General features: G+C 39.0%; 3 protein-coding genes across 6 annotated transcripts; 1 reads left to right on the top strand and 2 right to left on the bottom strand.

Moving 5' to 3' along the window:
* Positions 1-18,133: 18,133 nt before the first annotated feature.
* On the bottom strand, positions 18,134-30,398 carry mims2 (mitochondrial inner membrane scaffold 2). The gene is made up of 3 exons (XM_084737431.1): positions 29,729-30,398; positions 22,595-22,794; positions 18,134-19,186 (listed from the first exon to the last, which is right to left on the bottom strand). Exons 1-3 carry the CDS (start codon positions 30,233-30,235, stop codon positions 18,970-18,972), a joined length of 924 nt encoding a protein of 307 aa, XP_084593557.1. The 5' UTR covers positions 30,236-30,398; the 3' UTR covers positions 18,134-18,969.
* Positions 30,399-44,391: 13,993 nt separating this feature from the next.
* ppp1r16b (protein phosphatase 1, regulatory subunit 16B) lies at positions 44,392-173,837 on the bottom strand. Of its 2 annotated transcripts, none has more exons than XM_084737442.1 (11): positions 173,691-173,837; positions 131,738-132,156; positions 91,730-91,800; positions 70,352-70,497; positions 67,336-67,439; positions 58,096-58,220; positions 47,574-47,699; positions 47,395-47,470; positions 46,854-46,983; positions 46,413-46,560; positions 44,392-45,218 (listed from the first exon to the last, which is right to left on the bottom strand). In XM_084737442.1, the coding sequence occupies exons 2-11, from the start codon at positions 132,000-132,002 to the stop codon at positions 44,748-44,750; spliced, it is 1,662 nt and encodes a 553-aa protein (XP_084593568.1). In that variant the 5' UTR covers positions 132,003-132,156; positions 173,691-173,837; the 3' UTR covers positions 44,392-44,747. The 2 variants fall into 2 exon arrangements, with proteins under 2 accessions (XP_084593568.1, XP_084593577.1); XM_084737451.1 differs by lacking the exon at positions 173,691-173,837 and adding an exon at positions 135,003-135,145.
* A 35,147-nt stretch (positions 173,838-208,984) lies between these two features.
* On the top strand, positions 208,985-236,561 carry arhgap40 (Rho GTPase activating protein 40). 3 transcript variants are annotated; one of them, XM_084737478.1, is made up of 15 exons: positions 208,985-209,164; positions 221,332-221,561; positions 222,951-223,171; positions 223,752-223,830; positions 225,304-225,452; positions 227,450-227,615; positions 228,681-228,772; positions 229,198-229,275; positions 230,686-230,845; positions 231,649-231,731; positions 233,246-233,452; positions 233,710-233,853; positions 234,333-234,484; positions 234,813-234,868; positions 235,881-236,561. In XM_084737478.1, exons 1-15 carry the CDS (start codon positions 209,091-209,093, stop codon positions 235,985-235,987), a joined length of 1,998 nt encoding a protein of 665 aa, XP_084593604.1. In that variant the 5' UTR covers positions 208,985-209,090; the 3' UTR covers positions 235,988-236,561. The 3 variants fall into 3 exon arrangements, with proteins under 3 accessions (XP_084593604.1, XP_084593596.1, XP_084593588.1); XM_084737470.1 differs by lacking the exon at positions 208,985-209,164 and adding an exon at positions 216,141-216,723; XM_084737462.1 differs by lacking the exon at positions 208,985-209,164 and adding an exon at positions 220,961-221,253.
* The last annotated feature ends 10,191 nt before the right edge of the window (positions 236,562-246,752 follow it).

Below are 246,752 nucleotides of genomic sequence, written 5' to 3' on the forward strand. Positions count from 1 at the left end.
CATTGTTCCCCCTAACAGATCGCAAGCCGAGTGTTTAAAAGAAGAGGCAGAGTGCAATATCCAAATCTGTTTCCCACTGGTGATGTAGCTAAAAGGAAGAGTGGCTTTAATGAGATTTTCTCCATAAGAATGGATACAGTAGGCTGCGTCTGCTTCGAGCCCTGACCTGCCCCCAGTCAAACCTCCGCCACATTCATACATCTGCATCCTGCATAGAAACTTTTGGAAAACAAACATGTGACTGCATGTCTTTCTGTCTGTGTTGTACAGACTTAAAGAAGCTACAATATTCACTCAGCAATCTCATACATCGTTTTTCGGGCAGCCAACCCTGCCACCCTGTCTTGTGATACTACTTTGTTGTTCAAGAGCTGTAGTTTCAACTCAGAGATTTGTGCGAGTGGCAAGTTTGCCATGTTTTACAAACTCTCTTAGCTTACTCTAAAAAAATAAACATAATAAACTCACAAATTGTCAACAAATTGTCAAGAAAGATTATTTATACACATTTATTCCTCATTAAATAGAAAAATACAATTGCAAGTTTCTCTCTTACCAACCTAAGACAAGCTTAAATTATGATTTTAACTGTTCACAACACATTTAGTTCAAACTTGAAACAAAATTGAACTCACGAAAATTGTCTTAGTTAGTCTTCCAACTGTTCAACAATCCTCAATTCTGCTTTGGTTGAGAAAAAATCCTTAATCGATCGAGTTAGATGTGAAAATATTCTGGCTCTTCAGGCTGCTAATGATTGACCTCTCTTTCACTCCTCTCTTGCTTCATGTCTCTCCTGTCCCTGCCTGCTGTGTCTCTGTTGCTCCTGGAGCCAGAGTCCTGGTTGGAGCTGCTGTAAATCACTTTGGTGCTATATTCCCTGTTGTCAAACTGACCTCCGTCACCCTAGGAGGCTCTGTTTGGTTCTGGTCCGGTCATGTTCACTGGGAGGTCTGCAAGTCTGCGGTAATATTTGGAGTGACCTTCTACAGATGGCCATATTTTACACATTGCACCTTTAAAGGAGAGTGAATATTGGACTTGCATTCATCAGATTACCAGAAACACAATTTCATCACTGCTCAGTGTCTGCTCAATGTGTAAACAAGCAACTGTTCGCTAACTAGTTTGCTTTATCAGCCTTTAAAAAGTGTTAATACGTCAACATTGTGTTGCAGTTTGTTTCTGTTTATTTTTATCTCTTTTTTTCCCCTCATTTTCCGTCTGCATCTTAGTTTGTCCATCACATAGACATTCACACACAAATATATATGCTTGGATAAATACACACCTCACTATAGTAAGGTCATACAACCTGCTGTAACCCAGAAATCCACCACATAACCTGACACACACACTCAGAACTCCTATAAATTTTGAACAAGTTTTTCTTTCATTCTTTAGAGCGGTGAGTAGTCTTGATTCCCCTCAGTGACACGACTTTGAAACATCCAGGGAATACAGCAGCGTTATCCAAACTCAGTCTGTCTCCCTGTACAAACAAGTGGAGACCCCAACATGTGACCCCACTATGATAGCTTCTGAATAACAGATAGCTGTGTTACTGATTTCTCTGTTTGTGCTTGTGGCTCATGACCGTACAGAGATTGACTGTGACTGTGTTTATTTTTAACCTCCATTTTCTGCTTCAGACATTGGACACAGAACCAGGGGTGCCATTATTAAATTCTAGAGTCAATAACAAGGTGAGACGCCCCCCCTACTCTGATGCATGTAATTTATACCAAATACACAAATAGAACAGCAGCTTCCTGATTTTAAACTGTGATTATTATATTTTTTTTTTTATCTCAAAGCTTTATTTAAAACTCGTTTTAAATTATTGTGAATGGAAAAAAACATTTTTTAAAATCAATAGCAATGTTTTTTAACCTGCATTAACCTCATGAAAAAAGCACATGTTCCTAATATTCTGAATGCAATGTCACCTTCCTCCATGAACCCCAGAGGGGTGTTTCTCGCCTTGTTCTCCCACTACAGAAACAGGATCTGAAATGGTGTAACATAAGGTGTTTTTTATTCTGCTGATAACATCAGGTGCTACATGTTCCAAACTAATGCTACAATTAAAAAAACAACAACCAAGTTTTATTGTGAAGATCTTGCTCTTGTTACTGTCCTGTATATCTAGACAAAATAATGAAGAAAATACATAAATAGAGGTCTTTAGGGTTCAGGTTGGAATGGATATGTTGCTCCATTCTTTAAGAAAAGCCCTGTTACCTGAATGGTCTATAGCTGTCAGTCTGGTGTTTACACTAGTCCCAGTTGTCAACAAAAATGAAACTTGAACATATTTCCCAAATGCGAAACATGCCCTTTGGAATGAAAATTGTCTGATCCTGCTTTTCATTGTTTCATTGTTAAGTATGAAGTCAGTAACCTTCCACAGAGCTACATATCAATCTTAACATCTGTGGGTATTGTATGCAGATTAATTTGAAAGAACAGTCTGAAAAATAACAGGTAAAGAGTATTGCACATCCTTCAGTGGACTTATCTTTGGCACAAAGATGGCAGGGTTTATACTGTATGAACAGAACAGTCTTGTGAACAGCTGAAGTCAGTGTGCAGAGTTCGGGCCTTTAAATAGACCAGCAGACCACTGCAGTGGGATGTGATGGGACTGATGGGCTGAGGAGCTTGACATGACATTGTGTCCTGCCAGAAGTAAGTTCATTATAATTAGAGCCCAACCAATACATCCGCTGATTTTAGCTTGTCACACAAACATTGGTATTAACTTGTATAATAAAAACTTGCAGTGCAGAAATGAAATGCAGAAAGATCACCTCTCTTGAAGGAGTATGAAAAAGTATGATATATGAAAGTATGATAACAGAATATGAAAGTAGTGCAAATATATGATTTCCCTTTTCATCCCTGGTCTTTTTACTTCTTGTATTTTTTTTTCTTGGAATTTGTATTTTCTTGTGTTTTAGATTAAAAAATAATATACTGTTAATTTATACCGCTGTCTTTAATTTAAATGTCAGGGGAATTTTTTCATGCCCCTGTGCATTTTTTGTTATTGTACATTTCTTCTCATTTGTTTTATTTTATTATGCACAAATGAAGAACTAAAGATACAGAAATATACTGTATGTTTGAGGCAGTACAGTAATACTATGACAGTTTTTATTTGTCACGTTTTTTCAACTGTAACGCGTCATGCTGACTACAGTTGGGTCACAGATCATTAATCATAATTTGGACACCTAACAATTGTTAGGTGCATTGTAATTGATGTGATATACAGTCTGTGATAACACATAAACATACTTTCATTTGTGGTTTGTAATAATGTGTGACTGTATAATTAGTGCAGGAAACAGCTGGCAGAACTTATTGTGAATCAGAGTGAGCCAATGAAGTGATGCGAGTTCATAAACAATATCTATTATGTTGAATGGAAAAAAGCTTCACTTTGGACGATGGTTGAGTCTGAGACAACTGAAAGTCCAACTTGGGACAGTTGTGGGACACTGAGGAAAAAAGTTAATTTTGAGCCCTGCTAATAGACACTAGACTGCCCCCAAATAAAGACTTTCCTACCCGACCAGGGCTCGTCAGCTCGTGCCATTAGTCAACAAGTTGTCACATGTTTACGATATTAATTTAATTATTTAAATATAAGTTTTTGGGGCACAAAGCAGGCTGCCTGTTAAATGCTAACAGCAAAAGTTTTGATGACTCTGAATGTATTGGAACAACCAGCAAGAGGCTGAACATTTGAGATAGCCGAGATAGCCTAATATTACTGTTTGACATAACTTCAGACTACACCAGATACATAAAAAAAATATATCAGTCCAAATGCATTTATTAATTCTGACTCCTCTGAAAATGGTAAAATTCCCAGGTCTTTGACCGAATTACTCTATCTAATCGATCTATCTATCTCCTTTAATGTAATGAAATTTCCACTCCATTCACTGAGCCTCCCCTGAAACTGTTTGGAACCTCCCTGGGGGAGCTGCCTACAGCGTTAAAAACCTCTGGATTAAATTACTGGGTTGATTTGGAAATTAATTTCAAGATTAATTAATGAAAAAATTGTTAGCTGCAGCCCTGATGCAGTCAGTATTGCTGATATTTTACTGTGGGATCAAATATCAGTATTGGTTTCTATCCTAAAAATCCAGTATTTAGCAGCTTTTATAGTGATGACCTTCTTCTCAGAAACCATCATATGTGCAGGCCTACTTACCAGAATCAGAGCAGAGGCAATAATAGTAGCTGTAGTAGTAACAGCCTGAGCTTTGCAGCTTTAACCACACAGAGAGTTGAACTTATTTTTCCTTTTTAGAGATGTCTTGGCCAAGAATTACAAAGCAGAAGATGAGTGGAGAGTATGACATCTGTGGGGAATTATCCATCTGTGAGTGATCTCATTTCAATTCCTAACCGTCAGTGCACATCTAAGAAAGTCATAGTTAGACTGTGGCCATCGTTATTTGCGATTTCTCCAAGCAGAAGGTGGAAGAGAGAGTTGTTCGTAAAGCAGAAGGCATTTCAGCTAATAGCCATGTGTGAATGTAAGCATGAAAAACAACACAATCTGTTTTCAAGTTTTTCAAGAGGAATGAAAAATACCAGTCACCGCCGCCACCGACAAATTGTTTCTGTACACAGTAGCACGGCAAGCACGCACACATATACACACATTTTACATCTAAACAGGCACATTCACAGAAATTACAGGAATCTGTGTTACCATGGTCTGGCAGGGCGCTTGTTTTTATTATTAAGTGGCACAGTAACGCATTTCAAACCCTCCAGTATAAGCAGCAGCAGCAGCTCCCTTCCATCCTCACCACTGAGGTTTGGATGATGGTCACGACTTTGTGTGCCCAAACCCAGTCCCACGAGTTCTGCAATTGCTTTGATGCATTTTTCAAAAGGGCTGTGACATGAATGCCAAAAACACATAGCTTCCAATTCCTCCAGACAGCACACAGTATCCTCACCATTTCTCCTTTGTCACATTTTCTTTGCCGTAGTGGAATTTTTGTAACAATAATATAAGTTCTGTAGAGAGCCCTATACTGTACCTCCACAGTGCCAGCTGACAGAATCGTGGCAGTGCTGAAGTTCTGTTTTGGTACACTTTGTAATGAAACCCTCTTTCTCCCCCTCTCCTCTTCCTCTCTCTTTGTCTCTTTCCATATAATGTTTCGTAGGTTCGTCCTGATTTTCTGTAGGTTTGTGTTTATCCAGAATGAGGCAAAAATATAACTGGAATGCCTGGATGCTGTCTCATCACAATATCCAACTTGCATTAACATGAATGTGTTTTTGTTTTGTGATTTACTGTATTTTTAAATTAATCTCCCACCTCTGTTTGGTATCTGGGTGGATTCATTTAAAGCTGCGCTAATTAATATATTAATATTAACAATGGGTAAAATGAGAAAGGTGTAGCCTGTAGTGACAAACCCACAGAGAAATGTCGCTCAACAACAGAACTTTTTTTTATTTTTTAGCAGATTATTTTGGTTTTCTATCCTACAAACTCTGCTCTCACAGCTATTTTTAACAAAAAAAAACAATAAACTCACCTGCACATAACATAACGGGCTTAGTTCCAGACTGCGTATTACCCACATCTTCATTATGTTTCTTTCAGCACTTCAGATTTCAGGTTTTGTGTGTGTACTCTCATTAGCGGTGTTTCTATCCAAATTTATTACAAATGTTAACCAAATTTCGAGTAAGTCAGCTAAAGAAAATGTGAATGAATGCTTGTTTAAATCCACTACTTGTACGTGATTATTAAGTATTATTGAAATAAGTGGTAGGCGGAACTAGGGGTGCAAGTTGCAGTTGGTCCATGGAAGAGCGACTGATTTAAGAGCAGTCGCTTTCACCTACATCGAGTGAAATCCTGACCATAATTTTAGGCATTTTCAGTGGCTATACTGAGAAACTGGAAATGCTTGTCACAGAAATAGATTGTGATGTAGAATTGTGATGTTAATTCTAACTTTGGTGACGTCTGCTGCTGCTTTCCCTCTGACTCACAGTTGTCACTCACAGGAGCAGCCATCTGTGACACAGCTTTAAGTGTTGATTCGTTTTTACTCATGATGTGTAAACAATCAGATAGTGTAGAGTTATTGCACTTTATAGTTTATATCTAATATGTGTATTATTGTAAACAAAAATACAGTATAGTATTAATAGTATAATTTATTGTTGTTATTATCACAGTATTTATGATTACTATGGTGGTAGCCGCAGACAGAGAGAAGTAGCTACATCAGAGCATTTTTTAAACTTTTTTTTTTTCATAGCCAGTTGCAACTTGTAGGATGAAGTTTTCCTGTCACTAATTAAGAAGACTTAGGGAGATTGTTAAAGTCTGTGTAAAGCAAAATAAGGAGTTTTTCTTCCAAACACATCATACATGTTAGAACATTGTTGCTGATAATGTGAAAACACTGAGAACCGTGTAGTACTGAATTGTAAAATTAGACTGTTGAACTGTCGTTCATGATTTCTGTGTTCAGGATTTTTTGAGCAGACCTAAAACATGCCTCAGTGCGTGCCAGAACCATGGTGCCCCAACATTACATTTTCCCTACATCAGAACTTATATAGAAAAAAGTGTTTCCATTTCCCATCCTGTTTTGAAAAAGGCAAGAGCCACTTAAAGTGAGCACAAAAACATACATGGCAATTTACAGCTGTTTTCCATTTAAAAAACAAAACAGTTTCTTAATTTAGAGAATGCAGAAACGGATTTGCAGACCAGTGTGAACTTGAGTGAAAGTCCATCAGAATAAAAAACTTGTCATTCATCCTTCTTGTATGTGTGAAGGAAAGTGAATTCACACTTTCTTAGGGAACGGTTTTACAGCGTTAGTGTCGCAGGTGCTGCATTTGTTTATCACCTGCTTTAGGCGTATCAAAGCGAAAGCAAGTGTGTTAAAGGTGGAGAAGAGACTAAATGAACTGATCAGATATTTTCCTTGCTCCCTATCCAGCGTTTTAATTTGAAAACCTTCACTTACTGACTAATATCAGGTACCAACAGAAATACTGCAGATTCTTTAGCATGTATGATTTCAAACACCACAAATTATTATCCCTCCATGAGTGCAGCATGAAGCACGTTTAAAATGTCTGGCATTGTCAGTGGGGAAACTCTCCACAAGCGTTATGGATTGACTTGAGTGTCATAAATTCTGCCAAATAGCCTAATATCATAATATTAGAGGCAACGTCATATCTGAATACGAGAGGAATAATAGCTTTTCCTCCTTCTGTCTGCGGGTCTTGATGAAAACCTCATTTTATTGCCACAATCATAATGGAATTATCTCCAGGTGTGATGAGGGCATTTAATGAAATCATTACAAAGGATTACTTGCTCTTTTTCATGGGCTTATTAAAAGGGCCTTTGTGATAGGAGGCTGAGTAAGAGCTGATTTTTTTTTTCTCCCCTCTCCACTCTGAGTGATTGCGTGTTTGTCAGTCTGGCAGTCGCACCATTTGTGGCTGGCATAAAAGCCTGCAGGGAGCCACAAGATCTGATTGGGAATCTTAGGGAAAAGACGAAGAAGAAGAAAAAAAGAAAAAAAAAATACATTGGCTGCTGCAGTGTTGTATTGATGTGTTTGAACATAGGGCTCTCATTTTCATGCCCTCAAAGCACACATAAAAATGGTTTTTCAATAAACGCTACACTTTGATGCATAGTTTATCTGTTCAGGCTGTAATAATGGCTTTTTCCTTTCTTTCTCCCCCACTCTCAGTCTCCCTATATGTGTGCATCCTTTCCTACTTTTTCTCTCTGTTCCACTTCCTCTTCCTCTTCGTTTTCCTCTCCTTCCTCTTCCTTTTTCCCCTGACTACCCCTTCCAGCTCGCCCACCTTTTTCCGCCATCATGTGTCTTCACCCCTCTGAAGTATTGAACTGTATTTAACCTGCTCCTGTAAATCTTGTGCCTACATCGCCGGGGGGGAGACATACACTATGGATGTTAAGCTTAATGAGCAGCACAGGCAAATCACAGTCGTATTGCCATCCATAATTCTCTTTGATTGAGTTCTGAATTGTAAAATCAATGTCTCCTTGCCCCCTGTTCACTTGTAGTTAATATTTCTTTCTATGACAAAGCAACTTTGTTTCTTCCCTCATCAACCAGAGTTGGCCTGAGGATCTCCCATTCATCAGCATTTGATGGCAAATATACTTCAAATTATTCATCTTTATTGTTGTTATTGGCATTGCTGTTATGTCCATTTTTTTCAAAAGGAAAAGTGGCATCCACCGGTATTTTTTTATGGTTATCTTATCTCCCTTTAACTGAAATTGCTTATAAAGGTGGATAGGAGTGAGTACAAGTACATACTCGGTAGGGCTGCATGATATTGGAAAAAACTGACATTGCGTTTTTTTTTTAATCCTGCGATATATATTGCGATATGAAAAAATACAGGAATTTTCACCAGATGACTTGAATAGCACTTTATGTTACTGCTGCCATCTTGTGGACAATTAACCTGCACTGATCTTGCGACTCACTGCATATGCAGGGGCGTGGTCTGCTTTGGCAAATTTGATTAAGAACGTTTGTGATTGGTGGATCGCTGCGCGCAGTGTGTGTCAGGTACCCTTGAAATTAGATGATTTCGTTTGCCTCCTACATTGCAGGACCTGCGATGTGACTATTGCGCACACGTACATTGCGATGACGATGCTCAAACGATATATTGTGTAGCTCTAATACTCGGGGTACTTCTACTTTACTTGAGTCACAACACTTTATACTTTAACTTCACTACGTTTCAAAATGTTGAGAATAAAGTTGAAACAACTTCATTCTCAACATGGTATGTCAACTTCATTCTCAGCATTTCAAATTTATTATTATAATGTAACACATTCGTCCTCTCATTTATTGTTTCTTATGCCTGGCATTAATACTGACTGACTGACATCATTCTCGACATTAATGTACATTAAACACAATAGAAGTAGCATTGTAAATGGTAAAATGCTACTAATATATGAACGCATCTGTAGTAAAAGTATATATTGTATATAAATTACATGTATGATATTATGACACATAATATAACAGTATACAAAGGGATAATGCATGCTAGTATAGTTAACTATAGGAGAAATTAATATTGCTGACAATTAGAGTACATTATTAAACATTGTCCATATGTTCTGTTTTAAACGAGGGGTTCTCAACATTTTATGATTTAAGGCCCCCATGTTATCATTTAAAAATTAGCTTAAAAAATAAACTGAGATGTGACAGGTTTTCACCACAATCGACACACTGTGCTTTTGGCTCAACATCTCTGCTGCCATTATGAATCCAAATGTATTCAGGGTCATACTTCCTCACTGAAATTTTCTGGCGCAGAGTCGTCTTTCATATAACTTATTACTTTCAAAAACGGATCCATTGTCTGTCACTGCACCCGAGAGAATGTTATCTAGCTAACAGTGGCAAAACAAAACAAAAAAATGCAATCAAGTCATTTGGCAGTTCCACTGCCTCTGTGGCCCACCAGATAATCCACTGGTGGGCCTCAGAGTGACCATCTATCAAATGTTTGTCTTCTGGTTATAAATGAAAAATATGGGGAGTTAAAATAAAGTGTACATTTTTTACTAATACTTCTGTACTTGGATTTAAAGCAACTACACTACACTAGTTTCATGTTTTGTTGATTTTATGCAAAAGCTTTGGGCAAAAGTGGTTTCTACCACCATAACTACAAAATATAACATCAAAAATAAAATTATCAAAGGAAAAATCTCTGCTGCTTTTTAGCTGGCTAATGTGTACTACTCACTGTAACTTTGCCAGATAAAATATGAACACAGGCTCTTCCAGTCTGCAACCCATAAAACATTTCATCTGATTTTGAGGAGAATCCGACCGGGTGCAGGCTCTTAGAATAACTATACTAATCACCAGTCTTCTTGCAGATGGTCTTGTATGCTTATGTAGGTCATATAGATGCATCAGTATTAATTTTTCACCATTTCATAACCAGCTAAAAACTCCTTGTAGTAGTTTTCAGAAAAATTCTGGAATTGAATTCAGGGAAAATGTCTTGCGCTTGTATTTTCACAGTGTGGTATTGCTAATTCAATAAAGGGTGGGAATATTTCTTCCACCGCCGGTAAAGTCAACAGCCCTTTGGCAGTGACACAGAAAAATAGCAGTCTTAAAGTTGTTGAACTACTGAGCGGCCCATTTTGAACAGCCCCAACAAAAAATTCTGTTTTAATTATATCTCTAAATTCCCATAAAAACATGCTGCATATATGAAAAAAGAAAAAACTTGAGGTAATTCAGAAGGCAGCTGAGTGGCTGAGCCTTACTCTGCGGGCCATCACTTCAGCTGACACCGAGGGTGAACAATGGTTACGTTCACAGCTGTTGTCAAGCTGTGATGAATAGCTCCGCCTAACTACTAAGGAATAATGCTTAAAACAGAAAATGAATCCAAGTCGTGAATAAATGTATTAAACATTTGTGTTGTGCCTGGTCAGCACTGATTCCAGTTAGCTCAAGGAAAGTGGGAAGGCCGGGGGAAGAAAAAAAAAGAAGAAGAAGGAGCTGGGCGAGTGGTATAGTGGCACAAAATCAAGCACTCAGCAGCTCCACAGTACCCCATTAGTCTTCATTTTCAGCAGGACATGCAACAGGGCCCTTACGTCTTGAGGAACAAACTAAAATTTATTGGGTCGGCCAGTTCGGGCTAATTGAAAGAAATTGTCTGTCTGTTTGCTTTCCATTAGCTTTGTAGAGGTTGGTGGGTTTGGGCGGGGTGATGATCTGGGGCCCGAGCTTGTTGCCCTCCGCCCGTCACCCCGGCCTGGTTTCCTGTTAATGGTTTGATCCATGAGCGCCCTCCACTGAGCAGACAGTCTGAGCTGTGGGAATCATTTAAGGAGGAATCGTTTAGGGAGGATTTATGAGATGCATTCATTATGAAGTGTGTACAGGCAAACAGACTTCGATCGGTAATGGCGTCTCAGTAGTGGTTTACGGCGCTGTTTCTGCACTTGCTGTAGTTTTGGTTCACTCCTTTCCCAGAGTGCAAACATACTGATGAGGACTGATCATCTCGGCCCTGTGATTCTGAAATATTGTTCCACATCTCCCATAAATGTTGATTTGAGATTATAGCTGGTTTTACTGCAAGTCATTATGTTATTGGTACAACGTATATTGTTCATCATTATTATAGTGTCCAAGCAATTGGAGGCAATTGTGAACTTTTTCTCTTGAAATCTAAAGGTCACTTGTTCAGTTTCCATTTTCCAGGATGTTTATAAATCTTCCTGATGCAGCAGCCAGTTCGAATGACCTTTGTCTTCATCTCTACTGTCCCTATTATAAAAGAATAATTAAAGATTGAAGATAATAATATTTTTCAACAACTTGGGTCTTAATATTTTCATACTTTGGCCATCAATTCTTCCTTTTAAGATAGCATTTTATTCCAACTTCATTGCTGAGATATACAGACAGTTTGGGGTGGGGAGAAAAATCGACACTGCATACTATCACATTATACTGATACACAGATGCCAAGCTTTTATTATATAAATTATTAATATTACAAATTCAAATTTAACTTTTTGGTATTAGAATAATAAAATAATTGTATTATTCAGTCTATTTGGTGCTGAGGTTTTATTTTTTTTATTTTTGTTCAGTGAGGTCAGCAGAGGTCACTGTCAGTGGGACTGGTAGGTTTTTATGACAGCGTTGGTCAGTCTGTCTGCTTGACAGTACCATTTTGCTGCGAAAAAAATGATCGACATGAGATGAACAGACTGAAATTTATTAGATAAAACAAATAGGGACTTTGGGGACATGATTTGCAGTTGAAGAAAGGTAATCAATCGCAATATATCGTAGTCGCTATACTCAGCATATCACAAAATGTTTAAAATGTTGTATCTTGACTTAAGTATTGTGGAGCCTCGGGTGATTCCCACTCCTAGACATAATGTGTTTATTGGAGGGGGATGCATTTCCATTAGATCTTGCAGAGCTACTTTCTAATTCAGATTTGATCTAACATTATTGCAGTAGTTTTGTGCAGCCACAGTTTTATGTTGCAGCGCACATGTACTGTATAAAAGAATCAAAAATGGACACTTTGGTTTTGACATCAAAAATTGGGCTGTATAATTAAATGAATTTGATAATTGAAAATGTCTGATTGTGATGTCTACCCCTTTATAAATATAGAGAATGTTCCTTTACAGTAAGTAATTATTCTGTATATTGCGATATATTGCAGTGCTGAAAGGTTTAAGCAATGCAAAATGAACCACTGTCACAAATCTTTGCGTGTATCACGATATCATCATACGGTGTTTTTGAGAATCGATACAGTATCACAAAACTTAATATCTCAATACTCAATCAATATTTTCTTCCACATCTAATGGCAACTTACCACTTAAACATCCCAAACCGTACTGCAAAGTAATACTATTATCAACAAAGAAATATCTGAATTCTCCTAAATATGAGTCCCTGTTTTTTAGTGTGTTTATTGCAGTCATACTCTCAGGAGATTATTTAAGAGGGAATGAGATGATAAAGCTCAACACTTTCATGCTTGTGCTAATCAAATGCATCCTCATTGTTAACAAGATATCTCAGTGTAACAGATTGGGGGAAATGATCCTCTGGCTCTGCATCCACATTACTAAATACCAATGTCATGCAGTGCACTATGTTCAGTATACTGTATGTAGGTAAGAGACGGAATAAGATACAGAAGTACAGAATATCTATGGAAACCCTACCTGGATGAGAATAATTTAGAGATAAACAAATTAAATGATAACTAGCACCTGGACCACCAATTATATGGGATGTTAAAACATCACAATTGTACTGCCAATTTTGGATAGAAACGTAACCATATGCAATAACCAGACATAGCAGAGCTGGTTGTGTTTCATTCTGGCATTTAATGCTGAATATGTTTTATGTTTATTGTGAGGAAATCTTCACTAGGAAATGTTTTGTGGAAACAAATCCCATTAATCCTTCAGCCGAATCAATATTTTCATGCCCAGTGTGTCTATGTGCTTTTTAAAAATGTTATTGTGAATCCACTGAAGACTGTCTCAGTATCACTGTGTCGCAGTATTCTGAAGTATTGCATTAACAAAGCACAAACTGAATGACCCAGCAGCCTGCTCGACAGGTGACAGGCATTCAGCTAAGTTACAGTAACAGACAGTCAAAAACATAATCCACAACTGCCAAAAACACTTTGACAACTTATGGCTGCTGCTGCCTCCTCTCCTCTCTTCTTCTTCTTCTTCTCTTGTCACTGGCTGGATAAACTCTCTGCCTCTCCGTCTACAACCTTGCCTCCCTCTCTGCTCGATTATAATTGCTCACATTTAACAGCTGAGCTTCTGAATCCTGAGGAGCAATGAGAGAATGAGGAGGAGGCAACACACAAGAAAAAAAATAAATAAATGCACGCATCTCTGGTGGAAATTGACTGGCACCGGTGTTTAAAATAATAAGATGCAGCTGTTGATAGTAGCGACTGTCTCCAGGTTTACTTCCCCGTGGCCCCTGTGGCAGCAGAGGAGCCGTGATGAAGGCAGACAGCTGACAGGTGCTCCAGGATGATGCTGCCATCAGGTGCATCTGCTAAACTTAACTCAGAGACAGGAGAGGAGAGATAGGGGAGGAAAAGGGAAAGATGCTCAGGCAGGAGAGAGAGTGCGAGTGGGGGAGAAGGAGAGGAGTGGCCAAAAAATATGAGGAAAAGAGGGTTAAAGCAAAAAGAAAAGAAGAGGGGAAGGTGGAGGCAAAAAAGAGAGAGGCAGAATAAGTGTGTGTTTTCGTACGCAGTGTGTACGATTGCTTAAAACTTCATGCCAGCCCTTCCTGTAAAGAAATTCACAGGATGTCTTTGAACTTGCGAGGCTGACGGAATAGGTGCCTCTCCGTCTAGACACTGACTCTCTGAAGGGCTAACAAGTTTACGGAGCAGGTCAGAAGGAGATGGGGAGACAGTGGGGGAAAGGTAAAAAGGTGGAAATAATGAGCAGGCGCAAAAAATGATGGAAACGAAATAGCAAGAAAAAATAATAATGAAGTAATTAAATAAAAGGAGGTAGGGGGCAGCTCAGGGAGTGGGTTTAAGTTGAAGTATAAGGTGTGTGTGTGTGTGTGTGTGTGTGTGTGTGTGTGTGTGTGTGTGTGTGTGTGTGTGTGTGTGTGTGTACGCGCTAGAAAGGGTATGTGCTGTTGTCATATGTTTATATATCATTGCATGCATCAGCACTTTGCAACTATGCACAAACCCTCCAACTCTTGTGTCAGAAATGCAGCGTTTGTCTGAAAATACAGCCATAATGGATTCACTGTGTGTGCTGCTGTGACAGTGGTGATGCTGATGGTGTATCTGACTTTAAAGAGAGAGTTTGGATTATTTTAAGTGGAGCTGCATGAGGATAGTCGGATTTTGAATAAATATCTAATCGTGATCATTTTGACTATCGCAATTGTGATATTATTTGCTATATTAAACGAGAATGGTACTTTTTGCATCATTATTTCCATTTTCATTGAAAAACATTAAAATGATTTTGGTGTGATTTTTATGGGGCTCTGTACCAAACAAAGATGTTTTCTTAATTCAGTAGAATATGATGTGTAGGCCAGGACATGTCTGCAGCATGCCAGTATTTAAATTAAAATGGTATTTTGACACACTTTTTGCCTGTAACAAATATTGCACCTCCTGCGATTTGAAAATTGCTGTAGACAACATTGTGATTTTTTGATCAATTGTTCAGCCCGAGTCGGCATGCCACTAGTTTGGAGCAGCAGCAGGGGTAGCAAGGTCCTGCTGTGGACTGTGTCAGCAGCAAAACATATTTTAGCCATTTCAAAAAAAGGTCCACCTCAAAAAATCAATATCTGTTTAAGTGTACACTATATTTTGGATATTTCTGCCACTTTACTTTGAGGTCAGACAGCATTTTCTGACAGGAGACTGCTGTTATATAAGTCAGCTATCGCTCTCTCCAAAGCAGACTCCACAGACAAAATCAGTAATTTTATGTTTGCAGAACATGTGAGTCACTGGTCTACCACTGCCTCAACCTGTTAGTTTGTGTTGTTTTAAATGATAGTTTGAATTCACTTAAGCCACACAATAACACAAACAAACTAACAGAGGTAAACCAGCAACACCTATCTTCTGTTGGGTAAAATTACTGGTTTTGGAATCTGTTTTTTTTTTTTTAAAGAGAGAATGATATTTGGATAAATTAAGTCTGGCAAATTGAGCAATTCAAAAGTCTTTTAGAAACTTGTTTTAAAGGCATGCATACATTTTGTTAAAATGTCATTTTTGTTTGACTGGTTTGATGTAATTCAAATTAACATTTGCAGTGTTTTTGTTTTTTGTTTTGTTTTGTTTTTGTTTTTTTCCAAAAGGCAAGACTGAACACAGCTGAAAAAGTAACAATAATAGTTTTTCATTATTGAGAGGGGGACATATGCTGAAAACATATGCCTTGTTTGGTCATTTTGTTTGTATTAGTGTGTGACTTCTGTGTTTTAACATGATAGTTCAGATTCACTGAAGCCACACCATAACACAAACAAACAAACAGATTGAGGAAGCAGTAGACCAGCACCTCCTGTGTTCTGTGAGGTAAAATAATTGACTTTGTCAATGGAGTTTGGCTGGTTTGGTTAGAGTGATATTTGACCTTTATAACTGTGATTTTCTGTCAGGAAAGGCTGTCTGATAGCACAGTCAAGCATCGAAAGTATTTGAAATATAGCTTACACTTAAACTGATTTTGATGTTTTTGGTGCGCTAAAATACCTTTTGTTGTAGCAGTACATTGCTTGGCTTTCATGCTGGGGCTCCTTCTCATTGTCAACCTCCATCTACTGTAGCTAATACACTGGATATACATAAGTACTTCAATCTGAACTATCACTTTAATAAAAAGATGCAGCGGGGAGCTGAGGCAGGGATTTGAACCTCCTTGAACCTCCTCATGCTGTGGGAGGAGCCCCGCTTCAAACTCGAGGCCAACCGGATGAAGTGTTACACTCATATCACGACTCGGTTCTGGGCCAAGCAAAAAGGTGACAAGGAGCTGATCTGCCCTCTCTTCTTTTCCCGTGTGTGTGCTAGGTTTCACTCTCCACACACACACACACACACACACACACAAACACACAGATACACGTATGCACAGCAGTGTGGAAGGAGAGGAGCCTGACAGAGCCCAGTGTATTGCAGGTAGCCCGACAGAGTGGCTGGGAGCGCTGTCACCAATTTGTTCCTAGCCATGGGGGACATGCAGGGGATGGAGAGGCGATGGCAGCTCCCTGTCCTCATCATGGCTAATGAGGCCCAGGCTTCTCCTTCCTCCTCTGTGTGTGTGTGTGTGTGTGTGTCATCGGTTTGTATCAGTTCGTGTCACAGTGCTGCCAAAGCTCCTATTCCTGAAAAAAAAAAAAAAAAAAAAATCGGGGTTGATATCTGGCACAGACCACCATGCACTCTTAGTTCTCCTTATACAACTCTCCTGACTGAATTATTTACCGGGCCAAGAGGCACACACTCACACACACTCTCACACACACAGAGCAAGAGGAGATAAGGTCTTGTTCAAGGCAGCTACGATTCAATACACTGCAGATCTTCAGGGACAACACACCAGCTGAGGTTTGCTTGCTGTGCTGGCTGACCCATCAAACCTTCAAGGAAAGAGAGACCCACTGTGATAATATATAGCCAGAAATAATGAATTCTTATGAGGACTAAAACCGGTCTGTGTGATGACCAACCCCTCAGGAAACATATGGTGCACCATCCTGACAGTGCTTTATTCAAACCTTAATCATGTAGTTTTTTTTCAGGCATGTGTCTCAAGTATTTTCCAGTTATCAAGCGTCTGACAAAATTTGTATGTTTTTTTTATGTTTTGAGTAATTCACACAGTCTGTTCACTGACTTTATCAATGTTTTGTAGACACCACCAGTCTGCCACATTGAACAACTCTTAAGAAGTTTGGTAAGCATGAGGATTGATGCCCCTTCTTGTGATACAATGCTTGTATCTATCTTCAAGACATTAAGAGTACAAAGACATTTAATCTTATGAGAGATGAGAACTGTTTGATGCAGTTGTATCTGAGAGCTGGAGAAAGAACACAGATGTATTTGTAGTTCAGGAGCTCCCCAGTGTGGTGAAAAACAAGAAGTGCAGCCAAATGAGGTCTTTCCAACTGCCTTTTCCTCCCCTTGCAACCATCTCTTAATATGTTAGGTTGAAAAGTAGTGTAGTTGGCACTTCAAACGTCAGAAAACTTAATTATCTTTCATTTTTTCTATACCTGCTGGGAATTCCGATAATAATGGGTAAAACTGAAATCTGCAAAGTATAAAATAATGTATAAAATGTGTGTGTGTACTGCAGTACCCACCTAGCGCTGCCTCCTTTGACTATGGTCAGAAGTAAATTAAAGTAAAACTTAGATCCTGTTGTGCTTAACACACAATGCTATTCACTTTGTTCATAAGCTTAGTTTTTGTTGTTGTTTGATGTCAAGCTTTCTTTTATTTAACTTTTAATACAAATTTCCCTCAGTACTAAGTCAGTTTTTCCTTGTGGTATCAAAAATGGTTCATTTTAAGATATTTTTTCGAAGTTAGAAATTTCAGTATTGTGACACTGCTAATTTGGAAGTATGCTTCTGGCCTGTCTTTCCTCTCCTTTTAGCTCTGCTTTGGTCTCCACCACTACCAGACTGAAATATTCTGCTCTTCCTCTGTTAAATGGCACTAAAGTGTTCACTAATTCTGCCTACCTGCCATTAAGTGCAGGGCAGGTAAACAATTCGTTTTAAGAGCTATTTAAATCAGCTGCCTGCTGCAGCTGAAAACCCTCTTGAGTGCAGTGACAGTCAGTCAAAATCATTAAGTTGCTGGCAGCAATTAATTATGGCATCTTTAAACTGAAAAAGGACCAAATACAGTAATTAAAAAAGAAATTAATTGATATAGAGTGTGATGATGGTATTTCAAAACAAAAACAGGCCAAATATAAAAGAGAACTTCCCATTTTTAATAGTTAAATACGGTCCATTCAATCAGAAAAAAACCTGACAAACCAACATTCCTCATCCAAAGCTTACAATGAACTACAATCAGCTTCACTCTGAGATTAATATACTCCAAATTACTGCTTGGGCAGTGGCATTTGCAAAGAACAAGAAGGACAGAAGAGAGAAGAAAAAGAGAAGAGAGGAACAGCAAAGGAGTGTAAAGGGAGGGCAGTGGATGCTGAGAAGAAAAATAGGAGGGACGCAAACTAGCAGAAAATAAATGGTATGTAGGAGAGAAAGAGTCTGAGCTAAGTAAGGAGAGGAAGAGAGGAGAGGGGAAGGAGAGACAGAGAATCAAAATTATTCTGCTGATTCACAGAACACCAGAACATGGCCTAGTCAGCTAACAGCGAACAGTGGAGGAGAGATCAGCTTTTTTCCACTCGCCCCCCACAGGGAACCTTCACAGCATTAAGAGACAAACCTGCCTACTGAAAGAGCTTCAGACTCAAAAACTTAAAATCCCTGATGATACTTCTGATTGTAAATAAATATTTGAGCTTTTTCAGCCTTTGTTTCTGTTTTTTGGAATGCACATATATTAAGGCATGACTTCAACTACACTTACAATTCAGACTTTTTAATCCTACAGCAAAACAAGTAATACAACTAATGTAGGAAATGTTTCACCTGAATCCACAACAACTGAGAAAAGATGAGGCATTTCTAGATGAAGGCAAAATGAGTAAGAATATATACAGGCGTTTTAATTATGGCCATTAACAGTCAGGATGTTTGTTGCTTAATGAGGCAGCGGAGGAGTAGAGGAGGGTCATTAGGGTGCAGGTGTGGGCGGTTTAAAGAGACCAGTCTTTCTGAAGTAGCGCACGATGAGAGGCACCGACACCAGAGTGATGCTGATGCGAACCGGAGCGAAAAGCTTGTGGATGGCGTAGGCCAAGACGAACGTGCTCGTCCCTGCTGCCATCTTAGATTGAACAACCGCCTCGTTGAAGCCCAGTTTGCACAGCATGGCCGCCATATCAATCCCACTGAGGAGACAGATAACACAGAAAGACTGGTTAGAAATACATAGGATTCATATGTTAGGAGATCACTCACAAAATATCTTATTTCATTTTTCTTATTGTTATAAAAAAAACGACAGTCCACTACACACACGCACACAGATGTTTCAGCATTTTTTTCACCATAACACCCAACATGAGGCAGGGGAAATAATTAAACAAAACCAAGGAAGACGGAGAGGGAGAAAGTGTTTTTTTAAAAGATTTGTTTTAAAACAGATACTGTAACTATTTAATCTATTTATCCAATATACTGAGAATATGAACACCATAATAATTAATTATAATATTAATCGACTACATTTTGACATTCAGCGACTTCATAAAAATACTCATAAACTGTGTGATACAGTCTGCTTTTGGCAGACTTCACCACTTTTTGGCACAAAACTTGTCAGGATTAAAAATTAACTTTGGACTAATATTACGTAAAAATGTCTGAAAGCACTTTCTCGCTTTTCAATTGAAAGCAGAATGACCATATTGGACTTGGATAATATTGAGGATAATTTTGCACAAAGCAGACAGAGGAAAATATGCATTGCATTAAAACTTTTATGATTGTATTATGTAGCTCTGGAGAGGCTCAGGATAAAGAAAAATGGATGAGGAACAAACAGTAGAAGAGGAGCAAGTGTGTGCACATCCAGGCTAAAATATATACAGATAGAGGGTAAAAAATGGCTCATGACAGAAAAAAATGAAAATGCGTCTGCACACTGTTAAATTCCCCAATAGACAACTTTTATATTGTGTTACAGGGCAACATTTTGACCTACAAGATCTTCCTCCTCCGAAGTAACAAACGGTCCCTTTCTAGAAAACATCTCCAAGAAAAATTAAGAGGTCAAACTTTCAGGTGCTTCAGAGCCCAAAAATTAAATCTCAAAAGTCTCTTTACGACTTAGCTTTTGCTCCTGCCTGATTTCAAGAGATTAAATATAAAGTAAATGAGTAGATGCTGTTTCTATCTTGGTTTTAAGTTGTTAGAAGTGCAATTCATGGTTAACTCCACCAGAGGGAGCTGTGTTCAGACAATAAAGATTGTATAATAGTTTATTTTACAGCCTTTTGACCCATTTAAACTGATAAGCATTAGAAGCACGGAGAAATCAAAGAGGGTTTAACAAGCTGCATGTATCTCTACCTTTTTTTGAGTTGTGGCATTTTCATCTGAGCTATTCAGGGAAATAAATATGTAAAGAATGTGCTAACACGAGGCCGAGAGCTGCTTCAATCAATACAGCATCTCTGTCTCACATTAACAGCTCTGTTGCACTCAGCAAACTTTAGTCAGCTAAATATAAAGATCCATCTGCACCCTGACAACTGTTTACCCAGCACACAGCACTGTATTAGCGGGCCACATGCCTGGGCTCTGTAGCTGCACAGTGATAATGCTCAATGGTTGCTAGCTACAGAGTCAGCTTTCACTTCAAGGCCATTATCAGCTATACAAGGAAATCTCTAAGCTGTCAGATAATCTCTGCCAAGTCTCTCTGGTATTCGTGCCTCTGGCATGTGGCCAGACAGACAGACAAGAGCCTGAAAATTGTCTGGACTGGTACTCTTGCCAAAACTTGTTGTGCTGCTTTAGCTTTTCTCTGTCTGTCACAATCAATAGAGGGTTACAAAACACACAAGACAGTTGAATGTGGTGTCAGAGGTTTTAAATTCTGCATGTGTTGTTGTAAAGTCTAAAAAAACACTTGCAAGATGAGAAAGTGAACTCATGTTTTATTCAAGCGCTCAACATGATTTTAGTGTCTGTCTGATTCAGCCCATTCGTAGTTTTTCAACAACAGCAGGGCCGGTATAATGCGGCTGACTGAGTGGACATTTTCAAGAGCCAGTACTTTGCTTTCTCTCATCTAACGGGTCCCATTCTGTGCCAATTTGCAGCAGACATTTTGCATTCCTCAGTGTATAAGCAGCCCGCGGGTCAGTAATTTCCTGTGCACGTCCTCTTTAGGTGTAAAGGAAATGATGTTGCACTTGGATGCTCTTACACTGCTGGATGAAATCAGTCAGTGGTGTTTGATGCATGCCAGAGTTATTTTTCTTCAGCTGGCTTCATCTGCTTTCATTCCAGTCAGTGATTTCCTACATTTCCCTAAATATGATCAATGTGGACTACTATGGTCAATAGAGGAATCTCTCTCTCATGTTCAAAGTATTTCTCATCCTGCTGAGAATCTGTATATCTAGAAAGACATTTTCATTCTTTGATCCTGAAAATGTGTTTGGTCACATTGTAGCCACACTTGACATTCATCAGATTGGGGTTGGGTGATTGTATGACTATCTAGGCAATCTGAGATTTTTGCCAATTTATTTTGCTAATTTAACTGCTTCCCAAGAACAAATGAGAGCTGTTGTTCAACAACAGACTAATTAAGAGGTCAACAACGGCAAAGACAGTTTGGCGGATGGCCTTGTACATCAGCTATCGATGACTGGCTGAGTTCATCGTCTGCTGTTTTTGGTTGTTTTTTTTCTGTTTAATAAGGAAAATAGATGTGAGACTCTTTCCTTTCTTGACATTTTGTGATTTTTATTGTCTGTTGGCTGTAGCAAACATACATAGTGTATGTATTGTAGTGGAATGACCGTATACATTAATCTTCCAGCTGTGGGGGAGGGGCAGGAGTTTCATTTTTTCTTTTGAGTTTAAGTATAGTATATTTTACACTGGCTTCACAGGGCTAATCTAAGTTCAGTGAAAGAAAGAAGCTTGAATTCAGAAGATGATCAGCAGGCTTGAGAGGTATAAAGGTATAACAGTATATCAGAGTGTTAAGAAATCCTGATGGTAGGATATTCAATATGATACGTCCTAAATACAGACGCTCCTATTTCTATTAAACTTGTAGGGAAATGTTGTATTGTAGTGTGTGTAGTGTCAGTCTGTTTTTTAGTCTCATTATACAAGTTTGACACACATTACTATTGTTAAATAATATCAACATAATAGAGCTGCTACAATTAGAATAAAGTTGATGATTCTAGCTCCTTAACTATGAATATTTTCTTGTTTTGTTTTGTTACTCTTCTGTGACAGTAATCTGAATATCTTTGGTTTGTGGACAATATGAGCTTTGGCAAACACTGAGTCACACTGTCCATGCTTTCCTGACATTTTTTGACCAAACAACTAAATTAATTAATTGAAAAACTAATAGACAGATGGATAGTTGATACTGAAAATCATTGTTAGTTGCAGCCCTAGTTCCAAAACAAGAATCTGTGGCCAAATAAGATTAAGGTACATATTTAACAGAGGTTAAAAGTTTTAGGGTGGAAAAAATGGTAGCAATATGTGGCCACTTTTCTCCAAGCCATAGAAAAAGCACTATTCTGATGTTATGTTACCTGGATATAAGGAGGTAGAACATTCCCAGGGACATGAGGGAGATACAGATATGAAAGGAAACTCCCACTGCTCCATATTCCTTGAAAACTTTCTTTAGCTGCTGGGTTTTGGTGGGTTTTCCTCCCTCTGGCTCTAACTCTCCTGAGGCCTTTGCAGCAGATGAAGAAGTAGTAGAGGCCTCCTTTAAATTCTGCTCATCCTGGGCAAAAAAAAAAGAGAGAGAAAAATAGGAGGAAGTGAGCAGGACAATATGAAATTGAAGAGGATGAAGTGAAAATCAATCCCTGGAGAATGTGTCTCGTAAGAAGACAGACTACAAAACGGAGAGAAGATATGAATGGCAAAGAGGAAGTGGATGAAAATTGTGGCGATAGTTTCCACTCTGCATACAAAATCGTGACATTTATCACATTCATATTCCACAGACCCGTGGCTGACGAGCCCCAAGACGGACACATCATAGTTTTTCACCATTCTTTGCATTTAAATACACAGCACAGAGGAGTTCAAACAACCAACCAATTTTTACTTTTAATATCCACCTGACTTGAGTTGACGTGCATTAGGTGTTGGTATACTGAATGAGTGGTGATGCTGAAGCATTAACACCAGTTTGTTACTCCTGTCTGAACAGAACACATGTTGATAGATATCTAAAGGTAATTTAAAAGCATTTACAGGTGCAATAAGTATGTAGAAATTCTAATCATGACCTTTTAACATTAAAATCTTACTGCTATTTGCCTTTGCAAGGAATGCAAGAACAATGTCTGATCGCACAATTTATCAAAACAAATATCAAAATCACAGTAATGTTTTCCTTTAATCAAGTTCAGAATTTCCTTTTCCTGATGCTCTGCAGAATCAGCAAACAAATGTTAAGTTCAAAGAGTTCAAACCAAGCTACAACAACCTTTTTTTTTTTTTTTCGGCTTTAGAAATGCATGCATCATCATAATATAGAAAAACAAACACTGTGTGCTGCGATCATGTGTCATCTAGTTCATAGTTGAGGTCAAACAAAGCTGGACTTTTATGAGTTTCCTCTATTCATCGTGCAGACGAGTCAGCTGATTAAACATAGACCGCTGCTGTATGCTTTAGGTAATTCACTTTATCACTCACCCTTTCACACACAAACGAAGTCCGCCACTCTCCCTTACAAACACGCGCACAAAGAGCCTCTCATGAGTGCACAAACACCCACATTACTCTGTGTGTGTGACCTCCAGACACAAACACACACCACTCTCTAAGATGAACAAGCAGGGGACTCAATTCAGCTGTCTGACATGTAGCAGGGAGCAGGCAGGTCACTCCAGATTAGTTAACTACAACATGGACAACAACAATAAGAGCACCACAGCAGACAACAGACCACCACAGAGCATTGATAGAGTAGACGTGACTCACAGAGCGAAACAAGCAGGATTTTTTTTTTAAAAAGAGAGAAAGCCTGCAGAATGTTAACAGTACAGCGTGTAAATAAACATAATCCTCCCACTGACTGAAGCCTCAAGGGCTGCATTTTACAACTGTAGCCATGTTTAATGCAGCAGAACCTGTACAACAAGTATGATAGTGCACAAAGTGAAAGATCACAATTCAAGGTGACAGGGCAGCATGGTCGTTTTTTATAGAAAACTAGAATTGCACCTCACAGTAATATGCCTCCACCAACCAGTCCACTTGTTGTTTACATCCATGTCTGTTAATAGAATGTATGTATTGATGACTTGAAAGGAATTCAACATGGAATTTACCATTATATTGACCTGTAACTTTTTAATTTAATAAAAAGTTAGTGGGGGTTTTTGCAAAGTCAAAGTTATCACTATACTGACATGAACAACGCCAGAGAATAATATCCAGTGAGAAACATGCTGTCTTCACTTTTACAGAGAAGTACAGAGGACTGGTATTGGAAATAAAATGTCATCACCTCATCATTTTATGCTATTAGATATTTGTGAGAAATTTACAATTAGCATGTGAGTTCTGGAGTTATGGCTAAGACCATGCTTTGTGGTCACAGTGACCAAATTCTAGTCAGTTCATCCTTGAGTGAGGTGGACGTTTTTGCCAAGTCACAGAAACACTGACCTTTGACCACTAAAATCTAAAAAGTTCATATATGAGTCCAAGTGGACTGTGCCAAGTTTTAAAGAACCCCTCAAGGAATTCTTAAGGTATCGCATTCATGTGGATGGGAAGGACAAACAACCTGAAAACATAATGCCTGCTGCTCACCGGCACAGAGACATGAAAATAATCCTAACGTGGTCTAAACTCTTGCAGAGTGTGACATGCAAGACTTTAAAAATTGATGTAAGAGAAACTTAAATTTGAGTACTGATTACAGTCAGTACTGAACAGACTGAACAAAACTTTGTGGTGTTACAGTCATTTGGCATAAAATTGCTGTCATATGTGAAACCTTTCATCACATTCTTCTCTCAAAACCAAATGCAATTACAACAAAATATCTTTTATGGAGCCTTTTCATTATAATTACAAAATACTGGGGGGATTATTTCAGTTTTATTGCCCATATTCAATTATTTTCTTTCCTTTTGATTATTAAGGCTGTTAAACTGAAACTTGAACAGTAAAAATGCCAGCTAACAGGAAGGCATGGCGTGCAGTGGTTCAATCTGAAGTCACTATTCAAATATTTTCTGCAAGAGGCACTCCTTAGGTTCTTCTATGAAAAAACAGGAAGTAGGTGAGGCCTGCGTGGAATGAATTTATTTTTAGACGAAATATTGACCTTGCACCTACAAAGCTGAGATGACTAAGTACAAAGAATACTCCCTACAGTGACCTATTTAATGGGCAATTTATTATTATGGTAGACTATCAAATCAAGGTCACCAGTGGTGAGGACAAAATGTGGGCTGATGGAAAATGTGTGTGAGCCAGAAAGTACAGCAGAAAATAGTAGGGATGGGAATCAAGAACCGCTTCCAGTTGAGAACCGGTTCCAATTCAACAATTCCATCTATCAATGCTGCCAAGCTTTTCTGACAGTTGTGGTCAAACTCATGCATCTACGCTACTGGAAATGTGGAAAAAGGAGGAGTCATGGCCATTTTTCTACTTTACACTGCATCATGAGTTAATGAAACAGTTGCTGTGTGTAGGCCTACTTTCCTCCACACACAGAAAATTGATCAGGAATCGCTAAAGAATTTGACTGATAAGTAGAAACAATACCAGATCGTAGAAAAGAAAAGATGAAAGAAGACAGAAAAGATAACTATAGTTATATTATACATTAAAAAAGTAACTTTGTGTCTTACAAAAGTGGAAAAACATGAGTTTTGTATTATGTAATATTCCTCTAGATTTAGGACTAAATGGGTAAAGCACTGTACTGACTGAAATGTGCTAAATTTCATTGCTTAAAATAAATAACAGCACATTTATTGTTACAATTGTTCTCTATTCAGAAGTTGTTTCATTGATTTTATGTTTGGTAGTTTTGTTTGCAACTTCTACATGTTTAACAAAAAGCTCAAAATTGCAGAGTGCTGCAGGACCCTGAAACTCCATGGTCCTTATAGATCAGGTTTAACACGTTAATGCATTCTTTGCTCTAATGAATTATTTGCATATGTGACATATTCAGTTAAAAAGATCAGAACTTGGGCCGCTTCTGAAACTTGGGAGCATCGGTGAGCATGATGTAGCCTGCAACGTTCGGCCTAACATGTAGTAATTTTCATTCTTTCCTTTGTTGCTGCACTGACATTCTGCTTTCTTCAGCCTGTCTTCCTTTGTAGACCCAAGTCAGACAATTAATCAAGGGGGAAGAACAATGAGGAAGAAGGGAACAGGAGAAAAACAAGCTGATCTTTTCTCTTCCCTGCAATTTGTCTTGCTGAATTTTGGCCCTAGCCCCCTGGATGAAGCCATAGTCTTGGTGACGTATTCCCAGGCCTGCCAACAATGGACAATAGAAAGGCCAGAGTGGGTGAGGGAGCAGGCCGCAGCTTTTCAGAGGCGAAGTCAGGCCAAGCTAAAAGTAAAGGCGGGCAGCAGCGTGGGAGGGTCATGTGAACAAGCAGCCAAAGGGAGTTGTGCCAGGGAGGGTGTATGGGAGGGGAACAGTGGTACTGCTGTGTCTGATAACAGCTTTTCAGAGGCATGAAAACACATGCAGATATGTAGAGTCACAGTGGCATGCAAACAGACAAAGACACACTCACATGCACAAGCTTACACAGGAAGAATGAGAGGGAAATGTCAGAGGCTTAAGCAGAAAAGTGTCAGGTCTAATGAGAAAGTGAACAAAACAGTGATCTACTGCATCAGGTCTCATCCTGCTACATATCTGTCTATGACTACGACTGTTCATGTGAGAAAGTTGTGTAAGGTCTCCTGTGGCTCTAGTGGGAGCACAAAATCTGCTATACCGCCTCAAGTGATGTCCCTTGAGGCGGTGTCAGTTGGGTTTGACGGCTACAAGTTTGAAAATGAAAGAAATCAGGGGATTTTTGTTGAGTTACACAGAACTGAGCTCACCAGACCTCTGTAGCACGCTCTTCATCTCGGCTAGAGGCTAGCAGCTCGAAGCTACATTAGCCGCTACTGTTATACTAATGTATAACACTGTGATTGTTGACAGTGGAGTTGGATTGTGGATGATGTGGTTGCCAAGTTTTGACAAGGAAGAAAAGTATGTGGAATAATAGAAGACTATCTCTGGTTCTGTTGCATCAATCTATTTGTATCCTCTTTTATAAACTATCTATCATGAGTCCATCAATGTTTTAGGAGTGTACTGCTGAAACAGTGGAATAATCCTTTGAAGGACACAGACTGTTTTCATGAGAGGCAATCTAACTGAATCCAGTTTGCCCACTCATATACAATAGTAAGGCACTTCAGCTGTATTAGCTGCTTGCTTGCAAAGAGTGAGGATTTTATCAGTATTTGTGTGAGAGGTGCATACTGAGGAGATGAATAATGGCTTTAATCTACCATTTGAATACAGTCAGATTTATAATCTAGGCTTGGGTGTTATCTATGTTTTCATACCTTCCTGAAATTTTACCAAGGTATACTGTATTATGGCAGTATTTATCTTTAACAGCTCAACTCGGCTGTCCTCCACTGTACCGTAGTACTTAAGGTAGGCAGCGCTGATCGTAATAGCTGCGCTGCTCCCACAGCATGGAAACAACACACACACACACACAGGAGCTCTGCTAGTCTTAAGAACCTTCAGTCTTTATTCACTGAAAACTCAAATGTAAACTGTACATTTGCAGTGCTGTCAGCTACCAAACCAACAACAAAGGTCTATTTTAGCACTGCTATGAAATTTGTAGAGATGCACAGCTACATTTTTTCAGTTCTGATCTGATACCTCAATTTGGATATCTGCCGATACTCTAACTCAGCCAAACCCAAACTTGAATGCCACTGACCAGTTTAAAGTCTGAAAATCTTCCGCGGCCCACCCAAACCTTTAATCACCATTTTGATCAACACATGAGAATAATCGTACTAGTGATATAAGAGATGTTCTGGTGTTACAAGTCACCAAATACACCTGTTAAACTAGGTCAGATAAATGAAGAATAACATATGATCTAAATCCCATGGCCATTTTTTCTGATTACTTTTTTTTAATGATTCAGAAATATTTTACGGTATTTTCAAATTCAAATGTTTTATTAATTTATCATGGCTGTGCAAAGCCCAAAGACAAGGGCTTCACAGCCCACCAGAGGATCAATTACAAGTTGCTGTCTTACTTCTCTATTTTTTTTTTTTTACTGTTTGGAGACTGAAACATCCTCAAACTGAGGACATATTCAATTATCCAGTGGTCACTAACTCTCTTAGTTACAGACTTTCTTGTGAGGTTTTGTTGGGTTCATGGTCCATCGCAAACTCTGTGATGTAAATCAAACTCATAGAAATCTGGGTGACCAAAAAAAAAAAAGAAATATGGGACAACTGGACATCTTTATAGAACTGATTAAGTGCTTATTAATCTATTTGTGCTACAACATTTTATGGGTTTAAAACATGACATATTTATTACATATGTATGACATATTTATGATTCATAGAAACATCAGGCTTTGGAGCGAGACTGGCATGTGGAACAGTGACATCAGTCACTGGATCAATCTGATGCCAATATTTGATCAGACTGGTCCCAACTCTAGAAATCTGGTTCATATATTTGACAGAAATCCTAATGACTCAAGTAATATCCCTGACTTTTCCTCTCCTACCACAGTCTGGTCAGAATTAAAAATTTAAGGACATCCTTTGGTTTGCATCACATTTTCCAATCTAATGACATTCCCATCAGCCTTAGCTAAACTTTGTGCTAATTAGCAAATGTTAGCTTGCTAATACATTAAACAAAGGATGTGAGCATGGTAAATATTAGCATGTTAGCAGTTAGCTCAAAGCGCCACTGTGTACAGCCTCACAGAGTGACTCTTCGTCTTATGTAAGTACCTAAAATAATCATATGGCTCAGTCATTCAGAGTGAGCCTCATACCACTGAAGATACCGGAAAACATCATTGTAAAAGTGGTTTTGTGCCTTCTAAGAACTGCAGGCATACATTTTTTTTAATCTACTTTCACATCAGCGGTGTTGAGTCACCACTAACTGAGCACATGCCAAACATGCTCAGTGAATTTACGTCTTATTCAAATTCGCCGGCTCGGACAAAATGACTCATTCTCGTGAAACGGAGCCAGCGTTTAGTTTGCTGTGCAGCCTGTTGAACAGTGAGTCAGCAGGACATGTGCTCTGCTCTCTCGGCTCTGTAAGTGACACTTGTGCTGGTTGTGAACGCAGGTGCATGAACTAGTGTGAGTTTCCTGCACATGTTTACGGCCCACACAGCTGTGAACGTCACGCACTGTTGTATAACAAAACTGCCAGCTTACATGGCTGCTGCTGCCCGGGCGGCCAGGCAGGCAGGCAGCTTTCTGCATATTTCATGGCTTTGAGTTGAGTCCTGGGACACACACACCATACACACAGGGAGTCCCCCACCAGTTGAACAGCGTGTGGACACAGACTGGGACCTGTGTGCTCTTATTATCGGGTCAATGGGGTTACACAAACACTCGACTTGAACAGTTTAATATACCTCTTTGTTGTTGTCAGTCGTCTGCTCCTCAGCGGCGTCGCTCTTCTTCGTGGCTCTTGTGTGCATGGTCCTGGTGGAGCAGCGTGGACTGGAAACCCCCCAGTTACCTGTAAACAAACCATTACCAACCATTTCTCCCCTGGTGCTGTGGGGTCTGCTCGCATGTATGAGCGGCTGTAATGTGATAATATCTTTATTTTCGGCTTCCCTCTGCACGCCTTCAGAGAGATTCACAGCTACAGCAGCCACACGGTCCAAGTGTGCCCACTCTGAGATTACAAAACCAGTAGAGGAGTCCCAGTTCTGCACGGGTTTGAGGTCTGATTGTCGTTTCCTCAGGTCGGACACACAGAAACACCGGTGTCCCCGAAACGTGCGGTCCTTGCGTAATGTCAGAGAGACGTCCCTCAATCTGTTTGTTTTAACTTGCAGCAGAAACGAGCCCGTTGACTTGAAAGACAGATCCAGAGCCGCTGCAGACAGCCTGCCCGTCCGACACAAAAACATTGTCCGCTCCGAAACGACCTTAGTGTCTCCGTAAAGAAATAACGAGAGTAAATGGTTTAGGAGCAATAAATAGGACAGTAAGTAGCTGTAAACATGCTGCCCTGAGCCCTCTGGTCCTCTTGTTGACCGATCATCACAGACAGCCAATGAGAGCTGACGCGCAATCGCAATAGTAGAGGAGGGAGGGGGGTATTTAAAGGTGTAACCGTGTTAACTCTCACAATTGAGTTATATCATGAACCGTCTCTGGAGTATAATGTAACTGAGCCCAGTACACGTGTTTTTTTGAAAGCCAGGCAGCTCCTCTTTCAGTTTTTCCGATCTGTTTTTTTTTTTTTTTTTTTTTGAGATCTTGAGATTTTTTGAAAGAAAGATCTGATGCAGGTCCAGACTGTAGAGTCATTAGTTAATGCTGGGGGAGGCAGTGAGGTAACCAAATGAGAATAGGTGAAATTTGGAGCTGGGGATGGGTGTCTCACATCAGAATAATTACTGTAACTCAGATCATTTATTAATGTTGTGGAAAAAGTGACATATTCTGAGGATATGAAGGACAGCTTCCTGGCTCAGGTGACAGGTGTGTTAAAGTCATTTTAAACATCTTTACAGCAGATGAGATTGTCATTAAACTGTAGGAACTTACAAACACATTTTTAGATATTTTAATCACAAAGTCATCCTGCAGTGGGGGCTGCATTCTGTCCTCTAGTTTAAAACAGGTCAAATCAGTTATTCATCAATCAGTTATTTATGATAGCCCAATCAGTGCAATACGTGGGTGTAAAACACATCACTACTCTGATATATTTTACAAAAACCAACAAGACATTTTTAATATTTAAAAGCAGGAACATATTTTTATGGATTCATAAGTTGTTCATATCATCTATTTCTATGTGGTTAACTTTCAGGGGAAATGAACATACGGGACAAAGGCTTGTACTCTGATGTCTGGTCACCCTAGCAGGCAGTTTATTATTGGCATCATATTTATTGGCTATCTTTCAATTTTTTTAAAGTTTGTCAGAAGTATGAATACTTTTTTCAAAAAAGACAATAGAATACTAGTGTGGTATAGTTACTTTCTCTATACCAGCACTGTGCACAGGAGATTTTTATATCTTTTTAAGAAAAAAATATGCTATTTTGTGTGCCTGGGACTTTTTCTCTGTTTGCCTTGTTATCAACAGAGTTATTGGCTTTTAATGTAAAGAGAGGTATGTTTTTTTTAATACTAGTATTGTATTAAAGTTTAAAATTCTGGTATTGTAACAACTCCACTCATTCATAGGATGTCAAATACTGCCATTTTGGTAACTAACTTTCTCCAGGCTTTCTGGACCTTAAAATCCAAAGTTCACCACAAATTTTGTCTGTTTGTTGTTTTCCCACATGCCCTCTCTGTAAAAAAAAAGAGTAGGACATGTGCTGATCCAAGCTCCACAATCCAAACACATTACTTTGTTCATTCATTGATTTTTTTCATTCATTCATTCATTAGTTGAGAAGCATAAAACTGTAAAAAATTAAACAAAAGGAAATGATTATGAGTTACCGAATCAAGACAAAAACAGTCCATAAAAAAGGAAAATGTACATGTATGAGCATACTGATGATACAGCAGGTTAGTAAAAAACACACAATTCTGAGGTTAAACAATATAGAATCTTAGTTTTTACTGTTGACCCTTATCTTGTGTGTTTTTGGATGTTACTGTATGCTATGGGGAGATAAGGCTGTTCAACCAGGAGAAAGAAAAGATATCTAGAGGAACTTTCAACTGCCAGCCTGAGGTTTTACAGCCATCCACATCTCACACAAAAATATAAGATGAAATGTATAGAAACATGGAATGAAAGAATGGAGACCTTTTTAGATATACAGAAGTAGAACTACCACATGATTAAAAACTCCACAAGTAAATGTCCTATTTTCATAATTTTACTTAGGTAGAAGTAAAAAAAAAAAGGATCAAACTGTACTTGAAAAATTAGTTAAAGATGATTAAATGGAAGGATGGCCTCTGTCATTGTGTCATACAGTATTATATTATTCTGTCAGTGATGCATTGCTTGCAGCTTTCTAATGTTTAAGCTAGTTGAGATAGAATTTATTTTATAGTAGTTTAATCTATAAAATGCATAATATTTTTGTATGATGATCAGTTGTTCTGTATGTAAAATCTTGATCTTCAAAAACTTGTAACTACATTTGTCAAATACATGTAGCAGAATAGAAACTACAATATTTCCCCATGAAATGTAGAGGAGTAGACAAATAAAGAAGCATAAAGTGGAAAGTACATTGTCTACTGTGTTTACAGTGCAAAAGTGCCTTTATGTCTCGCATGTACATTTGCATGCCTATGTAAAACGAGACAGAAGTGTTGAGAAAATCCCAACCTAAAAAGGAAGTGGTGGTGGGAAAGCACAAGATCAGAAATTTCTCTGATGTGAAATTGTGCAGCACAATTCCTTAAATATTTCATTCTTATACATCAGAGAACACTGAATCATGTGGTGTCATGAACACCATCTGGTTTCAGATGTAAAAAAGTAATTCTCTCCTTTGACATTTGCAGGATTGTTTTTGTCAAGCAAGCATAACAACCAAGAATGCATCAGCACATTCGAGGTAAAAGGCAGAGAGAAAGGAGTGAGAGTGAGTAGGAGGTGAAATAAAGAAGAGGGTGGGATGTTTGGCAGGAAGCCATGAAAAACGTCCCACAGTCAGAGCACCAACAGAGCCCCTGAACTTTCCCCAGCAGAGACACAAGATCAACATGTGGGCTGATTTAAAATAGCTGTTCATGAAAAAAAAACCCTATTTATATTTGTGGTTGGGTGAAATACACTATCTTTATGTAGTTAAGAGTTAAATATTAATCTGCCAGTAGGGGAAAGCACTGAAAATTTCAACCTCAATAGATACAATAACACATAGAGAAGATGTTTTTTGATTCATCCATTAGTGTATATTATACTTAAACACAAAAACAATGTAAAAGGCGTAACAAAATGAAAACAACAAAAAAGATGTCACAAGACGTAACAACATGATGATTCATAATGATACTTCACAAGATGAAAATGACATAACAATAAATAACAAGATGAAAATGACATAACAATAAATAACAAGATGAAAATGACATAAAAACAAACAGCTTACAAACAGCCAGTAGAAATGTCCTTCAGAGGGCTACTTTTTACTTTTTTTTTTTTTTTTACTTCAAGTACATTTCAGAGCCTGTACTTTTTCACTTTATCTTTAGTGAAGAACTTGAACCAGTCCTTTTTTACACAAGTATCCGTAACTCTACTTTAGTAAAGAACGTGTATGTACTTTTGCCACCTTGGTTGATTATACATTTACAGTAAAAAATTAAAGTCTTGATGTCAAAATGTAGAATGACACAGACTCTAACACTAAACTTTGCTGAAATGCCTTTAAGCACGTTTAATTTAAATAGAATTTTTCAGCATCTTAAAACAAAAAATACAGGGAGCTGCCAGCAGCATTTCTTAAAGTTTAATAAAATAAATAAACCAAAAAAGGTTCCTGATATTTTATAAAGAGGGAGAGGCAGCTGCATCAGAGCCAAAGTAACACATTTTTAATTTATCTTATCAACATATGATTTAAAAAAAAAACACTGATTCAGGTAATCATAAAAATGCTAAATACTGGATCTGATAATTGGCTAAGCTGTCAATCAGGTGAATATTTTATGGCTGAATTAATATCCTTTTAACTCTAATGTAGATGCAAAGGTTCAGACAGAGATTATAGACAGTTAATATTTATTTGGAGTGCCTCTTGGGTGGCTTTACATCAGAGTGACCTTTTCTGCTCATTAAGCATTGATTTAGTGATTTGCAGGTCAGACGACATGTAGGTTAAAACTGGGCTTAATTAGGCTGAAAAGTGAAAGTGTTTTTGAGATGTCAGGCTCATATAGTATGTTCTTTGTTTCAACAACAATTCAGTGACTATATTTTGATGTTTACTCTAAGTTACAAACATAGAAATATAGTCACTGAAATGCCGTTGAAATACACTACTGCAGGGGCTCCCAAGATTAATTTGATTAGTCAGGTGATTATTAAAGAAATGAGAAAGAAAAAACATGTTTCTGTTGCAGAAAGTTATTTAATTTTCTATAGAGATAATACAATACTATTTTTCCCTCCAGACACCTGGTACCTAACCTTTATATACTTTACCAAAACAGAGTACAGCTGTACACTACTAACCCTGTATGGATGTGATATGATTGCTACCATTGTTGTGTGGCTTTAAGAGTACAGGACGCTGCTGGGAAATAGTGAAGATCAGTTTCAGGGCCAATAAATTACTGTACGTGATACCAGATCAGTGTTAGGGCTTCTGCACTCGCCAATATCCAGTGCAGCATTTTAGGCTGTGTCTGAGGCATTTCCAATACTGGTGAAAAACTAGATGCTTTTACTTCTTCAGGCCTCAAAAACCTTTAAGTGAAACAGCCTAAGAAGGACAAATTATTCTGTGGTTGAACTGCTCATAACTCATGTCTGCATTTGGGCCATAGCCTGTGATTTGAGGTTACAAATAGACATTGTTTTATTGTCAGAGGTCAGATGCCAAAAAGTTTGGGAACCACTGTACTACTCTCATTATTCAGCTAAATTTAGCTGCTTGAAAGTCGGGTGGTCTCTTGCTTGGTGGAAGGAACTGTTCATTCAGCTTTTAAGATGACTTGTCTGTTTTAAAGTCTTGTAGGAACACATGTGACATATAGTATAAATAATTTCTAACATAAAATAGGTTTGAGCTCTAAAGTGCACTTGCTCAGACAGTATCAGACTTTCAACCCAGCACTGTAGTTACTGAAAACAGTTCAACTGACAGATTAAAAAAAAAATTAAAATTAAAAAATTTTCTAATTGTGACTGTGTCAACAAGGTAATTGCTATGGTCACTTTGAGGCTGCAATATGCTATTGAATTGTATTAGATTACACACATTTTCCAGTTATTTTTGTCCACTCGCCCATGTTTTGACCTTTTTCAACAATAAATCAGTTCTTGCTTCATAAAGTGACAAATCAGCCCTGTGCTCCAGTTTAACTGTAACTTCCAGTTAATCGCTCTGTGAATTGTGTGATGGCGTTAGTGTGTTCTCAGTCTCCTTTCTGTATGATTTCATAATCACTTAGTCACCGACAGATCAGCCTGTTTCCTACAATAGTGCCAAGTGAAGTGAAGACAAACACACAATGTTACTGTTCATCACTCACATGCTTTTCCTCAAATTCAGAATTATTTTGATTTTTTTGTTTCATCGTCTTTCTAATCAGTGATTTTCATCAGTGTTTTAACTGCAGGTCGCTGAGTGTTGCTTATGATAGTGTGCTGTGAATATCTGGGACACCCTGACCTGCGTCATGCTTTGTAGCCTGATGGTAGTGATGCATAGGGAGGAGGACATACGGAGAACTGCACACCCACAGTTATTTATTGACACCCACAGTTGGTGATTTATTTAGGACACTTTATAGGTGGATGTTTTCCGTGGATGGAAGAATGTGTGTGCTCAGAAAACCAGTTAATCCGGTTTATTGAAACCAGCGTAACGGTCAGTGAAGTGTAATATTTCCTCCTGTTGTTCAAATTTAAGTCATGTATTGGCTTACACTGTAGAGCCGTTTGTGTGTGTCATGACCCCAACAGTCAGTGATGTCTCCCACTCCTAAAGGGTGTAGTGCCGTCCTGGGGGAGATGATTTCAATGGGTCTCACATTAAAAAATAAAACAGTTGAAATCATTCTCTGGAATATTTGAGAGATAATGTTTGATGATAAGACTTGCAGTTAAATTGTGTGGTGATGATCAAAACATTGTGTTACTGTTTTAGAAAATCTGTTGTGTAAAGTAATGATTCCCAGCTAATTGTACTTTAAAAGTAACTAAATTAGTCATTTAAGTTATTGTTTTACATGAGTGAACAGGTTTACCTGATATAACAGTTGATCAGAGTTCATTGCATCAAACGTTAATTTGGTTATTTTATGCAAAGTATTTAATAATATCAATACCAGCAGTAGACTAAGGCTGGAGAGCTTTTAACTACACATTCAAATACGCACCCCTAGACATCATGGCGTAGGGGTGCGTATATAAAAATGTTGCTTGGTGACCCAAGGTGACGTCCTCAAATGTTTTGCCCACAACCCAAAAATATTCAGCTTACTGTCATAGAGGAGTAACCAGAAAAAATTCACATTTATGAAACTGTAATCAGAGATTTTTTACTTTTTTTCTTAACAAAATTATTAAATCCGATTAACTGATCATCAAACTCGTTGTTGATTAATTTGATAATTGATTCATAGATGAATTGGTGCAGCTCTTATTCACTCCTTCCCTGAATGATGGACTCAATGTTGTCAATTCTTTTCATTTAAGCAGCTAGTTTTTCCCTGACTGTTTTCATTTTTAAAAAATGCTGAAAATAAGAATTCTTCTGGTGCCTTTGTTTAAGACAAAGTTACTTGTTTGTATAATGCTTTTTGAAGAAACTGTGTGTTATTCTGTAAGTGGCTAGATTTCTAAGCTAGTTTTAAGAATTCTAGCCAAACAACTTAATCCAGTGGCAGATTGATTTGCTTAAAATGAGACAATTTGATTACATATCTTTTTTTCATAGGGCTGTTGTTGCTAATATAAATCATCATCAGATGGCAGCTGATGGGTTCTGAGATGGTTGCAATTTATCCAGAGGAAGACTGTCTGTACAGAATTTCATCCTAATCCATCTAATAGTTGTTGAGATATTCAGTTGTGTTGCAGAGACACAGCGTTCCCTTGAGCCACGCAGTTAATGTAGCTTAAAATAATTAATGTTGTTATTTCAACGGTATCTCTCAGCATTAGCTGTTGCACTGACATGGTGTCTCATATCTGAGAGTGGGTAACTGACTTCGATCTGAGTGTAAATCCCTCAGTCGACAGGCTCTTATCACCAGTCGAACAGACAGACATGGACTCACTCTTCTTCGACATCTTGAATTCAGGTCAAACAGGACACTGAAGCCCCGTTAAGTCCAGCAGATCCTGGGAACCGGGCAGACGTTCTGACTCACTGAGCCATCCCTCCATCCATCCGCTCCTTTTGTGCAGCTCTTCTATCCGTCTTCTAACAAACTGGCACGATGGTCAATAGTTGTTGTGGCGTCCTCTGAGCACAGGCCCACTCTCAGTCCTGCCATCCACCCTTCATTTGCATGCCTTCTTTATTTCATCAGTGCAAACAACGCCCCTTCTTTCCATCCATCGCTCCATCATGCCTAAGCAGCTCTTGGCATGGACTCATTTTCCTACTTTAGCCTCCACACTCGTGACCGCTCCTCAGTGCCTTCCATCATCATCCCTCCATTTATTTGTCCAGCAGGGTGGTCAGTATGTGTCTGTATGCTCTCTCTGGCACCAGTCCACTTTGCCCTTCACTGAAGAGGACTGAAGGACTGGGACTGGAGCCAGCTGGCCTGGACTCACTGTAGCTCAGGCACAATAGCAAAGCCGGGCCACGCAGAGGAGGTTAATGCAGTCCGGATCATGTGTTTTCTGCACCATTGTCCTCTTCTCTGTCTATATGCCTTCGACATACTGACTGTGCCCACAGGGAGCTTCACATGAAAGGCTGATTTCTGCTAACATTTGCTCAAGACACTGTGCAGACTATAACATGATGTACATGTTTGACAAATTAGTTAATGTTTGCTTGTCAAATCCCTGAGCTAACACATTAACCAGTACGTGCTGTTTTATATGACAGCCTAATGTACTGTAAATATTGATAAGCTTCGTTATAAATACAGAAAATGATATCCGTGCCAAGAAGTCACTCCCCTAAAATCAGCAGTATTGAAACTGAAAACTATAAAAGATAAGGTTTCTGGGGATCTTTTAAAAATGAAGTCAGTGATAGCTAAAAAGTTGCATTAACTTCAGTCTCTCTTTTAAATGTGTTTTTTGGGGGATTACAACTTCATAACTAAATCTACATGGACTTAATAACAACTGCAACTATTACTTCTACATACACAGTTCAGTGTAGTCATGTTGAGTTGAATGTTGTATTTTTGAGAGAAATCTGTGATATATTTACTGCAATAAATCATAAAATGACCACGATATGTCATCAGAGATTACTTGCTCCTATGACAACAATGCTACAGCCGCGGTGTCTTCCTTTGACATTTCTGTTACGGTCTGTATTCGTGTAACTGTATACCTGTTTCATGTTAATTATTGCTAAAATTAATGCCAAATCTTTGTCAAATGATTGTCTGTTTATGAGTGGTAAGAAATCATTAATAATTTCTTAGAAGGCGTAGATGCTAAAGTGAGCTATATGTTAATGGAGTCTGGCAGACAGTAAGGTGAACTTAATAGCAGCAGGCTTTTGTTTTTAGGATAATGGGCTTAGCTTTACATCAACACACCACTGACAGTTATGAAAAGCTGATCAACTTACAGTGTAGGACTCATCCTCGCTTGTTATTGCCAAAGTATAATGTTGCACTTGTCTGGTACTCCTCCAGTGTTCCTGCAGCCTGCCAGAGCTTCCTCGATTCTGGGGATGAGGGGAAGGGGGACGCAACCTGCATCAACCATAGACTGTACGTTAAATAGGACTTCAACTTACTAAATAGGATTTCAACCTATTTAATATACCGTCTGTCGTTCCAGCTCTCAATTTGGACTGCAGTACAGTAATTGTTACATATTGCTCCTTTAAAGTACCTTCACAATGTCTTAAAAGGTCTTAAATTTAACTTGTTGAAACCTGCAGAAACCCTGTAAAGAAACCTAAGCGATGGCTGCAGGGTGTCACATGAATTGTCACTGTGGAAAATCTTAAAGTGGGAAAAGAACACTATGTTAAATGGCAAAAGAGACCAGTAATGTTCAGAAATCCCACAAGTGTGGCTCACAATAACCTTTGAGAAACAAAATATTACTTTTTCCACACTGTCCTCCTTCCTTGTCCCTCAAACCCAACTGTTATGTGACTGAGCAATGACTGCTGGGTGCAGCCTGCAGAAATGTTGACCCTGCTGACCCCACAGCCAGTGAATGAGAGGAAGTTCAGAGAGAGAATAGAGGAGGGGAAAAAAAACACAGAAAATCATTGAAGGAAGCAGTTGATGCTGGGCCAAGACCCTGACAGCTGTGTGGTGAAGGACGGTCCAGCCTCTGCCTGTTTCAGAACAAAAAGGAGCTGTAGAAGTAGGGCAGAGAAAGCAAGCAGACATCTCAGGGTGAAAGAAATTGTTAGTAACCTTCATATGCCATGCAGACGTGAACTGAATGCATTTTATTCATCAGCAGTTAGGTGTCTGGAAACGTGGAGAAAATAATGGCGCTTTTAACAGTAAGACATGCGAGTGATGCATCCATTTGTGATGTGTTGTCATCTACTTATAATTTTCTTGATTGATAGTTTGTTCTATGAAATCAAGCGGATGTCTTCAAATATCTTGTTTTAAAATGTAACTTTGGTATTTTTCAATCTGGGCATTATTTTTCCCATGTTTTTTGTGTCTAAGTGAATAATGGCGGCAACAGGTTTTGAAACTGGTCCAGTAGCCATCAGCCATGAAATTAGCTGCAATGAAATCCTTGTGGGCAATTGCAAACCATCAAAGTACGTCCATTAGGAGTGCACTTTTTTTTTTTTTTTTTTGCAACCAATCGGCTCAGATTGTTATTCTGTCTGTCTGGCAACATTCTGGAAAGGATCACTACAGAGATGGACGTTTGTCCTGAAGAGAAAAATAATTTTTCTTTAACTAGACATTAAAACCACCAGACTCAATTTAGAGAAAAATACACTTTACTCAAATTTGACAGAAATGAAAGAAAAACTCACTAAAAATGTCTTGGCTCATCTTTCCACAATTTCAACAGTTGGCAACTCTTCAAACAAACCAGAGTTGGTGGTGTGTTGCCATGCCAACATACTTTGCTTTTTGCCACCTCAGTCTAGTGAGAGTGTGAGGGGTGATTATGTTACTTTAGTCCATCATAAAGTGTGTAGATAAGCTGTGTTTGAAGTCCTTGTAATGTTACTATGGTGTCTTCAGGGACTCTTCACAGCAGAGTTGGTCCAGACTGTGAAAAGCTAACATTATCTAGTTAGCAGCTGTGAGCCACGCTAAAGACAATTCAAATATCCAAAAATCAGAGTCTCCCAGATGCAGTTCAGAGCTGCAGAGATGGAAGCCCCTGGTGGAGTGATCACATGTTTGATTGTGTTTTCTTTTGACCACAGACTACTGTGAAGTTAGCTCCTAGCTGTGGGTGGATTCGAAGGTCTGGACCCAGGCAACACTTAAACACACAAACATGGGAAAATAGTCCAGCTTGAAAAATTCCAAAGTTCCCCTTCAACTAACAAACCGTTCAGATTCCAAAGATATTCAGTCCACAGTGACCAAACAGAGAAAATCATTAAACCCTCTCATCTGATAAGCTGGGACATGAGATGTTTGGCGTTTTTGCTTTTATCCAGGGCTGCGGGGCACATTCCAATTCAAATTCTAAGATATCTACTGTACCTGAAAACACAAAAGAGCTTCACTAATTCAGAAGAGACCATGTAAAATTCTCAAAATATACAATTTATTCAAAATATGTTAATGCAACCATCAATATATTCCAGTAATTACAAAATCAGTAGTTTTTCTTCTTTATAATCTTATCCTGTATAGACAATGAGGCTTGCAGACAAACACAAGCTTTGATCTATATATATTTACCATGAGAACACAGGGTACTTTTTTATCAGGTGTAACTGTCCCTTTCTGGCTAATGCTGACCAGGTCATAGTTCAGTGTGATTGAATGTCATCATTAAGGAGGCAGAACTGAAATTTAAGTGGAACTGACTGCAGCAGCTCAAACGTACATGACCTGGAGTAACTCCAGTGAATTTCACCTAACTCATAACACCATGATGTCACTGCCTCAGACACTTCTTAAAAACAGAGAAGGAACCAAAAATAGGGAATATAACAATCTTTTTGACTGTGGCTTAATTTGTACTTCCTCAAATTGAGTTGAAAAATAAACTGCTTCCTATGAACATTAAAAACTGACCTTTACAGAAAATTGCAAAAAAAACAAAAAAAACAAAACAAAAAAAAAACAAAAAGAAGAAGAAGTCAACCAACACTGGTCACCGTGACAGCAGGGAGAAAATATTAATATGTTGATGACACCTGGGTGCACTCGACTTTTAAGATGAATAGGGGGTCTAGACTCACAGTTTCCCCCTCAACAGCCAAATGACTGCTAACACTGTTCATCAAAGTGGCTAATTGTATTTTCCTATACGTTCAACAGTAACAACACAGACATGTAAATGCAGTTCATGGGAACAGATAAGGGGGATACTGATACAAACATATTTACAAATGCACCTGTACAAATATTTGACACTGTACAGTTGATGTCGTGGGGTTAAAGTGGTAGTGGCATTGTGGGTAATCACGTTTAAAAGGGTTGGCCATCAGAAACAAACAAATCTCTTTAACGGCAAAGAAGGCCTTCACCCAAAGTTTTCAAATGTCCTTATAAATCATTTTTTAAATCACGGAAGACTCTTTGGCACTCACAAGGAGATGAGAGAAGCTGTTATTAGACAAAACGAGTAGTTCAGCATGATATCACTCTCATATTTGTCTGTTAAATATGAAGCTAGAGCCAGCAGCTGGTTAGCTTAGCACAAAAAAAATCAAAACAGAGGGAACTTCTAGTCATCTTGGTTAAAGGACCAGTGAGTAAGATTTAGTGGCAGTGAGGTTGCAGACTCCCTTTCCGAGTGTGTAGGAGAACCTATGGTGGCCATGAAACATGGAACCTAGAGCCAGTGTTTGGTTTGTGTGTTGTGGGCTACTGTAGAAACATGGCAGTTCAGCATGGAGGTGTCTGTGGAAAAGGACCCATGCCCTCTGTAGATATAAATGGCTTACGAAAAACACAACAGTTATTTTCAGGTGATTATACACTACTGACAACATACTTATTAATGTTGTCTTCAAAGCCACTGCTGATGTTTTTTTAGTTCCACCTGTGCTTTCCCTGCTATGATAAGTCATAAATGTCTGCCCCATAACTTGCTTGTTAAATCTATACAAAAACTGAACTACTTTTATAGTGGGGCCAGACTAGTTATCAGGCAACCAGTGACCCCATGAATTTACAACATGAAGTACCCAGCCAAATAATAGTCTGCTGGTAGGAAGATTTTGTTAGCTTTGGCCAGTGCCCGGCTAGTTGTTTCCTCCATTGTGCAGTCTTTACACTAAGCTGAGCTAACCAGCTGGCTAATGGTTTTCCCATGAGCCCCTAAATTTGGTGGTACACTTGTTGGTGGCCAAACTGTAAACCCCTGTAAAAACAATACAGAAAAGGCAATTTAATGCAACTTAAGACAGCATTCCTTACGTTGTCCTCTTTTCCCATGAACTGTGACGTGCTGTTTCCAATGAAAAATTACTTAAGCTTCTCAGCTTGTTGAAAAAGGCAGCACAGACCACAAAACATTACGTCCTTAAATGTGTCATTCTGGCCACTTACTCACTTACTATTCACTCAATTTTTGCTGCAGTTTCATTTTTTCAGAAGCCAGGGTGCTTGTGAAACTGTATCTTTGTGTTGCTACAGGCTCACAATATGGGGATAAAACTTGGTGGCCACAGGGGCCCATCTATGTGAAATATTTGGTGGCCATGGGCTGTCGGGTCTTGGTTAATGTCAAATCCGAGACATGAGAGTGCCATTGATCATCCCATGTAACTCTCTGCAAGAAAGTGAGCGAGCATATTTCCTGAACTATCAAACTATTCTTTTGATTAAGCAGAGAAACTACTTCTAGTTGTTGATTTTGGGCTGACAGGTTAATAGTTTGCGTTGAACCCATTACATTACAGGACACCTGACATGATGGTGTGAGCTCACTAGATACCAAGTCCATGTGTGGATTAATGTTTAAAAAACACTGACGCAAGCATTGAGTCCATATGTATCTTCGGAAAACTCATACTATACTTACAGTAATTCATTACATAACATTTACAATTGTTAACAAATACAGTGACTGGGAGAAGATAAAGCCACACAATGGCCACCAGAAAAAAAAACAACAAAACATGAACAAATAACACTGTTATTTGTAGTGACACAAATATGAACTCCATCCCAGCAGGATGGCTTGCTTGTTTGATTTTAATAACATGTACACATAGCAGACAGTAACCCTTAGCTTCACCCTTACATCAGTTGAACGTTTGATTTTCCATGTCAGAAGGTGCTTTGCTGGAAGACTCCCCAGCTCATCTTATATTGCATTCACACTCTCCACACACCACCATCCAAATAATAAATACACTCAGCTTCAGGAACCATAATATGTCTTTTTTCTTTTTACACATTACATTAATTTCATAAATAAAGAAATGTACAGTAATTTTCAACCATGTTTGCTTAAATTATCTAAATGAGAGAGCACAAAGTGGATTTGTGCATAAAACAGAGCGCGAGCTGTCAGTTCAGGTGAGAGGACGGTGAGGTGAAGAATACTCAACAGGGTAATATAGTTACAGTCTCAGACACTAGTGCACTACTACAGTATACTCTTTCTGGTTATTTCTTGCTGTAGAAGTACACTTCCTGAATGTTTTAACACTGTTTATGGCATTCCTTCCCTTTACTTTTAACATGATTGATACGTCAAAAGAGACATCACAGATCTCTTTTTTTGCTACGTTTTTCGCCATTTCTGATATGTTGTTGTACAACATTGTAACACAATACATCTGGACCGTTCTGTGATGGCCTTCCTGCACATTTGAATATGAAAAGAATATGACAAAAGAAGCAGACAAATGTGGTTTGACAACAATGTGAGTTTGTCCTGCAGAAAATGCTGTTGAATTACATGATAACCATCCATGTATCAGGTAAAAAAAAAAAAAGAAGCTCTTTTCCATCTTCATCTCTGAGGGCAGAACATGCACCTTGTACCTTGAGATCCTCTCTACTTTCCTGATTCATAATGTTTGATACTTTCCAGGGAGAAGCTTTTAAAAAATGATTCTTAAAGGTGCACAGGGGACTGCACTCTTTTTATCCATTTGGCATGTCTTGTAGAGAGATTCCATATATGAGAAGGAATTTTAATCCATTAAGTGAGGAAAAAAGTGGCACTGCTCCGTCCCTTTCTTCTTCTCTGCTACACTTAAAGCATGCCTGCCTTTGGGGAGAAGTTGTAGCAGGAGTCACATGTGACAGGGAGGTACAAGAATAAGTTTCTACGCCTTCTTCAGGGCCGCCATCTTCTCTAGAGGGGAGGAAAAGGACATTAGGAAAACCTCTTTCCTTCCTTTCTCTCCTCCCTCCTACAGCATGTTCCTTCCTTTCTGTGCAAACACTTCCTATTCCGTCAGCAGTCACATGACCAGGTTGCTACGACACGCAGCAGCAGGTCCGAGCCTTCGGCTGCTCCTCCTCTAATGGCTGTTTCAGTTTGAGGAGGGGCGGGTCGCCACTGGCCGGCGTGTAGTAAACTGCACTGCCATTGGAGGAGACCAGCGGCATGCGGGGGTCCTCGGAGTTGTTTTTGGCATCGGTGAAGGAGTCTGTGGAGCCGTTGCCTAGGTGACCGTTGAACAAGGGGTGATTCAACAATTTGGCTGCAGCCCTCTGCCTTTTGAGCTCTGACAGAGTCTGAGCGCGCTCTCCTCTCGGCCAGGCTTCCTCCTGGCTGGGCTGCGTGGTGACGACCCCGCCCTTATCAGATGATGGCGTGTTGCCATTGGAGGGCTGTTGCGGTGGCATGGATGTTGTTGTGGCGATGAGGCCGTTCTGTTTGCCATCTTTGAGGATGGTGGGTAGTTTGGGTTTGTCTGGCAACTCCACAGCTACCACTGGTTTGACCTGGAGGACATCAATAAAGATTACCTTTAATCTCAGTATGAGGCTTCTCTTTTGGCTGATTAAGTACAAGGAGGCCTGACTCTCTACAGGGGAGATCAGGTATCTTTGATCTGGTGCCAATGCTATCAGGCAAAAATAAAATCAGAGGTAAAATCTAATGTTAATAAAGAGAAAGTCTCGCCTTAGAAAACATTGTTAGAATATTTCACTTTTCTGGTAGATTCTTCCACAACCTGCATCAAAGTACTTTCATTTCAGATCATGATTCCCACATTTCTCTTAAAACCTTATTGATAATATGCCTCAATGGGCTGCAGGCAGTGGGTGGAAACGTACAATAGTGATTGCAAAGAGCAAGGCAGCTTTTTTTTTCCAGCAGAGGAAAAACAAGTGTAACTCTCTTTATTTTAAATACTATATGACTATTTCTGAATTCTTATCTACTGAGTCTACTGTTGGTAGAGGATTGCATTGCACTGTTTTTCCATTGTGGGTGTCTTCCTGTATGACTGCTTTTGAGAAAACATTTAACTCTGATACACCTACACCAAAATCTGACATTTAGACTCCTGATGTGTGGGAGGGATGATCATATTCCTGATATTAAAAATGGCTTTTTAGCTGTGCTAAAAGAGTCATGTGAGGTCACACAGGTCTGGGAAGTTATGAGCAGGAAATAATACACCACAAAACAGAGGATAGACCACAAGAAATGTAATGTATGACTATGCAAGGATTCATCTAATTCTAAAGAACTATTAACTATTAACGAGGAAATGCGAGTTTTATGGTCAACAGAAGGAAGCAACTTAAATAACCCCAAATTGAAGCTGCAAGCATAAACCAGTGGCTTTTAGATAGTTAAATTATGTTACTGACACCAAGCACATACTTCCTCCATCACTGCACTCTATGCAGCATTTCCATTATTGCTAAGTGCCTGCATGTGTATGTTTAGGGCAGTTTCTCCAGTGCAATCAGGATTGCTCTGAGACAACTTGAATTATTACTGTGAATTTCCTGTTTATCCCTGGTTATATTTCTTGAGAAACATCAGAAATATAATTTCCAGTTAGTTTCATTTCTCTGGCTTATTCAATCTCACAGCAATTTGGTATGCTGCATAAGACAGCAAATCATAATAAACCAGCACAAACTCAGCTGTAATGAAAGACGACTAACTGGAGGACTCACCTGAACCACCTGGCTGTTCTCCTGATCAGACTCCTTCTCTTTTTCATCCTCCTCCTCCCTCCCTCCCCTCCACACGATGGCCTCTGTCTCGTATTCTTTACGGCACAAGTTGTGTCTGTCAGACAGGCTGGCTCGCCGCACCACTTTTCTGTGGACAGACACAACAGTTTCCAGTCAAATATTGCAAGTTTGAAAGAAGGATGCCATAAAATATGAATGAAACATTTAATAAGCACAATTACAATTTATACAATACTTTCTAGATTATAGCACAAGAACTGCTTACATTTCAAGTTAAAGTTTCTACATTTGAACAATAGTTCACCCCAGAATAAAAAATACATATTTTCCCTCATATGTATACTAAACCTGGACTTTTAATAAAAAGTGTAAATACCACTTGTAGTAGCAGCAGTACTACCAGCAGAGGTCAGCACTTACCCACGACTGCCTGCACTGGATGTTCGCCGACACAGTGAGGTCTTGTGTTTGAGCTGTGACTTCATGATAATGTCGTGCTTGTGTTTCAGATCCAGTAGGATGGCTCTGAACTCCTCATCCTCACACAGATCTTAAAATGAGATGGATAAAGGAAATGTCAGCCCCTTTTAAAATGAAACTGTTTGCTGTGTTTTGCAGCCCTTTAACAAATAAAAGAACAAAACCAGGATAATAAAATGAATTTGCTGAGACAGTTTTTCTCTGAAGTGATGCTAACTTACTGAAGTTGTAAAATATTACCATTTTACAATTTATCAACCATCAAGACTGACAAAAATATAAAAGTTGATATACAGTGTGATGGAAATTGCACAGATTTGCTTTGGCAAAATTTATATCAGCATTTAACTAGAACAAAATCTTGATAGAAAACTTGTATTGACTGAACAAGCTGGAAACGAGTCCCTGCTGAGATAAGACGTTTGTTTTCTTAACCCCCCACCAGGTGTATTGATAAGGAAGTGTTGGGGTGTAATTATACCGATGGGGGTCTCGTCTAGGAAGGTCTTGGCATTCAGACTGGCTCCGTGAGACACCAGCAGCTCTGCCACATGCATCTGAAAACAACAATAACAGCAGCAGAAAATTACATTAACAGTTTCAGAAACCCTTGCGTGTGCGTGCTTATCTGTTTCCTGTTTCCTGTTTTGTTTACCTTACCTGACCCCAGCATGCTGCAGCATGAAGAGGCTGCCATCCATCTGAATCTCTTAGGTCCATGCGAGCTCCCCCCTCCAGCAGCAGCTCTGCAGCCTGCACGTAGCCATTTGCTGCTGCGATGTGGAGCTGCAAGGACAGAGGAGGAACAGTGATTGGGTTTTCCAGTGCAGGATTTGTGATAGATTATGATTGGTGCAAAATTCAGTGTAGGTTTCACACTAAAGCCACATTTCAGATGCATAGGAAAAAAAAAAAGAAAAAAAAAATGTTGCTAACCATATAAGACATCAGTCCAAGTTTGATAGATGTAGATGTGTACCTACAGCCACTAATGTTTTATCAAATTAGGTCCACAACATTATAAAAAGGCTCTGCCATCATTTCAATTCGATGGGCTGCTGGGTCCTGTTGGAACAGCTCAACTGCATTAACAGTTAAGATGAAAACTGATCCTGCTGGCCTGAGATGACCCACTCTGCAGGTCAAAAACTCGCCACTGTGAGGAAACAATTATACCAGGAGCTGAGAAGAGTGAATTACTGCACACCTTTTTAATCAAATCTATTCCTCTAACAGGATATTGACTCTAGTCTTAAACTCTTAAAGCTGTCTGAACCACAGGTGGGCTAGTCAGTACAAATTTGAATGAGTTTGAGAATTAGACAACGGGAATCTGGGAGGTTGCGTTGGTCATTTCACTAGAGGGCATCTTCAAATTGTTCATTTTGACTGATCAGCAGTGCAAAACTCAAAGAAACTCAATTTGCTATCATAGATTACAAGAAATATTCACATTTCAGAAGCTGGAACCTGAAGAGGTATGTCATTTTTACTTGAGTGAATAATTGATGATTAAAGCTGGTGCAACTAATTGTATAATTGATTAGAAGGGCATAGTCCAGTAATAAAATCTGCAAGTGCAACCATACTGTATGTCTGTATATATTTAAATTTTCTATATCGACTTTCCAAATATAAAGAAGACACTGATTTTTTTTCTTACGTGTCTGAAGTGTCTCTGGAAATATTCAAATTTAGCCACTCAGCAGATTACTGTTGTTTTTTGTTTGATGAGTAGTGGTGTAACAATTCTCCAAATTCAGTTTGCTTTTCAATTTAAACTGTGATTTACATTTTGAAATTGTTTGTTTTGTTTTTTCTTGAGATGGATCTCTAACAATTTTGGTTTATAATTGAAATTGTGACTCCCCTACTGGTGAGTAAAGTAAATCTACCAGCCTGGTGTGTATTTTACCAATCTTTGGCTGCTGAACGGTGCTGATTTTGTGCTCTGGTTATATGTTTCGTTGTGGCACATGATTCTCTTTAATTACCAGAAGGGTGTACTACGAAGGGTTAATGGTAAAGTATGTTGAGTCTAAAGCCGGAGTTTTCAATGTCACAAAGGTGGCTCTCTTTTAACATGACTAGATCACCATAGTAACCAATGCTGAACTCAGAACCTGGTTTGGAGCAGAAATGTTAAGTTTCGGATTAAAAAAGTGCAGCTCTTTCATTTATTCTTTCCCTGACAGTGTTCCTCCTCAGCAAAATAAATTCTCAGCCAATGGAAGAAGTTATAGAGAAAAAAAAAAATACTGAAAATAACAGTTTCTGTTGGGGTTTTCTTCAGATATTTCCTTTAAGTAGTGCAAATCCCAGTGAATCTGTCTGAAAAATACACCCACATAATATGGAGTCAGTGGCAGCCTTCATTTAATCAGTATCAGGAATGAAGCCTGATGATTTCTCAGGCAGGCTTCTTTCATTGCCATATCAATAACCTTACACCTCACTGAAAACCCAAACATAACTGGTGTAAAATAACAAGCAGGTTAGTAAAGACTTTCATCACTGCAGGAGTTTGAGCAACTGGTGAGCTTAAACACACCCGAGTGTTACTAAAGAGAGAGAGACAGACTCACAACATAAGGTCCAACATTATTGATCCTCATGCGGAAACTAGGATGTACTGTAACCGGCAGAGGGACATCACAGTCCTGTGCACTGCAGGGGCTCAGACACATGCACTTGATATGGTGATTTTCATCATTTTCTAACAGCTCACTAAAATAAATCAAATGCTACTGCAGGAGGAGGATTTCAGAATGCCAAGAGAAACTAAGACTTTAAAACAAACTGTGAAATATAAAGGTAATTCCAGATGGTACTTCTTTTACAAACAGGAACAGTTGTAATATAAAGGTGTTCTTTAGCTGTGTATTAGAAAGCAGCATGTATACACTGAAAAACACATTTTTAAACACGATTTTAAAAGTCTCCAGGGTTCTTTTAAAAGCAGCTTTTTCTGTGAAAGTTCGCAATGTTTATAACCCACAGTAAATGTATCTACAGCCAAACATCCAAATAAAATTGGAAAGCAGAATGTGGAGGCTGAATCAGGGTCTAAACCACATCAGTTGTGTCAATGGCTCCCTGATCTTCAAGTACCAGACATGTTTAAGTGGACGTTTATCTGAGGTGCTCCAATAAGAAGACATTTTTGAAGCATATCAGGAATGTTAATGTCTGTCAGGTCCTGAAGGGCTCGGGTCTGTCTGGTTTTATTGCCTTTCGACTGATGCTGAAGATGAATCAGACCCACTGCTGCAGGGCTGCGGGGCAAGATCTCTAGGAATGGTGTTCTGCTAATGGAAGACTTGTTTATTTGTTGCTTTTGATTCCAAAACAGTGAACGCAATTTCAGGTTTCTGTATTATTTGACCAAACACAGCATCTTTACAAAATAAAATCCTCACTGACTGAATTTTAAGTCTGTTGGTGTTGGGGTATAGTGAAAAATAGTTGTTTAGAGCCTTTTGTGGCTCCAGAGGGAGCTGCAAAAAAATCTGACAAATTGACGGTGTGAGCTGAGTCAGTGGTTGGGGCTGAAATACTCCAAACTTGAAAATCCAAAAAATCTGTATGTGTGGAGATGAAAGGCCCGTATCCTCAGTCAGAGTTAGTGGTTGGCAGTGTCAGTGGTGCTTAAGGCTAAATTCTAATACCAGCATGCTAACATGCTCACAATAACAATGTTAACATGCCGATGTTTAACAAGTAATGTTTCTCCTTATTTTTTTTTAGCATGTTCTTAAAGGAGCAATGTGTAGCAATGTGTTTGCAAAAAATATTGCAGTCAAAATAGTGAGTTGGAGCCACAGACAGTATATTAAATAAGTTGAAAGCCTATTTACTCTCCAGGAGTGCTGGACACGTCCACATTGCAAATTGACAATAACAAGTGATGACGAGTCACCTGCTGTAAGTTGATCAGCTGTTTATAACTCAATTGTGTGTCAATGAAAAGTTAAGCCTGCTATCCAGGAAACAAAAGCCCACTGCTAAATCACATGTTTTGACCACTCCATTGCCTATTTCGTATCCTCAAGTGTTTTAGAAACACAATAAAGATCAAAACCAAGCTGCCATTTTCCATGCGTGTTACTGAGCGCTATGCCTGTTTCTTTGCCCTGATTGGTTTGTAGGTCTTATCCAATTAGCATGGGCATTTTTGTCTGCACCCATTAATAATGCCTCTTGGAAATAAAAATTAACTGAGAGATCTCAGGCTAATTCATATTTGTGAATTAGTCTGTCTTTCAGAATGTCAAATTTGTGAATTAGTCTGCCAGGCTAGATAACAGTGTTATTGGTTTTGAAGACAATTTAGTCATAAATAAAATAGATGGCAAATAAAATGTTTGATGTGCCAATAGTGCTAGATACAAAGTTAAAGGACCACCAACGTGATCAGAATTCACTCTTAGGATAACATTAATGTCTGTAACAAATTTAAAGCCAATCCATCCAGAAGTTACTGACACATTTCACTCAAAACCCAAAATGTCATGGTGGTGCTAGAGGAAAAGTCAGGGGAAACCAAAGTCAGTGTTGAGATATTTTCATCTGGACCAGAATGACATTGCCATCCCTTGAGCTGTGCTGCCATTATCATAAATGCCTAAAAATCACAATTTTGATAATGTCTGCATAGTGTGCCTGTCATTGCAGTACTTTCCTCAGAGCATTTCAGTTTCCTCTCACAATATCACTGGCAGTCTGTCTGGGGTGTACCCTGCCTCTTGCCCAAAGCATGCTGGGATAAGCTCTCTCTGTCTTATCCAGTTCCATGCCCTTTAGCTGAACTGGAAGTTTTGAACGGTAGGTGTGATAGTGAGGGTGTTTGCGCCCGTCTGTGTGTTAGCCCTGTGAGGGACTGATGACCTGTTCAGGATCTTCCCTGTAACTAAGGATGGTTACTTTGCTACAAATAATCACAGAGATCACAATAACTTCCCTTAAACTGACTAAAATGGTTTCTATCTTTTTGTGTTTCACCGTCTTGTGCTGCATTTCCAATTTGTTATTTTAATATATTATGTAAAGCACTTTGAAATGTCTTTGTCTATATACAACTAAACTTGCCTAAGTATTTTTGATTTTCAGTACGAATCACAATATTCTCTTAGCTTGGGGTTGGGAAATATGGACAAAATGAGATATCACAATATTTTTGATCAAATAGCTCTACTTTAATATGCTCTTTAGCTATGATTTGAAAATACTGAAGGGATGACTATTGGTGCATTTACAAAATATTAACATTAAAAATAATCATCACTAATGTGGATATAATGACTAAGTGGGTAAAGGCAAATAGAACAGTCTGGTAAGTTTGGAAAATTACATCACTTCACTGTAATGCAGCCTGTAAAACCAGGAAACACTTTTGAATTTTTTCATTCAAATCAGATTTGGCTGTTCAATACAAATATTTTACAATTCATGCTTTTTTTTCAGTTCAGTGCACCACACTCATCAGTTCCTTCAGATTTCCACAGTCAGATATAAGTGTGCATCCTCCCATAGTTCAGTTACAAATTGGTGCACAGTGGAGTTTCTCTTCTCAGATTGCTGCAGCCGCTGTTCAGCATCACCTGCCCTGCAGGCTCTGTGCTCTTTCACACTGTGAGTTGAGGGTTAACTTCTACCAAACAAGAGTTGGTGATTGTTTAACCAGTGGAAAGATGAACAAACACATTTTGGTGAGATTTATTTTGTTTGTCGAGTTTGAGTAAAGCTAACAATGATGCTTTTAAAATTAAAATTAGTCTGGTTAGTTTGGAAAGAGCAATAAAACAAAATGTATATTACTCTTTAAAAAAGGTGTCTAACACTCATAATCCTTCGATAATGTTGTCAAACACTTATAATAGCAAAGAAGTACAAGTAAACAAGCAAACATTACCTGCCCTGCACGCTCTGCGGTGCACTCTGAAGTGACATTGAGTCACCAGCACTCTGTTTCTGTCACACTGCTCAGCTTCCAACAGTTTGTCTTTTGTGGTTTGTGCTGATTTTGAGATTGTGTTTGCTCTGTGTACAATGATTTCAGTGAGCAGTTAGTTAGTTAGTTAGTTAGTTAGTTAGTTAGTTAGTTAAAAAGAAGCAGGAGGAGATTTTTTCTTAAAATAATTCTACTTTTGATGTTATATTTTGTAGTTATTATGGTGGAAACACCACCACTTTTGTCCACAGGGGCCTCCTCAGTAAAATCAGTAAAATATGACAGTTCAGTTAATGTGTTTTTGAATGGGTTATTTTGCCCATGCCTTGTTTTTCAGTCATATTTTTCTGACAATAACAGTTTGTCACACCACCGTCGTGTATAAATCCTATAACCTGTATCCGAGAACTATGAATTGCTGAACAAACCGTTTGGTCAACCCATTTGCAAGCACAAGAGCTTCAAATTACTGTTCCTACACATGAAAACAAGGACACAAAATGTATTTCAGCGGAAAACAAAAGATTAACCTTACATAACTTCCTACCAGTTCCCGGTCTCTTCCTGTCTCCTTTGCCAGAGATTTTAATAAGGCATGCTCTACTTTGCTTCATCATGCTCGGATGAAGATTAACAGGAAGCATAAAGCAGGGGGACAAGCAGCTCAATCAGACAATCTGTGGTAAGACTTTAAAGCTTAACAGGGTTATTTTGGGCTACTACCATGTAATGTCCCCTGGCTATTTTCATCCAGTGATCTGTCACTGTGTTTCCTCAGTGTAGCTAAATCCCTGATACATAATAAAGACTTCATTAAGGTTTCTGACATCGTACACTCCACCCTGGAAATTATACGCTAACGATTTTTTGTGCTTTTGTATGCATGAGTGCACTGAACTTCTAAACAAAATAAATTTATTGTTCACTTTATTACAATATATTTTACTGAGGGCAGACACTCAATAATACTAAACAAATGACTCATTTCTAATGCAGCTGATGTAACATGCATGTTTTTCAGGTCTTAGTTGTGGTCTAAAAGGTGCACAACAATGAGAGTACAGGGGAGACTAACACGACATGCTGGTTTAGAGAGGAAGTAAAGCAATTTATGATTCATAATCATTCTAGGAACAGTTTCCACTGACTAACAAGGGACAGTATAAGAGCGTAGTGTCTGACACGAGTACATGATCAAATCTGGTGAGCCCTGTAACCCCCAGGTGGTCTTTCTGGTTCTCAGGCAGTACTTCAGTACAGGAAGTACAATACCAGAATTTTATACTTGATACAATTGTAGTATAAAAAAATAACACTCAATACCTCTTTTGATAGCATGGCAAAAAGAAAGCAAAGTTTACAACCTGGTACTGGTGCAGAAAAAGTCACTGAACACTGTCTACTGTCTGCCGTAGCTGCAAGCCAAATTTCAGGCAGGACAATGAAGACTGAAGTAAAGTGCTGTCTTGAATGAGCACTTAAATCATTGTTTTTACAGGTTCAACACTTTTGATACTAGTATTCTATCTTTTGTAGACATGGTATTGAAAATGTATTGACATTCAATACTTTTACAACCTCAAACGAGCAAGCATGTGCATGTACAGTAAGCCCTGAGGAAAACATCAGTCAATACATTCTCACAGTACTCGTGTGAATCCGTAGTACTGTTTGAAGTCTGTAATGCTTTCATGTCAGTTGAATCATCAGTTGGAGACCCCTCAGTCGACTGGGAGTCTTCTAGTTGAGTGGTCAGAGTGTTTTTGACAATGCGCATCATAGCTATAGGATAAAACAGATAGAAGCTTACAAAAATGCACAGAAAGTGCATTTTGATAAGGAATTATAAATAAGGGGAATCATATTTTTTTTAATTAGCTGGCACACTCGTTACAAACAAAAACAAAAAACCCTTGTGACATCATGCCGGTGGTTAACTTGTGAGAGAGAGAGGGTGAAACCTGAGGTGGAGTGGTTAATAAACAAGTTTCGGCTTTTGTTTTTGAGCTGTGTCATTCTACAGAGAGCAATGCAAGAGCACTGTAAACATAGCAAACTGAATCTCTACAAATAATCTCACGACAAACCACAAAACTAACAGTGATGGAAGCAGAAAAGTGATTGAAGGTCAATGTGACGCCAGACAGCAGCTGGCCATTTTGACTCAGACTTCATACCTGAAGTATGAGCAGGAGGACGCACACTTTTACTGTCTCTGACTGTGGGGAATGCAATGGTTTCCCATCAGAGATGATGAAGAAAGGCATTAAAATGTGAGGGAGGCTAAACCATGAGAATCATCTAGGCTAACATGGAAGTTTGGAGTGTCACTGAACTGAGAAAAAAAGAAAAAGGAACGAATTGTCAAATCTTTGCATTGAGGAGCCAAATCCAATTTGACAAAATTTTGACTGGTGATAAGTAGATGAGAGAAGGTGCCAGGATGTGGCAGTTTCCTAGAGGCACTACATACCAGTGCAGAGCCCGAACGTACCAAACTCTCTGAGACAACTCTACTGAGACAGAGTCTCAGTAGGAAAGATTCATTCATTATCTTTTTGTCAGCATTGTAAAATGATGTATCCTGTTCCAACAGTGTTACAGTTCAGTGCGTACAGGGCTGAAGATAAATGAACAGCTGTGTATCTCAGCTGATACTGTGAGTCCATGACAACAACCATCAAGTCCATGTCAAACTTTAAGGATGAGTCTGAAGACGGTTACTGCCACACTGATGAAAGCCTACTACAGCTTTATTATCATGAATTTATTTTGTCTGTGTTTGTCTATGAATCAGTATGTTTGAAGTTTTAATCTTTTGTTTTAAATCCAATCATTCCTTATCAGTACACATTTTTTTTCTGTAAGAGCATGCGTTGTGCTTATTTATTGGATTCATGGTGGATTATGTTTCACTGTAGATAGTCGTGACTGTCTCACTCACCAGATATGAAACAACTAATTTGGATTTTAAGTAAATCACCATTGTGAAATTTAGCTTTTATGATTCTCAATCACTTCTCATAATTGTTACTTAAATATATTATTACTGGTTTATCTGAACCTATCATTACATATAATTCATGACTGCAGGTTTATTCAGACCTCACACACACACACACACACACACACACACACACACATACACACACATCACTTTGATATCTGCAGAGCATTTTAAAATCATACAGCTGATTTGCCTTTAAGAAGATTATAATGAGTCTCTAAATGCCTGATTAGCTTTCAGGGTTTTATAGCCTTGTGAGCCAGTGTTGCAGAGCATATAATCATTAAAAGGTGAATCTATAATAAAGATGGTCCCTGAATATTTATACACCATTTCCTTTTTCCGCTCAGTGCCAACCTGTGATGCTTGATAATTTGAGAAGAGATGTGGGCGTTTGGCACACCCATACCAGCTTAAACTCTTGACAGAATCTACTGGCTTGGAGGAAGCTATGGCGGAGTTACTTATTTCTTGCTCTGTAATCTTTATTTCTTGGCCTGTTGATGTCATTTATATAGTTTATGTCCTAAACAACTTTAGGATTGTGTCATCTCTTGTTGCCATAGCAGTCATGGTGTTGCTCTTGTCATGGATTACACAGCATTGCATTCAATTGCCTCATTTGTCCGTCACGACTTCCATCTTCTTCCACAGACACACATTGGGAGCAATGATACAATAACCAAACCCTCTGCTAACTGAACTACAGCTCTCTGACAAAAAAAAGAGTCAACCTCGTAAATCTGCTCACTAGAACAAAGCATACTGTAGGGCAGCACAGTGGCTCAGTTGTTAGCACTGTCACCTCACTACTAGAATGTCCTAGGGCTTTTCTGTGTGGAGTTTGCATGTTCTCCCCGTGTTTGCATGGATTTTTCTGCCACCTTCAAAAACACCAATGTGAAGTTAATCTCTGCTGTCAGTGCCCTTGACCAAGGTGCTGGCTTAGAAGTGGAGTTGGTCCCCAGGCGGTAAGCAGTGACCGCACACTGCTCTTAATACTCAAGATGAGTTAAATGCAGCAAACGCATTTCACTATATATGTTGTACTGTGTATGACTGTGCATGTGATAGATAAAGTTGATTTACCTTTTTTTTAAACCTTGCTTTGTCTTTACAAAAGATTTAGCCTGTCTGTTGTCAACACAGGCAGCTGTTTTTGCAGCTCTGAATGCCACAGTGTAATATTTGCTGCTTTTTAAACCTTTTTCAGTTAAACCCACTGACTGTAAATAAAGATGGAAAATGCATCTTCTCTTCCTCGTCCTGTACAAAAACTAAGCCAAAGTACCTCTGATATGAGTGCTGCCATCTTGTGCTGACAAGTCTGTGCAGAAATGATCAGGGTTGAGGCCGCACTTTCAAGTCCCTGCCTACACACCCAGCCAACTCAATCATGAACGGAGCTCAGCTGCCAATCATGAAACTAGAGCTGCAATGATTAGTCTATTGGTTAATAAAAAGAAAATCAACTGCTACATATTTTGGTAATCGATCATTTTTTTCAGTTAGTGTCACTTTAGGCTTTGGGGCATTTTGCTTTTACATTTTATACACAAAAAAATAGATCAATTAATCATGAAAATAATCAGCAGATGAATCGATAATGAAAAGAATCATGAATTGCAGCCATGAAACCTAGATGAAACCCCCTATTCCACTACCAAACTGCTAACACGGAGGGGTGCGGTCTATGGCCTATACTGCAGCCAGCCACCAGGGAGTGATCAAGATGTTTTGGCTTCACTATAGGGGAGCTGTCATGTTGTCCACCTTTATATCTGTCAACTCAAACTAATCTTAAGGAAGTAATACCCAGTAACAGACACTTTCCTGCACCCTCTTCAAAGTAGAGGCCATAATAATTTCTCTTTACTGTAAAGTATTGACATCACATACATGTTTGTCCCCCTTATTTAGCAGCACTTTAACAGCACACTGTACACAAATGTGTTATATATGTAGACATATAATACATTTTAACTTCTACTTTTTATGTGTTTGTAAAGTATGCCTATAAGTTTTTTCTGTCTTTTTCAACAAACTCAAACTCTGTACTGTTTTTTTTTGTTTTGTTTAATATTTTGTCAGTTTCTTTACCCTGATCCAGAGAGAGTACTTTTTATAGTTGAAAGATGATAAACTTTAACTTTAAAAAAAACAGAGTCAGCTTGTTTTAAATTGAGACTGATAAAAGTCACAAAGAACAAAGCACAAAGTCCTACCAGTGTGGCTCCCTGAGAGTCCTGTTGGTTGACCTCCTCTCCCTGTCTCAGCAGTTCCTGAATGTCCCCCAGCATCCTCCGCTCTGTTGACGCTCGTGTCTCGTTGATCATCTCCTGGGTGATGCCTGTCAATCAAACACACAAGCGGAACCACAGCGTTAATCACAAGGGAGGCAGTTCTTTCCTTGTAGCTTTAATATACAGCTGCAGCATGCTGACAGGGCCAGTTTATTACTGATCTGAGGTACATGGAGGGACAGACACGTGGCTCTGGTATAATGGAACAAGGACACAAGAAAATGCTTTCACATAAAAATCATTTCAGCGAGTGAAATTTACAGAGAGAAAGCCTCATTTTCTGAATCGACAGCCTTTAAAAATTATACAGTAAGTTTTCTTTAAGTGGTTCAGTGGATTCTACAATAAAAGCTTCTCAGCAGGTGTTGAAAATGTAAGGTTTCAAGGGAGAAATATGTTTTAATTTGACGCTGATTTTTGTTGTGTTGCAGTAAACTACAATATTGTAAAAACTTGGGCACAGCATTTGAAAAATCAATACAGAGCAGCCTATTTGGATCTTAAATATCTGAAAGAAATTAAATTACTATTTTGTCTGTGTAGGAAACTGTTTTTATGCAGTTTCATGCTGGCTTTCCTTCTGTATCATCTTTGGCAAAGAGTTTTGTTATGTTTGGCCCAGATGAAGCTCAGGTGATTATGTCTGTCACAGCTACTCTAAATTCCTCCTTTAATCCACTGCCCTGCTGCCAGGTACGACTCAATACTGTGACCGCCACTCTCAACTTCTTCTCAGCTCAGCAGTAATGTAATGGACTGTAAAGCAAATTTACAGAAATGTCAGACTGACAATAATGAAAACAGCCCATCGGTCACAATTGTGACCCCATATTTTCAGTGTGTGACTGAATGTGTGAGTTACCAGAAGGAGGAATGAGCTCTAAAGCTACAATAAATGAGTTTAAGTGTTGTGGATGCAAATAAGATTATATTCCTTTAGAGCTGCAACTAACAATTATTTTCATTATTGTTATTGTTGTTTGGTCTATAAAATGTCAAAAATCAATGTGCACAACACAAAGATATTCAGTTTACAGTCACAGAGCAGTAAAGAAACTGAAATCACAGAAATCTTTAAAGTGAAATAATTAATCAGAATAGTTGGCAACTAATCGACTTATTGTTGTAGCTCATTATATACTGTATAATCATATAATGTAGCGTTATTTTATTTAAAAATTATACTTTGTCACTTGAAAAGATAAAAACACAGTATCTAAGTTTTGCCACTGAGGGTCTCTCTCATGTTATTTATTTATTTTCTTCAAGGAAGTACCACCTAGTCCTGCCCTACTGTGCTGTGATTGGCTGCTACTACTAATGAGATGTGATTGGCTAGTTTTTGTTGCCTCAACATGTCATGATTGTCAGAGAGCCTGCTAATGTTCTGAAATGGCATAAACATAAACAATGATTTTTTTTCTTTTTGGGTGCCTAAAAGTGCCTATCTTTCTTGCATAAACCTACCCATGTAGTTTTTCTGCTTAAAACCAAACTGTGAAAAGTTAAGTTACATTTGGCCTTTCATGGAACACAAAGACAAGTTTCCTGGGTGAAAGTCCTATTTTTGATCTATCCATCTCCCACTGACCTCTCCTAAGTGCTAGTCTACATTCATGCCCGCAGCCAATCAGAGCACAGCAGTAGTAGCCAATCACAGCACAGTAGGGTGGACTGTGGCAGAACAGTCTTGGGGGAAAAAAATAAGGTCTGTCTCACATTAATATGATAACAAAAGGCAGACCCTGTGTTCTAATACCCATATTACCATAATATTTACTATGCAAGAAAAAGATTTAGCATGTCCCAATGCATAGTGTGTGAAATGCAGTATGCCAAAAATACCAGGATTCCTACTGCATCCCATCCCATTTTGCTGTATGCAAGCCGATATACTTTTTTGGCTATCCTTACCCACAATCCTTTGTGATGGGTATATGGACAAGAAGGTCAAAGTTCAGGGTGTCATCTTATTAGGAAGTAGAATATCCAAGTTGTACATGTACTGCATGAAACAGTACGTACTTTTTAAAGCTGCTGTATGTACCAAAAGTGAAAAAGAAAACAATGGATTTGGAATGCGGGGACAGTTTGATGATGTCATGAAGTAGTGTGGCATCATGGACGTTGTTGTCCTCATTGTTAAACAACCATCATTTGTGATGAAAATCTATGTGGCATGACTCAGGGAGAAATCATAAATGATGTAATGTATTTAAGTTTTATTCATATTATGTGTAAATTCTTTCCTCACTCACTGTTGTATCCAGGAAGTTTCTCTGCATTTGAACATTGTTGGAAACATTTGAGTTAATGTAACTACACAACTTAACAAAATATATAACATAAACCTAGCGGTTTTAGACATTTTAATGCAAGAATGTTAGATATTATTCACGTATCCCTCAAATGGTGGAAATAAGGTCAGCTCAAAGTGTACATTTTTCTTAGAGCTTAGAGGACAGTCCCCTGTAACTGGACACTTTAACTTGAAATAAAAACTAGTAGACAGGCGTCACCTGACTGTGCATATGTTATTGACAGTATTTCAGCCCTACGACCTTTCTCGTGACACGGAGTTATAAATTGAACCTTGGTGAGTAAAACTGAAGGTAAATCCATCCACTCCAGAAACATACCAGCCTCCAGCTCGCCATTTTAAAGTCAAAGTCTTGTTTCAGTGTCACATTCTCATGGCTCATGCTGACATGTGATGGCCTTTGGTTGTGATGGAGGTGCTGAAAATGGCGAGGAGGCAAACTGGTGTTTCTCTCTGAATTCACAATCAGAATCACAGCCCGAGGGTGTTTAAAGGCACAGAAACCAGGACGATGAGAGTCCCCCTTTGTCAACTTAAATGAAATGCATCCCTCTGGCTATTATTGTCTTCTGTGCTTTTTGTTGTTTCTGCTCACACGCATGAGTCTCTCTGGTGCTAATATCATAGATTTTACTTGCTTGTTACTGTCATATTTTGGTTCAGCCACAGTGATGCCTCACAGCTTAGCAAAACCTCAAAGGAGTAAACAGAAAAAACGGTCTATATTGTAAATATTGTAAGATACATACCTGAAATTCTGACTGATCACAGGCCCTGCCAAGAAACAAATGTAGGTCTGTAGAACAAAACTACTTCCAATCCACATCTACAAGAACATAGTTGGCCAAAGTTTATCGAGCAGACTTCTTAATAAACTATCGCCAACTTCTCGCACTGGATATTTGGTGTAGCAAGCTGTTTTTAGATAAACTTTAAGTAAAGATGTATCCTGCATTGACAAAAATATATAATTTTTTAAGAATTACTCACTGAGAGATAGCTTTATACTTCTGGCTAAAAGCACAACTGGATATACTACTATTAATGTCACACCTCCTCTGTGTCTACTTTGACAAGCTGCTGCCAGTACAGGTGTCGAATGAAGTCCAAACTTTTCTCTTGAAATATTCATTAATTCTGTTAAGATTTCAAGTGTTTTGCAAGCCCATTAGAGAGAACATTACTATTTGGCACAAACTTATCCCATTTTAGTTGAACTGCTTGAAACATGCTTCCTTCCCTTTAGACCAAATGCTGTCGCTCCAGGAAGGGCCAAGATGGCAGAGAGAAAACTGAACTGAACTCTAATATCACAAATTATATCGCAATTGCAATACCAGTCAAAATTAGATATTTTTCCAAAACCATTCAGCCCTATCTCACGCCAGCTGATTAGTGTTCAGCCTGATGACAATTAATGTCTGTGACCACCTCTGTAGTTTCATTTAGCCACTTGTTCTACAGCATCCAACTTGCTTAAGACATGTAAAAGCTCAAACATTCAGGAGTGACAAATTTATTTTGTAGAACAAAATGTGAAAATCTCCAAAAGCTTGGGCCGTACTCGACTGCATCAGCAGTGTGTGTGCATTGCTGAACCTCTTTTTTTTCATTTCAGCTGACATTTTAATAAGTTAGAGCAGCCATGCTGCCTGAAGCTTCATCTAGAGATTCAGGGTCTTGCCTATTTTATTCTGTGCGATGCACACGATTCTCAGCAAAAATACACAATGAAAATGATCTGTTGACAGTCATATCGACATCATACCAGCAACATGACACCTCTCACTACAGTTTCAAAGTCTATATGTGGAGAATATGTCACAGACATGAAAACAATCAGGTGCACAGCAGGAAAGAACTTATTTCAGGCATTGAACCAAAAACCCATTCAAAAAACTCCATGATTTTGAGATGTGGGAAACAAGTTCAAGAGCTCTTTCCTGCAACAGTCAATTAGGGCTGCAGTTAAGGTCTATTTTCATTATTGTTTGGTCTGTTGATTGTTTTATCTGTAAGTAACTGGAGCCCAATGTAATGTCTGCAAATGTCTTGTTTTGTCCAACCAACCATCCATAACTCAGCTATATTCAATTTACAATAATATAAAAAAGAGAACAGCTGGAACCATTAAATGTTTGGTGTTTTTTCCCAAACAATTTAGTTGAACAATTAATGCATTATTTAGTCCAGTCTTCAAACAATCCATTTAGAAACCTACTGGTGACATCACCAAAGCTAAAGCCATGTTTATCAACATTCAATGATCTTTAACTGGAATTCTTTATCCCTCGATCGCTGCGGATACAAAATATCATTAGCTGTGTCAGCGCTGTGAAGCCGCTTGGTTTGACTACTCTGCATTCCCTGTTCTGTCTAACCGGTTCAATTCCTGGTAGACATTTCCCCTTATCACTGCGGCTCATCACAGATGAACTGGGCTCTACAGGGGAGGATCAAGGAAGAGTCAGATCAGTCGATGCTGCATACGAAGCGCTGTGGGTGTATCTGCTTCTGCATATGTGTGTGTGTGTGTGTGTGTGTGAGAGAGAGAGAGAAAGAGAAAGTGTGCCGGTGTGCCCATCCCTGCGGCGTCTCTGGAGAGAAAAGTCTTATCCAGCAGTATAGTGCTGAGAACATTACGGGAGCAATTAGCAGCGCCGCGCTCCCTTTGATCGGCTTAATAATCATTCTTCTCACCTACTGTACCGCTATCTGCATTCTGCGGCTAGAGAGGCCCTATTGTAAGCTGAGAACCTCATTTTCGGTGCTTTCCCTCTCCAAGCTCCCACTGTCTGTCTCTCTGTCTCTGTGGGTTTCCAATATTGTCTCACATCCAGGATGAAATCCACACGATGTGGTGTCATGTGGCCTTTTTTCACAGTTAAAACTAACAAAATTTGTAATCCTGCACTTGTTTATTCATCGTAACAGGCTTTTTCTGACCTTTAATTACAGGGAAATTCAACTGAGCACTCATGATGCTCTCCAGCAGCATGCCGCTTCCACACAGTTCTCTCTTGTTTACCACTGAGCAGCTCCACTGAAGCATCTGGGATTTACTATTATACTGAAGGGCACCTTGACCAAGGAAAATTCCAGTGTTTTTCACCCTTCTCTTGTTTGCTGCTACACACACTAAATCAACAGCAATCCACGGCCATACACATGAACACAAACCAGTGTGTGCACATGAACAGGACGCTAGTTTGGTTAGCTGCAGTTTGAAAGTAGACTGAAGATATCTATTCATAGTGGAGTGGGAAGTGAAACCATAACATCTGGGTTCTGCTCCAGAAGTGAGAAAACATTCAAAATCCCACTAACAGTAATAACTAAGAATCCAGCCCTGGAGCAGAGAATTTAGTTTGTTTTTTGAAAACAATCTGATATTGCTGTTTATTTAATATTTCTGGTTTTAGAGGAACTAAACAAACACCATTACCAACATTTCTATATCTTAATTAACTTTAAACTAGAGTTACAGATTGTAAGCACTTTCCTTAATAGATTTTTGGTGACATTAACAGTCAATCGATTAATCATTAAAAAAAATAAAAGATTATTTCCACAGCAACATATTGCATATTCTGACAGCATTACATAGCTTATGAAAAATATAAAGACATACAGCACTACATATTAAACATATTTACTTGAATATCAGATGTGAAGTGCACTCAAAAAAATTATCTCTGTCAGATCTTTGACAGTAGATCAATTAAATTTTACTTGATCAATCAAATTCTTAACTACAGATTAATCAATCACTGATTAATCATCCAGTATTAACTGTCCCTACGTTAACCCTTCATGAACATATCTTCTTTGTTTAATCCATACAGAAATGTAAGTGTAAAAACAACGTGTCACCACTGGTTGCCAAGCAACAGCTCCCTCTCAAGAAATTGTCCAGGTAACCCCCCCGTAAAACAGTAAAGTGTGGTTCTGACACTGTGCTTTGTTGAGAATGGTGTCAATCTTCTCATCTAACTCGCCACCAGAGAGCCATTAGGCTCATTTCCCAAAATGTTGAGTTATTCCTTTGAACCAGAGGTTCTCAAAGTGCTGATGAATGAGTGCTGCGTGGGAAAATTTTCAGATAAGGCAGATCATTTTCCATCTGTTCATTAAGGTCCAATGAAGTAAGACTTGATTGATTTTTCCTGAAACCACCTTTTCTCTCCAGAAAAGCATCTTTTATGTGGAGGCTTTTCCATCTCACTTTCACACTTAACTGCTGAGTCGTCCACTGAAATCACTAACTTTAGCTAACAGTAGTAGCATTTATGTATTAAAATTAGGGATGTTAATGTTTTATCATTAATTTATTAATCACTGTTAAGCATTTAACTGATAAAAAAAAAATCCATAATTAATTGATAGACTAGAAATTGTCTGCAATTGCACCTCATTTGACATTGTCTTGTCTGGCAGAGCCATGTAATGAATAAGAAAACTTAAAATGATTTGGAGGGGTAAGACCTTATTAGTATAATTATCTTATTAATTATTATAAGAAAAATGCACAAAATTTGCAACCTGAAATGAAACATAATGTAATGATTAAAATACAAAGCATGAATTTTGTGTCACCAAATTTCAGCTATGCTCAGCCATTTTTCTGAACCTGTTATCCTGTTTGCTTTTAGCATAACAGGCTGTTGGACAAATGAGCTCTCAGTCCAGTGGGACATCTTTCAGACCATTAGGGGTTTTGGAATAATAGGCCATCTGAAAAATGGGCAGTCCCCATTTCAGCAGCCAATCTGGGCATCCACACAACGGTATTTATCTAAACTCAAAGCCCCCGCAGCCACAGATTTTGCTGCTTTGTTTCCAACTGTGTGCTCACATGCCTGCCTGCGGACGTAACTGTTTACCGGCAAACAAAAACAAAACATTGATGGCAGCTTATGTTAAGAAGGTTGAGTGTGATTTAACTGCAGTGTAAATAAAGCTGTCTGTCACTGCAACTCTCTTTGTGTCAGGCTTTCTTTGTATCACACAAACAGACACAATGCAAACACGTCTAAAACCCAGTGTGGGTTTCCCCGCCGTCCTAAATGGTGTGCATGTCAGTGCTGATCTCCTTGAACTTTTCCTCAGTCATGACACACAGACTCACTGTGCAGACTGCGGCTGTTTGCAGTGATACTGCATGAATATACAGTGTCCAATCTGCATCCCACTGGGAGTGAAAGACCTGTGAATATCTCAGAGCTCCCTGAAGTGTCGATCCTGAATCTGTGGGACACTAAGTGCTTTCTGAGGTCACCACCCCGCTGCCATCTTCCTCAGCAATCTGTTCCTGTGGTTGACATACTTATGAGACTGCAGGAAGCTACAGAGGACTCTTATCCTGCTGCAGAGGCTAGAGGAAGCTTTATATTGCATTTTATAAGCCAGGAAAGGGTTTCAGGGTCAAACAATAAACAGAATTGTGCAATATTGAGCATGACTTAAACCTCTCCACTGAACAGCCAATTATAGCGTCACAATCATAACAAGGCATGATGATCTTAAGGACATGGTATATACTGTGCATTTAGGGCATATCCAGTGCTTAGCAAGTTAAACAGCATATAGTTTGGGTGTAAAGTAGGGTGAAATGGGGTTGTGTTTAGTCTGCCACCTGCAGCTGGCGCCTTGCTATTTAAATGGCGCATTTGACAAGCTGGAGATTTGATTTTCTGCTGAGGAAACGGATCAGCTCAGACTCAATTTCAGGGGATGGTGAAATGACCCACTTGCAAAGAACTATTGTTCTCAGTATATTGGAATTTTTAATTTCAATACAATACCTTCAAAAATATCAATATTCAGTACCATGAGGAAAAACTGACTCAACACTGAGGGGATCAAATCTTAGATTTTCATTAAAAGATAAATTTAAAACAGCTATAACCTGACAACAGATAGAACAAATGAGAGGAGAAACAAGAAAACAATAGCAGTGTGAGTAAGTGAGAGGAGGTGGAGCTATGTAGGGACTATAACAGTATGAGTGTGCCAGCTCTCTGTCAGTAAGAAGAGGAATCAGAGTATCAATACTGTGAAAACTTAATATTGAAAGCATTTCAAATGTTGATACTCAATATTTTTAACATTACAAGGAACTATTGTGAACCCACAACCATGTAGGCACATGTACATAGTAATGCACCAGCAATGCACCTGACCACACCTCATTTTAAGACGGACACCTATAGGTGCATATGTAGGTGCAAGTCTACTACACCACATGGCCTCTGAGCGTGAAAATGACTGCTGCATCAGTCAGAAAGTAGTAGGGGTGTCACAACTTCAATACACAGGCTGGTTCACAAGATAGCACCAAGGTTCCAAGAATCTTGAACGGAACCGGTTCAAGAACCAGAGCCTACTTGGTGGAAAAGATCATGTGTAGCATTTCCCTGCTGTGTGCAAGCCGCTTTCTGGATGCTGTGTGAGTTTCTACTAAGGTAAGTGGCTCTGTCCTGCACTAATTGGATTTTGGGAAGTTTGACAGGAAACACTAAATAGAAGTTAAGCAGTGATTGGATTCACATGTAGTTATTTAAAAGGTGCATGTGGTTATCCTGAACATGTCTTACACCAGTCCGACTCTCAGTTTCACAGGAACATGTACAAGAACTATGAAGGCCTGTAACAGTAAAATGATAAGAGTATACATTATACCTAACTGGCATACTATTGAAAACTCTGTCGGCAGACATTGTGCGACTGATAAGTCCCCAAACTTGTTCAGAGAAAACTGTCCTCATCAACTGAGAGCAACAAATTCTGTCCACAGCCAGACATCTGCAGCTGTGGCATCTCTTCAAACATTTATACTCTACCTCTGTTGGCCATAGCTGTCTCAATGATGTCCAGTGTTGGGTCGTCTTCACACAGGTCGTAGGGCATGTTCCCATCAGAGTTGACCGCCAGCAAATCTGCACCGCTGCGGGAGATGAGCAGATAAATCATTAACACCTTTGGAATATTAATTTTTATAGGCTAATTAATGTTATACATGCTCAGCATTCAGGGCTAACATGAAGACTATATGAGGAAAAGTTGTTAGGTGGCAAAAATAAAAATCTTAATGCCAAAAACCCAACAAAACAGTAGCTAAATATAACTCTGATGTTTTCAGACTTTGTGAAAGGTTTGTTTACATCAGCAGTGTCTTTAATCATCATGCTAAACCAGGCCTGAATTTCATATTTTGATCAGTTAGACCCAAAAAATGCTGAGAAAAAGCTGATCCATAACTCAAAGCCTTGGACAGGAATGACAAAATAAATCTCAGATGGAGCACTATTGATGATGCTAATTAAATTCTTTCAGTCCAGAACAAGTTGGCCTGCATTATTCAGCGGTTTTTAATCAGTAATTTCACTGGATAATGAGTCGAAGTGATATGATGATGGGCTTGACAAGGCCTGCATGTCAACAGATGGCAGCAGTGTGTCTGTATATTGTGTGTGTGTGTGTGTGTGTGTGTGTGTGTGTATGTGTGTGTTTGTTACTGCACAGACTTAATTTCCGCCCTTTATGTTCACAGTCTGCATCTGATACATGCCTCTTTGTGTGTGTGCATGCTGTTATATTTAATTAAAGACTAATTGTATGATCATGTTCACAATGTGTTTGTCCATGTAATGCTATATTTTGTCTTTGTTCCATATGTTCAGGTGTGAATGTGTCCGCATAAAGGAATCGGCTGCACATGGGGGCTTTTTCAAAAGTTGGGTCAGTATTTATTGAATTATGAATCACATTTACATTACAAAGATGGTTAATAACAACTCAGTCTGTGTTAATTGTTAATCATTACATGCCCCGAGGCTGGGAGATAATTCAATATTACTTTTTATTAACTTTTACTGGAATTGTATCTCGATGATATAATCATATCAGGTTTTATTGAATTCTGTTGTCTCATCTATGACTCCAAGCAAATTATAATTAAAACTGTGGTTTGTCTGTAACATAACAGTGAAGTCTGATTAATTGTACTGGACGTCAAATTGAATACTTCATGTGATTTTCATACATTTACCATACCATGACATATACTAATCAGAAAACTGTGGCAAAACTTTGGATTATAAATTGTCAGCACTTTCCTAAAATCATATACTGGTAACATTAACAATCAATTAATCAGTTAATCATTATTTAAAAAAAAACACATTCCCCCTCAATTAAAGCTTTGATTCCACAGAAACACATTTCATTTGTTTCAGCTTATGAAACACATGAAGATGCAGATGAAGGCCTACATATTCAGCACATATACATGAGCATCAGACAACATGCAGAGCACGCTCATTAAAATAATCTATTATATCAGATCTTTATTTAATGGCACATCAATTACATTTTACTTGATTAATCAAATTCTTAACAACGAATTAATAGATTATCAATATCATCACTAGTTAAACTGGAAAAGTGCACTCAGTAGAGTGCAGACCCTCACCAGGGAACAGATGGTGAAACACCTACTGCAATTCCACCACAACTGTCAGATGCAACAGCAGAGATCTGAGTAGTTTAGTGTCACTTATCTTTAATATGCATAGAATATTGTAGTTGTAATCGAGCATCCTGGGTTCACCTAACTGTATAAACTTCATTAGAACATTACAAGCAACAAGGCAATTTTACAATAAAAACTAAACTTCATGAAAATCTGTTCAAAATTAATCGAAGTCTCACTGTTTCATTTGTTTATTAGCAGACCTTGAATGCTCCAATATGGCAACTGCAGCACACAGCAGTGGCCAATGAGATACAGCCAAGATGGTGGGTATTTATTCATCTTGTATCGTGCCCAGCTTCAGTGGAGAGTAACATACTGAGTGCAGAATTAATCTGCAGATACTACACAGGTTGTGTACAGATTTTTTTAAAACGTTTTTCAGAAATTGTTAATCGCAGCAACCACAAGAGGTCCTGAGCATACAGTCATAAAAGATTTTCAGCCCCACTGGTCACTCTCTCTCACACACACACACACACACACACAAACGTACACACACAACCACATTGATTCATCTCCTCCAGGCTTATGCCTGGTAGAAATAATAATATTGTCTTACTGATTTCAACAATATCTACCTGCCCCTGTATGTCCTGTGCTTCTTTCCAATAACTGCAAAAGTTGAAGACAATACCACTTCCCATTTTCAAATCTTCATGTTTGTAAATGACTTTCTTCATTACAATGCTAAAAGTTTTGTTCTTGCTGCAGCTATTAGTGTGGGCTTGGCATTTCCTCTACTGCCAGGTGCATCACCATCAGTTTCTGCTAGTCCAGGTTGCAGCGTCTGTTGTTTTTGGATAAGAAACACCTCATTTCTCTTGCCCAGAACTCAATTAAAAGACAATTCATAAGTTCCTATAAATTGCCTACAGTGGCCCACTGGGGACAATGGTTGCATTTATGCCTGAATATTCAACAGCACAATAAAAAATGTGCCTGTTAATTTCAGACTGAGGTGTTTTCCTCAGAAAATTAGTTAGCAGAGGTGGTAAATGCTGCCCACCCCTCAGTCTGATGAGAGCTCCAGATGGTCAATACAAACTTTAAACTGATTGTCACAGATTGGGCTGTTTGTCTTTACTTTTCTCGACTCTTCAACAAAAACTAATTAAGGCAGAGTGAACATACAATCTGATCAATCAATCACTGAAGCTGAATCAGACAGACATTATCAATATAGTGGTTAGATGATGAATCAGACCCCCTACTCGTTTAATAATCCGTTCTGAGGTCGAGGCTCTTTGTTTAAAATGAGGCGAGGCACCTCCTCTATAACTCTCAGTAGGAAAACCCTGGTGTAGTGTATCTGCATGTCTTACTGTGCAATGAGGATCTTGACCAGTCCCGCGTGGCCACATGTGGCAGCGGCGTGCAGCGGCGTCCATAGCTCGTTGTCCTGAGCGTTGACGGTGGCTCCTCGGTCCAGCAGGATCTTCACCATCTCCTCATAGTTATCGATACAACACTGCAGTGACAGACAGGGGAAGAGCAGACAAGAAGACGTTTATATGATAAATAGGGGAGTGCCATATTGTATGACTTATGATAATATCATGATAACGTTAAATGTGATTTTAATAAAAAAAAAAAAAATCATGTTGTTCAAGCAATATTCTGAATTTTCTGTTATGTGTGGCAACTGGCATGGCTGAAATATTAAGTAACATTGTTTCCACCAACATGATGCAGGAGTTAAGCCTCATTTATGCTACATGTTAGATATGAATGCAGACGGAGCCATCTGTCCGTACTCTGTGTTCTTTTTGTTTGTATTACTGCACATAATCTGAGATCTTACAGCTACAGACAAAACAAATGGTTCAAGTGAGGCACAGCCACAGGACACAATAAAGACATTTAAAAATCTAAAAAAAAGTATTGTAAATGACATCTCTTGTCAGTTACTTGGTGGAAAGATTCTCCGTCCACGTGTCATAATGTATTTAATGGTCACACAGGCCACTGCTATCTTCAGTGTTGTCTCTGCTTTTGCCTTTTTCTCAAGAGGTAAATTTTTAGACATTACACTAAATTACATTATAAATTATTGTACATTATTGCAGCCTCCACCCCCAATATTGCCAACATTGTTGTTTTCAGAAACTTCTCACTCTTCTTCTTTTTATGGGATAATTTTTGACTCTGAGCGACGCCCTCTAGTGGATATATTGCTTAACATGAATGCCAACATAAAGGACGAACAATCAGATGTGGGGAAAAAAAAACAACTGTAATATGTAAGAGGTGGAAGAAGACTAACAACAAAAGGGGACAATACAACAAATTAATATCACCACCTCAAGCAGAAGCACCCAGAGGACAGTCAAAAATCTGACAACAAAAATATTTGTCATATTGTCAAAAATATCATCATTGCAGAAATACCCTGAAATGCTGTGATATTTATGTTCTGATAGCATTTTTTCCTTCTCGTCATGGATTGCATATTGACCAATTCTAAGTACCAATATGATACCAAAAAATCTCAGTTCACTCAATAAGGAATCCGTTTTGTTTCCCTACAACCCCAAAACATTTCAGTCCAATCCAGCTCACAATGACAACAGAAAGACAACTCAAAAACTGGTTTTACTGCAGATCCCCACAAAAACAAACCAAATCAGGACATAAACATCGAAATAACAATGTGTGTATTTGCGGATAAATAACAGAGATTATGTCCAATATATACACCAGTACTCGTGGTACCATGTGGGTTGTTCTGCCTACCACAAACTGGCTACAATAAAGCAATCTGATGCCATTTCTCTCATCCACTGACGATAGAATTTGGCTTACAGGATGCTGCTGGGAAGCAGCAGAGTCCCCTTTCAGGACTTCGGATTACATGGTATCAGATTGATACCCGATGCCACATTTCAGGCAGTTTCAGAGGCATTTTACAATCCTGATATCAAAACAACCCAATAATATTAATTTAGTCATGAAATGGATAAAGATGAGAGAAGGAGGAAGTGATATTGAGGCAGGAAGGCTGAGGGGAAAAATAGAAAACTGTAACAGACTGGCGCTTTGGGGGACATATGTCTGTGTTTTCTGTTTTTAACTCAGTCAGGAGTTGTGAGTTGTGGAGACAGACTGAGATCCACAGTTTCCTCTTAATTGTTTCGAGTAAAATGAAATGCTGGCTGGGAAGGCGCTCTCTTCGGTCTCATTCAGCATGTAATTCATACAGCGAGCACTCAGCTGTGCTGCAATGATGCTGTACTGTACGCTTCAGCACCTTAATCACTGCAAGAAGAACAGGATGAAAAGAGACTCGTTTGTCAACACGAGCAAAAATGAACAAGAAATCCATTGAGAAGTCAAAGTGTATGTTTGGTGAAGTCCTTTAATAGCATATTGCAGAGTGCAACACTGAGAACACACTCAGCCAATTTGGACACATTCACTCTGACATCTCGCCCATTGTGTGGGTTGTTCCCGGGATGTGAGACAAAACTGGAAATGTATCCATAACTCACACCCATCCACTGAGACAAAGAGACAAAGACAGAGAGGGACAGAAAGTATTTTCCTTGTTAAACTTGGGTGTGATTATAGGGTGGGGAGGACGGAGAATTTTTCCATGAACACCATCCTCCAATCTAGCTGCTCTCAGCAACAGCAGTTTTCTCCATCAGAGCTAATTGGTGTGAGTGTGGCAGAGCTGTACCACTTGACAAATACAAAAACGACCAAAAAAAGAGAACCGTAGAATAAAGTCCACAAGGAGCAGACATGAAGTCAAAGAATAGGATTACTTTGTCACAGTAGGAGGGTCAGATATAATCAGACAGCTGAAGGATTCAGAGCAAAAGTCTTGTTCCCAAAGTCTGAGAGGGCATTTCAGCAGGAGCCGGTGTTATTATTTGTACTGGTGAAGCTTGAATCAGATGTATCACAGGTTATGTTGTGACCTCCCCTCACAGTGTTTCACATATTAAAGCAGAAATGTCACAAAACATGCTTCTTTGTTCCCAGAAACAGCTGCATGCTTTACCAAAGAGCACCTTCACTTTTGAGAGAAGCCACTGGAGTGTTTTGTCTCCATTTTGAAATGAAAATGAGACATCTGTCGTGATGAGATGTAACATTTCCTCTGACAAAATGACTGCTGTTAATCCCATTTCGAAGCTACCCACAAGAGTCATTTGTTGAGGATTTAAACTATGGGAGGAAAAAAGGGTGGATGACCAAATGGAGACCACAGAAAAATAATCAAATAAATGTATCCATCCATCCATCGCTCATCCTGTTAAGTGTTTCTGGGAAGCAGCAGCCTATATCCTAGTATGAGTTGTGAATAAACAACGTGCACCCTGGAGTTCACACACAAGTTTCCAAGAGTTTCCAAATCCCTGATAGTCACCCACTAAATGAATCCTTTAGACATAGTAAAATAAATCTTTAACTGGTTATGAAACAGTCTCAGTTTATCATCTATATGACCTACATAAGTTAATAAGACCATCCACGGGAACACTGGCTGTTTCTCTTCAGTTATTCTTCATGCCTGCTACTGGATCAGATTATCCTCTAAATCAGATGAAGCAATTTAAAGCATGCAGACCTGAAGAGTCTGTTTACATTTTCCCAGGCAAAGCTACAGTTGCCAGTATCCAGTTAAAAACAAGCAGGGGATTTTTCTTTAAATAATTATATTTTTGACGTTACGTTTTGTGGTTTTGTTGGTGGACAAACTAGTGGACGCTTTTGTCTGCAGGAACCTCCAAAATCAAGACAGAAAGAAAGTTCCCTGTAAAAGCATAATATGCAACATTTTCCTTAAAAAAAAAAAAAAAACATTGTATAGACTCATAAACATAATCCCGCTCAATCATCATTTATGACCCACTAGAGGTGTGTAGTGGTGACCTGGGAATGAGACCCAACAATCAACTATCAGACATTCTGAAAAATTCAGACAGTCCCAGATTACGAGCGGCTGTCCTGAATCCTGTCCTGTTTGTCCTGAAAATTGACCATGTATTTATAGTTATAGATAATATGAACTAGCTAAAGAGTGAGACTTGACTTGAGACTTGAAGGCAAAAATACAGAGGAGACTAGAGTAATATTGAAAAATGCTGCACTGAATGTACCATATTAATTTTTGCACATCGACTCTCTTCAAATGAGGGAGCTCTTTCATTTAATTATCAATTAGTCTACATGAATTAGAAGATTTCTTTTGACTACCAGTGAAAGTATTCTGATCAAATCACTTATGTATGTTATAATTCCTGTTTTTGTTTTTCTTTTTTTTTTTAGTTTAGTAGTCCTCTAGGTTAAACTACCATAAATAATGGACTTAAAGGGACAGTTCACCCCAGCATCAAACATACATATTTTTTCCCTTGAGCTGTAGTGCTTTTATCCATCTAGATTCTTGTGCATCACAAACCAAGTGCCATCTAGTCCCATTATATTGGAAAGAAGGCAGACGTCTCCAAAACTCACACCAAAAAAGTCAAGATGGATGAAAAGCACTACAGGTAAGAGGAGAGATATTTATTTTGAATTTTGGGGTGAACAGTCTCTGAATATATTTGGGCTATGGTCTGCTGGTCAGATAAAATGAGACATCTGAAGTCACTTTGGGCTCCGGAAAACTGCCACTTTCCAACACTTTAAACTAAACCATTAATTAAGAAAATAATGAGCACACTGGCAGATAATTGAACTTTATACCTTGTTGCAGCCCTAATCTAAACATATTCAGTAAAAGGTTGTTTTTTGTTTTTGTTTTTTTTATGACAACAAACATGCATGTTTTTTATGATTCTGTTTTTTTTTATTAGTTGTTCCACTAATAATGACAGTCCTTGAGTAGAGTTGATACTGAGGACGACAGGATGCTGTAATGCCCAGAAAACCTTCCTTCCTTCCTTTAAGCCTCACTTGTAGAAAACATTTCCCCTTATTGTTATTATTATTATTACATTAAGTATTAGGGCCATTATTTTTATGACATATATATATATGACTGTCACATCTCTCTGCCACAGCTTCTAACGACATAAAAAGGAAGTCTCAAAAAGTTTTAGGTTACAAATAACAATACTTTTTTTTTTTTATTTCTATTTTGGCTTCAGAACAAAACAATATATCACTGGCTGCATCTCTTCACACTTTGAAAAGTTGATAAAGTGAAGAGCAGTGAAGTTTGTTTCTCTAGCAGGAAGGTGACAGTTTAACACAAGCAACATAGTGGCCAAAGTGTCTGAGTCACAGGTTTTAATAATAATGTGTCGACGCCTGAACCTGCAAAGTCTGATATGAATTTGAAAAGTGAAGTGACCCATAAGAATTAAGGAATAATACAAGTCACTGATGCACAAAAATGTCATTAATAAGAAATATTGTGCTCAGATGAATGAATAAGTGAGTAACTTATACAGCTGTATTTCCTAATCTAGTCCTCGAGTCACTGCTGTCCTGTGGTACCGCTGACCCTGCCTCTTCTCAGGCATGAAATAAGTCATATCTCTGCTTCATCTGCTGTAGTCGTAACATTAATCTGATTCAGACTCGTGCAGTGCTCAGAGTATAATAGAAATGTCTAAGTGCGACCTAGTAAGACTGTCGTCATGACTACCTAAATGAGCACTTTTTCAGGCATGGGGCCAATATTAAAAACTGCCTCTAACCTCTATACCTCTAAGGAGTTTCTGACTGGTTTTCCTCCAGAATTCACTTTGAAGCACAAATTAATTTGGAGATTCTGTCAAACATCTGCTGTGTTGAGTGTTGAACTTCTTCCCAAGAGTTTGTTCTGTAAAGAAAGAATTTTTCACCTTTTACACTCGTCTTCAAATATTCCCCCCACACTGTACACGCTCGCCATGTGAACCCTGAGAAATCGAGGTGTGCAGAGAAGTTTTTCTTTTCCGTGGATTTACATAGAAGATGAGCTGAAGTGCAATCTCTAGAGGTTTCAAGTATGTGAGAACAGGAGCAAGTCAGACAGTAATACAGAGGCACAAACATGAATATAAAATGGCAGAAAGAGAAGTGGTTTGGAGATTAGAAGACAGAAAGTCATAGGATGCAAACAACAACAGGAAAAGACTTTTTTTCTCACATAAAAAATCTCCAGTAAAAATCTCTCCAGATAGCATTCCAGTGATGCTGTCTTCCCAGACAGAGCATGTGCTGTTTGTCCACAAGAGATGACATTTATACTCCATTATCCTCTGCCATAAATTCAGTATGTCGCTCTATAGAGTGTGGTAATGTTTTAAACATTTAGATTGGATATTTATCTTAACTTCTGCATTTTATAATATGACGATGTTACACAAATTGTTATTACAAAATGAAAAATGCTAAAAAAAATCTAACTGTCCAGTGTGAGAAATGTGTTTAGATATTTTGAGTTATATATTCTGTATTCTGTAAATTTAACAGAGTTTCTGTTATATTCCATTTACTTTATTTACAACCCTAATTCCAAGAAAAGTTTGAATGTTGTGATTCCGAGAATCCAGAGAAATATCTGAATGTAAGGCGCAAGGCTGAAAACTAACTTTGAATGCCCGTGACCTTTCAGACAGCACTGCATTAAAGATCCACATTATTGTACAAAGGATAAAACACGGGCTCGGGAACACTTCAGAAAACCGTTGTCAGTAAACGCTGCATCCACAAATGCAGCTTAAGACTCTACCACGAAAAGAGGAAGCCATATATCAAGAACATCCAGAAACACTGTCGACTTCTCTGGGCCCGAGCTCGTCTGAGATGGACTGATGCAAAGAGGAAACACACATGCTGACAGGTACATACAGGTTTTGGAGCAACATGTGCTACCATCCAGATGTCTTTTTTCAGAGACATCCCTGTTTATTTCAGCAAAACGATACCAAAACACATCCTGGATGTGTTACAACAGCGTAGCGTCATAGTAAAAGTGTTCAGGTACTAGACTGGCCGTCCTGCAGTGCAGACCTGTCTCCTACTGAAAATGTGTGGTGCATTAGGAAGGGCAGAATATGACAATGGAGACCCTGGTGTATTGAGCCTCTGAAGCTGTTATCAAGCAAGAACGAGAAAGAATTTCACTTTCAAAACTTGAACAATTAGTGTCCTCATTTCCCAAATGCTTACTGAGTTTGACTGAGAAAAGGTGATGTAACACAGTGGTAAACATGCCCCCGTCCCCGTTCCTGTGTTTTTTTGAAACGTCTTGCAGGCATCAAACTTATAATGAGTGTATATTTACAAAAAACAATAAAGCTTATCAGTTTGAACATTAAATATTTTGTCTTTGTAATGCATTCAATTGAATATAGGTTGAACATTTTTTGCAAATCATTGCATTCAGTTTTTATGTAGGTTTTACACAGATTCACTTTTTTGGAACTGGGGTTGTACATGAATTTAAAGCGAGCTGCTTCCACTTCCGGGGGTTTATCTACAGACGATGACCATTCTACTCTATTATCCTTTGTCATAAATGCAGATGTGGAATAAACCTGCTGTTACCAGAAGCTTGATCAGCTCCAGAAGATTCATTTAGACAGAAGACATCATCAGAGATCACACTGGCAGGCTAACACCACTAATAACAGTCCAGTGTTTTAAAAACGAATGAGTAGAAGATGACTAACTGGAATTAAACAAGAATTAAATATGCTATAGTAAATATCAGTTTTGTAACAGTAATGAGTGCTGAATGTTTAGTGTGCCAGAAAGAACTGAGCACAGAAACTGTTAATTTGCGTCAGGCTGAGCAGATGTGTGTGAGATGATTTAGTGGCCGAGACGTCACCTCTGGTACCACATAGATCTTTCCCAGCCTTAAAACAAAACCTCAAGCTGTCCTCTCAGTCACCTGTCCTCCATCTCTGCCTCAGCCTTCCTACCACCTGAAAAAAAAAAATCTCCATCTAAATCCTTAACAAGAATTAAAAAAACACATTATTAGACCACATTGGCGTGAGGACAAAATGTGTTGTGTGTACATTCTCTGGAGTTTTATGGCTTTGACTGCCAAGGCTACACAGATAAAGCAGCTCTGACAGGAGTGTGAGGGGAGGACATAAATTAATATACAACACAAGAGAGGAAATGAAATTACTTCACAGATGCAGAGGACAGATAGCAGGAAGACAGATAAGAGGTGAAATAGATGCATAGAAAACACAACCGCTGACTGACTGGAAACACTGCTGGCTGACAAACACATCCTGTGAGCAAGATTTTAGTCAGAGAGAGAAGTCTGTACAGGAAGTTTTTACATGATCCAAAATGTTCACAAGAGAGTTGCAGTGTATTTTTTATAAGCTAGTTTAAAAATCATTGTTCATGTAAGTTAAAAACTACAATCTACACACGGCGACGGAGCTACTGTTACGAGATGCGTCCTAAAGAAATGGAAAGTCTCACAGATCATGCACCTTGGCAGTATGTGGCCTGGTTACACACCTCTTAATCGCCGCCCATATCTCAAGTCTTAGTGTTGTGATCACTGACAGCTGTTCCCCTGGTTGGAAAAACAACTGACCCAAACTGAAGGCTTAGGATGGAGACATTACAGTTCTGTGCTAGACCCAGACAAAAACTTAACTCAACTTAAATGTGCTTATTCCTGTAGTCAACTTGAAAAAAAGTGAACATGAGACTTTCTAAGAAAGAGAAATGACACATTCTTGCTCTCACAAAAATACCTAAGCACTAAAACATTCCCAGTCAGCACCTCTTTTCCTCTAAATTAGCTTTGATTCTTGAACCGGTTCCATTCAAGATTCTTAGGGACCTTGTTGCTATAGCAAACCAACCCCTGTTTTCACCAGCTTTGAGTGGAACCACTGTGATCCAGAAAGCGTTCTCCAAAATTGAACTAATTAATTTTTGGTCGAAATTCTCCAACCAGTTCAAAATCAGGTGTAAGAACTGGAATGGAATCTGTATCGTGTAAGTGAAAAAGGGTTTTTGCTGCTACTGATGTTAGCTAACTTTAGCAAACTTTAGATATTAGCTAACATCACTAAATGTATGACTCTTCTCTTCTTGAGCTACTTGGCTTCATCTCAAAAATAAAACAAGAAGTGAAAACACTGGAGCTCACTGGTGACGGCAATAGTTTTGTCGTCAACCTTTAACAGCTCCAAGCAACAACTTCTGCAGCTACCACGCTGTCTGAAAATGTCATTGGTAGCTGGATTCATCACTTGCTTTTGATTGGTTAGGACAAAATACACACAGCTTCGAAAAGGAAAACCTATCAGACTGAATAATAAAGTGAAACAAAATGTTTATTCGGTCTGGTCATCAGGCTAGATCTTGCTTTTTAAACTTTTTGTGGCCCACAGAGCAGAACAAAGTCTCACGGCACACCTAGCCTCTACCTGACCAACAGAGGCAACAAGTTGCCTACAAGCAAATCACAGGCAGAGTTTTCTGAGTGCGGGTGGGGAAAAAAACTAGAACAAAGTACTAATATAAAAATTGATTTTTTTTGTATTCTTCTGCAATATATTGCAATAATAATGTATGGCTGTTACAAAATCCCAAGACACACCTGGACTTCCTGGACTTGCCTCACAGCACACCATTTGGGAACCTCTGGGCATGTTAACATCTGCTCATACATAAACTACTCTCTCATGTTAAAGCAACGATAGGTGGAGTATTTTCGAAGGCTTTTTGTTATATTTGTTGAGATTCTCTTTAGATCACGACAGCAATCAATAACTTACTCTTGCTGTTTTTCCTAATGTTACCAACCCCAGCTTTGAAATCTTTTCCTTTCTGTCCTGACCTTTTCTAAGTGGAGGATGTTACAAATTTATGGGGAAATCTCTGTGATATGTATATGAGGAGGAAGAAGAGCTGCGTGGTACTAAAAGCGTGCAGGTGGCATGAAAAGGAGAAAGAAAAAAAAGAGCATGAAGGTTTCAGTGTGGAGATCCTGGTCCCACTCACAGAGCACAGGAGGAGGTTCACTTAGATATTTCTCGTTTCTCTGAATCTGTTCTAAAGCAATATGTGTCAGACTTCATGTGAAGGGATCATGCGCATAAAAACCACAGCCTCTTTTCAAACAGTGTCTAAATTCAGTTGGACTTTGCATTGAATGATGCTCAGATAAGAAAGGTGAGAAAAAAGAGTGACAAATGTCTCTTCTCAAGCTGCCAAAAGCAGAAGTGACACTGTCTGGAGGCTGGTTTATTTGTGTCAACTACTTCCGGTGTAAATTATGTCAAAAGAGCAGTGGTGACAACAGATTCGACAGAAACGGATGAGTCACAAATACCCTTATTTTTCCGTGTGTCTGTATATGTGCCAATATTAAATTGGCAAATTGTCTAGTTACACAGAGATGGTAATTCAGAGAGCAAGTTATGGATTTCTTTTTCCGTCTTCAGTCTGGTAATTGGCAAGCTTGAAGATATAATTCAGGAAAAATGAGTGGCCTCATAAAAATGACAAGAACAAGACTCTTAAGAGACACACAGGCTTGTCAAAGTCATCCGATACACTGATGGATTAGCTCACATCTAAAGCCCCAGCCTGCAGCAGCGGTGCCATGACAGATGTCATCAGAAAAACCCAGGAGACTGCAACCTACACAGCAGCTAACAAATCTCCTAACCTCCTTCTGAATAAACCCACGTACTGCAGCCAGCCTGTAGCTGACTGTTAAGCTAATCTCTTAGCTTTTCCTCTGAATAAAGTCACACATACAGACACAACTAAACTCCTAGTCTCCACCCTTCTTGTCTTGGCAACGAGGCAATGAGACAAGCAAGGAAATAATGTGTCTTTCATGAGAACTATTCACACAAGGATGGGAGTGTGGCTCTGACAAAGGCTCAGATTATGTCTAACGTAGCTGGAAAACAATAGCAACAGTCTTGCCGGGATCTGTATGTGGGCTGAGAGGACTGTGGTCCGGGCTGAGGGGCAAAAACACAAGGAAATAAGCCTGAAACTATGACCAAGGTTATTATAGTTAAATAAAACTAGGTGCAAAAAAAACATCTAAATTCACTGAAATAAAATAAAAACTAGACTGAAGGCCAACTAATATTGTGTGCTTTCAAAACTAACCAAAACAAAATTAAAATGTAGATGAAATGACTTTAGTTTTAGTCTTTGTCAATGGAGTGCTGCAGGGATGATGCATTTTTATAGACCAACCTGGGAGTTAACGTTGCTCTGGTTCCCTCCACAAGAGGACAGTTGGATTTTTCCATTGGATTTTGGATTCTTGCAGAAAACAAAAGTTCTTCAGAAAGATCATCTTACCAAACAAGAACCGTGTTTATGATTTCTGAAGTGTGAATGCAATTGTCAGAAGAAAGAAGCGAATGTTAGCTAAGGCTATAAACAAACTACACTACAGTCACATGACCACACATCATCACCACTAAGTGACAAGTGTTAAGCATGATGGTTTAATGGCCCCGACATCTGGGGATACACCGATCCTATACTCTGTATCAGTATCAGTCTGATATTAGCCAACATCACTAGATTGGATATCGGATCAATTAAAAAAAACAAAAACAAAATATAATCAGATTCGATCCATTAGCCAAAACCAACGTGTAAATACTTATCTAAACTTTGTAAAGAGGGAATTGTCACAAGTGCTGAGCCGTCAAAAATGCTGAAAAAGTTCTCTGTGTGAAAAAGTTTTAATGAAAAGCAGCAGCAGTATTGCATAACTGAGTCATGTTGTGGGCTGTGTAATGTATATTTCTTCCCTCGTGGGAGTAGAATATTTGTTCCACAGATTCAGCATGATGTTTTTTAGATGGCTAGGTAAAGTTAAAGGGCACTTATACAAATATGTTATAAACAGCTTAGTTGTTTAAGAGAGGGGTAAAGACGGTATCAGATTAGTATTGTATCAGCAGATACTCAAAGTTGCAGTCTTGATATCAGTTATCGGACATGAAAAAGTGGTATTGTGCCATCCCTCCTGGCAATCTCTGTAATCTCATGTAGCCAGACAAAGCTCAAAAATTCACAAGTTACTGACCCATTTTCTTTTCTTTTTTTTTTTTTTTTTTGGTCATACAAACTGAACTATTCCTAAGGTTGCGTTGACCACAGACTTCATTTCAGGCAAATAACAAAAAATCCATTCAACTGACTTGACTTTAAGATGAGGGAACAGGGGGTGCTAATATATTAACTCATCAGGTTTTAGAGACTAGTGATGAACGGACTGCAGTTAGAGCTGCAGGTACTGTGGTTAATCCTGGTATTTATTATTTAATTCTGTTTCCTCTGTAGAGTTTCCTCTGTCCTGTCAAGTTTATAACCACGGTTTTTAGTTTTCTGCTTAAATGTTAACAATATGTGCTGCAGTGACATTACCACATATGCAGAGGTTTAAAATGACTAAAAGTAGCCTCTTACACACAATAAAGAAATCACCTGAAAAGCTTGTGCTGCTCGACATAATTTATAAGGTTATATAGCCTGCAGGGATGGATAGAGGTGTGGGTCTCTTCATCAGAGAAAATAATGCATTCAGATGGGTGGCAGGTGGATGATTAATGTGTACATGTTGATTTGAATTAACTCAGAACCCATCAGCTCATCACTAACAGAGATTCATTCCTGCACGAGTCTGATCAAATCTGTCAACACAACCAGCATGAGGACGTATTGGTGCATATGTTTTTAGAGACTGGGATATCTATATGACTGTGAGTTAATTGCCCTTACAAAATTTTGTATTTGTATAAATCTGTTTCGATGTTCCCCCAGCAATACTCTCCATATTCTAATTTTAAAAGCCTAAACTATAACTGAATCCATTACAACTAAACAAAAGCTAAACACTTTTAAGCAATAAAAACGAGACTGAAACAAGCAAACTCTCTCCGGAAACTGTCTGAAATAAAACTCAACTGAAAACAAAAAATGAGACAAAAATGAAAACAAATGAAAAATACAAAGCTATAATAACTCTGACCATGACTGAAGAGCTTAGATTTAATCAGGACTACGGCCACGAGGGCTGTTGGCCACAGGGCTGGCACTGAATCCAAAATACTGAGGGGTTAAATGAGCAGGGCCAGGACCAGGTGGATGAGAGTACAGCTGAGACTGCAGGAGGTTAAAGGATAAAAGGGCTCTAAATTTTTACCAGAGCTGAAGGGACTTAATGCAAATCATGAAGAGTGAAGGAGGTCTGAGTGCAGAAACTCAAAACGTCCAGTTCGGCTGTGGAGAATTAGACCTAAAAGGCTAAATTAATTGAATCCAGGTTTGTGAGAAGCAGCTGGAGGACGGTGGGTAATTTCTGGCTCAGGTAGAGCATAAACCACCGTTGCATGTTACTTTCCTCGTCTCTTGTCACCCACCATCACATACTGGGCATCGACAATTCATCACATCTCTGAAAAATACATGAAAAAAGCCTAATAAGAAACAGTAGACAAGCTACGAGAGACCAGAGGGACACACACCAGGGTGATTACTGAACTGAGAGCAAGAACACGGTAGTGAAAGGCTGCCATGGCTGAGTTTGAGGTCCTCATGAGACTGAAGTAATGAAGAGCTGAATGACTGATGAAAAGTCTGGGATGACACAGGAATGTGGTTTCATAACTTCACAGCTCAAATCCATTACAGGACAAGTTAAAAGCCCGCCTCTCACCCATCTCTGTACCCGTCTCTGTCATCTCCGCATAAATATTTCAGTGGTTGAATCACTGAAGTAAATGTTTTTAAACGTGACTCCAGCGGTCCGTTGATGTTCTGGGTCATTATGCCCACTCACCCACACCATCCTGGAGCAAAAAACTCAAGAAGCCGGAGCCAGAGAACAGCTGTGACTCGACAAAACATGGAACAACGTGAGGCGGTTTGAAAGCGTCCACCGTCAAGGACGCTGTCTCAAATAAGGCTGTGATGAGGTGGAAGTCTTACAACAAATACAGGAGAGAAAATTAAATACTGTGAAGGAAGAGTCGTGAACTCGGGTCACACTGAGTCTCACAGCAACCAACCAAACAGGGCCGACACATGAGAGTCCACCTCAGACCAAAGCCATGTCTTTCCCTCAAGCAGCTGGCTCAACAGGTGTGTGTGTGTGTGTGTGTGTGTGTGTGTGCAGGAGAAAAGTGCCGTTTTTAAAGGCGTCTTCAGTTCTTAATATTCTGTAGCTTATAACTGGATATCTGTGCTTTAGTTTCGCTACTACAGTACGTTCCTGCTCATATTTTAAGATCAGCCATGCTTTACTTTTCACTGATCGCGTTCAGCCGTATCTGAGTTGTATTAAATCACTGCTAATACAAACCAAACAGTTCCTGCTGCCTCATATTAAAAGCTGCCACCTCACAAATCAGTTTTTTATTGTGTATCAACCGTAGAATATGCAATATCTTTCACAGAGTAGTGCAGCTTTGTCAACAGTGCTATTCTTAAATGAAAATTTGTTGATGCAACAAGATATAGATTAGGGCTACAACTAATGATTGTTTTTTTAGTATAGATTAATCTGCCAGTTAGTGTCATGAATAATCATTTAGTCTATAAAATGTCACAAAAAAAAGGGGAAATTGCTCATCAAAATCTTCAGATTGTCCAAACAACAGTCCAAAACCCAAAGACTCTCTTATCAACAGAAATGATGAGGAAAAGCAGAAATTCATACATTTGAGAAGTTGGAACCAGTAAATATTTGACAATTTTGGCTGTACAATAACACACAATTAATTTATCAAAATAGTTGGAAATTAATTTTCTTTCGATTGACTAATCAATTACTTAACTAATCATTGCAGCTCTAATATGGATGTGTACTATGATTTAAAGTTTTAAATACTGCAGTGAAGAACAGTGCAAGTGGAAACAGCCACAGGGAGTTGTTAAATCAAGAGCTAGAGGCTCTACAGGGATTTGTGCAGACACCTTCAAATGATGATTCAAGTATCCCCACACTATCAAAAACAGCTTTTAAGCAATACATCCATGTATCTGAAGGTTTATCAGACAGCAAAATCAGTGCACCCTTGTGATGCATGGGATGGCTTTGCAACTGCAAACACTGCAGTTAATTCACAGGGCGGGTAGTTCCTGGTCATGAAAATTAGCGTTCCAGTTAATAGATGGGTCGCTGCTGGGAAAGAGGGTAAGTCTCCCCAGAGATCAAGAGAGAGAGACACTGTGTACGCATTTACACGTGAGACAGCAGCATAACTTCATTGATTATTTAATTCTGTATTCTCTTTCCTGTCAAGTCTATAACTGTTTTTAGTTTTGCTGCTTAAACATTACTAATATTTGTTGCAGCTACAAGACTGTGTGCATGGAAACCAAGCTGTAAGCAGCCTCTCTAATCATTGAAGTAAATCATTAAAGAAAACACTCATAAATCAATACAGCACACAATTAAGAAATCAGCTTGCGCTGCTTACGTAATTTAAAACAGGGTCTCTCACACTTACTACACCACACATCACCTCAGAAAATATTGAGCTCTCCAAGTACCAGCCAAGCGTTTTGTGTCGTTTGGTGCCAACAGGTTTAGTGAACACATCACTTGCACTTCTTCAGTAGCCACTAGCTCTGCTGCTTGGTTCACTGTCGTCCACTTCATTTTCAACATGGCTGCTCAAAATAATCTCCTCCTAGGCTGCACTCCTCCCCTTTGGAGCAACGGTTGCAGTATTTTTGAAGCGTTCGGTTTCATTCTCTTTATTTTACCTCTGCTTATTATCTTGCCATCACAGTTTAGCTTGTAATTAGCAGGTGGATGACGTATATGAATGACTCAGGTTGATATTGAAACATTTCAGTAATCTAATGTTTTATGAATTGTCGTCATTTGCAGTATTTGCATAGTATTATTTGTTTTTTAAATTATTTTATTTAATCAAAAAAAAATTATTTCTGACATTCCTTCACATACCACTGAGGAGGGCTCGTGTACCACCAATGGTGCACGAACTACAGTTTGAGGATCTAGCATTTATAAGATAATGTAGCCTACAGTAAAGGGTAGAGGTGCGGGAGCAGGTCTCAAACTTGGAGAAAATAATGCATTCATATAGATGGCAAGAGGATGATCTATGCAGACTTGAACTCGGAGCAGATCTGCACATCACTAATGCACACAGTGCAGTCAGAAATTATCATGGCAACAATAATTTTACCAGCATTCTTGAGAACAATGAGGTAAAGAGTAGAAACGCAGAATTTGTGCTGTTAAGTAATCAGCCAGGAATGCGTGCTCGAACTTATCCAGCTGACGCAAGATCTCAGCTAGTCTCTACCCTGTTGCTGGACAACAGTGGCCTCACTGAAATGAATGAGGAGGTTGTGTTTTTGATGCAGCACTAATGACAGTGTGAACACGGTCTTATAGACATTTATCCAAACACACACGTGTGCATAACATGAGCAAAAGAACAAAAGGTCACCATTTATGCCTCACATCATCCCAATGTGATCTCACCAACTAACTGCAGAAAAGCATACGTTTGTGGGTGCTTTCATGAAACATTAACTTCTCAAGGGCTGATACAGTAAATATTGTAGTGTGTGTGTGTGTGTGTGTGTGTGTGTGTGTGTGTGTGTGTGTTCTGGCACATACAGTACAGACAGTCCCTGTGAGCCATACATTGATTAATGTTTCATATCAGTGTGGAGAGACCAACCCTAGATAGGTGTGACATCTCATTTAGAGAAACATCAGCCCCACTTTTCTTCATTTATCTCACCCTATACCATATGGTGTGTGTGTGTGTGTGTGTGTGTGTATGAGTTCCTTGTGTATGTGTCTGTGTTGTGTACCACCATCTACCTGTGTGTGTGTTTATGGTGGTATTTGTCAAATGGTAGCAGAAGTGAAAAGGTCTCATCTTGAGGACAGTGTGCGGGCTGAACCATCCAAATAGCAGATTATCAGGTACACACACACATTCAAAGCCAAAAGGTCAATCTGATCTTTTGGCAGCCAGCGGCCCACAGCTTTTAAAACACCATCCACACTGGTGGTGACTGATGGACTTCAATTTTCTCTCGCCGTGTTCATTTCTCTGCCTCGCAGCGGGAGCCTGAATATTAGGCTTTGAGCAGCCGACGGGGGAAAGAGAGACGGCTGTGTTAGCTGAGGCGTAGAGAGGAGGCAAAGGAGGAGTGAGAGGACATAAACTGTCAGAGGTGTAGTTCAACTGCAGAAAGAGACAAATGAGAGGAGAGGGGGGCCACGAAGGATAAAATACAGAGAAGGAACTGAGGTGATACATGAGCATCACATCATTTTGAAATGCTTTAATATGAAGAGCCACTTGGTGTCTTTTTACACTATAAACATCTCATCTTCTGCCCAGAAAGATGTTTGGATGCTTGTTTGTATTTACAGATCTACGGTTTTCCTGAGCGTCTCTAACCTGCAACTGCAGCAGCTTTGTGTACAGCCTTCTTCTGGTCTGTAGTGTATAGGCCAATTTTGCTCTTATAGGGTTTTTCCATCGGCACTTTGGGCAGCAACAAGTAAAACACTTCTGTGTTAAATTGCTTTTCCATTACCAGTTATAACACGGCAAACTGCCAATGAGATGGACTATTTTTGGGTCAAAGCAAGCTCGACCTGCCTCCAATCAGGTGGAGCCGAAGTCTCGCCGACTGCAACAACCCGGGAAGACCCTCCGTCTCCCCTCAAACAAGCTAATGTTCCAAGATTCAACTCATGTACAGGAAACACAGATGTTTCTAAAAGTGTCAACTGTTGCAGCTTCTACCTGAATCTCTGCAGGTTTAGTTTCTCGCCCATGTTACTCTTTTATTTTACTGTTTCGCATCACTTTCAGCTGTATGGGAGACATGGTAAGTTACCAATTATTTTCATTCATTTTATTTTTTTGTAAATAAAATGTCATAAAAAAATGCTCATCACAATTTCCCAACAGTCCAAAACCCAAAGACATTTCATTTATTATCATTATTGGCAAAGAAAACCACAAAATCTATGCATGTTGTAAGAACCAGAAAATGTTTGACAATTTTGTTTAAAAAATGACTGAAATGATTAATCAATTATCGAAGTACTTGGCAACTAATTTTCTTTGAAATCCACTAATCGACTAAGCGTTGCAGGTCTAATGAAAACCCAACTTTAGTTTTTATTGCTTCATAATAAAAGCTTCTACATAACAATATAACAGGCAACTTTTATTCTGAAGAATTTCAGTGAAATTAAATGCTGTCGTTTTACAGCTGCTCCACTCAAGACAAGTGTCTCATCAGTTAAAAGACACACCTTCAAGCAGGTAGCCCTGTCGTAATGAAGACGCAAGTCCCGTGCCATGTTCGGCTGACGTCCCGAGTCAAACCGAGTCAGGCCAAGCTAGCTGCCCCTAAGCTAACCCAGAACTAAGGGCCATGTTTCTATGGTAACAATCACTGACACCTGGAACCAAATGACAAAACAACAAAGCAAAACCTGACTAATAATTTGTGACCTGCTACCAACTTTGTGGAGCGAGTTATCAGAAAGAGGTTTTATGGGAGAGCAGCGGCCTGTTAGTAAAATACAGCAGTGAGGGCATCATCTGTCATTTTGATTTGTCCAAAGAAACTGTCCAGCTGGCGGGTGAGCAGAAGTCCCGCCAGTCCTGCCACATTTAAGAAGACACAGTGTCTGAGCTCAGCCACAGGCCTGCACTGCACTGAGATTTTAGTGTTGTCACACCCTGTGCTGAATTTTCCAAGTGAAACGTCCTTTTTGCTGTTGAATTCTCGCTGAAGGCGAACATTTTCTGCCGGAGCGAACAGAGCTAAGCGGTTTGATGCAGTTGCTCGGTCAGCAGTGTTTTTTTGGTTAGAAAAAATGTCCTTTGTACCCAGAAGTCATTACACATTAGTCCTACTCGAGATAGTCATGAACCAGACAGTTTTCTGTGACGGATGAATTGAGACGTCTTTCAGAAATCTGACTTTTTGTCTGTGCTAAGCCGAAGTCAAAGACCATGTTTGTCAAACTGGCCACGAGATTTGATCTGACAGTTCTTCTTGGTAAGTAGTCTAAATAACTGTTTGGAACTGGCTGTGAGTCAGAGGAATGAAGGGGAAAAGAATTCACATCAAAGGCTTGTTGATTTGTGAACAAATGGGACATGTAATGACCCATTATTTACACAGATAACTGAGCAGTTTTGAGTGAAAACTGAGATGGAGCATTGATTCGGATGAGGTGGAGGCTTTGATTATCATGCCATTAATGGCTCTAATTAGCAAGTGAAAATAGGCCTGATCTCCTCTATCAATTTCCGACATCAAGATGGACTAATTTCCCCAATACTAAACTCATTTCCTCACTATTAAAAATCAGTTTTTCAGTGTCAGAAAACCGCAACACATTACTCTGCACAAGCCCTGTAATTCCTACCACAGCAAACTTATCACACCAGGAAGTGATTTAACTATATTTCCACAGAGACAGAGACAGAGATGCTAATGGTGAAGTTGGACTCGACTAATGAAAGTTTTATTGTTCCACAGAAGCAAAACAAGGAAATTTGGACTATATGATGACAACAGATTAAACTCAAGAATACATCACAGGTTGAATGGGCAGGTCAAGTACCTTTTGCAAAATGAGATTTTGTATAGTCTTGAATCTGAAATGAGCAGTAAGTCAGTCTTAAAAAAGAAAGGTGTATTCTGTCAGCGTGCATCAAAATGATTTTCTGTTGTTCTCTTTACCAGCAAACCAATATTTTGTTTAGAAGAATAAAAACAGAAGCTGAATTTTCCCTTTTTAATGGATGGTACACAAAGACTGAGCTTGCTCACACAGGAAACATTTAAGTTAGTTACTTAGGAAAAAGTCTGGGATATGAGGAAAACAACAATGCCATGTTTACTGTGGCTGCCTCAGGAGATTATAATTAAATTTAAATTGGCTTCAAAACCACATTTAAATGAAAATTAATTTAAGAGGAGGCATCACGCGCAAAGATTCCCGAAGATAACTGACTGCATTACTTTTATTTCCTTTTGCCCAGAGGATGCCAGCATACACTCCAGCCACTTTGTGTCTCTCTATGAATGTATTTCTGTATTATAAGTTGGGCGGGACAATTAATAGAAATATATCAAAATCACAATATGACCAAGTGCAACATTCAAACCACAGGGGCTGCAATGTTTTGATAAAGGTAAAATGTGTGATAAAACAGCATTGTAATGAAGTACTGTAGTTCTGTAGAGATGCCCTGACCTACAAATCTTGTACTTCTTATATGGTATATCACAATATCTGTCAAAATAATCACAATATGATTTTTTTTTTACAGTTTTGTGCAGCCTGAATCATAAGCATATGAAAAGCCTGAATCAATAAGTATTAGTAAATGTTAAAATATTGGTAAAAGTACTAGAAGGTGTGTTTTTCTGTGAAATTTATGTTCTGCTATGTTTTATATAACACTGGCAGTTATTTACATATATGTCTGATTTATTACAGCATAATCATTTAAAAAAAAAAATTTATCAGATGAAGGAAGAGTTTAAAACGCGCTTCAACCGACTCACAAAGAAGTGCAGGACATATTTTCCAAATCCTTCCCGTGTAAAGAAATGTGATTATCACTACAATACAACTAAGTAAATGCTGAACAAGCGGCGGCGTTAAAGAAAAGAATCAATGCTGACAAACATGCAGTTTGTAACAAGAAAAAAAAAATCCCTGATGCTCATGGTGGTGAAGTAATAACTTCCAGGTGAATGCAAAGTGTTCTTGAGGTCAAACTGGTGAGCAATAGAAAATGAAAAGCCCCTGGGCTCATTTCAGGCACACTTGCACCTCACTAAGGACGTAGTTAGAACATGATTGTTATTAACTTTGATATGCCCTACCTAATAAAGGCTTTTTAACTTCATCCTTGGCTCGGTGCGAGTGTGCCTAAGCCCACTAAGCTTCTCTTTTTCCATGGTTGAACATGCAAAGTGTCTCTTCTACACTGGAGGAAAAAAAAAAATGAAAAGATTTCACCCTTGGACTCATACAGCACCTCTGATCTTCAGTAACCCAGGACCAATTTACACCCTTTAATCATGTAAATAATACACATATAATATTATCAATACTATTATATAAATAATCCAGTGCCTCTTAAATGTACTGTATGCTCGTAAATAATTTCCATTCTCACTTTTTTCCTTCCCCCAACGTCATTTCAAACATCTTTTCAACAGATAAAATTGTCAGGAAGCTGTAGGAGCTTACAAACACAGTTTTGTCTGTGTTTTTTTTTATCACAAATTTTGCCATAGTGGCTGCTGTGCTCTCCATCATGGGGATTAAAATGGGCCAAATTACATCAACAATCTGTTATTTATGATAACCTTATCAGTGAAACAGACCAGTGAAAACACATCTGTAATACTCTGACATATTTGGCAAAAACCAAAAAGATATTTTTAATATCGAACAGCAGGAATTAGAGCCTACATAAGTAGGCTCTACATAAGAATATTTTTTATGGATTCATTTGTTGCTCATATTTTTACAAACAGGACAGGATTCGGGACAACAGTTTGTAATTCCGGACTGCCCTGAATTTTTCAGGATGTCTGGTCAACCTAGATAAGACATGATTACTAATTAGAGCCCCAGTTTCAAGGGAAAATACCAAGAAAGACAGAGACAAATCAGAGAAATCAGAAAGCTGAGAAAAAGACAAACGGGGGGAGACACAGTCGCACAATCTTACCTGGTGCAGAGCGGTGAGACCGTCTTCATTGCAGAGGTCTGGACTCACATTATTCTTCAGCAGGTAGCGTACTGGTAGAAAGAGAGATGGAGAAGCATGTAAGTAAAGGTGGAGGTCTGATATTTCTTATTTCCAATATTTCAAAATAGCGGATGTCCTTCAGCTGGGTCAATAACCTGCATTTCATCTTACAAATTACACCAGATTCAGAGGCCTCACTCTCCTGCATGCTTCACTGTCTGTAATGAATAACTATGTTGTGGCTGGGAATTGAAAATTATTCACTTTTATGTCACAAGTTGCAAGTTCAGAGGCACACGTTGCACAGTGATACGACTGTTTGGTTATAATCAATATTTCAGAAAGAATGACATGTTCTGGCCGCTGCAAACAAACAATAGATGCAGGATAAAAGCATGATGGGATTCAATACAACCCAATTCCCCCTGATTGCTCGCTCAGCCTGCAGGTGCATCTTAACTTAACCTTTTGCTACCCAGTGACATCACCAACCAACCAAGCAATCAATCTGCAATCCATTAATCTGACTGCATCATGGTGATGCGTCCCTACAGGAACTTCAATCTCTCAAATTATCAGCCCTGCCAGGATGTTACCCAACTGACCTTGGAAATATGGATGAGTGATGGGTGAGAGTGAGGGGAGGGGTGCTGATGGAAGATGATGTAATGATGCTCAGGATTACACTGTTTGTCTGCCTCAGCGTCCGAACAGATAAACTCTCTGTCTCGGACCCCTAATTCGCAAAATATATCAGCTTTCACAGGCTGCGCACTGGACAGCTGCCTGACTGGTAACGCTGCTAAACCTGCCGGCCTGAGCAGGAAGCAGCAGTGGCACACAGGGCTCCTCTCCACGTCATTATTATCCCCCACTGTTGGCAGTGCTGCCAGCTGCCTTTATTTCTCAGAGACAAAAAAAAACAGAAAAAACAAAAAAGAGAGCGAGTGGATAAATCAGGTTATGACGCTGAACGCCGAGAGAGAGATGAGAGGGATTTGGGATGATAATTATCACATCTGTCCCACCGACTGACTGAAAAATATCATGTATACATGAACTAGATACACCACGTGTTCACACTAAAACACAAAGCCAGGGGATACACACACACACACACACACACACACACACACACACAGGGCTGTCAGGATCATCAAAGTGTAGCTGACAATTAATTGTCATACAAATAATTGCAACTACTGATTTAATTGTCTTTTTCTGTTTATTTTACGCCACAAGTCTTATACATATCTGTTTGCCTTTAAGGGCAGACATGACATAGATAATAACTTAAATATACAATGAAATTATAGACAGTGTACCAATAATCAAAATAAACAATGTAGTGTGGATAAAACAGTCATCCACAACCATGAAGTGCAAATTTTAAACAAAGTTACTGAAAATCAGCAAAATAATGTTTATCTCAATCCACTATCATTCTGTCTGTGAATATTACAGTCAAGAGCCTCGAGATAAACAGTCGGTTGCACTAAATCTCCATTAAGGTGCCATTAAACCACAGCAGAAGAAGGGACGTAATGATAAAAAGTGTTCCATGTCTCAAGTGAAAAACTTTTCAGTGGTCTTCAACATATGTCATTTTAGCCCTGTCAGAGTAGATTGATTAGGGTGCGTTGAGGAAAAAAAATAATGCATCATGGTGCATTAAAAGGGCATAGTTTAGGTTATTACAAAGTCAACAATACAAAAAATACTCAGCATGAAACAATACCAAAAGCACAAGTAACAGACATCCATCACAAGTCACAAGTATGCTTTTAAAAAATGATGGGGACAAAATCGGACATTTAAAAATGGGTGGCAACATGTCTCCAGTGTCCACAGTGTTAATGACACCTATGGCACCAGTAAAACTTCAAATGGTAGTAAACCAGTTGAAGTAGTGACAGGTATATGACATTTCTGTTAGTTTTATCCAGCTGTTTTTATACAGGTAAATGAAAATGATTCTTACGACTAAACAAAACAAAATGATTGCAGTCAACTTAAATAATCACTAACAGGCGATTATGTAATAATTGTGATGGGCATACACACACACATACACACACATATATACAGTACACACTCTTGCAAATTCATGCTGCTGGAGAAACATGCTGTAAAGTGTAGTACAGTAGAGGATATAAGTTTGGTTTCATTAGTTACAGGGAGTCATATTGAAGTCAGAAGTTCTTCAATCCCACAAACAACCCTGTGTCATGGTGTGTTTACATAAATCTACTAAAGAACATATTGTGATAAATTTGTTTATCATACTTTTTATGAATAACAATGGTTCATTCGGGTCCTTCACACCAGAAGAGGACACTATTAACAAATGAGATTTTAGAGAGTAAATCAAACTGAAACTGTAAATTTGGGAAAATTACACCCTTGTAAATGCAGCATTGGGGCACCGAGCACACACACAAATAACACGCCATACCAAGCACCTTTTGCATGAGCAAGTCAGCGGCGGATGAAGAACAGGTACTTTGGGAGGTGCTGCATCTAATATTTCTGGGCAGAAATCTTTCTTAAGTTAAGAACAGCTCGAGTTCCTTGAGGAGTGCCCATCATATAAACTGCATTTTTATGTGGCAGCTAATATAAGAGGCAGACCATGACAAAAAGGATGACTATGAATGAATATTGACCAGTAAAAAGTTTTGTATTTATGCACAGCAGCTGTGTTGCAGGAGTTTCATTTAAGTGAGATAGATGTTGGAACTATTGGACAATAATGGCAGCTGGTCATTATGGAAACACGCTGTGCAATCCACAAAATGTGGCTGTGGGAGTGCTTTTTCTACAGTAAAAGTAGAATGATGGAAGTGCAGCCATCACTAGTCTAACTCCATTATCCCATTTCCTGAATCCTGAATCTGTCACCGTCAACATCTGTGATATTTGAGTTTGTCAGAACATTTTCAGCATCATCACAACCATCTACAGAGGAGCTCAGCGGCAGTCACGTGTCCATTAGAATGCAAGGCCACCAAACCAACACCAAACAAATCCGATGGTTCACTGTTTGTGCACTCCTGTAAGATGTAAGAGAGGGGAAAAAAAAAGCGAAATATTCCAGTGAGTGCTGAGTGAATTGGACCCAAGGTTATAAAGTGCGAGCTGAGTCTGACTGCATCCAATAAATGTCACGCACCATCTCTGCCGTCCGCTGTGGATTTGAAGTGCTGTGTCGCACATGAACCTGGATTGTAAACAACTCATCTCGGAGGAACTACAGCGCTAACATAAGCTGCATCGTCTGGGATTTTCTTGTAATTAGGTACAGAGGTGTTTTTCTGTAGTTACAAAATCTTCTGGGGACCTTCTAAATGTCATGTTTAGCACCCTAAGGAGATTATAATTGAATTTAAATTGCCTCATAAACAGCATTTAAATAAAACTATTTAGGAGGATACACCAACCAAAAGATTTCCTGAAAATAGCTGCTGATTGCATTACTTTTATTTCCTTTTACCCAGAGGAGGCGAGTGTATGCTCCAGACGCTTTGTGACTCTCAATAAGTCGATATGGCATACAAATGCATTTCTCTATCATAAGCATATAAAAAGCCTGAAGCAGCATACACAAGTTACTGCACTATGAAGTACTCCAAGGTTTGCTATACCACATGCAGCTTTTTGAAACATGTCTGATTTATGATTATTTCTATAGGAATGTGCACATCAGTACATTAGACATTGCAGCCCTAGATTAAATATGACAAAGAACTTGAGTCTTTGCTGTTATTAAATCACCGTTAATAACAAAAAAAAAAAAAAAACAAGCAAAAAAAGCAAACAGTATTTTGTTTTTGTAGTAAAAGTTAAGGGGTTGTGGACCTTAAGTGGCCTGAGCTGAAGTTGCCGCTAATTTTGGAGCTAATTCACCTCATATGCAAGAGACAAGAACTTGGCTTGTGTCTTGAGGAGTTGCAGAATTCATTCACTGACAAATCGTCTAAACTGTACACACAATACTGCTTTGGTCGCTCAATCACATAAAACTCACCCACTGATTGTTATTCCTTCAAAATGTTTGCAAATGTTTTACTTAAAAAACATCTTAAAAATACATTTTTAAAAATTTGGCCGGATGCTTAGGCCTGATGGTGAGTCAACTTAGGCCTGGCAGGGAGACAACTTAGGCCTGGCAGTCAACCAGGCTTCCAATACACTGGCAGGAATCCTGGAAACTAGAATTGTATTGTATTGCGTTCCTTCATCACCAGTCCTGTTTCACATCCATGTCTGTTCTGACTGATACAGTATATTTAGTGGAGACTTTTGAGGGAATATAATAACAAATATTAAGTGTAAATTTACCTGTTGACAAAATTGAGATGTATGATTCCAATCAATAATGTCCAGGGGGAAACAGGCTAACAGAGAGCTTCATCACATGGTGCAACAACAATCACCTGATGCTCAATATCAGCAAAACCAATGAGCTTGCGGTGGACTACACGGCTGCAAATGAGCCACGAAATATAAAACACGGATTATTCACAAACATCTTCAACCCTGCAGCACAGAAGTTCTATACTGTCACCTCATTTTAAAGCTGGGTAACCAAGATCAGTGTCACAAATTCAGTACCTGACCAAATGTGAAGTACGGTCACAATCTCCCCCTCTGTTCCTGAGTGATGATGCTGAATAACAGCATTTTTATGCTGTTATTGTTTTTAGAAAAACACTGTGATGTAACAGTGAAGCTGACCGTATGCAGATGTAAAATGTCATCACTTCATCATTTAATCCTGTCAGACATTTGTGTGAAATGTTGTCACAATTAGCTTATGATTTTATGAGTTGTGGCCAAAAGTGTGTTTTGTGTGGTCACAGTCGCCGCCACATTCTGACCAGTTCATCTTCAAGTCCAAGGGGATGTTTGTGCCAAATTAGAAGAAATTCCCTCGAGGCATTCCTGAGATATTACAACTCATTTTTTTTCATCTGAGAGACAAAAACCCTGACACAGATTTGATAAATCCAGGTGTACTACATGCATTCAGGACGCTGACAATGTGAGCATAATATTCCAGTAATTTATAGCGTCCACTGATGCAGCTACAGAAACAGATTTAACCTTAATTTCCTGAACTTTCCTTTGCTGTAGCAGATGAATTACTACACTGATGAGTCACAGTCCCAGGTTTTAATGAGAGGATCTCTGAGGAGGACATGAAAGGACTCTCTATTGATTTTTCAGAGGAAACGTTCACCTGTTTCCTGCTCCCATATGAACAGATGTTAGAGTTCAGCTACAGTCGAGCATCACGGCAGCTGGTTGAGATTCAGTGTTTGCAAAAGGGATGCTTCAATAAGACAAATACCTGCTTCACTGGGAGCTTGAATAAAATCTTCTGGTTGATGGTTATATTTTGAGAACCGGTAATACCGGTATCTGTATAGAATAGATACCGAAATATGTGGAGCTTTTTAATAATTATTTGTATAGATATATAAATGCAAAGCAAAAAAAGCAAATAAAGGTGCATATAAATTTGGCTACCTGCTCATCAACAACTGCAGAAACCTCAGCCTCACCCTCAGAAGAAGATCCACACAAACACAAACACAGAATCAAGGTCTTACACACTTTGCGTGCATGTGCTAATGATATTCTCATGTCTGTGTTCTGTAATCAGAAAAAATGCATATATGCACATGTAAAAGGCCACATCTCAAAGCAAAGTGTGAGCACACTGTATGATGCATCAAGCCATACCTGTTATTCCTGTTGTAAAAGTATTGTAAGTATTGTAAAAGTATTATTTTTTGGAAGAAAAAGGTCAACCTCTAAGACACTGATTATACATCAAAGACTTCATCAGCTACTGTCAGTTTTCAGTCAAAACCTGTCTCGATTTAACTTTTAAGGCCCTCTAAGCTTTGGATTTTTTTATGAAAGCCTTGTTAATTGGGCTGCAGAAAGAGATATCCAAGTCACCTTGAGAGTTTGGAGGGTGGTGTTTTTTTTAATTCTTTCTAAAGCCATTGATACAAGAGCAAAAGGAAAAGAAATGTATTAAACAGCGTGTTAATCTGCTCTAATGTCAAATGCAACTGTTAACATGTCCAGTGAATAGTAATGCCTATTGTTCTAAGACCCATTATACCGAAACCCCAGTAGTCTAAAAATTGTCCCAGTGGACTGAAAGCCCATTTGTTCGACAACCTGTTAATCCTCAAACACCGCTCTGAATGACTATTTTTCGAGGAAAAAAAAAAAACACTCCCTGGAGTTTGCCCTTAATATTGTAGCGTATTGCGAAAAGGGCAGGAGAGGACGAAGTCAGGTGACCTTCATCATCATGGCAACAATAATAAACACATGCTTAACATAAAACAGTTGCAGTTTGGTTAGCTATAAATACTTGGTTAGGCGTAGGAAATATGGTTATGGTTAAAATACAGTATGTCAGTGATTTAAGTTACGTACGGAAGTTGATGATAGCAGAGGGTGTATTTTAGGAATGAGGGGCCTTTGGAGCATTTGGGTTTATTTTTGGAATAATGTGCTGTCAAACAAACGGGCTTTCAGTCCAATTGGACATTTTTCAGATTAAATGGGGCATCAGAGTAATGGACCATCAGAACACTGGTGTAGCAACCAGCAGCTCCAAAAACACTTCAACACAAAATAACATAAAACAAAATAGTGAACAAACATATGGAGAAATAAATGACATGTAGAGAAGACAAAACAACAAGAAACAACTTTAAGACAAAGACAAACCCAACAAGTGGTTGCAGTATTACTACAGTATTGATGTGGATGAAGTTAAACTTCAAGTCCAATCCATCTGACATCTCACTAATAAAAACTGACCACAAAATGTACAGAAAAATCTAAAATCCTGGTCTGTAAAACATTTCTGTGAGTAAATAAAAACAGTTCAAACTGTTTGGATCAGATAACCGAGATCTCATTTCTTTTGCATTTAGAAGAAAACTAAATATTTCACCATGACTGAATACAATCCAGAGGCAGTTTCATGATAAATAATACAGTGGCGTGCAAATAAAAAATTTAGGATGAGTGACAGAGTCTGCGTGAGCACTAAATAAACACTAGCATGAACCCGTCACTGTTTAATTCCCCTGCTGGAAAACCCTGCTGTTGATCTCCATTAAACACTGACTTGTGTTGCATACACGAAGCTCTGTGGCAGTAAACGCAGGTATGTGTGTGTGTGAATGCTTAGAAATAAAGGTTCTAACAAGAACCATATAAGATTCATTGGCTTGTCCCCATAGGAGAATTGTTTTTCCACCTTCTAAGGGTGCTAACAAGAACCCAGGAGGTTCTGCAAAGAACGCTTTTATATTCCAATGGTTTCATCTAGAAGCTCTCCTTTTCTAAATGAGGGTTTCACCTTAACCCTTTGAGGGTTCTATAAAGAACCATACTGTATTCAGATGAGTCAAAAAAATATCAACTATGGCAGAACACATATAAAACGAATCGATTAATGGGGTTTCCAGAAATATCTACATTTAAAAATGCCATTTGAAACATCTGAATATTTGAAAGTGGCTCTTTAAACACGCATGTTTTCAACAAGCCTTGAAGATCTCTTTCTTCCAAAAAGGGTTCTTAGCACGAAAAGATTCCTAATGAACCTCTGAAGAAACTATTTCTTCAAAATTACACCTAAATGCAGGTCTGCGTTTTTGAACAGACTGTTTTCAAGTTATTTTGTTCAGCTAGGGGCCACTCATGTGTTTATATTTGTGTGAATACATTTTCCTCTGCTGCACGCTGGCCGTGCACGCAGCGAGGTTTCCACTTCGGAGTCAGGAAAAGTAATCAGAAAGTGACGCCGAGGCCGTAAGGTGTCAGAAGTCAGATAGCTCTGCCTGCTCTTCAGGCTGGAGATGATACATTTTAAAATATATGCTGGAAACCAGAGTGAGATTAACACATGCATATGCAGGCAGTATAGACACAAACACCCCCACCAAGCAACCCAATGTCTGATTGGTTTTTAGGGCGGCATGCGCCAAAATATATGTATTGGTGCTGAATTGCTTTCCTTATGTGAGAGGTAGTTAGGATGAAATAGATTTGACTTATGATGTGTGATATATCTGACGATGAGAGTGAAGTGAAGTGTACACAGCCAGAGGAGACAGACAGAGAGGTGGCTCAGTCTGAGAAACACACTGTCATATTGTCGTGTTCTCACTTAATATTTATGAATGTTTCACTTGCTTTGTTTTGTTTCTGCTCTCTTTTAATGCATATTTTATGTTGTGTTTTGTTGCTTGATTTTTGTTTTTTTTTTATGTATCTGGGTGGAATATTTGCTTTTTGTTTTCAATCTTTATTTTGTCTGAACCAATTTGTGTAAACAACGTTCAATAAAGTGGTCATGAAAATACAAATGAGCTCTACCTTTTATGCAATTTACAGTAGTTACAATATAATGTAGGTGTAGATGTGAATATAGGTATAAAGTATGTGCAATGATAATGACCTCCTTTATCATGTCAAAACCTGTCATACAGAGACGGACCCAGAAACACAAACAAATGCATGAATGAGAATGGAGGCAACTTTAGAATCAATTTCTCTATTTGTTCCTTATTCTTTGAAAATTGAAAATGCATGAGTGGCAGCAACAAACCACCTATAAAAAAAATACAATGGCAGTCTTTTCTGCACGCTTTAGATGGTGTGTCAGTAAATGCAATTATTTCCTTTTCAGTTCATCTCTTTTTTCTTGGGGTGGCAGAACTCTTCTACCATATAAGAAACTTCAAGGGCGAACCTCTAACACACTACAGTGCAAACACACATAATGAGACAGTTCAAACACGACCCCCCTCAGCTGAAGGAGCCATGGCTGAAACATTCAGTCTTTTAAAATGAAAAAAGAGAGAGTGCCCATTAACATCAAAACAAAAATAACAACAAACAAACAAACACACAAACAAACCCCCTTTTAGAACGCATTAACTAATTAACATTCTGTTAATTACCAGATAATTTTCTGGACACATTAACACACACAGGGGGGAGAGAAATAATGTCAAAACCTCATAAATGGGATTTTTTTTTATCTCTATAATTACAATGACAAACACTGTTAAAAATGTCAGTTATAAAACAGATAGTCCTGGCGCTTGATTTTGATTGGCTGAGCCGCTTTGGAAGCAACTGTAAAACACTCCATAAACACACACCTGTGATCGCATTACATTATTACTGCACCCAACAAAATGTTCCAAAATGTCAGATTTTGTTGTGGATTTTGATTTAATGGGTGGGCTAAGCATGGATGAGTGGCTGGGAGAGATAGGATAGAGGAGGAAGACAAAAATTAAAGGAGAAGCTGTAAAAATTAATGACAGGGAAACTGAAGAGCTGGATAAGTCAAGAAACAAAGTCGGGACCGTTAAACAGAATTAATGCGGTCCCGTCACTCTTTTCAGACCTGATGTAGTGAGAAATATCCGGCTATTGATTTTAAAACAGTCATCAAAATGGAGTTAAATCAGGCTCTCTGTAAATTTTATGCCACCGGCATATCAGAATGGGACGCAGCCTCAGAGACGGAGCGAAGGCAGTTTGATGACAGGGATTACAGTGATGTTACTGAGGTGATGCACAGGACCGTGAAGACATGGTGGGGTCAGACGGGGACAGGAGGCGAAAAGCCATTGAGGAGCGAGTTTGTGGCAAATTAATTTGTACATTCACGTCATCCATCACGTTGATAAGTCCGCAATTAGTTGTTTTTGGAAGTTGGAAGTCATTTATTCCTGTGTTTTGAACGGGAATTGTGTGATGCTATATTGTGTTGAAATAAATGTTCAGTCTCTGGTTCTGCTGGTTGTTCCAACACATTCAGAATCATTTCACTCGGTCAATCAGATTTGCGTTTTTACAGGTGGAGCACTTCATGCCATAAAAACACGTATTTAAATAATTAAATCATTGATAATAAACGTGCAATGATGAGTACTAATGACAAAGTACAGCCAGGGCTGATGAGAATCACATTAGTTTTTCAATTATTTTGTCATAAACCAAATTATTGGCCAACTAAACTTAAGAGATTCAGTTAGAAGCTACAAAAGTACTGAGAGCTGAACACAGAAAAATTTTAAAAACATCTTTCTCTCTGGTTTCTTTGAATTATAGTAGGTAGCACAACACACGGCTGTTTGAGGGGCAGGTTGTCCGCGATGGGGGAGATGTCACTGACACCTGCCCTCAGTCGGGTCAGGCGTGCACTGGTCTTACTTTAGAGACGGTCCATCTCAGGCGTGACTTGGAAATGCAAGTCAATGCATCATGGTTTTACTCTGCACAGCCAAAAGTGACAGGGGAAATGTTCGATGAGATTAGCATCCCTTGACCCATGACACTAGCAAGACTAAAAAAAAAAAAAAAAAAAAAAAAAACAGCAAATCTTGACATTTAAGAAACAGGACTAAGATAACATTTTGCATTTTTGTTTGATAAATTACTTATTGATAATTATTTTCATCTGACTGACTGACCTATTTCAGAAACTGTATCAAAAGAAAAAACATCCACCTTTGCAGACGTATTTTAATGTGTTAATTCAGTTCATTTAAATTCCTTTTCATGAAGACATGGTTTTATTTTCCCTCCTGTGTGTCTCATTAGCATCATGTAGACTAAGATTTGATGACCACTGACACTTCTTTCCTTTTATCCCACCAATGGCATATATATATGTATATATATATGTATATGTATATGTATATATATATATATATATACATATATATATATATATATATATATATATATATATATATATATATGTATATATGTGTGTGTGTGTATATATATATATATATATATATATATATATATATATATATATATATATATACACACATATATACATATATACATATATATAAAAACCTGAATGTTGCCAAAATGTTGTTATATATTACACACTGAAATACTCCAGTAGTAAAAGATGCAAAGGGAAAGAGGGGAGAAAGTAAACCAGAGATGGAGCTGGAGACACGAACCATGAATGTGATTCCTATCTGTCTGTAACACCACCCTGTGGGACCCAGCACACGCACAAACACAAAAATCTTTAAAATGCAATCCATTACATCGAAGGGTCACCCCGGTGATTATCTACTGCCACAAAAGCCACTAACAGAGAGCTGCAGAAATCTCATGCACGTCTTCCTGGGCAGGTCCCACAAATTCCCATCAAGGGAGGAGATGGAGCTGGACGAGATGCTTCCCAAAAGATAAAAGATATATCAACAAACAACCATAAGGAAGAGAAATCCACCCTTCCTTCCTGTTATCTTACCACGCCTCCACAATATTCTGTGTGTGTGTGTCTGTGAGTGTGTTGGTAACAACTCCCATGTGAATGAACTTGGTCTACAGGAGTTATTTAGGTCATTGTTTCCTGAACTCTGATTATTGATAAGAGATTAATCACAAACAGTATTTGTGCGCTTCAAAGTGGAACCAGTGTCATGAATATCATGAATACTAATATACTGTAAGGTGTCTTTTGTTTTCTACGTCTGCTCTTATTAAAACTGTAAATCCTCTTTAGTGTTGTGTACATCTAAACAAAACAAAAGCGATGAAATCAGTGCCACCAGGAAAGTTCTTAGAGGTTTATTACATGAAGAGATTGAAGAGAACAGTGTTTCTGATCCTTTCATTTTGTCTTTTTCACATGGATTGGATGGACAACACCTTCTGGATGACATGGGAAAACAAACTTCCCAGCACAGTAGAATGATGGCAAAATGAAATGTAATGATATGTTGTCATATGGGGACGTCATATTGTTTACATAGAATGGAATAAAACAAATTAAATGAGCAATATGTTGCAATAGCACGTGCAAAAATGAGTACAAGAGTGCAAATAGCGAGTTGCAGCCATAGAAGGTATATTAAATAGGTTGAAATCCTTTTTAATATATGTCCTTTTTTGTTGTTTACGTCATTTTCCTCCCACCCCCTCCTCTGCAAACATGGAGAAGTTCAGACAGACTGCAGGGATGCAGGCTGCATGAAACATTGTAAATTGACATTAACAAGCAACAACGAGTCCTACACTGGACATTGATCAGCTGTTTATAACTGTTGATTGTCTGTCAGTGTAAAGCTGAGCTTGTTATCCCGAAAAGAAAAGCCCACTGCTATGAAAATACACACTCTGGAGTTTGAGTTCAGTGGCTGCTCGTCTTACTCCCTGCCAGACTCCATTAACATTTTGCTCAATTAAACTATTATCAACATCTACACCTTCTACAAAAGTATTATTCATTTCTTACAACTCATAAACAGAAATGTACTAATTTGGCGAACATTCAGCATTGATTTTAACTCTAATTCATGTGAAACAGGCAAACAAAAATGGTTATTCCTGCCTGGAGGACACCACAGCTGCAGCGTTGTTATCAGAACATGTTTTCTTGATCTCTGATGACATATCGTGGTCATTTTACGATTTATTACAGTAAATATACTACAGATTTCTGCTTTAAATAAAATTATTTCATGTCTATTATTTTATGTAATTATTCTAATAAGCAGTAGGATTTTAGTAGAAGTCCAAGTTTTCTCCTTGTGTGAGGGAGCTGTGTGACATCTGGTCCTAAATTTTGACGGCCACTGTTACTGCTGCTGAACTCACCTAATTTTACCATCCTGCTCTCATCCACAAAAATGATATCCTGTTGGCCAGCCACATTCTGCACGAATCCATGTGAGTATTACTGTACAACATTACTGTACTCATCAGTGCACACACATTAGTGCACATCTGTAAAAAGTACAGTTTCTAGAGACCCTGCATGTATGATCAAGTCAGGCATTATACATTAAAGACTGAACTGAAGTTGAACTTAGCCACTTGTTCCAGAAGTATTTTCCTCACTCTGAATTTCCATTTCAACTTTTTTTTAATGACATCCTCAGTGCTACTCAGCAAAGACCCATAGGACTCTTCCACATAATGAAACAACCCAATAAACTTGTGTCATGGCCGCCATGTTTGATGATTATTTGGTAGGTTTGAATCTCGAGACTAGTCAGAGGGCTGAAACAGAGCTGCTGCAAATTCAAAATGCTTCATCGCTGCAATTGTAAAACACAATCATTCTTATCCATGTAATCTTTATCTCTAACGTGCCAGTAGTGGATTTCAGGCTGTGTGTATCTCTGAATGTTTCTTTCCAAAATGCACCTTTGAAGTCATACTTAAAGCTGGTGTAGACAGCTTACTTTTGCAAAAGTTCTGTAATAACCTTTAAACATAATGTAATTCAAGCCTGAGAGAAAACTAGACATCTGCTCCTCCTCTTGGGTCTGTTTTTCTGGCTTTAGAAAATCTAGCCAGTGACAGCAGACTTTGGCCAATCAGGACTTGGTAAGATGGCTGATTGACGAGTCTCATTCCCAAAACGACCTGAAAATGAGACTCGACAATCAACCATCTTTGAGCCACCAATCCAAAGCATTTGTAATGTGATGACACGGGAACAGAGCTCAACAATCAACTTTCACCAGAACTGAAACTGCACCTTTAACCTCTCACTTCATGTTTTTATGTTCACGGGCTTGTGATTCCTTTGACTTTTCATCAAAGGACCTGATATTTTCTAACACAGTCGTTCATCAGTTTAGTATTGATGAGTCATCCAGGAGAGTTTCGTGCCCATTATGCAGCAGAAGTACTTCAAGTCTGGGTCATGTAACTTTGACTCTTGGAAAAATTAATGAAGCGTTTACTCCCACCTATGCCTGAAATAGCCTTTCCCAATTCACAACTCTGTTATCATTAAAATTAATTGGGATGCCAGTGACACAGTCATTTTTAAAAGAGTTTTATTTTCCAGTCAATATCCTGTTGCTACACAGTTATTGCCTTGTAATCAGGATCCTTTATTGGACAGAAACTTTACATAATTTCTTCTGACAAATAATCTCCCCTGTACCTGAGGTGCCTGAGGCCTCTTAAAGAGTCTTTAAAGGAGACATCTATAATATATTATTATTATATACTTTAATAAATTATAAAATGACCACAATATGCCATCAGATTTGGGAAACATGTTAAATTAAAATACTCACTTCTCTTACAACAACTCTACAGCTGTGGTGTCCCGTTTTGTAACTTGTGTTACTGTTTGCCCGTTTCAGGTTAATTAGAGTTAACATGAATGCCGAATGTTCACCGAACGAATAAGTATCTGTTTATGGGTTTAAAGAAATCATTAATAATCTTGTAGAAGATGTAGATGTTTATAAAGATTAAATTGAGCAATATGTTAATGAGGTCTGGCAGGCAATGACACAAGCAGTCCAGAGTGTGTTTTCAGAACAGGCTTAACTTTACACCAAGAGACAACTGACAGTTACAATGAGCTGAACAAATTACAATGTAGGACTTGATGTTGCTTTTTACTGCCAGTTTACGATGTTGTGCGCATTTTGCACTCCTGCAGTCTAACTAATAAGTATACAGTCTATGGCTCGAACTAGCTACTTGGACTGCTGAAATCATTTTTTTGTGCACATTTGCTGCATATTGCTCCTTTAAATTTCCCTGTAAAGTTTGAGCTGTGATCAAAAAAACATGAATCACTGTGATAACTTCAGAGATTGAATTTTAAATAATTGTCCCTTTTTGCTGTCATCTATCTACACAGTATACCAAGATCATATCAGATCACGTAGTGAAATTGAGTCACTTGTACAAGTACTATAACCTTCCATCTTTGCAGCTGCACAGATTAGGATCTTTCAGAGTTCATTTTAGGACTCATTTTTATGAGCCTGTTCAGGAAATCCCTGGCAGATGATCGATGAAGGAGCCTCGCATCACCGCATACTGCATACACGGATGCTCTGATCTACAAGATCAGTTTAGCGTTTTAAAAACCTCCATAACATAACAGACACAGTGCATAACACCTGCTTGCCTCTTGTCACTGGAAAAGGAACATTTTGTTACAAGCTGAGTGCACAGTACAGTTAATCGCACTGATGTTCTTATTGTCGGGATTTAGCTCAGGATGCTGAGTCATACCGATCCCCCTGTAGGCTCATATCTCACAGCCAGTGATCACTGATAAGGGGGAATGACCGGTGAAATGAGGATCAAGTAAAGATTGTGATATGAGAGCCGCTGTGTGAGTTCAGACGCAGGAGAGTTCAAGTGGGGAATTGATTTTCTTTCTAGAGTATCGCTCTTTGCGATATTGAGGAGGCAAATATTTGTTGTGGAGTAATAATGGCTGCCACAGAATCCCTTAAATCTCTCAGACTAGCTGATACCTGTGAGAGAATGGTTTATGTAATACACCTAAAATGTCACTGTGGTTTATAATCCCTCTGAAACAGTAATATGCTGGTGAGAGGGCAGATTCTAATGCACTGCAGGCAATGCTGATATTTCACAGTTTACTAAGTGCGCTATAAAAAACTTTGAGATTGGACAGATTAAATACAGAGACAAGGGTGATACACTTGAGGCCGCTCCCAGTGACTCTGTTAAATTTAAGGATGGACTGAAGTTTGAATTCTCCTTACTCTGATAGAAAAAATGCACATTTTCAAAAGCGCATAAAGTCATTTTGAAAACATTGTCTTAGGTACTCGGTTTCTTATGGCATTAAGCTGAAGAGTCAGTGTTACTTGTCAGTCTCTTTACAACACTTTACACACCTTCTCGAAGCCCCGTCCTCCTTAGTTACTGTTGCTATGGCTGTCAAGCTTTATGGTGGCAGATTTAATTAAGTTCCACAGTGCGTGGCTAACACTAATGCTAAAACTCCTTGAGTCAGTTGAGAAGTCCATCTCCAGCTGATTTCAATGTTTCCGTCTGACACATTTTAAAACAAGAATCCCAGAGAAGGGTCTGAAATTTGTAGATTAGATTAAGTGCGGTCTCTAAGCCAGACCAGCCTGGAAACCTTGCCCCAGAAAGAGAGCTGGGAAAAACTAACCTGGCTCAGACCTAAGGCAAGCCAGAGAGAGATGCAGCAGCCCATTTTAATGACAGACCAGTCTTCGAAAGACTACAAAAAAAACGCCACACTCCAAACTCATTAGACACTGAGTATCGCTCTTCTCAGAGCCCAGTGCACAACGACTCAACATGTAAAGAAATGCAAAGATTGACAGGCGCGCATATTTACAGTTACTTTTCAACAGTTGCTCTTTGAAGGAGGGTGTTATGAAAGAATTGATTGGAGTTTGCCTTATTGCTAAAATTAAATGGTAACTCAAGTTTATTATTCATACGTACAGTTATGCACAACATATAGTGAAATGCGTTCCCTGCATTTGACCCATCTGTAGTCAGGAGCAGTGGACAGACACTGTGCAGCGCCTCGGTTTCAGCTCTGGCACTGCATGACTGCCACATGATGGTGGTGTGTACAGATGTGGTGACTTGGTGCTCTCAGTGCCTCATCCAAGTGCCTTCATTTATTATACATAGAGAGAGGACGTACTTCATCATATTTGTCATTCTTTATCACTTTATCTTGTTTTCTATTGCTGCTGCTCTCTGAGAGATACCAAACATAATTTTATTGTATGCCTAAAATGACAAATGATGTGTCATATGTCTAATGTTTTATGCATGAAATCTTTAAAAATGTACATTTCTTCTTTTTGGCAATGAAAATTTGGACCAAATAAGTTAAAACACTTTAGAATCAGAATTAGAATAGAACAAATTATTTCAATTCTAGTCTGGGAGTTTGATTTATTTATTTATTCAAATATTTCAAGTCAAGACACTGAGACACAATTAGACTGCAAGTTTTGATTTACGTATGAAAATAATGACAATAGAAACTGAAATGGGCTTATAATCATTAAAACATATTGTACTTATATTAAGTAGATGATCAGACATTTATTTTACTGAAATGCAGTTTGATGATTTACAGCGTGATGACTTCTCTTTTTCAGTATTTTGACGGTGTAGTTCATGAAGTGGTCTAGCAGTCAATCTGTTCTTTGAATATTTCTCATTCAGCTCACAGTACTGAGGTAATTGGTCGAGATTTCAATTACGGATATGTCAAGATATTGCTAGTATTCATTTCTGTCATCATTAGGTTTTGCCACGACCCCATTTCATTCATTTTTATACTAATTTACTGCAAATAGGAAAAAGCTGATGTAGCACACAAACTCATTAGTCCGCATCAGTTCCCACAAATGAGACACTTTAATGTTAGAAAAATCAAGTGGCCCTAAACGCAACAACAGTGCAGCAGTTTTCAGAAAATAACATAATTATGTTCCAAACACTCTTCAGGCAAGGTAGCCATCTCTGCTGCCTGCCTGTCGGCTGTGCGGAAAGTAGGCCACTTGGCACGTCCATAAGTAGCAGCTAAATGACATTGGTTTTAGTAGGACGTTAGCAGAGAAGATCATTGATATAATTAGCATTCCGCTGTGTGTTATAATTATCATCCACATGATGAGCTATTAAGGGACTTAAATTGTATGTTACGCTGCTTTAACAGATGTAGTTCGATAGCACAGCAGGGAAGGCACTTGGAAAACACAGCTAAGCGTGGATTGGGATGCAGCAGGTGTTCTCTGGGTCACCGTGAGCAAATTAGAGCTGAAACAGAATAAACATAACATACTCAAGTGATCCCAGGTTTAATTTAGAAAGATGATAGGAAGTCACTCTCACAAACAGACAGCGTTAAAGAACTCTTAATAGTGTAATTAACAGACAAATCCTTCAGTTGGCCCGCTGACATTGTGGACTCACTGACAAATCACAGGAATTGTTTTGTGGTTCACAAATGTTAGCTGCCACTACGAAGGAAAAAAAAAAGACATTTTAAGGCAAACAGTTTTTTGGATTAACTCCAGGAGCCTTTTCACAGTTTGTCTATTTCCATATGACACTGCCAACAGTGTCTGGGTTCCTTTTCAGCTTTGAGGTGGAGCTGATAATGTATATGCAAACTAATTAGGTCAAAGACAACACTGAAAGCATTCAGAAGTAGCTGTGACAGAACACGCTTATGCTGCATCTTCTTGATAGTAATCAAGAGAGACACTGACTGGTTGTATAGAACACAAGACTAAAAGTCTACAGTTACATTAGTTTCTCTGTGAGGTTGCACAGTGAGGCTTTGGGCTAAATGCTAATATCAGAAGTCTAACATGCTCACAATGACAGTGTCAACCAGAGCTGCAACAATTAGACGATCAATCGAGTGAAATGAACTTAATCAGCATGGATTTTGATAATGGATTAATCATTTCAGTCACTTTTCCAGCAACAATATCAAATATTTGCTGGTTTCATCTTCTTAAATGTGAGAATTTAAATGAAGAGTCTTTGACTTTTAGACTGTTGGTTGGACAAAGGAAGCCGTCTGAAGACGTCACTCTGGACCCTGGGGAACTGTGATGACCATTTTTCAAAATTTTGTAACCTTTTATAGACTCACTAACGATTAATCAGTTCATCATATCTGCAGACTAATCGATAATGAAAGTAATTGTTAGCTACAGTTTTATTTTTAACATGCTAATATTTAGCAGGTTTAATGTTAACCATCTTAGTTAAAGATGATAATAATATGCAAAATTTCTCTAAAAATAATGTGTCTACCTTTAAGCAAGTTAGCATTTCTCTATTAGCACAAAACTTTCAATGACAGTGTCATTAGTTTTCCAGGTCATTCAAATTTTGATCAAATGATGACACCTATTGATGGTATTGTTATATACATATAAGGTATGTATTATTATTGCATAGTCTGTGAACCTTGAACGTTTGTATAAAATTTTGTGTCGATCCATCAAGTGGATGTTGAGATACTTAACCATGAATGTCTGAACCAGATTTCATGACAATCAATTTAAGAGTTGAGATGTTCCAGTCTGGAGCAGAGTGGTGGAACAACAGACAGAACAACATCGCCATCTCTAAAGCCATGCTGCAAGTAAGGCTAAGATATATAGATATAAAAGCAAAATATATATAAAGAACGAAAGTTCAACTTTTACCGACAGATTAATTTATTTTGAGGCAGAGAGATCAGGAACCGATCCAGGTTTTATAATCAGTAGTATCAATGCAGAGTCACATCACATCAGGTAGAGAAATGGTGAAGAGACACAAACCATCAATTTTTCTAAGCATTTCAATTAATAGTTTTCCCCTCTTGAACAATCGACAAAACTAAACAAACGACATTAGCTCTGATAATCGAGTTCCCACTGCTTCTTGCACGTTCTATTTTATATCATACAGGCCTACTGACATAATCAAGAAACTCTGTACCCAATTTGTAACGCAGTTTAAAAGCAGTCTGTCGTACATGCTTATGATCTACAGGAGTAAAAAACAGAAAAAAAAACAGAGTGCCACATAAAGTTATGGAGACAAGCATCAGTATTGTTTGTCTCAGTAATACTCCGGATTATGCAGCAGAGTCCCATCTAATTAGCTCTAGTATGCTCGCTAAAAGGCATTAAAGATAGCAGGCTTCCACTGATTAAAGTGAAAGAGAATGAGGGATAAAAAGACAGACTGCCCGGGAATGACTGTGAGACAAAGGGAGGTCACTTTTAATGACAAATTAAATATGGAGCTAAAACCCAACCAGAATACCTGAGCCACATGAAGCCTGACATCTGAGTCAAACAGCATCCAAAACTGATCAGCATTAAAGCCCCACTCCGATCTATTTTGGTGTTTTCATATTTCATATTTTTCATGTGTCATTTCCTGATAATGTTGATTAACTGTTTGCCCAATATCTTTTGACAAACAACTTGATTTTGTGCTTAATGTTAAAGAACTTAAGCTGAGGCTAAAACGAAATAATGACGCATGACAAGAGTAGAAGCTTGAGGTCAAAGGTCATCCTCCAAGCTCACGCCTCTTTGTCACCCCTGACCCTTTAGCTGCTCCCTCTCTGGTGACATGACAGGAAGCTCAGAGCAAAGCACCCTGAGGTAAACTGTGTTTCGTGCCAACGTTATCTAAACAAAATGTGACTTGACTGTAGCGCATGCCACGCTTCAGCAATAATGTCGTCCAACCGCCATGGGCCAGGAAGTGGTTCTTGCTGAGCGTCCCCACAGAGATGTAGCATTATACAGTTAACAGGAGATGTAGCTTGCTAGCTGATGAGTATCCAGGCAGCATGAGATGGAGAAAAATCCTCGTCCTTTTAACGTATGTGAGAGTGACTGTTGCTATCTATTGTAATATTTATGCTAATATCCATGCTAATGATACTGACCAGTCTGGTTATTATGATAATCACTGCTGTGCAAGTTCACACATTACAAGAAGCTAGCTCAAAGCTCCCTGTGAAGGAAAAATTAGTTTTTCTTCTATAAACACATTATGCAAGTTAGAAGATAGTTGCTGAAAAGATGTGAAAACACTGAGAACTATGTAGTACTGAACTGTTTTTCACAATTTCTGTGTTCAGTACCATCCTGGCTCTGTCCTCTGTCTCCAGTGGCTGCTAGACGGAGCCTCCATGTTTCAGGTTGTTTCAGGTCGTGGTGGTGTTTCTGGCAGACGAGTGGGTACACCCTCAACGTTTCAGAGAAAACTGATTATTTTTTTCCTCATTTTGAGACCTAATTTTATGTACTTGTCAATTTTTTCATTCATTGAAATTTGGTTTGGTGATTAATAACACATTTTTCTGTGGTGTGATAAACTCAGAACACACATTTAGCATTGATTTACAAGATCTTTAGCTCGTTCAAGTTCATAGTTCACAATTTTGAATTTTGAACAGGCTCACAGTCCCAAAAAATGAACTAGTTCACATTCATTCTCCTCTCACCAGGGACGCTGGGGACTATATAATGCTATATAGTGATGTCATACTCAGTGGTGCATAATATTCATGATTTTTCATTTGAATGACCAGGATAACTTGTATCTAAAGTTACAAGCCATTATTTACAACAGATTGCAGATGTTTTACACTACAGCAGACAGTAAACTTGAACACCAACATACTGTTGAAATTTCCAAGTGGTAACTCAGAAACTCCGACTTCCTTGTCCAACTTCAACGCACCGTAATGCGTGAGAATTGCAAGGAGATGAAGAATGAGGCAAGACAGAGGAGAGGAGCACAAATGACAGGGATCTATCAGTCTCTTTCTCTCTGTTAACAGACTCCAGTCTGCAGTGTAGTCCAGCTCACACACCTCATGCTGCATCATAAAAGAAAAGTTTTTATATCATGTCAACATTTCTGTCCCATTTTCATTGCACCATCACACAGTATCTCTGCTGCGAGTCTGCATGAGACTTTTTCAATCAGTTGATGACATGAGCATCATCAACTCTCTCAGGAGTGAACAGCACTCACATTCATGTCAATTAATTGCAAACTGACTCTTTTAGTTCACCGTTCTAAAAACACGAGCATGTTCAACAATGCTCTTTTACTGAGGATAATGGATTAGATCCAACTATTAATCACACCTCCATTGTCTGTTTGAGAAACAACATTAATCTAAAATCACCAGTTAACACTGGCTGGAGTGGGGCTTTAAAGAGGACCATCTATTTTTCAAAATTAAGTATGTTTATGGGTCCCCTGGTACCTCATTTGGTAGAGTATGCAGCCCACGTACGGAGGCTGAGTCCTCAGCAGCGGCTGTGGGTTTAATTCCAGCCAGCAACACTCTGCTGCGTTTCTTTCCCCCTTTCTCTCCCAAATTTCCTGTCTATTTATAAGCTGTCCTGTCAATTAAAGGCCAAAAGCCCTTCCCCAGAAAATGTAAGTATGTTTACATGTCTTGCACAACCTAAGAAAGTGCTACCGACACTGTTTTGTAGCTCCAGAGGGAGGTGTGTGAAATGTGATAAACTGCCTAAAGTAATGTCACTTGAGTCAGCATCAGTTGAGGCTGAAGACAAAATTCAAAATGAAAAGAATCTGTTTACACGGAGTTTGAAAGAAGCGAACCCTCATCTCTGCTTGAGGCAACATTAGCAAAATCTACAGAGCTGGGATTGCTTAATTTGCACTGTCCATCATTTAAGAGCGAGGTTTTGACAAAAAAGAAGAGTACATAGAATGAAAAAGATAACATATCCTTTAATGCGGTTCCTTTAATGGCCAATAGATGCTCCCAAAGAATCTGACTGTACCAAAGTCAAAGGGGAAACTGACAACTTTCTCAAGAAAAACAAAATCAATCACTTCTTAAGAGGTAATTTTACTTCATCTCTGTCTTGGTGGCAATTTTGAAAATGACTGTGCTATTAAGAGTATCTGGGGCGTAATGACGGGTGTATTTTTGGCCTTGTTGTTTGCCTTGATTGACAGCTCCTCAGGCTATAACCAGCTGCAGTGGTTGCCATTTGTTCATCCCAGCTCAGCTCCACTCCACTGCCCCCATTTGGATTTTATAGCTCCTCTAATAACTGATAAAAATGGCAGGAAGTAGAGTCTGGTTATTATTGGTATTTTATCAAATCTCAATCTAGTATCTAATCTGCTTTCTGAGTTCTTTCAAATCCTAATTAATTAAATCTATTTAGGTTGATTTTTTTTTATACACTAAACTGATGGTGCAGTTCAAGATCTGAAATCTGTAATTTTGGCAGTTTTGCATCAGATTCAGATTTGTCAAAGCATTTCAAACTTTGCGGTCACTCTGCATTAAATCCAGACTACAGGGGTTTCAAGAGTTTGAACACACACAATTACAAAGGTCACTCACTGTTCTTCTGGGGTTTAACATGATCAATTTAAGTGTTGTTAATGAAACATGCTATCCGTCTTTGGTTTGCTGTGGCCTAATCCTCGTTGGATAATCCAGAATCCTATTGCAGGATTTACTTCATTGTGGAGGGCTGCGCGTTGGGGGAGGTGGAGAGACCCTGGATGATGTTACGAGGTTGTGTAGAAAGAGTGGTGGACCAGCAGGGTGCTGAATAGGCATTTGGAAGATTGTATCAAGCCCGACTCAGACTGACACTTAAGCCAACAAACAGGCAGGTGGGCTTCATCACAACTGCTGATAAAGATGTAGTGGATGTGTGAGCAAAGCTGCTTCCCTGTCTGCACAATAAAACTGCTCAAAGCGAACACTGAAAAATCTGCTGGTGTGATATGCACAACAGTTCTGGTAGTTTTTATAGATCCAGTTCAACTTTGCACGATCTAAGTCAGAGACTACTGAAAAAAGTCAAAAACACTTATGGTAATTAAGCTAAATCCATGACAGTTTTTATTTTTTTCAGTTTAATATTTACTGGCAAGAGATTTGCAACATTAAAGGATAACTGGTCACAAGACTCAAATACAATTTGTTGGTCTACCACTGCCTCGATCAGCTAGTTTCTCTGTGTGATTTGGTGACTTTAGTGTTTTTAAAGCGTCAGTTCAGATTCAAAAAATGTTGAGTACCAGAGCTTAAGGACAACTACAACTTGGTTAGGTTTAAGGAAAAGATTATGGTTTGGATTATTATGACTACTACATTAAGTTTAGGGAATGATTGTGATAATGTTTTAAGACAAAGAAAATCATGTTTACTGTCAGTTGGAAATAGAAAACAGTGGCCTGTGTTAAAGTCTGATGCGTGTTGATCTATCCAGCCACACTGACCTCCTCATTATGTGGACTTAATCACTTGACAACAATGTCATCTCACTTCCTCCTTTTCTCCTGTCATAATTACTACGGTCATCTAAACTGATTTGTCGCTTGAAGGTTACGGGGACTTTGATTCAACAATTGATGCTGTTGTTTTTCTTGAGAGGATAAGTCTCTGATATTGCTTTTCCACTTGGTATTAAATAATTATAAGTCACAGATACCTTGAATCCAAGCTTAAGGCAAATCCTTGTTTAGCACTTTAAATGAAATTGCTAACAACAACTCTTTCCAGCTTGTTTTTTTCTAGGAAGATTACCTCTGTTTCTATAAACTCATCTATGTCTGGTTTATCTTCCACATATTTTACCAGTCATTATCTGAAATCTCAATATTAAGCTCTTTTTCCCATTTCTCTTTTACATATTTAGGTAGAGACATTAAAGTTCAGTCCTTGATGTGATGCCAATTTTTTTATTTGAGGTAAATTATTTGTTCAATATATAATATTCACTTCCACCCATGACAGTTTCACTTGAGGGCGAGTTTGCCCAGCAGCCACAACCCCATCATCCGACAGTCATTCTCCCCCATGCTGTCCCGTGCAGCAGCAGCAATGATGATGCACAATTTGTGCCTTTGCAGCTGAGTAGCTCTGGGCCATGGCTGCCTGGACCTCTCTGTGTCTGCCTCAGTTACCATGGAAATAGGAGTTAACTTGAGAGTCGGGGCTCTCCCAGGAGATGTGACTGACGTGGAAGATGGGGAGGAGAGGCAGAAGATCGCAGTGAGCTCGTTGGCAGACTCTCGCTTAGTGCAGCACGGTTCGCTTAAGACCACAGTGAATAATAATAATAATGTCGTATAATAACTACGTAGTGGTATGGCTTTTATGCGAGCGCTTTGAAAATAGGCAAATGCAGCAGAAAGGCAAATGACATGGAGAAAATGAGTGCTGAAAGTAGAAGATAGAATGAAACAGAGGCAGTTGGTGAAGTGCACAAGTTCAATAAATGACCCTTTGTTGTTGTGCGACAGTTACACGGCCAAGAAACATGTTCAATTACCAAGCTAAATAAGCCAAAATCATAATAACTCCACAGTCCAGTGCATCCTGCTCTTTCAACTGACTGCACCGACCCCTGACACAGAATCACAAACATTTAGACTGCACGCAATATTGTCCGTTCTAGTTCAACCACTCACACTGCTTCTAGTTTTCCATTTTAATTGTTTTTTTAACCAACCATTTTTAATCCCAAATGATGTTACATGACCAGGATGAGTCAGTCACCCTCTGCCCAGGCTGAGGCATGTGAACTAGCTTGGCAGGGAGGAGACAGCAGTGCCAGTGTGTGCCAGGCAGAGTACAGCAACGCATGGAGGAGTCGAGCCTGACGAGCCCGTAGAGGAATGTTAATTCAGACAGACAGAGCAAAAGAAGGTAGAAAAAGAGTTTGGTTGACCTGAAGGCTGCCATGAAAAGTGCCCTAATCACAAATAACTGACAGGAGAGAAAAGATACAAGAATATCAAGAGCAAAGGGAGGAAGACAGCCAAAAATCCACTGATGTCAGGAGAGAAAGCCTCCTAATCACAGACGTTTTTGATAGATACCCACACAAGGATACATTTTATCTGCAGTTCTCAACCCTGTCATTGTCGCAGCCCTGCTCAGGGCATGAAATGCCAAACCCCACTTAAGTAATCAACGGCTCAGAAATGTCACACGAAATCAGCGGTGATCACACAAGAGGATGCAGCAGAAAAAAAATGCAAAGAGCCGGCAGTGAAGGAGCCTTGATTTGGCCTTAAGAGAAACGGCTTAATTTAGTCAGGGGGAAAGATGCAGGGATGGTAGACATGGTCGCACTCGTCTTCATCACTCGTTTTATGATTGAATGGCTAAAGCATCCAGTAAAGAGCCATATGGCTTCATACAATGTCAGTAGATTAAAGGCAGTGAATGCTCAGTTTTTGCTAGATAGATTTAATTAAAGATTGAAGATGAGTAAAGAGTAATTTAATATCTCAGTGCACATTTGAGTTCATGGCACAGCAAACTGATGAATATACACAGTGTATAATAAATAAATAAATCCTTTAGTCAGTGGTCACATATTTAAGTATTAAGTGGGTGGTATAAAGTAGGACTGCAAAATTATCTTTACAAAATACTTAACTAATTATTCACTCTATAACATCAAAAAACAGTAAAAGCACATGGTTACAATCTATCACCATAAAAGACTTAGAAAACTGGATTAAAGAAGCTGGAGCCAATTAATTATGAGTATTTTTGCTTAAGAAATTATTTAAATGATGAATTGATTATCAGATTGTTGTTAATTAAGTTTCTTTCCAGCCACTAATTGATTAATTCGGGTGTTTTTAAAGTCTGAGACTGTGGGGCTCCCCTCAGACAAGGCTTGGATACAGGCATTGACTACCGTTCATATTTTTTCTGAAGTAAGGTCCCATTAGGCACAGCGAAAGGGGCGTGAATTCATCTCTCTATGGGATAATGATTATGTTATTTGATCCCACAGACACTGAATAATTAAGGCAGCCTGATATTTCTGTTTGACAGAACTTCAGATTATACCAAATGCATAAAAAAAGTCAGTCCTGAGGCATTTATTAGTTTCTGACTCTAGGAAAAACAGTTAAATTCCCCAAAGATACTGTAGCTCTGAACTGTCTCATTAAATAAATCACACACATCTATGCTTATTAAATCTGATCTCCTATTAATAACTAATGTAGGATTTTTTTTTCACTTCCATTCACTGAGCCTCCCCAGGATTTTGTATCACCATCTTTTTGGACTGAAGTGAAACTGACACAGTTTGAAATTTTAAGAAGTGAAAAATTTCAGTCTGTAATAAGTGTTATATCTGGAACCCAAGATTTGTGGAAGACACAACACAAAACCCAAATACAAAAACACAAGAAATACAAGATGCACAGAGCACAATGGAACTCAGTTACAAAACAACAGAGGTTTCTAGGGGACACTAAAAAGTGATGAACACACCCCGGCATATTCAGCGGCCTTTTTTCATAACTCATTTCCATTGGGGTCTCTTTGGGGTTTCTGTATTTGGTTATGTTGTCTGTATTCAAAGTGCATTAATGTGGTTGTGTTTACTTACTTTACATCATTTTATTAAATAAATGTTGCGCAAGTGTTATCTTTATCTGCAGAGCGTTGAGGTCTCAGAGGCATCGAAACAGACAGAGCCAAAATTCATCATGTCCTAACAGACTGCTCATCCCTGTTGTGATTTGTGTTACGAAACATGATGCACGTGAGAGTCACAGGCCAGCTTATACTGCAGTTGTCACAGGTCAGAGGTCAGAGCTTAGCTGGGCATGTGAGTAAATATGTGCACGAGTAAACAACCTCCTGCTGAGTTTGAAATCCTTTACAAACTGGTGGCTTTTTAAAAAGGCCCTCGGTATAACAGAGGTTGATTACATATTTGAGTCTGTGGATTTATGAAAAATAGGTTAAGGCTTGGCCACAAAACTAATCATGCAATCAATCATTTTCAGAAGATAAATAATTATATTAAAGAAAAGAAAAGAAAAGAAAAGAAAAGAAAAGAAAAGAAAAGGCACAAGGTGACTGGGTGTACATTAAGTTCTGCATACCAGAAATGAGCCCATGAATCACTTGTCATCTGTGGTTTCTATATCAGATCAAATGCTTTATCGTATTTGAAGCCATTTGAAAGAAGGGGTGGATAACAAGCTTGAGGCAGCTTTTATTGGCCAGTAAATCTGGTTCAAAAGTCCATCCTTTTATGTCTGGAAGTGAAAACTGTTTGAAGTTTACCAATTCTCTTTTGTCTTGGTCCGACATTATCGCTGCAATCCAGCACCGAGAGCAGCAACACTGATCTTGAAGCAGAGCATCCTGCCTCATCAGTGCACAGCAGCACTGTGTGATTTTAATATTATGAACTGTGATTAGTTATCCCCTTTAGTTTCCTCGTATCATTATTCTTGTATTAAAAAAAACAAACAAAAACAAACTTTGACAGCCTCTGATGAGCCTAACAACAGAGAAAGTAGTTTATTGAAGGTGCTAAATGTATCATTGTCATACTATATTGATTTTGGAGAACATTTTTGTTCAAAGAGACTGACAATAAGTGCATTCAAACCAAAGTTGTATATGCATCCATTCCAATCAAACAAAAGTTTCTTTTTATTTTCAAAGAAATGAGACATCATGGGATGCTGAGATGTTGTGGAGCAAGAACAGAGAGGAGCCTTATTTTTGTGACAAATTTAACTGACTATTTGATATCTTTAAAAAAAAAAAAAAAAAAAAAAAAACTAAATGTTACACCAAAGTTCACTTTGTTCTCAGCAGTCGGTTCCAATGAAACATGCTGTTTGTAGCCTTATTCAACAGGACTAAGAGTCTCACAGCCATGCTAATGACAGACACAGTGTTTCTTTGAACTGAATGCATTAGCAACATTAGCATTCTAACATGCTAACAATGACAATGTTAACATGACAGGTATAATTCTTTACCATGTTGACCATGCTAATTAGCACTAAACACAAAGCACAGTTGATGATGATGAAATGTCATTAGTTGTAAGGTAGTTTTGTCATGAACCAAAGTTTTGCAACATAAAATTCTGATGACAGAACTAAACAAAAAGTCAAGGTTGTAGCCTGGAAACAATTTACAATTTAGAAATTTACCTAGTTGAAGTCAATTTTTACTTGGCCTTGTACAAATCGGCTTATTTATTACCGGCTATCAAAAAACAAAGATTAAAGTTAATTGTCATGTTTAATATAGGGTTGCAATGTTTATAAAATGTCAGAAAATAATGAAAAATGTCCATCCCAGTTTCTTAAAGATCAAGGACATGTCTCCAAATGTTTTGTTTTGTTAGTCCATAACCACAGATATTCAATGTAGGAAAAGCAGGAAATCTCCATATTTGAGAGGATAAAAACAGTATTTTCTGCCATTTTTGGATTAAATGTTACTTTGATGAATTGATAATCCAAATATTTCTTCTGTTACCACTTGCCACTTACTAATTAGCCCAACATGGCATTTTACTTGCCGCAGGTAAGTTGGCAAGCATATCCTTAACTCTGGGCTATGAGTTGACCCTGGAATAACCCAGGGTTAAGCTAAGCCCAGGGGACACCGCAATTCACACTGCACTTCCTCCAGCCCTGGGTTACATGTCCGTTTGGTACAGGTGACTAATGTGAACATTCGAGAATGTTCTGTGACTACTCTTTAACAGCCTTTAGCTCTATTTTACAGTGGCACCTTTTAGCCCTGAATTTAAGCCGATTTTCAGGAGATAACCCCTGCAAAATCGGGGCATATAAGCCCTGGGCTGAAGTTGGGGTAAGCCCACTTTGAAATGTGCCAGTATTGTGCCAAAGTGAAAGCTGTCTTAGTCTCAAGCTAAAGGGGTTATTGTAATGTCTTTTAGCCCTGGCCTAAGTGCAGTGTGAAAAGCCCTAATTTGTGCTAAGCCTAACTTTAGCAGGGCCTGAAGTTTTTCAGGGTAAAAAAAAAAAACAGGGCTAAAAGGTACTAATGTTAAAAAAGGGCTAAAGGCTGTTAAAGAGCAGTCACACATCATTTAAGAATTTAAACACCACTCGCTGTTCCAACTAGAGCTACACAATTTCACGAAAAAAAAAAATCATACTGACATTGCAATTATAATGATTCATGATTAGTGGCAATTATCCTTTTTGCATCACAATTTTCATTTTCACTGAAAAAAACTATTAAAATCTTCATGATGTAACCTTTGTTGGGGTCTGTACCACGCAGACATCTGGAGAAGACGTATAGGTCAGTGCATCTCTGCAGCACCAGGTTACTTCCTTATAATGCTGTTTATCACACATCATACTTTTATCAAAAAATCGTAGCTTCTGCAATTTGGATATTGCACTTGGCCATATTACAGTTTTGATTAGTTGTGGAGCCCTAGTTCCGACAGACATTTAACCCAGGGCTGGTCTAAAGTGCAGTGTGAGTCATGTAGCCCTGGGCTTAGCTTAACAGCGTGTGTGTGTGAAAAGGTGCTAAGTTATCCCAAGATCAACTCTTAGCCCGAGGCTATAATAAGTGTGAAAAGCCTTTTATAGTTTATATACAATTTTACATCCGTGCTGTATGTGTCTCCAACCTCCTTCAATCATTCGCAAAAGACTTCTCTCACACAGAGAAGGTCACTGACCGTAGAGATCCAACACGGAGGTCCAAATGACTCTTTTCAATGTGCTTTTCAATCTCATTTCCTATCAAACTCCGCGAGGAGTCGGTTAAATCTCCCCAGTGGCATTTGAAATTAAGAGCAAAGGTTATAGCCAACATGAAGCAACATACATGAAGACTGTGGAAAAAAAACAGACAGAGCTGACATCCCCAACAGCAGTCAGTATTTTCTTAACAAGTTGTAATCTAACATGATGTATTTTTGTTTGTGTTGCACTCGTCTTCTTCGTCTCACTCTGCTCTTACACTTCTTTTTAATGCCACAGTGTTGCTGCCATATGCCTGGGAGCTGCTAAGCCTATCTGAGGCCTCTGAGGAGAAGGCCTTACCACTCTAATAAGGCAGCAGAAGAAGACAAAAGCTCCACTGAGACCTAATTTGCACACAAATAACTAGAAAGAGAAAAAAAAAAGAAAAGAAAACCACATGCGAATTCTCCTTCCAGGAGGCGTTACTTGCTGTTAGAATGTTTTTTGCTATGCTGAAATCTAGATTTATTCCTCCTCTGTATTTACATGGTGATGATATGGCAGAAAAAAAGCGGTGAACCGAAAGCAAAAGCCACAGGGCTAAAAAGGGAATGTGGATTTAAAGCGAGGCTTCTCAAACATCAAGTTACAAGTTATGATTTTAAGTGGGAGATAAGTGGTAATTAGTGCGCTGGGTGTTGCCACGTGAGTGGGTGAATAAATAGAGTTCATGGGTGGGAAACACTCAGAGCTGTAAAACTCAGACTGGGCTCTTCAGGGAGGGTAAAACACCACCGTCTTTGTCATTGCTGCCAGTTACGTTATCACAGTTTTTGTCACAGACTGACAACCTGTTTCACAAATCATTAGTGAAGACTAGAATCACAAGCTACGCTTACATGCACACACATTTTCCACTGTTATTCAGAATAGGACAATATTCTGAGCAGCACATTGCGTTTGGATATTCTGAATTTTAACTTCCATCAATTAATGTGGGACTTGCCGATATTATTCAGATTCTAGGAGCGTTCTTTGGACATGTAAACAGCACATTTTGAAAGTGTCTCAATTGGGGGTTTTTACTGCAGTTTGTGACACAAGTCCTGTTGCCTGTTTACAGTCAGCTCTAAGTCTGGCAAACAAACCAACTACCCAACAGTCTGAGGATGGAGTAGTGATGCATGTACAAAAGAGAAGCCCACATTTCTGTTCAGAAGGAGAAATACCTACTTTTACACATTATAAAAGACTTGGATATCAACCTGTGCAAATATCGCAATGCCAACCTTTTCAAGAAAGGTGTTGAACGAATCAAAGAGGGAGCCTGTATTTACACAGAGAAGGTGAAAAAAAAAATAATATTTTCACACAAAGAAGTGTCCATAATCGGAGTACACACGGCTGCATGTAAACTTGAACATCAGAGGAATATTAATTTTCATTAGTCATGTAAACAGCTCAGGAGGAATATTGTCTTTTTTCAGAATCAGAGCAAAAACAGAATATTTTGTGCGTATAAACGAAGTTACTGGTTCACTGTAGATCTCCAATAGTCACAGCAAAACAGGTTGCACTGATGATATTTTACATGATCAATTTACAATGATTTTTTTTAGATTGAACTCACTTGGTTGGAGAACAAGAACTATCAGCCAACAACTGTGGGGAAAAAATATTGATCGTGTCCAATCCAACGGACGCCCTGCACATCTCCAGGTGTCTGCTTATTATCTTCCTCCTTTAGATTCTTGATTGCTTCATCTCTTGTATTGGCTGTTATCTTTTTGAATTATTTATGTGTACTATAAAATGTGCTTATTGTACATTGCTAAATTAAATGCCTGCAGCATCAAGCCCTAATAAAATGACTCATGAACTTCATAAAATAAAGTTTGCAGGAGACAAGTTTTGATCTTATAAAGTAGAACTACTACTACCATTTAAAAGGAATAGTGAAGAACTATAAAAGAATTATAAAAACTCAAAAGCAGAAAATTTTACAATCAGTAGTAATTCTTTCACTTTGTAAATGGACTGTATTTATGTAGGGCCATTAAAAAAGGCAGTTTATTGCACTTGTGCTTGTTGGATGATTGAGCTGCTCCACACACCTTTCTGACAGAGTATTCAGATATTCATAGCCACATCATGCTGCGATTAGCCAGCTGTGTGGAGGTGAGGAAGGAGTCAAGGTCTGAACTTCCTCTCTCTAGCTCTCTTTTGTTTATCATGTGGGATAAAACAGCTACAAAACTGAGTGCCTTCCAAAAACGTTCGCTCTGATCCACATATTTAAACAGGTATTGTGTCCCTTTCTGTGACATCAGGCTTTTCGCTCTGCGTTCGAGGTAATACGAGTGTAGCTGTTTGAAACAACTACAAAGGTTTTTACCTTCAGATGTATTCTAACACATCCTTTTAACTACTACTTTTCAAGCATATCCTGACCCTTTCAATACAATACAATACAATATGTTCACACAACAATGGCGAGCAGCCTTGCAAGGCTCTGACCTGCTTGTCAGAAGAATCTTGGTCTTCGGTGTTTTGTTCAAGGATATTTTGAAAAGCGGTTGACATTATTGAATAATCTTTTCATACACGACACTTTCACATTTTAAAGTTACTACTCAGTCTGGCGATTGTCATGAATGTAAACTTCAAGCTGCAGTGAGTGATTCTGGAGAAAGGCGTACAATGGTCACACTTTTGACATCAAATTTTGATTTAGGGTTAGTCATAGTCTTTTGACTAAAATGCCATTTAGTTTTAGTCGGCCTGAATTGTTTCATGTTAAGTCTAGTTTTACTCGACTAAATATCAAAAGATTTTAGTCAACCAAATCTACAGTAAATCCAGTCGACTAAAATGTAACGTAACGGATTCTTAAACATTTCTTTCGAATATCCAAACCCATACCCCAGTTGTTATTGACATTAACATTATGTATACTACATTTCTATCCTCTTCTCCCAGTGTATATCTAACATTAAATACAGTACATTGTTACATATTTGTTTTATGCATTTGAGGGCAAAGTCCACCTCCAGTCATGGTTTAAACAATATAAAATGATCTGCAAGAAATAATCAATTGTGTCTGATATGTTTTTTTGTTTCGCTGCACCTGTCGTTTCCTCTGTTTTGTAGGCTAATCACAGAAGCTAGCTGCACCCGGCTTCTCCTGTGGGCTGGGGATCGCTGCTGATCATATGTATAGTGCCACCCCCTCAATTAACAGGATTGGCTAATTTGGTTTATGACATCATATACCGAGTCTGATTGAATCCATTTTTTTGAGACTGCCTTTGCTCACTGCAGTTTTAAAGCAGGAAGTGCTCAGACATGGTGTTCATTGCTTATTTCACTCCTGATATGTCTTGTTACACATGAAGAACAACCACATGGACAACCATGATTCTATCGACAGGACATTTCCATGAAAACATCCAGCATTCTAATCACTTTTTTGCTGTTTTTTAATATGTTATGCTGTGAAACATTATTACACGCTGACGAAAACTATGACGAAAGTTATTAGTCAGCAAAATTAACACTGCATAGTCGATTACTGAGTCTCGTTTCCTGCTCATCAAATACTGAGGCTTTGGGCTGGTGGCTCAGTCTTAGTTTGGTCCCAGTTTAGTACCAAAGTGTCTGTGTTTGATGACCGAGGAATGAGACTCAATAATCAACTACCGTCTCTGTCATGGGCGAGACTTTCTACAGACTGAAAACAGAGCTAAGTGGAGGTGAATAAGTCTCATTGTCTCTCAGACCACTTGAATTGCATTAAACTAAAAGGTTATTACAGAATTATCATCCAGTGATGTCAGAAATAAACTACCTACCTACGCCAGTTTTAAGTCAATGGCTTTCTTTCAGGTGTCGAACAAGTTACGTTTGAAGAATCCAACACTTTGGTTCATGTTTCTTCACTTTTTCCACAGACATTCTTGATTCCTTCAATCACATCAGAGCTGTTTGACAGCTTCATCAGATAACACAGCAGTGTTAAGAGGAAATGTCAGGTCAGTCCATACTCTGTGTTTGACTGTCTTTTCTGACCCTGATGGCTGCTCCTCTGCAGAATAGAGGCTCTCTGGAGAGGAGAAAACCTATCAGTCTCAATACTCAGAGAGCTGCTCAGAGAGACACTGAGGTGCTTCACAGTAATTTCACAGCCATCACCCCTCATCACAGTGAGGGGGCAGAGGGTTCAGGACGGTGGCAGCCGCAGGGCGAAGAAATGGGCTCACAGTCAGGATGCATCCCTTCCTATCCCGTCTTCTGCTACCTACCGTTCCCTCTTCAATGTCTCTCTTGCTCACAGACAAGCAAAGCAGCATCACAACTAGAAACACACACTGCAAAGTTTATTTACATTCATGCAATCACAGATATTCACACGATGACTTTCTTACTTCTTCCTCCGTCTCACGACCACAACATATTTGCAACTCACACACACACACACACACACACACACACAAACTTCAGCTTGAGTACACATTGTGCCCTCTGCGGCTTTACTATATCTGCATCTCCTCACGGCCTGGTGAGTCTGCTCCCACAGCTTCCAGTGAGGAAGTTATAATGACAGGGAGCTCAGAGAGGAAAGAGAGTGCGTACACACACACACACACACACACACACCCAAATGTACACACACAGATATACACACTTAAACACAAACATATAAACATGCACACCTGCATTGCAACACCATCTGCTGTTCAGGATACAGTGAAGCTTACAAAGTACACAAAGAACAGCAAATATTCCAATACTTCAATATCAATAAAAACACATACGCATTTGTCAGTGTGCTCACACACAAACCCCGCGGTCAACACAGTGATGCTCTGACTGCGACCACAGAGAGGACACGGGAAACATCTCACTCGATCCAACCAATCAGGGATTAAACAAGAGTGAGTCCAGCCAATCCACCCTCTCATCTTATTATGGCCTCAAGGCTGGTGGAGTCAGCCTCGGGTCAAAGTCAATCTCTCTCTCTGTTGTTGTTGTTTTTGCTTCTCCCTTACTTTTTCTTTGTGAAAAAAAGGCTCTTTTTATTTCCCAACACAGCAGTAACTTTCCACTGCTTGTGCTGCTTTTGCTAGTCATTGATTTCGCAGATGAGGGGACTAAATCTTAGTTTTGATTTATGACAAGTAATCTAAAGGGATGTGCTGTTTTTCTATGACGCTCAAACTCATTTCCATCACAATCTACATTTGATTTTTTCTTTTTCTATTTTTACAAAATCGTCTTTGAAATGACTCTACAGGAAAATGCATGACACTGTCACATAATATTTTCGTAAAGAAAGCCCACAGACTGTGAGCGGTGTGTCTTGAGCAACATAGCGTGTGGAGTCATGATGCTTGATCGAGCATTTGGGGACCAGAGGGAATGAGAGAGGAGATTATCAGGCTCCTGAGCTAGCCAGCTGCCACTGGAGCTGTGTGGGCAACACTACACCCTGTCTCCCTCTTTTTATCTCTCTGCCTCTTTCATGGTCACCCTCATTAAACAGCACTGATAGCAAACGTTTCTGCGCCCAGGCACTGTCAGCAGTAAGGAGGAACTGACAAAGCTTCTGCATATCAGTAATGTTCAAAACAAAGCAAAGAAATCTGTTCTCAATGTGTCTAATTCTGCACAGTGAGACACTGTGACTGATATATTTATTCTGATGTGTGACAATTACATAAAATGTGAATACAAAGATGCTGAAAACTAACAAATAAATAAATGTTTATTATTTCTATAACCTGGCTTCACAAACATGGGGATCGAAATTGGTTGGCCAATTAATGGGGATGATTATCTGGCCTTTTGAGACAACTGCCATCGGCAGATGTCTGCACGCACAAAGCAAATAAACAAAAAATGTCTGCAGACAAATCTGCAGGCAGCCTCGTCAGTGTGGCTGCTGTGGAACAGCGTTACTCTCCCATGTGTCCTGTACAACAACTGATGCATCCTACTGTAAACATGTCTAAATTTCCTCAGTTACCATCATCTTTTCTAAATGTGAACATGTTTATCCATCCTAAATGACAGAATAATGAATCTAAAATTGTAACTGGCCATGTTAAAAACTATTATAATATTATACTGTATAGAATAATGCCATTGATTGACATCACTATGACATATGTACCTCGCTCTCCTTTAAATACCAGTCATTTTCTAAAATCTGCACTGTAATTTAATATATTCTGGAGAATGATATTTGAATGTTGAGTTTTATTCCCAGGTCATAAAATACTGACATTTACCAACCTGTGATTAGCCAGAGTCTCTTATCCCTAGTTAGATTTTCTGAAGCCTGGAAACAGAGCCAAGCGGAGGAGCAGAAATCTAATTTTCTCTCAGACCACTTGAATTACATTATGCTAAAAATGTATTATATGTCTTTTGCCCAATGACACCAAAAAAAACCTGCCAAAACCAGCTTCAAAGTGCTCATATCACAATGCTAACATGTTGATGTTTAAAAGACGTAATATTTAGCATGTTCACAATCTTAGTTTAGCATGTTATCATTCTAGCTTTTGCTAATACGCACTAAACACAAAGTACAACTGAGATTAACAACGTTTTGAGGGTATGAGTACTGGACAAACTGAAATTGTGAAACTAATGATGGTGAACTTTTCTCTGGATGATAAGAACTCTGGATCACCAAAACAACAACAATTCATCCTGAGGGGGACATAAATGTGTGTATCAAAGCTCACGACAATCCGTCCAATAGATGCTGAAATATTTCAGTCAAAACTACAAATGTCAACCGTGTGGTGGTGCCAGATCATAAGTCGGGAGATTGCAAAGGTCATTAGGATTCATTCTCTGGGCACCGAGAACATCTGTACAAAATATCATGGAAATCCATCCAGTAGTTGTCAGGATACATCAGTCTTGACAAAAGTGACTGACATTGCAATCCCTGCTGTCATTGCTAAAAATGTAAAACATTGTGTTATCTGCAACAGCAGAGCAAGTTTACTGAACAAAAAATATAGTGAATGCAAATATACAACAGTTACAGTTATTTCTACATTTATTCAGCCTACTGTAATACTGCAAAATCCTGCCCTCATACCAAAATATAATTAATATATAATATAAATGTTGTTTGGTCAAGGCTACAGGCTGGACACCAGTCAGATGAGGTAAAAATATAAAAATGATTTTCATTTTTTAAGTCAGCCCGATGGCCTTCAAAAGGTGTACAAAGGATTGTTGTTCTGCTGGAAGGGTGTTATGAAAAAAACGCAACAGATTCTGTCATATTGGTTCCTGTGTTTTGTCAGCCCTGTCAAAACTGGACAAACAGCACACAAAAGATGCCTTTTATCAGATTAAATTTAACTTAAATATGCAGAATATATTGCTAATTATTCTTGGAAGCTGCTGTTGATAAATGGTTTTTAATCGAACCATCTTTGAGTGAGAGCAGACAGTATTGTTAGGTAAGTTTCCAGGAACTGAAAGCAGAAGAGAAGATGTTTCACGTTCCTGGCCACCTCAAACTCATCTGAAGAACTGCACGAATCACCAGAAACCACAACATCCTGGTACGAAGTCTAAGTGGCTCAGCAGATTTTCTGGGAATTACACACCGCAGAGCAGCGCACGACAAAAACCTTTTAATGCTGCTCAAACCATTTTTCAATCTCTTTCACACAACAACACCTCTGTCTGAGTGCAATGAAGCAGCAGAATCAGCAGAAACTTTTTACCCTGTGAGGTGTTATCCATTTATCACCTGCTGGTTTGATCAAACCTTTATTCAGGTTACACATGACGGTAAAATTCAACAGGCCATCCAGACAACAAAATCCCTGAGACTCAGTCCAGCTGGAGATCAAGCTGTACGTGCCAGTTCACAGTCTGTGTGCATGTGCATATGTGTGTATACGCAGCGCAGAGCTGTTTCTGCTGTGTAAGAATTACTGTGGCAGTTTTCATATCTGTACAGACAGCTTGCGCAGGCAAAGAACGTACAGTAGCTCAGCCACGGGCCATATTTGTTAAGATGAGAAGAGTTCAATCTAATTTCAAGTTAAAGTGAAGTTAAATTAGATGTCATCTCCAAATGATAAGCAGCCTGTTATCATTCCTGCATCACTGACACACTGTTAGCATCACAGCATCGTGGGACTGTTTGTAGTGAAGGAAAACAATTATTATCTCCAAATAGGGGGGCACCATCCGTAGAAATTTTAATTAAAAGACTGGCAGAGTTTCATCTCAGTGTGACAACTCCATTATTTCTCAATGATAAAACAGTCTCCTAGCAGAACAAATTCAGCTCCAACACTGCAAGTTCCACTGGCAGTTTAAGTGGGCAGGCCCAGCTAATGGTTCTCCTGACCTTGGCATTTCGATATCTAGCTAAAGTAGCGAGGTGAGGCTTAAATTAGAGTAATTATTCAAATGTGGCGTCACTGAGCTTTGTGCTGGGTTTGACTCTGAGCTTATGAAAGAAATCCCACCACATATTTTTAGCGTGATGCCTTGTTACAAGGAGAATAAATCTGCAGTGGTTTCCACTGGGCTAAGTGTTAATGGGATATTTCATGTTTTTAGAAGAAGGGTTGTATGAGGCAGTGGATGGAGGTCGGCTCCTAGTTTAGGGAAGCAGCAGGAGCCCTTGTGTAGGAGGGACAGGGTCAGAACCAAAATGTATTTTGGCCATAAATTAATACCATTTTAAGTGTATGCTATATTTAGAATATTTTCACTGCTTTTCTGTGTCATAAGACAGCCTTTTCTGATGGAAAACCACCGTTATATTAGCCAAATATCACTCTCTCCAAATCAACCATACTCCACAGGTAAAATAAGTCAATTTACCTCAAAGAACACCAGAGTTGTTGGTCTGCCGGTGCTTCCCTCTGCTAGTTTGTTTGTGTTACTGTGTTATTTCAGTGTTTTAAAAGTATAGTTTGGATTCATCGAGGTTGCACAATAACACAAACAAGCTAACCTATCGAGGCAGTGGTGGACCAGCAGCTGCATGCATGTTCATCTAAAAAAAAACTGGATGTTATTTATCATGCCGCCTTGTGGTTTGTAACTAGTGCAAATGCCCATACACATCATTGCAACTCACATGAAATGTTTTAATGGTCTTTGTTTAAGGAGGAAAAACCAGTGTGTTCATTTTTATAGAAAAGCTTTACTTGGCAAATTACCCAAGTCCAATTTATTGATATATTACTGCACCTACTAAAACACTGCATCATCAGAAAAAATTCTACTCGTAGTTCCAATCACCCAGACCAAACTGGGTAAATCTGCATTTTCCCTTTCACATCTTACACTCCTTGAATGAGCTGCAAAGCATACTTAACTTGGAATATTTGCCCTTTCTTAATATTCTCAAAAGAACTTTAAAATGGGTTTTAAAAGAGGAATGTCATGGCTTTTAAAAAGAGTAATTATTTGCCATGATCCCTCCTAGCCTATCATCCATGTACGTTTTTTGTGTGTCTTGGTATGTTTCTGTGATGTATGTATTTAAATTGACACTTTGGCAGCAGAGATGTGATATCTCAATGGTACCTTTCCTGGTTCAGTAAAGGAAAAATAAATAAATATACCCTTGTAGTCTGCAAAGTAAAATTACTGTTTTTGCCAAAAACACTGAATAAGAAGACATATCCAGACTTTTGACTGGTACTACAATAACCGCAGTTTCCCATCAGAAAAGGCTGTCTGATGGCGAGGTAAAGCAGTGAAACTATTCAAAATATAGCGTACACTCAAACTGATTTTTTTGTAAGTGCTGAAATACATTTTGCTGCTGACCCTGTCCACAACAGTACTTTACTTTCCTTCTTTCACCAAGACTCCTGCTGCTTCTCAAAACTGAGGGCGTGCCGACCTCCATCTACTGTAGGTAATACACTGACTATGGATCAGTACCTCATACAACCCCACATCAAAAAAATCAAAACTACCCCTTTAAGAGCCCTTGTATAGTTAGTGGCATCATTTTCACTCCCCATAAATCTACACTTATACTTTCTAATTTGCACACATCATAAATATTCTTTACTGCTCCTACCTTCATCTGGATCGTTCCTGGCTGATGCCTCCAGAAGTGCCACGCTGGCTGCAAACGACACATGCCTCTTAGACTCTTGCTGGAGGTTGCTGGCGTTACGTCCCTTCTTGTCAGCCTTCCGCTTCTTGTTCTGCATCTCCTTCTCGTACACGGCCCATCTCTTCAGCTGCTGGGTGCGCCGCTTCTGGGCCGCCCGCAGCCGCTCCAGGCTGGGCACCTTGTCCAGCTGCTGCAGCTCCTGGATTAGCTCCAGGTGGTTGGCCATGGCACCGGGGGGAGGAGGAGGGACGGCAGAAGTGGATGATGGTGGAGGAGGGGTGAAGCTGAGGGAGAGAGTATGGTTCTAGCGAGGGCTGCACCTTCGGCCGTGACCTCCTCCCATCATCGTCAACATCATCCTTTTAGCTGCAGTAAATGTCCTGAGGGAGGAGACAGACAGAGAGAGAGGGAGAGGCTGAGCCGCTGTTCATGGAAATATAAACTTTTACTGCCTGCAACTTCAATAAATACATCAGTAAATAAAGCGAGGAAGTAGTCTGATGTCTCGTAAGACTTCTAACAAATATTTGGAAAGATGCACTGGGGATACATTGACATTCAGAAGTGAGCATCACTATGATGCACCACAGCAAAGTGCACAGAGATGCATGTTTGTGTCCCAGTTAGTACCACACCACAAAGTGCTGAATAACTGTTTTCCTGTCAGATGTTTCCATTCTCGGTCTTTAGCCAGTGTTTTCAGTCTATATCAGTGGTTCTAAAGTACAGCTCCGGGGACCCTCAGGGGTCTATGGGGGGCCATGAAAGGGTTTCAAATTTGTTAATTTAAATTAAAAAAAACTCATGTATGTATTTATTTATTTTTTTAGAAAAGGCTTCACAGTTCAAAAAATAGGTATTTTATTTAATATTTATCTAAAATTCACTAAACAAAAATATAAATGCAACACTTGTGATGTTGCTCCCATTTTTCATGTATTTAAGTAAAATATCTAAACTTCTTTTATGCACAAATTGGCTTATTTCTCTAATCCATCTAGATGACAGGTGTGGCACATTTCAGAACAGCCTTTCATTGGCTCAATCCCAGTGTCCCCCCCAAAGCTTCGAGTCCTGAACCCTTCCAAATTTAGCTGATGTCACCTGGGAGTGCTTGAGAGTGAGAGGCTGCAAGGGCCCGAAATGGCATACATAAGGATAAGACATTGTGACATAATGAAGTGACGCATACAATTACATAAACATATTCAGTTAGAAGTTTCATGGTTGCATAATGTTTGAAAAGCTCAGTACTTTTGCTGTTGTTAAATAAACTGAATGATGGAAGTACATAAATCAGTTGTAGGAGAAAAGGTCAGATCTTAGGTAGTGATTTGAAAAAATCATGTTTGTGAATAAAAAAAAACTTTTCATATAAAATAATTTCATCAGATGATTTAGGAGTGCTGTCATCTACAAACTATAAACTGTGGATAATTCTCTCTGCAGAAAAGCAGACGTACAGAAAGGGAGCATAGAGGGCTCAATACGTCTATGAGCGAGGCCTCGTGCGTTTGACAATCTGACAGTGGGACAGTCCTAAGACGTGACAGACTTACTGGGAACGCAGCTCAAAGTCTGAGTCTGTGAGTTCGGATTGGAACTGGGCCACTGTGACCAGTCCAGGGCACACCTGTGCAATCATGTTTGATCAGCATCTCTACACCCTACACCTGTCAGGTGGATGGATTATCTTGGCAAAGGAGAAGTGCTCACTAACTCACTGCATCTTTTACTTCATCTCCTGATAAATGAGAGCAAAAACAAGTGTTGCATTCATATTTTTGTTGAGTGTAGCTCATAGATAATGTTCTAATGTAACGATCTATAACTCTTAATAAATATTTAAAGAAAAAACACCAGTCACGAATGCATCATCTTTTAATGGTGGAAACTGGGTCTCTCTGTCATATTCAAGTCAGAGGTTTGGCCTATTATTGCTCTTTTTAGACATTTTATTATCATTACCTATTTTTCACATAATATATATATATATATGTATATGTATATATAGTATTTAAAATAATAAGAATCCACTTTTTATTTTATGCCTGCACTAAGGGGGAAACACACTCTTGATGAGTGTGTATGTGTATTCTGTGTTTGTATGGTACTAATGTTTCATCTCTTTCTAATGCATTTCTTTTGTGCTGTTCTTTCACACATACTAAGTGGAAGTGTTAAAAAAAAAGCTACACCAAATTATTCCAAGGGACGTACATGTTATGTTTACCTCAGTATATTTTCTTTCTTGCAAGGCGTCCTTAGCTGAGAAAAAAAATGAGAACCTCTGGCCTATTTTATTTCATAAGATGTAAACAAAATCATATTTCACATCAAGGTGAAACAAAAATGAAAGCAATTTGTTATTCTCATAATCGCTCCATTTTCGTCCATTTGCATGAAACACACTCCATCAAGATGATGATGCCTTTAAGGGTTCAGGAAAATGGACAAATGTACCTCTGTGAGAAAGAATGGGGGCCAATTTCTCCATTTTTGTCTAAATGACTGAGCATGGGTCGCAGTCTCAATTTTCCATTTGCTCTGTGAGCCGTTATAGACCTCGCTACCATCCTCCATCAAGGTTAACCACTTCCTGAATGCTACAAGTAGACGCCAGTGTGATGAGAAACTGATAAAGAAAAAAAGAACAAAAAAAAAAAAAAAAAAAAAAACCAGGGCAGTGAGGTGAAGCGGGGATTTTTCATGTCATCATTACCTTGATACAGCCTGGCCAGCTGTAAACATGAACAAAAGACTCTGGCTGACAACTGAAAGCTACACCGTGAGTGAACCAACTAAAACAAATTATTAGATTCTTAACATTTTTAAAGATCTCCAAGAAAACAGCACACTTTGTGTTCAGTGATTCCTCTTCAAATAATCATCCAGGAAACTAACTTTAGCCAGAACCACACGCATTTTACAAAAACCTTAACAGAGTTTAATGTAATAAATACAGACGTAATACAAACACACAGCAGTTTGACAATCAACACAGTGATTCAGCTCATTCAGACCACTTCCTTTAAACAGCACCCTTAACAATGTACGGACATTTTATTACTGCAGGCAGAAATAAAAAGAACAAAAGTCCAGCCGTTCCCACCGACTTAGCATGCAAACACATGCACACGCCCTCCAACAACAAATTACACTATATATGATTTCCATAGCTTGAAAAACAAAATACGCATCCACAAATATGCGTGTCCTTACTTACTTATTTCACAAATGGTGATAAATAATTCCTCATGTCTGCAGCGCGTCACTAATGAAACTCTGCAGCCCAGCAGCATTGCCTGATGAAACGATCCACAATGCAACGTGCTACAACATATAATCACACTGTCTGCCGCCAGTGTTATACATACATTTCCTTTGCAGTTCTACATCAACCTAACTGCTAAACACATGGACAGGAAACAAGATGTACAATCACTTCCTACAGCATCATTTTCCGTCCTCAGCTCACCAGTGCAGAGTGTGTGTGTGTGTGTGTGTGTGTGTGTGTGTGTGTGCAGTTGTGGAGGAAGTAGTCAGATCTTTTACTTTAAGTAAAAGTATGTTAAGTTCTGCATTGAAAATGTTACTGAAGTTACAGCATGTAAGAGCAATGATGAAAATGTACCTATTTATTAAAAGTAAAAATACTCAGAGTACAAAAGTGTCCCCTGTTACCGTTATGTAAAATATAATGTACAGGGAGTGGGTCTTGTGGGTGTTAAATCACCTTGAAGGGGTTTATTTTGTCATATTGACTCATTCACTATACATTGTCCCACTTATTACACAGCTACGTACTAAAAGAATCAACAATTTGACACAAAATATTGATTTGAAATTGATTTCATTGATTAAAAAACATTTTTATTGCTTTATTGCTGCTAAGTCCTCCAGAGTCTATGATCAAAACTGTGCTCATAGAAACAGTCTGTTATTCAGAAATAACTGATGTTGCGAATATCGTATAAAAAAAAAAAAAAAGCTAAAAAAAAAATGCTCTACTTTGTCTGCTGTCTGCGACACACTGGAGTCTCACTCAGTGTCCCACCCACAGAACTATATGACTGTCAATTAGGCAACTTTAAATACTTGTAATTGTGATAACTGTTCATAATAGTTTATTGATATTTTGTATTATTAATGCAAATCTGCAAAGTAACCAAAATGATTAAATAAATTTAGCCTAGTGGACTGAAAAGAACAATATTTGCCTCCAAAATGTATTGGAGTGGAGGTAAAAGGTGGGGGAAAAAAATGGTTATTCTACATTTCGACACCATTTTCATTCTTACAGCAAATGTATATCAGTTCCAAATACTGGTTTTCAGTCTCCTTGATCACTAATAGTTGTATTGATATTTCCCCTGAACAAAACATGCCTAAAATAACTAAGTAAATAAAAAGCAGAAAATCCTCACATTTGTGAAGAAGTAACCATGAAATTTGTTTGCGAGAAAAAAAAACTTAAAACACTTAACAAATAATTACCAATTCATTTTCTGTCAATTTCCTAATTGATTAATGATTTCAGTTGCACTTGTGCATACTGTCGGGCAGTTACTTCAAAATAAAGCATCATATTTTATAAGCTCTTCATGTTTTTATGCAAAAGTCTTTATAAAAGCAGTTATATAATGGCGTTAAACGTGCAATATTTCCATCTGAGATGTAGTGAAGAAGTAGAATGTTTCATTAGAAGAAAATACTCAAGTAAAGTACCTCAGATTTGTATTTAAGTATAGTACTTGAGTAAATGTAGAGTGAGCAGGACAGAAGTGAGCATTCTGAAGTTTGTTTGTGGAAACTGGCAACAAGTGAATAACTCAAAAAGGCATTGAGACACAAATGAAACTGCGAGCTGAACCTCATCAAGCTGTTGACTGACACCTTCAGACGTATAAAACCTCCCAGCGCAGAGTCAGAGATACGAGCGCATCCTTGACTTTCCTCTGTAACAGAAACCGTTTACCAAATGACGAGCAGAGATGGAGACCATGAGAGCTTGTGTGAAAGAGGCACGAGCTGGAAATGTGTTTAACACAGCAAATTGGTTTACAGCAAATGATTCGTAAAGACTGGGTCAGGATCCAAAGGTCGATCACAAGAGGATTAGCAGCGGGGTCTCAAATTATTCTGGAGGAATTTCAAAGTAAAGCTGTCAGCAATTTTTTCCCCCTTTTAAGGAAGATGCAGAAGTAACAAGCACTCAACAGTCTCCAGGCACGGTTTAGTTTGTTAGTTTGCTCGACAGTCTGTAAAAATTTAAGATTTTTAGAGTGTGAAAAGAAAATGTGTGCCAGAAGAAGCTTAAAAGCTGTTTAATGTTGGAGATAGAGAAGGTAGATATCAGTCTGTGCAGGGATGTTTTTCACTATGCAAATCCTGGTCATCGAATCAACACTTATCATTTTATCCATTTTAAAAGGTCTATCATGACCATAGCTTAACATGTACTGTACATTTTTCTTTAAATTGTGTCCTTTCTTTTTATGTATCAGGTTTCAGGCTCTTATGCGTACTTGATGTGATTATGTTTGTTCCAGCCTGCAATCAGGTCACCTTATTGGTGAAGTTAGATAAGCAGCAGATGTTTGTTTTCAACTGATTTCACCACAATATCCCCAGATTCCTATGAAAAAAGGAGTATTGGGTGAGGAGAAACTGAACACATTTTGTAACAGCTACAACATTTTTTTAATCTTTTGTGCCTTCTTGTAAATTCTGCATTTAATGTAACACATCAAGTTGTTTCTCTCTTGTTTCTCTCTCTCTCTATGATAAAATTTTAATTATTTTGGCCTCTTTGTAAATACGGCCAACGCTATACAAGTCATTTTCTCTCATTGTGTCTGTTTGTCCCAGCATGTTGGCACCTACTGTTGCGGAGACACTGACGGACTCAGAGCCACTGTCCTCTTGTGATCAGATCTCATAAGACGCATGTTAATACCAGGTGTAAAAAGGTTAATAGGGTCTCAGTACACTTCACAAAAAAGACCATTGCAGCACGAAAAGACAATAGTGCATGTAAAAAGACATTTTTATGCTTATTTACAGAAAAGGCCATAAATAAGGAACAACAGCAACACAGTTACAAAACTACAGCACACAATTCATATGACTATCCATTAATATTGATATCAAGCAATAAATATATCAACCTTTATACTCATATATCATACTAGTACTATACACAAGCTGATTATAACAATAATTATTCTACAACATCTTGCATGTAAATTATTCAGAAAGCATCACCAGAAAGGAATGATATTAGTAACTGAGTTCATAAATATTATATTGTTGTGTCAGTGTCACCTGTTCCTGACACACTGTTCCTTCTAACAGAAGCACGTTCATTCAAGTAATGACATGAAACAGACCCTTCAGCTCATCTAAATGCACCGTCAGAGCTAAAACAGGAAACACAGCATGCTGGGTAATGAGGAGACTGGCTGGATGATGTGCAAAATAAAGATGAAGGTTATGAGCAACGGCTCCACTGCATGTGTTGATCTGTGATGACAGCCCTTTTTAATCTTTTAAACAAACTGCAACCCAAACTGTTTCGCTCATATTACTCTTAACAACTAAGCAAACATTATTCATATTAAATTGTAAAGTTTTTACTGCCTTATTTTATCAGTGGCATTAAGTTTCGCTCAGCTGACCTGTAGCCAACAAGTCAGCTGCCCTTCTCTAGTTTATAGGAGCTGAGACTTCAGTGAAGGGAGTGATGAAATAATAAAGTCTCCACAGATTTAAACACACACACACACACACACACACACACACACACACACACACACACACACACACTGGTGGCCCCACACAACTGAAACATTGCTGCTGGGTTACAAAAGAAAAACATGGTAATGGAAAAATGCAGTTTTGAATGGCTACAACTGTCTAACGCCCCTTTTACACTAGACACAAAACCCGCTAACATCTGTCTTCAAAATTTTGCCTGATCAAATGACTCTGCAGTAGTCACAGGTATTTATTGGCTCTAGCTCTGATCGTTTGTGATGGAAACACTCATTTTTGCCCCTTTTCAGCAGAGGTAATGACGGCCTGTTGCCTACGTTGGCAACTTCTGTGGCTTGTCGTTAGGCCTGGAGAGTGTTGCATCGAGGACCTTTGTTCTTGTATCACTGAAGTCACCAGTACACTGCTGCTAACTGAGCTTTAGCTAGTTATCTCGCTTAGCGATACTATAAGATTGGGGTGCAGCCTCTGAGACCGATGGAGGCCAGTTTGATGACAGGGAACACAGCACCTGAGATGATTTAAAATGTTACAACAGCTCGGACCAGGACTCTGACTCAGGAAACGATGAGGGCAGGTAGGGTTCCAGCGGGAACAGGATATGTGAAGCGGTTCAGGAGCAAGTTTTTAACTTAGCAAGTCAATTTGTAAGTATACATCATCCATTATGTTGAAAAGTAAGCAAGTATTTGTCCAGTCTCCTTCCTGATTGTTCTAAAACATTTAGAATTATTACACTTTTTGACATTTATGACACAAACATACCATGGAAAGTTCATCTTAATTTTGATGCTATAGATCACATTGGATCATTGAACACTGAATCGACATATTGATCCAGATCAATTTATTGTTACAACCCTACTTATTACATCCAGTGTTTTATCACCTACATAACTGCTGATTAATAAAAAGCTGCATAGCCCACTCTGAAGTATCAGTAGCTAAATAAATAAGAGTCAAGTTAGAGGATAATTGTCCAACAACATAATACAATTATCTCCAAATGTTTCCACTGGGATGATTTAAGTTTTAACCAAAATCCCCACTGGAGCCATGACTTCAACACACAGTGGAGCCGATCCAGGGAAAAGGCCAACAAGCACACAGGGTCTCAGAAGAACTACAACCCGAAACTGCTGACATCTATAAAACATTTTACATGAAAAGCTTTATTTAACAACATGCAGAGTTTTACAAGGTAAAAGTTTCCTCTGATGCACAATGAACGATTCCAGGCACGCCGTACCTCTGTTTCTCTCCCTCTGTGTGATGTGAGTGCAGCGAGCAAAGTGAATTATCTTCAGCAGGATATGTGACAAACAAGGAACGTCCAGTGTTTTCTTTAGCTGTCTTTGATGGTCAATGGCATTAGGACCGGGAATATGAAACCCAGGAGCTACTGCTGATCAAATCAGGGGGAATCAGAGCAGAGGTAATGATATTACTTACACAAACACACGCACACGCACACGCACACACACACACACACACACACACACACACACACACACACACACAAGTAAAAGTGTGGCTGAAGACAAGAAGCAACTAGTGCCAAAAACAAACCAACGCAAAACAACAACTTGTGCATCAATCAGCGACCGATAAATATAAACATTTTATGATGCCTTTTATGTCTCATGAAAAGCACTTTTAATTCCCTTGTTGTAGAAAAGTGATACACAGATAAACTTTCCTCGTCTTACCCAGGAGTGTTCACATAAAAGTTTACATGAACAGCACAAACAGATAACAAGAAAAGGAGTGACTTTCACTGGGAATATTGCAGACACACTCCTCTCTCTTTCTAACCGTCTCCGTTTGATTTCCTCACCAAAGTCTCATTAAAACATTTGCCTCTGACTGTCCAGCTGTTGTGATGCTGATGAAAGACTCTGAGTTAATAAATACGATAATATGCCTCATCTCCGTCACCTTTAAACCATATATTACTGAGTGTTAACAGTAAAAGAAAAAAAAGCTCTCAGGAATGCAAATAGTGCTGTAATGCTTAGTCAATTAATCAACAGAAGATTAATCTAACTATTCTTGATCAATTGCCAAAGTCACTACCAAGAAAAAAATAACAAATATTTGATGATTTGAGCTCCTCGAATGTATGAATTCACATGTTTTGTTTTGTTTTTTTAGTGTTTCTGATGTTTTATAGCCCCCTCCCATTTTAGCAACAACAAACAAACAAACAAACAAACAAACAAACAAACTTGTGCCCCACATAATAACAAAAGGAACTTGAGGACAGTGTGCTTATGTTCATGTAGACTTGGGCACATTTACAGGACAGCTTGTAGGTTTATCCAAAACTCAATAACTGAGCTCAAACCACAGCAGAAAAGAATGAAGACCCACAGGATCTATTCCTCTCTGTCCTCAAGTAAACTCGAGTTAGCGTGTCTGTATTCACCTGCAGCAGAGACATCATATTGGTTCATGCCGCCGTCATACAGAAGACCTTTCACCCGCTACACCTCACTCACTGATCCTTGCTGTTTTATGTCCAGGCTGCGGCAGAAAGCCCCACTGCTCTCGAGCTTCAAGCGATGCTGGGGAAAATGTAGCTTGTGTGGACGCTATCACACTACTTCATCACTGAAAGACCTTCACTACTGAAAGGCTATTTGATTCAGAAAACAGTGAAGCGGCCAACACACTACTGAGAAATGTAATTAAACCAGCCATGCCACTATAGCACCGCAAAAGTACAACACTGCAAATACCAACTTTTAAAAAATAAATAATTAGCAGATCAATCAATAAACAAAATAATTATCAGATGCGGTGCATGTAAGTGGTAAGTCTTTATGAATAATTTAAATAAAAACAAGATTTATTTTGAATTATTGTTTTTTGTTGGATTAAACATGATTTGTAGATAACCAAATTGTTGCTTTTTAGTTTTTTGTAAATAGTACCCTTGATTTCAAAGTGTTTCCTAATTTCTGAAACCAAACCAACGCCCTTGATACTGACAATACTGTCATGTATCCACAGCAGAATGAATTGAGGCCCCTTTTGTTGCCATCTTGATTAACTACTTGATTGCAGTCCACTAATGGAAAACAGAAATCATTGGGGGGAAAGGATGCTGCCAAACTTGCATGATTTTTTTTTCCAAGAATACCACCACATATTTTTAGACGAATAAATGTTTTCCTACCCTCTCATGAGTACCTGAACGCCCCCCATACCACGCGAGCGAACAGGACGACAGACTGCTGGGCCACATCGCTCTCTTGATAGGAAACCAGTGCCTGAGCGAGCACACAGCAGTTTCACCACTCATCACGCTGCCAGCTCAAGCTTTTACCAGGCTCTATTCTGCGGGCAATGACACAGGGGGATATTTACAAAGAAGTTTCCATTTCACTACTCGACTGACGGCTCTCTGACAGTTGAGACAAATCATGAAATTTAAGCGTAGCAGCCCTCACGCTGATAGGATGTCTTGTGGCGGTAACGCTGATAACAGGTGAATAAGAACATGACATTAGCTCCGCCTTTGGCACTTTTAAACAGCTGAAGATAGAAGAGAATAAATCATTTGTAACCCCAAGGGGAGACTGCACATTGCACATTTTCAGCAGTGCATGAAAAAACAGACAATGCAAACAGTCTGTGTACTTGATATGATGTCCTAGCAGGAGGCAAAGACAAACTGTTTGAAGATATGTAAAACGAGGGGAGCTGTGGGCAACTGTAAGCCCTCTGGTGATATCACAGCCGGTCCCCGGGGCCAAGGCAGCAAATCACAGATTGACCTCAATCAGCTCCCAGGCTGCAGATAAGAATGTTACACTGCACTCGCACTTTGTTTTTCGACATTTTTTCCTGCCTAAATTTTACACCGATTATTTGAAAAAGCAGGTCAGACAATTCGCATCAAGCAGCTGCTGTTGTGTGTAAACAATATTTATTCCCAAAGTAAACCACCAACACAGAGCGTCAATTACTGACAATTCTTCCAGTTTCAGTTTTGTCTGCTTTTATTCAGGTTTTGTTTTCATAAATTGCCAGCTGCCTGCGTATCAGATCACAAAAGTGCCACTCACAACCCTGAATAAAATATAAGTGGTCTGGAAAAACTGTCTTTGCCTCAAAAGACAACAGACACAGCGACATCTTTCTGAGACAGACTTTCCATTTACCTCTCAGACTACAATCGACTTGCTGTTGTAAAAACTTTACCTGCTGCTGACCTGCTGGACCAAAACCTTATATAAACACACAATAGGCTTTAAAAATAGTCCATACTGACCAGGGTAAATACTTCAATTCCCAAGAGTTGAAACATTGTGTAAAAGGTACATAAAAACTATATTCACCTGACATACTGGGAAAGTTGTGGAGTGCTCAAAAAACATCTGTTCATCAGTCTCAGTTATTCTCAAGCATCAGCGGCCTAAGGTTCACCACTTTCTGAAAAACTGTGTTGCAAATAATCAAACAGTTAAAGAACAACATTTCTCAACACAAAACTGCAATATGCATATTAATATGCATATATCAAGCAAGAATGGGAGAGAATTTCACTTTCAAAACTTCCAACAATTAGCGTCCTCAGTTCACAAATCCTTACTGAGTGATGTTTAAGGACACAGCGATGTATCACAGTGGTAAACATGCCCCCATCTAAACTTCTTTGGAACGTGTTCCTGACATAAAGTTCAGAATAAGTGTTATATTTACAAAAACAATAAAAAATTTATCAGTTTGAACATTAACTATATTGTCTGTGTACTGCATTCAATTGAATATAGGTCAAAAAGAATTTGCAAATAATTGCATTCTGTTTTTATTTATATTTTATACAGTGTCCCAACTTTTTTGAGTCAGGGTTGTATCTTAATAAACTGTGACAAGCTGAGAGATATTTACTGCACCTCACAGCATGAAGAACCTGGAGAAAACAAAGTTGTTTGGGCTTTTCACCTGTCATGGCTGTCAGACAGTTCAGTACAAAGGCTCTGCTACTGAGCATTCAGGTCCATTTTCTTCTTTTTATCACCGACAACTATAACACAGCTATTCATGAATTTCCATGCTTATAAGAACCAAATGTCCTCTGAAGGACAAAAATAAACGATGGACTCTTAACTATGGACATTTTACCAGCCCTCACTTGATTAAACAGGCTGTTAGAATAGAATTACAGGTGCAAGCATGAAATGGTGTTAAAAATGCACAAGTCAGGAAATTAATGCTTCCAGTGAAGGCCTAAAAATTATAGCGCGTGTGTGTGTAGGTGTGGGCATCGAGCAGTGCTGACATCAGCTTTAATTCACTAATATCTTCACAAACCAGCTGGACTGAGGTCATTCTGGACATTTCATCATCATTATGAAGGTGATTTGGCACAGAGGGTGATATACTATGGATGTACAGTATAGATAAAAGCAGCACAGCACAGCATATACTGTAATACACCCCAGGCAAGATTTCATCTCAACCTCTCTTTCCTGCATCGTGTTGTTACTACACTGTTGCTCATTTCCCACCTACACCTCAACAGTCTGTACATGTTTGTCAGCAGCAGGGAGACAAACAGTCACTGAATTAAAACAATCCCAATTCAACTTTACGAGCTTTTTTCAGGAGCTTTTACCCACATCAGAAAATCTTTATCGGCAAACACAGTTTGCTCAGATGTGATGGAGATAAATTTGATGGCATGCAGCTGTTAACATCTGCTGAAAGAGCTGCATGCTGGTGTGATATTTTCCACCTGGTGTCACAGGCTGCATCTCTGATGGATTTTTAAAGGGGGCCTGTAATGCTTTTTGAGTTTTTCCCTTTTCCATTACTAGGCTATGTTGCACAGATTTTTTTGTGCATGCAAAACATCTGCAAAATAACAAAAAACCGCCCAAAGTCCACGCCAAAGGAAGTTACTCTCTCCCACAGAAAACGCTGGTTGGTAATCCCACCTATTCTTCCTTTTCTTTTCTTCTTTTTCGTTTGCGTCATTATGTAACCGAGTGTCACCTCCAGCTGAGTGATGGTCCCACACACTGAAACCTAGTTAATCTATCCTTCTGTCTGCCTTTGTTATTTTCTCGCTAATGCTGCCTCCTGCACCACAAAGATGTGGGAGGGTACAAGCAAAACACAACAATTTCTCTGTTGGCAGCTGCAAGAATTAACACAAAAGTCTTCAGGCATCCACCTTTTGATTAACTTTCTTTTTATGGAAATGTGATGGAAATGTCCCCACAACCAGTGGAAAACTTTTATGTGTTACGCTAACCACTTAATTACGAGCTGCTTTATCAACGACCGCCAGTGACGGTACAAGTTCAAGGATGGATTCATACCAGCTGCCCGTGACCTGACTTCAAACCTGGGCCTTAAAAAGACAGCTAAAACTGAGCGTTTCAGACAAGTGCTGCAGGTACGGACAGTCTGAGAGAAATAATCTGTTTTTTGAATATTAAACCATGCAAACCTATTCAAGTAGAAAATAAAAGTATGAGCCTGAAAAGAAGTGTGATAGGGCCACTTTAAAATTCATTTTACCAGTCAGGCCTTAATGAGCATCATGAGTGTGGGAAACGCTCCCCACATCTTTTTACAGGGACTTTTTACATCATTTTCATCAATAATGTTATTTGATAGATAATTCTGTTTTACAGTATACGACAGTGCAAAAGCATTCAATGACAGAATGTTGGGACACTTGTTTAATTTCTATTATCTCAGATGCTGTATGTAAAGCGTTTTTCTGGACATTCATTTATGATCCACATAGTTGACATGAAAGAAATACACAATGTAAGAGGGTTTTTAAACCTCTTTTGCTCCATAGGGAAAAACTGACTTTATAGATAAGAGAAGACTGATCTCCTTGATGACTATAAATGGGCTCTTTCATATTTTTCTTAGTTTATTTAACTGATTTCATGCATAAGAGATGATGACAAAGATAAAACATTCATTACAGTGATGTTAAAAGTCCATACAAAATGTGCATTCAGTCTCTCTTTGTGCATGTTTTGCCTCGTGCAGCCGCCGCCTTTATGGTAATAACAGCATTCAACTCAGACTTGTATTGTGAAAGTGATCATGTTAACAAAAAAGAAATGTTACTAGGCCTGACTTAGTAACAAAACAAGAAACTGCTTTTGCATTTACTCTTTGTAAAGGAGTGATAGTACAAGATGGCGTAGCCACAGTGAGCTGTTGGCAGAAGAGCTGCAGGTTTCAGGCTGCACACATCCTCCCCTTTGTTTCACCGTACCCTGCTGCTGTGTGGAGAACATTTTGCACTGTGCGAAGCATGAAATCAGATGACAATTGTTTTTGACCGACAGATGCACGTTTGTTGTGGTATTAAACTGTACCTGCTGTTACCACCAGAAACCAGTCTTTCAGACTAATGACTGAGCTGCTTAGTCACCTCTTGCACATACAGTCAGGAACATATAAAAATGTAAACAGATGCAAATTATCAGTACTAAAAAAAAAAAAAAACGTGATAGATGATATAAGAAATGTCTACTCTACAGGCAAACCAGGCTGGAGGAAACTACATATTTTATCTGTAATTATAAGGCCACACTTTACTTAATTTAAAGAAAACCTCTGCACAGTCCAAATACACCCGGTGCAGGCATTGTGAGTTCTGTGAGAGCGGTTCATGAAGAGTTTAACAAGTCAACAGAAAGTTAATTCCCCATGCATGAAGGCAATGCAAGCTAAGCAGTCTTTTCTACTCATTTCTTTGAATTTAAAACTGCATTTGGATCTATTTGAATTTTCAAGCATTAGACCGTCGCTTGTGTTTAATGTTTTTCTCTGAGTGCCATCAGAATTGTTGTCTTAATACAGACTCCTCTAGAGGGAGAATACATTAAAACTAATGGACTTGAAGCTCAATATGAGGCCCAGTGGTCGAGCACCAAAACGCTTTGAAATGTTCTACCTCCTCTCATCACCTCATCAAAACATTCTGAGGGAGAAAGCTAAATGTTACTCATCGCTTTCTTTTCTCTCATTTATTTCAAGAGAATAACACTCAAGATTTCACTTCAGCTTGAATAGACGTCGTCTAACTACAAAAAACCTGTCAGTGTTAGAGCACAATCCAACGCTGACAAAAATCAAGTTTTACATTTTGTTCGAATGTTAAACGCAGACACCTTTCTATTCAGTAGCTGACAAAAGATTGCAGAAAATGACTGTATCTTTTAAAAAGACTTTCCATTCATTCACTTTAATCACATTATGAATGTCAAATGCCTTTACAAATGCCCCATAACCCATTACAGATATTCTTTTCAGAACAATAATGGTAATTTTCTTCAGGTGCCGAACTGATCATCTTGACGACCAATTACTTCAACTGTTTAACTTCTGACTGTGACAAAGACGAAGACGTTTCACAGCTGCCCTCTAAGCTACGATGGACAGAAGGAGCCAGTTTCCAAAATAAGATGATTCTACCCACTGAGGCTGTGACCTTGTCAATCAGCAAGGAGTAGAAGAAGTAGTAGTACATTCCCATACCATTTTTTACATCCAACACCAATTCCACTGACTGTTCTTGTCCTGCTGATGAATCCTGCTGTACAGTTCATCATCTGCTGTTATAAGGAGACAAGCTAATGCCGTTATCAGTCTCTGCCGGACACGAGGAGATGCAAAGACAAAAATGTGCCCAGGCAAAGACAAAGACACATGACCAGGCAGCAGGAGACAAACACAATTAACTTAATCACTCAAATTATCAATGATTTTAATGATCGTTTGAATCAAAAATGTCTGTGGTGGGTTTTCTACTTTTATTCTTGCATTAAACAATCTGCATGGAGTGCTGCTTGGATGTCAGAAAAGTGTCTATCTTGTGCTCTTCAGTTTGGGGATGCAAGGCATAAGCATGTTTTTAACTCAGATTCTAGACAGTTTCTCTTTGTTTTATATAATAGTTCATATTTTTGCTGTTGGTAAAACAAGCAATTTAAAAACGTCATCTTTGGCTCTTTGACAGGTATTTTCTACTTTTTTCTAACATTTGTTAGACTATATGATTCATCATCTATCAAGAAAATCATCTTAAATTGCAGCACTAAAAAGACTTCAGTATGAAATGACATAATGCTGAAACTATTAATTTAAAATGTCAGATTAATAGATCAGCTAATATAAAGAGCTAATTTGGAATTAAACATTTAAATAACATTGTCAGTTGCAGCCCTGAAAAGAAGTCATCAAAGGGTTCCTGCACACTATGGCTCCAATTAATCAATCAATCAATTAACCACTTAGATTTAAAAATGTCAGCGAACTGTGCAAAATGCCAAACCCAGTGTGACATATTCAAATGTCTTCATTTGTTCTACTAGCAGTGCAAAGCTACAAAGAAATCAGAGTTCATAATGATATAAAACAGAGAAAATCAGGCATTTCTGGTATTTTTTCATATAAAAGTGAGTCAAATAGTTCATTTTTCATCAAAGTGATACATCTGACATCTACTAATTAATCAATTCATTGCTTAATTGTTTTTCTACTGCATGCAAAACAATAACAAGCAATGCACAACTGTGAGCTAGGCCTGCACAATTAATGAAATATTCATCTTGATCTTGAATTTGGCCTTCCCAAAATTAAATGCACATGATCAACTGCAATTTTGACATTTAAAATGCATGCTCCGCTCACAGAACACTCAGCTGGAATCAAATCAAAGCTTCCTAAACTAACAGTGAGCCACCCTGCAGCAGCAGCTTTTCCTGGATGCTGCGACTGCAGTCCAGATTACGAGAGTAATATAAAACAGGGAGCAGACAAAAATCAAATATCTGGAGCAGAAGGCGAAGAGCTACTCCCTCAAAACGAATCATCATCTGTTGTTATTTCAGATTTGGGGCAAGTGATGTTACACAACAAATCAGACGCAAAGAGCGCTCAAGACTTGTGTCTGCACTGCAAAGCAACACAACTAACTTCTTCAACCACCAAAAAAAACAGAAACTGCTCTACAGTTAGTGCATGAAGGTCAAACAGAATTCAGAATTCAGTTTACTGTCATAAAAGCAGAACTTAAAGCAGAGAATTCTTAAAAAATTACTCAGACCGATTAATCGATTGTCAAAATAGTTGGTGATTAGTTTAATAACAGATTAACAACCTATTAATCAATTAATCGTTGGAGCTTTAGTCAGCATACAAAACAACATGGCCCACACACTCGCTGTATTTCGCATCACCAATAAATGTCTATAACAGTGCATGATGACATTTAGCAGCGAGGAGGCGTGTGCTGTGTCAGGACGCTCTGCATGGAGACACAGTGGCGACAGTGTCACACACAATAGGCCAGTGTGTAAGACCGAGCGTGTGTGTATCTGCATTTTATCTGTGTGTGCGCGTGTATGTATTCATGTGAGTTGTACAAACCCCTCTATGTCATGAGACAGTGTGTGTGTACACTGTGTACGCATGCCTGCTTGTGAAACTGTGGCCTCAGCAAAGGACATGAAACTGTGTCCCTCTACTCTGTCTCCCTCCTCCACCGTCCCCCCCACCCTCACGCTACCAATCAGGACCCATTGTGGCCCCCTCAGTCCCTGAGACCCCGTGTTCCAGGCCAGCGCTTATGTCTCCAAGTCCCGCTAATTCATTTAATCACCTACTAATACTAAAGGCGGGCCAAGCTGATTAAAAAGCCCACCGAAACCATTCAGGCAGATAGTAGCAGGAGTTACAGCTGTCGGACACGCCATCACTCACTGTGCAGATACAAGCACTTCTCCTCGTGCAGGAACCTTGTTTCACTCCAAGGTCCTTAATCAATGCACTGACTTGGTTTCGGGGTCGTGAAGCTCAGAAGACAATTTCACTGTTAATTACAGCAAAATGGAAACTGTATTAACAGGATTTCTTCAAGGATGAGATGTGAAATGAGTGTTGTGAAAGCTTCTATTTCAATTTATGTTAACTTTTTACACCACTTCTGTTAGACTGCAACAAGATTATTTTGTAAAGATATTTTCACTGAAAGACCTCAATCCAATTTCATGTTTTAAATGAGCAATACAGCCCCTTGGAATGAAATGACTTCTTTTCATTTCATGATTTAGCTGAACCACAAAGGCTTCTGCACAGCGAAGCTCTGTTCTGGTTTCACTGTCGCCAAACTGTTAAGGCCATCGGAGACAAACGCAAACCCGTAACATCAGCAGTGAGTGTCAGTACAGTGTGTCCATCAGTGGTGAAGATGACTGCCTCAGCAGACATATTAAACTCAGACAAATCAATGCATTGCCCACTCTTTGCATACCAGAAAAGGCTCAACAATGTGAAGCATTTATCACATGCTAATAGGTGCTTAAAGTATGTAGCATACAGAAGTGTTTTAATGTGTTGTACTGTGTTACCATTAAATTGTTTTCAGTTTGCTGCTTTTGCCGTGCGGATCTGAATCAACAGGCCACTTTCTATTTTAAGAATAATTCTGGTTAATTGCAACTTAGGTCTTATCTTTCTAGCTTAGTAATTACTGACACCAACAAATATAGCGACATTGTTCGACGGGTCAAAAAACAGGAGTGTTCAGATGACTGGACAGGTTGTACATAAGCTACCAGCATCTAAAACCAATTACTCCCAGCAAGGTACAAACCCTAACATGCCATGCTGCAATTAATAATTGTTAAGTTAATGATATAATACACTGAACAGGAAAACTACAAAGTCTGTTGTTGTACAACATTATCATAATCCATAGAAATGACAATGCAACGACTGAGGTTGTAGGAAACCAAAGTTGTCCTTCAACAGGGAGCAAAGGAAGAAAAATCTGTCAGACTGAAAAGTTGTCCAGGAGGAAATGCGTATAATATGTTGAATTAAGTACTTTATGAATTTAAAACTGCTCTCTGTCTGAAATCAGGCATGGTGCCTGAAAACTTTAAGCCCTGTTCAACATCCTCAAAACTGACACCAGAGGACAGAGGAAGGTACAGAGCAGAATACGTACTGTGAATGTGAACAAGGCAGTTAGTTAAGGACTTTTAAACTGATGCAGTCTCTGAAACTGGAGCTCTGATCAGAGCTATGACTGTGCTCCTGAACAGGTTCCAATAATACCTCACAATCATTAGTTAGCATTCAAGATGACGCAGTGAAACAGATAGATTTAGATCTACTTGTAAGTATTCAACAAACTATATATTATATAGTTTTGGTTGCACCAAGTCAAATCAAGCCACACAGAAGATCTAGCCGAGTTGTGCCGAAGACAGATTACCTCCAGAGCGGGACAAAAGTGTGCCTGGCCCACCTCCAAGCAGGTTGATCTCTTCAACAGTGGTGAATGCCTGACGACACCCTTCTAGCTCTGTAGAGGTGACTGAACTCATGCATAAAGGACAGCAGCTCTCTGTACTTTTGTAGCTTCTAACTGAATCTCTGTGGTTGAATTTCTCCTCTGCAGCACTGTTAATACTTTCAGGTATCTGCTTTATCTTACAGTTTCATTACTTTCAGCTGTAATGGAGTTATGTTGAGTTCCTGCTGAGGAAAACCCAATATTTCCTGATTTTGCTGCTTCGTAATATTAATGTAAATAACAAAATAAGAGATGACTTTTATTGTGAAGCTTGTCCTCAGTTAAAAGCCACACCTTCACGTGGGTAACCCTGATGTCAAACTGAATCAAGCCAAGGCAGCATGTGTGTATGGGAAAGGGGCAATATACTTATTTTCTTGGTTAAAATTAATATAGTTAAGATAAATAAACACATTTAGAACACGATGGATGTTTTCATCAAAGGGTACGTGAATTCATGTGACAACGCTGAGATACCTCAGACAAGAAAAGGTTGGGAACTGCTGATCTTCACAGCTTTTTTAGAGGTAAAACCGAAAGAGAGCTCAACTGAAACCTTGGTAGACACCTGAAACCCCCCCTCCTACACATCTTCCATTTCATAATTGGGGGAGGCTGAGTCTTATTTTTGTAACTTTCCATAAAAGTCGATCCACCGCAAAAGCCCATTGCACGTAGCATTTGGCCGACTCAGTTGAGGGGAGAAACTAGCCAGGGTCTGAGCGTTTTTTTTTTTTTTCCAATCTTCAGAGAACTATTTCTGACAGTTTTCGAACTGAGTGCAACATTATGAATACCTGACAGATTGTTTGAAAATGTCAACTGTGGCTGGAACAGCCAGAACATCTATAAACACTTTTGTCTCGTCCCTGCTTCAGTTATTGCTCTCTCTGCAGAAAAACTGCAAATCTGTTGCTGTGTTCTTGGTTTTCTGAGTAAGTAACGTGGGTGTTACCGAAAAAAAACCTCACGGCTCCTCCCAGATCCCAGGCTTGGTGGGTACCGATAAGAGTGATGACTAAAACTATCTAAAAAAAAGTTCTAATCACCCTGAATTATCTTTCAATTGTCAAGCAGTGACAGCAGCTCTTAAACTTTTCACTGCAGACCCCACATTTCTTACTTTTTTTTTTCTCCAAAAGTCCTCATTATCATACTCCAGCAATTATTTTGGGCCATGAGCCAGTGTTGAAGAAACACTGCACAAAAGGCTAATGACACAGCACATGGCCATTAAAACAGGAAGCAGTTGGTTTTGACTGCTACACTGAGATCTGACATGTGACCTTTCTGACAAGCGCGACCATTAGCCAAAACACGACCCCTGGCCATGTCAAACGAAAGCCACTGAAGTCCAACTGACAAAACCCAGGTCTGTGTTTGGAGAGCCAGGAAGGCAGACACACACAGACACACTATACCTTTAGCAGTGGTAATCACTGTACACCCACCCTGCATAGAGCAGGAGTACTGCTGCACTCCCCTAAAGTCCATTAGACTCTGATTTTATTTTATTCGGTTTAATTCTCATCTCATGTAATGTCTTCTGAATTATGTGATCAGACTCCTGTATTGCAAATTCCCCTGTCCTCTAATGTAATGTAAAAATGTTACATAATGTTTTAATGCTATATCTGTACCCTTTTTCCTTAATTATGTATTCTATATGTTAATCTTTTAATCAGGTATTATGTTGCTTTGCTTTAACTAATCGTCTAGATGGTTTTCAGTCATTATTCCCTCGTGTTCTGTAGTTTAAAACTGTATAAGGTATGGGCGTAGTCTCCATGACGTCACCCAAAGGTTTCTGGAGAGCCACTGTGATGCGCTCAGTGCGATGGCTCTGGCTGTCGCCATCTTGGCAGCATCTGACTCGGCTAATTCCTGGATAATCCAAAAATGTGGAGAGGTGGGGTGTGAGCGCAGCGCAGGGGGCCAAATTAGGCTGCTACACAGCAGCTAGCCACCTATCACTCAAAGCAGAGACGCCCTTCAGTATGAATAACTTAAAGCCTTAAGAGGGTTTCTGCAGGTTTCAGCGAGGTTCATTTATGACTTTTTGAGACCTTTTTAAGACCATTATGAAAGCAATTTAAGACTTCAGTTTCTTACTGGCAACAAAAAAATACAAAGGATATGAGCAAAAATGAGAGTCCTAAAATAACAACATTCAACTGAACACGTGCACACAAGACTAATAACAAAAGTGGTTACTGGTTCCATGTTGGTTTCGTTGTTAAAGTGTGATCAAGATAAGTTTTTTCCCAAGAACACATTTAAAAGTGAATGCAGCTTTATGACTAATGTTAACTTCATAATCAAATCAAGTTTTTGGACCTGTAAAAATCATATTCCAGACACTTTAAAAAACCTAAACTTTGGTATTATTGGAATTTAAACTTTCTAAGGATCCACAGAAACCCTGCTTAACTTAATACTGAGTTTTGTAAAAGTTCAGCACTCTTTGCTGTGAACAGTGAAATTAGCTATAAAGACCAAAACCGTTTTTTTTTTTTTAGCAGGCTGTGAACATGTTGATTTCTGCTGTGAAACTGTATTTTAATATGTGAGTTTATGGAGATTGACTTGCTCTTTTCAGAGTCAGCCTCAATCAGCCATTTGAGTAACAGCTGTTTTGGGCACTTCTGCGGTGGCTTTATTTTTCAGCCACAGAGGTTGCCGTTTGGTTTCAAACCATGTTTTTCTTCAATTCAGTCATGAAAATGGAAATAAACATGTAAGAAAAAAACAGATTTTGCAAAAATATATACTTCATTATAACACAATAGGGTACAGATTTTATTTGAATGTGACATCTTTGAAATGTTGAGATTTTTTTTTAGAGATGTGGTTTTCATTTGATTTTCTCAATTAATTTAGTCTCGGATGGTTATGAACCGATTTGTCAGTGTATGTTTTATTATTTTACAGACATCTGTCTCAGTTCCCTCAGCAACAGTTTTCTTTTTCAACAAAAAGCTCCTTATTCGGTGGCAGAGGAGAGCAGAGGAGTGGAAAGAGAAAACAGAGTAGCAGCTGCTGCTGTATGTAAACAGATAAACAGAAAACAGAACAGGCTTCAGTGAGCCATAGAGCTCCTCGAAGAATACACACACACACACACACAGAGAAACACACACACAGACATTTGGTCAAAGACTCAAATCTTTAAAGAAGATGCCTTAATGCGTGTTTTGAGTCAAACGAGGCAACAGGTGGCTTCTTGATGATCCTTGGCTGCGCTGAACCAGAAGCTGGAACTCAACAAATGGCTCAGACTTTGAGCTTTAATGACTCAAACACTTAATTACAACTCATTTTATATCAAGAGGCCTGTGTATCATCTGAAATATCTCTGCGCCAGTAGTGATGCAAACCCAATACCAATACAGCTCTTTTTTAAACACGTTACTTTGACTAATACAAGCATATTTTTTTTCCTCTAGTGTTAAATGAACAGTTCTATGTTTTGTGAAACTTTTTTTGTTTTTTTACCAAGAGTTAAGAGCAACAGACTGACACTATTGATCATGTTTTTATAATAATAAGCAGCTGCTTAGCTTAGCACGAACACTGAAAATAGTTGGGAACAGCCAGCCTGACACTGTCCAATGATAACAAAATCTGCCACTCAGCACTACTCAAGATAAATATTAGTTTAATCTGTGCAAATGCCCAAATAAACAGCCTGAAACTGGTGATGTTTTGAGTTTGATGGTTCACTCTTAGACTTTTTCTGTACTTTCATTAGAAAAATAGTTTCAAGTTTTATGTCTGCCATGACATTATATTTTGTGAAATTATGATTGTGAAGTGTTTGGTCAACCAAAAAAAAAAAAAAAAAGCACATTTTTTTTCCATCCTAAGGGTCACTGTTTGCCTGAGAACCAGACAAATCTATGAGCTCATTTTTTCTTTGCTCTGGCAGATAAGCCCGGCCACCAATCATTCACAATGATTTCCACCACCAGGATCGCACAAACGTTCATTTAATACTGGGTGGGTTGGGAGGAGCAACACACCAGGCTCACCAAACTCAGAAAAAACTGTCAATCGAGGCAGTGACGACCAAATACGAATCAAGATTTTGTCACTACATTTCCTATTTCTTAGCTCAAAATTTTCAGATACATATTTTATTGTACTTTTAGTTGTATTTCTGTGACCAGGCAGTCATTTTTTCCTGCTTGAAAAAGGACCACAAATCACCCCAACTGATCTGTGTCCCTCAGCACTACGCTACACGTCTTGTCACTCTGATCGGTTGTAGGTCTGTCCAACCATCAGAGGCATTTTGTTCTGCACCTGTTGATAACGGCCGTGTGCAACCAAAAATGAACTGACAGATGCCGCTCTAGGTCACTGTATCTGAAAATAATGATACTAACTGTTGGCAAAATGATGGTACAGTTCAGGAACTATCTGTTCAAAGAATAAATAAACAAGACTACTGATGTGAAAAGGTAACTGTGATTTTTTTTTTCCCTCACAGTTTACAACACTCAACAGTATTAGGGTTTGATATCTAGCCGTAAATATTAGAATATTACATATTATTATTAGGACAAACCAAGCAAAGAATCTGTGCTCAGATTTAAGAACAGGATTCTGTAAAAATAAATTACATTAAAATATTTTCCATTTGGACGCCCAAAACCTTACATCTTCTTAGACTATAATAGGCTAAAAGGAATACCAGACAAAAAAGGACAACATTTTTGACATAAATCAGTGCACCTCACTATTGTAGACATTTTCAGGTAAGTCCTAAAATGACAAATCATGTTGTTATAGGTTTCTTGGCTGTTTTATGAGGTACAAGGTTCATTTACTCATCATTTTACAACACAGCGTTTTATAGCGAGATGCTAGTTGGAGCCCCTTTGTGCTGCTCACAAAACAAAGACTGTATAAATGGATGACTGAATGTTACATAATACAAGATTCATTTATTTATCATTTTATAACACAGGGTTGTATAACAAAATGCTAGTTGTAGTCCTTTTATGCTGCTAAAATAAGACAAATTATATAAATAAATGAATAAATTGGTCATAAAAATAAACTATTTTATATGCTGGAGTGCAATAAGAGACGCTGGATGTGTCAGTCATGTACAAATCCTGTGAGAGTTTTACAGATCTTGCAAATCTAGGGGTCCCTTTAAGACAGCCAAAAACCGTGTTGTATCCTGACCCCAAGTAACAACTTTCCACTGGATGGCTCAGATCTGTATCTCGTGAGATAACTTATCTCATGTCAGAAGGCATGTTGCGGTTGCAGCAGAGCACCGCATCTCTAGCTCCATCCACCCGGTCAATAATCCAGCTCATCTCCCTCCTTCTTTCTTTCTTTCTTAGCCTATCAGGTCTTCACTCCTCCATCCCTCTCTCCCTTGGCGTCCTCTAAGAGGACGTTTTTATTCTGTCTGGATTACTTGTCCTAGTTGGCGCTGGGCGTGCTGGTGGGGAGAGAATTTATTTCCTCCGGTGGAGCCTTGATTTAAAGCGCTCAGGTCAACTTGATTCTGGGTCATTGTCTCCCCTGTCGTAATGAACCAGGGCAGTGGTAGACAGCAGGCTGTGAATCGACAAAAGCAAGGTGTTGGTGTGCTGCGGGATGTTACCGCTGTCCAGCTGCATCCAGATCTGAGCCAAGAAGCACTTTTTAGGTGGCCAAAAAGTAATTCAATATTCCACAGTGAAAAACATGGTGCTATAAGCTCAACTCAGCTCATAATCACCCAAGTTACATTAGCTTATGTCCACATAAGCCGTTTACTTGATGCTTGTAAATACTAAGCCAGCAAATCTTGCAGTAATATTTCTCTGCCAGAGTGATCCTGCAGGGCCTACTGACCAACATGGACGTGAGTGACCAACATATTAATCACTGCTGCACACAACACTGCTGGCCTGCAGTCATGCAAAATCCACATTATAATTCGTGTTAACCTAATTCATGGCTGTACTTTGTCCTGCCTGACACAGCCAGGTCAGCACTGAACATTCAGCATTGTGCTGTCATCAATCCAGTGTTTAGCCAAGCTGGACTAAACCAGAACTCCGGACATTGGTCCACATCCAGACCAGAAGTCGAGCCCGTACCTCATGTTATGAATTCAATATGTTACGAATGTATTTGTTTTCTCTTGAAAAGTCTTTCTCTCTACAAAATGTCAACAGCAAGAATATCTCTGAGTCTGAAATAAATATGAACTAACTGTCTGAGCCATGTCTGCAAACAATAGAACAGCTAGAACACTTTGGTAAGTTCAGAAAATTACACTTAACTGTAATGCAGCCTTCCAAAACAAAGAAAAGACAACACTTATACCATATCACTATATGTCATCCAAAAACTAAGACAATGTCTCGTCTTATAGCATGATATCGATATAATGCCAAGCCCTAATGTGGACCTTTGAGTGATAAGTTTGAGACAGTGGCTGGTGTAAGACAGTGAAGTAGTTTCTAATATAAATCCACAAAACCTAATTTAGTGTCTTATATTCAAATTAGTAAGCATCTAAGAAGTGTTAGGAAAATGTACAAGAATATAAATTACAATATTTGGACTAAAACTAATTTCTGACACTAGGTTTGAGTCGGATGGGCTTATGTGTTGACATTTATTACAAAAATTCTGCAAATTAATTTCACAAACCAATCATAAAACAATCCACGTCAGCCCCTGCAACAGATGAAACAAACTATTCTGGTCCCGCTTAATCTGCCTCCTTGACCTGAGCAACTCAATAATGGGGAGGTGGCGCTCCAGACTACTTTGACAAGAACAGTCATTTTGCCTCTCAGAACATGGGAGCTGCAGGTCTACTGCTGCCTCGATCAAAAGCAAGTTAACGTTAATTTGGTAAAAAAAAATAAATAAAAAATCAAAGTCACACAATAACACCAGCTAACTGATCATGGCAGCAGTAGTTCGGCAACTTCTGTGTTCTGAGGTACAATTAGTGTTTTAGTCAAAGATGTTTGAAGAGAACAAACATCCATCCTGCATTAGAAAGGGCTTTCTGAAGGTCAATATATACAGATTTTTCTAGGTAACTAAAATACATCTTGCTGCCGACCCTGTTCATATCAGTATTTGCTTAGCTTTCTTGCCATTACTCCTGAGGGAGAGGTCAATCAAAACGTGATTTTTTTTCTAACTAGTTTTTCTAGCAGTTATGAACATTTATTTTCACTCAGTTTTTTGTGGATGTTTAATCAGACACTCAACACTCATATATGTATTTTTATTTCAAGCCAAATTCCCAGAGGCTTCCAGTAGACCTTTTATTTCATTTAAGCACTTGTTTTTCCAAATATAGTTCATTTTCTCACATTTCTGGGGCAGAATACCATCTCCAACTATCAGTCTGTGTTTTTACATTCTTCTCATAGGCTTATTCCTATATTGCTGCTTAATTATTTAGAGAGTCTGCTGTTATGACACAACAGCAAACAAAATCTGTTACTTGTTTGACGTCAATACAGGTTTCCTCTTTGCTTGTTGCAGCTTGTTTCCATAAAAAAAGTCTATGTGAAGTTTCTGTTTTTTCTCCTGCTTCTCCATCTTGTTGTTTCCAGCGAGCAGAGGGGGGAGCTACAGAAAAATAATCTTGAATATACTTCATCCTAACAACTGAAAAATCCAAAACAAGCCAGGTTATTTAGAAATTCTATTTTCATCAATCCTACAACACCTCTGAATGTCTGACAGCGCTGTTCAAGGGCACATGCAGGTGTCACCAATCATTACTTAAGCAGGCATCCGATATTGCACAAATACACCTGCGGAAATTATCTGACACCTTCAGTTAGGGGACCTTATGGTCACGTGGCAGCTGAAACATGGAGGAGCAAAACAGTGTTTTAAAGGGACAAATTCAAAAAAAGGAGATTAATGAGTAGATTAGAATATAATATAAAAAAAATTTGATCAAACAAGAATACAATCTTTAAATCTACATGACCAGACAAACTAAAAGACAACCTGCTGTGCCTCAAACAGCGAGACATGCTGAGAAATGAGAAATATCTCTGCTCTGTCCTTGGTGCTCTGTGAATAAAAATGAAGACATGCAATGTGGAAAAAGAAGAAAACAACAACAAAAACACTTTATATGCTCTAGGTTAGGTCCCGCATTCATAGTGGATTCAGAGGGTAATTTTTTTTTTCCAATTCTTGCTTCAAACTGATTCATTTTCATCTTACAATCGTCCATCTTGCCCAGGATAGAAATGATGGGAGGAAGGAAAGAAAAGGATGTAAATAAATGGCAGATAAACTGAAAATACACACCCAAAGGCCACGCAAGAAAAGCACAAACACTGATAACAAAACGCTGCAACAAACAGATTTTTTTTACAGGTTCTGACAACAACAATCAAGGTCCAATGACATACCTTTTCCCTCTGTACAATGTGTTGTTATATGTGTTACTTATAAAGTCAGTGCACTACCTACAGTAGACGGAGGTCGGGACGCCCCCTGTTTGAGGAAGCAGCAGGAGTACTGGTGTGGGAAGCTAAGTACTGTTGTGGAGCAGCAAAACATATTTTTGCCACCTAAAAATGGCCCACATTAGAAAATCAATATCAGTTTAAGTGTATGTTATATTTAAGGGCTTTTCACACTGCACTTAGCCCCAGGCCAAGGGAGCCGTTTGCCCCAGGCCAAGCACTCTCTTAGACCGGGGCAAGGGGAGCTTTCACTCTTGCACTCCTGGCCAATTCCAAAGTGGGCTAACACCAACTTTGCTAACCACTATTTACTGTCGGTAATACAATGACTACGGATAAGAACCTCATACAACCCACCTTCAAATAATCCAGACTATCACTTTAAGATTTTCCTTTGTTTAATATAATCATAAATTAACCGAATAATCATTTTACCACTAAATCTTCTATTTGTAGCAGATACGCACAACTATGTCAACTGATCCACACAAACAGACATTTTCCATCCCTGCACAAGGCCACCACAGAGTCCACAGCAGGTCAGAGTGAGGCTGAAGCCTCAGATTACCCAGCAAACAGTGTGTAAACTGAAGGATTTAAAGCACTCTTACTGTACACCTCGTAAGCTTCTTGTTTATCTTTGCTTGTGTAGACGGAGGTTTCTAGTAGGGAAAGCCTGATCTGCTACAGAGGCTTTTACAATGGAATCAACTTGTGTTTTCAGAGATGCTTGTATTTTATAACGCAATGTAGAAAAAGCCGATATACTTTAAGTAGGACATGAGGTCAGAATCAGTACAATAAACTCTGGGGATTAAAGTTTATCACAAAGAGAGGAAAAAAGCAAGACAGCAAATAAAATGGACTCGCAAACCAAAGATGGCCAAACAGATAATAATCGTCACGGTTAGTGTTGCCATTTCTAGACACAATCCCGTCAAGTGTTGCGACCTCCTCCTGATTCTCAGTTCCCATTTTAACCTTTCACCTGTAAGTGATTTATTTCCATGTTTGCTTCATGTGGAAATAGGAGATGCATTTTTTTTGTAAAGCACTGTAGCAGTTTTTAAGTTGAAGAACTGGGAGGATTAACAGAAATCTTCTTCCACAGCTCCTGTGAGAGCAAAGCAGCAACATTCAAAGGCAGAGCATGCGAAAAGTGAAAGGAAGGAGATTAAAAAGGTACCCTGAGGAGTCTTCTTGTAAACAAGCAAAAGTTGTTCACATTCAGTGTCTCTCACCAAAATGAATTGCGTGTGTGCTTTATGTCAAATTAAAACACTAACTTCATTTGGACTGTCACAATTATTTTCAATATTGATTTGTCTATCGATCAGTTTCACGATTAGGCCTAATTGTTTGGTCCTGAAAATGATGATAAATGGTGATCACAATTTCTCAAAAGGCCAACGTGATGTTTGCAAATGTCTTGTTTTGTCCATCCAACCATGCAAAACCCAAAGATATTCTGTTTACTGTCATAGAAGACTAAGAAAACAAGAGGATATACAAATTTGAGAAGCTGGACCAAGAGAATGAAGAATGACAAATGACTGATCAATTATCAAAATAGCTGACAATTACTTTTCAGCTAATCCAGCAATCAATTAATAGACTAATCATTATGACTCTAAATACATTTCCTTCTTTGTAAAACATTTGTAAACAGTGCATTGTTTACATCCACATTCACTGGCTTGAAGTCTCCTTCATTTCCTTTGCTGGTATGTTGTTACACCACTTCGATCACTGTCTGTGACAGATGTGTGTGCAATTAGTCGACTAAACGATTGAATAATGCCACCCTCGCTAGTCCACAGCATAAATACTACTTGGTTAAATTAATAATTAATATCTTATTATTGTACAAGACCAGTACAGTACAACAGTGCAACACCAGTGTGTCTAGGATGGTACGCAGCAACCCTCGCAAAGCAGCTGGATTCACAACTATAACTCCCTTGATGGAAACCATATTGTCAAATCTCTACTGGTGGACAGATTTATAACGCCACACAGTCTATAACGGCTAGTCGTAGCCCCAGTGTTGTAAATCAGCAAGGTGGCAAGTGGGACAGATGACATCTTACAAGGTCAGGTCAAAATCTGGCAGCATTTTTATCTAGACAGATCAGCTGTGTCGCTTGACAGCAGCAACGTGCAACCACATGCAGCACAGGAATGTGGACGTTAACCAGCAAGGAGAGCAGGCTGCTGGTGCTAGCACTGCCAACTTTAACCACACTCTGCATACTATTATGACATTGTTTACCCACAGAGGAAAAGATAATGCAGTTCATCACAGCAATGAGTTCACAGGATATGCTTACACTCAGCTTTGCTGAAGGCATGGGTTTCTAAAGTTCATGAAGTATACTGAGTCTGAAAATTTAATCAACAAGGAAATACGTCGCAAAGAACATCCCATCTGTAACAGCATGAAACCAGTGGCAGGAATGTGAATCACATCACCCCATGTGGTCACACATGTACATAATACAAAAAAAAAACAGGATGCACTTAAAAAACATGGCTTCATAGAGTGATTACAGGTCAAAAACTTCACAGGGTACCTTTAATATCTTGCATTACCTTGTCTCAGGAGCCAAATACCATCTCTTGCACTGATATTGCACAATCTATGTAACACAGAGGCATCATGTGGTCAAAGAGACTTTTTCAGTGGAGAACCTATGTGTGAACTCTTGAACTATTGCGAACTTCTAATTTTCCCAGATGCTTTAAAGAGAACAGTTACAGGTTCCCTGTGTGTAAGCAGCTTAAGTCTTCTCATCTAGACTCAGTCATCTGTATTCCTGTCTTACAGTCCATTAGGCAAACTTTGAAGGAATATTATTCACCTCTTCTCACCAGCAGCCACTGTGCGGCAAAGATTCATGTCCTGCCATGTCCAAAAAATAGTCTAATTATTCTTCTGTGGTCTGGAGTCTCCATTTACTTGGCATCTCCGGTACTGCATGATGGCTCCTTTTATTCCGTGAGATGCTTTTTTTTTTAAAAAAATGGACGTCTTTTATTTCACCTGCCCACCATGAGTCTATTGCTTTCTGTTACATCAGCAGAACGAACAACGTGCAGATTTGAAGAGGAAGCGAGACGACCAGGTTTAAAGCTTTCAAAAGCACAGATCCAAAGCCTCAGGTCGGGGTCCCCAATACCACACCGATCCCTTTACTGCGAGTCAATTCCGAATTGGATAAATGTCTGAACCGCTTGTTTTTTACAGATTTTCTTGTGTACACGGCTTTACAAAAGGCCTCGACCTGTGCAGGAAAAATCTGGCCAACAATCTCAATCTCTGCACAACAGCAGCAGCGTGTTTAGTGCCTGCTGTCCTGTCCTGGCTCTGGGTGGGGTTATTCGTCCATCTGCTCCACACTGACATGAGCGATTCATGTTTATTTTAGACCAATCTGTCTGTTTATTTATAAAAGGGTTTGACCACAGCACGCCCTGGCCTCCAGGTTCTAACTACCCCCCTGCTGCTGCAGTCATCCGGTTCACTCTATCTCCAGGCCAATTTGGGAATATCCTCTGTTTTATGTGTCTCTTTCTTTTCTGAACTGTTCTTCCAACTCCTTTTTTTTTCTTCTTTCGCTTCTCTCTTGCTCTCCCTGTCTGGAGCTCTGACCCACTGTTGAGTCATTTTGCTCCCTAATGATGGCTTCAGTCCCCGGCTAAGACCCAGCCAGAGTAAACAAGGCTTAGACTCAGCCAGCCTGCAGTAAGTGTCATTTCTAATCCACTACTAAACCAAGATGGGAGCACAGTGAGCCTGCACTGTCCCAGTAACTGCAGGCAGGGCCAGAATAAGAGTTATACATGCTGATTTATCATTTCACTACGAGACAAAACTAAAATCTGACTGGATTTGTTAGATTCAGAAAAGCACAGACAGACAAAACAGATAAGAGAACAGTTGATCTTCACAATCTGTTCCTCCTGCTGGACAGTTTCTCAGTAAGTGTAAGCTGAGTGAGATTACGTGTCACTTGAGGATCAGTTCACGTAAAAAAAAAAAAAGTGGTACTCATGCAACAAATATACTGATAAACAAACACTCACTTCGAGTTAATGAATTTCTAAAGCAGTTTTAACTTCAGGATTCTTTCACACTGCCAATTTAGTTTGAGTCTGGGACAGTCTGCCTAAAACATGAACACTTATTTCCAATCTCATGCGGGGACTGAGAAACTGTACACCTGAACGCGGTCAGAGATTAGTTCCTGCTAAATTGTGGTGTGGTTAGTGCGTAAGCAGAATCCAATCCGTACTTACAACGGAAAAAATTCAAGTCAGTATGTCATGATAGCACTGTTTGAAAGAAAACTCTTCACCAAGCACAGAATAACCATGCAATGTCTTTCAAGCAGGACAGGGGAAGTGGTCAATTGTGATAGCTGACAGTCATCAACCACTGAGCCCTCTGCCATTGTAATATTGTGATTTAAAAACCTTCTGTATATGAGGTAGCGTGTCCTCTAAGAGTTGCCATAGAGTTTGATTTTTGAAACGTGGGAGAGAAAATGAAAGAAGCTGCTGCTGATCACTGCACTGTCTTCATGTTGGGTTTATTTTCTTTTTAAACACAAGTAAGTTAAAGACATGTGGTGCTTAAAAAAATCGTCATATGCCAATTTGGTAGACATCGCCAAACTCTGGTACACACTTCTAGTCAAGTTTCCATATAAATGTCTAAACATGCACTGATAATATTTTGTAGGACCTCCACTTTGAGGACAGAAACGTACCACAGATTGGTGTAGGAAATAAGTGGAAAGTAAGACATATATTTAAATATGTCTATTTTCTTACACATTTTAATGCAGAAATGCGACATATTTTATGTTTAAGTAAATAATGATAACAACACAAAAGGTGAAATAAAATCATTGGTTCCCGATTGATGTTGGGATCCAGGATTGTTTTCTATTCTACCAGGAGGTCATTTTAATCCAAATTTGGATTTATATCAAACAGAATCACAGATAAACATGGCCCAGGCCCGAATATACCAGATTTTCTTTTTTATTTAAGTTATTGCAGAGGTTCATGACAAAATAACAAAAAAGCCCTCAGAAATCCTTTCCACATACTCCATTAAAAAAAAAAACAAATAAATAATAATAATAATAATTTGCATCAGTGCAATCGAAGGCCACAGACTTTTTTTTTTTTTTTTTAAGTGAGTGCTGCGGCTGGTGTTGATCAGTTAAGACTCATGCAGGGGATCACCAGCAGCATCATGTCTAGACGTTTAAACATTTTGAGGATTCCTAAGCTCTCAGACAAACTTCATCAGTATTTAAACAGACACAGCTGTTTACACTTTGAAGGAATCGAGCACTTAAGAAATCAGAGCTGAAGAGCATCGGTTCTTGCACCAGTTTATAAAACCTTAATGGGCAAAACATTAGTGGTTAACAGAGCGTGGTGTGTGTGTGTGTGTGTGTGTGTGAGCAGGAATGTGGGTGTGTATTGAGGGTTTTCAAGCACAGTGAACCAAAAAATGACACTTGCAGACACATCTATGCCCTCACTCATACAAACACAAGGCCCATAGAGAAAGAACGACACCAAGGGCACAAACCACAAAATGTAGACACACATACATACACACACACACACACGCACTAACAGCTTCAACTGCAGCCTTGGCACGACCAGGCACAGCCAAGCACCAGAGAGTGCGGACCGACGAATGAGAGCAGAGCGCAGACAGAGACAGAAGACAGAGCAGGGCAGACATTAAAGGCCCCCATCTCAAACAGCAGAGGGAGAATTCATAAAAACAGCCTTCAAAAAGCGTACAAGCATGCACACACACACACACATGCACACACACGCACGCACACAGGGAGACTATTTCAACAATATTTTGCCTTTGAAGTTCAACAGCTGTGTTCGTCTAATCTAAGAGGCATTTTGTTCATCAGGAGGAGAGCAGAATGAAAGCATGACTCTTCATAGACATTTTAGAGGCCTCAATCTATTCACTATAGGCTGCAGGAAGAATAGCTGGAGAGCAATGCTTTAGAGGGGAAATCATGTCACTCTTTCTATAAACTATGACCAGGACTTTTAATTTCATCTGTGAGTAACCATGTGCTGATTTCAGATTGAACCAGGGAGGCTCGCCGTTCTCTCCACAACAATGTGAGGAAAAAACCTTCACAATACTCCCCTCGGCCTTCCTGAACACAGAGTGCAGGCCACAAACTCTATGAGCTCACTTCCTGTTCACAACGCTTCGCTGGCTCGGATTGGTGGGTCTGTTTCTAAAGGCACAGACTGCACGAGATTTTGGGCTTTAACACAGAAACATGTAATGAGCTGCAAATACAGCACAGCGTCAGAAGAGGATGTAAAAACACTCTGAGTCATAAAGGACACTTCGTGCATGAAAGCCTTTTAAGACACGTGTTTTACTTTTGCTTTAGCTGCAACAACACACTGTGATTCACATCAGTATGCAGAAACATATTTATACATGAAAACATCAGATAGACTAAGAAAAACTTTTCAGGGATTGTACTAAGTGTTTAGTCACACCAGGAAGAGGTATAGCAAAATTCATACCTGCATCCTCATATAATACTCAGTACAGGAAGTTTGGTGATGAAGTGACAAATTGCAAGTTCTGCAGCAGAAAAAACTCTGAAGAAATGCAATTTTCAGTCATAATATGATGGCTACATTTTCTGGAAAATCCATTGACAATCCATCCAGTGTGGAAAAAAAAGCCCTTTCATCATATTAATGGCAGCTCAGATTAATTACTTATTGGACATATTTGTTCTGGCTAGTGTTTTTTTGTTGTTTCAGTGGGCATAACCTAGAGACTTGATTAGGGCTGCAACTAACAAATACTTTCCTTATCAATAAATCAAAAATGCCTCAGGACTCTGGAAACCGGAGGAGAACCCAAAAACAGCAAATCCTCACATCAGAGAGGCTGGAACCAGCACCGCTTTTAAGACTGCGACGAACAGTCAATTTCATTATTGATACATCTGCTGATTACTAATCATGTGGTTAATTAAATGCCAGAAAACTGTCAGGTAACATATTCAGACATGTCTTATTTTGTCCAACCGACGGTCCAAAAACCAAACATATACCGTTTACACTGTTATAAAACAGAAAGAGGCAGCAAGTTCTCACAGTTGAGAATCTTGAACCAGAGAATATTTGGCCAAAATCAGAAAATCCTCAAAAATTAAAAGCTGAAACTAAATAACATTTGCTATTTTTAATTTCCACTTATTGTTGCAGGAATAAAGTGAGTCGTCCTGGGCTAGCTATGGATGTCAAATATACAAACAGAAAAATCCCTTAATAGTGGCTCTTTTGATAGTAAAGGTTACTGACCGCAGCTTCAGATGGTTGATGATTTGTCAGAAGTTTCATTTGGAGTTCGCATTTAGTATGTGGCACACATTTTTCATTTTAAAGTCCTCCCAAGTTGAACTGCAAAAGCACCACACAAATTTACTTTACTTTTGTGAACAAATCCACTATTAGATCATCTTTAATGTTTAACGTTTCAGATAACAAGTGTAACAGAGCCCTAAGAAATATAAGGACTGGACAGGAGTTTGCAATCCTTCAGTTTATCACAAAACCTTAAAAATCACAAAAAAACATAGCTTTAACTGGATATTGTACTAAAGTACTTTAAAGTGACCGTAAGCAAAATTAAGAGCCACATAATCAAACAGATGCACGCACACACACTGCACTGATCGATCGGGATGCCACGGTGCTAAAGCTCCTCTCTACAAAACAATGATGTTTGTGGTTTTATCCTCTCAGCACGTGGTCACACGAGGGGCTCAGATATCCTCGCATCCATCAGCAGGGGATCCACCATTATGTCCACTGATCACTTAAGTGTTTAAGCAACCGAAAAACACCACTTCATGGACAATCTAAAGGATGATTTACATTCACGCTGGATTTGATTTGGTGTAATTTTGTCTTGCGCTAGAGCCAGATACCAAGGCTGTTGTGGACCAGTGTCACAATTCACCACCCTGTCAGTACAAAAAAGATGATTTGTCCTGATTTAACTTATTAACGGAGCAGATATTGACTCTCAAGACAAACATACATGGAAGGAACATACAGAGAAGACCAAACTCAACAAGTGTCTATTTGTATGGGAACACTGATTACAAAACAATCAGGAAATGGGGCAGTGGACTTAAAGTAGCCCTGGTAGCTGCCCTGAGATTTGCCTGTCTCAGTATTAAGACCTCAGATTAGCAGGCAGTGCCCGGTTGGTACCTGTAATCACAATGCTGATCTAGTATAATCGCTTTTCAATAGTAAGCAAGCATACTGGTTTCAGGCATGGCTCACAGAAGATGTCTTAAGCAGCAGGAGGTCAACGAACAGATTCCCAAACCAAACATGAAAAATGTTTTCCTGTGAGGACTGGTAAAAGGAAATCATATTTTTATTTAAGCAAAAATATCATTAGACAACTTATGTGCTGGTTGTGTGTCTGTGTTGACTTGCTTTGATGTCGGTCACAGACGGAGCCCATGACGCTCCACTCAGAGTCGTATTTAAGGATAAAGTAATGCCGGTGTCTTTCAGTGTGCCTCCTGGGCCGCCTCTGTTTCAATATTTTATGAGCCACAGCCAAATCACCGTGTCGGAATAATTAAACATCAGTTAGGGTACACAACTACAGAGAATATATTCTGGAGGCAGCACATCAGTGAAGAGGGAGTAGTGGAGGAGAGCAGCGGGGCTCCTCAGAGATCAGAGACGGCTCACTCAGACACTCAGAGGAATCTAATTTTGCTATTACTCTGCATACAGCCTAATGATTTATTGTCTGAGATACCAGAGGAACTGTTGGATGTAATGCGGAGGAGTGCACCACTAATGTGGCATTGAGTATGTTTAGAAGTGTGCATTAGGTCCAAGCACTGATGGCAAGATGAGAAAACATCAGTTACATCATCACAATGTGCAAAAGATGTTACCTTTTAATTTAAAAATAGCGTATATCAGAAACCAGACACATCCTTATCACGAAAATGCCAATGTTACAAATTCATATCATGATAATTGCAACTTCAGTAGTGTGGAAGGATCAGATGTGCAACAAATCACAGTAATATGGAATAAGTGCAAGAGGACTGTAGGAGACAAAGGGGGCAATACGTCAAACTAATTTCACCAACTCGAGCAGAAGCACCCGGCTGAGTATGAAGAGAGCCAAAAATCCCATGAGGACAGCTCAACAACCATTGTGAGTTCTAAACCAAAAGTAATTTCCAGTATTTTTAAGGAGCCCTGGCTCTTGTCAGGCCAATCACAACTGTTTGATAAAAAGACTGACAGAGGAGCACCACCGGTCCAGATGTGTAAAGTCACATGTTCCACGCGCAACATCTCAAGCTCACAAAACTCAGATAAAACTATCAAACCAGGCAGTGCAGATCAAACATTAATCAAGATTCTGTTTCTGCATTGCCTATTTGTCTCCTCAACTGTTTTCAGACATTTAAATTTACTGTTTAGCTGTAATTTGAGAAAGTTTGCCACAATTTTTCCCCAAAAACAGACCAAGCACCACCCCCACTTTTGATACTAATTAACAAATATTGTATTGTTTGAAACACTTGGTACTGAAAAACTATTGAAGTATTGATAGTTTTGACTGCTTATGTGTTACTCAATGCTAAGTCAAAGGTTTAATTGCTCTGATTGGTTGCAGGTGTATCTAATGCCTCCGGAGGCACTTTGGTCTGCGCCTGTTGATAACACACCATGGAAATATAAAATGAAGGCAACAGGGCAATACCAGGCTAAATGTAGATATTAGCTGGCTAGCTACAGCAATCAAGCTGATGTTGAGGAACTAATACAGCTATGACTAACAATTATTTTCATTACTGATTAATATGGTGATTATTTTATGTATAAAATGCCAAAAAAAAGTGAGAAGCTCTCATCACAGTTTCCCAGAGCCCAAACTGATGTCTTTAAATTCCTTCTTGTGTCTAAACAAAGTGATCACGAGGAGAGGATGACTTGATAAGCTGCATTTAATGCATAAATATAAACTGTGTAACCTTTACAAACCATGATCACATGGTGCCTAACAGGCAGATCAAATGCAAATGATTGATTTCCCAAATGTTGGAAAGTTGATGTTATGTTTGGCACTTTAAAAAAAAGGTTTTGGGAGGATTCTCATTGGACTGGTGGCCCACCACGCCCGTACAGTTATAGAGGAAATACTCCAAAGACTCTTCATTTATTATCAAAAAAGAAAAACCGCAAACCCATACATTTGAGTGGCTGGAACAAGCAAACAGTTGACATTTTTGCTTAAAAAATGTCAGAAACGATGAATCAGTTATCAAAATAGTTGGCGAATCATTGACTAACCGTTGCAGCTCAGAAAATAAAAATGACAGAAGCAGATGAATCTAACCCATGTTGATTGTTGGGTTCTTACCTGTGTTCTTCCTCTCTGCCTCCTTGCCAAAATTGGCTTGACTTATCATTAAAGTGATAGCTACATAAACCTACTCTACACTCTGCCTCTGTGCACTGTGGTCTGTACCTCATCTTCTAATGAGCACAGCTCTTACTGTTCATCATGTGTAGCGAACCAGGGTGCCCCTATAGCTTAGTGGTTAAGATGCAAACCATGATCAGCTACATCCCTGGCTCAAGTCAATGCACAAAATACAAACTACGTTTATTTATTATTACTGCCCTTTGCTTCTCAGAAAATCAGTGTTAAATGTATATACAGTAGATTGGCTGAATAAAACAACCTATTTTACATGGTGGAGTGCTGAGGATGAATTAAACAGTCTCACAGCCGGAGGGGAGAAGCTGCTCTGAAGTCTGGTTGTACAGTCAGGCCGACCCTCGTTACACCTCTATCCCCCCCTTGTTTCCTGTCATCTCTCTACTGTCTGTAATAACAAGGCAGAAAGATGCCTGAAAAATAGTGGAGACCCTCAGTGTTCAGGCTTAAGTGCCCAGTTTGCTTTTACGTGTCTTCTTTGCGGTGTCAGGATGTCGACTGTGTCAGAGCTGAAACAATACACACAGCACAGGTCAACACTGAGCCCTGTGCACACAACACACGCTTTATGTAATCAAACATCACAGTCTGGATGTTTGTGATGCCGAGCTGCACGTCGATTTCAGCTACTTCCATGTTTGCATGCACAGATACACTTCAGCTCCTGCATATTTCTATGTGTGTACTTTCGTGTGTGTGTGTGTGTGTGTGTACAGTAAGTGTGCATGCATGAAGACAGATTGTACAGTCTTCCTCTCTAACAGCCCATTTCTAACATGAGCTGACAGCCGGTGCAGATGCTGAGAAGAACAGCAGGAGAAAGCGCTCAGGACGTCTCCACACATCAAACATTTAAAGGCCAACACAGCCAGGCAGGGATCCCTCCTACCTTAACAAAGTGTACATGTGGCACAAAGTGAGACGAACAAAGACGATGATGTTTTCACTCCTCAGTGTGTGTGTGTGTGTGTGTGTGTGTGTGTGTGTGTGTGTGTGTGTGTGTGTGTGTGTGTGAGGACAGAGGCAGCGACAGCCAGAGTCTGTAAATGGTACCGTTCTGATGTTGTGGTGGTACTGAGGATCTCATGGATGTTTAATGTGACCTAGTCTGCATTGTAGTGCTGATGTGATTGGTTGTTGCCAGAAAAACAGCGACCACTTTGATAATTACACAGCCAGACTGCTGGACTGTTAATAACCGTTAGATTCAGTCTTCTGATTGGGGGAGAGACAAGATAAAAGTAGAATTAATATTCATTTTAGAAAAAGGGAGGACAAAATAATAACACCAAATATTCTCCGGTTCAAGCTTCTCAAATGTGACAATTTACTGATTATCACCGTTTTCTGGTCAGAAAAAGCAAGATATTTGAGGTTACCTGACATTTTTCACAGTTTTCTGGCATTTTATGGACCGCACAATTAATCAAAAGCAAATTTATCCAGAATGAAATTAACTATTGGTTCCAGTCCCACAAACAAATTACTGGTTCCAGCCTCTCAAACACATGGATTTACAGTTTTCATATCATTGTTGTTAACCGAATAGAGTTTTTGCACCAACGTCATGGTTTGGTCAGTAATCTTAATGCGTGGACATTTCTGAGACACTGGCATGTAAACAACAGAATGGATTACATGCTGAATAGTCGATTTGAGCTGACTTCAGGATGTCTAAACCATAGAAAAGTTAAGGGAAATGCGTGGAAGCTGCTATAAACTGTTTTGAGAGCTGGCTCCTTCGTCTGCTTCACTATGTCTGTCACAGTTAACGCAAACCCATTTGAACGCAGCAGATAATCAAGAACAGTGACGAGTTTAGTTGTGTTGTTGGTGTTCAATACCGCCAACATGGCTGACCTTCGGACTGATGACTGGCAGCGAAAACACTACATATCTTTGAGATTTGGACTGTTTGGTCAATTAGTTGATAGATAGAGAGTTAATTGCGAAATGTCAAACATATGCAGGTTCTAGCCTCTCATGTTAGACAATTTTCTGTTTTTATCTCTTTTATGTCACTGCTAACTAAATAGCCGAGTTCTCGGCTGTTAGGTCGATTAGTTGATTGACAGACAGTTGATCAACAATTCTAATCACCAAGTTAAGTCACTTATCAATTAAAAAAGTGTCAAACATGCTGGTTCAAGTCTCTCATGTGTGACAATTTGCTGCTTTAATCTGTTTACATCATTGTAAACGTAACACTTTTGGGTTTTGGACTGTTGGTCAGACATAACTAAACATCTGAATACGTCTTTCACAGGTTTTTGGAATTTGATATTGATCTTTGATAAGATTAATAATTAGCAGATAAAGGAAATGACTGTCAGTTGCTAGTTCCTGTTACTGTTAGTTCCTTAAAGCAAACTACTGGTTCCAATTACTCAACTGTGAGGAGTAATTGACTTACTTTGGGTTTTGGACAATTGGTAAATTAGCTGATTGACTAACAGTTTATCAATAATATAATAATCGATTTACGTTATCTGTCAATCAAATTTGTCAAACAAATGCTGGTTCTAGCCCCTCATGTGACGGTTCACTGTTTTACATTGTTGTAAACTGACTATGTTCGAGTTGTGGACTGCTGATTGGACAACACAAGTAAATGATCACTATTTTTAATATTTTTCAGATGAAATGATTAGGCAGTTAATCAACTATTCGATCAATGAATCAATCGAGAATTAAAATAAGCATCTGCAGCCCTAACTCACGAGGTGGGTGACGTAAGAGCTAGAGTTGCAATGTTTAGGCTAATCTATTAATTGATTAGTTGTCAACAATTAACTTAATCATCAACTATTATCATAATAAATTAACAGGTTTAAGTAAAATGCCAAAATGCTGATTCCAGCTTCTTAAATGTGCATATTTTCTGGTTTCTTTGCTACTTTCCTACAGTAAAATGAATATATTTGGACTGTGGACAAGACATTTGAGGACGTCATCTTGGACTGTGCTCGACATTTATCACAATTGTCTGATATCTGATGGGCCAAACAACTAATTGATTTATCGAGAAAATAATCGCGAGATTAATCAACAATGAACATAATGATTAGCTGCAGCCCTGATACAAACCCGCGTTCTTTACTTAAGTAAAAACATGTTGTACAAAAGGAAAGCTGCACCGATTTTACATTCAAAAGTTCAGAATAAGACGCCACAGTTTAGAAAATCTCCTCATTTTGAGCCTGGCTGAGCTCTCCTGCTCACTTCTGTAAAGTTACATTTATAAAGCAACGCCAAACTGAATCTCTGCAGCCTAAAAAAGAAAATGTTTCAAACTGTGTCCAAGTGTCCAAACTATGTGGTGCAGAGACGCTGTGGCGGATGTAGGAGAGCCATGTGTGCAACATTACAGCGGTGTAATGGCAACATCCCGACCCGGGGAGGATGTTGAAGCCGCTCTGCTGCTAATCTCAAACCGTGGAGCTGAATTTACGGGCGCCGACAGCGGAAACGGCCGTTTCTAAACACCGCTTTAATTACGGGTTATTACGGCGTTTGGAGACTCCAGAAAGGCGGTAAAGTGAGCTAGCTACAACTGCTCCAAGAAGAGTCGGACATGCCTCTCCTCCTCCTGCCTGCCGCTTTTTCCTCTAGTGAGAAAAACCCCAGGCTTCTTCTCCTTCTTCTTCTTCTTCTTCTTCCCCCTCGTTTAGTTACAACCACTCAGCGGATCGACCCTCCAAACTGGCAACATGTCCAAATTTCTGCACTCACCTCAGTCCGGCTGGAGATGTTCACTCGGAGGCGACAGAAAAGCGGGGAGACGCAGATATCCTGGAGGTTTAAACTTGTCCCGTTAGTAAAGACACAGCAGGGCTGTAAGAAAAGCTTAGAGTGTGTGAATGTGTGTGTGCACGAGAGTGTGTGTGTCTGCAGAGTCCCTCTCTCTCTCTCCTCTCCAACACCAAGTCACTCCTAGAGGGCGGGGCTCAGAGGGAGGAGGAGACTGGAGAGCACACTGGATGGCAGGGGTGCACAAGAGATCACCAAGGGCCCCCAACACCACCGGCACCCACCACTTCAGTAAAGATAAGTTTTATTTTTACTTATTTTATGTGAAGGGCCAGTTCAAAATGTTGGACAACATGCTCAGACACTTCTCTTTTTGCAAGACTGAAACTTTTCCACCTCTGCCAAGCAATAAAAACAATGCAATGTTTCAAATAGACACGCCCCGTTCAGTGCACAGCTATGGGACAGAGACAAAATATTTTTTTTGATTCTGTTCAAATTGTGCCATGAATTGTACACATGTTTGTCAATTTAAAAGATAAGAAAGACTACGCACTTAGAAGTCGCATATGTTGCTAACATTAGCCGCTGAAGCCGCGATGCCTGTGTGTTTTTGTTCTGGGATGTGGCCACACAACAACAGGTCTTACTCATTCACAAGGATATTTTAGACTCGTCTGTAGTGTTAGACTGGTCTTAATTTTGCTCATAGACTAGTCTATCCCAGGTTAGACCATTTCACAAAATGATGACTGACTAACTGTAAGACAAAAAACTTAGACTCCACCAGGCTGACTCAGGCTTCATACCCAGGTTACCATGGTAACAATTAGTGCCACCAGCAGATCAGTAGCACCCAACAACAAACAGAAGGAAAAGGTTCATAATTTGTGGGTTTCTAACATTGTTATGGAGAGCACTGATTAATTTTGGATTTTTTTTTTCGTACTGTTACTCTCTTTGCTAAACTTTCGAAGTCAGATGTTATTATTGAATTCCCCCAAAAGACACATTTTCTATTGTGGTTAACAGAGTGCGGTCACTCAGCTGGCCATTTTTTTAATTTTGAAAAAGCTCTTAAGTTAACAGGAATTCATTATGCCACGGTCCCACTTAAGATAGTCAAGGACTAAACTGCTTTGTGCAGTGGACGTTTATCTGAAGTGTGGCTGTCTGTTATATCTGAGCCAAAGTCAAAGTCTATCTTAGTGAAACCGGCTCCAGTCAGAGGATAAAACACATCACGTAAGATAACATTACACAGGACAGCGAGATTGGTGTGTATTGTGCAAGACATGGGATGTATTTCACATAGGGGTTTCACATAACAACAAAAAAATCAAAGAAAAAAAACTTGCAAAAAACGTATCGCAAAAATGTTTTTACCCATGCTGGCATGAAAAATAAATAAAAGCAAAATAAAATAAAAAAAAAAAAAAACCCACACAATTTGTAGGGGTCTCTTGCATTAAAACAACAAAAGACATGTTGAATGACGTTGTGCAATAGCGTGGTATTAAGGAAGTTTTTTTCTTAATTATTAAATAATAGCCATTGCCAATGTAAGTCTGTCTGACATGACTCAGGCAGAAATCATGTCTAGTTACTTTCACCGACTTCCCTCCTCAGTATCTGATGGAGGCCTATATGAGGTTTTTTCAGAAGTTATATCAACTAGCCGCTAATAGGAAACGCACTGTTACTTAAAAAGTAAATATATTTCAGATTTCTCTGGGTTTGAACATTGTTGGAAACATTTGGGATAATGTAAGTACACAACTCGCCAAATATATAAAATAGGTCCAGCATTTTCATGCAGAGATGTTACATATTACAGATTTAAGACTAGAAGCAGGGCTAACAGCTAGCCTGGCTAGTTCAGAAATACACCTACCAGAACTAAATCTCAGATGATGTTGTATCTTGTTTTTTAAATTGCAGGCCGACACAAACAGAAATGTGACAATTACAATTTGTGGATTTAGAGGGAGTTACATTGAGTATCTTGCCTATTTCCTGTCATCTACTGGTTGCCTGGCAACTAGTCTATAGGGTGACAACAACACTCTGGGAAGTCACTGCTCCCAGCTGATGTTCACCAAAAAATAGTCACAGCACGTAGTGTTTACACTTATACTGGTTTCTGTTCTGTTTTACTGTGTATTTATTTATGTTGGAGTAAGCTAGGTTAGCTGTTTCCCCCTGCGTGTATTCATTAGCTAAGTTAAGCTAATCACCTCCTGGCTCCAGCTCCATCCTTTATGCAAACACACCAGAGGAGTATTGATCTTCTCATCTAACTCTCTGCAAGAAACCAAATAAGGTTATTTCCAAAAATGTCAAAGTGTTCTGTTAATGTGATTACATTTCTAATGATGGTCGAACATAGACGTCTTTATGTGTCCAAATTTTTGTCAGTGCCATGGACAACCTGAAGTGGACATGAAAAATTGATTTTCAGACAAATGGGATATAAACAGGAAAATCTGACAGGGCCCAAACAGACCAGGTCAAAAGTAGACCAAAATGTGTGTTGTTGGTTTTTTTTTTTCAGCATTTTGTGCAAAAATATTACTACAGGAAATGCAAATTTTAACACACTTAACAAACAGACCTCATTCTATTTTTGATTATGCATAAAAAGTATATGACACTGAGAAAAAGATGTATATATCTGAAGTGATTGTAGTTGTTGTAGCTTGCTAAAATAGTGGCTGATTGAGCCAGTGGTTAATAATTCAATAACTTTTTTTTGTGGCTCTCAGCAAGTTTACAGAATATTTCAACCACCCATCCTGATAAAACAACATCTTTCCACAGACTCTGTATTTAATTTATTATTTAGCAGTATTTTTACTTGTCGTAATGCCCATGAGGTGTCAAAAATACACTGAAACTGCGAATAAAATTAGTGCTCTGTCTGCACCGCCTCTCTGGTGAGACAGTAGACCTTGTATCTCAGTTTCTCTCTGAATCTCTGAGACTTCTTTCCCACTCTTTGGGATTTCCTCTTTTCTCTCTGTAGCTTTTGTTTTTGCATATACTTGTATACTTTCTTTTCTATTTTTTTTCTGCATCTTGTTTTTACTCCCCTGTCTCCTGTCTTCCTGTGGTCATACCTCGAGCAATCACATGAAGTGAATCATTATCTTAATTCTAGTGCAGAGATTGTTCTCTTGGTGCACTCTCAGTATAGTGGTGCTCTTAAAAAATCATGACCTGCAGGAAAATGCACTGGATTATTTTCACTTTTTGCTTGTGCATTTTTATTTTTGTTGAAGAATAAATTATTTATGCTGCACTTGGAACACTTGAGATGAGATGACTTTTTAAAATGGTTTTTTTTCAAAGGAAGAATATTGACAATTCAGATTTAAGTGTTTTGTTTCTCATGTTTTTGTACAATATGTGAAGTGAAATGCATGGTGGCATGCTTTCCAGGCTGCACTAAAATGGCTACTGTGCAATACACGTGTGTGCACGCACACGCACACAAACTATACTATAAACATTTGGACATGTTGGTAGTGGTGCAAAGGATTCACAGAGGGTGCTGTGCTCAATCCTGTCTCTGAGAAATTACATTTATATGCTTTTAATTTAAAACACCAAATACACCTTGAAAGAAGCATAATAACATCAGGGTAGTTCTCAGACCAGTCCCTATAGAAGGTCTTTAGGAGCCCCAGAGAGACTCTGAATTTCTTAAGCTCTCTGAGGTAGTAGAAACACTGCCTCACTTTTCTTTTCTCTTTTCAATTATTAATCATTCAATGATTCGATTATTAGTATAAGAGAAATGTTGTCTCCCTTGTAGGCTCCTGGGGATTCCTCAGGAATGAAAGAGTTATGTATTTTAAGTGAAGCATACACTGTACAATTCGAGCCTGTTTCTGACTGGATTTTTGAGACGCACGTCTCATTTTAGATTATGACTGAATTTCAGCTTCATCAGGCATCATTTGCACAAGGGGAGTGAGAACCCATCAACTGCTCCCAAACAGCCGTTGGACAGATGAATCTCTGACATGTCTGAAATCTTTGGTTGAGAGTTGAAGAAGAGCTATGAGTCAGTTCCCTAAGTCAGTGCCTTTTTTCTCACTCCACCTGCACCAAGTGGAAAACATAGTGTCCAAATTGCTTACCTCCAGTTCTCTCTGCAAAATGGACAATCCATATTGTCCACATCGTCCTCGCCACCTGTGAGTCATTATGTACACAGTGTCCATTAGCAGCTAGAAGAGACGCACACAGCTTTCAAGTGACTTCAGTGTAAACCTATCCACAGCTTTCAACGCAGTAAAAAGTCCGCATCTGGAGGAGGTGGGATGGATAGATGGCTCAAACAAACAGGACTTTCACCCATGAGACTTGGGTTTGTGTCCCATGTGAAATCAAAATGTTACTGAAAGTTGTAAAATACATCATGTTACTTATATGACATGAGACGCAGAGAGGCATGACAAAGCAGCCTCGGTAGTTGGCAAGTTGGGATGAAAACATGCGGGATGCTAACAGCGTCTTATAGCTAAAGGATACATTGTGTGGCTGTATGAGACCTCGAAGAGGTGTGACAAAATGTCAGTATTTGACGAGGAGGGATGAGAACATGTTGGGATGACACAGATAATCAAGGCTGCATGTTTCTGTCTTGTTGGTATTATTGCCAGCAAACAGACGTCTACCTGCCTCTGAACTTTCAAACTAATCTTTATTGACTGTTGTCAGTAGCCAGAATGGTCAGCAGGGGTTGATAGGTTATTTTATTTTCTCTTTAACATGTACAGTGTGAGCATATAAATCGTGAGCTTTGGTTTTGAGCCACAGATGATTTACTCTAAACATTTCTAAAATCCTGAGTGTATGCTCAGCTTTAGCCATGTTGATTTTCGAGATGCTTCAAGGCACTTAAGGTCAGAGCAAAAAGACCTCAATATGAAGACTTTATTAAGCTTTTGAAACATGACGGGTAAGGAAATCAATCTGCAATATTCATACTGAAAGGACTCATGGAAATGGACTCAAGATGAACAGTATGTTCAAAAATATAATTCTAAACTTGCAAACAAGACAATATGCACATACTGACAAATCCACACAGATGAAATGGGAAATAAAAGTTTTAACAAAACCCACTGTGCACTGAGAATGTGGGTCAGAAGTAATGGTTGATGGAGTAAAGTATTTGTTCATACACTCCCCTTTCTCTTCTTAACCCTAATCTTCCTGGTCCCAAGGCAGCTGGAAATGGTGGGCGGGCAGGCTTAAGATTTACCCTTTACATATTTCATGGATTTGCACTTGCCCCACTTCCACCAAAGAACAGAAAGGAGGTGGCTGTTTTGTTGGGAGTGGCACGACTAAACAAATCCCAGGAGTAACAGTTAAAAATGAGGATTACAGAATGTCTTTGCAGTGTCTCTTGAGTTGAAATTCAAGTTTGGTCTGGAGCCATAACAAAGAATAGCTTGATGTTTTGGGAATTTGCTTTGTTGCCAAGAATTAGATAAGAAAATTGCTACCACTTTCATGTCTGTATGATAAATATGAATCTACAGCCAGCAGCTGGGTAGCTTAGCTTGGCCTAAAGACGAGAAACAAGGGGAAACCTCTCAGTTGGGCATCGTGGCAGGTAGCATACAAGGATCTCATTTTAAGGCTCACCAACCAGGTGGAAAAATATCATGCGAAGTAGGTGAATTACACTTCCTTCATTTGTAACCCCTGAGATACTGTATATGCATATATGCATATGCATAAAAGCATCGCTGGGAGACCTATAAAAGCAAAATATATACTGACATCTTCATTTTGGAGATGGTCGAAAAAATGTTGCTAGGTGACCTGTAAAAGTGGCATATATAGTCACATCTTAAATTAGCTAATGTTAGTAAAACACTTGCTAACTAACTGGCTAATCTGGGAAGGGTCTGCCTGCATCCTCAGAGACTACAAGATACACCCACTTTACTACACAACACACCTCCTCAGATAACTTCCTGGATCACTGTAGTCTGTGAATCTGAACCGAAACCACTATATTTTCTTAAACTTTTTTTTATTCCCAAACCTACCTAACTTGTTTTTGTGCTTAAACCTAACCATGTAGTTTTTCTGGCTTAACATGGCCTAACTGTGACTGTTTCAGGGGTGATTGATTAATGTACTTCAATCATTAGCTAGCTGGTTACTTCTGATAGCTAATGTTAGTTAACTAGTTGGCTAATCTACAGCTAGTGTTTTGCTAACATTAGCGAACTTCAGATGTGACCATAATGAGAATTACTGGGGCAATTAATTTTTTTTTTATCCTCGGTGGGGATGCATGTTGCATGTTATCCTGAGCAGACCAATCTGAGTGAATCAAACTCTCAGACGTTACAGTGGCAATGATGACTGCACCTCACACTAGGAATGACAATAAATCCAGTTAGATAATTGTCCCTGCCATCGTCGTGTTAACTGCTACAATTATTAATAAGTGAGTAACTAATAACTTTTTTCTGTTTGTTGTTTTTTTTTTTTTTTAAAGGTGCACTGGATGTGAATATAGACCTTTACATGTCCTGCAGCAACATCTTTCAAATATCTTCAAATTTTGGTTTTCTTTTCAACATTCAACGAATCTATCACATAGCATATGAACAGAATAACGGAGAGGAGAAATCTGGCAGAGGTTCCACTGGGTAACAAGTTTACCTAACTGTTAAAAAAAACTGCTCACAACAAAGAAACAGCTGGGAAACTGCTAGCTTTTCACTACCAAGAAATAGTCTGGCCCATAATCCCATGCAAAACCATTAAATAATATTCAAGGTATAGGGCACTAATTAGTGAGTTTTCCTGGTTGTTGTTACCTTTGGGTAGAGCCAGGCTGGTTGTTTCCCCTTGTGAACTGTCTTTATGCTAAGCTAAGCTAACCTAACCATCTTCTGGTTTGCAGCTTTGTATTAAATGGCCAGACATGAGCATCAATCTTCTCATCCAAGTGTCGACAAGAAAAGAGGTATTCCTTTAACTTTGTCCAAGAGAGGCTTTGACTGTAACGTGCCTGAAAATGATTCATCTGATCATTAAGCGCTGGATTTGAAAGCGATTTTTCATGTCAGAGTGTTTCCATCATCAGTTTTTATTGTTTGAATAAGCAGGCGGACAAAGCGACACACTGCTGGTGACTAACAAGACAAGAACACGGACAGAAAACATCCCATGCTGCTGCAGACCTCCTCCTGAACAAGCGTTTCAGGAAAAAGACAGTCTTTCTTTGTGCGATGCTATTAAAAAAAGTGTATTATGAATCAGCCCCACAAAACACAGCATGTCTTTTCTGCCCTGCATTGATCCACCCTCTCCTTTATCTTCTCTCTGTGGTGAAGACTGGCTCAGCGCCAAGTAGCTGCCGTGCGCAATGGGTCCAAGTTGTCAAGTCTCCCCATTAAGATATTACCACATCAACGAGGATGGAGTATGTTCTTATTATCAACCCACTTTTTTTGCAATCAATTATATATCAACCAGACCGTTTATTTATCACATTGTTATTTAACTATTCATGCATCACTCTCTTTTTTCAAGCGTGTGGCAGCTTATATTATTGACCTGCGTCCTGTGGTTAACAGCACTGAGTGAACAGACAGGACTGTCAATACCATAATAGGCTTTACACTGACGGACACTTCACTACTGGAGTGGATGTAATTTTTCATCAGTTTGTATGCTTCTGTCCATGTTTAAAGAGTGTGCTTGAAGTGGACATAACCTCAGAACATACATGTATGAATGCTCCTTTTTACATACAGTAGAAAGCAATGGTGGGATGTAAGTATATTTACTCAGTACTGTACTGTACTAATTTAAGATATTTGTGTTTTACTCAAGTGTTGCTATATTATGCTACTTTATGCTTAAACTCCACTATGTTTTAGAGGGAAATGTTGCACTTTTTAGTATATTTATTTCGCAGTTCAGAGCTGGTTTAACAGTAGTTGACAGAAGCAGTAAATAGTAACTTCACCTCCACAAGCTTCACCATTAAAGTCCTGTTTGCACAGTAATGCATCAGTGGCAATAATGCAAGCTTCAAGGTGTAGAGTAGCTAACAACCGTGCAGCCTGTTGAAAAATTAAGCTTTGCGTTAGTTCATGCAGGACATGGAAGTCATACGCTTCAGCTGTAATCAGCTGACAACCTCCCAACTGAATCACTCTTACCGATCACAGCCATTCTCACCACAAGGCAGTCCATTTCCATATGACACCCTTCTCACACATCTCTCCTGTCAGTGCTGCACACAGCAAGCTTGCAGCCGCCACGGCAGCCTCCGCCTTCTTGGTTCAGAGTCAGGGCTCAAAGTTTAAAAAAGAGAAACAAATATTGTTTGGCAGAGGGCTCCTTCTAGTATACCCTGAGAGGTTTTATATTGCTCTCCTTGTTTTGGCTCAGCATATTGCTTGGTCAATTCAGGGAGCATCTTAAGAGCGAAGCCATCAGTACCAAGCATAACTGTACTTCCATTTGTTGCAATAAATGGTTAAACCCATGATGAGAGTGTTTCAGACTGAACAAGACAGAAAATGTTGTCCCGCATCTATCAACTCCGCCCACCGTAGAGCCTGGTTCTACTCAAAGTTTCTGCCTTTTCAAAGGAAGTTTATCTTCCCCACTGTCGCCTGCTTGCTCTTGGTGGGAACCACTGGGTCTCTGTTAATAATATTATGAAGAATACAGTCTTGATCAGCCCCTTGATAAGTACTGTGAGATAACTTCTAGTTTGATTTGGCACTATATAAATAATTGACCTGGTACATAGTAAAATAATGACCATTCTCCTGCATAAGCATGTTTACTCTTCATTCCTTAGATACATATTTCTGTTGATATGTGTGTGTGTTCGGGGGGGGGGGGGTCTTTGTTTTTTGCAAGATAAGCAAATTTATCTTTGTTAAAAAATATATTGAATTGAATATACTTAAGTGTATTTTCAGTCATTTTCCTTTTTTCAAAAACAAGTCAACAAACAAAAACTTATTACTTACTTAACAACAATTTGACATCTGCCCTGTTGTAACGCTACTGACCCCCTTGGATTCACAGTGCCCCTGTTGAAGACCCAGGATTTAGCTTCCAAACATGATTTTTTCATTTTATTACAGGGTTAAGTTTGCTTAAGTTTAAGAGCTGAATACTAGCAAGCCTCTGAAATCATACCCAGGATTAAATGTGACGTATTTGCTGATTATTTTTCAGGAAAATGAAATAGTTTTGGCTTTTGTATGCTTACAGATACTGAGACAGTTGTTGTTACTCTCTTTCAGCCTGTCTGTCAACATGCACACCATTGAACATCTTCTCTAGGTCTCATTTTACAGCAACAACCTTCCCTTGACCCTCCTGTCTTGCTGAATCCACTCAAGTAGTAACTCTGCATAGTTATTTTTTATGCAGTTCATAATCAGGTGAAATCATTCAAAACAAACAGAACAGGCCTGTGATCCTGAATAACTTCTTACTAACTTCTGTAGCAAAGATGTTAAGAGAACAGCACCAACTGGGTTGTTTGCAAACTTGAAGATCCCCTGCAGACATGTTTTAAACATATACAGACATTTGGAATAACAATTTTTATCTGATATGTTTTTTTCCACAAAACAAGTCAAAATCACTAAGAAAGAAATCCTAAACACGCTGTAGGCAATTCTGGAGAAAGATAGTCGATAATTCCCAGGGTTTTTGAGACTCAACAATAAGCTGTCTTTTTCCAGAATTGCTTACAGTGCCTTTAAAATTACATCCCTATTCCCTCTAACTCACTGAAAAACTGTGAAGGTATGAACATACAAATGTTGTTCAATTCAGAAGTTGAAAAGATGTCATTTGAAACCTCACTGAAAAGTCCATTCCCATTGTGTGACTGTGATCGACTTGCAATCTGGCTGCGATGCCACACATGAAGCCCGTACGAAAACATGTTAAAGCTCCCATGAAACAGTAATAGCTGAGTGCTTATTGGTTATGTGTTTCCTGTAAAACAGGCAGCTAGTGTTGCAGACACTGATGATGGATGTAGGGAAGAGAGCGGTCATATTAGCTGACTTGTCCTGGACCGAGAGCCCCCAGTGAACACAACTTGACCGGGACCACAACAGCCTCCAAGACCAACAGAGGCCAGTTTGACAACAGGGAACAGGCTCCACTATCAAGGGGATTTTCTTGCTGGGTTTGGCTCCCGAGCCAGTAAATAGCAGTTAAACCTAGATTAGCAACAAATAAAGCTATTTTTCCATCAGGAGACTCTGTAAATGACCTATTGTATTCCATGTTGGTCTCAGAGGATGTGTATGTCCCGGTGACCGGCCATGTTTACTGCGAGGCTGCTAACGGCAGCTAACAGTCATGGTTATCTACTTTAGTAACAAGTTAGCTAAAGCCATCTGTTCACTGGGAAAGCTCTGTTACTAAATCAGCGAGAGGTGAAGCTGAGCAGCTGGAGAACATCAGAGGCGAAACCAGAAAATATTTTCTCCATAAAATTAAATTTATGATTTATGATTCACCCAAGTCAGTGAAGTGATTAAAGCTACAAATGTGTGCTTTTGTACAGTGAGGCCCCCAGAAACACTCCGGACTGCTCTGATGAATGGATGTATTCTCCTTCCGTGCTCCCCTGCGTCATAAGTAAGAAAGCATCACTGGATGCAAATTAAGTGTACACCCACGGGTGCAGGATGAGTCATCAACCGTTTTTAATCGATTAACAGGAAAAGACTGAAATACCATTAAAATGAAAATATCTAAAAATATACTTTTTCTTGTCATTGTTGGGCCAGATACTGGTGAAAAGGTCACGTTTAGTGCAAGAGATATGTGATAAAAATACTCAAACATCGATTCTGACTTCATGAGAATTTTAAACTCAGATTTAAGGTGGTCACAATGAAACTTTCCCTCTTTAGCAGATGAATGTGAAAACAGCCTTGTAATTTCAATCTCTACACGTGGATCATTCTGCAAGGTGAAGCTCAAACATCCAGTTGTCGAAAAAAGCAAAATGCTTTTTTTTTTTTTTTTTAGTAAAGAGAGAATTGAAGTGTGCAGAGACCCTCAAAGCAATGCTCTTGAGGAACACATGAGCACATATCCGTCAAATGGATGCAAATGTGACAGTTGCAAATGACACGTGTTGTCTCTTAATCCATTCAACTAGCAATAAGAACACTTTACTGGCACGGAAAACGGAAATAGTGTCTGCAGTTGAGCTGCCTCTAAGGGGTCCAGACAGGGTAATATCTGTCAAGGGCTGCAGCATTTTTCAATAGCAGACAGACGGAGAGATTTGAATAAACTGTGAAAGCAACAGCCTGACTATGGAGAAAAAATGAATGTATACGACTGATTTCATGGCTACTCTCACAGACTATCTGCAGTACCCAGTGACAAAAAAAAAAGTTTTATTGCTGTTCAAAATGGCTTCGCTGAATGCAGAGATTTTTTATATGTATGATAAATCTCCATATTCACTTTATCCAGACTGCTTCGACGCTTGTGGCTCTGGCATTACAGTGGAAAGATGTTTCTCTGCACATATTGTTCTACTAACGAGAAAAATTACATCAGCCGTTGACCTAAAAACCTGAACACTGTCTAATGACGTTTTTTACAGTCTCAGAAATCCAAATATGATAGATTCTTTTTTGCCAAACTTCTGCTGTGCAAGCGACTCTTCTGAGAGCTGAAAAGATGGTGTCATCATTATGGCCCAAGGAGAGAGAATCCACAAATAAGTGTGTTTCCTGAGAGCACTCACTCTGGGTTATTTGCATATTGCTGATGTCTCCGTTGAGGGGAGGGATCATGAATTTAGCAGCTGGAACAAAGCCATATATGCACATAAATGAGAGCTGTCTTGGATTTTTTTTTTCTTGCACTTTAATTTAAACAAGTTAATCAGTTTCATTTGGTGTCATCCAAAAATGTATCATGATATAATTCTAAGTTTCTCTGAAGTTCTCTTTGATTTGAAATGTCTGAGCTGCAGCCAGTGGTGTAAGAAACAGAGTCTTATGACTTGGACTCAAGTCACAAATCTGATGGCTTCAGACAAAATTAAAAAAGATTTGCAAATCGACATGGACTTAAACAGCAATGACTCATGACTTTACTTTGATTTGAGCGTTTTGACTTGAAAATACTTGATACCTTACACCAAGCCCAAAGGTTTAAATCATTTTAATTTCCCTTAATTTTCTGAATAAACTAATTAATGCTGTTCATTCTCAGCAAGTCGGCACTTATTTCCCCAGATCCACTTTGTCTGAACCAATCTGACAATATCCAATCAAGTAGCAGGTGAGAACCATGAAGGATTAATCATACGTTGCTGAGCGCCAGTTGATATAAAAGATCATTTTGTTTGCATACAAAAATTATGCAATAGTTAACAAAAAACCAAATTGCAGTACGTTTGGGTCAAAAATTACAGACCGAGACTTTGAACTTCGAACTTTTTTTGACATTCAGAATTTGACAAAGAGCAATAAATCAAGGTTCTGTTGTTAAAGAAGCATTACATTTGCTGAGGAGCATGTTCTGACTTGAGACTTACTGAACAAGAAATACTCTGATTATTTACATAAGTAGACGTCACAATCAACAATCTAAAAAAAATACTCTAGTTCAAGTAAATGTTTATACGTATTGTCAGCACAATATACTTGAAATGTCAGAAGCACTTGTTCTGCAGAAGAACTTGAACTACAGCAGTGTAGCAGTGTGCTTATCCAGTTCGGTGGTCAAGTGGTGTCCAACGTGGGGGTCAGAACCTCTTCAAAGGGTCACAAATTGAATCTGGCAGGTCGTGAGATGATAAGCAGGGTAAGAGAGAAGAGAAAACTAAGTTCTGCTACATGAATTTCTATTCATTTTTTAAAGTTAGTTTACGTTTTTGTCCAAAGTATTGGATGATTTTTACCTCTTTGGAGCACAAACTGAAAAGTTTATAGGAAAAATGTCTCTTTGGTGGACCTGCAAAAAACTCATAGACATATAACAAATTTTGCAATATGCCAGGAGCAAAAAATGTTGGGAGCCACTGGTTTATATTAGCTGTACTATAAGCTCGTCATGTGTTTTTGATGTTAGCAAAATAACTGCAAATGACAGCTTACTTATAAATGTAGTGAAGTAGCGGAGTGGAAGCATATAATTCAAATAGTGTAAGGCTTGCATTGTAAGATTAAGGGGGATTAATTAATCATTAATGTATAATTACCTGAATATAGGAATTGTTGTGTTTTTGTTACCTTAGAATGAGTCCTTGATATCTACAGAGGGTGCAGATGCTGGAGTCCACCAGGTTGCGTCACCATGTTTCTACAGTAAACCAGAAAGGACAAACCAAACACTGACGTGACATTTCATTGTTTTGTTTTGAGTCTCTCCCATGTAAAATCTTAATCTGAAAAGTAACTGGTAACTTCACCTGTCATATAACGTGTTGTGAGGTATGTAAGAAGCAAAATGTAGTATTTAAAATATAAATACTTAAGTAAACATACCTAAAAAGTATACTTAAGCACAGTAATTGAGTAACTCTACTTAGTTACTTTTGCTCACTGGCTGTAGGCAGGACATTCAGTCTGTGTCGGTCAGATTGTGTCACTCAGAGCTCCTCTGTCCTGTCACAGCAGCCAATGCGTCATGCTGAGAGGAATAATAGCGCAGCTCTGAAATAAGTCCTGAAGGTCTGAGTGTTCTTTTGGATTTGACAGTAAACCAGATTATACTGTGACTCCTCATTGGCAACACGGTGTCATCCTGTTTCATCTGAACTGGCAACAATAAAAAGAATTCCTCCTCTGGCCTCTTTCTCTCCTTGGCATTGTACTGCTGTCGCATGCATTTTGTGCCAGTGACTCTGAGCGCCTAAATCTATGCAAAGATCGTGACTGAGAACACTTTACGTTTCTGGCAGTTGCTGTACAAAAAGTTGCTGTTCCTATTTCGGTGTGCACAAAAATGACACAGCAGCTTTCCAAATGTTAAACAACCACCAACAATAACAGCAGAGGGGTAATTCACTCTCTGCTGGAGGCATGCTGCGGTCTGACTCTGCAGCAAAGCTTCTGTGGGACTTCCACTGAGGTTTAAGATGGAGTGCAGACACTGACAGTGCAGTTTTACTCAAACTTTCTTTTAACTCTGATAGACAATTGAAATGTGAAGCATACTTGACCATGATTCACTGGAACATATAGAAGTATTGCTAGTATTGCTAAAAAGCGAGAAGAAAGAAGAAATCCCAGGGTGATCAACCAACTCTTTAAAATCCCTCAAGCAAGGCAGTTACTGCCAGATACATCTGCTGCGCCACTCCTCATTCCCTCTAAGGCTACTCCTGCAAGTCTGCTGCACCTTAAAGGAATGGTTTGGATTATTTGAAGTGGGGTTTTATGAAGCACTGAGTGGTTGTCACACCCCGAGTTTGGAAAAGCAGAGAGGAATACCAGCATGAAAGCTAAGCAATGTAGTGCTGTGGTCAGGAGCAAAAGGTATTTGAGCCACTTTAAAAAATTTTCCACCAAAAAATGCAGTGTCAGTTCAAGCCTGAATCGAATACCGTCACCACTTTACCATGCCATAAGATAGCCTTTTTGGTTGAGAAACGGCCTTTATATAAGCCAAATGTCACTCGGTCCAACCCAACCAAACTCCAGAGGTGAAATCAGTAATTTTACCTCACAGAATACAAGAGTTACTTATCTACCGATACTTTGATCAGTTAGTTTGTTTGTGTTTATTATGCGATTTCTGTGTTTTAAAAGGATTGTTTGGATTCACTGAAGTCACACAATAACTTAAACTATCTAACAGGACAAGGCAGCTGTAGACCAGCAATTTCTGTGCTCTGAGAGATAAATGACTGATTTCACCTCTGGAGTTTGGTTAATTTGGTGAGACGGATATTTGATATGAGACTTATATAGTGGATGTTTCCAGTCAGAGAAGTCTGTGTGAAGGCAAGGTAAAGCAATGAAAAAAAAATCTAGAAATAGCATACAGTTAAACCTTCATTGATTTTTTTTTTTAATTAGACCCTTTTTATTGCTGAGCTGCTGCGCTGGTACCCCTCTCTGCTTATTCTTACTGGGGCTGTGCCGACCGACATCCACTGTAGCTAATACACCGACTACTGATAAGTAACCGACTTCAAAAATCCAAACTCTCACTTTAAAGCTAGAATATGCAGAAGCTGCTGCTGTTTATAAACACACCAAAAAGATAGTTCATTGTTGAGTCTTATTCTCAGGTTTGAGATGGTAAAGCGTCCCAAACACAGCAAAAATAATTAAAAAATAAGAAAATACAGGCAGAGGGCAGAGTCTCTGCAGATACACACACCACCACACACTTCTAGTAGGTCATAAATGATGATTGACAGAGATTTTTATACGTTCTATACATTTTTTAAAGGAAAATACTGAGTAGTATGTCTTCAAAAATGCATTTGTGTTAAAAAAAAAATCAGTCGGTTTTAAGTTTGACTTTTGGTCTTTTTAACCACTGCCTGAGGCTCAAGAGTGTAAACAGCTGCTCTCTGAGCGAGTGATGAGCAAACATTTGATCAAAATCAGCTTGAACACTCAAATCTCTGCAGGATAGATCAAGGGAAAACATTCTATTTGAATTAGATGTTATGGAAAATAACTACAAATATTTATATTTCATGTGAGAATTTGTGCAGAAACATGATGTTGCAAAAACCTTCAGGGAAGCGTCCCCCTTGTTGGTAAACTGAACTTTAAAAATGCTGCCGTTTATCCTCTGCAGCATTACATACAGAAAGATAAGACCCCCCTCTAGTGGTACCATTTGGAAATTACATATACAATAATTGTAGCCTATTTATGTTGCCAATATGAGACACGTAGTATGCAATGACCTGACCTTACCATCACTGCCTGTGTGCCTTTATGTCCTGTGGGATATTTGTACTGTGCTATAAAAGGACAACAAAGTGTTTATGTGCTGACTCTGATTGTAGTACCCACAACATGACACAAAGGGGCGCTGGTGTGGTGTTGTACATGAGTCCCTCTACACTTGAACAACAGAGTGATGATGCCCTCTCATGTACTGTAGTTTCTACTTACCTCAGCAACAGAGTAACAGCTATTATAGGCTGAGAGAAGGAGGTGGAACTGCAGCACTGCTTTCGACTGCACCATGCTGACTGTGCACACTGTATTAACTGAACACTGAATATAAACCGAACACGCAAAACATCAGGGACACTCATTCTGTTCAGTGGCTACACTGAGGTCATTATCGTGCATTAATACACCTCTAATCTACTGGATATCAATCACAAAGAAGAATGTACATAGATAGAGACAAGCTGACAAGTTGAAGTTGACACATGTTATGCAACAGGAATGTATATACTGTCTACTGTATACACCATACTGTACAGTCAATGTGCTTCTATTATTCTTGCTTTTTTCAAAAGGTTTTAGTACACAAATTGCCAAGTGCAGACAAATTTTAAAATGGCTGGTCTTCGTCTCAGGCATCTGTTATTTGTCCTGCAGTGGTCATGGTCAGCAATTATTAATGGTATAATAGGATTTGCATTTAAATTAAATGGGCATGCAAAAACTGGTGATTCTTTGTGTTTGGTTGTATGGTGTTTCTCTATACATTACACTCCTTACTCACTATACTAGTGATAGACTGACCGAATATAATGTGAGTTTACATATATATATATATATATATATATATATATATATATATATATATATATATATATATATATATATATATATATAGTTTTTTTAAGAAACAGGCAAAACAGAACAAAGACATTAGAAGAGATGGTTAGTCACCTGACCATTCATACAGTGATGAAAATTAGGGACGCACCCAAATCCAAATATGTTATTTCGGAAAGCACAAATAATGTGATGGAAACTGATATTTCTTCTACATTATTATGTGGAAAAATATACTAATTTAATGCAGCACCATTATTTTCCTCAGCTGAGGGATATTTCATATATTTGTATATCTTTAATGTTGAGGGGTTTTTTTGTAGACTCTTTCCACTGCAAAACAGAGTCTTGCGATTCATAAAATATTGTTTTCGGTTTCAGATTTTGCGGTATCCCCAGGTTAAAGGGGGCGTGGTGTGAATTTCAGACAGTTCATAAAACTTTGTTTAGCTAAAAATAAAGACAGAAAGAGAGAGATTATATGCCAATATTAAATAATTTTGATGCTTTGTAGGCACAATAATTGCACTGCCAATAAATATTAAGTTAGAAAATAAAATATTTGCCCGATTTAATGTGGCTTCCAGTATAACCCAGACCTGCTCCTGGTCTTCTATCTGAATACAGTTCATTTTATTGGTTGAACAGATACAGATACAGATACAGATAGAAATAATGGTGGTCCTACTAATGACAACACGTCAGTTCATACAGCAACAGATCAGTGATCATCTTGTGAGGTCACAAACACTATCCATGCTTCCCATTTATTGGCTTAACCTGTAGATTTAAAAACTCATCCTCCTCCATTTAGATCAGTCACAATATTTATGTTATAGTTCAGTGTGTGAAATATGCCATGACTTTCCAGACAGCTCTTTTTGTTTTTCAGTGGTTGGGGTTGGGGTTATGTTTCTATAGTTTTTCAGCACAAAGACACAGATAGGTCAAACTGCAAATCAGTCTATTAAGATATTGTGGAGCCACACTTTGATAGTAATGGCGAGAATAGAGCGCATGATGGTATCTTTCTGATATAATTAGTGATGATTCACCCTCATGCATGAGTCAAACTTCAGTAACAGTCTTATAATATGTATGAGCCATGATGATGAAGATGCAGAAAAATAGAAACACATGACAAACATAGCAATTGCGAATATTTCAGGGATGTTTTAAACGTCCTTTTATCCAGGGAAATGATGCAGTACAGTCAACTCTTCAGAGACACAGTAAAGACAATGTCTCAGGGAGCAGTCCATGGATTTCAGCATCCTCTCAATATCAGTGAATATTCCTCTTCTCAAAAGAAAGGGGTTGAATAGCTACGTCTGTAATTATGCAATTTCTCATTATCTTTTTTCCTGTCTTTTTGTTTTTTTGCTCCCTCTGTTCCCCTTCCACGTCATCTAATGCCCCCATCGAACGTCATCACAACTCGTGCTGCTGAGCCCAACACACACACTTTGTTGCTCAGTTCAAATCGGGGTTAATCCCAAAGCAGGATATTAACCTGAATGAAAGGAGAAGTGGTTAAATATAGCGAGTAATTTCAGCCCTGCTTGAATAGTGTCCATTGTGTGTGAATTTATATAATCGCCCTACTCATGTTAAAACTCAGCAGGGGGAAAAAATCCACAATTTTAAGAAAATAAAAGTTGCTGTAGCAGAATAATGAATATGAACATAAACCTGTACTGGCAAAACAGAGAGGCAGTGATGAGTAATATTTCTTAATTCATTTTCTAATTTTATATTTCATGTTGCCTGGTAACATTTACCTGCATTGCAAAAATGAATTAAAATTTTAAGTTATATGAATTTGAAAAGACGAGCTGACATTTTGTTGAATCAACAACTCTTCAGTTACTCTGACAATCTACTTTGTTCCATCATTGAAACAAAGACGAAATGTGGAACTGCTCCCAATAAATTTATTAAAGGAAGAGAATCAGTGGGAATAAAGAAAGACACCAGGACCTAAACTACCTACATTTGAGTTGGTAAAGCAACCCAAGCACAGCAAAATAATAAGAAAAAAAAGAATCTACAAGCAGAGGGCAAAGTCTCTGCAGATACAGACGCCACTACACATCCAGTGCAAACATCTGGTTGGTCAAAACTGATGACTGAAAGAAATTCTGTTTATATGAGTCTGTACTTTGTTTTTTTTGTGGGGAAAATGTTGCATATTATACTTTTAAGGGGGTATGGACTGAATTCAATACTAACCCTCATCATGTTTCACAGTGTTTATGATTATTGTTAGAACAAGCAACTATGACTCATCTTAAAGTGTATTAGAGACACATGGGGCTCCCTAAAAACTTTATTTCATCCAGGGGCGGTGCTTTCCGTCCTGCGTCGCACAGAGTGTTGAGTGCACGTTCTTGTCAGCTCGCTATGGGTCGTCTCGTCACTTTCTGGATAAACTAGCAAAACTGTAACCTAAAATGTTGTTTATTAACCTAATCTTTACCTAAATACAAAGATCAAACACACAGGAGACCTCAATCAAGGGTATAGTAGTAAATACAGTAATGCAATACTTGTTTACCCTCATTGATTGATGCAGTTGATTTAAAATAGACGAGTGAACTCTAAGCCACATCTAAAAGAGTCAGTGTACTTTGGTTTACCTTCAACTATACCCCTAAACTAAACAGTACTCAAATGTATTGACAAGATGGACTAAATTATGTCCAACAACAAAAGTCTACTTAGATGTGAGGTCTGTATTCTGATATCAGTGTAGTATCTTGGCCAAACAGGCTTACAAGGCTTACACACATCAAATAAACTCATATTGTATGTTTGTATTATTCAGTCTAGTTTGCCAAATTTCCCAAACTCTAGAAGTCAAAAATAAGCCAATACTTTGAGACTTAGTCCAACTATTTTTGTGTACTTGGAGCACAGGCTGACATGGTTACAGAGCTGACCTCGCAGAAGTGTGCACTGCTGCGTCCTGCAAAACCACAACCACTGGGCAAATACTGTTTTTAGGGAGTCTCAGACATGCAATGCAAGTTTTCATAATATGCTTTCTTCAAACTATAAAAAAAAAGAAGTGTCTAAGGAAAGCTTTAACTCTCTGGCAATACATGCTGGGAAGTCTGTTAATATGCTGATCATGTTTCTTTATAAACCTAATTTAAAGAGTCAATTGAACTCTGAACAGCACATTCATTCAAGTCAAAAGACTTAAAGTTAGAAGAACTTGTGTTTATGTGTGTTTAAGTTCTGAAAATAAATACCAGGAAATTTATGTTTAATTAACATGAATAAGTAAAACATATTTATTTCATGCGAATGAGAAAACTAGTTTATTCTGTATGATTTTTCCCAGTGTGTCAGACCAGTCTCAGATATTCTGCAGAAAAGCAACAATTTGGCTTTGTGGTACTTATATGCAGTATTAATGTGACATGCAGCAGGTTCAGCTGCTATATGTTGACCTGCTTGTGATAAGATGCAGCAAACTCTTGACGCAGACTTTTCACAGAAACAAACACAACATTTTATTCACAGAAGGATCCACTCAACACCATGAGCGGTGCAGGTCTCACGTGCTGTTGTGACATGAGACAGAGTGAGTCGGACAGCAGGTGTCTGGCATTTTTCCAAGGTACTACTATGGTAAAGCAGCTGAGGGCCTTAATGAACTTACCAATCCAGCTCAATGCACACATGTCAGAATGTAAGCCAATGTGAGTCAAACCTGAACATTTTTTTCCCTGATGAGTGTGAACAAACCGTTGTTGTTGTCGATGCTGATCTTTCTCTCTGACCTAAACCCAGTATCATCGGCAGGAGTTCATGCATGTGAAGTGGCTCAGCGGAGGAACTCGTTAAAGAAGGACGCTAACCTGATCATTAGCACATATAAGGTTCCACACTTCAGGTAGAGTTTCAATCAGTCATTTGTCAAACTTGTTATGAGGTCATGCACGCATGAGCACAGACACTCCCATGTGCAGGTGCAAATATCTGGGCAAGTGCCAAAAGAAATTCAAACAAACATATGTAAACTCATATAAAAGGAGGAGGAGTTATAACATGCAAATATGCTCACACGCATTTTTTACAGGCCCACGTGTTTGGGACTTTTCTCTATCTCATATGTGGTTGTTGTCCAGTGAATCTGGAATCTGTGTATCTCCATATTTCGAAATTGTAAGGTTTTAAGATAAACTAAAGGGTTAAATCCTCCACAGTGGGTTCAGACAGATATCCTATGTCTAAGACTAAAATACCTTCTAACAAGACTAAGAGTCTGCAGCCACGCTAGAAACTCTGGCAATCTGTAATTAGACACAACAGTGTTTTTAAAGGTCCAGTGTGTAAGATTTAGGGGGATCTATTGGCAGAATATGGCAGAAATGGAAAATATTAATCATAAGTATGTTTTCATCAGTGTATAATCATCTGAAAATAAGAGTCATTGTGTTTCTTACCTGAAAATTAGTTATTTGTATCCCTAGTGGGTGCGGATCCTCTTCCATAGAAGCAACCTTGGCGAACCACTGTGTTTCTACAGTAGCCCAAAATGGACAAATCAAACACTGCAACAACTTTCAACATCTTTTATGAGTTATCGTGTGAGCTATCTTGATGCACTGTCATTTCACCAATCAGTCTAGTGCATGAAGCAGTGGTGGAAAGGATACCAGGCCAAATCGAGAGTTTTTACAAAACTTTCTATGTGTAGAAAAACATATTAAAGAAAATATTAATCATAGCAGAGTATTTTTACATATCTGTCATATGTCTGAATCTGTTTTCATTGCAAATCCATCCGATAGTTGTTGGGACACTTCATTCAACACAACAAAAGTGAATCTCATCGTGGCACTAAAGTCTGAAAGTAGTTAGTATTCATCCTCTGGGAGCCATGAATGTCTGCACAGTTCTGTTTGACAATCCATGAAGTAGATGTTGAGATATTTCTTTGGATAAATGAAGAATTAGACCTGCTGGTGCACAATATAAAAAGGCGGCTCACTAATACTCAGGGGACCATTAATGTGTGTACAAATTTTCATTGAAATCCATCTGTTGAATTACTGTTGAGATATTTCAGTCTGGTCCAAAGTGACCAACGCTGCAATCCCTATGGAGCCATGCTACAATGACTAAAAACTCTATCTAGAATTGCACATTGCACAGCAACAATAAGTGAATCTACACAAAACCATAAACAACATTTCACCATACTGTATGTGAATTGTCTCCACGTTGCTCTTTTAACAGTCAGATTTTATGGTTGTGCTGTATTATTGTCTCCATGAATGCCTTTCAGCAGGGGATGCAATCATCTGCAGGCATATTCTCTGTCTCCATGGAAACGTGGAGCAGCTGTAGGAGGAGTGGGCCAACAGGAGGGGGAGCGTGCTGATGTCCAGGAGGCGTAGCCTAGCCGAGCGTCGTGTGGGTCCCTGAGATGAAACAATGGCAGGAAGAGAGTAAGCTGCTGCTTTACAGGCCCTCTGTGCTCTCTATCGCCGTCTCCCTCTGTCTTTTGTTTTTTTCTGTCTCTTTCTGTCGACCTGTGTCTGCTTCCCCCCTCACATTCTCTCTCTCTCTCTCTCTCTCGCCCACACAGACACACTAACCCACACACACGCAGCCCTGGAATGAGCTGGACTGTCTGCAAGAAACCTGAGAGGACAATGAAAACAAAAACAGGATGCCAGAGAGAATTTATCTGTCCAGGAGGGATGAACTTTCCACCCTAAAAACTGCAACAAGACACAATGCAGAGGTGGAGAGACTGAGTCAGGCTGCGTTTACAGTATGTGAGGAATCTGATATCTACAAATAAATACCTCCTGCTGCATCACTGTGTCAGCAGCATGAGTGATTTATTTCTTAGAGTGATATGAGAGTGGCGAGAAAGCAGAATGAACGTGATAGGTTGATTATGCGTGCAATATATAATATACACACCTCATATTAGTGTGACATCTTAAACACAATGGAGATTAAAGGTGCAGTAAGCAATTCTGCAGAAAGACAGCTGAGTGTTGAGTCTCTTTCCGATTTCATCAAATACCAACGCTTTGGGTTGGTGTCTTGATCCGAGACACTCAACAATCAACTATCTTTCCCCAAAGTTGCTCACAGCACCTTTAAATTTCCATCAGTTATTTAAAATGTATTTATCTAATTTACTTAACCCATTCAAAGACATCCCTACTGTCAAAACTTAGGCAGTAGGTAGCGTTGGGGAAATTGCATTAAAATTGTAGAAAACTACACCCTAAGAAAATGGAAAGTGTGTTTGATCTGAAATAAATCTTTTCATAATGTATTATTTATTCAAAGATTAAAAAGGGGGGAGAACAAGGAATGTGGAGGGTCCCACGCCTGTGTTTGCTTAAATCTGGCCCTATGAATATGGAGTCTGTAATTAACTACCAAAAATACGTGAAACGATGTCGTTAACTAGTGAAAAAGCTACTGAGATTTGAATGTAGTTAAACTACCACCAAACGACAGCAGAATATAGTTGAACAAGCAGTTGAACTGCCTGTAGTTAGCTATATCCCAACACTGTCAGTAGGTGCTGAGATATTTTAGTCCAGACCAAAGTGGTGCACTGACCAACATTTCCATCCCTAGAGACATGCTGCTAGCCTGGCTAAAAATAACCAGTACTGTTGCGTTTTTACACAGCTGTGACTGTGTTCAGGGAAGTGGTAGTCTAAGTTTGAGTCAGCTGGGGCTTGTGACATTTTTAAATAGTTGATACATTGTTGATTTTGGGATTAAAGGTTCATTATTGACCTTGGAAACAGCAGCAGTATGACAAAAAAAATTCTTTGCACAAAGTGAACTTACTGGAACTTCTAGCTGTGTCTTGTGGCCTCCAAGTTAGTGAATGTTTCCAAGAATTTTGTCACGTTGTTTTGTTATTTTCTCACTCAGATTCTAGTGCATTTGCTCCTGTATTCAGGGGCCTTGCACTGACTGACGCCTGGGGTGACCAGGTGTCCTACTTAATATGGGACAGCACAGCATGTTTATCCCCTGTCCTGCAGCCCACATATGGTCCAACATTGTGCATGGCTCTAGTTCTGATTGGCAGAATATGGTAATAAAGGGACTCGGTACATGTGAGTCTCACAAGAAACGTGTGGCTTAAAAAGAGATGTGCTGATCTATGGATGCATTCCTACTGAAAGCCAATGATAACTGACAGACAGATAAGGTAACAGCAGCTGAAATACCACACTGTGCTGCGCTCCCAGTCGAACAGGTTGGCAGACTGCGCGGCTGCAGTGGTTACCAAACATTTTCGGGCATGCCCCCCTCCAGAAGACAGAAAAAGTCAGTTCATACCCTCCCTCACCCTACAATTATTATAAATCATTAACAATAATTGAGGAAGTAACTGATAAAAAAAGGATTCAAGTAGAATTTTTGTCAAGTAAAGGTCAGCATGACAGCATCAACAAACTCTTGTTTGTTTATTTCCCCACAGAAATCATATTCATTGAACTTTGTTCCACTCTATATGATCCACAACCACAGGTATAATGTTAGCAAGTTGATGTTTAACAAATCCTGCGTCTCCTCAGAACTATTCTTTCAGAGTATCTGCATGGCTTGGCACCACGGGGATAGCAAAAAAAGATTTTTGTAAACTGACCTTTTAAAATGGAAATATCTCATCCGAAGCTGGTTTGCATACATTTACACACCTTCCTGTTATAAGGTAATGTAATACTGCGATCATGTATTCCTTCTTTGTGGTTTGCCTCATACCATAGGGGCTAATGCAAAGCTGTTAGAAGTTAGGCTGCTCTCCAGCTATGTCTTTGTATCATCAAGGGTTTATGCAAAGGGTTTTATTTTACAGTAAAATGCTTTAGCCTGTCAGAGGGTTGGATTTATAAATGTGGTCTTCTGCATCAACCAGAAATTATTTTTATGAAGGCACTGAACCCACAAAACACGCTAGTGATAAGTGCTCATCATATAAAAACACATTTTATTCAGGTAGTCCATGCTGAAGCTAAGGTTTTTGCTATAGGTAAGTGTCAGGTCAATTTAGATATAATCTAAACCCATGGTAATACACAAAAAAAGGTGACATTATATTTAAACAGTGCTCAAAGGACAAACAATTTAGAATTGAAATTAGAATTACATATTGGATAATTTAAGTGCTTAAAATATAAATAAATTAATTAATAAAGGGGAAAAACGGACACTGAAAAAACATATATTTTATTTTCTCTCTCTAAGCTTAAGAGACTCAGCGTAATTTTCAGGTTCAGTGATGAAGAGATAGCAGAGATTTAGAAAAATTACATTTACTGCATGGATGTAAAATGTACCAAATAAAATTGGCAAATTGACAGAAAGTTGTGCTGTATTGTAGTTGTACTTATCGTTTATAGCTTTTCATGTCTATTTCATACACTAAGAATATAGATTTAATTTTTTGCAACATTTCATTAAATTTCATACATTTCATCAGTTGTAAATTTGAACTATTGCATTTATTACTATTTCATCTTATTTGTATTTGCACTGAAAAGGTTTTTAGTCATGAAAAACTACTCATAATGAAGAATTTGGGTGTTAATATTATGTCAACTAAGAAAATAATTTTTCTATCCAGTATTGTAGAATAAACAGTGAATGATTCATGAAATAGATTAGTGAAATCAAGCAAAACCAATACAAAGCATGCCATTATCAGAAGAGGAAATGAGACAAATAAAAAATAGTTAAATAAATAATTAAAAGTGTATTTCTGCAAATCTCACATTGTCGTATTTGGAGATTATGGAGAGCCTATTTTATTATGGGAGCAGAGTTTAGCTGAGGATTTTCTTAATCCAAATGTATTTTATTTATTTATTTATTTAAAATTTTAGGAATGATAATAGATCACACAGCCATATCCACTAAAGCAGTATCCTCCAGTATTATGCTTTTGAGCCAGGAGTTGACTATTTAAGGGAAAAGTACAAAACCAGGAGGAGAAGCATGTGGTAGAACCATAAATTGGTTATATGAGTCAGATGTTGTTGTGGAGGCCGGTGACGTGGTGACGTCAGGCGCAAGGTGAGCAGGATAACGTGGCTGACGGAGGACAGCAGCAGCAGCAGCAGCAGCCTCTCTCTCATGTCATCACTGAAAGCAGGGTGAGCTTTTCTCCTCTTGCCATCTGTTTGTTGTCACCGTTTGTCCACAGTGAGTCTCATCACTGTTTCTCTACATGGAAAAGTCCCCTGCTGTCGCTCAGTGGAGGCTTGTCATGCCGGGGCTGCCCGCGGTGTTTTCTCAGGTAAGAAAACTGCTGCAGTTAGTGGATCTCTTTGTTTTCATTTGGCTAGCTAACATTTTACGGTTAATGTTAAAAACTGTGAATTTTCTGATCCGAAACACTGATGTAACCTTGCACAAGGGTGTGTGTCATAGAAACAGCGGCGCAATAACTCACTTCTGAGTAGGTTTTTTTTTGTGTTTTGTGTGTAATTTTGCCGTTTCTCTTTGTGTTTCTCTGCTCTGGTTGGGAAGCGTTGCTGGTTGCTAGGGTGTCCTGTTGCTATGGGCGTTTTTTTTCCTGCCTGCATGTGTTCAGCACTGAGCTGTGCTCTACATGTTGATAGAAAGTGTTTCTATAGATTTTAGTGCACTTTATTGCCGTAATATTCAAGGATGCAGGATATGGATTTTTTTTTCTGTTGATTAAGATAACTGACAATTATTTGCTCCTCGTGGATCATAAAAAAAAATAATGTGAATATTTCACATTTTTGTATTTTGAAAAGAAGTTCATAACCATTAGTTTATGCTCAGCTGAAGGTGAGACAGGCGGTGTAGATGTAGGGAGCAAAGATGGATGATTTAATATTTCATTGGTCTGACTGAACCAAATCTAACTCACATCCCTATTACAACAAAAACAACATTTACAACAAAATATTCAGTTTTTCTAGTAAAGAAGGCTACTTAAAAAAAAAAATACAAACATACTTTGACTTTTATAGAGCATTTTGCTTAAGAATTCTAATTTAATGCTTTGACATAATCTGTCAAATCAGATATTGTTATAAAAAATATACAGTATTCTATAATTTGTAATAATTTATTATATAATTATTAATAATTGAAAGAACTTGTGACCAAGACATGTACTGAGCAGGACATTTTACAGTTAAAAAAGTGCATTCTGATATATAAAGTAATTGAGATGCTGTTTCTGAATTCTAAAGTATGTTCTAATTTTATGTCAAACGTATCTTTGGCATTTCTGTAGGCTACCACAATTTCTTCAATAAATAAATGAAATTACTTATTACAGCTGTATTTCCAGTGTATGTCGTTAGCTAACATTAGATATTATTGCTGCACTAATCTTTAATCTCTAATCTTTTTTTTAATGCTAATCAATCATATGTTTGATTCATCATACAATATGCCTAACTATTACTGTTTAGTGCTGTGAATTTTAGATTATTTCAAAATGAATAAAGTTAAATTTAATTTTGCTGCAGACATCGATGTTGTATGAAACTGCTCCATATATTTTTTTTTTTTTTATTTAATCTTAATTTAATCTTGTATTTTTTCATTTTTACAGATAGTAGTGTACATTAACAAGAACACATTGCCAGTAGTGTTGTTTCAGGTAAATTAGAAAACTGTACTACCCTGTTCTAATGCTCATATACTACCCAAAGAGTCAGGTCAAAGACGGTGCGCTTCCATGTCTAAATGGTAAGAGTCAGTGCGAACTGTCCCTTGTAATCCACTTTTGCTCCATATGGCGAGAGAAGAGAAGGTATTCCAGCTTTCAATGCTAGTAACTTAAGCCCTGCACAGGTCAAGTAGGCAGCTGGGGTGAGTGACTTCACGTGAGCACATGATGTTTGTTTTGTCTGATGCAATGTGAAATCTGTTTACAAAATAGAGAATTTGGATTCAAACATAATTGCCAAAGAAATAATAAGTTAACTAACATTTAACCTATGATTTCCCTCTGACTGATGTTGCTGCTGTTAACAAATGGAAAGGACAGTCAGTGTTTGTGAAATGGCTTGGTGAAAGAGATATGGTGAAGGAAGTTTAACCTTATCATTGGAGAGATATGGTTACATGCTATAGATCATGTTTCAATCATTTATCACGGCTGTTATGATCACGCAAGGGTAGGATTTCAAATTCAGGTCACATGTTCATTTATGGCTCTTCTGTGGAGAAGTACGCTCACTGCTTGTTTTATTGCCTGCTCTTCATTGTCATTAAGTAATAAAATTATAATATGTCAACTAAGGCGTGACAGTGATGTACTGTGTGAGTGTAGCTTGTAGGGAAAAAAAGAGGTCATAGTCATGTGTCACATTGCCTTTTTACAGAATATGAGCTGTAGCCATTAGACCGAAGGTGGTTATTAACTTTATAAACTCAGCAGGCCTGTGTGTCTTTCATACCAACAAGTTGATGAATCTGTGCGTATGTCAACAATTGGTGTTATTATCGAATACTGAGCAGTAAGAACTTTTGTTGAATGTTGTTTCTCAATCATACAATTAAATATAACATTTCAAATATTCTTTTTTTTTCAATACATTTTCAATATTCTAACACTGCATACAGTGAACTTCTGCACAGTTTCTGAAGAAGCTTACCTTCCGAACTGCACAGCTCTTTCATTTAAATAACATATTGTACATGTTTTTATATTTTTTTCTTTATTTTCTCCTCTGTTTTCTTTTATGCTTCTTGACTTGCACTACTTGCTTTTTATCGTTCTTTATATTTTGCTACTTACTATGTTTATGGTTTTGCGCAGAAAGACCCACTTTACAATAACCTGATTCCGAAAACTTCCCACAGTCCTTAGAGAGCTCATTTGGTAATAATTTATAGATTTAACTTAGTGAAAACAATTTTAGGATCCCTGCTCTGGATGAAATCATGCTTTAAAGGTAGAATATTGTCGCTGTCCTGTAAAATATCTCCAAATCTGGTGATTTTGTATTTTTCACTAAAACTGAAGGAGGGAATGCTGCTTTATGAGCTGAGACACTTCTCCTATTTCTTTAGCCAGGCAAACCATTTACAAAGCCGTTAGATCATCTGAAATTGCAACATCTGCTTTGCCACAAAGCTGAAAACATGGCTGTTTTTCTTAGCTCCTGAAAATTGGACAGTGACGATATGCAGGACTTGTCAGTTGCTGTTGTTAAATGCATCAGAAAGACAGTTGATGGTTCACTCTCCTTCCCAGATTGTCAAATACCAACACTGGGTAAAGAAAATACAAGCAGAGGGCAGGGTCTCTGCAGATTATTATAAACATTGTTTTTTTTAAGGAAAATCCTCATATTATGTCACAAAGAAGAAATGATGCACAGTGATGGGATGCCCTCTGTAAAGTAAAATGACTTTTGATGATGTAGTTGATGTCATTTTCTTTCAGGCACGTGTTTTGAACATACATCATTATGTTTATATGAGCAGATAATTGAAGCTTTGTTCAACTCACTTTCCATCTGTGTTTTCAGAACAAGTTCAGCTACATCGCCCAGGTGAATTAATGTGCCAAACTTAGCAGCCATAAATAAGCATGACTGTGGGTGTGATGCAGAAATTTGATCGCTGCATCACAGTTCTGCCAATGTGTACGTATAAAATAAAAACCACACGTGCATGACTTGTTTTTCCATCCCATAAAAAAACTTTTTTCCAACTTGTGACTGAACTGCTGGGTAGAGTTTTGCACTTTAATATATTTTCATATCTTTGAGTGGGACGGTGCAGCTCTGTCTCCCAAAAATTACGTTCATATGCAACTAATTTCCAACAGCAAACACGCTTTGAAGGAAACGTAAACCTGACCAAAATATGTTTAACATAATGAAGAAATATTGTTAATTAATGTACCTGGCAAGTCCCAAAATGTTGATACTGAACGTATCTGTACAATGTTCACTGACAACGTATTTAATTAGTTTTTTGCCAAAATAGGCAAATTTGCAAAGCACTATTCAGTCACTGTGACTACAGCATTATTCAAACAGTCAACTGTGACTTGAAATATGAGATTTTTTTAAATTAACATTTAACTGAAATCACAATCTGTCCTGAACCTTAACAAAAGTGCTTGTGTTGCCTAACCTTAACAAAAAAATCATGATATATCCTGAACTTAACTGACGTGCTTTTGTTGCAGGAGTCTTTGGAGACTTTGTATGTCCACCTCCTTGTGAATCCAGCACATTATATAAATGCATTATTTCAAAGAAACGTTGTCTGTGAACATCTTGCAGAAATAACGTTATCACCGCAACATAATTATGAAAACAATTTAGTAATATACAAATGTAATTTCTAAGAGACAGGGTTGGACAGTGGTGTGGCCATTGGATAGAAAACGAACTTGCATCAGCTGCATCAAATGAATATCAGCATTTGATGGCATGGCGCACCACAGTGCATTCACCTCTTTCATGTCTATGTGTTTGTTTCTGTACACGTGTGAGTATATACCGCATACTGGCATGCAACCAAGATTTTAATTATATGTGTGCGAGTTATGGGTATGAGTGAAATGCTGCTTTAATTTGGCTCTGTGTCTCCATTTGCTTGTTAGTCAAACCATCTGGAAGTGTCGATGAATCTCAGCCTGGGACACATTTTTTTCTTCTCTCCTCTATTGCAACACTTTATTAAGGAAAATGCAGCTCAATGTTGTACACAAATAGAAAAATAGCACATAAGGCATTTTTAGTTTTTACAACATTTCTTCCCAGCCCAGAAACTCCATAATCCCCCTGCTTACACCTCAACCCACACACCTCTTAAGAATAACTTGATTGTCAAGTAGTATAGATAACAAAGATAGCAGAAAAGGTATAAAATAACTATAGGATTTGGTGAAAAAATAGAAATGGGAACATAATGAGAAAGAAGTGAAAAGAAAGAGGGAAAACAACATACATATCTATGCACTCATATCTATGCAAGCATATATCTGCAACTGCAGTGAACAGGTGGCAAAGCGCTCACATATTACAGAGAGGCCAAAAGCATACCTCTACTGTAAAATTTCACAGGCAGGCAGCCAATTAAAAAAATATTTAATGTTTGCCTGTGAGAATAAAATCTATCAGCTGAACCTCTGATGGAAAATTAGATTTTTCTCAATTTCAAGAAAGACATGACATCATAATTCAAAGTGATAGGAAGGATTTCCATAGAAGCAGAATTCTTCTGTGTGCAGTTTGAGAAGTGAAGGCAGTTGTTGCAATGATCTTCGAAAAATTGCTTTGCGAGGCTGTGGTGAAATTTGAGTCTGTGGTATTTCAGAAACAGCGTCGAAGAATGACTCTCAGAACGTAGCAACAAAATTCTCTTATTAAGCTTTTCTTGTGGTTTTTTCGAATTAGCCAACAAATACAGACCCACAAGAGATAACATAGGCCACATTTCCTCCACTCCTCTCACACCCTCCTTCCTCTCCTGTCTTATCCTCCTCTGTCATCATCTGCCCTCTTTTCTCTTTTTGTTGTTTTTCTCTCTCCTGTATCTACTCTGCTCCACTTTCCTGTCCCCCTCCCTTCTCCTTCACTCCACACTGGCTCTGTACGCTGCTCGCCAAGAGGTGGATGAGCAGGGCATGAGGCTAAGCCTGCTGTCACATGCCATCTGTGGGGTCACACGGAGACCTGCCATCACGTTCTGCACTCTCCTTTTCCTCCAGGTATATCTGTGAGCCAAGGAGGATTGTCAGAGAAGGCAAGAAAGGGCTTGACTTAGCAGGTCAGTCAGAGATGATTCAAGAGAAAGGAAAGAACATTTTAATAAAGGATGAAGGGCTTGGCTGTGATAAGAGAAAAGAGTATTGCATGAAGTTACAGGAGAGCAGATATGGGGGTTTTACTGGTCTTAACCAGGAGGAAAATCAATATGAGAGTGAAGAGAGAGTGAGTGGGAAGACCGCAGAGACTTCTCCTTAATCTGAAACAACGGAGAACAGTGAAGTGAGGAGTAAGTTATTCTGAGCAGAGAGAGAGCACTTGTGAGGAAGGAAAAATCCCAAGAGGGATCCCTGTGGTCTCCCTAATCTGTGTTGATCTGGTTAGAGACAAACTGAGTGGAAGAAGTGACTGGGCGAACTGCCAGAGAGCTGAGACTCCAGCAGCAGCACAGAGAGAGCAGAGACTACACTAATCCCTCCAGATATCTGACACTGTACAACAGAGGGGAGCCTAATGTGATTTCAGCCACACCAAGTGAAACCGTTAATTGATTCTTTATTTAGTTTATTAAATATATACTGCACGACTACATCTGTTGTCTAATTATTGTTTTGACATGGGAGAAGTTGTGCAGAAAACTTCCATCCAGGAACTAATTAGACTGATTTTAACAGTGACTGGTAGACACAAAAAAGATTTTCATTTTAGTGGGGATTTTTTTAACAAAATAAAATTGATTGACTAAATTGGCCATGTTTGTTTTTGACTTATATGATGTAATGCAGTGAGGGGGATTTACTGAGCCCAGTCAGTATTAAAAAATATAAATAGTGGCGCAGTGGCACACCATCAGGGATTCTGAATTGAAAAGAACAATACTGATATGGAGTTTGTTTCCAAAGGACAGTTGATATATTATGAAAATATATTATTGTATAAAATATATTGCTTTGTGTCTGAAAGTAGCTACTCGAGGTACTTTATGTTCTTTTGAATCATGCCATTGGTGACGAGTATGTGTCAAAGCATACTTATCAACCTCAACACCTCAGAAATAGGGAGGATTTCAAAACCACATTTTTGGTTTCATAGACTTTGTTCTCTGCATTCTGGTGACTTTTGAAGCATGAAAACAAGAAAATAATATTTACAATGCAACAACATTTTTATGCTAAATACTGATAGTTTTACTTTTGATTCTTAAGAGAGAATACAGAATAATTTGCCCATCTGTGGTGAACTTGCATAAATCTTTGGCATAAACTGATATTCATCAGTTTTCTTTCATTTCTCAGTACATTTGTCAAATTAAGAGGCCCTCCTCTGTGTGCAAACTATAGCATGGCTTTCAGAGGGAGCTCAGTTTTTGTTTGAATAAGGGAGATTCAGCGTGCAGACCGAGCGAGACTAAGACGGTTTGTTTTTCTCTGATCTCTGAGTAAAGTGAATGAAGTTTATTATATTTCACTGCCATGATTAAGTGATGATGGCACAAGTGGCATGCATGCTGGTATCTTTATTACAGTGAATCAGTGGTGGCTCATCCTCATGCATGAGTCATACACCAATAATAGCCTAATTTTACACATGTTCCATGATGATGAACAGTCAGTAACATAGAAACACATGACAAAAATAGCATATTGTCAGAATTCTAAAGACCCCCCAAAAGTTCACAAATCATGTCTTGATAAGAGAAACCAAGGCACAGGCTGGTTTCATCTGATTTCAAGGAGAATTCGACCCGGTGGCAGACATTCAGAACAACTATGCAGAAATAGCCAAACCTCTCATGGATGTGTTAACTTATGTAGATCATATAGAAGCATCAGTATTAAACTGAGACTGTATCATGACCAAAAACCTCTGGTAGTGGCTTTGAATAAATGTTTGTGTTATACAGAAGAGAGTGAGGATACTTATCAAGTATCTCAATATTTTCTTTGACATTAAATAAATTAAAATGTTTTTTTCCCTCAGTGGATAGGCCAGTATAAGGGTACCAAAACCAATGTTGCATAGATTTTAAAGGGAAAATTCATGACTTTTTTGTAGTTGGTCAGTCAATGTTGACAGCAAATGTTGTCTATTGCAGCAATAAATTCCTTAGTGCAAAACTGATCAAGAAAGCTGAGTTCTCCTGGACGCAGATTGCATGTACCAGGACGCATTATTCACAAGCTTCTGACGTCCAGACACATGTATTACCACCTTGCACTATAGCTATTACCTGGTTGGCCAAAACATAGAGTTAGTTGACAGAAATACTCATCTAGCATGCCCCCCGGCTGGGGTGGAAACTAGAAATTCAAGCTGCAACATCCTGTATTTCAGTTAACTACAGTTACTATCAACACTGACTAGACATACATATAAAAGTGGTGAATTTTCCCTTTAAAAAGTTTTTGCTGTGAGCAAAGTCTAAAATGTCACATTCTGAGTAACACTACTGAGTAGCTCATATACAGTATGTTCCCAGAAACGCTGTATAGATTTCCTATAATCTTAAACTTGCACAACACTCCTGTGGTGGAAAGTCCAATCCTCAGTGCTGAGCTCTCAAAGCTCTCTGCTAATGAGACCAATTTAGTAAATCCCATTGAAATTATGACGACGTAATAAATCCAACATCTATAGCTCAGCTCAGCACCAAGTAACCTTTTGTAGAAATCTAGTTAAAGGACAGTCAGAGTCTCCAAATTTCACTAAGAGGGATACCGGAGAGGGTGACCTTCTCTGGCTCTGTCATTGTTAGTGTAGAAGTGCACTTTTCAAATGCCAAATCAAAAGTGTTTTTCGTCACACATTCATTGTCTCTCAAGTGTGGCCAAAAAAGGCAAAACAATGCACGGCTTATGTCTTTGTATAGCACATTTCATGCACAAAGGCAGTTTAATAAGTTTTACTTAAGGTATATGAAGGAATTTATAGAAAAGAATATAAAAAATAATGAAATCGTGTAAAATTGCACTCTTATCAGGAAAGTAAAGTGCAGTTTCAGTGCGTAATATTTTACCATTGTTCCCTATACTTAAAGGCAACCCCTTGTTGCTGTGATATTGCAGCATCTCTGTGTAAAAAGAGCTGTAAAGATTTACCATGTCTTAGCTCTCGGAACAGTTTGCAGTTAGGTCCAAAACCATGTCAAACCAGTTCATGTCTGATAGATGTAACAGGGAACAGATACAGCAGGGTTTGGTTGTAGGTTGTTTGTGGCCACCTTACTCTGCCTGGTATTCCTCCTTCTTAAAGGTCTCATCCAAAGTCCAAGAACCGCTGCTTCTGTCTGAGACTTTGCTGCTATTCATTGACATTCAATCCTGCTGTAAATAAGTGACAGTAAATTGGATCATGGCCTTCAGTTAGTGATGAAAACCATAAAGACAGAAGACCAGAGTCAAGTTCAAGAGCACATCTCAGACTCCTGTGAGTTTGAGTGAATCATTAAATGAGTATGTGAGCTTGTTGCCACTAATACAATGAATGTTTTCTACTTTAATTTGTCCCACTGGTGAAAATGATGACGCCTCAGTATAACTTTATCCAGACAACCAGAAAGACAGTAAATCAGGCATGCAGCTGTTGTGTCCTCTGCCCAATCCATTCAGCTCCAGCCATTCAGACAGCGTCTCTTCCCCCTTGTCTGTCTGTGTCCCGGCCCCGGTCAGCTATTCAACCACTCAACTCCTCTCCCTCCTCAGCCCCCCCTCCATGCAGACCTCCTTTCCTGCCCCAGGATGCGATGTAGTGACGTGCCTACCAGTGAAGTGAGACCGTCCTTGTTCTGATGTGTTTGTGTGCTGAAGAGATTACAAGGAAACAGCTTGCCAGGGGCAGGCAGCTGCTGTTTCCTACAGCTCGCGGCAGTTTGGGGGGACAACAGCAGGATGCCGTGGGGGAGAAGTGGCTCGGCGGCCCTGCTGCTGCTCTCGGGCAGAACCATCGCACGGGCCAAGGCCAGGTAGGATTAGGCCTCTGCGGCTGCTGTGGACTCAGGGGCTCCTGGGACCTGAAGCTCATGTGTGGATTAAGAAACTACTATTAGGCTAAGCTTGTGGCTACTATGGGTGCTGAGCAAGGCTGTTTTTCTTGTTTGGTTACTGGACAAAGTTCAGGCACTTTGTAGACTTAAAATCATCTTTCTCTGTGTTTAGGATTTCCTTTGTCATAGTTCTCACCTACATGCTATGACAAGGGCTGAGAAGAAACACTTTCTCAAGGCTGTATGAGCAAACTGTTGCATTCTGTGTAAGCTAAGAGGCTTGCAATGGCATTCAGCCACTAGGATTTAACACTGTGCTGCTGCTTTTTTCAACTGGATTACTGTATTCCTTCACCAGAGCGGTGGGTCGGGGTTACTTTATGTTAGTTCCCACAGTGCTGAGTGTAAACGTAAAGCAACAGTTTGACATTTTGGCCATTCTTCTTTCAAAGTGGATGATTTCCTGTTGATTCTCTGTGAAACAATCGCAACACCCTGATATTTTCAGTAGCCCCTGGTTTCAATTGTCCATTTATAAAAGTGGCACAGAGCATGTGTTTGGTTTTGTGGTTGAGCTTTATAACTTGCAGGCAAGGTAAAGAGTATTATTAGCAGGTTTAAAAACAAGTCAGTCCAGCTTTTCTCTTGGTTCATGAGGAAAAACAAGGAAGGACAGGAAAAATAGAATCAAAGCTTTCTCTTAATAATCCAATCCAATCCAATCCAACTTTATTTGTAAAGCACTTTATAAGCAACCGCAGTGGACCAAAGTGCTGTACAGAAATAAAATACAAGAAGAGATTAAATGACATAAAACAACTATACAATTTAAAGCAATAGAAAAATAAAATTAAAACAAATATATATATATATACATATACATACACACATACATATGCACATACATACAATACATTCAACATCTCACATGATGTTAAAAGCCAGGGAGAAGAGATGGGTTTTAAGATGTGATTTAAAAACAGGCAGCGAGGAGGCCTGTCTGATGTGGAGAGGCAGATCATTCCACAGTTTAGGAGCTGCTACAGCAAAGGCACGGTCACCTCTGAGCTTTCGCTTAGTTTTAGGTACACTCAGGAGCAGCTGATCAGCTGACCTGAGAGAGCGGAGGGGTGTATAAGGCTGCAGCAGTTCGGAGAGGTAGGGCGGGGCGAGACCATTTAGGGATTTAAAAGTAAATAAAAGAATTTTAAAATTGATCCTAAAATGGATGGGCAACCAGTGAAGTGAGGCTAAAATGGGGGAAATGTGCTCGTGCTTATGTGTGCCAGTTAAAAGACGTGCCGCAGCATTTTGCACCATCTGAAGACGAGCGACAGAGGACCCACTAACCCCCACATAAAGTGCATTACAGTAATCCAGCCTAGTGGTCACAAAGGCGTGGATTACTGTTTCAAAGTGCTGTTTTGAAAGAATCGGTTTAATTTTGGCAAGTTGCCTCAATTGGAAAAAGCTTGACTTAACAACTGACCTGATTTGACAGTCGAGCTTGAGATCAGCATCTACTTTAACCCCAAGATTAGTGACAGTTGGCTTAATGAACTGGGCCAGGGAACCCAGATCTACAGGGGGAGCCCCAGAGGTGCCACCAAAAACCATCACCTCTGTCTTTTTCTCATTAAAATTTAAAAAGTTTAAAGCCATCCAGGCCTTTATGTCATCAAGACACCTGAGTAGCGGTTTGACAGAATAGGAGTCTTTCTTTTTGAGAGGGACATAAATCTGACTGTCATCTGCGTAACAGTGGAATGAGATACCATGATTTCTCAGTATGGAACCAAGTGGAAGCAAGTAGAGAGAGAAGAGAAGAGGCCCTAAAACTGAGCCCTGTGGGACCCCACATGAGAGATGAGCAGAGGAGGACACAGAGTCACCAAGGCTGACACAAAAAGTTCGATCAGCCAAGTATGACCTGAACCACTCCAGTGCTACACCCCTGATACCCACCCACTGTTCCAAACGAGAGATTAAAAGTTCATGGTCCACTGTGTCAAATGCAGCAGTTAAATCTAAAAGCACAAGAATAACACAGTCACCGGCATCAGTGGCTAAAAAGATATCATTAAAAACTCTTAAAAGAGCTGATTCGGTGCTGTGCAAGGTTTTAAAACCAGATTGGAAGACCTCAAGAATGTTGTGCTCATCCAGAAAAACCATTAATTGGCTGCAAACTATCTTCTCAAGGATTTTTGAGATAAAAGGCAATTTAGAGATTGGTCTGTAATTTGAGAGAACAGTAGTATCTTGGCCTGGTTTTTTAATCAAAGGTTGTACTACTGCATGTTTGAGATTTTTTAGGGACCACACCTGAGGACAAACTACTATTGATAAGTGTCAGAACAGAGGACCCTATAGTGGGGAGAACCTCTTTAAAAAGTCGAGGAGGGACCACATCATTCGGAGAACCTGAGGGCTTCAACTGACCAACAGTCTTCTGTAACAACAACAGAGTTACAGGCTCAAACCTGTTAAAGACAGCAGAGCAGGACACAGAGACTGAAGTGTCAGACGCAGAGGGTGAGATTAAAGCCCTAGTGGAGGAAACCTTATCAATAAAAAAGTGAAGGAAATTTTCACACACAGCAGGGGAGGACTCAATACAGACAGTCTGTGGGGCATTAAGAACAGAGTCAATGGTCTTAAACAAGACACGAGGCTTATGACAGTTGGACAGAATAATATCAGAAAAATGTTTTCTTTTAGCAGCTTTCACAGTTGTTTGATAATGACGCCAGCAGTCCCTTAAAATTTGAAATGACACCTGAAGTTTGTCCCTTTTCCACTTCCGCTCAGCTCTACGGCACTCGCGTCTGACAGCACGGGTTGTGTCATTCAGCCAGGGTTCAGATTTAATCCTAGACTGCCTGGTTTTTAACGGAGCCACGATGTCTAAAATGGATTGGCAGGTGGATTGCAGCCATGAGCTGAGCTCCTCCGTATCTTTGTCCAAACACTCAGTGACACAGTTATGAGTCTGACTGAAAACGGCTGAGAACTGAACAGCAGTGGAAGGGTTAATAATGCGACAAGGTCGGGCAGCAGCGCGAGGTTTGACTGTTTTACAAGCAAGGGCAACCTCAAAAACTACAGGCATATGATCAGAAAATACTGCGTCACAAACTTCCAAATTAAAAACAGGCAAACCAAAAGATAAAACAAGATCAAGTGTGTGTCCGCGTTCTTGTGTGGGACCAGACACAGACTGCACAAGATTAAAAGAGTCAATGAGGCTTAAAAAGTCCTTTGCCATTGGCTTATCAGGACAACACACATGAACATTAAAATCTCCAACAATAAGGACACGATCATATTTAGGCATGATTTCTGCCAGGAAATCAGAGAACTCATTTAAAAAGTCCTTATTGTAATTGGGAGGCCGATAGACCACTGCACACAACACTGTGTGAGAGCGACAAAGTTCAAATAGGCTCAGTTCAAAGCTGGTGAACGAGGATGGTAACGATAGCTGCTTACATTTATAGTGACTCTTAAAAACAGTGGCAGTTCCTCCACCTCGGCCCGATGTCCGCGGGGAGTTAAAATAGCAGCAGTTCGGAGGTAAAAGTTCAGTGAAAGCGCTGGACTCACCAACACTCAGCCAGGTCTCAGTCACACAGAGAAAGTCCAATCCTCGGGACGTGAAGAAATCCTTAAGAACAAAAGTTTTATTCGCTAGCGATCTAGCGTTAACCAGGCCAATCCTGACAGGAACCGGCGGTTCCGCGGCGTCAGCTATCCGGGGAGCCCGACTCAGAGGCCGCAGGTTACACAGATTCACTCCGCGCCGGCAGGGACGGGGAGAGCAGGGGCCGCGGGTCTGGAACACTTCATCCGGGCCGACAACGGGTACCAGCCAGGAGACGCGAGGCATCGCTCCAAACAGGGTCCAGGAAGCCGTAGAAAAACGCGCCATGCAGGCCTTCAGCCTCACCAGCTGACCGCTGCGTTTACCCCGGCGGCGGGGACGCTTACGCCGGAGAGGTGGAGCTAGGGCGCGGCAAAGGTGAGCTGGGATCCCCGATAGAAACGGGGGCAAAGTTTTATGTCCCGTATCATCTGACTTCACCAGATCTTGGGTAGAAAGTTGAAGATCCATCAGTGTTTGGCGATCGTACACCAGTAGAGAGTTGACATATTGGGTAACAAGAGACAGAAACAGCGCAAACACACACAATGCTGGCAGAGACAGACGGCAGGCCGTACACACAGGCGCCATCTTGATCTCCCAAGGAAAACCTGCAGTGGCGGCTGTGGCGACTCAAGCAGACATACAGATATTTGTGTAAAAAAGTAAATACTGATCCACCTTCTTTACTTAAGTAAAAGTGAAAAGATACAGGCTGTGAACTATACTCAAAGTATAAAACTGAAAAGTGGACATTTCTACTGGCCTTTTCTGTTCATAGCGGACTAACAGTCAGTCGAGACACCCTCTCTTGTCTGTTTTGTCCTGTTATATCTATCACACGTGTGATATGCATTGATAGATACACCAAGGAATCGTCTTTTGTATGTGTTATTGTCCCATCCATTTAAGCTGAAATCAGTCTTAATCTTTGGAACGCAACGTGCAATGATACAAAATAAAAATAATAAATTAACTGAAGTACTTTGAAAATGCAAGAAGTGGGAAGTGCAGATATTTGTGTTAAAATGAAGGGAGTTAAAGAAGAGGTTGTCAGAAAAAGTTTGTCACTTTTCATGTGGATATCCAGTAAATGTTGATGGTTAAAATAGTCAGCTGCAGAAATAAATTCCTCAGTGCTGCTATATTGAATGATTAAACTGATGTTATGAGTTTTTCTGCTGCAAAGTATGTTGCACCCAGTGATGTCACTGGATGTAAGGAAGACCTACAGGCTATTTCAGCTTGGATTTCTAGTCTCTGCTGCTGGGTAGCTGGGGGGGCATGGTACGACTATTGTTGTTACGGTAACAGTATGTTTTGGCCAACAAAGTATTAACTATAGGCTATAGGGTGGTGATCCACTGGAAAATGGGCGTCGGAATCACAAAATCACCTGCAATGCATCCTCATACATGGAGACACAGCTGCACGGCTCCGTCAGTCAGTGTAGCATGCACAGAAGAATTTATTGCTTATATGGACAGCCTCTACCATTAACAATGATTGGACATCCACATAAAAAGTGCCAATTTTAAGTAGCTGTACTTTGATACTTCCCATCACTGATAAACTGTCCTCTTAGGGTACTAGATAGAAAGCAGAGTCATGACAAACAGCAGAGGTTGAAGTAACTGGTTAGGCTCTTCCTTGTAGGTACACCGCCGGTTTCAGTTGAATTTCCATTGAAATGCATTCCCAAAATGATCCAACTAGCTTATATTACAACAAAACAAAACTGGGCGATACATTAGCAGACTTATGAAAAGCAAAAATGTGTGAAAACAGGAGATTAATACGTATCACTACGATTACCAAAGTGTCCAAACTACTGGAATGTGTGTCTCACTTTTCTCTGCAGTGTGTGGCTCTGACTGTTTACATCCTCAGCTGATATATGGGCTGTCATCAGCATGACAAGAAAGAGTGACTGAACAGTGATGAGTCAGTGATTTAGTTAAGGGGCTGTGGGGCATTACAGTGCTGCTCACAGGCAATGTTGACAGACCTGTTGCACTTGAGGAACTTGAGACTTTATCTTGCGGTCGCTCACACATACATCACATCCTCAGTCAGAAACCTGACACAGATTTATGTCAACTGATGACTTGAGCTCAGGTATGAGGTTTAACTAGGATGGTGGTAAAGACAACATGAATGTTGTAATAGTACGTTGCTGTCTTCTGCTTATAAGGCATGAATGATTTGATTTATCATACCACGTCAATGGCTGTCACATCACAAGTATGTGCTGTTTGATATGAGATTACCTGCCTGCAATGCAAACTCAACCACAGAGACTGAGGAAGAAGAAAGCATCTTCATCCTTTGATCCGTTTGATTAACTTAATTCTTTATTCATAGAGTAACAGCAAAGGAAAGAGGTGATAATTTGCCTTGTCTTTTCAACAAAGAATCCTTGATTACTGGGTTTCCACTGGTCATTAAGTCTAAAAACCATTAATCTGAATTGTAGGCCTTAAAATAAGTTAAATAGGATTTTGAAAGGTCATAAAATTAATTGGATTATGAAGTTAACATTACTTTCATCTTGCTTTTAATACGTTTTTAGAAAAACATCAACATGATCACCCTGTAACAAAACTACAAAACAAAACGAAAGTGGAACCAATAACCACTAATGCAAACTGGGTTTTTTTTTTCAAATTCCAAGAAGAACAAATTAAAATCTAAAAGTAAAATACTTCATAAATATATAATTTCTGCAATGGAATATTTCATGTGTGGATTCAGTGTGGTATTTTAGCTAAATCACAGTTAGCATGAAGAGCTAAGCTAATGCTAATTAGGCAGGAAAGAGCGTCACGTAATGCTTAAATATTAGGAAATTAAGACTGACTTGTAAAAAATCAAACTTGAGACACATCCATAAATATATCAGAAAACATATTGCGAAGGTTTTGAGTCCATTCTTTAATTTGGCATACATAAAACAATGCTTCATCAAAATATTTATCAGAGTTTATAATTAGCTGCTAGCATTAATATTAGTCAGTTCATACAGCTGGTTTAGTCTTTACTTGCTTAAGGTCTTACTTGGTTAGCATCATTAGTAAATTCTGCACTTACTAAAGATGAACATTTAACATAAACATTTTTGTAGCTGTGAAGTAGGTCAAGGACTTAACTTGCATTTTGAATGATCGCAAAAGGGTCTTAAAATTCTTTAATTTAACTTGTTGAAACCTGCAGAATTCCTGGATTAACTGGCTCAAGTAGAAACTGAAATGCTAATAAAGCGTCTTAGGAATACATTTGAGTGGACATCAGCTCTCACTGGTGTGGCCAGAGGCTTCATCATTTACATCCTTGACTGGACAAGAACAAGGACTTTCATTGTTTCATTGCAGCCAGAGTGTTTTGTTTCAAACATTCAAATGTTCCTGTTTGAACCAGAGAGGAAGTTGATGGCCATCAGGCATGCAGGCAAGGCGTGTCACCTGAGAGTGGCGTGGGAGGGGACAGGTGTGAATGATGTGTTGATGTTCGGAGAGTTGTCACTCCCTCCTGCATACCAGCTCCGGCTCCACTAAGCTTACAAACACGCAGCCACACAGCCTCAAGCCACAGTAAAGTCTTCTAATACCACTTCCTCTCAGCGCACAGAGAGACTGCGGAGCAGCTTTACAACGCACTCACATGGTGTCCAGCCACCACGACGGGATAAAACTAGAGTTTGTGCTGCTTGACTGTAATTCCTGGATTCCTTTAGCGTTGTGGATATGGGAGGCAGAGAGGAGGTGGTAGTGGGGAGCAAATTCGGGTCCACCATGCAGTTTCCACGCACAAGGTTGAACCGTTTCAGGCTGCGTCCTTCTCCAAACCCAGCAAGGAACAAACGTGGGAAGTCGTCCTCACACAAGAAAAAAGCCAGGTATGTGTGGTGTGAAGGAGCAGGAGCTGGAGCAGTGGGATTCGGACATGTGTTGGTGAAAGTTTTGAGTGTTGTCTGTGCTTGAAGTGAGCTACCATGGTCAAACTGCAACTTCATAACATAAACATGCCGTTCAGACCCCTGCAGCTGTGGTACATGTCATTTACAATGCTTCATTTGTGGGCTAGAAGCAAATTTTAAACGTAGAATATGCAGGATTTGTCATTTGCTGTTTGTAAACACACTAGAAAGATAGCTGATTGCTGTCTCATTAACAGAATGCCAAAAAGACACTTTCAGTTGGTAAAGTGTCCCGAACAGAGCAAATTAATGAGAAAATAAGAAAGTACAGGCAGAGGGCAAAGTTTCTGCAGATACAGACACCACCGCAAACTTCTAGTGGGTCATAAGTGATGATTTAGGGTGACTATGTTTATGTGTATCTATGCATAATTCTCAAATATCATTTTAATCTAATTTGAATTCTTGTGTTTTTTGCTGGAGTTCATGTAGCTGCTGAGCAGAAGGATCCAGAATGCTCTGCTGTGAGGCAGCTGTTTGCAGACCTCTGATCTCTCAGGCTTGATGTATTTCATCCATCAGAGTGGCAGGCTGTGAGCACATGTTGTGGCTTTGGACAGCTGTGTGTGAGGGTTAGAGTGTGAGTTATTATCTGGATGTTTCATATAAGGACTCATCGCCATGCCATATGGTAAAAAAATATATATATTGTGATTATTTTAACAGATGTTGCAATATTAGTGGGAGTGATCTGGTTTGCATCTCTCTTTTCAGTTTATAGTTTTCAGTATAGCTGTTTTGTCACACATTTTTCTCTTATCAAAAAATTGCAGCCTCTGCAATCAGGATATTACATTTGACCATATTGCAGTTTTGATCAGATTTAGATTAATTGCACTGTCCTGCCAGGTATACACAATGCTGCATTTCCCCTCTCCGTACTTTGTTTCCCATATCTTAACTCAAGTTATTGGCTGATGTCAAGTACTGATCATATAGTGGATACTATATTTTCTTTTTATACTCAAGATTTGTGTGGACATGATAGAGATCAGTCTTCTCTCGGCCTGTAATTCTGCTTCAATTGTTATTTATAAGTGGAGACAATAATACAACAACTTTCTATTTAGATTTGTTCAAATTTTAATGTTATTTTAATGTTATTACAGTCTTAATATGACCAAAGAATAGGTTTCAAAGTGGACCAGTCTAGAGCTGAAACACTTGGTCGATTTACAGAGAATTAGTCAAGAACAATGGGTATTATTGTTTAATTGTTTACGTCAGTGGTGCCCAAACTTTTCCCCTTGGAGGGACAAAACTGAAACCTAATGATGGGCCATGGGCCAAAAGCAAACATTTGTAGTATGTTATTGATGCAAAGAGGTACCAGAGTCCCAAGATCCCTTAATTGATTGACTTCCTGTGCCAAGTGTCACTCTGTGTCAGACTGTGCTCAGAGTAAGAAAGATAATCAATAATTAGGAATCCTACACATTCAAAGGCCATTTTTACCCAACAAAAATAAAACAATAATTTTTTAGTTAATATCATTTTCACTAGAAACGTGGTGGGCCAAATCTAGCCTTTGGGCTGCCCTGGTTTAAGTCTTTAAGACATTTGCAGGACGTGCTGCTTTTCTGTTTTATATCATTGTAAAGAGATCTGCTGTCTGGACTAAAACAGCGATTTGAAGTCAAATGTGATGGGAATTTCCCCACTGACATTCTATAGACTGAACATTGATGACTTGATTGATTATTTGGATAAATAATTGATAGATCTGTCTTGTCTGGCCAGTATCTAATGCCTCCAGTGTTGTCAGTATGCTTGCTAATAGTGATCCAACATGTTGGATCTATGATCTCATTTTTTGTAATGCAGTGAAGTAATTTCATGCTCTTGATATGTTGAGGGAGGACGTCTTTCTGGCATGTGTAATGTCTCTCTAGTATAATGGAAGATCTGACCAAATTGCATTGTCACATTGCATCATATACTACAATGTATGTTGGAATGCAGCCAAACTGGTTTAGAAGCCAGTAAAGCAATAAGGATTTGCCACTGACTCGTTTTAGTTAACATTTGATAGTTGTAATTAATGTGTAGGCTTTAATGACATTAAAAGGTAGTTGTAGTTTAGTTTTATGGGATAGTGACACACCCTCATATACTTGACCAGATTTTTTCCAATCACAATAACTGGCATTGATTCTTGTGTCATATATCTCTGTTTGGTCTACTATTACTCAGTGAGTAAGTTAAAGGGACAATTCACGCCAAAATCAAAAATACTTTTTTATCTTCCTCTGACCTGCACTGCTATTTATCCATGCAGATAGTTTTAGTCTGAGTTGCAGAGTTTTAGAGATATCGGCTGTAGAGATGTCTGTCCTCTTTCAAATATAATGGGACTAGATGGCACTCGGCTTGTGGTGCTCAAAGGGCCAAAAATCCATATGAAAAACACAACAGCAAGGTGTCTCTTTCCAGAAATCATGTTATATTTGAGAGAAGGCAGACTCTATGGCTGATATTTCAAAAACTCTGCAACTCACACCGAAACAAACTGGATGGATAAATAGTACTACAGGCCAGAGGAAAAATATGTATTTTTGCTTTTGGTTTGAACAGCCCCTTCAGTATATGCCTGTCTAGTATACATAGAAAGGGCAGTTGCTGCTTTCTATTTCTCCTTTTTCTATTTCTGTTTCTTTGAAAAGAGGCTTTCACTTAATTAGCTATCTATTGAAACTCAAACTGCTGTCATCATAGCCCCCACCCCTCTTTCCCTGCTCCAAGGCACCATGAAACTGGTTTAACACACCAAAGCACTGATCTGGAACAAACCTGATCTGGCTTTAGCTAACTTGTAGTTGATGTGGGCATGTATGGGAAACATCTTGATAGGATCGTCACAGCTAAAAAAGTATGACAGGTATTTTTAGATCTGATACATCGGAAAACTATCACCTCATTGTCTCTCTTCAGTCATGTTGGCATGGCTCGCATGCCACCTGGCATTCCTCAGAGATGGACGAGTGCAGTTCGACATGTCTCTTGAGGTTTGCTGACTAGAGGAATGCGACTGAACCATGCGGAGTGAGTCAGCTGACCACTTCCTGTGTCTGTCACATTTTAGTGCCGGGGGGTGTGAGTGAGTCTGCAGCTGAGTGTGCCCCATTGTTGTCGGAGAACAGTAGCCTCTGTTGTTGAGTCCTGCGCAGGAAAATGTAGAAATTTATCATGTCAGGATCAACCCCTGCAGACGACGGTCACCGCTGCTGCTGATGGTGTTGATGTTGTTGACGAGTAAGGAGCTGGTCCTGAGGATTATAGTGGTATCCACGAAAATATTGATGTTGTTGTTACATACAACCATGAACATATACTGGCAGTCTCTTTAATGGTTACTTTGTTTTATTATGCTGCTGTGCTTTCCCTTTATCTTGTTTAGCTTTGAGATGGGTATCCTTTCTGTGCCTGTTGTCTGTCCTGTATATTTATAACATTTAGTTTCTCCATGGGGGATTAATAATGTATCTGGTACCGTATCGTATTGAATTGTATTGTCTCGAATTGCATTGTAGCATATTGTGTCATATCGTATCGTATTGTATTTCATATTCAAGAATACAATTCAACAATGACAAAACAAGCAAACAACCAGACAACAAACTAAATAACATGATGTATAAGGAACAAGAGTGAGAGAAAACGCTTCTTGGTTCTCTGTAGTAAAATGTTACCAGCATTAAGCACAAACAGCTATCAAAAAAGAGACAGTGGCTCCATTTCACCATGGATGTAATCAGTTTATAGTAATGACAGATTACCAAAACAGCAAAATGAAGTGTCTCAATAACAAAAAAAAGTGACAGAGGTCAGAAATGCATAACCTAAAGGTTCAGTTAGGTAGCTGTACACGTCAGGGTCATCCATGTTGATGGAAAGGACACTCATCTACGCTTATTTCTTAATTTTTTCCATATAACACTGCTGATACTTGTACAGTGCAATGGGTTTTTTTAAGGAACATTTTTCATAACACGCATTTAAATGTTAAAACAATGCCAGGAATGATACAAAGCACCAACACCAAAATGCAATTTTTTTAAGGGTCTGATCATGAAAATCTGGCTGCATTTTCCCTGCTTGTGTTCGGAAAAGATTCTGATATATGATTTCTTCATCTCAAACTGCTCATTGCATGTTGTCTTCCATTGTTAGTGGGATTCTTGTATCTGTTTCAGCAGATGAAGTGAGAAGTGGGTGTGACCCACAGCAAAACAGATCTCACATTCTTACAGTGACATCTAGTGGATTTTTAGGGTACTTTGCCTCTGGGACACATTTTGCAAGAACAATAGAGACCCCCCTTTGTGTCCGCTCTCACCATCCTCGCTCCTCACTCCGGCCCTCCCTCCATCCCACTCCTTTTGTCTCTCCTCCTCTCTGGGCTCTCCCGGCTGATTCGTCGCCTCCGTCCTCACCGTTCCTCCTGTGTTTGTATGTGTCTTTGTGTTTCTGCCCGTTTGTTTGCATGCACGCGTGTGATTTCTTTACGTGTGTGTATGTCTGCACCAGAAATCCCAGCCCCACCGAGATGAGCGTGGAGCCCTGGGCCAGCCCGCAGGACCAGGCAGCCGCTGAGGACGCACGCAGCACGCACACGCCACCCGCCCAGGATCAGGATCAGGAGCAGCACCCCGACAAACTCTGCCTGGACTCATTTTGGAGTGAGGTGGAGACCATCCGACAGGGGAGTGGCTACACGGACCTCGACTGCACCAGGAGAGACTCCAGACAGTCAGAAGGTAAATCCTGCAAATCCCGCGCTGATTGATTAAGAATGGATAGAAAGGGATTAAGGTGGGAGTCATCACAAGTTTATGTGGAAGAATTACAAACCGTTGGTGTTTAACACAGCTGCCACCGACATCCTCCGTGACAGGATGCATTTGCCATGGCAACATATCAGGTTTCGCTCATGCAGCAAAGTAGCACACATCACCATGACAACACTATCAAACACTCTGTGGCGGGCAGGCAGTGTTTTATGTGCACAAGCCAAATAGCCATTCATGAATGCTGACTTGATAGTAAATGCTCCATTCAAATGATCTGATTGTGTTAATTCTGCCCTCTAAAAGATCCTTTGATATATATGTTAATATATATGTTATTATAAATTAATTTCTCACTAATGAGTAAACCCTCTGAAGTGAAGATTTCAGTGTGTAAATGTGTATGTGTGTCATTAGTATTATAGTAGGGTAAACAAACTATGTTTTTCTTTATTAAATGAAAGAACCGACTGACTAACAACTGTACTTGGTGTCCAAGAGCAAGTTGATTTAACCTGGTTATAACACAGTGTTTACAAGGTGGGGAGTTAGCATCAGTGGTTTAAAACTGGTTGCACCACACAAACTTGTTTTTACCAAACAATTACTCTCACTAAAGGTGCAATACACGATTCTAGTGAAAAATGGTTGACTGCTGAGTCTCATTCCCAAAACGTCGATCAGCTATCTTATCAACCTGTGATTGGCCAAAGTCTCCAGTCACCGGATAGATTTTCTAAAGCCTGGAAAGAGAGCCAAGAGGAAGAACAGAACTCCAGTTTTCTCTCAGACCACTTGAAATATATAATGCTTAAAGATTATCGTGCGGTTATTTTTCACTGTGAAACACACATATGTATCGATCTTTTGTGTACAAGTAAAACACAATCCTACCTACTTTAGAAAAAAACGTCAGTCAAGTTTAATATATTGTTTACCCCCATAAAACAGTTATATGTGGGAGTTAAGTTACAACCTGTGATGCTACAGTCGTGTTTACACAGTCGCCTGCCTTTGATTGGACTGTGCTAAAGATGTTTCTTAGCAATCAGTTTACATATTACTAAAGTCTGTACTAGCTCAGGCATTTTTCAGTTGAAATTTAGTAAATACCTGGCTTGAAATCAGCTTGTAGTGATTACAGCCAGAGGACTAGAGACTATGCATAAACTTAATGATGCATTTTTGAATAGCTGCTGCAACCCGGTCCAGTGATCTGGTAAAATTTTTTTACTTTATATTACTTTCTACATCCAAATTATAATTAAGGGTTGTAACATTTTGCATTTTAAATTTGATTATAACTACATCTTGTTGCTGTTGTCCCCGTGTATTTACATGTATCTGTACGTTTCTCAGAGGGCGAACAGGAGGAGCAGTGGTTGGCTGATGCTGGTTTATCGAACCTCATCAGTGAGGACAGCGAGGATGTAGACAACGCGGTGCTGCTGTCCACTCTGACCCGGACCCAGGCCGAGGCCGTCCAGCGCCGACTGGATTCCTACACACTCTCCCTCCGGAAGAGGAACAAACCAGCACCGCGCGACGTCCGAGACGTCTTCAACTCCCCCATCGCTCAGGTCAGGACTGTTTAAAATGACTGAATCCCTACTGGTGTTGTTCTGTAACTGGCCACGACCGCTGACATCCTGGTGGAGGAAGATTTCTTTGAAATGTACAAATTCGTCTGTTGCTCTCATTCCCAGTCTCAGGTTTCCTGTTATTGTGTTATGCAACTTTACATCAAGCAGAGATGTAGAATGTAGATGTACAATGTAATATACCCACTATTTTCCCTGGAGACTGTCAGTACTCGGTGAGGGATTTTCTATTGTCCCGGTGTGTTGTGCTGTCTTGCTCCATGCAGAGGTTGACCTGTGACAATGAAGGCAAATCACATGTAAAGGCCATGCTTTGTCCCCCCTGTCTGTCTCAGCAGCCCTGAGAGGGGAACAGAGACACTGTTCTGATTCTTATCAGTCCTTTATCAAAGGAAACACTCTGTGTATCCTTGACCATCTCCTCAGTGAACAATGTGCAACACTACTGCTATTCCCAGTGGTGGAGAAAATAATACAGGACTGATAATTCTAACTGTGAGTTTATAAGAAAGTGTTGTATATGTGTTGTGAAGTGTCAGTAAATACTCTTTCTCATCAGACCCTTCTGCCTGAGGCCCAGCGTAGTGAAGACCTCGCCCAGAACAGCATGGCATCAGTCCCCAAATCGCCACTATCAGGTAAGAGCTACTTGCAGTAAGCCAGAATGTCTTTATGTGTCTTTAAAGTCTTCGCTTCCATATCATGATGTATCTCCAAGTTTCCAAATTTAATTTGAGAGTTAAAAGTTCATGATTAATTGATTGGTGGATGTCACAGTATTGTTGGCTGGAATTGGTTGGTCTAAGCCAACATAAGCACACGTCTTCTTTTGTTTTACAGGAAGTAAACATGATTGGATTTTGATATAAGAATACGAAGAAACTGATCTACTGTATTTCTTCGGCATGTATTGTTAAACAGGTTCACAATATGACCGGGGATATGTTCTAAAAGGGATAAAAAGGCATTTTTAATTTTGTCTCAACCTTAAAAAAACTTAACTGACAAAGTCAGGTGAGCAGCAGAATCATGAGGCTCTGATGAGGGGATTGTTTTGCGAGGATCAGGCCACAGCCCTGTTATCTGCCTCCTAATTGGTTCAGATAAATCCCCCGGATAACTCTGTGTCTCTACATGCTGCTGCTGGACAAAGTCCCGTCCTCACGGTGCTGAATTCACTTGTCAAATCTCAGTATTTTTGAGCGAGATTAGAGTTTTTCAGGGTATCCATGGGGACTTCAGTGTATTAAAATAGTACTGAATTTAATATTAAGGCCATAAAAGTATTGGAATTTGTTTATAAAGTTCTTATATTTTATCTTGTTCTTTTGTAGGATTAAATAAATAGATTTCAAGAGATTTATTAGTCTCACATGAATACAAGTATGCATAGCAAAATGTTATTGAGTCAACCTCCAAGGCAGTGCACAATACAAATATAAGAAATTATAAGATTATAGCTATAAACAAAATAATTACACATAACAATGCATGAGCTTTGGCACCTTGCTACAAACAAGCTAATGTTGTTTTAACCCTAATGGCTGCAGCACACAAAATACAAGTTTGTTACATCTATTTCCAGGCAATATGACTGTGAGTATTATAATAAAATGTTTTAAAGGTCTTAAAAACTCTTCAGTTTGATTTGGAGAACCCTGGGAATAGCCTGTTTTTTGTACCCAGTATTTTCAAAAAATGCCTCTTGTGTCTGCTTTCTTAAAGTTTACAACAAGTAAATATTCAGTTGTTGATGTTTCCACAGTGAAACCATGCAGCAGGTTGGAGTCTGTAGACAAGTAAACAGAACACCAAAAGGACAGTCACACTGTTACAAATCAAGTAAAAGTAAGAGTGACAGTGACATCTAACATTTTTTCATGTGAACAGCTCTGAGGAAACTTCGGATGCTTTCTTTATCTGTTTTGGGAGATAAGCATCAGATAAAAGATAACGGGACTGTGTGGATAAAGTTCCTCATATTTGAGGTCTTTTTGGTCGTTTTTCTTCCTCTTGTTCCCTCATGTCACGTGCATTCAATTAAATTTTTTTTTGTGAGAGGACTTCCTCAAGTGAACTAATAGATTGGTGTTCGTGTGTTTCCTCCTCAGCCGTGACGCCAGAGCATCAGCATGGCGCTCCTAAAGAGGAGTTCTTCATCACCGATGTGGCTTACTGCGAACAGGCCGTCATCTTCCTCAAACAGGCCAAACTGCCACAGATCAATGTCCAACGCCGAAAAGAGGACGGCACCCTGCCTGTAAGCACCTAAACACTCCTGTCCCCTCCTACTCCTGTTTTCCAGGCCGACAGTACTGTAGGAAAGTTTAAGAATGTTTTGTTCAAATGGGGACTGTTTTAAAAATTCCAGTTATGTAATGAAGTGGGAAGATAATTTGCACGTGGTCAAAAAGGGAAACACTGACATACGGTTCTCTGCATGTATTTCCCTATATTCATTTCATGTGGAGGTTGTGACAGTACATCTGTAATCTATTGACAGGAAAGAGGATTTAAATTATGTAGTTTTGGGGAAGGCAGAGTACTGTGCATACAGTACATGAGAGATAATAAACCCTACTGTCAACAGTCTGTCTTGTGTTCGGTAGTGGGGGTTTTCAGCCGCTGTCAGTGAAAGTCATGACAAACCTGAGATTCAAATGAGGCACAGGTTGAGAACTCACACACTACTGACTGTACGTTCATCTTGCAGTTACCAGCATCTCACCTCTGCAGTACACGCTGCAGCTTCTTGCTGTTTATCACATAGTTCTGAAGTCAATAGACACGTTTCCACCCAAAGTACCCAGAACTCTTAGTCCCTGGAACTACTGTTTCAAGAAACTAAAATATTTCTTCGGCCTGTTGTTGCCTGCATTTCCACCACAGTCTAAAGACTTGCGAACATTAGGCAAATTAGTGCACCAGCATATGAAAAAGCTCTACACGTTTTTACCCGTCATTTTTGTGCCTGGTAAGACAACCAACCATAGACTCACAAGTCAGTCTAAATGCATCTCTCAATAGAGACTGACAATACTCTCCCAACTTTAGTTGCTAAAACTTGGTGACAAAAAAATTGAGATAAATAAAACCTCCATTGCCAAACCGATCAGAAATATTAATGGCAGTCTTATATATTGGGGTGGTTTCTAATAAGGCATGTCCTTGAAAAAATGTAAGGGGTGTATGTTTGTTAGTGTTGAGATCTCTAATGATTTTTTGGTCAGTCCATCTGTCATTGCCTTTCTTCTTTAACTCCATGTTGACATGTTTGCGGCTGCAGAATTTTAGAAATGGTTAATGGTAAATGGTAAATGGTTTATGGTTTTAAAATGCAGACTAATGTTCAGCACTGCAAGCCCCACCCCCTAAAGTACCTGTGCTTTTGAAAAGTACTACCCCACGGGCAGGGACTTCATTTAGACTCTGTTCCCTGTGGTGCAAACACTCTGAGTTCGTCCAGAGGTTCCTGGCAGGTGGGGAAGTTCTTCACATACTTCACATACATATAGGACCCTAGCCCTAACTTTACAATGTCACTTTGCTTCATTTTCAACTCAGTCACCAATCAACATTTACTAAAAAATGGCATGTTGTTGTGTTCTTGTGCTAGTTTGCCTTTAATTTAGCCTGCAGACAGCCAGCTCTTTCATCTTAAGTCAAATCATGCTCTTGGGTCCATCGGTCCCCTTTGTATTCAGGATCATAATTGGGTTTGGTGGTATTAAAACGTATTGAAAAGTAAAAGTTGTTGCAGCTGATCAGGAATAATAATCTTAGTAATTCAGGGCTTTAGGGCTCTAGGTGTCACTGCACACTTCTGTCTCTATGTGGATCAAAATATTTGAGTTTTGGGTCAGTCAGACCTGTTAATACACACACTTGTACACAAATTTTATTGTAAGTCAGTTGTTCTAATCGGCCCCACTGTTGGTTAGATAACAGGGTTACTCAGAATAAAGGAATGAGGGAATTAGCTCAAAACAAAAGAAGAGCTGTTGTGTCACAAAGCAGATTTATGTCTGTTTCAGAATAAATGCAGTATGTTTCCTCAGCAAATAGGAAGAATTAGTGTTTTTAGACATGTCAATTATACCTGCATGGATACTGTTGCCACATTTTATTAAAGACAGTTTTCTTCTTCTTTCCTTTTCTCCCTGTTCTTTATCCCATTCTCTCTCTTTCCCTCTTCACCTCCACTTCCCTCCTCTCAACTTCAATCCTCCTCTCCTCTCCTCACTCTCACCTTCCCAGCGGGTGATCTGCCCCAAGTGCCGTCTAGGAGTGACTCGTATTCAGGATCTCTCCCACACTGACATGAAGAAGGTGCGTCAGTTGGCTCTCATCGACATGACGGCGTTGTGCGACCTCTTAGAGCTGGAGGTCAAAAGGCACAAAACCAGCAAGAGGAAAATCCCAGGTATGGCAGCACCTGTACACGAAGGCACAAGTTCTTTGTAAACACCCCGACACACAAGGACATAGACATCTTTAAGACGGCTAGAATCTTTTCGTAGACAATAACATTTCAACTATGTGCAGTATTTATCTCACATTTTATCTCTGGTTGTAAGCCAATCAAATCAAAGAATAACAATGAGTCACACTGCCGCATGACTGGTTGTCTGCTGCAGTAGTTCTGCTCAAACTGTCAGCTGTTTAATTTCTGCAGAGATTTCCTCCTGTAACATCTGTTTATTTCCATGTGATGGATTAATTTTAGGAAGACTTCCAGATTGAGCGTGTTTTAGAATTAAATGTGCTCCTGCCAGTTTAATAAGTGTTTTACATTTTCTCTGTACATGATTATGACAGACTGAGGGGAAAAAAGAGAAGAGGAAGAGTTTTGAAATTTAATTTCTATTTTTAAGAATAAAGTCAAAATGTCAGCATTAGTGCCAGGTATAAGGAAAAATATATCAGAGGAGGAAGATTTTTTTTAAACTTCATAATGACTATAAAGTTAAGAATGAAGCTGTAATTTGAAAAATAAAGTCGAGATTTCAGGAATAAAGTCAAACCGCAGTATTAGTGCAAGAAAAAATAAATAAAAAGGAAAAAGATTTTTTCAGAATTTCCATTATGAGAATAAAGTTGAAACAAAAAGAATAAAGTTGAAATCGTATTTAGCTTTCTCCTCCTCCTCTCATTTTTCCCCTTATGTCTGACCCTAGCACTCTTTCCTACAGAACAGCACTGAAAAGTAGACTAAAGTATGGTGACACATTCTTTCATAATACATGAATCACCCCTAAGTAATCCTAGCATTTTATGGTCAGCCATATTTTGACACACTGCAGTAGCTGCATGTCGACTGATATACACAGAACTACGCAAGCAGTGACATGGCAGTATGGATCTAGACATACACACACATACACACACACATACACAAGACGGCAAACAAAATGTCTCCCTTGTGCAGCTGTGACTGAATGTCAGTGTATTGCCAAGAACAACTGATTGACGCGTTGGTCTTTCACAGAGAGCCCGCTCTTCGGGGTGCCGCTGGCCACGCTGCTGGAGAACGATCAGAAAATCAAGCCCAACACCTCGACTCCTCTCTTCCTGCAGGCGGTAATAATTCCATACCTGACATATATGATGCACTGAAAAAATGAAGATCATTCCTATTTATATGAACTATCTGTACTGTATGTGGGCCTGAGATGTTAATTTAGCCTTTGAATGTGCCTTTAATACATCAGATATGCTGTTGTCCCCTAGTTTGGCACAGGAGGACATTTTGACCATATCTTTTATCTTTTTGATCATACTTTGATCCTATTTTGCCTTTGTTGAACCTTCAAACGCTGCTTCAGATAGAGCACATATTTTCATCTCAGTGTCCTCTGAATGTGAAATGCTCTGACCACACCCTGCTGTATGTAGCAGCAGTTACTGAGAATAACCAGCAGAGGTGAGCGTGAGATTCTTATCTCCTGATGCCTGACTCTCTGCTAATGTCTCTCCCCCTCTCTTTCCTCTCTCTTTCACTGCAGTTGTTGTCGTTTTTGGAGAAGAAAGGCATTGATTCTGAGGGGATCCTGCGGGTTCCAGGATCTCAGTCCAGAATCAAGGTACAATATTTGGATCTACATCTATTTCTGCCATCGCACCACATTATTTTATCGCAAAATCTTAAAAGTCCTTTTTTGTATATTATGTTTAAAGTAAAGGAATGAAAAAATATTAATGAACCTGAAGGGCAGCCAACATATTGACACTGTAAAATGTCAGAAGTGCTTTAACCACTGTGAGAAAATCAAACAGCTTCAGTTTAACTGTAGTTGACATTTAGAAAAACAGGGTCCAGTGAGACGAAATCAATCAAGTTTTTTTTCAGTTACTGCCTTATGATGCCGTATTTAATTCAGCACATGTACATTAGATGGATGGTGAATCAATTAGATCAAAGCAGACAGAAGAGGGCGCCATTTAGCCCTGAAGGAGAAAGACAGGGCAGATTACTAGGACAGATTAACTAAATTTAATTATTTTGGCTCTACTAATTTTCTCATCAAAAGAGAAATTAGTTCAGGTAATATGTGAGAATGATGCTTATTTTTTCAGAAAAGCATGAAGCTTGGTACACTACTATTTATTTTGCATCATATCCTCTGACCCAAAGATGATAACACAGAAAAGGTGATGTCTGCCTTTATGTTTTGATGGTCAAGGATAACAATGATACTATAAACAGCATCATAAACTGTGAATTCAGTGATGCTGCGAGAAGGAAATCACAGCGCCAGAGAACCTAGACTTAATAATATCATGCCTGTTGCATGCATGTTGTGTGGAGTATTAACAGCTTTATCCTTTTGTTTGTTAACCCTTTCAGTACAGTGACTGCAAAGACAAGAACAATATCCAGTATGACCTTAACAAGCTTAAAAAGAGGGTGTCAAACACAAAGAGTTACTCTCAACAGTGTATTTCAGAAACACACGTTTGATTGTTTTATTGAAAAATTGTTCATGAAGGATCTGCTACCCTCAGCATATCCTGTCATTTTGTCCCTTTAGCAGAGTACAACGTATTTTATTCCTTATTGTAGATACACATACAGAGGCAGGACTAACTAAGATTCTGTGCGCTTAATCCAAAGCTCAGAAATTTTGAATTTTTATAACACATAAGAAATCTATAGCTGCATCTGTCAGCAACAGGGTGTCAAATAAGAATGAGGAAAACAAGCTAACAGTGCTTATAGATAGCACTCTTATATACGCCTCAAATAGAGACTGATAACATTGTCTGGAAATAAGTTGTGCTCTACTGTCACGGTGATCAAAAGTTAATTTAACACTAAGGAGTCTTAAATAGCTGCTCCAGAGCCGTGTCAGCTCTGTGAGTGGAAAACAACTCTCCGTGTCAAGATCTGATATTTCAAAATTCAAAAAAACATTAATGAACACTGAAAACTTTATATATGACATACGGTGTGTCATTTGTTCTGAAAATGTCTCATTGTTCTCTGTGTCCAGCTGCTGCAGCAGAACTTGGAGACCAACTTCTACTCAGGGCAGGTCAGCTGGGACGAGGTGAGTCCAAACGACGCTGCCGCGCTGCTCAAGAAGTTAATCCGGGAACTGCCCGCTCCTCTGCTCACCGCCGAGTACCTCAACACCTTCAGCGCCGTCAGAGGTCAGAGGACACTTCTTGACGATTATTATTGGTTTTACTTTTAGGTTTCAGCGGGGACAGTTCACCCCAAAATCAAAACTTTAAGTTGTGATGACCACCATCAGCGGGAGCGGTCCTCTGTAGTTACATAATAACCAGATCTGTGATAGATCATACAGTATATCAGTGTGATGATGGGTGCGTTATTGACTGACTGTATCTGGAAAGTTGCATATAAAACAGCCATATACAACAATCCTTCCTCTCCTCCTCTACACCACTTCAACAATCTGATGCTCACTTTTTGCAGACAGCTCAGCGGGGTTCACATCATAATTACCTAAGTCTCCTTACCGTGATGACAGCGCCGTGTGACACTTATCTTTTCTGCTCCGGCTGAGAAATCCACATTAAGATGAACAAGCTGATAGCCTCTTAAGAGTCGTCCCTGCGCTGCCACAAATACATGCAGCGCCGTGACACAGCACAGAAAAAGATCTGCTATTTTCACATTAATTTCACCTAAATAAAAGACTGCTTTGATATTAATATAATCTGATTGATGACTCACTGATGTGCGGTTTGTGAGGAGGATCAGTGCAAAGTGATAAATGACGTGTGACCACAGAGACATAAGCTAACAAACCTAATGGCCACCTGTCACAATGTCATTAATCTTTAGATATCCCATTACTCTTTGCCAAACACAGAGGAAATGAAGAGGGTGTGTGTGTGTGTGTGTGTGTGTGTGTGTGTGTGTGTGTGTGTGTGTGTGTGTGTGTGTACAAAACCCATCTTACCTTTTCTCCCTGCTCCTCCTTCAGACATCACAGAGCTGAAGCAGAAACTCCACATGTTGAACCTGCTCATCCTGCTGCTGCCTGAGCCCAACAGGAACACACTGAAGGTACACACACAGACACACACGCACGCACACACTTGTCACGACACTTTCAACAATGCACTTCATGAAGTAGAGACAAAAATAGTTGTCACGCTCTGAGAAACAGTAGATGTACAGATTTCATTTTGGCACGTTGCATAATAGACTGAACACTGATGTTCTCTCTTTACATGATGAGTTTTCATGCACGCATTTTTTTTGGCAGCAGTAGCCTGATTTGTAAACACTGTATAAACTTGAAACCAGTTTCCTTTATTAGGACACTGATAGATTCTGCTGACCATAAGAACAAATTTGAGGTACTTGTACTGCACAGAAGTATATCCATTTCACACAGCACTAAATACTTCTACTCCTCGTCATTTCAGAGGAAAACTTGCACACAAAACAGGCAATTAGCTTTTTAAATCGACGCATTTGTGCAGATTGAACTGCCCAGAAATACATAAAATATTCAAAATAAGCTCCACCTTGACTGATTGCAACAACAAAATGCTCCTTGCACATTAATGCATGTGTTAGACTCAACTGTTTGCTAGTTAGATAAAAAGTCAGCTAGCCAGGTTAGTCTCCTCATAATGGCTCCCCCTTTGAGAAAAACTTGTTAGCTGAATTCTTGGAGTGATATGGCCTAATAATTGAAGATTCAGAAACAGACAACAGTACAGTAAGAGAAATTTGAAATTAATTTGGAAAGATTTTGTGATTTTTTGAGATTTTGTGAATAATACTTAATGCATACTTTAACTTAGTAGCATTTATAATTACTACTTTTGGAGAAAATTGCCGATCTCCATGTACTATAAAAGTTGAAAATTAGCCTTAATTAAAGAGTCAAGTTTAAAAGAATAATTCATCTACAAATGTAAAAACACTGCAAGAAATTCACAGAGGAAATGACCCCAAAACAGTTAAACGAGCCTCAGCCTTTAATCTTTGTTTAGCATTCTTCACCACACCCGTCATGCTCTTCTTAGTGTTGTCAGGGATTAATCCCAATTTGCACTTTCATGAAACATGACATACCAAGGCGCTGTTTCATAATGCAGCACTATAGTGTTTTGCTCTTAATCCACATTTTAAACACTCTGTTCTGTTATGTAACGGCTTGCATTAACCATGACTCACTTTCATCGTCACAAGTGTGCAGTCAGCTCCGCTTATGGCATCCAGGAGCGTGAAACCCACCTGAACTAATTACTTTGACTCCAGTGGAGGCAGCTGAAACTTACTGTGCATTAACATACTTCTCAGTCGAGGTGTTACAGATGATTCAGTCACTGTGATAATTCACTTTACTCCATTTTGTGCTTCAGTATAAGTGGCCTTTCAGCACTTTCAGACGTTCAGATGAAAGTGAGAAAGTGTTTTTCAACTGTATAAAACTAGAATGTTCCTAGAACCTCCATGTTACACTGAATTTGATAAAAGAATCAATTCCATAAATCACTGAATCCTTTCGATTTAATGCATCTGCATGCAAGTCTCCATTATGTTGCCATCTGTGTGTCCTTCAGGCCCTCCTCGAGTTCCTCAGCAAGGTGGTTTCCAAGGAGAAGAGGAACAGGATGAACCTGTGGGCTGTAGCGACCATCATGGCTCCCAACCTCTTCCTCCACAAGGCCGTCCCCAGCAGGCTGACAGAGGGAGCAGAGAAAGGACACGCGGAGAAAGCAGCTGATGTTATGAGGCTCCTTATCAGATACCAGGACCTCCTCTGGACGGTATGACCTCCCACATATTCAACCGCAGGAGGAGAGGAGTGTTGGATTTACTGACTCTACATTAGATCTAATAGTGTAATTATTTAGAGACCATTATACATGTTCTACATGCGCTCATACATGTGCTTAAACAGATTTCTTAGTAATAAAGAATAATTAAAGAGATGTTATGGGGTGGAGTTATATGAGGTACTTGCACTACCAACAGTAGATGACATTCTGCACAAAAAACAAGTAAATGTTGCTTTTCTCTTCAGATCCCTAATTTCCTCATGAGCCAGGTGCGTAAGCTGAATGAGAACAGTAACCGGCGTTACCAGTTCTACGACCGCCGCATCAAGAACCTGCTGAGGAAGATCCACACAGACAGCCGGGACAAACCTGATAAAAACACCTCAGAGGTGAGCTGCTTTACCAAACCTGATAAAAACACCTCAGAGGTGAGCTGCTTTATCAGACCTGTGGTATAGAGAATACTAAGGCAAACGCAATTATAATATGTAATATAATACAATTATAATATATAATTACAGCCTTAAATTATCATAACAAATCTCAATTCTTGTGGCATGTTTCTCTGAGAAACAAATTAATATTTATACATACAGTATATGAACAGCAAATCCTGGGCAATAGTTCCACACTACAGTCATAATAAAGATGAATGTACATTACACATGTACAAGTGTAATGTACACACTTTAATACATGCTGTTGATCTCATCATACACAAAATGCTTCTCACATACTGATTATACCTGGAAAAACAGTAACTTTATCGGGCATAATTCTTGTTTATATCATTCCAGTATAACAAACCTATGCTATCCAAAGTCATTATAATAACAAATATTCTTTATCTCTTTTTTCTGCCCTGCAGCTGTGCCGTACGGTGAAGATCCAGGTCGGGGATCTGGTGAGCGGCACCATGGAGTATCAGCTCAGCATCAACTCTCGAGCATCAGACCTGCTCGCACAGTTTCATCGCCAGTCCCTCCGCAGCCCCGAAAATGGAAAGGGCAAAATGCGAAGGTACGATACGGGACAGTTTGAATGACTACATGCTCTCTTCAGACCATGGCTGAACTGCATTTTAAGTAGACTATGACGAGTTTCTTGTTTGACAAGTTTCACCACAAAACCACCGCATTTGATGAAGAAATGGCACATTAGATTAGATTTTCAGAATCTTTTCAAACAGAATTTGTAACTTTAATTTTGTTATGTAATGTGCATATCAGTTAAATTCACTTTTGTCACCTGATATATATATTTCCTATTTAAGAATGACATATTATGTGCTTGATCCACCTTTACTGAACTTAATGACGATACATCTGTGTTATGCGTCTGTCAACAGGAACGGCTCTGTAGCGTATCCAGACTGCGCCCTGTATGAAGTGGGAGGGAACATCGGTAAGTAGCAGTGGCTGCACCGTTGTCTCCGGTCGGAGTGGTGCTGACATTTGCATGTCTTTCTGCTCATTGAGCTGATGAGAGTATAAGGTCTTATGTAATGAACTCTGTAAGCGCCAAACAGAGACGAGCAGTGCATCTGCAGTTATCAGAGCAGACAAATGCTTATTACACACACACACACACACACACACACACACACACACACACACACACACACACACACACACACACACACACACACACACGTCTGTGCTGTCACAGGGGAGTTGACACAGTAACAGTAAAAGAAAAAAAACTTGTTCAGTCAGTTCAGCTCTAAAATGTAAAACTTCTGAATCTGCACGTCAGTCCCTGAGATTATTGACTCACGGTCACAGTTTTGATATAAACAATCCTGATTTGCACTTAGAGCTGAAAAAATTTGAAGATTAATCAAATATTCGATTGACAGAAAAATAAAAAGAAACTATGTTAATAATTGATGAATCGTTTGAATATGGAAACCCATTTCTGCCCGTAAAAAAAACAAAATATCCCCATGATAAGTCATAATTATCAGATAAAACATAGACATTCTAAGATAAAAAGTCAAAATCACAGGATTATTTGGACTTCTTATCTCATAAAGAATTTTTATCTCATTATAACTTTCAATTATATAATTATGCATTTTTCTCAAAAATAAGTTAACATTTTATGGCATAAATATGTCTTTTTGTCTTGTAATTTTGTCTTTTTACCTAATAATTATTAATATTTTTTCTCATAATTTTGATAATTTATGTTACAATTTTATTGACTTGACAAACAAAATAAGACATTAAAAGACCTCAATTTGGACCCTGGAAAACTGGGATGGACTTTTTTCACAAATTTCTTGCATCAAACAATTAAGCAATTCATTGAGACAATAATTTGCAGATTAATCGATAACAGAAATAATTGTTTTTATTTTGTTCCTCTGCAAAATCTTGAGCTTTCGTTAATGTTTTTTGTGTGTTTTCTGCAGGTGAACACTGCCTGGATCCGGACACACACCTCCTGGATTTGTATAACAGTAACCACGCAGGAGAGTGGGTCATCAAGCTGAAACCCAACGCCAGCAGAGGCCTGTGAAGGATGAACGGACAGATCGGGACACAGGCAGAGCCTAAAAAAAGATGAAATCCACCCAGCCGTCTCCTCTTGTCCTTTTCATCCTTGGAGCAACAAGGGAGAAGGAGACAGATGGACAGATGGAGGAAGCAGAAACAGATAGATGGAGAATCTGCCAGGAGCAGAGCCTAAAAACTGTCTATGATCAGATGAACATACATTGCCCTCTTTCTCTCTTCCCTTTCTTCCTTCACTCCATCTTTCCTCTCCTGTGTTACCACGGGGCTGCGATGCTGCGAGCAAAAAGCTGCTGACGTGACTCATTACTTCCGACAGAGAACCTGCTGCATAGAAAACAGAGGAGAGCGAGCGGCTGGGCAGTTTGGATCGCCATCTTTTCTCATTTCTGACCATGAGCGAGCAGATGGGGATGCAGAGCACCTCTGGCTATAGAGAGCCCAACAGTCCCACCCCTTTTCTCAGGCCAGCCAGACAGACAACGTGTTTCCTGTTGTGGGTTTCATTCATCATCAGTCTTTTGCAAAGAGCTCAAACATGATTCAGGAGCTTTCCACATATATTCATGGCTAAATTGGTGTCACTTTGTTGTTTTATGCAGGAGAAAACAATATTTATTCTGAGACTGAAAGTTCAAATCTCCAGTAAAATGGTCCTCGTGGTGAGATTGTTTTGCTAACTACGACTGCAAATAGTGATTGTTTTCATTAGCAAGTCATCTGTCAATTATTTTCCCGATTAATAGTTAAATCTATAAAAGTAAAAAATTGTGATAGATTCTTATCACAATTTCCCAGAACCCAGAGTGAAATCTTCAAATTGCTTTGTTTATTCAACCAAGAGTCCAAAACCCAAAGACACAATAAATAACAAAGAACAGCAGTGAAACCTTATATTTAAAAAGCTGGAAGCAGCAAATGTTTGACTTTTTTGCTTGAAAAATCACTTAAATGATTTATCGATCATCAAAAGACTAAGTAATTAATTTTCTATCAAACAGCTAATCAATTAATCGGCTAATCATTGCAGCTCAATTGCCAACAATTTTGTTAACATTGAGCAACTTAAGCTCCAGTGATTGAGTAGTTGCTGAAGGCTAACAAAATAAGAGCAAAGTGACACAAAGTGTTTTAGATTAAATCATTTAAAACATCAGAATGATCTCCTCTTTCATCCAGTCACTCTGCTGTCACTCTCTGTCTGCAGTCTTTTGTCACACATGCACTTGTAAAAAGTGTCATAGAAATCCACGTATGCATGTACATGGTAGAGAGACATCTACCTGGAGAAATCAGGTTTCTCTAATACTTTTAATCCAGTTATTAATACCAGGTTAATCATCAGCTTACTGGAGAAAGATGATCGTAGTCCAGTCACTTAAGTGCATGTAAACACAAGACAGACTCCATTCAGCTCAGGATATGGACTCTTAGTATCATGTTCTACTTTTTTTAATTAAACACTGATGATTAAAAAAACAACAACAAGAAAGTATTGAAAAAAGTACTGAAAACCCAAAGCTGGTGGAACTGAAGCTAACCTGGAAAACAGAGCGGGACCTCCACTCAGTTAATCAACTGACTGATCCTTCATTCACATGTGCTTTTTGTCTCCTGCTCACACGTCTGTCTCTCCATTGACAGTTTTCCAGCTCTGATCACAAAGTAAAACAAAGACTTCTCTGTATCGACTCCTTTCTTTTTAGTCTGTGCCATTCAAAGAGGGAAAAGAGACCCAGATGAACTGATATCCTCTTATCTGTGAAACCCTGCGATCTCCTGGGCCTTATAAAAATCCATGGACTTCCAAGGACCCCTGACCCGTGCTGAACGGTGCTCAAAGAGACTTCTTTATTTCTTTCCGACACCAAGGGATTTGGTGTCACAACCTCAAGGACAGTTACTGCACCTCTAAAGGGAGTTGATGAGGACACACAGTGAAGCTGGTCTTCAGTTCTCATTTTTAAACATGCGAATGAAGCCGAAAGTGCTGAAGTGACTTTTGGGGTTATTATTATTTATATGAATGTAATACCGCTGTTGCTTCTGTATGTGATGAGTGTTGTGTAGGCTAGAGAGACTTTAGGATGTGTTGCTGCACTCAGTGTAACAGTATGTTGTGTTAAGTCACCCATACTAAGTGTGGGGATTTGCAGTGTTCTTGTACATATTTTTTCATGTTAAAGTTTAACTTGATATTTTCCAACCTGGATCCTATTTTGCCATGTTTTTATGCCTAAATGACAAATGGGGACAGCATTTTTAAAACTGTCCACTATTGAGGAAGAAGGGGAAACTGAGATATGACATAATCCCTCCAAGCAACTGTGCACCGTCGAAGTATGTCCACTAAAAGTGCTTGTTTTTGTCACTGACAGATTTTATTATAAGTTATTTTAAGTGTCCAACAACAGTATGGTAAGGATCCCTACAGAGATAGACCCTTTTTTAAAGAGTAAGACACCCGTTTATTTAACCAGACACAGCTGTTTTAATGCTCTGTCTCAACCACATGCATGTCAGAAGTGTTCTTCACTCACACGCCTCACACAGCAGAAAGGCTCTCATTTGAATCCATGCCACTGTCTGCACCGTGTGTCTCATGTCCCAGCTGTCATAATATGCAACCTGAAGCATTTAGACTTCAAGTCTTTTTTTTTTTTTCGACAATAGGCGCATAAATGCCACAGAGTCTTTCTTCACTTTACCAAGCAGTTGGGTAGCAAGACATGGGAACTTCTCGAACTTCTGTAGTATTTATTTGTGGGCGAACTGTACATTTACTGCCACAAGACAACTTCACTGCTGAACTTCCCTCTGCTCAGATTGTTAACACCTGCCTGTCCTGAGTGCAGCCACTGGCACTCTCTTTTTTCCCTTTCTCCTTCTCACTCATCCACACCCACTGCACACACACACACACACACACACACACACACACACACACACTGCTGTACTTATGCCACCATCATATCATGTAGATGGAAAAATGGATCAGGAATATTCACACAAATGGCAAACTACATGGAAACTTTGGCTGCTCATATGCTGCTGGCTGCTTTGAAGATAATAGATAAGACAGATAATATATAGACAGGCACCTCAGTGTGGCATGAATGAGATCGTCACGTGAGCGTGATGCTGATGTGACGTTTGCAGTTTAGGCAAGGGGTTACTCTTTAAAAAAAGGTTTATCTCTGTAGTGATCCTTTCCATAATATTGTCAAACACTTATAATAACAATCGGAGCTTCTCAGTGGCAAAAACAAGCACTTTTAATGGATTTAGGATTACGTTGTAACTCAGTTTTACTTCTGCCAGCTGTAGTGTTTTCCCTTGATACTGGACCAGCTTCAAAAACTGTTGTCCCCATTAGTCACTTAAACACAAAAGCCTGGGAAAATATGGTCCAGGTCGAAAAACACTGTAGTTAACCTTTAAGTTGTTTGTTTGATGGACCTCTTTACATCTGTTTCTTCTAAACAGTACAGTAAGATGAAATTCATGTGTAAATATTACTCATTCATACTCTCTGCTGTGAAGAGGCACTGAAGTCACTGCAGTCGGACTGTTTGTGGTGATCGTGTGAAGTATTCCAAACACGTGAGCGGCAAATGAATGTGTTTAACATTTTGTACCGATCATCAGATGTGAATCATTTACTCCTCGCCATCGGAGCCATGTTGGTGCTCCGCGGCCATTTTGTGGGAAGTGTCTTGCACACTCCACTCGATAGATGGAGTAATGACAGCCGGCCCAGCACCGACATCCATCAACACCCTCTTCTCCATCTCTGTCACCTCCCAATAATGGACCATAATGGCGGTGTGGATGCATGCATCAGAAACACGGCAAGGAATCACATTTCTTTGATAAAGGAGAAGGTAATAAATGGCTGTTATAAATTCTGCTGCCCTGGACCCGGCGACAGCAGCCGTGCGTGTGTGTGTGTGTGTGCATGCATGTGTGTGATGAGCTTCATTACACAAGTCCAATTGGCCTGTCCCAGGGTCCCAGGCACAGTTCAGTGCCTCGGCACAAAGCGAGCTGATGAAACTGCCTTCTGCTGACAATCAGGAGAACTAGGTCACCTCTGAAGCAGCATCCCAGAGGGCAAACAGTGTGAGGCCAAACACCCCGAGGAGCCAAGCACATGGACACACATTGTCTAAACACACATGACACACGTTGAACGACATGATGTGGCGTCACCAAAACATGGGGTTCACACACTACATCCATTTTCCCTTGACTCTGTTTGTGTTTGTATATATGTGAATGTGTTTGTGTGTGAGAGAAAAAGACAGAGCATCCTATGGGATAGATATCTCTGAAACAGTGTTATCTATATGTAAATACCCAGGGAGACTAAAAGATGGACAGTTACAGGAACATTTATGTGGTTGTGGACCTCTTATTGTCTTCACCAATGTCCAGCATTTGTTGTGGTGAAGATTTTAGACGTCAGTGAGCAGACGTCAGAATGTATATTTATGCCCTTTACACACATCATTGTTTTTAATACTTCTGTGAAAATACCTTAGTCTTTGCCGTAGAAAGAAAACTTTTGAAAAATGTCCTTTTTTTGTCAATAAATGTGAATCTAATATTGTGCTAAACATGATTTATTTTTTCAAATTGGGATAAAGGGTATAGGTTTCATTCATTAGTCTCTTGCAAAAAGTGATCTTGACTGAATAGATGTTTTTCATGGCAGCCATATTGATTTGTAATATGGTGAACCCAGGTCTTACCAATAATGCTAATTAAGGTCCTGTTCCATGTAGGCTGGGTTGCACCAACAAAGATTATTTTAATCTAAGATTACGTCAAATCAGAGTTCAGGAAAACTGTTTAAAATGAATAAATTCAGATTTAAAATCAAGCAGAGCTCTGTTGCACAATTAAAAACTAATCTCAGTTTAGTTAATCCAAGTTTAGTGCTGTTGGGACCTAGCTGATAAGTATTCCTTAACAAAACACTGCATTGTTTGCTCACTAGCATGTTGAAATCCAGCTGTTTGCTAGCTAAGAAGTTAACAAAACATTGCATTGTTTGCTAGCTATTTAAAAAGTTAACAAAACCATACATTCCTTGCTAGATAGCTAAAAAAAATTAGCACTCATGTGAGTTGTAGTTGTTGAAAGCAAATAATCATTTCATATGTTTCTCAAATTTTACTGACCATAAAGTAGTAAGTTTACATGCATTAAGTCACCAAGTCTTTCAGAGAAACCAGGATTTGTACATATATAATGTACACTTATGCCCATTACAAGTCATTGTTTTAAATACTTAAGTGAAAAAAACCCTTAGTCTTTGCTGTAGAAAGAAGAACTTTTGGAATATATCCTTTTAGTCAATAAATGTAAATCTAATATTGTGCTAAACATGATTTATTTTACCAATATGGTGTAATGGGTGTGGCAGAATAAGATGGTATCAACAAACATCATTCATCATCCTCATGCATCTGTGATTGCATCACAGAGAGAAGGAAACATGCTCACATATACATGTGTGAAAACAGAGAAAATCTGTAGTGAAGTATTGGTTTTATTCTGCTGCTGTAATCAATAGAGAGATTAACCTTGTAATGTGTGTGGGTGAAGAGGCCAGCGCTGCTCAGTTCCTTGATTAATCATCGCCTTCGCTCCTGGAAAAACCATTCGCCACTAACTGCCTCATCAACTCTGATTATTCAAGGTCTCAGCGTGTCCAAATGGCTGCTTGAAAGACAAAAGGAAGAAAACCGGTGTGATACAGCATTTACTGTTTTTTCTTTCACAAAATTAGACTTTAGAGCTCTGCTGTTTGCATTTTGAGAACATAATAATAGTAATCTTTATTTAAAGAGAACATACACCATGTGGGAAATTGATGATGGTTGTGAATTAAGTGTTTAATAAATCCAAAATGAGATATTAATCATTTGAAAAACAGATTATTATGAAATGAATTCTGGCATGGAAACACAATAGATTTAAAATCTTTAGTAGGCAGCTAACACTATATCAGATATATCAATATATCAAATATTGCGATACATCGCAATTACATTGCAATATTCAATATATCGCAATATTGCAATAAAAAATGTTTTTTTGACAATGCAATCATCTGCAGTTATTTTCAGCATCATTTTTCAGAATCAATATGTAGAATTTTGAAATAATTTAAATAGTTCATCATTTTCTTCCTCAACAAACTCAAACAGATGTTTATATTTTTGTCAGCTTCATCATACCACCAAGACTTCCTCGCAGCACAGAACATGTCAATCGCACCTTTGTGTTATGTTTCTCTTTTGAGTCTTTTTTCCAGCTTCATTCACTCATTTCTGACAACAAAAAAAAATCACTAAGCAAACTGCACACCCCCCTCCAGACAGATCAGCAGCAGCAGCAGCAGCCAGGCTGCCAGACGCAGGCCCCTTTGGCCTACTGCAGATCTAAATTACTGTAATCAGTGGATGAAAAGCAATCAGCAGCCTTGTATGAGCTGCTGGCAGAACGCCTGACCCCCGGCTCTCTCCACCAATCAGACCGCTGCGTCCCATTCACAACTAATCACGACCTGCACTCAGAGCTCGCCGCTTCCCTCATATTTGATGGAGGAAGCGCTCTTCTCCTCCTTTTGTCTTTTTGTGCCGGGCTGACCGGAGTCGACTGGATTGATGAGGGATGACGGCGCAGGATGAAGCTCTTTCCTGTGCTCAACGTGGTGGCAGCCATGGTTTCCCTCCCTGGCACCAGCTGCAGAGGCTCGACCACCACTGATGAGACAGTTCAGCACAAAAGTAAAAGTTTCGCTTTCAAATTTAGACTCTAATCTCTGCTGCTAATGATGTGTTCAAGTGTGAGAGGAAACGGATGGGAAAAAGAAGCCTGTTCTGGCATAAATTTAACAGATTTACAGGACTGTGATGAGGTAATCACTGATGGCGATAATTTGTGATTGGAGAGTTTGTGCCAGAAGGCTTGATTACCAGTTTTAAACTGGTTGTATTATCATCAAGTCAAAGTGTACTTTACATTGAGTTTGGGCCTTACATACCACTGTGTTGTTTCTGATGACCTGCGGGCTTGGAAGAACTGTGGTACATACATCACACATGGTGGGTTTTGAAAGATATTTTTTTGGGCACAATTTTGCCTGATTTTTGGCAAACGTACTTTTTGACTCATTCTTTATTAAATATTTTATAAAATGCAGACAGCACAACAAAAGCAGTCAAAAAAAGATATGTGAAATTCAGACTACATGCTCCTGTACAACCCATTTACAGCTCCATCTAGCTACCCTTCTACCACTGAAACTCTTGTTAAAAAGTTAGTTATTTCCATTCACAAATTTCACAAAGATGCAGCTCCCCAAAAGTGAAGCAAAAAAAAAAAAAAATCTTAATCGCCCCCCTGGAAAGCCAAGCTAATAAAATCAAAATACATATCAAATAAGTGTTTCCCAAACTTGGTTTCTGTCATTTTAGGTAGTTTGTATCATGCTGATGCTATAAAAAAGGTCTTTCAGGTCATGATGGACAGTTGAACCCTGCTCATGACTGAGTCGGTTGGTTGTGTGGGCAGAAACTCGAAAGCATGGCTCCATGTCCAAATTTATTATTATTATTATTATCAATGGTTGTTCATGCGAGTCTCATTTCAAGGTTAAAGAATGATTAATGTGACACGTTTGTTTCACCTGTGCTTGATTTTGAATTTTATTTAAAAGTTTTAAAAATCTGGTAATGGTATTCCTTTTCTTTACACAACCTACATAAATAAACATTTTGGGATGAAATGTTCTAAAAATACTGTTATTTTACTGTACAGTACATAAACCTGTCACTGCTCTCTGATCGAGAAACTATAGACATTGTTTGAAAACATGTCATTATTTTATCTCATTTCTCTACTTTCTTCATTTCACTTCAGTTTCTTCATTTATTGGCTGATGTATGCCATGATACATATGAATAGTCTCAAATCCTAATATTTATATAGTATAGATATATTTCTCAGCCCTTGTTTAAAGTAAATTCCTGATTTTATTTCCAGTAACTCTACCTAAGAAGTACCTGAAAAAAAAATAATCACTTGTAGTATGAAACTGACTAAGCAGATTTGTTTCCAGGAGCCTTTAACCTGAGACAGGGAGGGTATATCAAGAGTCAATATTCCGTTGTAAAGGCTTTAACCTGATCGTCAGACTGAACTGCAATTTTATTTTACTTCATTATTCATCTCTAGAAAAATGAGAAAACATTTGTCTTTGATCACCGTAACTCTGAGTTTAATCATGATCATGATGTCAACCGAGGTTTACTATGCAACTTAAACAAGCGATATGTGGAAAATTGAAGCCTCAGTACACATATTCAAGTGGACTTCTCAGTGAAGTAGGAGACAGCTTGTGTTCATACTTCTGAAAGTAAAAATATCTGCATATTTATAGATTGTCTATTTAGTGAGGAAGAGGGAGTGGATGCATTTTGTGTATCAGGCACAGATTATTATTCAAAGCATGAGTATTTTTATAACTTAAAACATGCCTGGACGAGATCTTTAAAAAGCTGAATGACTAAAGTGTATAAAATAAGACTCTGACTAACTTTTATGAATAACAGACAAGAAAAAAAGAAGGAAAACGGGTGCTGGAGGGAGAAATGAAAGCTTATCTGACATGAATGGATGCGGCCGTCTGTGTCACATGACTCACCCCCCCCCCCCTCCCCTCCTTATCTAGACTCCCTTTCTTACCCCCTGCCTCCCCCTCCTCACTCTTTTCCACCCTCTGCTCGCCGCCAGGGGTGGATCCCACCGTTTATCTCTACCATCCAGCCCCTGTGTCTCCTAGCAACCGAGCATGGATGATTTAACTGCCCCCTGCATCCTCCTGTTTTATCCGTGCAGTTACATACAGTATGCCAACTGCCTTTACTCACATTTTCTCTGCTTTTGTTTTCACCTCTCGGGCCCTGAAACTGTCCTTTGAGCCTGGATGTTGGTGTTTTTTTTTTTTCTTTTTCTAGTGTGTGTAGTACTTGTGTCTCTAGCTTGGAGCACTCAAACCATATCAGTGCCACACTTGAGGCATACAGACAGGCAGGAGAGGCTGTTCTGTCAGGACGTGTCACTCCAGGATCCAGCAGGTGCACAAAACACACACTCGCACACTAACACACAATCAATGGGGAAAGACAGGACTTGGCCCTCAGTCTGAAAGGCCCTCGCAGAATCAATTAGCATTTAAATTAATGAAGCGCGTAATGAAGAGAGTGCTATCTCTCCTGCAGAAAGCCGACAGACAGGCAGGCAGGCGGGGAGCTGATTGTGAATCTGCATCAGGAAGACACACTGAAAGGAACATCAAAGATATTCAAATAGCCACTTCGTCCCTTTTTTTTTTTTTTTTTTAAGGAAAAGTGCCAAATTAAAAGCAGAGCTGTTTTAAATAAAGCTACAATATGGATGTTGTGTTAATATAATCACATTTCCATATAAAAAGTGCCATTAATAAAGCACGTAATTAAAGATAAAATGATTGCATGGAAAAAGCCGTCTTTATCTTTCAATATCCATCGCTGCAAATATGCTTAAAGGAGGCTGCTTCCGGTGCAGATAACCCAAACTGATTTACTGAGGCTGATGGGAATTTCAGCTCATTTCAGCCATTCAGAATAAATTCATCAATTTAGAAAATATTATAATTTGTATGTAATTCTTAAATAATAATAAAATAATTTAAATCTTTTAATCTTTCCTTAAACCTTCACTAATTGTGGTGAAAAAGGGAATCAATGGTTAAAAAAGGAGACAAACTTTTTCATTTACCACCAAACAGTTACTACAATAAATTAATATTTAATTTGATAGTGATAAATTAATATTTAATTTATATTAAACTGCTTAGCTTAACTGACAAAACTAGTGTCTACACAGCAGTTAGCTGCAGCTACTGGTGGAGGTGATGCACCCATGTTTTGAAGGCTAAAGCTGCAGTATCTTAACTTAGCCTTAGCTTCAGCTCTTCATCTGCTAAACTGATACTAACACAGCTGCAGTTTGGTAGGTAGCTAAATTATGCTGCGTTCACACAATGTGAGGCAAATGGGAAGACCAGGAAATCCTCTTATTATTCTGCCTTGGTGTTTTCTCACATCACAACAAAATATTTAATCCCACTGCAAACTTAAATTAGCTGACTCAATTGTAATAGCGTTGATATAGGCTTCTTTTCAGATGTAGCTGCCAGTGATGGGGCGGGGGCGCACAGACTGGATATATACATAAAAACGGATGGATGGAAACGTTTGCATGAGCATAATGGAAAGTGTTGCCGGGGGTTTTAAATTATTACATTTATGTCAAAACCAAATATAGAACAAAAGAATAAATTGATCAAATTGACTCGTCTGATGACATTTTATGTTGGTTTCAGAGTTGTGTCAGAAAAAATGCTGTTTGCGGCTCCAGCAGCTTTTGTGTTTGTGGCAGCTGATGATGTTTGTGACACACACATCCACACAAACATCGCTGGCAGCGCTGCTTCCCTCACACTGACAGCTTCTCCATCCCCTGGGTCACTAACCCCCCCCCCCCCCCCACACACACACACACACACACACAGTGACACTTTAGACTGTCAGCATGTCTCACACTAAACAAATCTGACTAAATGTATTCACGAACTGATGCATTCACACTCCAGAGAAGAAAAGGTGTGTGTCTGTGGGTTTATGTTTGTGAGTGTCTGTGTGTATCTATGT

Source organism: Lutjanus erythropterus, chromosome 2, assembly GCF_056507025.1.
Source record: "Lutjanus erythropterus isolate fLutEry1 chromosome 2, fLutEry1.hap2, whole genome shotgun sequence".
NCBI lineage: Eukaryota > Metazoa > Chordata > Actinopteri > Lutjaniformes > Lutjanidae > Lutjanus > Lutjanus erythropterus.

Excerpts from the sequence above, each read along its gene's own strand:
- ppp1r16b (XM_084737442.1), bottom strand. The coding sequence starts at position 132,002 with ATGGCCAACCACCTGGAGCTAATCCAGGAGCTGCAGCAGCTGGACAAG. Across the intron at positions 70,498-91,729 it reads GTCTCACCGCTCTGCACCAG|TGTTGTATCGATAACTATGA; the intron begins GTAAGATTGTGC and ends CTGTCACTGCAG. Across the intron at positions 46,561-46,853 it reads TCCAGTGCAGGCAGTCGTGG|AAAAGTGGTGCGGCGAGCCA; the intron begins GTAAGTGCTGAC and ends GTCTGTCCACAG.
- arhgap40 (XM_084737470.1), top strand. The coding sequence starts at position 216,572 with ATGGGAGGCAGAGAGGAGGTGGTAGTGGGGAGCAAATTCGGGTCCACC. Across the intron at positions 233,854-234,332 it reads CTGATAAAAACACCTCAGAG|CTGTGCCGTACGGTGAAGAT; the intron begins GTGAGCTGCTTT and ends TCTGCCCTGCAG. Across the intron at positions 234,869-235,880 it reads TGAAGTGGGAGGGAACATCG|GTGAACACTGCCTGGATCCG; the intron begins GTAAGTAGCAGT and ends TGTTTTCTGCAG.
- mims2 (XM_084737431.1), bottom strand. The coding sequence starts at position 30,235 with ATGTTTTTGTGTCGGACGGGCAGGCTGTCTGCAGCGGCTCTGGATCTG. Across the intron at positions 22,795-29,728 it reads CGACTGACAACAACAAAGAG|GATGAGCAGAATTTAAAGGA; the intron begins GTATATTAAACT and ends TTTTTTGCCCAG. Across the intron at positions 19,187-22,594 it reads TTCTACCTCCTTATATCCAG|TGGGATTGATATGGCGGCCA; the intron begins GTAACATAACAT and ends CTGTCTCCTCAG.